The sequence below is a fragment of the Nelusetta ayraudi genome, unplaced genomic scaffold, assembly GCF_046127955.1.
Source record: "Nelusetta ayraudi isolate G7.1 ecotype Tasmania unplaced genomic scaffold, CSIRO-AGI_Nayr_v1 ptg000128l, whole genome shotgun sequence".
NCBI lineage: Eukaryota > Metazoa > Chordata > Actinopteri > Tetraodontiformes > Monacanthidae > Nelusetta > Nelusetta ayraudi.
In genome coordinates this window covers 789,426-1,050,346 of record NW_027466178.1, presented here as the reverse complement: position 1 = coordinate 1,050,346, position 260,921 = coordinate 789,426, and the positions used below count along the sequence as shown (strand labels likewise).

Genomic DNA, 260,921 nt, shown 5'->3' with positions numbered 1-260,921 from the left:
AAGAGGGAGAGATAGAGAAAAAAAAAGGCGTTAGGGCTCCCAACCTGCAGCAGCAGAGTTAGCTCCAGTGCATTTTTCGACTTTTGGAGTATGTTAAGGGGGTCAAAATGGGGTTCGAAGCCGGTTGTTAATAATAATAATAGTGAAGAAGAAGAAACGTTACAAATACAATCGAGTCTTCGCCTTGCGAAGACCTGCTCCCTTGGAGCAGGACTTCGCTGAGGCTCAGCCCCGAATAAATTGTGAGCAGTAAATTATCGTACAATAAACACACCAATATCACAAGACCACTGCACAGATGAACTTTATACACGACACATCCAACACATTCTTGCTCCTGCAATCTAAATCACGTGATAATCATGTAACAATAGACTTATCTTATCTTAATAGGCGGAAGAAATACGTGGTATTTGCCAACCGACTTTGGGATAATTGCTGCGTTTCCATTACAGTTTTTCGCAAAATAAAAGCGATCTTTCTAACAATTCCACAAAGTACAATTGCAATTTGCAGGTGTTTGCGCATTCGCCGTAAGTCTCGTAAAAACCCGTCCCACGAGACCCCACTTTGAGGAGGATGGAACTTCAAGTCCGGTGACGTGTAAATGCAGGGGGAAAAAAAGTGTTTCCATGACACTTTTGCGATATACCACTATATCAATACGTCTGAAAAACCAACCTCATGAGAGCGTAAAAACCTTCCATTACCACTTTTTATTATGATATTTAGATTTTTCACAATTCTAAGAGTAATGGAAACGCAGCTACAGACAACCTTATATTTTATTTACTGCCAAACAGGAAATGGAATGAATGCTTGATGGTTGACCTTGGGAACACAATGAAAAACACTTCAATGTGAGCCGGTCTTAACATGGGACGCCACTACAGCACTGCCGAGCATTAGGGCTGCTGCACTTTCCCAGGTATTTATGAGTTCAGATAAACAAGTGAAAATCCCCAGTCAGACTTTTATTGAAGAAGTCACATGTGCAAAGTCCAAGTTTACAACCTCTGTGAATTGTGATTCGGTAAGAAGCAGGCAATGCCCAGTAATTACAGTCATCTCCTGCGGCTTCCGTGAAACATGCCAGACATCCAGCAGGTCGGATTATTTTGAGGGGGCATTTTCATAAAACTGTAATTCAAACGCCAGACTTTGAACTCTTGCTCTAAATCCCTGAGAGGTATATGAACTTTGCCCTGTAATAAGCACATTCATGTTAAGGATCCTTGACATGAATGGAAAAACAGAGAAACAACATCCAGGCTCTTTTCTCCTTCGACGTAATGAAAACTGTCCAACAGCAGACGGCTGATTTTGCCATTGATGTCACTGTAAACATTTTTTATTGACATTTCTGGAAGCAAAAAGCAAAAAAAAAACAACAAAAAAAACAAAAAAAACAAAAACAGAATTTGGACGTGGAATATCGTCTTGAATCTTGGTTCACGCTTGTGGGTGAAGGAGAAAAGGCGCAAATATACACCTTAACACAAATATTACATCTAGTTGTAACTGCTATATTAAGCAGGTATTACTGCAAGTAGCATAACTTAATGAATAACTAACCAACCACTGTGTCAATACTCCTTCATATTTTCAGAGCCTCCGCCCTGCCCACTCTCAACATGCGAGCTGAAGCTTCAAGATCTTTCTAAACAAGTCCCAGATTCCTGCAATACGTCTTATACAAACCTCTTCAGAGTCGTATACTAACAACTGAGCCACAGTCGGTGTAATCACAACAAAAAAATCACAGGACTCTTGGTCTTTCTGTAGAAAGCTCCGACGTGGCCGATCTTTCAGGCTGAGCTCCATAAATAGATCAATGAATAAAAAGTCTATTTTTCTATTCTGAGAAACCATATGCAGATTCTTCAGATGTGAGTGCGACAGCTGAGGCAACGCCACAAAGCCAAGCAGGGCTCCGCATGACATGAGTCACAGAGAGCTCTCACACACGCACACAGACACGCACGCACGCACACACATACACACAGGGCAGTGGTGTTTCTGCTGCCTGTGACTCTGATCTGAAGGTTTCGCTTTTGATTGGGCAAAGAACTTTGAGACGCATCCAGACAAGACTTTGCACTTTGCTGATATACTTACACTTGGTCTGAACACCTGATGTTTGAATGAATGACCCCTTGTCCACTTGGTAATCATCGTTTATGTAATATACAACCTGTTTTTTTTAACAGTTGACTGACAGATTTGCAGTTTGAAAAGAAAAATATGTCTCGAAAGTCTTTCTTTACTTTTCATTCTATGAAATATAGATTGCAGCGGTTTGGAGGGTCTTGTTTTTTGATTGAAATTTTTTTTTAGCAAAAACTACCTGTGGTTCTCGAATCTTTATCGCTATAAACAGAACACATGACAAAAAAAAAAAAAGCTCCTTACTCGAGAGCATGTTTTTAAACCCTCATATGGGTCACGAAAGTCAACAGAGCAGCAGCTATTTGTTGCAGAGAAACCGCATCAGCTTGTCTGACCAGTTCAGGTGCTGTGCACAAGACACAGTCTGTGAGCGTACAAAAATAAGGAGACACTCGCGGTGTCTCGTTTCAGTCCCGAGAAGAAAAAGGGCCGAAACCCGATTCCAAATTAAACGCATCACTTCAAATTAAATAGCAAGAAACAGCATTACCTTGCTAGATGTCCCCCTCGGCCCTGCTTTCCTTTTTTTTTAGACCTTCGGTCTCTGATTCGGTTGTCCTGATTTTCAACTTACACGGTTCTCATCCAACATTCATACGACGATGACATCACTCCCACAACGCGTGCGAGTTCCACACTGCTCTGTGCAGCGCTCAGTTTAAGCCCTGTGGTCACTATCTCGGTTCAGGAAGTGACATTCAAACCCTGCAAATGAGGGGCGTGTTCACTCTTCTCGACAGCTGGGTCGACACTCTTGTGGTGTGTCGACGTACACACACAGAAACACCCAAGACTCAAGACAATCAGCTCCCCCACCTGACTTTACTAGTCTTTGTCTCCCTTTTACGCTATTGACCTGGTTAGTTCAATGGTCAATTCCTTCAGTCTGCTGGACCCCAATACATTGCGCACACACGCATGTACAAGCGCACAGTCAGGCTGGGTCAGTGGGCCAGTAAACCCAGTGAGTGTACAGGATGTGATACACGACAGGCCTGGTGTGATCTCTTCCACCACAGCCACTTCAGAACAATAGTAAAGTGGCTAAAGAGGCTGTCCATTCATGCAGTGTGTGTCTACGTGTGTGTGTCAGTGTGTCACTCCAGTGTACCATCTGTTCTGGAGACTCATGGCTCAGTAAGTGTGTGTTTGTGTGTATAAAATGGGCAAAGGGGGGAGGCTTTCAGAGAGCTGCCATTGGTGCCAAGTGAATCCTTCTCCACGTTGTACAGGAAGACAGGACGGAAAAGGTGTGTCAGAGAGAAAAACACACACATGCACACACTGCTGCAAATGCAAAGAGCAGGAGTCACTTCAACTGCATGGAGTTAGGATTTGCCTGTAACGCGGATTCCTGCCTGAAACTAAGATTACTAATCTGATCAATTATAATTACGAGAGCATATGAAGCTCTTGACATCTGTGGAACTGGTCTTTTTTTTCCAAAAAATATTGGCAACAAGAAAACACATTACAAAAACGAATATGAATAACAATGTTTAAAAAAAAAAAAAAAAAAAAAAAAAAAAAGCAGTCCAATGAATACATTTCAAATTAAAGTTATAATTCATATAATTCAGATTTTTAAAAGCAAACTGTGGCGATCTCTGCGTTGAGAAATTGGTGTTTAAAAAAAAAAAAAAAAAAAAAAAAAAAAGTAAAAATGTTTAACTAGAATATGTCGAACAGTACACAACAGAGTTGATCAATGATTTTGGACAGAACAACGTCCAAAACGTTGGCGAAATGCTAATTAAGAGGAGCTTTACCTCAGACGAACAGGTGCTTCCGAGCTCCACCTCCAAATCAAACCCAACCGCCTTAGCTTCCACTTAAATGTGAACAAATAGCCAGATGAAAACAAATGAAAGCTTACCGTTATTATTCACACATGTTCGTCCCTTCCGCTGTTGTCATCGGGCTCAAGCTTTGGCAGCTTTTTTGGCGTGAAAACTGCGATTTTCAGGTTAAATCGCCTCGGGTCTCAACTGCGGTACATTGACGTGCGAGAATGTTTCTTAAAACTCGTAGCGCTTCAAGAGCCGAAACGTCACAGAAGGAAGTATTAAAACAAATGTCCACGCCATAAAAAACGAGCCGCTTCAGTTTCTTATTGTTTGCGATGGGCTGGTTGTGTGAGCAGCCATCCTCCTCCTCCCGCGGTTGTCTCTCTCTTTGTTAGCCGCTGCTGGAGTGAGAGGAGCGGACGGTGCTGGCAGAGGAACCATCCCCCCTAGAGACGCAGCAAGGCACTGACGTAATGCAAACTGATTCCGGTACTGTATTTCAAAATAAGATCTTAAAAAAAAAACGGATGTGTTGCATACACGTTCAATACACTTTTTAATATATATATATATATATGAATAGAATAACTATTTCCACGCGTTATACATATCTTTGGCACGTTGCTTGCCCGGAACATTGAAAAAAAAACAAAAAAAAACAAACAAAACGACTCTGCAATCTCTAAAAATACATCTGTAGTGTGCCACAATCCTGCAGACTATCTCAAATCACAAATGTCTTCACCTTCTTTAACATGTTTTTTCTCTGCCATGAGATATCTTTGTGTGTTAATGTTACCATTTAATGAAGTGACAATTCAAAGCCAAATGATCAAACCTAATCTTTTGGGATTATCAAACACAACAACATGATCAACTATGGAATGTCTATATAACACGCCCCAAACAGGTGTACAGACCGACATCCTCCATCGCCCCGTCCAACTCGCCATCATTACCAACCCTTTGTGTTTTCTGCCATCTGGCGGTATAGTATGGAAGTGCATTTTTATCGTACAATTTTTTTTTTGACCTTGTATTTCTAAGTACCACAATCTTTCAACTCAGCCATTTTTAAATTACAAAAAATATTCAAAACATTAAAATGTGATATTTATAGCTAACTTCATTAAACTTAAACATTAGTTATTATTTTCATAGCGTCTTCAGGCTACCCTTAGAGTTAGAGCCTTACTGATGTTCTGACGTCATATCATGGGGTTTGCTCTGTTTGTTTGTTTGTTTTTTCTCCCTGTGTCACTGCGATCATTTAATTTTAAAAGTTGTATAATTCCGGTGCATGGCTTCTGAGGACACACACCATTATGAATGAGAAGTAGACCCGGTTAGTGTGCTGAAAGATCAAGACAACCATGAAGGTAGGAGTTGTTCCACTCACTGACCCAAATATTTGCAACATGTTTGCCAGATCACCGTGACGTGACGACGAACCAGGCAGAGGAGCGAGTGAGTGCAGAGAGGTGAGAACGACTGGCGCTCTATTTAACCAGGATGCTCCTGTTGCGCAAAGATACTGCGGCATTTCCTCTCCAGTCGACGGGTCGCAGCGCATGCTCGTGTCGCTCCGCCGGCGGAGGAAATGCTCCTCGGCCAATCACATCAGTGTTTACACCATCACCTGTCACACAGGCAGCCTGCCGTATATTCTCTGGCGGAAAGGTAGGATATGATTCTCATAGTACATATTTCCAACTTCCGATCACATTTGATTGAACTCTAAATGTGCTCGTCTCTCATGAATTAGTAGTGCTGGTAGTTCGACTCTATCTCATTGACTGGTATCAGTAGAGCAGCTGGGGTTAGCAGGGTTAGCCTAGCCCCCAGAGCTAGCGAGCTGCTGGGGATGCTGCTCTGTCCGCCTGCATCCCCCCTCTCTCTCTTTCTCTCTTTCCTTCCTTCCTTCCTTCTTCTTCTTTTTTTTTTTTAATCCAGCGAATTATCGGAAAGTCCCTGTATCTAATCATCATCATCATCATCATCATCAGCATCATCAGCATCATCATCATTATCATCATCACCATCATCATCATCATCCTCATCCTCATCATCCAGCTCGGTGCACGCAGACGTATCTTCGCCTTGCAGGACAGTGCAGTGCGCTTATTGTTTGAATCGTACAGCGTTTGTTCCAGCAGCATGATATGATCAAATCCTCTCAACCAGGTGGTGGTGGTGGTGGTGGTGGGCAAACTGTTTGACTGGTGCGGTCACAATGGGTTGTAAAATGTGGCTGGAGCAGCAGCAGATGGATGGAGTGTTTTGTTGACCCACCTCATTGGAGGAGAAAATATTTCATGGAATATTATGTAGAAAACATATCATGTAGCTTTACGGTATTTGGTTCTCTCTTGAAATGACTCTGAAAACACTGAAAACATGGATGAAACACGTCTATTTTTTTTTTTTTAAGACTGACTGACTATTAATGTAATTCCTTCACGATCGGCGGGTCGGATTAAAAAGCTTAACGGGCCGCATATGGCCCCCGGGCCGTAGTTTGCCCATGCCTGGGCTAAGCTAACGGGAGCGAGCGTGCAGCGCATCTCCGAGCCAGCGATTGATGGTCGGTCGGTTGATCGACTGGTGGTGATGATGATGATGATGATGATGATGATGATGATGATGATGATGATGTGAAGAGCCGAGACCTCCAGCTAGCGACATCCAGAATTCCCACAATCCGCAAATAATATTCACTTCCACGGTGATCTATCGATCATATTATGTGTTGTGTGCGGCTCTCCTCTCACTACCGTTTCGGGTCGTTATTATAAGCCAACAGACATTGTAATTAACAGCAAGCGACGAGCCACGATGGGAGTCTATCGTCTGCAAACGACGATATCGCCTTAGAAATGCCACTTTTTGACGGAAAACGGGTGTTAAATTATTTTGATATTTGATTTTTAATTGTTATTTGCTAAAAGAAAATGCAAGATCACACTGAAATTACTTGACTATTACTTTTAAACTGAGATTGTCGCCGTGGGCATTTTTTGAGCAATTCATTTCCGAAATAGAAAATAAATAATGCTGTCAGATTTATAATAATAATAATAATAATAATAATAATAATAATAATAATAATAATAATAATAATATTATTATTATTATTATTATTATTATTATTATTATTGTTGTTGTTGTTGTTGTTGTTGTTGTTGGGGGAAGTAAATGTACCAAGTTTACTTCCCTATACCAGCAAAAAAGGTTGTGTGAATTTTTTTTCTCACTATTTTCCCCACCTTTCAGTCAGTTTAGTGCAGAAATTCCATATAATTTCCAAATTTTAAACCTTCACAGCATCACCCTCCAACAACAACAACAACAACAACAACAACAATCTAAAGCATGGCTTCAGAATCATCATTGACTCAGATAAGTTGAGTCTTTATTGTCCCACAGCGGTGAAATTTTCTAATTTATACTTTCTTTCTCTAAGCCATATATCTTTTAGTTGCTTTCCACTACAAACCCAGCTCAGTGGTCTAGTGGTAGAGTGTCCACGCTGAGACGGATAGGTTATGGGTTCGATCCCCAGCCGGATCATACTAAAAACTGTAAAATTGGTACCCATTGCCTTCCTGCTTGGCACTCAGTATTCAGGATTGGAATTGTGGGTTGAGATCACCCAATGATTTCTGGGCTTGGCACCGCTGCTGCCCACCACTCCCTCAGGGGATGATGGGTCAAATGTGGAGGACAAAAGTCACATCCTTAGGGATGTGACAATCACTGGGACTTTAACTTTATTGTGGGCTTATTATCAACCCAGGGAGGCTGTCAATCACTTTGCAAACCATGATGGCTGAGGGGCTGTGTGGAGGGAGAGGACATTAGGACGGCTATGAATCACGTCCAGACAGTGTAAAGTTCACGGTGCAGTCCAGTGTGGGAGTTCCAAAGCAGCCTCCCTGCTGCAGAACGTTACAACAATATGCAGTTTTTGCTCTCAGGCTGTGTGTGTGTGTGTGTGTGTGTGTGTGTGTGTGTGTGTGTGTGTGTGTGTGTTGGTGTTTTAACTGACTCTTCTTGTGCACCCAGGAGCTGAAAGACACAGTCACACTGAAGTGCCCTCGGTAGCTACTAACTGGACGGACTTTCTGGCAATTGACCTTTTGCAGGTGAGACTTTGGAAAGGACCTCCTCCTTTATCAGATCCCTCACTTTGATCCTACTTTTACTGTTCTTCCTTGTTAATGCCGGGTAATCACTGTCGCTTCTCTTGGTCTCTTCTGTTTGAAAGATTCATTGTGAAACGCAGGGTTAGGGTTAGCAATATTGCTTTCTGAAGTGATTCCTTTAGCTGTAAATCAGAGAGAAAAGCCACTTTCTAACATCAACTGTAAATCACAGTAAAATCTCTGTGGAGACGTTGTAAAAGTATGTTTTTAAATATGTATTTTAATTTTTTTTTTTTAATCTTTCGCATTTCTTTCTTGCTGCATCAGCAAATAGTGGCTATTAAAAGATGTAGTTCCCTCCATTTAATCACAGCACCGCTGCTGTGTTGGTGAAAAAGCGCGCTGCAGTCTGAGGGTACGTCAGTGAGGAGCTTGTTGCTTTTAGACTGGATATTTTTAAACTCTCTGAGTTCGACTCACAATAACCCCGTCCCCTATGGCGTTGTGGCACCACATGTTTGTTTGAGGCTTGTAAAGTGTTAATTGGAGCACCTCAGGTGCGGCTTTGGTGCAGCGTAGCGATGCCACAGAGAGCGCCCTCGTCTTCTGGGGCCGATAGAAAGTGAACCTCGAGAATACACGCAGCTGTAATCCAGGGACAGAAGAAGATCAAGCGCGAGAGAAACTCCTGTCTCTTGCTTGTTAAATCGTTCAGCTTCAACGTTTTTCAAATCTGTGCTGTGAGGCAAATCTCGACGGCTGTTTCCTCCTAACATTTCACCTGTTGTCGACAACTCCTCTGTGCTGTGTTCCAGCGGATCGGCGGAACAAGAACTATGAGCTCAGTGGCAGTGTTGACCCCGGAGAGCTTTGCGGAGCATCGCAGTGGCCTCAAGGACCAAGAAATAACAGGTAACAACGCTGCTGGTACCGACTTCCTGCTCGACCTCAACACCTTCTTCCTACAGACATTCATCACTTTACGTCTCTCTGCTTGTTTTCGTCCCTCTCTCTCATCTGCCCTTGTTTGCAACCTGTTTTCTTCTCCCCACCTTATTCACGTCCGTCTCTGGGGGGGCCGACAGGCTGCGTCCCAGAAGATGAAGCCTACATCCCCACCTACCTGGAGGCCTTCCCTCCGCTGCCGGAGAAGGGGGCGCCAGGGGAGAAGGCGGCAGAGCAGGCGTCGGCATGGGGGAGCAAGATCAGGCCCATCAAAGCGTCCGTCATCACCCAGGTCAGACACAGACACCGTCCCCACGCTGCTGTGTGACCAGCTGTGAACACCAACACTACAGCTGGGCCTTCACCTCACCAGGCAGGGGGGGGGGGCGTGGGGAGGGTTGGTCTCATCATCCACATCCATACACTCCGCACACACTAGAATAGATGTAGATTGTAGATTGATGTAGATTTTTCGCATTTACACATCACCGGACGTGACGTACGGGGTCACGTGACCAGTTCACTTCAAGTGAAAATGACACGTTATGTTTGGACGGAGGAGGAGACAGAATATTTTTTACGAGTAGTCAAAGAGAAAATATAACATCCATTCCTGACAGCAAACAAACGTAAACAAACAAAAGCACATTTTTACAAGAATTACTGCTTATGTGCTTCTTACCATTCAATGGAAACACCTGCAAATCGCAATTGTGCTTTGTCCAAAGTTTTGAAATATCGCTTTTATTTTCCTTTTTCACTCACTCTCTCTCATGTACCTGCTGCGTAGGTCTTCCACGTGCCCCTGGAGGAGCGTCGCTACAAGGACAACAGCCAGTTTGGCGAGGGGGAGGAGGCCAAAGTGTGTCTGGACATCATGCAGCGGACGGGAGCCCACATCGAGCTGTCCCTGGCCAAAGACCAGGGCCTGTCCATCATGGTGACTGGCAAACTGGACTCTGTCATGAAGGCTCGCAAGGAGATTGTAGCTCGTCTGCAAACGCAGGTAAAGTCACGCTTGTTGTTATGAAGCAGCAAAAGTTTTCTGACCTCTCCATCAAAGTAATAAGTAGTAATAAGTAAGAATGTAGTGGTGGTCCGTCATGACCAGCGAGTTCTTCTCTGCTGGCCTCACCATACTGAGAAAAGTATATGGTCTGTTCTATTCACATTATGTAACATCCACTGGGTGGCACTGCTTCCTTGGTCGTGTATTATACTAGAGTTTTCATCCTATCATATTTCAGCTAGCTTGTGTTGTCAGGTTCTGTGAAATCTGCCTGAGACCTCCAGGATCAACATAGCAGGCTCCTGTCCACTGTCAGTGAACACACCGCTGTTGTGACAGCCAATCAGATCTTGAGTCTGCTATACCAAGACCAGCTAGCTGGCTTTAAGTTGACATGTAGGCGTGTCCTATGATTGGATAAGAATCTGAGAGCCTCTGAGACTGAACGCTGTTATTTTGTATGGATTATAAAGCCGTAGTGTCATATTAGGATATTATGAGGTGTATTAATTTAGGCTGGACTAAACATGACTAAGCCACTGATGGCCTCGGCGTGAAATGCACAGCGGGCCGCCACTGCTTGACAGTGTGGTATTCTTGCGTCCTCCACCTCCTGCAGGCTTCAGCCACAGTGGCCATCCCCAAGGAGCACCACCGCTTTGTCATTGGCAAGAACGGCGAGAAGCTGCAGGAGCTGGAGCTCAAGACCGCCACCAAGATCGCCATCCCCCGGCCCGACGACCCCAGCGTCAACATCCGCATCACCGGCACCAAGGAGGGCATCGAGAAGGCTCGCCACGAGATCCTCCTGATTTCTGCCGAGCAGGTCGAGCACCAGGACGGAGGTTTTCTCTTCCGCCGGGCGGTAACCACGGCTGTTCTCACGCTCTGCTTCTCCGTCTGCAGGACAAGCGTGCGGTGGAGCGTCTCAGCCTGGAGAAGGTCTTTCACCCCTTCATCGCCGGCGCCCACAACAGGCTGGTGCAGGAGCTGAGCCAGGAGACGGGCGCTCGCATCAGCATCCCGCCGCCCAGCCTGCCCAAGGACGAGATTGTCATCACGGGGGAGAAGGAGGCCGTCGCTCTGGCCCTCAGCCGCATCCGAGCCATCTACGACGACAAGGTGCGTTCCGCTGGTTCGCTCTCACTTCCCTGTTTCAGCACCAACAAGAAAAAAAAATTGTTTGCTTGGTTCGTGCCAAGCTCACAAAGTTTTTGGCTCACGGATACATGACTCTGTAGGCTGAGCCCAACATTTGTCTTATTTTCAACCGCAGAAAAATACTTTTTAAGACATTGTCAGGGATAGATGGCTGAAATGTGCAGAGGAAGTGTGTGTGTGTCAGATGAACACTGAGGATGGGCCAACCGGAGATAATGCGGCAAGAAAATTGGATTTTGCCGGAGAACAGGATGAGAATGCTAATGTCATTGAGTGCTCGAATACACGGAGCACAACAAATATATTTCCTCCTTTTTGTTTGGCTGTCAGTGGCTCAGATCTGCCGCTCGTCTCACTCATGCCGACTCCCCTCTCCCGTTTCCTGTCCGTCACTCCTCTTCCCCACTCTTTAACTCCGCCGTCCACGACCCACAGAAGAGGAAGACCACCACCATTTCCGTGGAGGTGAAGAAGTCACAGCACAAATACATCATCGGGCCAAAGGGCAACACCTTGCAGGAGATCCTTGAAACCACTGGGGTCTCGGTGGAGATGCCCCAGCTGGACTCCGGCTCGGAGACCATCATCCTCCGCGGGGAGCCGGACAAGCTGGGCCCGGCACTCACGCAGGTCTACGCCAAAGTAAGACTGGCTTTGGTGAAAACACCATGGCAACTTCTTTGAGATACGTACAGTATAGTGACTGGGGAAGGAAAAGGCGAAGCCACTGAGGGGCTGGGTACGGGAACGTTGCATTGGTGACTCGCTACGTAATCCACAGAGCCATTTCCATGTTTCGTTCGTGTCCGTTTTTATTGTAACTCAGAAAAACAAAAAACTGTTGATTTGATGTGGCTGAATGATGCAGACAGACTGAAATGTTTTTTTTTTTTAACTACAAAGGTATTCACCCTTTATATATATAATATATTTAGAGAAAGCTTGGGCCAAGAGAACTAAAATTACATTTAAGTGAGAGATTAGGTCTGTTGTTCTTTTATTTTATTTTATTTTACTCTTTTATTTATGCGTTAACTGCGGTGACTTGTGGCCTCATCTGCAGGAAGTAAATGTTACAATTTAATATGGCTATTGCGGTGTCTTATAAAAGGGATGTGTCCTATTTGGCCATTTGTGAAGTTAAACTCAGTTTTCAGTCTGTTTTCTGTCCTTTTCTGTTTCACATTTGCTCACCGCGCAGGCAAAAAGCGTGATGGTGGTGGAGGTCACTGCCCCGGCGTGGCTCCATCGCTTCATCATAGGGAAGAAGGGGCAGAACATCGGGCGGATCACACAGCAGCTGCCGCGGGTGAGGAGACCACAACTGCAATTCTTCCTCTTCACACAGCGGGATGGAGGGCCGACTAGTGTGTGTGTGTGTGTGTGTGTGTGTGTGTGTGTGTGTGTGTGTGTGTGTGTGAGAGAGAGAATCGTAGGAAAAGGAAAACCTGACAAGTGAAGGTGGCGTGACAGAGGGTGCTTCTCCAATTAGCTGAGCTGATTTTTCTATGGATGTGTGTGTGTGTGTATTTGTATGTATGACAGGTTCACATAGAGTTTACTGACGGGGAGGAGCGCATCAGTCTGGAGGGCCCGACGGAGGAGGTGGAGCAGGCGCAGGCTCAGATCCAGGAGATCATCAAGGATCTGGTGAGAAGAGCAGTCGTTGGAGAATCTCACTTTTCACAGTGAACAGTAGAACACAAACACATTCCGCTTTGTTCCAGCAGGGCAGAAGAGTTTCAAAGTTAAAGCTTTGGGCTCTTTAAGGTCCTTACACACCGGCAGCGATTTTCCACAGAGCGGAAAAATTTTTTTTCCTCGCTTCTGTCGAATTTTGCGGTTGCCCGGTGTGTAAGCACCTCTGATTGAATCCTTCATTTTCTTCTGATTTGATTTGATTTTATTGTCTTCATTCTTTCCTTTTGTTCATTGACTGTCTTCATTCATTCGGTTGTTAATCTGAAATCCTTCCGTCCCATGTGCAGCTCGTCAGGATGGACTACACTGAGGTCATCATAGACCAGCGTTTCCACAGACACCTGATTGGGAAGAATGGTGCAAACAGTGAGTACACATAATGATTGACAGCAAACAGTCACATTCACTTCATTACAGAAATAGTCCCTTCAAACGGTCTATAATGGTAGTCGAATGTGGCCAAGCTTATATTACGAGTCCTACTTCTACCAATTCCAAAAAATGAAATAACTGAATGTGTGTTTCCCTTCTGCTGCTGATCAGTCAACCGGATCAAGGAGCAGTACAAGGTGTCGGTGCGAATCCCCCAGGACTCGGAGCGCAGCGGGCTGGTGAGGATCGAGGGCGACCCTAAAGGAGTCCAGCTGGCACGCAGAGAGCTCATCGAAATGGTCCAGAGAATGGTGAGCACGGCCACCAAGTTCACAAGTGTTTTGTGGACACAAAAAAAAAACACCGTCTGACAGTCGCTGTCGATTCGGCCGCCAGGAAAACGAGCGCACTAAAGACCTCATCGTGGAGCAGAAGTTCCATCGCACAATCATCGGACAGAAGGGGGAGAAGATCAAAGAAGTTCGGGACAAGTTTCCAGAGGTGACCTTCCTCCTGATCCTGTCTGCGCTTCTCTTTTCATCCAGTGCTTTATCTCAAGGATTATTGTCTATTCTTCAGGTGATTATTAACTTCCCCGACCCGGCGCAGAAGAGCGACATCGTCCAGCTGAGGGGACCCAAGAACGAGGTGGAGAAATGCGCCAAGTTCCTCCAGAAAATCATCGCGGACCTGGTATGAGCCGCCGTCTCTCCGGCTTCTGATCGCCACCTTCTCTGTCCTGCCGACGCTGATGCAGCTTTGTCGCCCTTCCTGCAGATTGAGAGCAGCTTCTCGCTCTCCGTGCCCATCTTCAAGCAGTTCCACAAGAACATCATCGGCAAGGGCGGCGCCAACATTAAGAAGGTGAGAGCGAGACGGCAGATTGGAAAACATCGTTGCTACCTTTTGTTCGGGAAAAAAAAAAGCAGAACTTGATAGAACTTCTGCGTGTGAGCAGATCCGAGAGGAGACCAACACCAAGATTGATCTTCCTACGGAGAACAGCAACTCGGAGATGATCGTCATCACAGGCAAGAAAATCAACTGTGAGGCGGCCAGAGAGCGAATCCTCGCCATCCAGAGGGAACTGGTGAGCAACATCTCGGTGTCTCCGCCGCAGCCTTCTGATTGGAGGAGATTCCTTATTAACAGCCGCGCACTTTTACCCTGACTCAGCCTTCTACCTTTAACCCTTCCTCATTCATCCTTCAGTGCAGTGAAACAGCCTCACAGGATTATCTATCAGAAAATAAAACTCCATAAAGCTCCTGAAGAGAGCATATTTTGTTTCCAGTTTGGGTAATAGAGGGGCTGGAGGAGCAGCAGATGGATGGAGGGTTTTGGTGACCCACCTCATAGGAGGAAAAAATATGTCATGGGATATTATAGAAAACATATCATGTAGCTTTACAGTGTTTAGCTCTGTATTGAAACGACTCACTGAAAAAAATGCTATTTTATGACTGACTATTAATACAGTTTTTTCAGGTTCGGTGGGCCGGATTAAAAAAGCTTAACAGGCCGCATTTGGTCCTCGGGCCGTAGTTTGCCCACCCCTGGTCTAGTGCTGCTTTTTCAACATGCTGCCTTTAAAAAAGAAGTTTACTTGGGTGGACGTTAACAGTTCTCCCTCTGTCGTCCCCCCAGGCCAACATCAAGGAGACGGAGGTCACCATCCCCCCCAAGCTGCACAACTCTCTGATTGGCTCCAAGGGCTGCCTGGTGCGCTCCATCATGGACGACTGCGGCGGCGTGCACATCCACTTCCCCTCGGAGGGCTCCGGCTCCGACAAAGTGACCATCAGAGGTCCGGCTGGCGAGGTGGAGAAGGCCAGGAAACAGCTGCTGCAGCTGGCCGAGGAGAAGGTGGGCGGGGGGGAGGACGTCTGGCGGGTGCTGTGAGGCTAAAACGAAAAGCACACGGGTGGCTAAGACCTCTCTCCTTTTTTTTTTAGCAAGTCAACAACTTCACCGCCGAGCTCCACGCCAAACCTGAGTACCACAAGTTCCTCATTGGCCGCGGCGGGGCCAACATCCGTCGCGTGCGGGATAGGACGGGGGCCCGGATCATCTTCCCGGCAGCGGACGACTCGGAGCAGGAGCTGATCACCATCGTAGGGAAGGAGGAGTCGGTCCGTCAGGCCCAGAAGGAGCTGGAGAACCTGGTCAAGAACCTGGTACCTGAAGAAACACAGCCATCCAAGTGCACACTTAGAGTTAGAATAGAATAGAATAGAATAGAATAGAAGGACTTTATTAATCCCACAGTGGGCAAATTTGCATAATTACAGCAAAGGTATTGTGTCAGAGAGATGGAAAACTATATTAATTAAAAAAAGAAATAAGGCAATAAAAATAAAATGTTTGCAGGGTATAAAAGGAAAACAACAAGATATTTACATGCTGACAATAATAAAGGATTTTAAAGTGGAACTCATAGGAAGTGTCCCTGCAGGACGACGTGGTGGAGGACAGCATGGTGGTGGACCCTCGCCACCACCGGCACTTTGTGTGCCGGAGGGGTCAGGTGCTGCGGGAGCTGGCTGAGGAGTACGGCGGCGTGGCCGTCAGCTTCCCGCGCACCGGGGCCAACAGCCAGCGGGTGGCGCTGAAGGGAGCCAAGGACTGCGTGGAGGCAGCCAAGAAACGCATCCAGGAGATCATCGAGGACCTGGTGAGCACCGGGCCACTGCAAGATCCTTCTTCTTCGTCGTCTTCTTCTTTTAATCTCTATTGCCACACAGTTAGAAGTGACCTTTGACCTGTCTTTGTCCCCAGGAGTCCCAGGTGACTGTGGAGGTGGCGGTCCCTCAACGCTACCACCGCGCCATCATGGGGCCCAAAGGCTGCCGCATCCAGCTCATCACCAGGGAGCACGAGGTCCAGATCAAGTTCCCTGAGAGGGACGACGGCAACACCGCAGGTGACCAGCAGGGGGCGGTGGCGCTGACGCTGTTAGCAAAAATCAGATCTTGCCTCAAATGAAGTATTTTCTCTCTTGAACACCATCGCAGGTCAGGAGGCTCCGTCGCATGAAAACGGTGAGATGAGCCCGGAGGCCGAGTTCATCCCCAGGAAGTGTGACATCATCACCATCGCAGGACGAGCAGAGAAGTGTGAAGTGGCTAAAGCCGCCCTGCTGGTGAGTGGCCGCCGTTACCCTGCAGCCCCACCATCACGTACACACAAACAAATATCTTCAAATATCCTTCTAAACCCTAAAAACGTTTTATTTTTATTTTTTATTGTTTATTCTTTTTTCATATTTCATTCACATAATTTTCCATCTTTTTTGCACTATACCATTGCTGTAATGTGGGGCTTGCAACTCACGATTATTTTTGTTGTTGACTAATCTATCAATTATTTTTTCCGATTGGTCAATTAGTCACGATTATCTTCTTTAGTTTCACCACCTATTTTGAAAAATTTGTCATTGTTACGTCGACTAATCATTGCAGCCCTACTCTCATGATGCAAATTTCCCCATTATTATTCTATTCTATTCTATTCTATTCTATTCTATTCTATTCTTTCCTACACACTCACTCTGCGCCCCCTGGCTGCTCCCTCAGGCGTTGGTGCCCATCACCCAGGACGTGGAGGTCTCCTACGAGCTGCATCGCTACATCATCGGCCAGAAGGGCAGCGGCATCAGGAAGATGATGGAGGAGTACGAGGTGAGGAGGTCTCCAGCGCCACCTGCTGGTGGAGCTGTGGCGCGCAGGTCGGCAGTGACGGTGTGTTTGTGTGGCAGGTGAACATCTGGGTGCCGCAGCCGGAGAAGCAGCTGGACCTGATCAAGGTGACGGGCCTGGTGGCCAACGTGGAGCGGGCCAAAGTGGGCCTGCTGGAGCGGGTCAAGGAGCTGCAGGCTGAGCAGGAGGACCGGGTGAGGAACAGGGATGTAACAATATTGGGTATTTTACCGAAGAGTTTGCTCACCCTGTTCGGTTTCGGCCTGTCACAAAACTTTACCAAAAAAAGGCACATGTTGTGTAAGTAGATCCACTCAGTAGCGCAGACTAGTGGTGCGGCTTTTTGAAGATCCGCGGGTCCCGCGGTCATCAATAATTTGATCTGTTAGTTAACTATTTTTTATTGGATAGTCGTAAACATTATATTTAATTTTTGCTTTGTTTAATTTGATCTGATGGCGCATATTTAAAAAAAAACTAAAATAAAGATGATTATTATTCCTATCTGTGCTTTTAATTATTTTTACACTACAATATTACTGCTTAATGCTTTGCTAGTCAGAGTAGTTTTATATACAGTAGATATATAAGATAGATAAGAAATGGAAAGCCTACCGTTACCGTGGCCCAAAGACCGTGATGCAAACCGAACCGTGGGAAAAGCTGGACCACTGCATCCATAGTGAGGGAGGAGATCATTGGTTCTTCACTTCACTGTGAGGACGACCGAGAGCTCAACCATCTCTCCCCGCCAACAGGCTCTCCGCAGCTTCAAGGTCACCATGTCCGTCGACCCCAAGTTCCATCCCAAGATCATCGGGCGCAAGGGGGCGGTCATCTCTCAGATCAGGAAGGAGCACGACGTCAGCATCCAGTTCCCCGACAAGGGAGACGAGGAGCAGGTGAGTGGCTGCTGCTGTGACCAGGACACCAGCCAGGCTGGAGACCCAGACCAAGAGCAGGAGACAGTGTCACAGCCACTGGACACCGCCCCTTGACGATGATTAAAAGCATCATATTTGTGAAGTGCTCCTCCTTCTGGTGAGGTTGAAACTGCAGATTCAGCCTCTTGCTTCAGGAGAAAATCAATCAAATTTGAAACATTTTAACTGCTGTTCAATGGTGATTTTGACCTTACGGCTTTTACCCACCGTATATCACATTTATCAAATTACTACTGAAAAAGTTACATTCTTATCTGGATCTTCTCACACAATATTAAATGTAGGACATTTTAACTTGCTCCTTAATCGTATGGCTTTTTAATGAATAAATTACATTACATATGAACCTGAAATTGCTGGTTGCAAAGACCAACAAAAATTGGGTGTTTTTAAGAAAGGGGATGTAATTCTAATGACGATACAGCAGGAGGAGCTGCTGGTCTGGGGTTTTGAGACTGAGACCATGTGAGACCAGTCTCAAGACCAAGACTGTCTGGGAGTACTGATGTACTGCTACTGTGTGTGTGTGTGTGTGTGTGTGTGTGTGTGTGTGTGTGTGTGTGTGTGTGTGTGTGTTGGCCACCCACCTCCAGTTGAGTGACTCTCTCTCTCTCTCTCTCTCTCTCTTCTCCTTCAGGACCTGATAGTGATCTCTGGCTATGAGCAGAAGGTGGAGGAGGCTCGTCAGTGCATCCAGCAGCTGGTGTGTGAGCTGCAGGAGATGGTGAGCCAGGACGTCCACTTGGACCCGCGCACCCACGCACGCATCATCGGAGCACGAGGGAAAGCCATCCGCAAGCTGATGGAGGAGTTCAAGGTGCGACCTTTGGATGAGAGAGCAGAGCAGTGGCAGTGGAGTCTAGTTTATTCTGGTTCTATACTCTGACGACACACACACTCATCCCCCCCCCCCCAAACACACACACACAGTCCTCAAACAGATCAGAAATCACATTTTTAAATGGGAAAATTGGAACAGTGTGTGAAAAAACAAGAAACTGATTTGTATCTTTGCACATTTTCTAGTGGTTGTGCGGTCATTCTGGACCTTTTCTAGTAGTTGTGCGGCGTATAGCTGCGTATCACGTAGAGAGACTCCACCACTGGAGCAGAGCAGCAGCAGCAGTAGCAACTTTTAAACTTTAACAGCTTTCAACGCTCTGGTCCGTGCTTGTCTCCAGGTGGACATCCGCTTCCCTCAGCCGGGTTCTGACGAGCCCGACAGGGTGACGGTGACGGGCCTCCCCGACACCGTGGACAACGCCATCGACCACCTGCTCAACCTGGAGGATGAATACGTGAGTCGCCGAGCTGCGGTTACACCCATGTAGTCCATTCGTTTCGCTTTTTCTCCACCTGAACCTGTGTCCAACTCAAACACTCCAACTGTCGCTCACTGTCAGATGCTGAGCGTGACTGAGACGGAGACCCTGGCCGCCTACATGAAGCCTCCGTCGCGCTACGGAGGTGCAGGTGGAGCAGGTGGGCTGGACGACAGCAGCGGGGGTCCGGCCAAGGGCTTCGTGGTGCGGGACGCCCCCTGGAACGCAGCCGGGAACAAGGTACTAAAATTAACATTGTTATTGTTTTGTCAGGGGAATAAAAGTGTTTCTTTTCTCAGGTCCTTCACGATATGACGATGGTGCTTTGTCTGTTTCAGGCTCCAGACATGAGCAGTGCAGAGGATTTCCCCACCTTTGGGACGGGCGTGACCCTGAAACAAGCCTCCGCCTGGGGTCCCAAGAAATTCTGAAGCTCCTCATCTGGGGAGAAACAAAACAAGCAAAAAGAAAAACACAAAAAAACCAACAAAAAAAAAAAAAAAATGGAAACAAAAATGAGAAAACAAAAAGCAAAGTAGATGATGAGAGACTAAACCAGGGGTGAGCAAACTGTTTGACTTGTGGGGCCACATTGGGTTGTAAAATGTGACAGAGGAGCCGGAGCAGCAGCAGATGGATGGAGTGTTTTGGTGAGCCACTGCATAGGAGGAAAAACACATCATGGGATATGTAGAAAAACACGTTGCTTTAATGTCAATTGAAAATGAACCAAAGCAAAGTTGCAACAAAATCAGTGAATCTGAAAACACTGAAAATGTGGATGAAATGCAGCTATTTTATGACTGACTGACTATTAATATCATTTCTTCAAGTTCAGCAGGCTGGATTAAAAAGCTAAAACAGGCCACATATGGCCCCAGGGCCATAGTTTGCCCACCCCTGGACTAAACCAGTCAAATTGCTGCTCGCCTTCCCCCTCCACCCCTCCTCTTAGTGACCTCCTGTTGCCTCTCTCTCTGTGGACCCCCTCCTCCCACTACCAGCCACAATGAATTCTGGGAGAACTTCAGTTCTTTTCGTTCGTGTCTCTCCTCGTAGTTTCCTCCTCTGTCCCTCTCGAAGAAGATGTAGAAGAAAAAAAAAAGGCCTTTGAGTGCTTCTCCTCTGTGCTGTGCCCCGCTCTGCCTCTTGGTGGTGCCACCTGCCTGTCTCGCCACCACAACACAACATCAGCATAGTTTTTACCTGTGTGGCAGCAGTGGCAGCAGCAGCACATAAAGCCTGGGGACAACTGTCACCGGAAAGTGACGTCACGAGAAGAGAGTCTTCTGCTTTTTCCCGCTGGTTCTTTTAGAAGGTTCTCTGCTTAGAGAACAAGACTAACCCACACTTTTCTGTTGCTCATGGTGGTGTAGCAGGTGCGTGCGTGTGTGTGTGTGTGTGTGTGTGTGTGTGTGTGTGCGTGTGCGTGTGTAAGAGAGGGAGAGAAAGAGAGGAAAAGCTGGTGGGTTCCGTACAGGTGACTCACCCCCATGCTTTTATTTTGAAGGGGAATCACATCCAGCTGCTGTAAGTCCACTTTCTGGAGGTTTTTAAAATCACCTGGGGCTCAGTCCGACAGGTGCGCTCGATAGTTTGTAAGGAACTCTTGTTTTGTTTTTTTTTCTTCGTCACTTCCGTTTTATTTATTTAAAGAGAAAGAAGGAAAGATAGGAGCCATTTTGTTTCAAGTACTGTGATTCAGCTTTTTTGTATAAAAGAAAGAAAAAAAAAGCACCCACTGTAGCTTTGATGCTTCTGTCCAGTGTGAGAGAGTGAATGCCCGCTATGACGTCACGGTTCCCGCTCGACCGGTATTATGTGAAAGTGTACAAAGAACTTTTCACTATTTTTTTAAAACTGGGGAATTTTTTTTCTTTTCTGTTGTTGGTTTACGACATATTGGGAAAACTGTGTGTGTGTGTGTGTGTGTGTGCGTGCGCGCGCGTGCGTGCGTGCGTGTGTGCGTGTGTGGAAGTTAAGATGTATATTTGAATGAAGCTGAACCAAACTTTGACTCTTTGTCTTTTTGCCTTTTGTCTTGCAAAACAACACTCAAAGTACCTTTAGTGAGGTTTTCAAAACCTCAGAAACTAACAAATGAAACTCTGTCAATAAACACAAAGGATGAACCAGTTAGCAGTTTGGGCTAACCCTAGGCCAAACATGAACCTTAGACAAAGTGACCGACAACATGATGTTCTGGTAGAAAATGCAGGTCCTTTGAGGTGACCTCATCTCAGCCTGTCAGGTTTCCATTTTAAGGGCTAAACATATTAACAAAGGCATCTTTTTTCTTTGAAGGACACAGCATTTGTCTTGAAAAAAAAAATAGTCATACAGTTCAAATAGGCAAAAGTGGAATCCATACACTTATTATTGCAAAAGCAGCACACTGACCACGTTTCTGTGCATACTGTCCGTCAGTTTATTTTTTATAAATCAGGAAAGAATGATTTGTTATGTAACAGCCTGTACAATGCAACATTACAGATAATAAAACAAAAAGAAACAATACAATTTAAAATTGTAGAAAGCAGCACTGGGCCCGTATAAGCCACTTTTATTTCTTCTTTTCACATTTTTGATTCCAAGGTTTCCCCCCCCTGCGGTAGATCACAGCTGCTCTCAGGAGGTGACGGAGCTTCTTTAACGTTTGGAGTCTGGCTCATGGCGGCTGTGGAGGTGGGGGTGGGGGTGGGGGCGGAGGTGGAGAACTCCTGGAGCACAGTCGTTTACAACATGGCAACAGGAACAGAAGAAGTGATGGACTTTGGGGAAGCTGTTTTTCGTTTACAATCAACCCAGGTTCAGGTGAAATAACTTAAATAAAAAAAAAAAAAACAATTTGTACAAACATTTTAACAAATGTAAATCGGTGACGTAAAGAGCCCTAATTAAACACATTCACATGTAAACACCAGCGCTGGTCGCCGGCCGACCACTTCTGTTGGCTCTTGAGGTGGAGGTCTGAACCCAAGTGGGATGAGTGAAGGGATAGAAGAGGAGGATAGAGTGATAAAAGAACCATAGTGAAGGAGCAGTTTGTTCTCTGGCTGAAAAGACAAATACGGCACCGCGTTCTTCCTGTATCAAAACCCGACATCTACCGGGACATTGCGTTGTTTGAAGCTCTCAGGAAGGACCTCAGTGGTCACGTTGTATCCTCTGTGTGTGTGTGTGTGTGTTCCTTCACAGTGTAAAACCTGTCAATCATTTCCAGTCAGTGTGATGCTGCTGGACCTGTGACCAAGAGGAACCAGATTACAGCTAATGTATATGTAAACAATATTTATCTGTCCCCCCCGCCCCCTTCATTTCTTAAAAAACAAAAAACAAAACAAACAAAAAAAAACCCTGCCAAACCCCCCCCGAAAGACAATCACAATACACTCATTCATTTTTCATTTTCAAGTGAGATTTCTTTAAAAACACCGTCGCTCTTGTTCTTCCTCTGGTTGTCGGACAGACGGTGTCGTCTCTGAGTGGCAGCCGTCAACAATGGTGGGGAGGCTGCAGGGGGGCGGGGGGGGGAGCTCCTCCATCATTAAAAAAAAACTGAGAAATAAACACTGACCTGAACTGAATAAGTGCCAAAAAAAAATAAATTATGCTGCACATGTGGGTGAGAAAAACAACAAAAATCTGTCAGGAAAAGATGAGCAGGAGGCGGTAGTGTGTGAAACACAGACAGCTTGAATTTCTTTTTTAAAAAATTGCCCACTAGTGTCCGAAACATAAAGTGCAGGCAGTGTCTATTCTTCTGGGGAGCCGCTTTCAGCTCAGCTCCATCAGTGAGTCCAAGGGCGATCCAGGTAGAGAGAGAGAGAGAGAGAAGGCGGGAGAGAGAGAGAGAGAAAGAGAGAGAGAGGGAGGGAGGGAGGGAGAGAAAAGCTAAATAATAACGCTGAAGTGTCAATCATCCACAGCAGGGAGCGGCTGATCCCAGCAGAGTCTCTGGCTCATTTGGTTGTAAGTCTGTTAAAAAGGGTTTGGGACCCCACAGCTCCCCCTGCTGGCTGATTGGCGTGTGTGCGGGCTCACTCCAGTCACTCCACTCGGACGAGCAGGCCGTAGAGCAGCGTGGCGCCCTGCTCCTTGCTGATCCACTCGATCTCTGTGCTGCTGAAGCGAGGGTCCAGCGGCTCGCTGGGGCCCAGCGGCTCGCTGGGACCCACCTTGTAGGAGCCAGGACGCACACACACCTGGAAGCCCACCTGGGCCTGGTGGCGCCGCTGGGAGCGGGGGTCCTGAAATCTAGACAAGAAAAAACAAGTTGCTTATTTGTGTTTTAATTTTTTTTTTTTTTTTTTTACAAGAAAATAGACATTTGTCACAAACATGGAACCACACAGATGAGCATTACACAAATAAGATAAGAATAAGATGGAGAAGGAGAAGAAGAGGAAAGAGAAGTAGAAGAAGAAGAAGATTTTGGGGATTTTTACAACCACACTATATTAACAAAAACAAAATGTTTTTGTTAATATAATGATAGAAATGATGCACATTATTCGAGGAGAAGAAGAAAACACACAGAGAAGTCTCTCTCTCTCCTTCTTGCTGCGTCAGACTTACTGCACTTTGGGGGCAAAGATCTCCATCCCAGAGTAGCGCATGGTGGGCGAGAGGCGCACTCTGGGGACCTCTCTGCCGGGGGCGCTGTTCTCCTCCGGCTCACCGTAGCCGTCGGGAGCCTCCGTCTTGACTGGAGACACCGAGAAGATGGACGACGTCCCTGCAACACAGCCGAGGAAGAGTGGAGTCAAAAGAGATAAAGAGAGACGGAAGGATGACAGGAAGGAGTCAGTCAGCCAGTCAGCCAGCCAGTCAGTCAGCCAGTCAGTCAGCCAGTCAGTCAGTCAGTCCTACCAGGCAGCAGCTGGCTGTGGTCCAGTGTGCGTCGCAGGGCTCCTACACTGGTGCCATGGTAGGCTATGTGCCACTTCTTCAGAGCAGTGGACACCTCACAGTGGCTCTTCATCCTGACACAAGACAACAATCCATTGTTATATTATTATACAATTATTACATTGTAACTAAGCCATTGGCTTGTATGGTAGTAACATAGATAAAATCTTAAGCAGTAATATCAGTTCCACGATTAGAGCTCTAAAATGACTTTGTTTGAAATATATATCCACACTGAGATCCACTGCCAGTGGTCGTCATGTCTCCCAGTGTGCAGTGGTGTCGGTGGAGCCACCGTCTCTCCTACCTGAGGGTGAAGCGGCACCAGCCGAAGGGTAGGGCGTAGTCACGAGGAGGCTCTCCCTTCTTGTAGTAGGCCTCGTCTCCTCGCAGCTTGTGGCACGACTCACAGTAGCACAGGTTGGACTTGGTGTCCTCAGCAAAGTAGCCGTCTGCAGGGGAAGGGAGGGAGAGACAGGAAGTGGATCTGTCACAAACACGCACTGGCTCTTGGATTGGACTTTGATTGCACACACGCAAGCACACACACACAGAGTTTTAGCGTAGCTGCTAGCTGCTTCCACAGCCTCCCTTAGATTCAATGCTAAGCTAACGGAGAGTGCTAAGCTAACAGAATACACACACACGCACACAGAGTTTTAGCATAGCTGCCAGCTGCTTCCACAGCCTCTCTTAGCATTGAGGCTAAGCTGAGCTCTCTTAGCATCGAAGCTAAGCTAATAGAGGGTGCTAAGCTAACAGAACACAAATACACACACACACAGTTTTAGCGTAGCTGCTAGCTGCTTCCACAGCCTGGCCAGCTATTTCCCTCCTTTACTTCGATGCTAAACTAATTAAGGGTGCTAAGCTAACAAAACACAGTCTCTCTCTCACACACCACACACACCACACACACACACGAGAACTCACCGGGCAGTGTGAGCAGGTCTTTGAAGCGCGAGCAGAGGGCCTGGTACTCACAGGTCTTGTTGGGGTTGACCTCCGGAGGGGGCGTCCAGCACACACTCTCCTTGATGCCTGCGCACACACACACTCACCAGTTAGAGACACCGGTCCAACCAGGACACACTGGACACTGACACAGGAGACCCTTGAGCTGTTTTACCGTCCACCATGTCGGCCTTCTCCATGTCGCCCTGACAGCGAGCCTCGCCACTGTCTCCGCCCACCGCCGCCACGCTGCTCGTCACAATAGTAACCTGCCGTGATGATACGCGTGTGGTGAGCTCAGACTCTCATTGCTTTTACAACATTTTGTGTCCAATTTTTATTTTGTGATAATGTTTACATTAAAACGAGAAACAATCACGAAATAATGTGATGGTTTCACATTACGTCATACTACTACGTTATAACGTGAAACTATCGCGTTTTGTCGCGATCATTCTGCCCTGTTTTTTTTTTCGAGTGTGGCAGCAATGCGTTTCCGTAGATCATCGTGGAGCCTCTGTAGACTTTTTTTTCTTAAATGTGTTCAAGGCGCCACTGCATGAGCGCTAGTAGCCAACTTTCAGGCTAGCTAGCACTAGCAGTGAGCGGCTGGCCAATCAGAAGGGAGTGAGCAGGGAGGGAAACTAGGAGTTTTTCGATGTTGCAAAATTCTTTTCTTTCAAATGTGGAAATGGCCAAAGCATCAGTCGCCCCTTCGTGTTTGACCTGCAGGTGGATGGACCCCACTGACCTGCTCACACTGGCCGTAAAGGTCTATAAAGGGGTAGCAGGGAGAGGGGATGTCCTGCGCCGCCGTGCCCTGGTCCATGCCGTTGACGTAGAGGTGGAGACAACTGTTGGCGTCCACCAGCAGACCCAACACCGTCCCCTCCGGACACGTGTCCAGGTTAGGACCGTAGTTCTCACAGATCTAGGACATCAAAGGGGAAAGTTGTACCACGTCGTCGAAGGCAACGTCATGCACCCCCACCCTGACAAAACAGGTGTCCTAACTGAACCCTTCTACTGCAAGATGAGCTGGATGACAGAGAACCTTCACAGACGAACGACATTGAAAGACAACAGCAGCAGCGAGAAGAAGGCGCTGAGATAAAAAAAAAGAGTGGGACGTGAGTGCATCGCTGCTGTTCAGCACCTTCAGGGAGTTGTGGAAGACCGAGTCTCTCTGCAGCAGCCAGGCTGAGCGCTTCAGACAGCAGGCCGTGGAGGGGAAGTTGAGGCGGTCGGGCGAGTGACCTATGACCCCTAGAGAGAGCGACGACGTCCACGATGGGTTCAGCCGGTCGATCTGAAACTGGAGATCAGAGAGAAGCTCTCAACAAAGGGCCGTTGTACTCCACAAAAAAAGTGTCTTGTTTCCTGCAGAGCAGCTCTGACCCACGATTCACACCCAAAGCGTCTAATGAAGTCAACGTGGGCGTTTCCACCACCATGAGGGGGGCAGCGCAGGTGTGTTTCGGATGCATCCCAGAAGGGTGAAAACGCGCAGCTCTGGAAAAATACTGCAACTGTTCTACTTTTCACGCTTTACACGTCATGGTGGTCATGACGACTGAGTCATTCAGCAGGTAGAATCGTCCAGACAGGAAGTATCTATCTATCTATCTATCTATTTGTCTGTCTGTCTATCTATCTGTTTATCTGTCTGTCTATCCATCTGTCCGTCTGTCTGTCTATCTATAGTATCTATCCATCTATCTACAGTATCTATCTATCTGTCTGTCTATCTATCTACAGTATCTATCTATCTACAGTATCTATCTATCTATCTATCTATCTATCTATCTCAGGTGTAACACCTGCATGGTTGTCAGTTTGTTAAAAGGGGTTTGGGACGCCGCAGCTTGGAAACAGGCTCTGTGTGAGATGATACGGCGCCGTTTCCAAACGCTGACGCGCCGTAGATGCTTTGGTGTGAATGACCCTTGTTGAGGGGCGGTGTGCTGGTGGTGCCGGTGGTGATGCGGCAGCTACCTGGAAGAGCTGCTGGCGGGCCAGCGGCTGGGCGGTGACCAGCAGGCCCTGGTTGTAGCTCGACACCCGGGCTGCCGTCAGGTTCTGGTTGGACAGCTGGATGTTCTTGCCGTGGTTCTCCAGGAAGGCCATGGCGGTGGGGACCAGGGTGCACGGCTCCGTCTCCACCTGGAGGAGAAGCCACAAGTCTGAGCTCTCAGGCGTGGGCAAACTACGGCCCGAGGGCCATATGTGTCCTGTTAAACTTTTCAATCTGGCCCTTAAGCCGAACTTGAAGATATGATCTCAGTAGTCAGTTTTCAGTGTTTTCAGAGTCAGTGTGTCAGGGTGTTGACCTTCACGAAGCCCCTGCTTTAAGTCTTGCCATTGGCTGCTTGTAGTGGTACCTCTTTGACGGGCGTGCTGCTGTCCTCCTCGCCCTCGCTGCAGCTGTCCGAGGACAGCGAAGGAGCCTTCACGCTCTCCGTGTCCTCCATCAACGATGAGCTCACGATTGACACGGCCGTGATTCGCCCGTACAGGTCCAAGACCGCGTAGACATTCTGCACACATCCAGGACCAGAACAAAGTGTTCACTGAGCCATCCAAGGAGCTCAGGTAGAAGACCAGCGCGTCCTTTTAGACAGCTCAGGTGTGTAATGGAAGTGTAGACAAACACAGAAGCAAGCATTCTGACAAGTAACAGACACAAGCAGGTGAGACGCGAGTCGAAATGCAACTTGAGGGGAATTTTAGAGCAAGAGCTGAGGAGGCGTGAAAACATAATGGACATTACAATAAGACTTGTACATGGTTATTATGAACATAAATAAAACACCATTACAGTAACGGACACGACTGCTGTTTGCAACTGTGTGTGTGTGTGTGTGTGTGTGTGTGTGCTGACCTTGGGTACTGCAGTGGCAGCAGGCCCCATGTCCTCTCCATCGATGAAGATGTGCATGGTGTCGTCGCTGCACCTCTTCACACCCACACGGTTACCCACCTGACGGGAGGGCACAAAAAAACACAGACAGACAGACAGACAGACAGACAGACAGACAGACACAGACAGACAGACAGACAGACAGACAGACAGACAGACAGACAGACACACACACACACACACACACACACACACACACACACACACACACACACACACACACACACACACACACACACGTGTGAGCAAGGTTTATAAGAAATCTTTCTATTGTATTTTTTAAATGAAATGAAAATTAAATTAATCAATAATTATTATTATTATTATTATCAATAAATATACTTTGCATAAGCCAGAAAATCCCCAGAAAAGAGTTTTACTCCCAGCGTAAAGTCACGGCGCCGTACGTGCCGTCCCTCGGCTGCCTCCGACTGGCTGGTGCACTGTAGCTTACCGTCAGGCGGTCCAGCGAGCTGCAGTAGTTCTGGCGCTGCAGCACTCCGTTGCGGCGGACCTCGGAGCCGCACAGCAGCCAGGTGACCTTGGTGCGGAGCTGCGGCAGGGAGGGGGAGAGGCCCGACAGCGGACAGGATGGCAGGTCCGGAGGCGCCAGCGTGGTCAGGCCCACGTGCAGCGAGCCGCACCACTGCTCGTCCACTTCGTCGATGCGCACCTGCAGGGGTGCAGACACTTTCTTTTCCAAACGACAGCAGCACGTGAAGGGAAAATCGAGAATGGGTGCCGGTTTACCTCAAACAGCTCATCGGCTTTAAGTTCCTTGCCGCTGAAGACGATGCCGTGAGCGTAGCCTCCGACTCGAACGGCCTGGCAGCCCTCGCCCAGCAGCACCACGTTCTTGCCGTGTTTGCCGTGGAGACGATGGGCCACGCCTGCTGCTGCAGCGGAGAGGAGGGAGAGAGGAATTAGCTTTACGACGTCAAACAAAAGCACAATTATTCTGGAACTCGACAGGCTTAAGTAGGTGTGTGTGTGTGTGTGTGTGTGTGTCCATATCAGAGGTTGTGTTAACCAATATGACGGAAAAATCTAAAGGCCGTCAGTCATTTTGACAGGTTGCCATTCACACCCCTGACCACTTGGAGGTAGTAATGAGCATATTGCAACGTCCCATTCAGACACATGGGAGGCATGGAGACGTCAGACAGTTTCTTTGCGTGTGTCTCCATTAATTGCGATTAATTGAATTGTAGCCGTCGTCTGAATCGGAATCGAAGTGAATCGTCACGTACCGAACGAATCCCCCAAAAACTAATCAGGTAACTTTAGACTGAATGCAAATCAAACCAGAATGGAAATGTAATGCCACTAAATTTATTCTGTAATAAATAAAAAAATTTAAGGGACTGGTATAAGTTTATCATGACGGGATTTTCATGACCCTGTGAAGTATTGCGTGACTACCGGTGTGTGTTCCTACCTGGTGACTGGATGGGGAAGCTCTTCTCAGTGATGTTGCTGGTGCAGAGGCTGTTGTCCAGCGGGCCTGACGAGGTGGTGATTGACACCTGGACACACTGGCCGTACAGGTCGATCACAGCAAACACCTCTGAGGGACACAACACACAAACCATGTCAACTCGGTGGTGTTTAGAGATACAGGAGTCAGCAGCAGCAGCGGCGGCTTCAGTTCCACAGCACCTGGTGGCAGTCCTGAGCAGGCCACACCCTGGTCCACACCGTTGATGTAGTAGTGGAGGTCGCCGCTGGCCGAGCGCATCATCCCGATCCGAGAGCCCGTCGTCAGCGAGTCCAGGTCGCAGCCGTAGTTGTTGCGCATGGTGTTGCCATCCTGCATGATGGCCGTTCCACTGCGAGAGCAAAGACGCAATAACTGAGATCTTGTGGAAAACATAAAAATGTCAATGAACTGATTAAAAAAAACTTCCTGAGCTGCATGATACAACAGAATAATTGTTCTACCTGAGCATCCAGGTGTCGTAGTCGATGTCAGTCATAGTGTTGGGGAACTCCAGCTCCTCTGGCCGGATGGCAGTCACTCCTGCGTATAGGCGACGATATAAAAGGTGGAGATGGCGCATGTTTTAAGTTAAAATGCTGCAACGGTTAAGTTGTTGAAAAAAAATCCCCCCCCAAAAAACCAAACAAATACAAAATCCAGCCACCTGCTTCTATTGAACCCGACCAGCGGTCCACCATCTTCTGAATGATAATCTCAAACAGCTCTCCTTCTCGAAGGCACCTGCACAGAGGGAGTGGTTCAGATCAGAACACGGGTGAGAGTCAAGGAGGGGAGGCGGGGGGGTTCAGTCATACCTGTTGGAAATGACGATGGCGTCGTTGAACTCGCTGCGGCAGTTCTGGCGCAGTGCTGTGCGCCCTCCGTTGGTGATGACGGCGTTGGTGCCGTGCAGCTGGTGGAAGCGCAGGTCGTTGGTTGTGCTGGCCCCTCCCACAGAGCAGGGGCTCCCAGGAGACATGGCGGCGGGGCCCTCGGAGATGTCCTCCGGGAGGGGGGGCAGGTCCACTGAGAGCAGAGGAGGCAGATTGGAAATCATTTAAGGCAGAAGAGACCCAGCGTGGAAAAAAAATTACTGATTTTTCTTTTTTTTTTTAATGATTTGTTTTATATTGGAAACAGTTGAACATACTGCCCATATACACATTAATAAAAATGTATACTTGCAGTACAATGAAAGTAATTTGGTTTTCCTACCAATAGAATGATTATATAAGTCTGGTATATACGTATACATGTATACATATATATAGAAGAAGGTGGACGAGGTGGACAAGGTAAACAGGTTTGTGTGCAAAGGCCACCGTAGTTCACTGGCAAAGCTCATGAGAGGAAGGGTGAGCGAAAGAGAGCTGCAATCTACAATGTAACCACTTGATGTTGCCGTTTCTTCTCATAGTCTCCAAGTATTCCACCTAACTTTAACCATTCTGGAGATGTTGCCTCTTGGCTTTCTAAATATAATGTGAACACCCCCCATGTCTCACCCATGTCGTCCATGATGGTGGCCTGCGCCGCCTGGCCGTAGAGGTCAACCACTGCGTAGACGCTGGGCGGGACATTCCAGGCAGCGGGACCCTGAGGAACACCGTTGACAAAGAAGTGGAGGCTGCCGTCCTCCTTCCGCACCACGCCCACTGTGTCGCCGGCCTGCAGGACGAGGACGAGGGTCAGCTGGTCAGGGTGACACAGCGACAGAGCGGACACAAAAACAATCACAAACAAAGACCAATCACGCGCCTTGAGCCGGTCCAGGTTGTGGCCGTACTCGTCCAGTATCGTAGTTCCATTGTGCATCACGCCGTTTCCCGTCATCATCCACGTCCCTGCAAAAATCATTGGAAAAAAACAACCCTGAACATCCACGTAGATCATAGGTGTGAAACTCTGGCCCGCGGGCCAAGTTTGACTTGTACTGTCGTTATATTTGGCCCACGATGTAACACAAAATGACCACTATAGCTGGTAGCCTGCCGCTATTATGCAGCGTGTGTAGCGTTAAAATATTACAAATCCCAGAATGCTCTGCTGCTATTTTGGCACGTCAATCAGGACAGGATGTTCATTGAAGGGTATTATCATTACTTAAATAGTTTACTGTTATTTTATTTCTAAATTTATCATTAGCCCATGAAAAAGGCACTGTTGAAATTGAAATCAAAGAAAACATTTTATTTATTTTAATGATTTTTATTTATTTTTTTTCAATTTCATTTTTGCATGTGTGCAATACTAAGTCACTTATTGTGTAGTATTGAGCTTTACTTGATTCATATTCAGGGTTTGGGTCCATATAAATACGTTCACTGCTCTATCTGGAGGAAGATTTTGTTTTCAATGAATATCAATGTTGGACCATGACTTTGTCTAAGTATTGAGTTTAACTCCCCTGACACATATGGATCATTCATCGTTTGTTTAAACTCCATCTCTTGTGGCTTGTGTGTGAAACGCGGCTGACATACCGGAGCGCAGGTTGGTCATGGTGGAGGGCAGCTGCAGGTAAGCAGGGTTGTGCGTCGTCACGCCAATTTCAATGGAGCCCGCCCACTTGTCCACCATCTTGTCGATGCGGACCTGGAACACCTCGTTGGAGCGCAGCGGCCGGCTGCTCAGCACCACACCATGGTTGAAGTCATCTGTGGCGCTGCGGGAGGGAGAGGCGAACGCATTCCATTTTCAACGACGACGACAACAAGCCACTGAGTGAGTGCGTGTACGGCTGCGGTGTGTGTGAGCACTCACTGCGGCCTCAGCGCCGTCCTGCCGTCGCTGATGATGGCGGCCTTCTGCCCGCAGTTGGTGTGGAAGAGCAGCCTGTCGGGGCTGTCTGCCTCTGGCGTGAGCGACAGCGCCGGCCGGGGTCGGCCCACGTCTGGCGACAGAGCCCTCATGATGGCGTTGTTGCGTCTGAGGCGGTCGCTGTGGTTGTGGTTGTGCACGATGGTGACCTTGACGGCCATGCCGTAGAGGTCGACCACGCCGTAGACCACGGCGGGGGTCTGCGCCGCCGCCACACCTGAGGGGGAAACCCTGGTCGTGAGGCGGAGGTGTGGTTGTTCCTTCGCCATAATGGCGCAAGTAATGTTGGCGGTGAGGACGCAATCAATCATCAATCAATCGTCAGCTTTAAACGCAGCCGCTTTTAAAGCATCATGGGACGCTTTATCCCGGCTCAGTCGATATGGCCTGTGTTGATTAATGCACCCACTCCCTGTCTGCTGCTCGCCCCCACCCCCGAAGCCAGGCCGTCTGTCTCCTCATGAAGGGTCTCACCTTGGTCGATGCCATTGATGTAGAAATGAAGCGCTCCGCTGGCTTTGCGCATCAAACCGATGTGATCGCCCTCCTGCACGCCACAAGAGAAGCGTTAAGGAAGATCACAGGGGCGGACGAGCGTTAACCATGGCTGGTTGTCTGCTTGTGTGTGTGTGTGTGTGTGTGTGTGTGTGTGTGTGTGTGTGTGTGTGTGTGTGTGTGTGTGAGTGCACGTGAGGCAACAAACCTGTAGTTCATCGAGGCTGAATTCACAGTATTCCCTGCGGGTCCCTTTCCCATTGGTCAGAATCCCACAGCCACTCATCATGATTGTACCTAATTGAAATAAGAGAAAAACATTCATACTCTTTAATACGTTGTATACGATAGATCCAGATATGTGTATGTATGTGTGTAGACATATATCTAAACAGACCTAGGTCAAAGGTTTGGACACATACTTGTGATTTAATGGGTTTTCTCTCATTTTCATGACTATTTAACATTGTAGATTGTCACTCAAGGCATCAAAACTATGAAAGAACACATATGCAATACGTATAGAACAAAAAAAGTGTGAAATAACTCAAACAGGTTTTATATTTTAGTTGATCTAGAATAGCCACCATTCAGATAAAATATATACAGCATCACATATTTAGGTATTTTCTTTCCTTTTGTCACATTAATCCACATATTTTGTTCATATATCTGATGTCCTCAGTGTGGATCAACAGTGTAGACAGTAGTAAAAATAGAAGAAACAGGTGCGTCCAAACGTTTGACTGTTAGTGGATATATACTGTCTACAGTATATATCCACTAACTATGTGTGTGTGTGTGTGTGTGTGCGTGTGTGTGTTACCTGAGCGCAGATTGGTCATGGTTGCGGGGTAGTCCAGGTTGTTGGGATTGTGTGTGGTCACTCCAATCTCTATTGAGCCAGACCACTTGTCCACCAACTTGTCGATGCGGATCTGTGAGAAAATGACCAAACTCATGACTTACAATGCTCATCTCCTGATATGAAAACAGGTAGCAGGGAAATGAGCATAGCATTCACTGTTTCCTTTCTACAATATCTGGTTTCACGGATGTTTTATATTGTAAATGATCTGTAAATTAGACACAAGGACTTGAAACATTGAGTATATAAAATGATATGATGACAATAATCATCGTGATTTGTTAGGCTGCTTAACCAGAGGTGGGCCAACTTTTTGACTGGTGGGGACACAATGGGATGTAAAATATGACAAAGGGGCCGGAGCAGCAGCAGGTGGATGGAGTGTTTTGGTGAGCCACCTCATAGGAGGAAAAAATATATCATGGGATAGTGTAGAAAACATGTTGCTTTAATGTCCATTGAAAATGAACCAAAACCAATTGTGGATCAGCAGCTGGTGGCTACCAAGTGGAAAATGGCGTGTTGTCCCAGAGTCGTGCTTGTTGCTGATGAGGGCCGGACTAAAATCTTAATGGGCCGCATCTGGCCCTCGAGCCGCAGTTTGCCCATGCCTGAGCTAAACTCTGTGTCCCTGCAGGTGGTTACCTCAAACATCTCGTTGTGCCGGAGCGGCCGGTTGGTCATCACCACGCCGTTGTTGAACTCGTCCAGGGGTCTGCGCCGCTCCGCCGTCTTGTTGTTGTTGCTCAGTTTGATCAGGGTGCCGCACTTCTCGTGGAAGAGCAGCGCGTCGTTGGTGGTCATGCCCCCAGTCACCACCACAGGCCCCGTCCCTCCGCCGCCGCCCGCAGGGCTGTTGCCGGCGTTGCCGCCGCCTCCGCCACCGCCTTCCCCACTGCCCGCCGTCCCTGTCCCGCTGTCGCTGCTGACCGCACCTCCCCCGCTGCTACTGCTGCTGCTGCTCGGCCGGTCGTTCCTGGTACCGTCACTTCCTCCCAGGCCTCCTCCTCCGCCTCCACCTCCACCTCCACCCGGCCCTCCTCCTCCGCCGCCGCCATCTTCCCCTCCGCCCTCGTCCTCGGAGCGGTAGAAAGAAACGATGGCGTTGTTGAACACCTCGAAGAGCTGGTGCTCCGTCAGGACTGTGAAGGACGAGGGAGGAGGCAGAGAAAGAGAGAGAGAAGCGACGACGTTAGTCACATGCACGCACGCACGCACGCACACACCGCAGCCAGAAAACACTTCCGGGAAATTCATTTCAAAGATTCACATGTCACGTTACGTGGCAGTGAAATGTGTGTGTGGCAGAACCTGATGTGATGGTGCATACAAGGAATAAAGTGTCCAAAAATAATTAAAAAAGTAAATACAAGTTTTATAGAAAATACAAAGTTAAAATGATAAAAAAAAAGAAGAGGAAAGTACAGATGAGGGTATTTGAAGTGTTTTGCAATACTATACAATATAATATAAAATAATTAGTTGCAAAACAATGGAATGCAAAAATATGACCCTACTCCATTAGAACATATAATAATAATATAAACGGTAATAGTAATAATGATGACATCAGTAAAATAATGATAGCAGTAAATGCGGAGGACAAATTTTGCATCCGTCGGGATGTGACAATTACTGGGACTTTAACCTTTACCTTCAGTAGTAGTAATAATAGTAACAGTGCAATAGTAAAGTATAATTTAATATACATAATAAACAATACAATTCTCACCCGTGTCAGGCTCCAGGTTGTTGGGGAACTTGTCCGGTCTGCTGTGAGTGCAGGTGAGCTCAGGCACTGGAAGGGAGTAAGAGGAAAAGTCAGAGTGACTGCTGGTAGAACGCATGGCAGCAGAGTGGCGATGCTGCGAGAAGAAGAAGAAGAGAAGCCCCACCTTCATCACCGTTCAGCGTTCCGTTCATCGCAGCCACATTCATCAGCGCCGTGATCCCCGCATCCTGCCGAACGCCGCGCACAACCAACACCTCCTCTTCCTCCTCGTCCTCCTCTTCCTCGTCCTCCTCCTCCTCTTCCTCCTCCTCTTGCTCAACAGTCTCTTTCTCCACGGAGGGCGGCGGCGGCTCGCAGCTCACCACCGTCACTTGCGTGCACTTGCCATAAAGGTCCACCACCGCCCAGAGCTTGGGCGGCAGGCCGCTGGCCGCAGCGCCGCAGTCCTGTCCGTTCACCCACAGGTGGAGCTCTCCACGGGAGCTGCGCTGGATGCCTACGCGGTCGCCCTCCGACAGCTGGTCCAGGTCGCGGCCATACTCCTCCAGGACCGAGCGTCCGTCACGCAGCACCGAGCAGCCCGACACGATCCAGGAGCCGCCCTTGAGGCCCGTGGCACTGCTGGGGAAGTCCAGCCCCGCAGGGTCCAGCGCCGTCACGCCAATCTCGATGGAGCCGCTCCACGAGTTCACCTGCAAGAGGGGAAATTCAGAGAGATGAAATGACTTTTCTTTTTTTTTTAGCCTTGTATTTTAATCTACGACATTATATACTGAGGTTATTACATTTCATTACATGCAATGATGTTCACAGGCAGTGACGGCTGTAGTAAAACTAGCCTGGATGGCTTAGAAAAATGAAAAAGGTTGAAAGGCAAACAAAAAAGGACGACGGGAGCCAACACCGCCTGCAAATCTGAGAACAGCGATGCTGAAAGAGCAAAGCAGTGTGCTAAAAACTGAAAGAGGATATCTATAGAAAACAAAGTGCCCCTCATTGTGTGATCTATCTAGTTATTTTTAGTTGGACTGTCAGCTTAGCTGAGGGAGAACTCCTTTGAAACACACAGAGTCCAAGTCGGCTCTGTTAACGCGAAGGAACAATGTCTGATAGAGTGTCAAAACTGCAGCCCAAATTAATTCATTTTTAATTACAGTGAAAACCTCTGGGATCCGACCATAAATCCTTACACATCCACTCCTATACACTTCAGGAGAAGATGGGTGTAAAAAAATAATGTGAAGAAGAAGCCGCGTGCACGTCCTGTACTATATTTAGACAAGGTGCAAAGCGTATCTTGCTGACATCATGGTCAGCTAATCCCAGAAATACACACACACACACGGAGTCACCGCTCAGGTTGCTTGGAAGAAATCTGCTCGTCAAAGTTTAAGTCATGCAACATTTAGCTACTTGAAAATTTGGTCACACATTGACGTCACTCCGCTAAAAGTGGACTGAATAATTAGTCCTTCACGTTTTGTAGCAAAAACTGCTCGTGTCATTGCCTGACATTGGCCACGGATCCTAGAGCACACAGTCAAAACCCCACACTAATGCACGACTTTATTGATCTCCAGAGGAGGAGAGTTCTATTTTCAAACTGTTTGTGCCTGTGCGAAGTGGATGACAGGGTGCAGCAGCAGCAGCAGCAGCAGCAGCAGCAGCAGCAGCAGCAGCTCCACAGCCGATGCCAGACTTCATTTCCGCCAGGGCAGACACGGACCGACGTCATGGCGGCGCTCAGTAGTGCACTCCACCTGCTCTCCCTTCCCACTGGTGAGCAGCATCTAAGCCGGGCAGCTCAGGGGAGCCTCCCAGATCAACTCTCTTTTCAGCTTCTGCTCCACGGGACTCTAGTTGAATTTGGCAACCATCCGACCCGATGACGGGACCGCGAGCCTTAATGCTGCATTCCCATCAACTCCGGGGATGTTTCCCTGTAACGCACGTACTGTGCCTCGCAGGAAACAAAGGTCAAAAAACAAAAAGAAAATCATCTGGAGATCAATAGCTTTTTGTAAAAGAAAATAGCTCCCACATCTTTTGCTTGCAAGGTATTTTCCTCCTCTCTCTCTCTCTCCCACTCTTTCTCTCTCCCTCTCATCCTGCTGCTGCTGCTGCTGCTGTCTAGGCTATGTAAGGCAGTGTGCTATGAAAGTCCGGGTTTCTGGGTTAACAGATTGAGAGGTAACTCACACTGACCGGCTTGCTGCGTAGGAGACAGACATCTACTTCCCCTGCTTCGTCGCTTATGTAACAGTCAGCCAGTGAGTGTCTGCCTTGCAGCCTCTCTCTCCCTCTCCCTCTCTCTTCCTCTATTGTACAATAATAACCACAGAATGCTCAGTGAGCAGGACCATGGGACACTTTTGGAAGTGAGTGAAAATTCAACTGGATCTAACACCAGGACTGAAAAGCCACTTTACATTATCGACATTTACTTACACTTTTGTCCACTTAATAATTCCCAACTTTCTAAGATCTTTGAATAATCTTCAAGCAATTTCGTAATTAACATGCCAACAAAAAAACAAATCAATTCAATACATTCCTATTCATCTAACCATATGACAGACTATACAATATTTTATATGCCATTTACCCATGCAACCTCCTCCAATGTCAACACCTCTAAAACACATTTTTTTTGGACTAAATGGGAGAATTTCTGATATTTAAATTGGTCAAGGAAGCCTTAACATGGAAGGTGAGTTTGTTGTGTTTGCAGACCTAAATGACTGACTGACTGTAGCTATTTGGATGCTGGTGGACAAGGCTAGACGGACATGGCATAGAGCTCTGGGTGCTCAGTAATGGAATCATATTGATTTCCAGCTTGCTGGGTGCGTGTCATGATCGGGCATATGACTGTTTATGGTAGCTTTTATCAGAATGATCAGTACCATCAGGGGTGGGTAATCACTTACATACAGAAGATGCAACGAGCATGTGGTTATCTTCACTGCCCTGCTTCCATCTTGGTGAAATACTGTGAGAGTTTTGTTAAAAAAAAAAAAAAAAAATTAAATATGTGTGGATGTGTGTTGTCCCAGCTGGCAATGGGACAGGCTCAAAGCAGCAATGGTGTTGATGGATGCAGGAAAGAGCTGCAAACTTCAAAAGGTAGAGGCCATTACGAGAGAAAACTACTCTTGCGCTGATAACAGCCAGAACATAAACCATGTGCAGAGGCTTTGATATGAAGGGGATCTGAAGAGGACAACATTGTAGAAGATGGAACAATTTGGTCAAGTCTAATATCTACATGGAACATCACCGATAGAAAATTGTAGTTAAATCATGTAGAAAAAAAAAATACAACATCAACTAAAATTTATTCCAATGGGATAGCAGGAAACACATTTAAAAAGAATAGTGACAATGGTATTCATATTGTGCAAAAACATTTTTTTTTTTTAAATGAAAAGAAAAAGAAATTTAAGAAAATGGAAAGAAAATACAGAATAATCCGTTCTGAGAATCAGTTTGTAACGAAAGAATGATGAAGAATAGCAATATATGCATTACCATGGAGAACGTGTCATCATCACATCATCCACCTGTCACTCATGAGTTACACCTAATAGCAGCCAGACTGCTTGTGGATTACGCTGGTATAATGAACTGTGATTCATGTTTGGACGGTGACTCAGAAAGGTTATTTAGCAGCAAATTCAGTAGTTTACAGATTTGACGGACAACCAATAACTGATATAGCTCTGTGACCACAGCAGTTTTAGCACCGGGACACCAAAAATTGTCCCGAAACACTTTGGAAACGCCACAAAACACTTCACTGAAGCGAAGCTCCCTAAACGAAAACCAACAACATATCCTTTTCAATAACACACACTAGAACCTCAAATAGCACCTTCTAGAACAGACTAGCCTGAAGTCAGCCCCATGCTAGATTAGCATGGCTAACTGAGGGAACCGGGGAACCCAATGGGTTCTCATTAGCTTCCTTGGAGCTTAATCACATTTAGACAGAGGTTCACCAGTAACAGAGCGGCTCGTACGTCTTTGGCATTCTAACCTATGTGACCCCTGAACGCCTGCATCATACAATGTTTGTGTCAAGCCGTCAAAACGCTGTGCATGATAGCAGCGGCTCTCCACTGCGGACAGCGGTAGAGCGCTGGCCCGTTCAGCGAGCGCTTCTCCCGCAGTCCTCCCGCTAGCGCCCCGGGGAGCAGCAGCGATGCAAGGGGCCTGCTGCTTTTATTCACCTTTTTGTCGATCCGGACAGTGAAGACATCCCGGTCCCTCAGCGGCTCCTTACTTAGCACCAGACCGTGGTTGAACTCCTGCACTGGCTGGTTCCGCCGGGCGGTGCGGTTCGAGTTGGACAGGCCGATCAGCTTGCCGCTCCGCGGATGCAGCTCCGCCGCCATCTTCAGTGGGCGGCCAGTCTTCACGACACTTCGCTTTGCGACAAACATCGCGATGGCGTACGGCACATTGCCCCAATCGATGAAATTGAGAGCCTTATCATTGAAAGATTCCAACTTTTCAACGACATGAAAGTTTTCTTTTCGATATAGATTTGTATTATATTCTTGATATTACTTGTACAGCCTAAGTTTTTGGCCTCATTCCTCTTTGTAAACACAAGTTTACAAACACAGTCGCATGTTGTTAAATGTTGCACATGAAGTGTTTTATTCACTGAACATCGATTCATTCTATGCCAATGTTTTGATGAAAACACATTCCTTGACCGTTTGTCTAACTTTCAGTTTAACAATTTATAGTTTTGTGTCAGCTAAAAACGTCTTTCCCCGCCTAACGAGTGTCATAGCTATATTTATTTATTTTTATTTATTTTCCTAACGTGGCTTGCATGTTCTCAGTTCTTTGACATAAAAGACGTGATTTTTCATTGTGAATTCCACACAGCACGGTTTAACGTGTTTTTTTCTTCAATATATCCACATGAGGGCGCCAAATACATGTATTAAATGTCAGTCTTATGATTGTCCAACTGTCAAAACTTCTAAAATTCTTAACCTTCGTTTTACATTAAATGCAGCAAAAATAATAAATCCTTTTATAACTAATTTAGCAAAACACAATAAAATCGACAAAACTGATAGGTACAGATATGACAAGTGACTATATGCAGCCTTATACCTGCATCATGCATGGGTCTATGCAGGGCAATTGTGTGAGGAAATGGACGTGTGGTGTTTGAAAGCTAAATCCAGGTCCACATCTTTGCCTTGGACTTGAATCTTCTCCAGACATCCTATCAAGAAATTGGAGCCGACTTGGTCTTCACCTTCACCTGAAAAAGAAGGAAAACGTAAACCATTCAATTGATCTCTGTAAGTTTTTTTTTTTCCTGTTGTTTTGTATTATGATGATAATATTATTAATATGTTAACATTTTAGCCAATTTCTTCACTATTATGTTTCTTTTTTAAATGTAAAAAATGTAATTTTACCTAAGAGACCACCAAAGGCCAGATGACCCTCTCTCCAAACAGTCCAATAACCAGGGTTGTTCATCAGCAAGATTGATGGGTGACTGCTAAACGAGTCTTCATAGTAATATAATTCCAGTGAATCTTCCTGGAATATTATCGTCAACCTCTTAAATGTGTTCTGTATGATGACAGTTCCCAACCCAAACGTGAGTGTGACCCCCTACGGATTGACAACAGAGATGGAAGAGGTGAATCAAACCCGTGTGGTTCTACATATGCACATTTTAAGCATGTTTTAATAACCCAAGGAATTTTGGAAAAGTTTGGACTAGGCCTTTTCCTGATTAATGAGCATACCTTTGTTTCATTGTTGGCCACTAAAGAGAACGTCCTCTCTTGCCCAAGAGGTTTGATGCTCAAAATGGTTCCATCCATCTTGCTGAAATTTCCCGACAATTCAATGCTAATCTTACCGTCAGCTTCAAAGGGAAACACTTCAGAAAATAAAGATAAAAGAAGAAAAAATACACTTGGATAAAGAAGACAAACTTTCTCTTTCTTGTATGGAAACAGCATTGACCCTTCCTCCTGTCCACTTCAAGGTCAAAGTTCCCACCTGAGGTGTTGAAAACAGCAAAGCCGGCTCCAGCAAAGTAGCTGCCAGGTTGCACATCTTGATAGCAGGGCCATAGCTCCTGGACCTCCATCTCCCAGTCGAGGCTCATGTTTAACCAGTTGCCTTGACGCACACAGCCATCCAAATGGTGCCTATACTGCAGTACATAATCCACAGATAGCCCTGAACTGTGTTAGGAACTAATTAAATTCCATAATTGTTTTAAACCATTGATAAAACGTTTACAATAATTCAAACTTTAAGATTATTGCTGCTGAGCTTTTGTGTTTGTTACATTTTTGATTTGCACTAAGGAAAAATAATGTCTTCTAGTGTTGGTCCCTCAAACTGTTCAGTCAGAGGGCCCTTTTTAGTCTGAATTATTGCTGCTGAAAGTTGCAGTAAAAAGAGTTTTTGAGAGATCAACACTGTTTAAAAATGAACAGTGTGTAATCTTACTGAATGACAGCATGGCGCTATTGCCATAAAATAAAGGTCTAGATACGTAAGTGAACAACTATGCAATACGATTAAGTACTGCGATGAAGTGTGCAAGGTGAATGAAAAGGCAGTGCCACTGAAAACAACTTATTTGATATGAAAATTCGAAATGGTGGTGAATCTTTTGCAGATTTCACTCACGTAACAATTCCCTTAGGGTTCAAAAGGCCCTCATTGAAAAACTGACTCACCTGAACAATCATCTTGTCGGTGTTGATCAGGATCCCGCCCAGAGCCAGCCGGAGTTCACCTGAAAGGGCCTCTTCCTCCTCTGTGGACTCCATTCCTAAAACCAGACCTTTGGAGCCGTCCACCTCAAGAACCACAAACCTCCCCTGGTTGCTCACCTCAAGCTTGGTGGCACAAGGAGCACAGAAACAGATAAGTCCTCACACATGTTGTTAGTTCATTGAAACTCACTGTTGAAAGGAACTCACTGTGTGCCATTTCCCATCGTTTAGTTTGGGTCCGCCGGCCACACTAATATGAATCTTTCCTTTAGAAATTTGCATCAGAGGCAAGCCATCTTGCAGGGATAAAACAAACCAGTCTTCTCCACCTTTTGTATCCCCATAGAAAACTGTACCTTCTGGGTCAAAGGTTCGAAGCTGGAAGGTTGATTTGATGCTGCAGAGACCAAATACAGAAATGAATTGTCGAAAAATTTAAGAGAAAAAGTTATTTTTTTACTGATCTTATTTCTCAGAGAGTAATGCTGGCAGACCTAGAAATTTCACTGAGGTTAACTGTTGCGTACATCAGCGGCTTCCAGGCATCTCGTTCCTGGTCAAGGTTGATGGTGCCCTGAGCAGAGAACTAGATAAAGATCAAATAAAAGATTTCCGCTCTTTATTTATTTTGCGTCCTCTTGCCAGATATCTGGATTAAGCCTGGGTTTAACGAACATTTAAAAATCGATTTATCATACCAAATGTTTCCAAAAAACAGATATTAAATGTCGTTAAGCTAAGCAAGTGGCAACAAAGTGAAAAAGAGTCACTATCGTGAATCCTAAAGAGTAGAATGACATAATTTGATCAGTAGTGTATTTGTCCTCACACAACTGGAGCAAAGTCCCAAGTCTGAACAAATTATTAGCTCATTCTGAGGTAAGCAATTCTATCAACCAGAAACCCGCACAAATAACAGAGTTTTGCTCTATTTTGCATTCCAACTCAATCTAAGGTATGGATGTTGGATTTGAAAAATGACCAAATAGAGAAAGTGTATGCAGAAGAGAGAACATGCACATCTTCTGTGAGTGTAGCAGATTTCAGGGCAAGCTTGTGTTCTAGTGCTGTTAACAGGAGTAGTACATTTACAGCAACACAATTACAATTACTAGTGACAAGAATACTGAAGACTTTAGCAAATACTCACTCTCAGAAAACAAATAGTGAAGGCATGACCACAAATCCACAAAAGTGTGTGAATTATACTGGTAAAAAATAAAAGGCTGGGCCGAGCGCCTAGTATTAGAGCAATATCACTAAATTTATGCACATCATCGTTGTGATATTTGTACTGGAGGACCTTTTCCTCATTTCAAAATGACAGTGTAAAATAGTTTTAATAAATTACGGGACAACCTAAAGACTCTGCATCACCTTTAAAGTAACAAAACGCACATTCATCGTTGTGTCTGGTTTGCCGCTTCACGTACGCGTGGAGGCCCTAAATCAGTGAAACTTATTCAATAGCGCAACACATGAACCATTAATCCAACATATTTACATCTGTGGCATTGCGTGCGAGATGTACCTTGACGTCTTCGTCGCCCTGCCCCGTGGCCACGCTTCCCAACAGCGAAAGGCCCGCTGCGGTCAGCAGCAGCCCAAACGCCATAGCTTGAAAGAACCCAGCCATCGGTGAGAGCTCTCAGTGTGCACTGCCCAAAGGCCTCCCCCAGACTCTGAGCTATCCCTTGGTGGTGGGCGAGCAGCAGACAGACAACACTCCCGCTGTGTTTGAGGCGTTGGCGTGTGCTAACAAGGTCCAGCGACAAACAGGCCACGGCCGGGTCGGGGAGATCAATACCCCGACCCGGCTCTGGGGCTGCGCGCTTGGACAGAAGACAAATGGCTTATGTCAAGGAAAAGATGCGTATTCGCCTCCTAGTATATTCCTAATTCTTAAAACACGATTAGTGACGGGCCGAGCATTCGTCATCACTGCGTGGCTCTACTGCTGTCATGGAGATTCGCATGAATTGAACTCGCAGGATGGGTGAGTGACCTCGGTCTGCCCACTGATGTGTGTTTATCCGTGACACACGGATGTTGATTCACCACCACGGACCGTGACTCAGTGTGTGCGTGTGTGTTTGTTGCAGACAGACTCAGTTGGATAACTGACAACAGATAAGAACAGACACCTCAGCTAACTATGTGCAATAAACCGGGACAAATGTGCACAAAGTACAGTTGTTTCTTTTTTACCTCTCCTGTCCGCTGTGCAATGCAAATGCAAATACTCTACAGTGTATCAGTACATCACTGCAATCTCTCATTTATATGTATATAGGTTTCTGTATATTTTTATTTGTACATTCATTTTACATTTCTTATATTTTTTATAAATCCCTTATTCATTCATTTATTCATCTTCTACACCCGCTTAGTCCCGAGCTCAGGGTCACGGGGGTCTGCTGGAGCCTCTCCCAGCTGTCATAGGGTGAAGGCAGGGTGACACCCTGGACAAGTCGCCAGTTCATCGCAGGGCCACATAGAGACAAACAACCATTCACACTCTCATGCACACCTACGGACAATTTAGAGTGTTCAATTGACCTCACATGCATGTTTTTTGGAGTGTGGGAGGAAGCCGGAGAACCCGGAGAGAACCCACGCAGACACAGGGAGAACATGCAAACTCCACACAGAAAGGTCCCAGGCCCGGAATCGAACCCACAACCTTCTTGCTGTGAGGTAAATCCCTTATATTTTTATTATATTTTTTCTCTTTTTTACTATAAGACTGCTGACTCGGGGTACACCGCACAAGATTTCCAATGTGCCTGGAATGTCTGTTTTATGCACAAATGGTAAATAAAGAAACTTGACTTGACTTGACTTGACTTGAGAGCGGGGACACACAAAACCCTTTTTTTTTTTTTCTCTCTCCTCTGCTGGCTGCATTTCCCCGATAGTCTCTTACCAGGAACTTTCTGATAAGTGGGAAATACTGGGAACAGGACAGAAACTGCAAACAAGGTTTTTATAGATTGAAAATAAAATGACCAAATCACAGACATACTGCCACTAGAGCTATCACTCTATAACACAGTATATATAAGCATCCACTGACAGATCCTCAATAGTTACCTCTCAGGTTTTTTTTAGTTGCTATTTACAGACTTTTTCCTTTAGAATTTCACTTTGAATGTTACTTTAAAAAAAAAAGAGAGAAAAAAGCACAGACCGTTTGCACCAAGCGGGCAGTTTCCATTTGAGCCACAGAGTGTCACTAGTGGGAATGCTCTGGAAACCCTCAACAGGAAGTGGTAATCATCTCCCGGTTTGCATATCAGGAAGTAGCTTTTGGGATAGTTTTAAAAAATATATATATATAATAAACCTGTTAACTGCAATCAATATTAAATTAAAATGATCCACAGAGTTTACATCAGCGTTACACATAAACAAACAGATCTGTGACATCTTAGTGTGGATGTGATATCGTTAATCGGTTCTGCTTGGACAAGTTCCCTATTAGTTGAAAACACCCTTAAAGCTCTAAGGAGTAAGCAATGTGAAATGACACCAGACCACACAAGAGCTGATTTCATTGAGTCATCAGGTTAATACTTTATTTTGTTTGATTGCAGCAGAGAGAAAGAAAGGGAGATGGAAACGAGGGGTGAGGGGGCGAGAGAACAGGAAGAATGTGGGGAGAAAGGAGACTACGGACTTTGGGAGAGCTGTGGCTACAAGCCTTTGTATCAAATCTAAAGACAGAGTCATCAGGCAACATTAAAACATCTTTTAAAAATAACATTAACATATTTTGTGGGCTCTATATGGCACAGTTTTACCCTAGACATGTACACGATACCAAAACAGTTTAGCCACACCCCTACATCTATGAACAGCTTCATAGCAAACAAAGCCGAGAGATCTATCTCCAAATTGTCTCATCATATCTCAAGAAAATGTTCCTTTACCCTTCAAATTTCTTATGCCATAACAAGGCACCGTAACATTTGAAATCCGCATCTTACTAGAGATCATTATTTAAATATCAAAGCAGAGGCACATTCATTTTAAACTAAAACATACAGTAAATAGTTGTATATTACCACCAGATTCCAGTCCAGTCACTACAATACGTTGATTTTGCATGCTTTTGGTCTGTATGATAACCGTGATGGCAAACTATGGCATAAGAAATGGTCCAAAAAACACAAACATGTCCATCTACAGGAATGGCTTGAGATATTAGAGACAGCAAGGCTTGTTTTTTGTTTTGTTTTATATTTTTAACACTGAACCTAACCCACAGAGAAGTGTCAAAGAACACAAAAAAGATAACAGGTGGCCCATATATTGCCATGGGGTTATGCTGCTTAGGCAGATTTACAGTATTTTGGTTTTCTTAATCGCACAGTTGCTCGCTCGCTTCTCGTACACAGAACACGTACGCCAACGCAGGAAAAGAAAAGGCTTGTAACCACTCCCGAGGGGTTGCTCGTGCGCCCCTGCAGTTGGTCACGTTGTGTGTTTTTAAACACCCCCTGCCTGAGACAGAAGGTGCCCTGGTACCATCACACATGCACACACGCGCTCAAAAAACAAACACGCACACGCACACACTGGCATATGTACTTCATTCAGAGGAGGTGTAGTTTGTGAGTGCAGAGGGAGAATTGAACAGCTCCTAAGTTGTATCTGTAAGCTGGGGCTGCAGGTTTTGTTATTCACTTCCAACATTAGGCCTGCACTGACTGATAAAATGCCAAAATAATATATATACTAAAAAGAGATATGGAAGGTGAATAGAGGAAAAAAAAACACGGAAAGGAAAAAGTGATAAAAAAGCTGTGCACATGATGCCAGATCTGCTGAGGATATAAACGGTTAGGAAGCAAGTGTTGCTCATGCTTTGTGGATACAGAACCCAAGTTTACTGACAGGATCCTAGGACTACTGTATATATGCATACCAGACGTTATACGGTTCTTTAACAGGTTATTTGTGTCATAAAAAAACAAAAATAACAAAGGAACTGAAACCAACTCTACTATTAATGCAGCTGTACTTCATAAAACCTCATGACTAAATTTACATTCATATTTTTAAGCTTACTCCCCCTTTTTACGCTGAAGTCTTTCCCCATCTGGTAAGAGGGCTAAACAACATAAAAAGACAACATAGTTTAACAAAAGGAAACATATAAAGATAACGTTACACGTAACAAAAAGGCCCCAGGATTGCACCTGGGGGGGAGTTGGTTTAGCCAACAATTAGGCAGCTTAACTCAGCCATATCCTACCTATTTGACCACAGGGGAAATGTCCAATCTCCCCTCAGCTCGGGGGCAACAACGCCTTTTGTCTCTAAAGTAGTTTCTGTTGGGCTCTCTCCTCCGGAGTCCGACAGCTTTGTGCCCATATATTTCTTTTCCTGTCCAGAAATAACTCAATACCCTGAATCCATTTTTGTATTTTCCATTCCTCACTTTCCGTTCCTAACTAAAGAAATGGAGCCTTTCTCTTCTCTGTTCGAGGAGAAAAAAAAGCTGTGCATGATGAAGACTGACTAGTTTTTATTCTTTTTCCTTTCTTTTATTTTTCATGTCAAGGAAATGAGATGAAGAACGGAAGTGCAATGCTCTGACAGCCTTAAAATTCTTACCCAGTGGCCAGCTACATATCCAAAGCAGCTACAAGTGTCCCTTTAAGTGACCACTACTTTTTTTTTATATTCTGTGCACATAAGGTATAAACTATGGTGAATGCTATACAGATCCTACAGTGTCATCCGGCCACAAAGTCGCCAGGTTAGCTGAGACATTCAGGAGCACAGAGGATCTGTCATTGTCATAGACTTGTGTCCAGCCACAGCATCAACTTTGTTGTGATTTCGGATATGAGGCATCATATTTCTAAATACACTTCTACACATTGACCCTACAGGTGCAATCCCAACAAAAGCAGGAATGCTGTGTGCGTCTCACATGGAATGATCCAGACATTCGTCACTCTGCCACACACACACACACACACGCACGCACGCACGCACGCACGCACGCACGCACGCACGCACGCACACACACACACGCTACGTGCTTTAGCCCAGCTCTGCATGCACAAGGAAGGACCTGCACACATGAGCAGGAAGAATATAACTCTCATGACAACATAATAAACTGGCATTCACATTCACTCCTTAAAACATATTCAACTTTTGAGTTGTTTATGTACCACTTCTTTCATGACTCCCATGTCTCATCCCTCATACTTGTCCAAATAAGCCTTCCCTGAAGAGCATTTATCCTCGTTATGTGGTGACTATAAAGGGAAGCAGACTGAACTAATTATTTTTCACACAACACACACACACACACACACACACCCTTACTCCCTGTTAGCAGTTCTTATACTTATAGATAATATAATGAATCAGAGAAGAAGATTAATCAAGCTCTAGAACTACATCACACTGCAGCAAGACAAAAAGAGCAGAGGTGAGCGGGAGTAAAGAGAGGGGAGTCACGATATGTCACTATCATATCAGTCTCTCTCCCTGTCTCTTTTCTCCGTCGCCCTTTAACCTTCTTCTTATTTATGCCTAGCTCTGATTCTGACTGTTTAGAAGACAGGAAGGGGTACTGTGTGAATGTACTCAGTGACCCGGTGGGCATGCCCCCTTGCTGGCACAGTCCAGGCTATCCCCGATTAATTTGTATTCCTCATCATGTGTCCATGCCCTATGGTTTGCCGCTGCTGCTGTCTCTTTGCTTCTTGCTGCTGCCCCCGCTGCTACTGTACAGATTTGGACTTGCAACAAGGGGATGTGGGGCTGCGCCCATGTAGGGTCCGGCTGTGGCAGCGTAGTTGAAGATTGCAGGGAGGAAAGGCAAAGGCTCCACCTTGTCCCCTCCAGGTGCCATCATATTCAAAGCCACAGGAAGAGCTGCCAGGTTATAAGGATAGGCCAGCAGCTGGGGCCCGTAGAGCAGGTAAGGGTCTGGATAGAATGGTAGCTTGGCCAGTTCTCCGCCATTAGGGACTATCATTTTTCCCAGTGGGCCCAGGGGGATAGCTCCGGCAGTATAGGGTGGTATGAGCAGGTTTTCATCTTGCTTCTTACTAGAGCCGTAGGTATCTGGCACAACAAGGGGTAGGGGATAATTCTGGGCAGGGTAGCCCACTGGGGTCACGCTGGCATGTTGGGAGTCTCTGGAAGAAAAAGTGTCTTGTTGCGCGGGTTCAGGTGCTTGGGGAGCTCGGGGTAGAAGTAGGGCATGGGCAGAGGGGCGATCACCGGCACCAGCTGCTCCGGTGGGCAATGAGAGCCTTTCAAGTCCTTGTGAACTGGAGTGAACCTGGTGTTTGGCTTGAGCTAACAGTCCAATAGTTGAGGGGGACCGGGAGGGGGACTTGGGAATATGCTTGTGTGACGAGGGGCCATTAACAGTACTTTGGGAGGCTATGTGCTGGGTGGATGGCACAGGGCTTAAGGGCTCTTCTTTCGGGACCAGCAGAGTGATCTGTTCCTCTGGGGTGTGTGGACGCCTACTCAATTGCTGAACCCTCTCTGCCTCTTTTTCTCTCTCCTTTACAATTTCTTTTTCTTTCTCCCTCTCTGTTTGTCTCTCTAGCTCTTTTTCTTTCTCTCTTTGCCTCTCTTTCTCGCGCTCTCTCGCTAGAATGGATGACATGGTCAAGTCCTGTGCTTCATTTGGAGAAGGGCTCCTAGATATCGCCTGAACTCTGAGGTCCTGGACTATAGGTGGTTCCTCATAGCTGGCACAAACAAATAAACCACTCCCGCCCTGCCTCTCTCTGTCCATAATGACCCCATCCCGTTTCATGAATCCGCCCTCAGAGATGAGAGCCGTTGTCATGGAAACAGAAGGAGCAGCAGTGGTTATTCTGGTGTGTGACGTCATAGGCATATTTGGAGAGGTGTTGGTGGATGCCATAATGTGCGCAGGGCTGGGTAGTCTATGGATCTGGTTGTCCTGGTTCTTCTTGCTTGGGGTGCGATAATCCAAACATTCAGATCCATTCATGACTAGCACACTCTGTAGTGCGGACGGTGGGACAGGTGTACACTTGTCTTGAGTTGGTGTGTGGTTAACAGTGTTTTCTGATGAGGGGTCTAAGGATCGGCTGGGTTTCCCCTCTGGAGCTGGGTCTGAGGGCACTGTCATGTCTGGTTTGTCACTGGATTCTGACATCTGCTGTTCATCTGTCCGTTCACCAAAAGGGCCTTCATGCTGCAGTGGTGCCAAACCGTCACCACTGACGGTGGCTGGGTCTGGTGTTGAGTAGCTGATAACTGAAACCGACAGCGCAGTGGGAACCTGGTCTTTCTGAGTCTCTGGGTCTTTTCCATCAGCATTTAAAACTTTGTCTGCTGTGTTTGGCTGTGAGTCTTTTTCTTCCCTTTCTCTTTCTGGAGAACTGCTTAAGTCATGACGTCTGATGTGGCGCGTTAGTGCTGAAGAGGTTTTACACACCTTGTGACACTGTGGACATGTGTGTCGTGATAACGCTCTTCTGCTGAGGCGACTCGGACTTGAGCTGCTCCCTACTTGGCCTGCTTGCCCACCTTTGACATTATCATCCTTTGCAATTGGTGACAGAGATTTATCTCCTTCAGTTTGTTCACCCAGTGCCACTTTAGGGGGTACAGAAGATGCCTCAGTGGGTTTAGGATGTTGGGCTCTCTGGTGGTCTTCCAATTTATCCCTTGAGGGGAAAGTGGCTCGGCAGAAGAGGCAGACAAACTCAAGCAGATGGCTCAGCTCGTGTTTGTCTCGCTTTCTGGGACTTGAGAACCAGCGGCCACATGTACCACACTCTGCTGCGTTCCCATTCGTCCAAGGCCGCCTTTTTATTCCCACAGGAGCTACTGAGGTAGACACAGGAGGCCGTGGAGAGTGCAGAGAAGGAGAAGGAGCCTTAAGACGGGTCTCTTTCACTTCTTTGTCTGCATTTTTGTTTTTCTCCTTTGAAGGTGAAGGCGTAGAATCTTTCCTTTTTTTCTTCTGCCCCATGTCTTGGTTGGATATTGACATTTTTTCTTCCTCAATCTTTTCATCTTCATTCTCATCTTGTGATTTATCTGTGTCTTTATCCACATGGTTATTCAGCCTCTCTGTCCTCCTCTTCAGCCGAAGAGATCGCTTGTACTTTAGTTTTCTCTGCCAGCTTTTAACCCTCTGTAGGTGTGCTTGGGCTTTCCGTTTAGGCTTGTAGGAGTAGTAAGGGCGCCATAAATTATCCTGTGTGTCATGGTCACTGTCCTGTTCACGGACCTCCTGGCGAAAGTAGTACTCCCTCACTTCATTGTGGGATTTGGAGCTCTTTTTCTTGACCTCCTCCTCGTATTCTTCCTCTTCCTTCTCACCCTCTGTTTCCGGGCTAGCTCTACGGTGAAGGTGGTGTTTATGGTGGTGGTGGGAGTGAGAATGGCGTGCTTCCTTGGCTTCTCGTACTGACGATGTTTCACTTCGTTTAGTTTTGGGAGGAGAATGGCTCTTGTCTCTTCTAAGGTCTGTTTCAGAGATGCTGCGCTTCACTATTGCTTCCTCCCCAATGCGCACGGTAATCTGGCACAGTGGCCCTGCCTCTTTGACCTGTGACCCTTGAAATGCTGACGGCTGCTTTGAGTTAGAGATGCCACCTTTGCTGTGAGATTTGCGAGATTTGTGAGATAATTTGCTGACCTCTGTTTCATGCCTACTTCCTAAGAGCTCTTCCGATGCATCAGAATTGTCTCTTGACCTCTTCCTATGGCTTTCTGCACTATCTCTGTGTGTTTTTATTGTCCGGGGACTGTTTTTGTGTGAAGTCTGATTGCTGCTGCTAAAATCAGGGGGTGGGCTGTTCATTTGGTTTTTTTCACTTCGAGAGCTGACCTGATTGCTGTGGACAATGACAGAGGATGACACCGTTGTTCCATGAACTATGACTGACGGTTTTGTATGTCCATATGTTATTACAGAGGGCATGCTCGATTCTGTGCTTCTCCCATTCTTGGGAGTTTTGGTTTTGCTGCAACTGGACATTTTGAAGCTGTCACTGCCTCTTCCTTGCTCAAATTCATGGGGCTCATTGTCATGCTTTCTAACTTCTGGCATGTTTGTTTGGGAAAGAGACGTTAGTGCTGAGAAGCTACCATGATCAGCAGCCAGTGAAACGGGGAAGCCATCAGGGAAGGCATCTGGGTCAGGCTTTACCTGGTGGGACCGACTTATGAGGCTTTGAAGGTCTTCAGAGCTTAGAGTACAGCCCAGACCAGGAAGTGAAAGCGAAGGTGTTTCGGTTGGTGGCAAAAGCAGACCATTGTGCAAACTGTCACTGTAAGTCTTGTAGGGTCTCTTCTGGGAGCGCATTGGGAGAAGGCGATAGAGCTTGAGGGCATTAGCTTTCTGCTTATAACCTCCGTTAGCTGTCTTTTCACTTGAAATGAGACTGGGATTTATCCCATGAATAGCCTTTTGGTGTGTTTTCAGATTGTAGTAGGTGGCAAAGGCATCCCAACAGAAAATACACTGATAGCGGCGTTCTCCTGTGTGCCACACCTCGTGCTTTGTGCGGTACTCAGCCAGGGCAAAGACCTTGTCACAGTAATGGCATGGGTATCTGCGCCGCCATGAATGTACATTAGAGTGGCGCTTTAGGCTGGATAAAGTCATGTAAGAACGTTCACACACAGAGCAGAAGTAAATGACATTGCCATCCACCACCTTCACAAAATGGTGCTCATCACCCTCGAGTATCTCCGTGGCTGCTGCATCATCACCTTGGATTCGTGCCAGCAAGCTTCGTGGTTTCTTTCCCGGCCGCGCCTTGGTGATGTCTGTTTCTCCGACAATCACTCCCCCCTCTACTCTCACCTCACCCTCCTCCAGGGGCTCCTGCTTTGGCTGCACAGTGAGAGAAGGGGGGCCCAAGCTGCTAGAGGGCAAGCTTGGAATCCTGCAGGAGGCCTCATGGGACTGCAGTCTCTTGCTGTGGATAAAGACTTTGCCACAGTAACGGCAGCTGAGGGCTCGACTTCCGCGATGCAGCCGCATGTGGACTGTTAGTGAGGAGGCAGAACTGAAAAGCCGATGGCACACTCCACAGATCAACTCCGGCTTCAGGCTGTCAGTGGGGGAGTAGGAGGACGAGTGGGGGGGTGCTGTCAGGCCCTCTGATGGGGGAGGAGGGGGTGGGGGTAAAGGAGGTGGGAGATGAAGGGTGGGTGGGTGCAGACTTGGTCCATGAGAGCTTCCCAATTTCCCCGTGGGTCTCCCTGTTATTTTCTCTCTCCTCTCTAAGTCCCCACCTCTCTGATATGCGGATGTACCCAGACTGAAGAGGATCTGGGCAGTTTGAGATGGTGATGCTGTACCATTGGCCAACCGATGTCTCTCATCCCATCCTTCGCCACCATAACTGAGCCCCAAAGACCCGTTTGAGGGTCTTGGGGGCGACCTGTGAAACTGAGTCTCTGGATTTAGTTTTGAGCACTTAAGAGGAGGCGGAGATTTTATGTCCTTCCTGATCAGTGCCTGAACAGTCATTGGAGATGAAGAGGAGGACGGTGATGAGGACGGAGAGCTGTCATGCCTCGGCGGCTTGAAATGTCTGTGTTTAATGTCCATGGTGGCATCCAGTTTCCACAGTGACCCCTCGTCTGAACTCTTGGAGGATGGCCGCCGTCGATGTGGTGAAGGGGAGGAAGAGGAGGAGCTTCGACAGTGGTTTGGAGAGGTCAGAGAGGCTGGAAGAGGGGCGGCACTAAGTGGGAAGCTTAGGGTGATTTTTGCATTTTTAGATCCGTCAGCCATGTCCTCCAGCCTGTCTTCCATTGCAGCCTCTCCACGGCCTCCGTGCCTTTTACCCTTCATCTCTAAATCCTCAGCTTCCCCTCCTTCCTTCTCCTCTTCCTCAGACTGAGAGGGTTTGCAGATCCCTCTGTTCTTATTTGAGCTGCAGTTTGTGACAGACTGATGAAACTGAGAGGTGGCCCGGACCGGATGAAGGGCGTCCACTGCCGTGAATGACAGTTGCTGGGAAGACGAGGGTGATGACTGCTGGCTGTGGTAGTGAGAGGTGTCCTTCGCTGCACCGTGCGTGAGGTTGAAAGGTGGAGGCAACCCAGTCCTCAGGTGTTGCTCATTCAGACGTGACTGAATAAGGCCCACATGGAGGGGGTCCCATACCTTCTCACTGGACACCATGACCGGCCCCCGAAATCTGAAAGACAGGTACAAGAATCATTAACATCTTAAGATAATTATTTTAGCATACATTTACTCTAAGATAAAGGGAATAATTATGATTACATCCAAAAGTTTTGTAGGAGTGGTCACGATGCCCCTGGAAGGGAAAAGAAATCTAAATGCTCCGGCAATGCTGAACTCTTAACAGCTCGGCCAGGAATGGTGAGTGAGAGGAGTGAGCGGGTAGGGGGGAAGGAATAAATCTGCGGCAGTGCTGGTTTGGATTTCAGCATGCCACAGCCAAGCCTTCAAAATGGCATTCCAGCGATCCATCTCACTCGGCTGTGACACAACATTCCCGCCGCTTAATTGAAAGCCGTTCAGATTTAATCAAGATTGAGAACAGTGGTGGCCTTAATGCAAGTAAAAATAGTTCCGCTCTCACGCATTTCAAGTCAAAGGCCCCGTTAGCCATTTCTGGCTGGGGCTAGCATTTAGCGGGCACGACTCTGACTGTTTATTTGCAGAGAAAAGGCGTGAGGGAACCAGGGAGGGGGAGAGGGGAAGCGAAGAGAGGGAGATTGCATATGCACAGCAAAGGGGCGTTTTTCCACCCTCTGCATCCGGTACAATCCCAGCTAAGCTGTGGGGAGATGAGCGACAGGGTATTCTCATTTACATTCTAATTCGTCTGTCATGGTGGCAGATGCAGTCCACCAGTAATTTCCCCATATAGACCCACATGTATGTGAGCCAATGCTCTGTTATTACTTATTCAAAATGGAACCATTTGTTTAAGGCTGCCGAAGAAGGGAGAAGGTATAAAGCCATAACGATGCGACAAGGGTAGAAAAAAAATCCTCAGTCATGCTTTTCTGCCTGCGTTTTTGAGCAGCAGAGCAGCCAGGAAGGCAGGCGGCTGTAAAATTCCACAGGCAGCCCTGAACAGGCAGAAACTAGGTCAGCACTGTTATTGCAGAGGGAAGAGGAGGGAGAGCGAGCGAGCGAGCGAGCGGGTGAGGATGAGGGAGAGTGAAAGGGTGATAGAGAACTGGAGAAAGAAAGAGTGAGGGTTAGGGAGAGAGAGACAGAGAGAGAGAGAGCTGGTGGTGGGGTTTTGGGGGGGGGTCTGAACAGACAGTCAGACAGACAGAAGCCCGGGCAAACACGCGACAAAACTGCCAGCACGTAGACAAACACAATCACATTGCACGCATACAATCACATAAACAAACATACATGTGTACACAGCTGAGTGACACACACGCACTCACGTGTTCGCCACAGTCCAGACAGTGAGAAATGAAATGACAAAAAAACAAACAAACGCATAAAGTAGTTTAACTTTAAGGACCCACTAGTAGCTGATATTCAAAAGCAAAGAGCTGAGCCTGAACGCCCCAATGTTGAGGACGCGGGTGGAAAGAAGTGCAGGAAATCTGGAGGGGTCACTTGAACAACAAAAAAAATAAAATTAGAATAAATGAAGCAGGTTTTCTCTTATTCAAAATGATCTGACTAGATGAGAAGGATGCACGACGACATTTCGTCATTTTGGTCTCCAAACGGGCCTCAATGGCGGCTCACATTCGCTGAGCGATAGATAGATGTTGTGCAGGAAATCCCTCATGGCAAGCGCCAGCCTGCCACAAGTGGGCGGACGCAGCGAGAGACGTGCTAAGGCTAAAAATTTCACCGTCTCATCTGACGCTGGCGGCGCGGACAAGAAAATGCGTATGACGCCCCCTCGTTCTTTTTCTTCGCCTCCCTGTGACGCACGCAGACGGTGCACAAGCAGAGTCTGCACAACACGCAGTCTGACTGTGACAGGCGGCTTCCTCGGGGCCAGGGGATTTAAATAGACGCATGGAACGCGCAGGGAAACAATGTATACCGTTTTCCACACAGGTATAGATTATGTGTGATTTAGAGGCCTACAACCATCACTGATGATGATAGTAAAAAAAAAAGGATGTCCAGGCAAAGATTTCCCCCCAAAAAATAAAGGGGAGCAAGACCGTTCCCGCACCTTTCTGCAACAGGATGTTCTGTGCAAAACAAACAAGCCAGTCTACCGCTTAGGTGCTATTCCATTAATGCTAACGGTGTCATAAAATCACAACGACTGGACGAACAGGTCCTACCACTCGTAGCTGCCAAAAAAACACCATGAGGAAGACCAAGTAATACCAAAACCAATAATAATATTGAGTCAATAGTGTTCCTGTCACGGTTTACAAAAGCTCCCCATTTGCATTGCACAACCGTTTTCACGAGGCCTTTCGATTCTGAGTATTCGCTTCATTCTCAAATGACTCAAAACAGTAAAAAAAAAAAAAAAAAAAAAAAAACCTGCACATAAATCTACCTTGAACACTTTTTTAACTTAATAGTTATATAGTTTTAATTTTTGCAACAACGAAAAAATACTGCACCACACCAATACACGACTATCTACAGAACATGTAAGACATTATGACCTTGAAAAACACTGCTCAGTGGTCGTCTGAATTCAATCGCACCGCTGACGCAAAAAGCCGCCTTGCATAACACGAGGCAGGACAGTCTGGCTGCGATGGCTGCTCAAGGCCTTGAACCAGCCGTTGAGCAATCTGTTTATTTCCGCACTTGTGCTGACAGACAAATAGCTGTGAATATCCATCGCCTGTTTTTTTTTTCCTTTTCTTTGCCACCATCCACCATCTCAAAGGAATCTCTCTTAAATTCTGACTTCGCTTGTGCTATTAAGCTCTTTGCAGAAAAAAAATACCAGCGCTGACACCTAACTTTGCTCTGAAACGAAGCGTTATACTCAATTTAAGCGCATCTCATAATTAACACATGAAGCTCTGATCACTGAATTTAACATATTTTTTCCTAATGGAAACTGATTTAATTTTAGTTTCAATGTTAAGAGGCGTTAACAAGTATTTTGAACAACACACAGACACGCACACATTTCCACTGACTCCCACAATAGGAGTGATAATAGCTTTACGTGAGGAGAAAATAGTTTGTTAGGACTGTGAGGATCACCAAAAATGTTGATCCCTAATCCTGGGGAAATTCTGTTTGCTCCGCAACCAGCCGGAGGCCTTGATACTTGAGGTCCAGGCATTTGTTCAATTATCTTCAGGCCGTTTTTTATTCTCATCTAGGTGTAGTTTGTTGTTGCGATGTGCCCCTGTAGCCTGCGAATGTGTTTGTGAATTGGAGGGTTTTACGAAGAGAGTGGCTACGAGGCAGACGTGCGGGGGGCCTCGGTGTTCCAGCCGGTGGGCCAGTGTGTGTGTGTGTGTGTGTGTGTGTGTGTGTGTGTGTGTGTGTGTGTGTGTGCAGAGGAAGGTGTCGGTTGGGCTTTCTTTCCAGTGAGGGGCAGCCGGAGGGGCCCAGCTCTCGGAGCAGCATTTGGTGTGTGAAGAGAGGAGTGTGTGTGTGTGTGTGTGTGTGTGCTAGTTAGAGAGGGGCCGGGCATCGTTAGTTCGAACAGCTACTGAACTCTGTGCAACCCCCCGGCCAAGAGATGGAGGTGGACCTGGCCAGATGGGATGGAGGGAGGGAGTGAGGGAGGGATGGAGGGACGGATAGAGGGATGGAGGGAGGGAGGGAGGTCAGCCGAGCTGGTTGTGGGTCGGGGAGTGGTTGTGGTGGTGTGAGCAAAGGGGGAGCGAGGATCAACTTCAAACATGGCTCTCCCTATGTTCACATGTTGCGGTTTCCTGTTTTTTTCAGATCCCCCCCCCCCAGCGTGACAAACCCATCCTCTCCCCCACCTCCACCCTCATCCCCACCCTCACCCATCTATCCTGCTCTCCCCATGTGTAAACTGTCGTCATTTGTTTTTTTTCAAACACTGTTCCGCTCCACGCACCAGCGGGCCTGCCGCTGCCTAAAAGGACGCCACACTTTCCACACTCCCTTAGTTCTCAGCCCAGCACGTAATTCCCATCATTCCACTCGCTGCAACGGGAGGAAAAAAAAAGCACCCTCAGAGAGCAAGTAACACTACACCGGTGACCTTTTTAACATAATTTCCCCAAAATCATTTTCAATTTCACACTGGGATCCTGCAGAAGGGGGCGTGAAAAACCCTGCTGAAGTTCCACGTCTCATGGATTTGAATTTTTAGCACCGCCGAGGCACAATGATGCCCAGCAGCCGCCTGCTAACTAATAATGAATTGATTAACAGCACATCCACAGTAATATATGTATATTGCGTTAGGAAAGACAGTGCTGTACAAACTTTACTCAATGTATGTATGTGGCATTAAAAAAAAAAAAACCTAACCCTGCAAAATAAACAGAAATAACTCAGGCCTCTGCGCCCCCAAAGACTAGAACAGGTGTGGGCAAACTACGGCCTGGGGGCCATATGTGGCCAGTTACACTTTTTAATCCAGCCCGCCCAACTTGAAGAAATTATATTAATAGTCAGTCAGCCATAAAATAGCTCGATGTTTCCAGTGTTTTCAGAGTCATTTCAATAAAGAGCTAAATACCATGGGGCTTCAAAGACACTGATTTTGTTGCAACATTGCTTTGGTTCATTTTCAGTTGACATTAAAACAAGATGTTTTCTATAATATCCCATCATGTAGTTTTTCCTCCTATGAGGTGGCTCACCAAAACACTCCATCTATCTGCTGCTGCGCTGTCACATTTTACAACCCACTGTGGCCCAACCAGTCAAAAGGTTTGACCACCACTGGACTAGAACTGGACTCGCATTTTATTGCTAAATAGAATAAATAGACTTGGAGACAAATATACGGCTTGGTTAAGAACCTGCCGCTGTGATGACAACACAAGCGCAGCGAGGAACTACACTTCCTCTTGCCTGACCTATGACCTCTACCCCTGCATGGGTCATATGTATATATACGGTAGACAGTGCTTTGTGGGGGCTTCGGATGGGGTGGGGTGGAGCCGGAGGGGGTTGTGTCGGTGGGGGGGGGGGGCCTTGGCAACACATGACAAACAGAAACGTGGAGCAGTTGGCAGCAGATGTTCCATTGTTTTGGAAGAGAAATCAAAAAGGGAGGAACTGCTCTGGGCCCAAACCATGACGGCGGCGCTGACATCAAACATGCCCTCCGCTCCGCTGCTCTGCGTTGAGACGAGAGCCGGCACAACAACAACAACAGGCGGCTAAAATGGAGGACAAACTGGGGCGGCCCATGAACGGAAATCAGAGACAGAACCATGTAGCCGGGAGCAGATATGTTCAATGTCGGACGACGTTCGCCGAGTTGTTTTTGAAACGTGTGATTCTGATTCAGACTGGACCACCATGTTCAGACACCAACAACAAAACAAAAGCTCACATCTGTTCTGACGTGTGCTGGGGTGCCCCCCCCCCCCCCAACTCCCCCCCCCCTCCTTCTCCTCTTCCCCTCAACCTCGCACCTCGTCTGCGGTGACTCAACACAGACGCAAAGAGGCTCCGATAAATTAAAAGTTTCATCACAAATCTGGGAGAGCGAGTCATCGCTCTCTCGCTGAAAAAGAAGTGCGTGGTGCGCCAGCGAGCGAGGAGGGGAGGAGGATGACGGAGGGAGAAGGCCTGTTACTGGCACACACACACACACACACACACACGAGCACGCACGCGCCTGCGTGTGCTGGGTCTGTGCGTGCGCGTGGACGGACGGGCGCACACACGCACACAAACAGACCCAGCACACACACACACACACACGCACATACACAAACACACTCTGGAAAAAAAAAAAAAAAAAAAAAAAACGCTTCCCCACACACACTGCTGCACAGACGCGCACACACCCACTGGGCGCTCACGCCCTGACACACGCACACAGTTCAAATTAAAAAACCTTTTTCCTCCTCTTCACGCGCTCTGAGTGACCGCCGCCGCCGCCAACGCTGCCGCCGCCACTGCCAGCGGCAGCAGCAGCAGCAGCAGCAGCAGCAGCAGCAGCGGAAGAGTGAAGCAGGAAAACAAGCAGGGGAAAAAAACAACAACAGAATTGAGCCTCTCTTCCTCCTTATTCTCCTCTGGCTGTCTCTCAGGAAGGCAAGCATACAAGAAGAACGTACCTCGGAAAACCTCCTGCTGCATCTCTGCTGCGATGTGTTCTCTCCCCTCACACTCCCTCTCTCTCTCTCTCTCTCTCTCTCTCTCTCTCTCTCTCTCTCTCTCGCCCTCCCTCTCCCCCTTGGTCTGTGTGTGTGTGTGTGCGCGCGCCGTCTGAGTGTGTGAGGGAGAGAGGGAGGGCAGGGAAGGAAGGAGGGAGGGAGGGAGAGAGTGAGGAAGGGAGGGGGAGACAGAGAGAGAGAGAGAGAGAGAGAGAGAGAGAGAGAGAGAGTGAGTGCAGGGAGAGGCGGTGCACACACACACACACACACACACACACACATGCAGGCAGCAGTGTGTGAAGACAGAGGGCAGGCGCGATTCTCACACTCCAACTTGCTCTCTCTCTCTCTCTCTCTCTCTCCGTCCATCCAGTTTTTCTGACACACGATTCTTCGTGTTTTTTTGCTCTTTTTTTATTTCTCAGCAAGTGAATCCCCCCTTCCTCCTCCTTCACTCAATCCAATCTTCTTTTCTATGTGGAAGTGTTGCTCCCTCTCTCCCTTTACACACACACAACACACACACACACACACACACACACACACACACACACACACTACTTTATATACACAAAAGCCCAGCGATAGGCAGAGGGAGGGAGAGGCAGAGGGAGACAGTGTGAGTGCAAGCAGTGCAAGAGGACGCCATTTAAGCAGTTTGTTACGAGCGCTGTGAGTCCCCAAAATGGCTGAAAACAAACAGGAACGGCGCCAAAATGGGAGAAACCCGGGCACGGGCACGGGGACGGGGACAGGGCGCCGGGACGGACATGCAGGACAGGGACAGGGCGCGAGGGCGAAGACGGTGAAGAGGCGGGACGAGGAGAGGAGAGGAGAAAACTTGCTGCACTTCACGGAAGGAGGGAAGTTGGGAAGAAATAGAGAGGGAGAGGCGTAGCAGAGGCACCGGCGGTTTGGCGCTGCGCTCGGACAAAGTTCAGGGCCCCGCGAGAGAGGGAGAGAGAGAGAGGGAAACAGAGAGAGAGATAGAGAGAGAGCGAGGAATAGGAGAAGGGTCCAACAAGGGGACTAAGACATCCCGCCCTGAAGTCCACTGTGAGTGTCAGGTGCCAAAAACAAGCTGCAGCCGACACTTTCACAACTTTCATTGGACGCTCACCGCGGCCGCTGTCTTCACACTTTTCACAGGTTCCAAAAAAATGTGCGCGGTTTTGCGAGTTTCCTCTCTGAGGGCCCCACTATGACGCTTATGAACACAGCTCGGGCAGTTCACGCACACGAAGGCCAAAAGCACCGACCACGTGTCAGTAGTTTATGACACTGTGAGAAAAATGAAATAAACAAAACTGTAACTGGACCAGCAGCAATTCCACTCCAGGTGAGAAGCGCCATTGTTCTGTATCAACTGGCAAGTTGTGCAGAGTACCCAGAGTACGTAGGGTATCCAGAGTACCCAGAGTACCCAGAGTACGTAGGGTACCCAGAGTACCCAGAGTACTGTGTCGTTGCAAAGTCTTATTGGAGAACACAAATTAACTGAGAAGGTTTGCGTACTGCTCCTGCAAAGGAATTGTGTCCTCAGTTACACAAACTCGTAAAACCGCCTCATTTTGATTGAGTTCCAGGGGCGCGATGCCAGCAGGGGGCGGTGTGGCGCATGCGCACATGCACTGTCCAGTTAAAGTCAGACTATTAAGGCGTGTCCATGAAGGAGAAAATTGTGTCTTAATCGGAGTTCACCAACTAACGCATTAACATGCACTTCAGTTGTCCGGTCATAGTCGGACTCAGGCAATAATTTGCTTTTCTCCAGTGTCATGTAAAGGTAGTGACTGAGAGGCAACGCTGAATCCTCCTGCGGCTCCTGAACGCCTCTACAAGGCGTAGTGCACGGCGCACACTGTTTGACGCTGCAAATTGCAGCTTGCATGTTGCAAATCTGGTGCAACGGTCCCAACAGGGATGGAGTTTTTTTTTTTCTTTCTCCCTTTCTTTCTATCTTTCTTTCTTTCTTTCTTTCTGTCTTTCTTTCTTTTTTCTTTCTTTCTTTCTTTCTCTGTTTCTCTCTCTTGCCAACCACACGGCCCCAAAATGGCGGCCAGAGCTTGATTTAATTTTCGGAGACTTTGAGAAAGAAGCTCCCTGTGGGCATCACGGCGCAACTGCTTTCACATGCTGCGCTCTGGCTGTGGATGACGAGCAAACTCTTTTGTTTTTTTTTTTTTTCTTTTTTCTTCAGTACAACGCTGAACCGCAGCGGTGCTCTAAAAAGAGGGAGGAAAGAGATCATGATAATAATAATAATAATACATTTATTTTATTGAGCACTTTGCAAAGTCCTCAAAGACACTTTACAAAAGAAGGTAAAGACATGTCAGAATAAAATGTACAGTTAAAAGATGCTTTGAAATAAACAAGCAAAAGTCAAGTGCATATTAGACTAAAAAAACAAGCATGTTAGAATCAAATGGGGAGGGATTAAGGAAAACCAAACTGGGGCCAGGGATTCTCCAGTGTGGGTACTGGAGAAGCCCGAGCAGTGGTGCGTCGGGGCCTGTTGTCTGCGTCTCTGGACCTGCTGTTCGTGAGCAGGAGGGAGGAACAACAAGCATCTCCTCCGGGGGAAGACTTGTCCACAGTCAGGCGGAGCGGGAGAGAAACATGTCCTGAACAACAACACCACCAGTCTTCCCACCAGTGGTGGAGTCTCTCTGCGCGATACGCAGCGATATATCGTAGAAACACTAGAAAGGGGTGATCAAACTTTTTGGGGCCACTCTGCGTTGTAAAATGTGACAGAAGGGCCGGAGCAGCAGCAGATGGATGGAGTGTTTTGGTGAGCCACCTCATAGGTGGAAAAAATATATAATGGGATATTGTAGAAAACATGTTGCTTTAATGTCAATAGAAAATGAACCAAAGCAAATTTGCAACAAAATCAGCGTCTTTGAAGCCCCACTTTTTTTTTTTTGCAACTATTTAGCTCTTTATTGAAATGACTCTGAAAACACTTCAGGTTCGGCGGTTAAGTTAAAAAGCTTAACGGGCCGCATGTGGCCTCAGTTTGCCCATGCTTGCACTAGAATAAACTAGACTACACCACTGCTTCCCACTGTCCTCCCGCCCCTCCCCTCCACGCGACACCCCACCACCACCACCAAACACCCACCAATTGAACCTTGACGACAACAACCCTCCCTCCCTCCCGTCCGTCCGCTCCCTCCTTCCGCTCCCTCTCTTTCATTACTCTCTCTCTCTCTCTCACCCTCATTGTGCGCTGCCACACTTGTCGCCATAGGAACTGCTCCGGGATTGGTTGTTGTTCCTGTGACCTCTCTGGCTCTTGGAGTTGGACAAACTTTCTCTCTCTCTCTTTCCCTCTCTCTCTCTCTCTCTCTCTCTCTTGTTCTCCCCCCCCTCACTCCCGCCTTCCCCAACCACCACCACTCCCGGACACCACCCGGCGGCGTCCCACTCTCATGCACTGCTGCAGCACGTTTCTAAAGCATGCCAGGGTGTGTGTGTGTGTGTGTGTGTGTGTGTGTAGTTGAGACACATGATAGCGGTTGTGTGTGTGGCTCCGGGGCGAAATTAAAACTCCAGCAACACGTCTGCATGCAAGGACCAGAGGGGGGGAGGGCCGGTGTGTGTGTGCGTGTGTGTGTGTGTGTGTGTGTGTGTGTGTGTGTGTGTGTGTGTGTGTGTGCGTGCGTGCTGGTTGCTGGAGTGGGTGTGTCCATCCACACACACATGTGTGCTGGCATTGTCCTGTGACTGCGGCCCCGTCGTCCAGCCGTCCCCTCTGCACGGATGTTTGGCCAATGCGACGGCAGCTTTTCACGCTGGGCTGCCGAGCCAAACACACGTCTGAACACACAAAGATGGACGCGCCATCTTGGCCAGAAATTAAAAGCTTTTAGCACGCCGGCTCTGTTAATCTGCAATCATTACCAAACCAACTCAATTTCCACAAGTTGAAAAACCTCTTGAAGCAGTTGGCGTTTATAAATGATAAATGATTCAATTTATATTTCAGATGCTTTACTTGAACTGCAGTTTATCTACCTTTAAATGGAAATTCCCTAAATGATTTTTACTGTTCACTGGTTCGTCATGTGGATAATGGCCGCCCGGCCTTCTGACACACTGCACCCATTTGGCCTCATGTATTATTGTGTGAGGGTGCTGGGCAGGCAACCAAGGTTGCTCAGTCTTACACCAGGCCAGCTGGCTGCACCGTGTCAAATGACAGGTGTGGTATTCTCCCTATTACAAGTAGTGGTGGGGGTATTGATCGAAATATTGATGATAACAATGCTAATGTTGGTGTTTTTGATCAATACCAGCGTAATGAGATTATTATTTTAGATTTGTATCTAGATATTGTAAAAATGTAAATATTGCGTCTAAAATGTTGACAAAAATGTAATTGTAAGTATCTAAAATTGAGATATCGTAAAATATAAAGTACTATGAACTAAATTGTGTGAACAAGTACTTTCGAATAGCTTTGTCCAAATTCTGTCCTGCGTCTTAACTCATTAATAACCAACAGGAAAAAAAAAATCCCCCAAAAAATAAAGTCATGTAAGGTCATGAAAATCCATTCAGATTTAGCAAACTTGTTGTTTGTTGTTGTATGAAGTAATGTTATCGATATCACTTGGTATCACTGAAAATTCCATGGGTTATTTTTTTCCAAAGTTATCTAGCTTGCTAAAAATAAAATTTCTAATATTTTTTGTTTGTGAGATGTCTCTTGAAATAGGGCTGTGCTGATACTCTAAATGTTCATGTCCTATATTAACTGAAAAGTATAATGAACATTTTGAAATAATAATATACATAGATCTTGTACAAATATGTTTCATAAGACAAGCACTTCACATTTTTTGCCTGAAAGTTGCGGCTGTTTCACCGTGAAGAACGTTTTGGAATCAACGTAAAATTGTAAAAAGGCAAGATTAAAGGCATTCACAGAATATTTAGAATTTCAGAAGCCTGAGCCTCGATATTGGCGACACATTGAGGCCCCTCCACGGGATTTGTGGCTCCAGGAAAAAAGGCCTAATGCGTCAGACATCTTTGATCTTATAAGGGATGGAAAGGTCAACCTTTGCTCTGAAAAATAGCAAAGTCATGTCTGGTGCCTGACTTGATTTTGGCAAAGCTGAGCCAAGCACAAGTTAATTTTAGTCTCTGTTTACAATGTGTGTCATCATCAACGATCACCGTGGCTGTAATTTAGCAGATTTTTTTTGTGACTATTTGGTTCGTTTTTAAACAGAAGCTGAGTGCAAGCTAGTGAAGATGTCTACCACTTATGCCTGAGAGCAAAAAAACAGCCCTCAGTGGAAGGGATGACTAACCTGCTCTCCAGCCAACTGGGTGTGAGATCAAAGTGTGGAAACGGGAGCTAGATCCGATGAGTTCAGATGTCGCAGCGGTTTCTTAAAGCGGAAGCGGTGTTTCTGCAAGGACCACGCAGCAGTTCCTGTTCCTGCGGCCTCCACGCACCAAGGCAGAGCAGCAGCAGCAGCAGCAGCAGCAGCAGCAGCAGCAGGAGAGCGCCGCACATAAACCTTCAAAGAGAGCGGTGTGCACAGATAAGAGCCACAAATGTTTACATTTGCAGCCATGCAGGCACATGCATGAGCAGGGAGCCCTGGGCGCCGCTTTGTAGACGATACGTTTGATGAGACCGACTTGAAATGAGAGGGAGAGATGAGCGTTTTGGAACAGGTCCTGAGTTCACATGTCTTCGGCTGTTTAGCAAAACACATTTTGGACAGATAATTAAAGGTGTGTCAAAGACATTTAACGCACAGTGCAACTCTCGTGTACACAACTTTTACCGCTGTGGACAAAGTTCCCAGGCTGCGTAGAAACTTCAAATAAATTGTTTTTCAGCATGAACATGATTTCTTTTCAGAGCAAAGAGTTAATTTATAGCAATGCAACATTTTACTGGCGTAAATATGTGCATGATAACAGAAGGAAATGTGTTTGGGCAAAATGTAATCTTTTGAAATTAGGATAATATGAGTTTTTATAATTCCTTTTAATCATGTTAATTCAGTATGTAGGTTTGAGTGGGACATACGTGGAAAACATTGCATTTGTTTTGCTTGTAAAAAGTCATCCTTTTTCTCATCTCCTATCTTTTCCGGGGAAATTATCGGGTATTAGGCAGTTCCCTCAAAAACTGTCTTAATTCTTAAGGAAACTGAAACGGCTATAAAAATGTGAAGAAAGGAAAAAAAATCAGAAACCTGCCTGGACACAGTTTAGTCAAATGTCAAGTTCAGAGACCCAAACTATGGATGATGCTTTTTTTGTCATCCAAAAAAATTAAGCTGGGCAAGTAAAACCAACTCTGTCCAGATCAAAGGATAACTATTGGAAGATTAGACGGAAAGAGGCGTGGGCTTTTTTTTTTCCAGTGTCCTCCATGAACTTTTGCATTATGTGCTGAAGCTTAAAGAGACAGTACTGTCCACATTTCCCTCCTACAGCGTTGAGATCCTCACACATCCAGGTTGTTTTGGTGTAAGACCCTGAATTCTCAACACATCTACAGTGATGTTCTCCGCCTTCTCCAAATAGTTCCTAATTATACTTGAGTGAGTTTTTGTTGTTGTTGTTTTTTTTAATTTTGGGATAACTGTCCCTTTAACATCAGAAGGTTTCTCATTGGCAGATGGTCGCAGCTGACCAAACGCAAGCTAAAGAGGGTGAAACGTAGAGACAGAAAAATAGTCTTTCCGTTTCAACAGGGAGGTGAGGGAGTTCAGTGCTGCACCAGCGCTTTGCCTCAAAGACAACATAGAAAACCAAAACACACATATCACCTGAACAGACGTCTACAACCTGCACAGTACTGATGATACCACCGATTTTTCTTTCTGATCTGAGTAAAAATCAGACCGATCTGATAACTATACTTGTGCAGATACCTAACGTGTATAATATCACAACAAGCAAAGGATGGGGCAACTCTGCTCTGAATGCGTCATCTTTTTTAGATTCAACTATATATAGTCTCTCTAATTAGTCAACAATAAATAGATTCAAACACATGCTTTTTAGAATACTCAAATTGAAATTTCCGGTAACATATTTAATGAAATAAATACACGCCACATTAACTGCACATGATTGTTAATACCTACATTTAACAGTTCAAGCAAATTAGACTGATCGTAAATAATAATAGATAATTCATTGTGTAAATGAAATGTTATTGTTTTACCCTTATTTTCTAGTATATATTATTCAAATGTCAGCACCACTGTTTTATCGCAATTACTCTGTAAAATGTAATGAAAATAATCATCACTTCATATTTATTTCCTGGAAATATTTATTCATTTGAACAACAGCACATTTTCTCCCCCAGCACCAAGCCCCTGGGATCCCCTATGGCGGCTTCTGCGTTATGTGGCCTATGGAGCTAAGCGCACTTCACACCAGATTGCATCAGGATGCACCAGCCAGTCAAAACGAGCCGGGACACAGCACGTACGATGCCGTGACGTCACGCTGGGAATATAAAACTCTTTTGTGTCAATTTCCTGGCCTTTATGATTTTTTTCTTTAAATTAAAAGACCATGGCTTAAAAATCTACAATGAAAAGATTTATTATAAATCGAGTTTCAGGTCACAGTCATCCTGTCAGTCATTTTACAGGCGTATCTTTTTATATCATGGTCTTCTGGGAAAATGCTTTGTGGGCCACATGGGGTTTTTGCTGCAGTACTTCGAGTGGCCACTGAGAAAACAATTGCCGTATTACCAGTCCGGTATCCAGTTTTTATGATCCATCCATGGTCTGCACCTGGGTAGTTCCTGCCTGCAGTACCAAAGTACTCCACCAGAGACGTTAGTCTTGCCCCAGACGCTGTGCTCAGTGTGCCACAGTTATTACACATGACACACTTACCCAGGGGGAAGAACAAGTAGTTCCCATCAACTGCGAATCATTTCGACAAGACCTCAGTAATTTAGTTACTTCCCAATTTTAATGTTATGATTACCACAAATGACTGAAGTATCAAAAGTATTGATATTTGGATGTGAGAATCTATTTTAAGAGCATGAAGTACAGAAAGTGTCCATATTTTAGTATAGATCCGCACATCATTAAAGTTCAGGGTGTCTTCACACCATAATACCTCCATGCTTTACACTGAGCAGAAGCTCAGTACAGCTGGATGCTATGTAGGACTGTCTCAGGAGGCCGCCGCTACACGTTTGACCTGTCAGAGGAACGTTTGGAAGACATTTAGGTTTCGTTACTCTGAAATGTGAGCGGCCTGCTGCAAACGGCCATCTTTGTGAGTTGCGCTGAGTCACAGCGGCGTCACATGGGACAGAATGCTTAAAAAAACAACGCCGAAATCTAAGTTGATGGGTTTAAGCCACAGATTAGAGTTACAGTTGCCATTAGAGGCAAGTTTAATGTATAATAAACTGGTAGAGGAAGAGAAAAAAAATTTGGTGGCGCAACAGGAAAAGGCAGAAAAAAGGGGGAACGAGGAGGAAGAAGAGGGGCTTTGGGAGCGTCGATGTTGCCAGAGGAGACTGGAAAGGATAGGAAAATCATCTGGGAGGGGTGCCTGATACGGTGGGAGGAAGGAGGGAGAGAGGGAGGGAGCTGCGGCGACGGCTGGTTTTTCCACTGCCGGAGCGAGAGGACGGTTAAATCAAATTAATTAGCTCCTTCATCTCCAGGCAGCTACTCAGGCATGCTGTTCTGGCGAAGAGAGGCAGTCGGAGGGACGGGAAGGGGAGGTGGGGGGTGGGGGGTGCTGTGGACACAAGAGAATGGGAAAAAAAACGAGATAGGACATGGTGGAGGGGTGAAAAGCCTGCTGCTGTGTGTGTGTGTGTGTGTGTGTGTGTGTGTGCGTGTGTGCGCCACTAGCCGAGGGGAGGGGTGCATAATTCTCTGATAAGCGTGAGGCTTGTTTTGCTGGAGCCTCTGTTCAGCCATGAGCAGCAGGAAGGGGAGGAGGAGGAGGAGGAGGAGGAGGAGGAGGAGGAGGAGGAAGTGGCTGACGCTGTGGTGGTGCTGCTGCTCTTTGGGCGACGCTACTTCCTGTTTCTAGACAGCCTGTAGTTTGAGGGCACGGTAAACAACCAGCGCGCACCTCTGAAAGCAGCAGCCCACAGTGGCAGGGCCGGAAGAGAGCAAAGGGACGTCCTGCAGAAAAATGAAAGAAAATAGGGCGCAAGGGATTTCCGAGCACGAGGATGTGATCTGGGGATAAGATAATAAATCAGTCATAGCTGCCAAGACATGAGAAGAGAATGAAAAGGAGAGCAGGAGAGCGAGGAGGGGAGAAAGAGAAGCAGATGGTCATGGGTAATGACATCATGGCGGGGAGGAACTACACAACTGTGGAGGAACTTAAAGGTCCCTCGCAATACCCATTTCATTTTCCAGCCAGCAACTGTCAGCGTGTGGGCATATGTGAGGTTGTTTACTGTGCAAACCAGAGGCAGGATAGGAGATGAGAAGAGAAACACAGGCAAAATGTGAAAAAGGTTTTGAATTTGGAAGTGAGAGTGGTGCATGGTGAGGGGAAGCGGTGGGTTAGCAGACAAGGCAATTATGTGAGAGGAAGGGTGGACCGTGCACAAAATGAGTTAGGACATGTGGAATTATAATGAAAAATGTTTTTAAAAAAATCCCAACGAGAGACAAAGCGAAGTATGAAAGGCTTTGCTAGAGGTCAAATCCTCAGGAGAAGAGAGCAGTAGGCTGCTCGGTGCAGCCACACTGCCCGAGCGAGACTTGGCTGCACCGCGAGAACCCCAGATTAGCACTAAGCCGATTGCAATGTGAGGTGGGATCAAGAGCAATTAATTTAGCACCCAGATAGTTCCAGGAATGGGCTGAAAGAAACACACACACACCCAACAAAAAAATTGTGGAACCCCCTGTAAAACTCTGCCGTGTCCTCTGAGTCAAAACGCATGCTGACTTAACATTCCTGATCCCGTCTGTTCTCCACAAACCAGCCACCGACAAAGACTCCTGTGTAGAAGGAAATAAAGGAGAGTGCAGCAGATGAGAATTTGGACGGTCTAAAAGGGGTGTGTGGACGATAAAAGGGAAAAAGAGATGAAGATGCTTGGCAGGGAGTGACACGGGCCAAAACAAACACTCAGAGAACAGGACATTCTCTTGTGGACAGAAATGGGCCGGCTTGTTCCAAAAGGCTCTGAGAGAGCATGCCTCCAGTCCTGCGTCACCCATTTTTCATTACAAAACAACATCCTGGTCCATAACTTAAGGGGAAAACAGAATCTCTCTTGTTCTGATCAAAACTGAAGCGTCACTCTTGTTTTGGGTGTAAAAATAGCTTAATCTTTGACCAAGTTTGTACAATTAATATCCCATAATTTATTTCACAAACTTCACTCGAACAATAGGTCCATTTTGTGGTGTGTTCATGACCTACAGGGGTCTACAGGACATGGCATCCGGCTATTTCAGTGTTCTGAGAAATGTGTTTGCATTCTGGAACTGGATTGTGTTTCTAGGATGCATGTTTTCCTTTCCTAGTCAAATATGAAACGTGATGCTGCCAACAGAGCACACTCAAGGTTATTTTGGCCTTGTAGGTGAATTGACATGAAAACTCAACAATCATACTCAGCATCTGCTCATCTGATTTCTTTCCTCAGCCCTCGTTCCTGTTCAAATTCACCAGCCAGTTTCTGCCACGGCCAGACAACAGCTCCCCCTAGATACTTGAATCATCAACCATTGCAAGAATGATGCCCCTAGTGGGCAAAAGCCACTCTTCCACATGGCCCCTCATCAACAATTCAAACCAACAACGGGCAACAGTTGTGCGTCCAAGTGGTAAGGGGAGGGTTAGAAGCAAATCTGCATGTGCAGCTTAAAAACTACAGTACTGCGTTGATGCTGAATATGGAGACAGAACTATGCAGTGCTGCTTCTGAATTTCAAATGTTCAATTTAAAATAACTTTAATTAGACACCTAGCAGTTCACCTTGCAATGCATTCAGACTTTTAATACATAACAATACAAACTAAAACTAAACAACCGTATATTTAAAAAATACTTACTGTTCAAGCAAGATAAATAATCACAATTAAAATCACATAATCACACTTAGATTTAGAACTATTTGACAAAATCGTATTTATAAATTACTCACTACCACTATGACATTCATTGGCAATTGCTGCAGGGCCACCAAACGTATTCATAGAATGAGGGAAAGCTTGTGAGTGTTTTTTGTAAAATATGAAATATTTTAATGTACTTTGTTTTTTCACATGCAAATTTTACAGAAAATGTTTAATTTATGGGTTTTGGTTGTGAAATAAGTGTCAAACATGATGATGTATAAAAACATAAAACACTACTGCCCTGCAAAATTTGCAAATATACTGCCCTGCAACAGACTTCACTTTTGGGCTTCTGCACTGCTCTAAGGTGAGCAGTAGAGGGAGCCCAATCGACGACCTCGAAGGAACTTACTTCCGCATTGTGTGGTTGTGCAATGCCGCGCAACAACGCTGATTATTTTCAATATGAGCCAGAGGGGGGAGCAATCTGGTCCATAACGAATCCTTTGTATAGTATTGGTATAGCATGGCACATGGTGAACAAAGTGATTTACTGTCACATTCCTCTATGTACATTTTCATGGCCTTGGGCAACACCAAGTCTTTTTTATGAAAAACATTTTGTTCCATTAAAATACTGAATGTCATATTCTCTCATTCCTGTGCATGTAACAAATGATCCTGGCAAAACGATATGACTTTCAGAGGCAAGTCCAAGCTGTAGGTAGGTGAATGTAATATCCAAGTATCACACTGCAACATTTTTAATCTGAAAAGAATAAGACATCAACACAGTGAGTCAAGATTAAACAGCATTTTATTAAGACAAGTCAATACACACTGGATAGCACACCGTGGATTCATTGGTTGTTACATAGTTATTTCATACTAAAACCATACATCAGGTGGAGTTTATGTAATCCTAACAAAGAGATAGGTACAGCTTGTCGGTTTTCTATTCAGCTATTAGATTGTTGATCATAGACTCACAGTTCAGACATCCATGAAAATATATTCTTGCTCTAAAAGGACACTGGATACATCAGGTTATTTTTATAACACACATTTGTATAAAGCTGCCCTGCCTTAATCGCCAAATACTTTTCTACGTAAGAGTAACCATTAAAATACCCATCAGCCACTGTACAAATACCCAAACCCTGAAGATATGGTTCAAATATAAGATATGGTGGTGGACACTCACGGTTTAGATGCAAAAGGCCCGTTTAATTCACAAGTACATCGCCGTTGTATGTGGCGAGAGTTAGGACAAATAAAATGTACGTAGTTGACTCGCAAAATGGCTTCAACTTCGAAAGCGACAAAGAGCCAAGGCTATTGAATACCCAGCAAACTAGTAGCCACTAGTTCAGACTAATTAAACCCTCTCAGGTTGAAACGACACGCGGCAAACACGCACATTAACGTGGCATGATTAACAACAGTGCCATGTATTTACTGGGAATCTATTTACTTAGTCCTCAGTTGCTCACATCACCGAAACAATATCCAAGACTCCATTTTTCGATCCCGACAAGAAAAGCGTATCGTGAAATACCGCCATGTTGAGCATTAATGGCGTATAGCCGCGAAAACTGATACGAAGCATTAATAGCCTCAACTACTCGCCGAAGCAGAAGAAAACGGCACCTCGCGGAGTGTCATTGTATATATAGTGCTTTAACATCGATCCTACCGAATACAAAAGTGCCCAGTGAACGTTTTTACAGTTGAGGCCTTGCTTAGCAGGCTAAAGGTTTGGTAGCGTCGCAAACGCCATTCGGCTAGATGACCAAGTTAGCTGTGCTAGCTTCACATGAAGCCAATTTCTAGATACAACAGTTGTCCAACGCGTTGTACAAACTAACCAACCACTAGCAAATAGATCGCAGTCTTGTTTATAAAAAAATAAATAAAAATAAAGAAATAATATAAGTTTGGATCAGAGAGCATACCTTTGTTGGAGACAAAGTAATCAAACAGCTAACCTTGTAACCGGGACCGCAGTGCCAAAATAGCAGACGTTCGACAAAATTGGAGATCTAAACGATTGTTTATGACAACTGATTAGTTGTTGAATTTACCATTATCTCAAGAAGCAATTATATCAAAACGTATAAAAGATTTGTCTCCTACCCGCGAAATCTACGGCAGACAAGAATGCTTTCGAAACGCGGCCTTCAAAACACTTAAAACGATTTAAAGACGTATTCGGAGTAAAATATATAGAAATGTGCATCATACCGACATCAGTCAACCAACACACAGGCCTAGGCAAAAAATAACGACAAGCGATGTAAAATCGAGGCATTAAAAGAACAAGTTAGGCTTCCCCGAGACTTTCCTATGTAGCGTACGGAAAATCCAATCCGGTGGCCGGGCATCACTTGCAGGCGAGTCCGAGGATCACCACAGAGTCCCGTAGATCCATAAATGCGGGAAAAAAACGAAAGAGCTGGAAACGACAATATTTTCGTAAATACATTGAAAATCATGCATTGTGCATGGATTCGGTGGAATTATATAATGCATTTCGACAATTTTCTCCCGTAATGTTATCAGTCTTAACAGGCCTCAACCCCGAGCCACTTTTCGAAGAGCAGAGGCTGTTCCAGAGCAAGACGAACGGCACAGAACAGGGATTTTTTTATTTTTGCTCTGAGCGAAGAACCGAGCATCGCGAACGTTCGGAAAACATCGGAAAAGGGCGGGTTTTGATTATATTATTCAAATAACGTTCGTTTCCCAACACTATTGGCCAACGTTTGACCACTACTTAATATTAAATAGAAAATAGACCAATCGGGTGGCCTTAGATTAAATATTCATATTTTATATGCAAACTAATCCGCGAAACGCCTGCAAAGTTATAATAAAGCCAATCAGAACGAGCCCTTGCAACCATCACACCCAGCATCAATTTTGATTCGTCAACGGAAACAAACGTCTTATCTCATTCGGTGTGCGTCACTAAAAGTTAATTATTCATGAAATAGTCCCGTTTGACCAATCAGCTTTTAACGACGGTGCTTTATGTCCCACCTCCCGAAGAGTCAGTCCCTGTGTGTTTGAGTATGTAACCCCGTAGTGTCCGCTCGGTCTATAAAGGCGAACGTTGGAGACACAATCCCTCAGAAGCGCTTAGTGCGCTCAGCGGTGTAGACCTAGAAAAGGGAGGGGGCTTGTCGTAGGCGCAGCGCTCGGGATTTGATTCTATAAAATCCGGCTGTAAAAGCGACGGGGCTGCTGTGGTCCTTGGGATATCACCTGCGGAGGTTACCCGCTCACCGTTGGCGGCCTGGCCAGGGTCGTGCTGCTCACTCCTGCTCACAAAGCGACGTGCCGAGGAAGGACGCGTCTCTTTGAATACACAGGATGCACGGACCGCCCTCCGGCGACAGCGCATGCCCACTGCGCACAATCAAGAGAGTACAGTTCGGCATCATCAGTCCAGATGAGCTTGTAGGTTTATTTCTCTTGGTCAAGTTGGGTCTTTTATCAGTAATCGAACTGTTCACACATCTCTTTTGAAATGTGACAAACTTAATCATAACAGTCTAACATGTTCCCGATACACGTGTTTGCTAACAGAAATCTGTGTCGTTAGCCTAGCCTAGCTTTAGCCTTAGCTCAACGTGCCTTGCTTTTAGAGTGAAAGCTAACTAGCACGTAGCAAGAAGTTTGAAAACTTCAAGTACAATGTTATTTTTAGCCGATCCATGTTAATCTATCAATTAAAGTCCCTTTATATTTAAATGATGTGTATGTCAGACCAAGTACGGAGCGAGTGTTAAGCGTCTGTTTGGATTTGTTTTCCACATCTTGGTTAGTGTTTGCATTTTTCAGTCAATAAACTAAAGGGTACTCTATAAAATCAAGACATGCGTGTTTTTCTTCTTTTTTTTCAAACTTGACGTTCAACATCGAGAGTTTTATTTTTTGTATTTTGTTTTAAATTTTTTCGATTGGGTGCAGAAAAAATGGAATGAAATGCTACCTGAGACATTCTTTAATCCTCATTAATACTGAATCTAATTACTTATAACAATGTTATTTGACCGTCCAGTAGATTAAATCTCTTTCCTAGACCTCGGTTTTCATTAAATAGTCTGTGACTTGAATTTACAGTTAACTTGTACATCTGCTGTTTTCCTCCAGAAACGGATGTCCGTCACCGAAGGGGGGATCAAATACCCCGAAACAACTGAAGGAGGACGTCCAAAGCTGGGTGGCCTCATGGACCCGAGACAAGGGGTCATCGAGAGGAGCGGGAGGTGTCAAACATGTGCAGGTACTCCACAGCCCATCGTCATCTTGCGCGTTAATCAACAAGTAATCGCCAACTGTCTTCTCCTCTTACGGCTTTTAATTCTTCACTTAGGCAACATGACAGAATGTCCGGGTCACTTTGGGCACATAGAACTGGCAAAACCAGTTTTTCACGTTGGCTTCGTTACGAAGATAATGAAGGTCCTTCGATGTGTCTGCTTCTTTTGCTCAAAATTGTTGGTGGATTCAGTAAGTACACATGATCTTACACATTATGCATGATGATGAATCCATTTCATTCTTTATGATAAATACCCATTCACAGCTTCTTCTTTTTTTTGTTTTGCAACTATTTCAAACTGTTATTTTTGTCCCACCTCCAGAACAATCCAAAGATTAAGGACATTTTGATAAAATCCAAAGGGCAGCCCAGGAAACGTTTGACACACGTCTACGAATTGTGCAAAGGGAAGAACATCTGTGAAGGTGGGGAGGAAATGGACAACAAATTTGGCATGGAACAGCAAGAGACTGAGGAGGACATCTCAAAGGAGAAGGTATGTGGCCAACGTACTTCAGTCAAGAGTTGATCGCCCTTGACTTGCACTGTTCAACGTTCTTGATTCCACTCCTTGCTGTAAAACCTCAACAGGGTCACGGCGGTTGCGGACGATACCAGCCGCGCATCAGACGCTCTGGTTTGGAGCTGTACGCAGAGTGGAAGCACGTCAATGAGGATTCACAGGAGAAGAAAATCCTGCTGAGCCCAGAGCGTGTGCACGAGATCTTCAAGCGCATCTCGGATGAAGAGGACGTCATCTTGGGTATGGACCCCAAGTTTGCTCGTCCAGAGTGGATGATTGTCACCGTGTTGCCTGTCCCGCCACTGGCTGTCAGACCGGCAGTCGTCATGCAGGGATCTGCACGCAACCAGGTAATGATACAGAGAACCCAAGAAACCCCTTCAGCTCGTGAGCGCCTCATTTGTTTTATTCGGTGGTGCCAAATACAATAATGAATGAACAATGAAATTTGTTTTTTCTAGGATGACTTGACCCACAAACTTGCTGATATTGTGAAAATCAACAACCAGCTCAGAAGAAATGAGCAGAGCGGTGCTGCAGCTCACGTCATCGCTGAGGACGTCAAGCTTCTTCAGTTTCACGTAGCCACCATGGTGGACAACGAGCTTCCAGGCTTGCCCAGGGTATTCATATATCTAACTATCAGTCTTTTGCTGTTTTATATTTTCTCTGGCAGACATGTCATGAACACTTTTCCTTTTCACAGGCGATGCAAAAGTCTGGCCGTCCCCTGAAATCCATCAAGCAGCGGCTGAAGGGAAAAGAGGGCCGCGTCAGAGGGAACCTCATGGGCAAGCGTGTGGACTTCTCAGCCCGAACTGTCATCACCCCCGACCCCAACCTGCAAATCGACCAAGTGGGCGTCCCAAGATCCATCGCCGCCAACATGACGTTCCCGGAGATCGTCACCCCTTTTAACATCGACAGGTACTGCAGAGTGGTCAGCCAGTCTCCATCACCAGGTTCAGAATTGTCATGTTTAGTTCTGATCCGGAGCGTCATTGTGTTGGCTGTCCACAGATTACAAGAGCTTGTGCGAAGAGGCAACAGCCAGTATCCCGGAGCCAAATACATCATCCGCGACAACGGAGACAGAATTGATCTGCGCTTCCACCCAAAACCAAGTGACCTTCATCTGCAGATCGGCTACAAGGCGAGATTATACTACAGTGTCCCTGTAGACACGTCTTTTACCTAATGATTGATTCAAAATGATCTTTACCATAACTATTTTTTTTGCCCTCTCTTCAGGTGGAAAGACACATGTGTGATGGCGACATTGTCATTTTCAACCGGCAGCCCACACTACATAAAATGTCCATGATGGGACACAGAGTTCGGATTCTGCCGTGGTCCACCTTCCGACTCAACCTCAGGTAAAAAAAAACAACAAAAAAACGATGCTGCCTTAAGGCTCATTTATTCCCTCGGCAAAATATGAATATGGAGCCCTTTGTTTCATATAGATATATGAAGCGTAGCAACAGATGGCTTTATGTACAGAAACTAATTTTAAATGAGCCTTTACGCTTGGCAGGGACACTTGTTTTTTTATATAGGAAACATGTCGACATAGTTTCTTACGAAACAGGATTAGGGCCACAAGAACAGAAAAAAATCTTACAGGATCATTTTGAGTTTTAAGTTGAAATTTTGTGAATAAAGTGAAAATTTGGTGCAAAAGTTGATGTAAAAAAGATGAAATTTCATCACTGTCGTGACTTTATTCTCGATTCTTACTTCACGTTGACATTATTTGCAAAATTTCAATTTTATTCACGAAAAACTGAAAGAAAATTGAACTTTATTCTTGAAATTTAGAGTTTAATCCTGAAATTTCAACTTTATTCTCGAATTGGAAACGTGGGGGAAAAAACAAAACATTTTTTTTTTCTCTTCTTGTGGCCCTAATCTTCTTCCATAGTTTCTTGGTGTACAAAATGTTTTAGTCATAAAATGTTTTTTTTTTGATATGACAATTAAGTTCCTTATCTCCTCCCTAGTGTGACGACACCATACAACGCTGACTTTGACGGGGATGAGATGAATCTCCACCTGCCCCAGTCTCTGGAGACCAGGGCAGAGATCCAGGAGCTGGCCATGGTGCCCCGTATGATCGTCACACCACAGTCCAACAGGCCCGTCATGGGTATTGTGCAGGACACCCTGACGGCTGTCCGCAAGTTCACCAAGAGAGACGTCTTCTTAGACAGAGTGAGGCTTTGAGCAAAGAGTCGGTAGTGGTTGTTTTCCACCTGAGCGGGTCATAATAATCTCGTTTCTGCCCTGCAGGGGGAGGTGATGAACCTTCTGATGTTCCTCTCCACTTGGGACGGCAAAGTGCCTCAGCCAGCCATCCTCAAGCCCCGTGCTCTGTGGACCGGGAAGCAGATCTTCAGTCTCATCATTCCGGGACACATCAACGTGATCCGCACACACAGCACTCATCCAGATGATGAGGACAGCGGCCCGTACAAGCATATCTCTCCGGGCGACACCAAGGTAAACCACGCACACACACGTTCTGGGTGAGAATGTTGAAATTGTCGTGTCGACGGGGCATTGGATTCCCATGTCGGTCTCAACAGGTCATTGTGGAAAATGGCGAGTTGATCATGGGCATCCTGTGCAAGAAGTCTCTCGGAACTTCAGCCGGCTCCCTCGTTCACATCTCCTACCTGGAGATGGGCCACGACATCACCAGGCTGTTCTATTCCAACATCCAGACTGTGGTCAACAACTGGCTGCTCATCGAGGGTGAGACGTCCCCTCCTGTCTAATCATAAACCGTTAATTCTGTTCCATTTCTTAAAATCTCTTTCGCATCAGGTCATTCCATCGGCATTGGTGACTCTATTGCTGATGCCAAGACCTACCTCGACATCCAGAACACCATCAAGAAAGCCAAACAGGATGTGATAGAAGTGAGCAACAATATTAGCGCAGCCACCAAACAGATTAGTTCCTTGAAATACACTTGCGCAAATTTTTCACGTAGCGTGCTGTTTAAAATAAGCCACTTCTTTTTTTCGCCAGGTCATTGAGAAAGCCCACAACAACGAGCTGGAGCCGACTCCTGGAAACACGCTGCGTCAGACCTTTGAGAACCAGGTCAACCGTATTCTGAACGACGCTCGTGACAAAACTGGCTCCTCCGCCCAGAAGTCTCTGTCCGAGTACAACAACTTCAAGTCCATGGTGGTGGCTGGATCCAAGGGCTCCAAGATTAACATCTCACAGGTAAGATTAAAATCCAGCTAAGTGTCCTCTAATCTTTTTTTCTTTAGTTGCTACTGGCTGTTACATCTCTGTCCCTGTTTCTCTTCAGGTTATCGCTGTGGTGGGGCAGCAGAACGTGGAGGGTAAACGTATCCCCTTTGGCTTTAAACACCGAACGCTGCCTCACTTCATCAAGGACGACTACGGTCCTGAGAGCAGAGGCTTTGTGGAGAACTCCTACCTGGCCGGCCTCACACCAACAGAGTTTTTCTTCCACGCCATGGGTGGCAGAGAGGGTCTGATCGACACAGCCGTGAAGACGGCTGAGACGGGTGAGTCCACCAGAGGCGTCTTTAAATGGTCTTAGCTGCAACTTTCAGAGGCCACATTGGGTTTTAACAAGGCTCTGTTCGGTCACAACAGGTTACATCCAGCGTCGTCTGATCAAGTCCATGGAGTCGGTGATGGTGAAGTATGACGGCACGGTGCGGAACTCCATCAACCAGGTGGTGCAGCTGCGCTACGGTGAAGATGGCCTGGCAGGAGAGAACGTGGAGTTCCAAAACATGGCAACACTCAAACCCTCCCACAAGGCCTTTGAGAAGAAGTGAGTCACATGAAAGATACCCTGAGAGCAGTTAGTCAATATAAAACTAATATTTCTGTTTATTAACATGTGGCTGGAATTGAAGAACATTAGAGTTCTTAATATTATTATAAAAGTACTAGAACAATAAACTTACTCTTGCAAAAATTCAGTGAATTCCTGTTCACTCACAGGAGAATTCAACATTTTGCATCATCATTACTATATATTTTAATTTTTAATTTCTTTGTTAGGTTCAAGTTTGATTGCACCAATGAGCGAGCGCTGAGGCGGGTGCTGCAGGAGGATGTCGTCAAAGACGTGATGACCAACGCCCACGTGCAGAGCGCCTTGGAGAAGGAGTTTGACAAGATGAGGGACGATAGGAAGGTGCTGCGAACCATCTTCCCCACCGGGGACAGCAAGGTGAGGCGTCGCTCCTCCACTTTAGTCTTCCCGTCTGAAAGCGCCGTTTCCCTCACACGCTGCAATCTACCCTCTCTCCTGCAGGTGGTGCTGCCGTGCAACCTGGCCAGAATGATCTGGAACGCTCAGAAGATCTTCCGCATCAACACTCGAACCCCGACGGACCTCAACCCTCTGAGGGTGTTTGATGGTAAGCTTGAAAAAAAAAATGGCGATAGAAACTGTGCAGCAAAGCAACCAGTTGCTTTTTGTTTCTTTCGAATTGGCCACGCAGACTTGTTGCTCCTGCTTAATTAGTGACAGGATTTTCAGAGTGACGTGGATGAAGTCCAGATTTAGAAGTACAGACCAGGTAGTGGCTGCAGGTGCTCCGCAAAGCTGCGTAAAGCTGCGTGTAAATCCCTGGCTGCTGCGTAACAGGGGAATCAGTGCAAGTCTAGTCGGCGTCTGTCCAACTTGAGCTTAACAGCCAAGAAACCCCGCCACCCTGATTAATAGAATAGCCTAACACACCATTCAAAGCTTCAAAAATAAACTCATGATTTTAAAAGAAGAAAAAAAAGGTCTAGATGTTAATGCACAGGTGTGCATGCTCTGCAGGCGTCCACGAGCTCAGCAAGAAGCTGGTGATTGTGAACGGCGAGGACCCGCTGAGCAGGCAGGCGCAGGAGAACGCCACGCTGCTCTTCAACATCCACCTGCGCTCCACCCTCTGCTCCAAGCGCATGACGGAGGAGTTCCGCCTCTCCACCGAGGCCTTCGACTGGCTCCTGGGAGAGATCGAGACCAAGTTCAACCAGTCCATCGTGAGTCGTCCCGCCGCCGCTCCAAGCTCCGCCACATCTGAATAATACTGCATTTTATTTCTAGAGCGCTTTTCAACGTTCTCAGATACTTTACAAAATTCTGGTTAGAACATATTGGAAAATAAAATTTGCGATTAAACATAAAACAAAACTTAAAAATATAAAAACAAACATGAAATGCAGGTCTTGCTTCCTTGTCAGATGGTTAAAGTCTCTCTTCTCCCACCCGAAGGTTCACCCTGGAGAGATGGTGGGCGCTCTGGCCGCTCAGTCGCTGGGAGAGCCCGCCACGCAGATGACGCTCAACACTTTCCACTACGCCGGCGTGTCGGCCAAGAACGTCACGCTCGGTGTGCCTCGTCTGAAGGAGCTGATCAACATCTCCAAGAGGCCCAAGACTCCGTCGCTCACCGTCTTCCTGCTGGGTCAGGCGGCGCGCGACGCCGAGAGGGCCAAGGACATCCTGTGTCGACTGGAGCACACCACGCTGAGGAAGGTGAGACGGAGAGGAGGGTTCAGCCATGCCACTTTATTGACCGATACTAATAGTGAGCGCTTGATGAGGCTATTACACATTATAGAATTAGATTTATTTTATTTTTTTCCACAAATGTTATTTCAACAACTTTCCTCAGCATGTTTTTCTTGTACAAGTTTCACTTCAGTGCAAACACAAATTTGACAAAATTGTCATGCATATATACACACACACACACACACACACAATTGGTATTGACACGTACACTACCAGTCAAACGTTTGGACACACCCTGTGAATTTAATGTCTTTTCTTTCATTCTCATGACTATTGGCATTTCATAAAAAGCATATTTAGAGTTATTGAACGTGTTTTTCTTTGCTGCATAATTACATATATCGTGCTCATATATTCGATGTCTTCAGTATCTGCAGTGTAGAAAGTTGTAAAGATAAAAAAAAAAAAAAATTGCATGACGAGGTGTGTCCAAACTTTTGACTGGTAGTGGACATCTGTGAAGGTTCTCAGTCATCCAGGTCATCTTAAAGGCGAAGGATGAACTGAGGGCAACTGGACTTGTTGTTGCAAGAACACAAGAACCAGTCCAGTTGTTCTAATTCATTGCTACATGTTTTACAAGTATGAGTAGAATACTCAATTGGTATCGGTGCATCTCTAATAAATGATAAACGATTTCGACCTCGAGGCTGACGAATATGACAACCACCACCCCCCCAACCCCTTTCCCTCAGGTGACGGCCAACACGGCCATCTACTACGACCCGAACCCGCAGAACACTGTGGTGGCCGAAGACCAGGAGTGGGTCAACGTCTACTACGAGATGCCCGACTTTGACGTGACGCGCATCTCCCCGTGGCTGCTGCGCATCGAGCTGGACCGCAAGCACATGACGGATCGCAAGCTGACCATGGAGCAGATCGCCGAGAAGATCAACGCAGGTGGGCGCCGCCGTCCGCGGCCACGCAGTTTGCAATTTACGATGATGGCAATTAAAATCTGTTTTTTTTTTTTTGTTTTGTTTTGGGTTTTTTTTCAAATTTCCTTCAAGGTTTCGGCGACGACCTTAACTGCATCTTCAACGACGACAATGCCGAGAAACTCGTCCTGCGAATCCGAATTATGAACAGCGATGAGAATAAGTTTCAAGAGGTCCGTCATCTTGCCTCACCACACATGCTCAGTGGTTAGGTGTCACAGCGGACACCAATAACCGTAGTTCTCTTTTTCTCCAAGGACGAGGAAGTGGTGGACAAGATGGACGACGACGTGTTCCTGCGATGCATCGAGTCCAACATGCTGACGGACATGACGCTGCAGGGCATCGAGCAGATCAGCAAGGTGAGCGGAGGGTCGTGAGCGAGGGAGCAGAAGAGGTGCACGTCCTCACTGAGGTGCGGTTGAGTCAGGCCTGACTCTCTTCTTCCTCTTCCTCTTCTTCCTCCAGGTATACATGCACTTGCCGCAGACAGACAACAAGAAGAAGATCATCATCACGGAGGACGGTGAGTTCAAGGCCCTGCAGGAGTGGATCCTGGAGACGGACGGCGTGAGTCTGATGAGGGTCCTGAGCGAGAAGGACGTGGACCCCGTCAGGACCACCTCCAACGACATCGTGGAGATCTTCACCGTACGACGGCGTCACACTTCATTCTTGTGCGTTAGATTTACGCCCGGTCTCCACGAGGTGTTGATTGTTCCGCTGGTCTCTCGTGAAGGTTCTGGGCATCGAGGCCGTGCGGAAGGCCCTGGAGAGGGAGTTGTACCACGTCATCTCCTTCGACGGCTCCTACGTCAACTACCGCCACTTGGCTCTGCTCTGCGACACCATGACCTGCCGTGGCCACCTGATGGCCATCACGCGTCACGGCATCAACCGGCAGGACACGGGCCCCCTCATGAAGTGCTCCTTCGAGGAGACGGTGAGACGGCGTCTCCGACGCAGAGAGAAACGTTGTCGTCCGACTAAAGCGACGGGTTTTCACTCGGCCAACCCTGTCGCTCCTTCCGCCCTCCAGGTGGACGTATTGATGGAGGCGTCGTCCCACGGCGAGAGCGACCCCATGAAGGGCGTGTCGGAGAACATCATGCTGGGCCAGCTGGCCCCGGCCGGGACGGGCTGCTTCGACCTGCTGCTGGACGCTGAGAAGTGCAAGTACGGCATGGAGATCCCCACCAACATCCCTGGCATCAGTGTGGCCGGACGTAAGTGGCACGGCGGCTCTATCGCCATCGAGTGGATGGTCCGAAGACCTGCATCATGTTAATAATTCCCGCTCCCTCTCTCTCCGCAGCCACCGGCATGTTCTTCGGCACGGTGCCGAGCCCCATGAGTGGGATGTCTCCCGCCATGACTCCATGGAACACGGGAGCCACTCCGGCCTACGGAGCCTGGTCGCCCAGTGTCGGTGAGTGCGTCAGCACTCAACGCTGCTGCGCTTTGTTGCAGTTTCAACATTTGTCTTGTCAATCACTTAACATTGCATCCCCCTCCACTTCCTCCCCTACAGGAAGTGGTATGACCCCCGGAGCAGCAGGCTTCTCCCCCAGTGCGGCGTCAGATGCCAGTGGCTTCTCTCCTGGCTACTCGCCCGCCTGGTCTCCCACTCCTGGATCTCCTGGGTCTCCAGGACCTGCCAGTCCTTACATCCCATCTCCAGGTCAGACACTCCACGTCACTTCCTCAATTAAAATGTTTTTTGTATTAAATATAGTTACATATGTGTTTAACATACACTGCCAGTCAAAAGTTTGGACACACCCTATGAATTTAATATCTTTTCTGTCACTCTCATGACAATTGACATTGCAGTTTCTCACTGAAGGCATCAGAGCTACATATGAACACACATGGAATTATGTAGGAAACAACAAAATTGTAAAATAACTCAAGCAAGTTTTATATTGAAATTCTTCAAAAAAAGCCACCTGAAATAAAAAGCATTTATTCAGAGTTATATATTTTGCTCATATATGTGATGTCTTCAGTGTCTATCTGCAGTTTCGAAAGTTGTGAAGGGAAAAAATAATAATAATTTGCATGAGAAGTTGTGTCCGAACTTTTGACTTAAATTTGTGGAAATGTGATTACAAACTGACCCTTTTTCTACCTGTGCCACTAGGTGGAGCCATGTCACCCAACTACTCGCCCACCTCCCCGGCCTATGAGCCCCGCTCCCCTGGAGGCTACACGCCGCAGAGCCCCGGCTACTCCCCCACCTCGCCCTCCTACTCTCCCACCTCACCCTCCTACTCCCCCACCAGCCCCAACTACAGCCCCACCTCGCCCTCCTACTCGCCCACCTCGCCCTCTTACTCCCCCACCTCCCCGTCCTACTCCCCCACCTCCCCCTCGTACTCCCCTACGTCTCCCTCCTACTCCCCCACCTCCCCGTCCTACTCCCCCACGTCGCCCTCCTACTCTCCCACCTCTCCCAGCTACAGCCCGACGTCGCCCAGCTACAGCCCGACGTCGCCCTCCTACTCACCCACGTCTCCGTCGTACTCGCCGACGTCGCCCTCCTATTCGCCCACCTCCCCGTCCTACTCCCCCACTTCGCCCTCCTACTCTCCCACCTCGCCCTCCTACTCGCCCACCAGCCCGAGCTACAGCCCCACCTCGCCCAACTACACTCCCACCTCGCCCTCCTACTCCCCGACTTCGCCCTCCTACTCCCCCACCTCGCCCTCTTACTCCCCGACCTCGCCCAACTACACTCCCACCTCGCCCAACTACTCGCCCACCTCTCCTTCCTACTCGCCCACCTCGCCGTCCTACTCGCCCTCCAGCCCGCGCTACACCCCGCAGTCGCCCACCTACACGCCCAGCTCGCCCTCCTACAGCCCCAGCTCGCCCTCCTACTCGCCCACCTCGCCCAAGTACACCCCCACCTCTCCCTCCTACAGCCCCAGCTCCCCCGAGTACACGCCCACCTCCCCCAAGTACTCGCCCACCTCGCCAAAGTACTCGCCGACGTCACCCAAGTACTCGCCCACCTCTCCCACCTACTCGCCAACCACGCCCAAATACAGCCCCACCTCGCCCACCTACTCCCCGACGTCCCCCACCTACACCCCAACCTCGCCCAAGTACTCCCCCACCTCTCCAACCTACTCCCCAACCTCGCCCAAGTACTCGCCCACCTCCCCCACATACTCGCCCACTAGTCCCAAGGGCTCCACCTACAGCCCCACCTCCCCCGGGTACAGCCCCACCTCGCCCACCTACAGCCCTGCCATCAGCCCCGACGACAGCGACGAGGAGAACAACTGAAGAGGCGTTGAAGAGGAGCCGCCGGGCCGGTAGCTGAAACACATCGTTAGCCCCCTGGTGGACACCTGAAGAACATCACCCTGGAACTGGCTGGAGGTGGCGTCACTTCTGTCGACAGAGGTTCCAACCCTGAAGGATTTGTGTCCCACTGGTAACCACCAGGGGGCCGCCCCCCTCTGCCACCAAGAAAGCAAAACTTTTTTGTGAAGACTTGAACTGCTTTGCCCGAAACGGGAAAGAAGGCTGCCTTTTTTCCATGTTTTTTTTTTTTGTTTGTTTTAAATTTTAAGCGGGGGTGTATAAAAAGGAGATCCAATAGAGACTGAGGAGGAGAGGGAAGATGTGAAGAGCAGATAGGTGGTGGTGGGGGGGGGGGACGCCTCTCTCTCTCTCTCGTTTAAAGTGTTGATGGAAGTGGAGACAGAAGAACGTTGCCAAAAGCCTTTTTTTGAGAAGTGGATTGTATTCATCGCGAAGCTGACGAGGAACTGCAGACTTTGTTTACAGCAGACTTCACAACCTTATTAGAGTTTTTTTGCTGCTTTTTTGTAAAACACCAGTTGCCCAGAGAAAAGGAGAGTGAGAGGGTGAAGAGAGAGAGAGAGAGAGAGAGAGAGAGAAAGCTCTGTCAAGGAGACTAAAGATAAACAGTCAGTGCATGGCAAAGATCCTTTGGTCTGTATGGAAAAAACAAATGTCACTGATTACATAAGTATATGTACCCCCTCCAACCCCCCGCCCCCGCCCCTGCTCTTCCCTCCTTCACACCCCAAAGATAAAAAGCTGAAAGATGTCATGAAAAAAGAAAAAAAAAACACCCACCAGCATCTTCTTGTCCTCGGTTATTTTGCAGTCTTTAGCATCGAACGATTAAAAATAAAAACTTTACAGATTGTTTTTCCTGCTGCAGACGGAATTAAAAAAAAAAAAAAAGATTATATGAAGAAAATAATGACCAAGGTCACAAGTCGGTCTTCAGTTTCCTTTTCTTTTCTTTTATTCTTGGCAGAGAAATACGTACATGGCATTGTGTGTCGTTGCTGCACTTGTTAATACATTTAAAGCAAACATAGGTTGATTTTATTATTTTTCCAACCCTCATATCCCTTCCTCCCACTTGCTAATCTTCATCCCACTGCTGATAGCTGAACTGTACACAGGATTATTTGGACTATCCAATTATTTAAAAAGGAAAGTTTAAAAAAAAAAAAAAAAAAAAAAAACTTTTCTGTGTGTATATGAATAGAGGTAAAAATTAATTTTATTGTTTTTTGTTTTTTTTTCTTTTCCTTGATTGCTTTTGTGTAAGCGTGATTGCAGGCGCTGTTGGTTTGCTGTGGATGAAGCAGCAGGAGACTGTTGGGGTGGGGGGGCTTTCACTGTGGCTAACAGTAGCAGCAAGTGTTGCTTCACTTTCAGCGGCAAGACGTTTTGTGCGGTTACAGTGATTATTTTGGCCACCGGATGGCAACATTTCCCTTCACAACTGCTCAGATCTTTTTTTTTTCTTTAAGTAGAGATAATCCAAAGAACAAATTGAGGAACTCTATTTAAATTAAAAAAAAAAAAACAAACAAACAAACAAACAAAAAACTCTACTCACTACATTAGTGTGACTTTTTTTTTTTTTTAAGAATTGTGTTTTCTTTCTGTAATGATGGTCTGTCCGGTCTGAAAGTGTTCCTTCTGTATGACTATTGACAATGCAAACGTATCTGCTTCCTGTTCTCACTGCTCCCATCATTCATCTGAAGAACTCGCTCTCCTCCCTCTTCATCCACAAGTGATTTCATGTTGCTGAAATCAGTGTTTTGGTTGTATTGTTTTTCTTTTTGTTTTCCTACCAGTTTATTTACCTGTGAAAAGTGGAAACGTGGGGGAGAGACGGCGATATTTTGACTCAAAACTGGAAGTTATGTCAAGAGAAACTATTCTTCCAACATCGTTTCTGAAATGACAGGTCCGCTTCAGGCAAAACAGGTTGACAGTCAGACAGGAGATTGTAAAGTGGACATAGTGGACACTGTCCTCCTGACGGGTTGGTTTTGTTGCTTGTTGTGCTGTGCTGTCATTTCACACCAGCAGGACTTCCAGGTTGTGCCACTCTGTATTGGTGTGTTTGAGGGAGAGACAGGGTTTCAAACTGAGAAGACATGTTTTTGGGGGCAAAATTAGGTTTAACTTGAAATTGCCACTGTATAGAAATTAATTCATTATCTCGTTCTCTGTATCTTTGTTCTGTTTTTTGGACTTCGAAAAATCTTAATAAAAAAAGTTTTACTACAAGCTCGCATCTGTTCGTTATCGCATTAATCTGAACGCCCTCCCTCAACTTCCTCTTTAGGGGTGGGTCAAAGGTGACTGAGGCTCGCAGGTTGAGTTCTTCAGGGTTGGTTTCATTGCGCAAGTTTGGAAGCCGATTCCATCGAAAAGGGAAATTTGCGAAACACGGCAAAATGGCACTCGTCAGTACATATCAGTCCCGCTTCATTTGCCGTGTGTGACGTCACACCGCGCTCTGAATTGCGACGAAAGGCGCCAAAACGGGGTTTAAAATAGTTTATTGCGTTACTACTTTTTCGTTTTCTTTTTGCTTAAAAGACTTGATGTATCCTTCGCCTTTAAATATCTCAGGTCATTAATAAGTAAAGAATTGTTTTGGCGGGGGGCACAATGGGGGTACGTTTCATTTTTGGCCACTAGATGGGGGTAGAGAACCGTTAGAGTAACAGTTGGCGCCACTGCCAGGTTGCTTCTCAGAAGAAACGGGCAGGACATAACTTTGTCGTCGTTTACCTCTTTTCAGTTTTGTTTTTATTGTGAAGGTTGAAATCAAATAGCATCCTTAATTGGTCCCATGGACTCTATTTACAAAACTTTCTATATTCCGGTTTAAATAAAAGAAAAGGCACAATGTATACAGCTTGTGTTTCCTGTTTTGCTGAGTGTTCAGAGTCCTGTTTTTGTCCTTTTTGTTTTAATCTCATTTGATGAAAAATGACGTTGCACACATGCTGCTTGTGCAACAGTGCATGTCAACAAGTTGCCACAGAACCCTGGGCGTATATTCCTCCTACACAATCTTCTGATCTCCTGTGTGTGTGTGTGTGTGTGTGTGTGTGTGTGTGTGTGTGTGTGTGTGTGTGTTACCGTGGTGATATTGTTCAAACTTTGGTTGAGTCACCACCACCCCCCTCCCACTACCCCCCCTCCCCCCCACACACACATACACACACACACACACACACACACACACAGTTTTAGTGTAGCTGCTCCACAGCCTCCCTTAGCACCGGTGCTAAGCTAATAGAGGGTGCTAAACAAACAGAAGACAAACTCAAAGAGAGAGAGAGAGAGAGAGAGAGAGAGCTGCTTCCACACAGCCTCTTTTAGCATCGATGCTAAGGGAGGCTATGAAAACAGCTGATTTCCATAGCCTCCCTTAGCTTCGATGCTAAGCTAATAGAGGGGGCTAAGCAATCAGAACACACACACACACACACACACACACACACGCACACCATGGCTAAAAGCATGGCTAATTGCATGGTGTCTCCACCCTGTTCGGGTGTGACTCAGGGTGGGTGGGCTTAGTCAGGAAGTTCTGCAACTGTGTGAGAGAAAATCTTTGTGAGTTGACGTGTTGTTCTTCACTCTGTCTTCACCTCACTGCCTGCTCAGACGTGTCCCAGCACCAGCAACTCTCTCCCACAGGTTAGTTCAATTTACATATTTGAGAATCTGATTAATCTGATATTAAGAAGAAAGGTTGTTTTCTCTGTGTCTTAGTCTTAGTCTTGTCTCTTCTTGCGTGTGCATCACATTCTTTCTCCTGGGATTTTGCTCAGGAATCTCACAGCGGGACAAACAAACCGTCATTGTTTCTGTCTGACGTCTTGTTATTCAAACTCTGCCTTGATTTTTCTGCTTTTAACAAGAGAGAAGAACTATTGCTCTCAACCTTTCTTCTTCTTTTTAACCTTATCATCACTAACTGTTCATTATTCTGATTTTATCTGCAGCAGCTTTACAAATTCCCGAAGTAAAGCCTGATTTTGTTCATTTAACAAAACACACACACTTCTTTCTGCGAGCTCACGAGTTGCTACTTTACAGTTATCAAAGCGCAATGGACAGTTGAAGGCGACAACCACAGCTGGTTGTCTCTTCCTCATTTCATCCCCCTGCTGCTGATTTGTTTGCTTTCTGTTCTCTGTGACACCAAGGTATCATTACTCATTTTTTCTGTTTAACCAACAATTTGAAATGACATAATTAAGAAAAGAGCTTTTAAACATTTCATCTTCTTGCTGATTGGATAAATTATGGAATAAGTGGAAAGAAAAAAGAGGTCTCTTCCTAATGAAGAAACCCTCAAAACTTTCTGAGCTATTGTTCTCCACAGCCGCTAGATCACTGCTTCTCAAGCTTCTTTGGCCCAATAAAATAACATTTTTATCCATGGCACCCCTAAATTACAGTCTTAATTTTCACTCTCCGCAGTTTATGTTATGTTTGAGGTTTCTTTTACCATTGCATTTAGATTTTTGGTACATCCCTTTCTACCGTAGCTATTCTAAATTTATTAGATGACGACACTGAATTGTTTTTTTTCGGGTACATTTAACATAACTTATTCATTATTCATAAAGTCATTTCACATTACTCAAATATATTAATCAAATGTAAATGTAAATAATCGTCATTCAAATGTGAAAATATTTTAAGCGTAACATTTCTAGTCATAAAATAACACAAACCACATCTCTTGTACTTTGCCTCACAACTCACACACACACACACACACACACTGCTGAAAGCACCTGCTCATCCATTTGTCATTTAAAATATTAATTGCCTAAATAATATCATCATATCATATCAAGTTACACAGGAAAATTGCAGTCAGTTATCTAATTCAGGCATGGGCAAACTACGGCCTGAGGGCCATATGTGGCCCGTTAAGATTTTTAATCTGGCCTGCTGAACTTGAAGAAATGATATTGATAGCCATAAAATAGCTGTATTTCCTCCATGTGTTCAGTGTTTCTCACATTTTACAAGCCATTGTGGTGCCACCCCTCAAAAAATTTGCCCCCTGCCCCTCAACTACTCATTTGGCAGCATCCCTGGTCTGCTGGCACCCTCCTTGAGAAGCCCTGTGCTGGATAACAGACCAATGAGCACCGCTCACAACTCAGCAGTGTGACTGTGAGGGCAGCGAACTCTGTTAACTTTTTGAACAATATCAAACAAACGGAGGCGTGTTGTTTCACAAGAACCACCGTCCAGGTGCGAATGACTTAGCGCAGAGCTGCTGTTTGAGCAGAGGGAGACGTGGAGGAGTCAGCGGGTCGATCTCCCAGTATTCATCCTGAGCAGGAACCCGACTCTGGCCTCCACCCCGCCCCCGCCAGCAAGCAGCAGGTCCGCTTTCATCACAGAGGCTCCGGTTACCTGCCTCATATAGTCTAACCAGAGCAGGTGATTCCAAACACTCCACCTGGCCAGCAGCGCTCACGCACTCTCACACACTCCACTGGACACACAGAATGGATTCGGAGTCAGACAGCATGTTGCAGGTACCGGAGGAGATCATGCAGTTAAGTGGACCTTAGCTCTCCTTCTCTGAGCTCTTTACTTACTGATGCTGTGCTGTAACTGTGGAGAGAGAGCCGGCGCTGCCTCCAGCTCATTCCACCAGGCTCTGCTGCTGCCTTGAAACCATCGACTGTAACTGAAATGTGCTGATCTGCGGCAGAGGTTGCCGAGAAAAGTGAAGCTCAGAGCTGCAAATCTGCCGCTCACTTCCTGTGTGCCCGACCACAGTGAGGATGATTAGCAGTTAGAGCTCCTCCTGCAGCTTCCGATAGATAATATCCGGTATAGATAGAATGATGCCAAATAAAAAGGATATCTTATCTTCCCTTAATTCAACCAATGAAAGATTAATATTGAAGTTTGTGTATGCAGTTGCATTAAAATGCAACTCCAAGTTTGAAAAGAGTTCAAGTGTTCTCAAGCAGGATGGCTTGAAATCACTGAAAATATCTTAACGGCATTTTGCATTGTCTTGAACGTCTTTTTTTTTTATTGTACTTCTCATCACGTTAGTTCTTGGAAAAGGCCAGTGAAAAAAATCTGTCAACGTCAATGTTTCTTCTCAGCTCAGTGGCAAAGGCAGGAAAATATGTAGCAGCGATGGTCTTGTTTAGTACTTCCTGGTTGTAGCTTTAAAAAGACCCAAGTGGCCGTTGCTGCACTGCTAAATGTTGCAAGGATTTCACAACAGTTTACAGTGTCCCTTCACAGTAAAATACTGAATTGAGAATCTATAGCGAAATCACAATTTTCCTGTATGATTTCACAGTAAAATGTTGTATTTAGATTTCCTTTGAGATAGTTTTTTGACGCACTTCTGTTAACACAATAAATTACTGTAAAAAGTGCAAGTGAACAGGCAATTACTGTTTACAGTTAAGTACCGTGAATAATGACTACATGCTGCGACATCACAGTAATTTCATGGCATGGACGGTGTCAAAGCACAGTATGTAGTTGAAGTTTAACTCTAATTTACTGTCAAATATTTACAGTAAAATTACTGTGAAAGCAATGCAACTAGTTGCCAGTTATTCACTGTAAATTTACAGCCAAAACATTTACCGCGTGTACTCAACAATGTCCAGACCTCTGCATCCACACCAGGGATGACTTGGTGCAACAGCTCAGGTGTGTTGACGAGGTCTTGCTGCGTGTTGCGTAAACATGTGGTGTAACACTGTCTGAGGTAATTAAGAGCAGAGAAGCGCTGGTTGCTGTCAGCCCTGAGTGTAATGGCGCTTATCATCATCATCATCATGTGACCACATCCGCTGTCAGCAGCTGTGGTTTGGAGGCGTCTCACTTGACGTTCCTATTCTGGCTCCATTCAAGTCTTTCACACCACAGTCCCTTAATGTGTCCCACCAGCAGTCCACTGAGGAGTTAGTTTGTGCCTTCTCACACACTGATGCTGCTGACACTTTGATGGCCAGCGTCTTGTGACTCTGCATCAGCACTGAGCATCTTCTCCACCATGGAAACTGCATCACAACTTCCTGTTTTCCTCTTACTCTTCCTCTTCTTCTATCATCAACCATTCACATTTTGTTCTTACTCAACTTTGAGACCAGAGAGCTTTCTGACTGTCTGTCCTTTGTAACAGAACCTCACTGTCTCTCAGCAGCATGCTCCTCTTCAAGGCCGCACCCGGTCAGTTTGGCCCCGAGGTTCGCGACCAGGGCCTGTGGGTGTGGAGGGTGGAGAAGATGAAGGCCGTGCTGCTGGAGCCGTCGCTGGTGGGAGCTTTCTACAACGGAGACTCCTACCTGGTGCTGCACAACCCCCAAGAGGGCGACAGAGAACTGCACATGTGGATAGGTGAGGTACTGCGGCTTTAAAGGGGCGTGCCACCCAGCGACATGCATCAGCGAGACTCACTGAGCAGGTCATTGGTCAGAGGAGGAGAGGAGCAGGCAGAAATATGGAGATGATCAAAAATAATGTGATGTATTTCTTCTCTAATTGGTAGTGGTACAGCACTGCAGAGGTGGCAAAATTATTTACATTTTGTACTTAAGTGAAAGTATTGATACTTGTGTTGAAAAATACTCTGGTATAAGTGAAAGTACTGGAGGTTGAAAGTGATTTATTTTTGCCATTGATTAAACAATACATTTGTTGATAATTTTTGCAAAATTACAATGATGATATTGATTATTTTGCATCGTTATTAAGACCAATGGAGCCTTTGCTTTTGCAACTCCAAGAATTTAAAACAAGGATCTTTCATGTTAAGCATTATGATGACACTTTCTTGACATCAAGGAAAGTTCCTTGATTGTTTCTTTTTCTCAAATTAAAAACGACTGAAGGTCTGCTTAGAAACCTGATATATATTGAGCATTAAAACAACATCACAACAGTGGCCACATCTTCCTGTCGGCTCGTCTCCTGTTTCCCTGAGAGTCTCTGTTGTCCAGAGCTCCCTGCGCCGCTCTGTGCTGAAGCCAGTAGCTTCCCATCGGTGGTGATGACATGCGAGCCCCGGCGCTGACCTGCTGTGTCAGGAGATGGTGTGGGAGAGGCTGAAGGGGGGGTGGGAGGGGTTGGGCCCTGCATTAAAAATGCAGCAGGATTGTTGCAGCACTCGGATGAGACCGTTGTCTCCAGCTTGTAATCCAACTGTCACAGCTCAGGGAGCGCTCTCTCTCTCTCTCTCTCTCTCTCTCTCTCTCTCTCTCTCTCTCTCTCTCTCTCTCTCTCTCTCTCTCTCTGTCTCTCTGTTTCTCTCTCTGTCTCTCCCTCCTTCCCTCCCTCCCTCTCTCTCTCTCTCTCCCTCCCTCCCTTTCTCGCTCTCTCCCTCTCTCTCTCTCTCCCTCCCTCCCTCCCTCACGCTCTCTCTCCCTCTCTCTCTCTTTACCAATCACTCATCACTACTGTTCATACCAGTCATGTGGTGGTAGTAGCGGCTCCTCATGGCGAGCTGAGCCAAACCATCTGGTTGACCTGAAGGAACCTGAAGCAACCTGGAATTCCAGGCTCCAGTTCACGACTCGTCTCCTCTGCAGCAGAGCGTCGTGACTCTCTCTTTAGTTTTCAATGCGGTGCCTCTCTGATGCTGCGCAGGTGAGAAGTCATCGAGTGACGAGAGCGTGGCGTGCGCCATGCTGGCCACCCAGCTGGACAACTTCCTGGGCGGAGAGCCCATCCAGCACCGGCAGCTCCAGGGCAATGAGACCTGCGAGTTCATGGCTCTGTTCCCCAGAGGAGTGAGCTACAAGGTGAGGCCTCACTCGCTCTGCACTGGGTATTCATGGTCCTTCTCCTGGGAAAGTCATTCAAGTAGAATGGAAAAATAGAATGAAAATATGGCAGAAATTCAGAGGTTGTTTATTGCAGCATTTCTCAATTGTTGGGTCGCAGCTTCTTGGGCAGCTTCCCTTTTTTCTTTTCTTTTTTTTAAGGGGGTACTTTTAGAATATATCCAGATATATAAAGTATAAATAACCATTTAAATATTAAAACAAAAATCCCTTTCCTGCACTGACAGAGACGTTAGTTGCATGTCAACTTGCTATTTTTGCCATCAGGACGGCGGTGTCGAGTCGGGCTTCAGGAAGACTCAGGGCTCCGGGACGGTGCAGCACCTCTACCAGATCAAAGGCAAACGCAACATCCGAGCCAAGGAGGTGGAGCTGTCGTGGAGCAGCTTCAATAAGGGAGACTGCTTCATCCTGGACCTCGGCCAGGTAAGGAGCAGCCAGGTGGGATGGAAAACACCATGCCAGTGGAAATGATGAAGACGAGTGTTCTCCTGCCTCTCCAGACCATAGTGTCGTGGACCGGCTCGCAGGCCAACGTCTTCGAGAAGCAGAAAGTGTGTGAGATCGCCTCACTGATCCGGGACACCGAGAGGCACGGCAAGGCCCGCATCGTGGATGCCAGCGAGGGGGAGGAGCCTGAGGAGATGATCAAGGTCAACACACGCCTTTCATTTGAAAATCCAGGTGTTTGGAGAAGTCCAGGGATGTTTGCTTTGCTGTGATCTCTTCAGTGATCCTGTTGGAGAGGCTCAGCTAACTGCCCTTGAATGAAAAACGGGCCAGCAGCACTCAAGCGTCCATCTCCAGAAATCTTTTATAATGATCTCACTGCTTTTCCGTCAAGTCTCGATCAAAACACATTTGTATTTGATCCAAGACGCCTGTCACTGAGATCATTATGAAAGATTTCATGAGATGGACCCTCGAGTTTTGCTGGCCAGTTTTCATTTTTTCGGATTGAATTATCTGGGCCTTGCACCTCTTCAATATTTTTTATTTGATAGATAGATGAATTGTGTTTTATTGTCATTGCGCAACAATTTTCAACGGAATCGTGGCAGCGAAGTTCATCTTCTTCTCATCCCTGATCCAGTCACGCTGATGTTCTTCCCCTCTGCTGCGGCGTCTTTCTGACTTGCATGTTTGTGAGCAGGTCCTGGGTCCAATGCCGGCGCTGGCTGAGAGCACGCCAGAGGACGACAGAGTAGCAGACACCTCCAACGTGGCCTCCCTCTACAAGGTCGGTGCAAGGTCACATCACCTGTTCCTTCTCCAGTGGCCATTTGTCCATTCCATTGATCTTGTCCTTCATATCCAAACTTAACAAACAAAATCAAATGAATCAGAAGAGTCAGGCTTATTCTTCCGTTGCCAAACAAATGAACAAACAATGGCTGCTGTTGCTGCTTTGTAGAACCATATACAGTATATAGATTACAGATTGTGGCCCAGCTATAAGATACCTATAGAATAATTCATAAGTATTCACATTAACTCAAATAACAACAAATATTATGATCAAACTAAAGGTATATTAAACAAGCCAAACAAAACTAAATAATTAAATACTACAAAAATGACAAGTACCTCCAACACACTCCATTGAACATCAAGTTGTGAATGCGTCTCCTTCCAACTGGTCAGGTGTCCGACGCCACGGGTTCCATGACGGTCACCAAGGTGTGTGAGAAGAGTCCGTTTGGGAAGGAGCTGCTGGTCCGGGAGGACTGCTTCATCCTGGACAATGGCGCCAACGGGAAGATCTTCGTCTGGAAAGGTCCATATACAGTCTTTAGTCAGAATGCTCCTAGATAAGGGGCGGCGGACACACTGTTCACCATGTCGTGCTTCAATCAGGAAACGGAGCAAATGCTGAGGAGAAGCAGTCGGCCCTGAAGATGGCAGACAAATTCATCGATCAGATGAATTATCCCAGGATGAAAACTCAGGTTTGTCCCCCTCCGAGCGCTCCGATCTTTCGTTAACACCTCTCAGATGTTATTGTGACCTGCTGGTACTGACTGTGCTGCAGGTGGAGATCCTGCCGCAGGGAAAGGAGACCATCATCTTCAAGCAGTTCTTCAAAAACTGGAACTAAACATTTCAACAGAGGAATTAGTTGCCTGTGCATATATAAATATGCAACGTAGTACACTTTTTTTTTTAACATGCATTTCATATGTATATATTTGTAAGGTAATGTGCTGATGAAGCACATAGAGCTTATTTTAGATTTTTGGTAGAGACAGAGACGTGATGCCACTTTTATATTTAAAAATTTTCTTGTGCTAGTTCCTTCCTAAGAATATTGACAGAGAAGTCATGAGTTTGAATTTGATTTTTTTTTTTTTTTTTTTTTTTTACATCATTCATTGTTGTGATTTGCCCGCATCTGAAAAATAAACCTGAAACGACAACACAGGGAGAACTTCCAGTTTTGCTTTATTATGGCCTCTTAAGAAGAGAAGTAACTTTATTGATCCCCTCGGCGAAATAGCTCGTTGTTGACGTTGACACTTGAAATGTGCAGTTTCCTTTCTGTTGAAGTGGCTCTGAGATTATCAGCTGCTTTGCTCCATCTGCACCGTATCTTCTCAACATCCTGCCACTAATATGGTTTTTAGATAAACAATCACAAGAATTTAACTTCACAGAAGCCCTGATGTCTCTAATCAGAAACTAGCATGTTGTGTTCCAGAGATAATCAATATCTGATCAGGTTGTTTGTTGTTGCATTTTTTTTTTAAACACAGACAAACAGCCATGTGCTGGAATGTTGATGGAGAATACCAAGTCCACCGGCGACAAGAAGTTTACAGCATTTCTTAGAATTAGCATATTTCTACCTGTTTGTAGCGTTGTCTTGATTAATCTGCTCACATCATTTCAGGATAAAGTGTGTGTGTGTGTGTGTGTGTGTGTGTGTGTGTGTGTGTGTGTGTGTGTGTGTGTGTGTGTGTGTGTGAGGTACATATGACATTGGTTCTTGATTGTTCATTCATTCATTCATCTTCTATACCCGCTTATTCCTATTCAGGGTCACGGGGCTCTGCTGGAGCCTCTCCCAGCTGTCTTAGGGCGAAGGCAGGGTGACACCCTGGACAAGTCGCCAGTTCATCGCAGGGCGGTTGTTGATTGTCTTCTATCTATAAATGTTGAGCTCCCAGCAATACATCTCTCTTGCAGAGCCACGGACTGTAAGCATCACAACTCGCAGCAAAGACCTTTCCTCCTCCCCGCAGGTCTGCACAGTCCCTGTCCTCAGCATCCCACTCCACCTTCACACACCTGGCAAACATGACGACAAAATATTTGCCAAGAAAATATTTAGCATCTATTTATCATTTTTACAGGAATATCACATTTCACCATTTGACTGGAAATGTAATTACTGGACACACGTAGGGCAAGTAAACAAACTATTTCTAGACCCACATCACTTCAAGTCCTTATCTTCCGTGTAACATTCCTCAGTTCAAGATTAGCATCTGTTTGTGTGCTTTCACTACTGCATGCATGTTTCTGGCAAATCAGCTCAACAGAATCTACCCAAATGTGATCGTTACAAAACGTCATATTCATGCTCACATATTCATTCATTCTTAACAAGCTCAGAATTTGTGAACTCACGGCATGTGGTGCTGGAGGTGTGAGCCGTCCAGCCACAGCCAATGACCCTCCTGCAGGGCGTCCGTCAGTCCCACCCACAGGAAGGGAACCCTTGAGAACTTCCTCATCACCGTCTGGATATAGTCCTGAGGAGGAAGTGGGGACATGAGAATGTACATGTTGTCTCCCACAGTGCAGTTCCACACGTGCAAACTCTTCTATTCTCTTCTGTTTCAGGCTAAACTAATAAACTGGTTCCGTCTCCTGGTGTGAACCCAAAATCTAGTTACGAATTTGTTGGGTTTTCAAAGACATTCATACAAGTTGATTTGCATTTTCTCAAAGGGATGTTTTCTCCACGTCAGTCAGTCTGATCTAAACTCTTAACATTTCCCTCTTTCAATGGATTCTACCATCTCAGCAGCGTCTGTGATGACAGCCAGTCTGCTGCCCTGCTGTCGACAGAACTCAGCACTCTGGTTCCACTGACGGTCCTCCAGCAACCCCACCGAGAAGAAGAAGCAGCGGCCGCTCCACCAGGACCAGCCTGCAGGACACGAGTCCACGCTGGAGTCTGTGGAGGAGAGATCAGAGTTGATCTGGACCTGAGAGACAAGACACCGAGTGAATAGATGGTTGTTTCAAAAGGGGAAATGCAAAAATAACCTCCAATGGCAGCATGCAGCATCACCTCGAGGTCGTCTTCCGGTCTTTCACACTGCTGCTCTTCACTTCCTGACACCTCAGTGGTCTGAGCCACTCCAGCTACCAGTGGACAAACAACAAGATGCAGCAAGTGACGAAGAAGCTGTTGCATTGTGGGTGAAATTATTAATGAACGACAGTGTAGGCACAACCTAGCAGCTGCAGAGTGGCTATGATGGCAAACATGAACTTGGACAAGATAGAAAAAGTAAAAGAAATCTTTGTGTTGCTGAATTCAATCTGAAAAGCTTTAAAATAAAATGGAATGGAAAATTAAAACATTAAATGGCCACCAAGGCCATTTTAGTTTCAGAAGAAGGTTTTTTTTGTCGGTATGTGGCGCTTTGGAGCCGCTACAGTTCTCATTTTTGCATTTTTGCATTTTTCCCCATCCCCCCGAAACGTCGGGGGGATGGGGAAGTCACAAACGAAGAAGAAGAAGAAGAAGAAGAAGAGGAAGAGGAAGAGGAAGATTTTTAGATTTTTACAACCATACTTTATACACTAAAACAAACGGATGCATATTTTTCACATAAGCCTCTGTTCCACTAAAATTAGCGGGATGTCACCATGTTTTTGGACGCGAGACGTCGCGGAAGCGATCGGCATTGAGTTCCGTGTCCACGCACCAAACCCAGCGGGGTGTGTCTCCCCCCCGCCCCCCCCGCCGGCAAGCTGCACCCCGTCCGCTTTCACCGCTGCGTGTCTGCTGACGTCGTCGCGCTGAGATCGCACGATGAAAGTTCTCCAGAATTCAAAAGTCCGGCGGTGGCCAGTGTTCTTAGTTGTTGGCCACTTTTGGCTGTAGTGGAACGATGACGTCGTTGCCGCCAGACTTGAACCTCCGCGGCCGCTTCCCGCCGTGCAGCGATTGTTTGGGCCTTTTTCGGTCCATTTTGTGCGCGAGCAGCGGGCGAAACAGCCAGAGGACAACGAACAATTACCGAGCGCTGATGAAATCATCGAAAACTTTTGCGTCAGTACTTGGCGTTGTCCCGGGTGTCCCAATTCCATCGCAAGCCGATTGGTGTGGAGCCGATTTTGACCCGGGTCGCTTGCCGGGTTGTTTGACCCGTTTTGTCGCGCAACAGCGCGGCTCGGCGAGCAGATTCCACCGCCACCAAATGCCAATTATTTGAAAAAAAAAAAAAAAAAAACACCACGTTTTTTGGCCAGTGGGAATTGGGGCTAAAGACACATTTATGGCTAAATAAATAAGTAAATAAACAAAAACAATCGAACGAAGAAGAAGAAGAGCTGCTGGGGCTCAGTCCCTAATTAGAAGTAGTGTGTGTGTGTGTGTGTGTGTGTGTGTGTGTGTGTGTGTGTGCGTGCGCGCGCGCTCCACTCACCACCAAAGCCCAGGCTCCAGAACAGTCCGATGAGCAGGACTGCAGCAGCAGCAGCAGATAGAACTCCACACATCACCAGCTGACCACTTCTGCCAAGTCCTTCGTCCAACACAAAACGTCATGAACATCACAGAGACACTCTCACCCGCCAGGTCTTTACCTTGCATTGTACTTTCTCCCCGGACCTCTGACCCCTATTGGATAAAAGCTGATGGTTTATGTGTTAGTGCCGTAGTTCAGAGAGTGAAGTGACCTGCAGCTGCCTCCAGCTCCTCCTCCTCTCCTCCAGGCTCCATCTCCCACGTCGTCATGCCTGGACCTTTACTTCAGCTCAATGAAAATGCCCCTTCCTCATTTTTTTGCTCTTATTACCCAAAAGGAGGAAGCTGGTGACAAAGTTCACAAACACCATGTTGCTAATATTTCAGACAGCAGCGTCTCAGAGCTCAAAGGAGTGAAATGTGACAAGAACAAGAAGCCGACTAAACGTCCCAAACTCTCAAACACCCGTGTTTATTGCTCAATACACGATCAAATCTACATTTCTGTTCCTTTGTATGGGCACACATCCACATCCACATCCACATCCACACACTCAGTTTTCACTCTGTTGCTCTTCCAGCTCCCAGAAAATGTTCTCGCCAAACTCTTTGTCGAACAAAGCGTACAGCTGGGAAGGGATGTGGAGAAAAGGAACAACATTAGTCATATTCTTGCATATTCAAAAGAAATGATGTATATATATATATATATACAATGCATCATCCAACAACCATATTCGTGCTGTTGTGTTTGTCTGGTGGGCGCCTGGAGCAGCGGCAGCTACCTGCTTGAAGACGTCATCCCTGGTGCTGCGTCTGTCACACAGCAGGATTTGTGCTGAGGAGCACAGCATGGACAGGCTGACCTCTATCTTATCTGGAACTGAGGAACAGAAATGAAAGCATGAAGAGGATGCAGAATGAGGAAGCGTCTCCAGTTTACAGGTCAGACGTCTGCCAACACTTTAGGATAGTGTTTGTGTCCGGTGGAAACACAACAAGCTTTAGATGATTTATTATAAGTATTTACTATAGCAACACATGACTTTATTTGGACACAATATAACATCATATTGGGTTTTTTTTCTCTTATTGATATTTCTTATTACATATCTACTGCCTACTTTTGCACCCAGTCTCTACTTGTACACATTGAGTTGGAGTTGCAACGAAGAGCAAAGTTCCCTTGGGGATGAACAAAGTATTGTGATTGTGATTCTGGTGAAGCAGAACCCTTTGCAGCATTCAATTGTGTGTCTGATTGTTGTACGTCTTGATTGTTTTTCACTATTCAGCTCCACATCAACTCTGAAAATATACATTAGATTTATAGATTTAAAGACCTATCAATTACCAATGCATCTCTACAGAGTCCAGCAGCCAAACCGGCATTTTTCAACTATGTCACATTACACTGAATATATAAACTGGCATTATCTGTGAGTTTTTAGTGTGTGATGATCCCTGTGAGTCTCACCGGTGCTGTGTAAACAGTAGACTGGAACGCTGAACACTCCGTTCACCACGCTTCGCAACTCCAGCTGGTACCTGGTGCCAGACTTCAGGTCTGAGAAGGTGTGGCTTTTCATGTTGCGCACCGTCTCAGAGTGACTGTAGCCCCTGAAGTCGGAGCTGATCCTCAGAGAGTAGCTGAACTCTTCAGAGTCTGGCGGCGGCGTCCCGGTGAAGGTGATTTGGTCATGGTCAACGGAGACAACCCTGATGTCTGAAGGGGGGAGCGGCGCTGAACACAACCACACGCAGAATGTTAGAATAAAAGAGTACTAGTACTACTGTAGTGCACCATTTGCATACTGCAGTGCATCATGAGAATCATATGAACGAGCAGAAACACAGAATCACAGCAGATCACAGTGCAGTCATCATTGCTGTGTGTGTTGTTGCGATGGTTGCTGTGGAGATGGTGGTGGTGCAGGAGACTCACTGGTGTAAATGGAGGCCTCCACAGACGGACCCGTCAGCCCTCCAATCACCATGGAGACGCTGACCGTGTAACTGACTCCCCTCTTCAGCCCACTGAATTGCACACTGGACTCCAGCAGCTTCTGCAACACCTCCACCTGATTGCCGCGGAGCTGCAGCTCCACGTTGAAGGAGGATTGCTCGGCCACCAGGGGGCTCCAGTTGGCCATGAGGGAGCTCTCGTTGGTGAGCAGGGTCAGGTTAGAAACTGGTCCAGGAACTGGAGGGAGAGTCACAGTACTGAGACTCACTCAACACAGTGGGGGAGTCTCTGTGATCCGCAGCTATTCGCTGTAGAACCACTGGAAAAGGTCCTGAATGACAATACAGCCACTAAAAAATGCACAAAGATAATTATCAGTCTGTTTTGTGACACATCGCTCTCTTTCCCGTTTAAAAATGTGATTAAAATGATGGTTTATCTTTTGATATGTTATTATTTATTCATTTTCTTTATTTGGTCAGTTCATTAAAGTCCAACTGTAAATGACTGTTAACATATCTTGTGTTGCTTACAGTACATTTACATGTAGACAATGACACCATCAGTCTTTTACGATGTCACTTCTATGTGGATGCTGGATGCTTAAATGCGTGACTGAGCCAGATGGAGCTTCTGGTTCTGTCTTGTTTTGAAGCAGCAGCAGATAAATGGACAGATGTACAGCGGCTGGGAGGAGGAGGAGGGGGACTCAGAGTATAGAACTAGAATAAACTAGACTCCACCCCTGGCTCAACACAGACAGGAAGTTGTGAGTGATGCTGCAGGACACCATGGACACTCAGTTACCGGTGTAGCTGAGAATGGTCACAGTCTCTCCTGTATTGTTTCCAGCCAAGGCCGTCACACTGAGGTTGACCTGGATGGCCGAGGGCAGGCCACGCACCCTCGCCTCGGTTTGGCTCACCGTCTCATTAAACAACATGCTGACGGAGAGAAGAACATGCTTTGTCAGTGCTGAGCAAAAGATTTTCCAAGGAGTCTCATAATAAGTTTTCATGGAGGAGAAAACAGATTTCAAAGGGTTACAGCTTAATTCAAAGCATATTGTGTCACTGAAGACAATGAAATGAAATAATAGACGGAGCCAGTCACACCAAAGAACAATAGAGCTCTCAGCTTTGGTGGCCACTCCTGGATATAGAAGCTAAATCACTGTGTTTCTAAAGCAAATTAATCATGACATACCAATCACCGGAGATACACAACAACTGTATGAGGCATCATATCAGAGACTGAGAGATAAGACACATAAACCTTCCAGCCATTTCAATAAGCTTAAGGAAGGAAGGATTAGTGGCCACTGAGGATTCATTTAATGAATGTTTTGAACTACGAGGTTACTTGAAACAGCCAGCAGCAAACAGCGGTTCTTCTCATCTTTATGGTGTCATTGCAGATGTTCTTACTGCTGGTTGCTCTTGGCCTCCACTCTGAAGTGTGTGGCCTCGCCGACCTCCACCTTCCAGGTGAGCAGCATGAAGCTGTTGGTGTTGTCAGACACTCTCAGCTCCGCCACCTCCGCTGGCTCTGGAACACAAAACATGGAGTCAGGTCTTCACACAGAAGGTAGAAACTTCTGCGCGGCTATGTGGTTCTCGTCACGTCAGCCCACTTGTGAAGGCGGTGATTGTGGACTCTGCGCTCAGATTCTTTGCATCTTGCACTCCTGACTGGACCCTGATGGTGTATGAGCATCCAGGGGTCAGACCCTCCACCTGGACATCCTCCAGGAGGCTCTTTATCCTCCTGCCATCCACCTCCACCCAGTAGAAATCCACCTTTCCAGAGGGTTTGGTCCACACCAGTGACAGAGAGTTCTCAGTCACCATAGAAACGTCGAGGTTCTCCACTTTGTTTGGAACTTTGGACAAGAGCAGAAATGTTGTTTGTCGATTAATTGTAAAAGTCATAGTATGATTTGGTTTAAAAATGAATTGTGCTTAATGTTCCATTTGAAGCAGAGAAGTCAAATATATACACACATATATATATATGTATATATACATATATATATATATAATTATTTTTTTATTTAAAAAAAAAAATAAAAAAAGGAAAAAAAACATCTTATAAAAGCACAAGAACTCTTCATTCCATCTTGGCCAATAATAAAAGCAATAATGGACACAGATCGCTTATTATTCACTCTCTAATTCTCCATTCCCTCATGTGTAATTAGAGTGAAGCTTCACATTTAGTTTAAATCAAAGCCCATTCTGTCATCAGACCATTAACTCAAACATGGATTTAGAATGAAATCAGTGACCTGATGATGAATAATCTCCCAGAAGATCCTGCAACTCGCAGCTCATTGAACAGCAGTGCACAAACACTGCTTTCAATTATTGGGATGAGGCCAAAAGTTTACATCTTAAAAGAATAAGGCTGAGTTCATTTTATTCTTGATACACAGTATTTCCTTCCCTCATCAGGCACACTGCACATGGAATGCATTTTAAAATGTGTGAACCCAGGCAGAAAACACAATGAATTATTGTCTCAAAGTGTAAGTGAATCTAATGAGAGTATTTCTTCTGGACCTACTGATGCTGAAGGAGATCTCAGCAGGGTTCAGCTCTTGGTCGCACTTGATGGGAACCACCTTGACAGAGTGTGAGGTACCAGGCATCAGGCCGTTTAGATCTGAGCTGGTGCCCTTCACTGTGAGGCTCTGGCTGCCTCGGACCTCCAGCCGGTAGTGGGAGATGTTCCCCGGCCCGGCCAGCCAGGAGAGGGCGACACTGCTGGCATTCAGCGTGGTTACAGTCACACGGCCAAAGAAACGCTCTGAGAGGAAATATGGAGGGATTACCAATGTTTTAACAACAGAAAAGTTTGAAGAAGAACAATACTTTCATTAAACGTTTCCTTTAGTTTTCCTATTTTAAACCTGCAGATTAGTTTATAATAATTTCCAAGAGGAATTTTATGTTTTTTGTCAGATTTTTAATATTTTCTTTGATAAAGAAACTAGATATCATATTTTCAATTTCTTTTCAGGCCCAGTTTTACGGGGATATTAAAAATTTACAGGAAACATTTTGTCCTAGTTTGAGTTGCATTAAAATCCTTAAATGGATCCAAATATTTTCTTTTATTATAAGTAAATAAATATTTTATTTTATTTCTTTTTGGGGCAGGAGGCATTGCTCTTTTCTAATGACCTTCATAGCAAATGAAAGGCAGAGATTCCTGGCAGTTCCTCTCCACCCAGACTCCCAAGGTGAGCATGGCCACACAGGAAGTGTTCAATGTGACCAAGGCTTCAGTGCCGGGGCTCCAGTTCTGAAAGGTGAGTGGATCCCCATTGGCCCAGCGGGACCAGGTGTTGTTCTTCTTTTGAAGGCCGATCCAGGAGGTGTGGGACACTTTGTTAGCGATGACCACGTTGTTGTCGGCGCTCACCGTCACCAGATCTTTGAAACAGCCCTGACAGACAGACAGAGGGTTGATGGCTCACAGTCATATTTGCTTATATTCACTTATTGGGAGAGGAGTTAAAAGATTTCAGCCTGTCAACCTGGCAGTGATTCCTGGCCTGCTCCCAGGCGAGGTGGGTGTTGATCAGGAAGTCATCTCGCTCCACAGCGCTGCAGATTAGCATCAGAGCTGCAGGGATCAGCAGAACCAATCAGTTGGAGCATGACACTCAACTTGTCCTCAATACAATCTTTCTGACATACTATATGTTCCAAAATGGAAGAGTTAATGGTAATATTTCTTTTGCCATTATGATAAAAAATATTCTGCAATTTGAGAGATGTGACAAACTTTAAAATTGCCATCATTTGGAACAGAAGTGTAAAGGAACCATCACCACTCGATCAAATCAGTTTGATGGGAAGCTGCACCCACAAACATTCAGAGTTGCTACGAACCATCTAGAAGGTTTGATTACAGAGACCCAGCTGCCACATAACTGACCCGTTAGTGAAGAGGGTGGAATAACATTTCATGTTTTCACATATTTACATCCCTAAAGAATAACTCCATCATTAAGAGGTACACATTCGCTCTTGGCTGTAAATGTCAGTTCTTTTTAATTTTTTTTCAGTGTATGTACATTAGATGATTCTACAGTATACTTTTTTACTTTTATATTGTTGAGACTTGTTATATGTGCTGTGATGAACATCCCTGTTTCTGTAACAAGGTCATTTCCCTTCAAGGATGAACTTCTGTTTATCAAATTCAAAAACACTTTTTAAAAAAAAAAAGAATAATTGTTACTACACAGTTAATCTCCACCTCCTCAATACTGCATTTGTAATGATGAATCATGAAAAGGACTCACCCCAAGAAACAAGAACACACACTTTGTTTTCCACCGTGCATCTTCCCATGTTGAAACCCTAAAAACTCTTAACAGCAGCTTCGGTTCATTACAATTTTTTTCAGGATTCAAGAAAAGGTTTCGTGAAACTTGCAGTGAAGCCTGCACAGACTGACACTCTCTCCTGGGACGGTAACACCACCTTCATCAATCCACTGGACTAACTAACCACACATTTGACTGGAAACACTGGCTTCTTTCAATATGAACAGCGACACATTTCCATGACGTGTAGTTTACATCTGTCCAAACAACAAAATGCAAAACAGCGGTGATGAAAAAACAAAACAAGAACGCTGTTTTGTTTAATTTCTCTTTTATTCTTGGCTTTTAGCTTTTAAACAGAAAAAAGTACAAAAAAAGTTGGAAAAATAGTGGAAAAATATATGTATGACTTGTGTAGGAAACGCCCCCAAATAAGTGGTGAAGAAATACAAGATAGCCTATAACGTCTATTTTTTTGGCAGTGAGTAATAACAGCAACAAGCAAAATTTAACAAAAAAAAAAAAAAAAAAAAAAAAGTGTGGGTGGGCAGTGTTTCAATTCCTGACAGCAGGAGAGTGGCATGTACAGCATGAAGACCATGACTCGCCCTGGATTCTCATGTCACACACTTTCTCACAAACAAGAAAAGGCTGGTGAACCAGCCAACCAGTCCTCTGCCAAACACTCTGCTAGTCTGCACACCAATACCATGATAACTGGAAAATCATCAAAGTCTTTTCATGTATTTTTTCATGTTTTCCTAAAAGTATTTTTGAAAATAAACGAATCACAAAAATCCTGCCAAAGTATATAAAACACAAAATAACAATTGTGGCGAAACAAATGAAAAGAACTGAGATTCAGTTAACTACTTTTTCTACAACATTCATGCATAGTAGAGTACATGGTATATGAGCGCATACTTAAAAACGGAATGGTTAAAATGAAGGAGGATCCCTGCCAACATCAACACTGATTCATTCAACACACTGAGGAGACAATGACGGCAACATTGTTCCCAGGAATATTTACAATTAAAGAAAAATCATGATTGGCTTTTTAACTGTAAGTCACTGATACGGTTGGCAGTGCTGCAAAATAAGAAGAAAGGAACCAAGCAGGAAGCAGTATTCAATCACTATCACTCCTCTCTCCTCGTTGCAGGAGCCTCTTCCCTGCTGGTGGAGGCTTCACAGCCGCCTTCGCTCTGCTCTTGTTGCTGAATCAAAGCAGAGAACAAGACGACAAGTTGAGTTGGGCAACATGACACACAGGTTCTTTAAAGTGACTCATTCATGGTAAGAGACCGAGCAGCTTTACGGCCTGGGGCCATATGCAGCCCATTAAGCTTTTGAATCTGGCCCTTAAGCTGAACTTGAAGAAATGATATTAAAAGTCAGTCAGTCATAAAATAGCTTTGTTTCCTCCATGTTTCCAGTGTTTCCAGAGTCATTTCAATAAAGAGCTAAATATCGTGGTGCTTGCGTTGCTTTGGTTCACTTTCAATTGACATTAAAGCAACATGTTTTCTACATATCCCATAATAGATTTTTTCCTCCTATGAAGTGAGGCACCAAAACACACCAGTCAAAAAGACAAAATTTTGTGAATAAGGTAGCAATTTCATTAATAACGTTTACGCAAATAAAGTGGAAAATAGCGAGTAGACTGGATGGATGGTGGATTAAGTTAACCACAGTTAAAACTGCCGAAAACAGGTGCATCCCACAAGGTTCACCCACAGTAATCAGGAAACTGGGGGGAAAACAGAAGTACTCCACTAGACTCGCACGCAGAGCCTTTCCACTTCACTCTCAAGCTATCAAGCCCCTGAATCCCTGTGCTCTCTACAATGTTTTTTATAGTGCAAACTGTAAAAAAAATAAATAAAATACCTTTATGTATGCAACCCCCTGGCAATAGTTTTTGTTGCTATGTTGAATTGTATTGTTTTGCACAATTCCGAATAAAGTTTTGTAAAAAAAACAAAAAAACAAAAAACAAAAAAGACTTCACTCTCAACATTTTGACTAACTGACAGACAGAACCAGTCCCTCCCTCCCAGGTGGAAACAGGTGCAGTGAAAGTGAAACACTTGACGTCTCACTGCACCTCAGATGACAACAGACTGGTCACTCACTTCTCGCGGTCAAGCAGCTCCTGGCCATCGTTGATTCTCTTCAGGAACTCGTAACGCTCTCTTCCACGCACCTGCACAACAAATTCCAAGGTCATTAGAGAAGCCACACGAGGACAGGAGAGCCAAGTGACTCAGTGCGTTTTGAGGGTGTCGGGACCATTAACATACTTGCAGAAGAAAGATCTCCTTGTCCTCCTCCTCAGCGCTGGAGCCAGACTTGGACTTCTTGGTTGCGACAGTGCAGCTGACGGGAGCCGGGGTGCTTTCTGCAACCACACCAGTAGGGGTCAGCAGGGGAACAACAGCCCAATCTAACAACGCGCGACTCACCCCCAATTCACACCCAAAGCGCCTGTGGTTGATTTTCATCATAATGTACAATGTTGCTGAATTTAGTTTTTTTTTTTTTTTATAGGTGCTGTATTTTAACGGCTATTTTACGGCGTCAACATTGTTCAGTTCGGCTGTCAAATAATAAAGCAGATTTCACTTTAGATCTGAAACTTTACTGAACAAAATGCAGGTCTACTTTAAATGCATGCAATCTGTCTGATGATGCCAGCAGTTCAGTTTATTGATATTTTATCCCACAGCGATACTTGTTCAGTACAGGCAAAATAGTTTGGTTTCACTGTTGTTCTCTTTGATTACTCGCCAAACTAGCTTCTGAGTTGTGGCGCCATCTTGCAATACTGGCGTGAACCTACTGGACCTCCCCACATGACCCCCCGACCCCACCACTCGGAAACACGCCTAGTGTGTGTCGGTTCAACGCCGTTTCCAAGCACTGATGCACCACAGATGCTTTCAGTGTGAATCAGCCTTCGGCCACCTACTCCTTTTCTTTAGTGGTTTGTTTCCAGCTTGCAGCTTTTCGCTGTTCTCCTCCTCGGTCTTTCGATCCCTGCCGGGGCATGCGCACACTCGGACATCGAACGTTCTCCGCCCCAAGACGAGACCCCTGGAGGAGGAAGAGGAGGAGGAGGTTGGCGAGATGGAGCAGGGTGAGAAGGTCTCTGTGGGCTGGGCAGCAGTGTGGAGCTGCAGCAGCAGCAGGACTCACTCTGCAGTCTCCAGGGTGAGGATGGTGAGGATGGGCCGCCGGTTCATGCCTCCCATGCATGAGCTATTGCACAAGAAGCGCAGCAGGATCGTGCTGATCTCAGAGCCCAGCTGTAACACACAGGTAACAGGTTCACTTTGACACTTTATAGCTGAAAGGTGCTTTTTGTTTGTTTTGTAAATTTTTGTTTTAATCTTGTGATATTTCGTCGCTGTTCTTTTGCTCGTACATAGTTGTATTAAGGTGGGATGTGTTTGAGTTGGTATTTTATATATATTTTTACAGCACTGAGTTCCATGTTGAGTGTATAAATAGTAACACATTTAATATTGATATCATGTCATTAATTTTCAGCGTCACATCATTTGGCAGTAAAATAATATAAGCAACAGAAACTCTAAGGAGTCGCTCGGGAGCCAAAAGAAGCGGTTCTCTGAACATTGTGTACCTGCGGGGGCTCGTAGGGGACGAGCACGCTGTGCCTTTTTGTGTGAGGGTCCTCCAGGTACTTTGCCCTCTCGCTGCCCTCCAGCCTGATCAGGTGGCTGCGGAACTCGGACGCTGAGAGACGTTGGGTGAGAAAAGAGAGAGGACGTTGGAACAAAAACAGCAGCAGTGGGATGCTGCTTCACCGGCAGGTTTCACATCGATGGCTTTCCATTTTACCATTGCCGTTAAGGTCCTCGTTCTCGTGGTGGGGGCACCGGCGGACCACCTCGGCCACGTGCTCCGTCTTCTTGTAGACAGCGGTGGCCCTCAGCTTGGCGCCCTCCGGAGGCTCCTTGCTCACCAGCAGCTCCAGCGGAGTGGTCTTAGCCAGCTGGCAGAACAGCTTGTTGAGACGCTCCGAATACTGAGGGAGACACCAGAGGCACACGAGAAGATCAACAACACGGGTTGTCATGAATGAAGCAACAGAACTATTGAGAGAGAGGAAAGAAAGGAGAGACCATCGAGAAAAAGAAAGAAGGAATTCCTTGTTAAGGCTTTGAGGTTGGTATCAGAAAAACCCAACCGAACCTTGAGTTGTGTTCCACGAGAAAACTCTGGAGATTCTTCTAATGAAGCCACTTTTACCTTTTCTCTGTCCATGTTAACCCTTGCATTGCTGGAGGAAGACGGCGCCTGAACATGTCCCGTCATGTTAAGGTTGAGCTTCTGGACCTGACGGTGCAATGGGGGGTTGTGGGAGTGGACTTCAAGGAAAGACCACCCTAACCCTGACTGAGTGGACCAACAGCAGGGCCGCCGCTGGGCGAGGCCCTCTGGAAGCACCGACGCCATTGGCTCTTTACACACACTGGAAGAGTCTGCATCCAAAATGCAGCCAATTGTCACAATGAAGGACATTTCACACCGACGGCACTGTCGGATACTAAAGAAAGAGTTTTGAAGCGATGCCGAGGTAAGACCACTTTAAAATCCCCATTTTATATTTATCTTTTTTCACACTTGCCGTCTTACAGTCTTAAGGAACTTTAAAGAGTGAATCCTGGGGTCAGCTGGCAAAAATGATCACCTTTTAGTACCAAAAAGTGGTAAAACAAAACAAAACGCTACAAATAAGTTACATTTTTAGTGCATAATTAAAGCGATGGTAAACAGTTGTGAAAGAGTTTTGCCTAAAGAAGTTTCACCCAGTTGGGAAGAACCTCAGCTAAATACTGAAGGGTGTCATGGAGCAGCAGGAATCCTTTTGTTCAGAGCCACTGAAGCTCCACATCATGTTTGGTTGCACTTTCCAACCAAACTTCAGTTTGGATTTTGACATCTAGATTTACATGAGATTTACCTTGTGTTTCTTTGTTGAACTAGGAGACTGTTAAATTCATTTATTAAAAAAAAAACAAAAAAAAAACAAACTTTTTTTTAATAACTAAAAATGTCTGAAGGTTCTGAGTCATCCAGGTCATCTTAAAGCAGGAGGGTTCAGTTAGGACAACTGGACTGGTTCTGGTTCTTGTGATGTTGAAGATGTTTTTCCTTTCATCCAAAATGCCTTTAGGTTGAAAGGAGAAACATCTTCAACGTCACAACAGCACAGTCCACTTGCCCTAACTGAACCCTTCTGCTTTAAATAAAAAAAAACATAAACAAAAGAAAACTGCAAATATAGATTTTGTTTTACATGTATAAAAACAAAAAAACAAAACTGAAGCAGAGCAGCTGTGTGGATGCCTTACGGTGGAAGTGACGGACTTAGCCGTGCCAGACTGCTGGAAGCGCAGTTGGAAGCCGTACTCCCCCGGGTGGTCAGTGGTGACGGGGACGGTGGAGGATGGAGGAGTTGCAGCTTCTTTCACTGATGTCTCCGGAAGAAGCTCAAACAAATTCTCATCAAAACCTTCAGCCAGAATCTGTCAAGAGAAAAAAAAGAGTCAAAGTTGTAATGGAGCTTCATAGAGCAGAATATTTCTGGTCCAGTTTGGAAGCAGGCTCACGCACCATGTCCACGGACCTGCAGCTCTCTTCCACCTCATTCTTCAGAGACATGGTGTAAATCTCTGCAGGCCTGGAGGAACCATGCCACACATTACAATACGTTTCTTCAAGTGCTGCCACCATTAATGGACAAAAACCAGACCACCAGACTGTGTGCGATCAGCTGGTCTGCTTTCACCACTTGCATTTCATCGAAGCGCAACCACAATGCACAAGCGCTTCAAAAAAAAGAAACACAGTGGAGTTGTGGAAGATGCGGCCACAGAAAAGGAAAAGGCAATGTAAGTAAATGATGAAACGGTGAGCTGGTCTGACCTGTATATCAAAACCGCCATTTAAAAAAAAGGCTAAGAGGAGTCGACACAAACCTGACACTTTGCTTGTGGTTAACATCAGAGTCCCCACACATGAACTCCAGCATTGAGAACATTGTCCGTGTAAGAGAGTTTATAATTTGCGTACATTTTGTTAGTGCAGGAATAACTTTGCATTGTCTTTCAACTGTTGTCATGCATAACTCCAGTATGAAAAGCATTGTTTTTTGGTTGTTGTTTTTTTAAGTAAACTCTATGAGTACGAAAATGTAATGTTACCGCAACTGGAGTTCATATGAAGGTGTGAATTTTGGCGACAGGTTTGCTTTAACTCCTGAGAAGTACAGTGACTGTGTTTGGGTGTTCAACATGCTACCTTTAACGTTATAAACCCTGCCAGCTTTACCATATGGCCCTGAACCATCTTTTAGCGACACATGCTAAAGCTAAACGAAGGAAGATAAGCTAAACTAAGCTAAGCTGTAGGCCATTCCAGCACCTGGCTAATGTGGTAGACCCTAATGGATAATGATGTTGATGTAAAGGTGAAGGTTCAAAGCCCAGACAGGAAGTTAGGAATGGCTTCTCCATGTCTACATCACCAGGCTAATTGCAGATTTCTCTCCTCTTTTTGTCAGTTACAGGCTAAATAGTCTCACTGAGTTCCTGGCCAGGAAGGACTGCACGCCATAGCATGCGGCAATAACTCACCGAGCGTCTGAAAAATAATTCTGATTGTTGTGTTTTTTAGTTGGTAATTAAGTTATTTAAATTGTTTAGTTTTATATTTTATTTGGTAGCATTTAAACTATGTATATTGCTCCTAGCACAGGTTACTAGTAAGTGTTTTGGCGGTTCAGCTGATTTTAAAACAAATAATTTAGGCTTGATTTCTTTTCTCCCCCCCCCAAAAAAATTAGTCATTTAGATTTGTCGACAAATTGAAAAATTAATCAAAAGATTAATGGTCAGAAAATTAGTCATTCATGGCAGCACTAGAAGACACAAAAGTTGTCCACAAAAGAGTAATTAGTCCATTAAAGCACAACTTACACAGCAGCCCAGAAGTCACTGAAGGAGTTCTGGCTCAGATTCCCAAACGCTTCCTGGCTGTTGGGACCCAGCACCTCCCTCTGCTCCTCCATGTTGCCCTCCATCAACGGCAGATGGAGGAGGGGTAGGCACGGTGGGGACCCTGGGAGGAGGACCTGGAGCTTGGGACCCTGAAACTGGGGACCATGGGAGGAGGAACTGATGTCACACGGACTGGTCAACACCACTGACATTTTCATTGATCTTAAAGCAGTTTCTTGGCATGGCATGGCATGGCATGGCATGGCGCGGCGCGCGCGCGCACACACACACACACACACACACACACACACACACACACACACACACGTTTGCAAATAAGAATAAAATTTATTCTTCATATATTCTGAACATACTTTCTAATAATTTATATTTTATTTTAAAATTGCAGAAGTAGCGCCTAAGTGTTACACAATAACAAATCACTGTTCGCGGCTAAACCGGAAACGCTCATTTTCCTTGAAATTACTCAAGACATAGTTGCGTTTAACTAATTACGCTGCCTAATCAATCGAACCACAACTCACGTCATCGACAAATAAGTCAATAGTTGGAAAGTAATGAGTTTAATACCAACTTCGCCACACACACGTAGTGCTAACCAACAGGGGAGCTGCCGTCCATTTTCTGTGCCAGTGCGGCCCTGAATGAAGCTAGCTTGCTTAGCTTCTGCTACTGACTCGCTTATTTCACATCGGTTCCGATACAACTTCGGCATTCAGCACATTCCCACAGGCGCGTCAAAAACACACGATAGCCATATGAAAGACATCGGATTCAAATCTTTAAAAAGCGCCGTGTCCTCATCGGGATGGCGCACGCGTTAGCATCATGAGCTAAGGAACTGGCTGTGTGTCAGGCCAGCTCAAAGTGACGCAAAACGTTACCATCCCGAATAAGTGTATATGTTTTCTAAGCGGTCTACATTGGAATAAATGACTCACGGACGTGCGCTACAATACCTTTTCAATTCGAACTGTCCGAAAGCGGTGAGTCAATGGAACCCAGGAATCACGACGCGAGTCACCACCGTCTCAAAATATTTTGAAGAACCAGCAGAGTGGGGGTCAGTGTTGTTGATGGAGCTTCCACGGTGGAAGAGTCGCCGGGGGGGAGGGATTTAAATCAGTCACAACCATTCAGCGGCCTCCACTGGTTGGTCGTTCGCAAACGAATCTGTTTCTAAGATCCGGCTCTTTCAAGTGAATCAAGAGAGCCGGCTCCTGATATGGAGCCATTTTATTCCCCCGGGAGCCAAACCAGAAAACGGCTCGATGATCCACATCCAGTCGCTGTCGGAGGCAATTTAGAACTAGTTTTAGTGGAGATTTAGCGTGATAGAGAACTGTCTATTACACTAAATCTCAGAAAAAATAATATTAGAAACACGAATGAATGAATGAATGAATGCTGCTTTTTGTCTGTTGCGCAATTTTTTGTTTTTATCTTGTGATGTTTCGTTGATGTGTTCTTTCATTTGTACATAGTTGTATTGTGGTGGGTATTTGTTTTGGTATTTTGTAAATATTTGTTTTTTACAGCACTGTGTTCCATGTTGAGTGTAGAAATAATAAACATTTAATATTGTTGATATCATGAGCATTAGTCAATTATTTTAGCACATAATTTGGTCCAAGAATGATATCAGCAAAAGTTGGTGGGGAGCCAAAAGAACCACCGACTCTTTTAAGTGTGCCGAGGTAAAAAGAACCGGTTCTCTGTAAAGAGTCGGAATTCCCATACTAGCGTCCTCTTCCTAATCCTCCTCTTTCTCTTCTTCCAACCCCTCCTCTTCTGACGCGTTCGAACACGCAAAATCGTACTGTGCAGCCTGTTGCGTTCACTTACCATTGGAAGTAAAGCCATTAAGGGAAATTAGACCCAGATTTTCTCATATATTTCCTCCCTGTGGTTGAATTTGATTGATTGCGCGCTGGGCGGTTAACGGAGATGATTTGGATTATTAACTTTATTAACTTTTTCTATGTGAGAGAAACGTTTTTTGTATTTTTTGTATTTATTTTTTTTTGCTTCACGAGAGATGACGACAACTTTACCGCAGTACATTGCTATGTTTGTCGACGTTATGGTTGTGGATGATAAATGTACAAAACGTAAAATTAAGATAATAAAACTGAATGACTGTTTTTAATTTTGTGTAATATATTCAGAATCGGCCCTGCGATGAACTGGCGACTTGTCCAGGGTGTCCCCCTGCCTTCGCCCTAAGACAGCTGGGATAGGCTCCACCAGACCCCCGTGACCCTGAATTGGAATAAGCGGGTATAGAAGATGAATGAATGAATGAATGAATATTCAGAATCCAAACAACGTTGGTGTGGATGCCAATCTGCTGTATTAATACTAAAATATACTTGTTATCATTGGTTTATTTATTTAACATTTATTTTCCTCAGCATTGTTATACCAACAAGGTCAGATATCAAATCTCTCTCTCTCTCTCTCTCTCTCTCTCTCCTTCTCTCTCTCTCTACATATATATATATACATACACACACACACACACACACACACACACACACACACACATATATATATATACACATATATATACATGTATGTATGTATGTATTATAAATTACAAATAATTAAACAGAACATTTAAACTTTTTTAGCTATTATGGACCCTGCCCAGTATACTAAATATACTAATATGTTTGTTGATTTTAAAACTTTTTATCTTTCACTGTCAGTATGCTGGACAGAGTCACCGCTCGTGGATCTTCCAATGAAATGCCCAAAGTTTCCATACATATATATTAAAAAAAAACAGGGCCTCAGTTGTCTGCTGTGAAGACACAAGTTGGCCACTGTCCATCTGGATCTACAGCAAGTTTAGAGCAACACTGACCTTTCAGTATCATGACTGGTGCCAGTCAGTCCACTACAAATATGATCTCATGCTGCACTGCATATATATGTATATACATATCCATACAATATTTTATAATACAAGCTCTCTTCCTTGTGTTGCAGCATTGCAAAAAAAAAAAACCCTGAGTGTTGATGTCAGGGGGATTTAATTTAACACATTTCATCCTGTCAGTACAAATGTTTCCTCTTTTGCAACCATGAAGCTGGATGGACACCTGCTGTACAAGAAACCATAACTCAGTTTACTATAGCATGACTGAACCAGCTGACCTCACCACACAAACGCGAGTACAGAAACATACACATGCACACACAGGGAAACACATAATACACACAAAATCTCACGCACGGGCAGTATTTATGAGGGCTGTCTCTTGGAATCACCGCGCTGTGCGATGGAGACGGGTCACATGTCGTCCGCCCTTGTGTGTGTTCCAGTTCTAGTAAAACTTTGGATCTTAGTTTGGGTTCAACACAAGTGACATTTTGATTTGAGTCCAAGTGTTTTTGGTTAACAATATTGTATAGTTGTAAAAAAAACAACAAAAAAAACAGGTTTTTGAAACCCCTGATTTCAAATTTAAATCTAAAGTTATATCACTTGTCTTGGTTGTCTCAGTGTGAAATCATGTGACACTACTGCGTATGTGCAGATGAAGTTACGCTTGAAGGCCTCTTTGCCACAGCTTTAATGGTGTAAAGTTTCTCTGCATTTAGTCAGACAGACAGGCACACGGGCGCGCACACATACACACAAGACATGACATGACATGGGGATGCAGAGGGTTGAGGGGGGAGGGGCTAAGTTTGCACGGGGTGGGGGGTGTGAGGTTGGTGTCGGGTTGTTCTGACTGCTCTCTCGGTGAGGCCAGGCGAGGAGAGCGGTGGCGTGATGCTGGAGGTGTGTCTGAGACATGTGTACTTTCAAACGTTTGAATCGGGGATCAACTATTTTTCCATTGACTTCTCTGGCAAGTCCCACAACACACACCCCTGCACCATCACACCCCCCCAACACCGTCACACCCCCCAACACCGTCACCAGCTGAACCCAGTCCTCCAACCACACACACTGTTCCAACTCAGGTGACACATCCCTAAATTTAGCTCCCACCTGTCGCCTGCTGGAGATGGATTAAGCTTTGTTATGTGTGGCTCAGCTGGGGGGGTGGGGGGTATGGGGTGTGGGGGTGGGGGGTCAGAGTGTGGTTACCCTCAGCATGTGACCCCATTGGCATGTGATTTGAAATAGACCCGGACTTCATGTCTGCAGGGAGAAGAGACAATGGCAGCAGGGTGTCAGACCAAGACGAGCCCCTCTCTTGGCTGCAGGAAAAATGTTGCCTAGTCACAGCCGCTGGAGTGCTGAACCCCAGCCCGGGTTCGTCTGAGGTCCAACATAGGCGAGCGAGAGCTTCAGCTGCAGATCCTGATGATGTGCCACAGGTTTCTGGGTCACTCAACAGCTTTCCCTTAAACCAGGGCTGGGCCAACTGTTTGACTGGTAGGGCCACAATGGGTTGTAAAATGTGACAGAGGGGCCGCAGCAGCAGCAGCAGCAGATGGAGTGTTTTGGTGAGCCACCTTATAGGAGGAAAAATATATCATGGGATACGTAGAAAACATGTTGCTTTCATGTCAATTGAAATGAACCAAAGAAAAGTGGCAACAAAATCAGTGTCTTTGAAGCCCCACGGTGTTTAGCTCTTTATTGAATTGACTCTGAAAACACTGAAAACATGGAGGAAACACAGCTATTTTATGACTGACTGACTGTTAATATAATTTCATCAAGTTCAGCTTAATGGGCCGCATCCGGCCCCCCGGGCCATAGTTTGCCCACCCCTACTTTAAAGGCTAGATTTGCATAATGTAATGGGAGTCTTGTGTGTGTGACAGAGTGTGTGTGTGTGTGTGTGTGGGAGGGGGCTGAAACTAAATTTTGGCATTCAGCAAATGTTCCATTCAAAAAATGGGAGATGTTTCACTTTCAAAAACTCAAAATATACTCAATACTATGAATCACCACTTAATGTCTGCAAAATCACTCACTCGCTTTCCTCTGTTGAATCTCAGCAGCCACAGCCAATGACAGCGAAGGTCAAAGTGGGAGCTCTCTGTGTGCGTGTCGACCTCTGGATCTCAAGATCAGGCCAGCGGGCCGAGCCGGGCCCGGCGGAACCCAGCGGGGCCGGTCTTAAGGCCGCCGGTCACGCCCCTCAGACCCAGCCCCCTTTCGAGAGAGTGGCGTGCACGAGAGGGGGGCGTGCACATGGACGGAGCGCTGTCACTGGGAGCCGCGCGGACGCGACGCAGTTCAAAGAAGGCGCGTCACCCTGCGGCTCCTCGGTGCGCCGTCTTCCGGTGGATTCTATCTCCGTGGTCGCTCCTAGGTTGCGGTACGGTGTGGTGCGGTGCTGTACGGTGCGGTGCGGTGCGGGTCCTGGTCGGGTCCTGGTCGGGACACCTCGCACAATTCTAGCGTGTCTCCATTTGGCACCGGACACGTTCGTCTTGTGAAGGAGCGCGACAGCCTGCAGAAGACATGCCGGCCGGGTTTCAGCAACTCGGTGGGGAGGTAAAGCCTTCTCTTCACACCTGTTTAGAACTTTTTTTCTTCTTCAGTAGGATAACAAGTTTGAAGAAAGATGGCATTTATTTTGTGTCAGTCCCCGAGCGTTTGACCGTTCGGTGCGTAATTCCATTTGGGAAGGGTTTTGACACGACTTCCTCGCCTTGTCACGCCAAAGAAAGAAAGGAAAGAAGTAAGAAAACAAAACAGTGTGAGATGATACGACGCCCTTCACTCTGCCGAGTTACAATTCACCTTTTGTTGTTGAGCCAACGGCACAAAGTCGGTGATAAGAGAAGGGAGGTTTCATCTGGGGGAAAAAACAACCTTCAGTTTCTGTCTGTCTTGAATATTGATTTCTTCTTCTTCTTCTTCTTCTTCTTCTTCTTCTTCTTCTTCTTCTTCTTCTTATAATTATTACTATTATTATTATTATTATTATTATTATCATTATTATTATTATTATTATTAGTAGTAGTAGTAGTAGTAGTAGTAGTAGTAGTAGTAGTAGTAGTATTAAGAAGAAGACAAGAATTTCCATTTTGAATAACAAGCATATTTTGGAAATGTGTGAGTCTGAGTCAAGAGGGGGAAATGCACAACAAGCCCTTATTTACTTTCAGTCAATGACCTTCAGCAGAATATCTGAGTTTCCATGCCAGGCCCTGGTACTGTGTACCTGTTATATGTGCCATCTAGTTGAACGGGTTCACTTTCAGCACTGTCATAAACACTGCAAGGCTCCTCTCTGAATCCATCACTCGGTCAGATAGACAGGTGGCTCCTATGAGAGAACATTACAAGGAAGAATAGGGTGATGCAATAAGCTCTTTCATCTGTATAAGCGGGGGGCAGGGGAATTGCAGCTGCTTGATACTGGCCATTGGTTCTGTATGACATTAATTCCCCCGAGGAATGGAAACTCAAACAGAGCATAAAGCAAACACACTCTCTCTCCAGTTGGAAGGAACAAAGTCATAAATGAGAGCTCAACAAGTGCATTAATCAGTGAAAAGTGTGACCTCCAGTCTACTCATAAAGGCAAACAGCAAAGTGGCCACAGTGTTTCCAATGCACTGAAAACAACCTCACTCGTTCTGTTATTCTGTCCACAGGCTGCAGTTTGAAGTCACATGCCAGTGTTGTCGTCGCTAGCCCCTATAAGCAAAATGTCAACTTGCAGGAGGCCACCGTGGCTGTACTTCTGTTTGTGTGCAAAGCAGATTGAGGCCGTCCAAAAATCCCAATGGGAACCACTTTTTTTTACTGTGGTTACTGTTCTCAGGATGCTGGCTAACTGCTGCAGGCCAGCGTGGAGTGGCACACGTTTAATATAAACAGACCAAAACAGGCTGATGGAGGGATGTCATTGAGTCAACAGGTGGAAGTGTCTTTCAGGCTGTCTGTGATGTAATGGGCTCGGTGGAAGTGTCTCCCATGTGGATTACAGTAACAGATGCACAATAACAACATGAGGCTTAAGGGTAAAGTTTTTAATGTCTTGATATGCTTTCTCTGCAGACGCTGACTGGAACCTTCATCCTCTCAGTCTTCACTGCTGTTCTGGGATCTCTGCAGTTTGGCTACAACATCGGCGTCATCAATGCACCGCAGAAGGTACATAGACAGAGTGTTTTTTCTTCTTCTTCTTCTCTTTTGTAAATTTGAAGGAAGCCGGCCATGCATCTGACCCGGTGGGGACCAGGAGGGGCCAACTGTTTGAGTGGTGGGGCCACAATGGGTTGTAAAATGTGACAGAGGGTGCTGGAGCAGCAGCAGATGTCAGTTTTTTAGTGACCCACCTCATAGGAGGAAAAAAATCTATCATGGGATATGTAGAAAACATGTTGCTTTAATGAACCAAAGCAAAGTTGCAACAAAATCAGTGTCTTTGAAGCCCCACGGTATTTAGCTCTTTATTGAAATGACTCTGAAAACACTGGATAAAAGATGAAATACAGCTATTTTATTTATGAATTATCATTTCTCCAAGTTCGGGGAGCCAGATTGAAGAGCTTAAGCATATGGCCCTGGGACCATAGTTTGCTCACCCCTGCTTCAACCAGCATTTAAAGAATGAATGAAATCGCACACCAGGCTGACAAGTGACGTTAAATCAGAGATGATCTCAGCTCACATCTCTGTGATTGCCGTGAGGCCTCCTGCTCGGTGTGCTGACAGTGTTTTGGAAATAAACCCCGTGACGGTGAGAGAAACCATCCCAGACACATGACGATACAATGCGGTCTCGTGCGAGAGAGTCAGCTGAAAGACTTTGCATGTGTACAGTGACGGGAACAAGGGGATATTTCTGTCCGGTTTATGAGGGAAGTATGGTTTCTGAAAGAGTCACAGCACAGCAGGGGGCAGCATTCAAAGACCACGCACGGTGGAAGTACATAACTGAAGAAAACCTGACTTCAGATATGCTGCTGCTGCTGCTGCTGCTGCTGCTGCTGCTCATAGAGAATACTCTACTGAAATGAATCACCCTTCACTTTAATTCCTTGCTTTCCCAGTGTGTGTGCTACAACCTCTCACCCCCAGCAACAAAGGCCACTGACATCCCTCAGCCAGCTGCTGCTTCGACCATCTGACGCTGACTTAAGACCGCCAGCTTTTTGTCCCTCTCCAAACATGAGGAAGCCCCAACAAAACCTGTTTTTTTAGCAAGGACTAAAAGCCCTGGGGTTTTGTTTTTGTTTTTGCAGGAAGCTGTACACACAGGGCTAAATGTGTTGTTTCCCAACGATCTATATGGTCATTAAATAATGAGTTGTAGCTCTTGCTCCACTGGATAAAGAAAACAAGATCTAAACGTGTAGATTGCGAGAACTGTGTAATGTTAAGACCAATATATGAATGTCTACAGTCAAACAAATTCAGAATTGTCAGGAAAAAAGAGAAAGAGGCTCAAAAAGAAGCTCTATAACCCAAACAAACACAGGCGAGCAGGCCAGTGTTGTCTTAAAAAAAAGATAATGAACTGCGACACACCCAGGATATTTACGTACTCAACGTTGTAGCCTATAGTTACACGGCTTACATAAATACAAGTCTCTGATTAATGCGTACCTTTGAAAAAATTAATCAATTGAAAAAGTATTCTTTTACTGACCATGTCTCTGATTGTTTTCCAGTTGATCGAGGAGGAATACAATGCCACGTGGATCCACCGGTACGGTCAGCCCATCCCTACTGGGACCCTCACCTCCCTGTGGTCGCTGTCTGTGGCCATATTCTCCATCGGGGGCATGTTGTCCTCCTTCTGTGTGGGCTTTGTGTCCGAGTGGCTGGGACGGTAAGGAAGAGCCACCTGTTAAAGGGTTTTTACCTCAAGGGGAAAACTGTTTGTTTTTAAAGGTCCACTGTGTAAAATATACTAAGTCCATAAATACCAGGCTTCCTTGAACAAATGGCAGTGCAAGTGGCAGCTAACTGGGAGCAAGACCCTGATTGCTCTATGTATCTTTCTCTTGTACTGCGAGGATACACTTTTATTCACGTATTTATGGGCAGTATGTGAAGCTTTTAGCAATATAAAAATGATCAATGAAGCCAAATTTGACACACTGGACCTTTTGAGTGGGAGTCCTGCTTGCACTCATGTTACACAGACAGTCCAGTGACGGATACATAGACCGAGAGGAACCTCAATCTTTGGTGCCATTCATAGATAGTTAGATATTTTTTTTTTTTGTATTTATGGGATGAACCTAAATCAGAAAAACTCCCGGCTCTGAAGGCCTTGTTAAATCAGAGACCTGAGCGGATCCTAAATGGATTGGCAGCAGGACGACTCAGCTCCGGGAAGTTTCTTGGCGACCCAGTTTCTCTCTGTAACCTGAGCTGGGAGTGGAAGTGGTTGGCAGGGCGGCTTCAGAGCTGTGACAGCCTGAGACAGAGCAGTGTGTTGGGGGGAGGGGGGGGGGACTCAGGACATGCCCTTCCCTGAAATAAGTGGATCGTTACCTTAACCAGATGCTTGAACTTTATTGTGCAGGGCTTGAGAATAGAAATCTGTTGTAACCAAAATCAAAAACTGTTATATTTGTTGAGGTGCCTTGAAGAACACATTTTTCAATCTAAATCTGGTATTATTAAAAATAAGTTTAAAAGCAAACAGTGATTCAAGGCGATCTAGAAGTGTCTTGGATACCACAGAAAATTGGCATTTGGCCATGTTTGCATTGAATATTGTGCTAAGCTCCTTAATTAAAGGCTGTTTTTTGTGACTTAAACTCTTTTGAAACATTTTTTTTCAATGACAATCAGTCAATACTCTTGCAAAAAGTTTAAATAGTTCTTTAAATACTCCTTTAAAAAAAAAAGACGCAGAAAACATAAAAAAGATCTGACTAAATAAATTAATTTTAAGAACAATGCACTGTGTTTGAAAACAGCAAATTTATCTTGCAAAGCATTGGTTGCTCCCTGACCCACCTACAATACTGGAGTTGATAAGCTTTGTCAAATACATCTACCTTCTGGAAAAGATGAACTTCTCTCTTCACCTTCAGAAAGGCACCTGTATTAAAATGTTGGACTAAGTGTGTTGGAAATGTTGGCACCCTATAAATGGGACAACTGAAAGGTGTTGAACGTCTTGGTGGGCCAATTGTTTGTATTGCTTATGTTTCATTTCAAAACTCGCTGGCAGACCTTTCTTCTTTCTTTTCACTCCTTAATTTATATCCATCTTTCCCACTGTGTTTAAACTTTTTTGAAAATAACGTACCAGGTTTTTTATATTTTGTTCAGTTTTGTTAAAAGAAAAAAACATATTGTGAGCGGCAAAAATGTTTTACTTTATATTGTCTGAAAGCAAACACTGTATTTTAATGCCCTCTATACATAAAAAGTATCTATAAAAATTATATGTATTATATTTGTACATGTTTTCCAGGAGGAAAGCCATGCTCATTAACAACTTGTTTGCCTTCATCGGAGGGAGTTTGATGGGCTTGTCCAAGCTGTGCAGCTCCTTTGAAATGATGGTCCTGGGTCGCTTGGTCATCGGGGCCTACTGTGGTCAGTGCTCCTCTCCTCCAATCAAATCACAGCATGAAGCCTCAACAAGTGATGCTCACTTCGTCTGCCAGTGTCTCTTTCATTATCTCATTCTTTTCTTTTGTTTGGTGATGTAGGATTAGCCTCAGGCTTGACGCCCATGTACGTGGGTGAGATCGCTCCAACCAGCCTTCGGGGGGCGCTGGGCACGCTGCACCAGCTGGCTATAGTCACTGGGATTCTGATAGCACAGGTACTGGACACCATGCCTTGGTGCATGAATCATATTTTTCTTTTTTTACATATGATTTTATTTTGATTTTACACCATTTACAACACACACCTTCCCACCCACAAAACAACACAACATTTTCCCCCATATAATTTGAAATGAATGAATGAATGTGAAATTAAGCACATTTTTGAAGGTTTAATGTCTCAGAATCTCCAACTCCATCCTCCTTGTGCAGATTCTGGGTCTGGAGTCGTTGCTGGGAACCAAAGACTTATGGCCCATTCTCTTGGGACTTACCATTGTGCCGACAGTTCTTCAGATGTCATTCCTACCGTTCTGCCCCGAGAGCCCTCGCTTCCTCTACATCATCCGCTGCCAGGAGCACCAGGCCAAGAGAGGTGGGATGAAGCCATGGAGGGGATCCGCAGAGTCCATAGGAAGAGTTTGACCGACCTTCTATTGACCTCTGACAGGCTTGAGGAGGCTGACAGGACGGCAGGAGGTGGGTGAGATGCTGGCCGAGATGAAGGAGGAGAAGAGGAAGATGGACATGGAGAGGAAGGTGTCCATCCTGGAGCTCTTTCGCTCTCCTCTGTACCGCCAGCCCATCATCATCTCCATCCTGCTGCAGCTCTCGCAGCAGCTGTCCGGGATCAACGCTGTGAGTTCAAGTTCCAACATTATCAGAGAGAAAAAAAATGCACCTGTGAAAATGTGCATGACTGAATGTGGCTCACCCCAATCTCCACCTTCTGAACAGATTTTCTACTACTCTACCAGCATCTTCATGAAGGCAGGCGTCCAGAGTCCAGTCTATGCCACTATTGGGGCCGGCGTTGTGAACTGCGCCTTCACTGTCGTCTCGGTCAGTAAGCAGAAGACTACGAGTTCGGCTGTGGAAGTAGAGCTCCTCACTTTATAATCCATCATTTTACTCAAACACACCTCCTGTTAATCAGCACTGCTATCACAGAGCAAATAAGATACCAGCAGCTCTCCTCTTTCAACCAATTAGGTTTAGTTTGTTTGGCCAAGTAAGGCAGTTTTAATGTCCTTGGACTGTTCATGCAGTTTCAGTTGAGCAGGTTAATAACCTGCTTCATGTTTCTGGCCATGATTTATCCACCAGCTGAGGATAAATCTTCTAAATCCATGTGCTTCTAACAAAAACATCTTAGCACGATGCCTCTTTTCTTTTCTTCTCAGCTCTTCTTGATAGAGCGGACGGGTCGCAGAACGCTGCACATGCTTGGACTGGCCGGGATGTGCATCTGTGCCATCATCATGACCGCCGCTCTCGCACTACTGGTGTGTCCAGCAAAGAGTTCTTCATCTTGTGCTGCCACAAATACCTTCTCTGTTAACGTACAAACCTTTTTCACTTTCTTGTTTGCGATCTGACAGGACAGTGTTCCGTGGATGAGTTACATCTGCATGCTGGCCATCTTTGGCTTTGTGGCCTTCTTTGAGGTGGGACCAGGTCCCATCCCCTGGTTCTTTGTGGCTGAGCTCTTCTCACAGGGTCCCAGACCGGCTGCGATGGCTGTTGCTGGTTGTTCCAACTGGACTGCCAACTTCATCATTGGCATGAGTTTCCAGTATGTTGCTGTAAGTATGAAAACTAACTAGTGCAGAACGTGAGCCAGTAGAAACAGAAGCTGAGTCTCTCATCAGGGCCTGACCCTTCCTGCTGTTGCTCCTCAGAACCTCTGCGGGCCCTACGTCTTCTTGATATTCGCTACGCTCCTCCTCTTCTTCCTCATCTTCACCTTCTTTCGGGTGCCAGAAACTCGGGGCAAGACTTTTGACCAGATCGCAGCCAACTTCCACCAGCACGCAACAGGAGGAATGATGGACTTGGACATGGATATGGACATGAACATGGACTTAAACAAACCCAGCACAGAGCTAGACTACCTGGGAGAGGAGAACGCCAACTAAATGGTCGGTATGGAAAATAGCTCAGATCACAAATAACGTTATATATACATACATACATAGAGTAGACATCATCCCAGGTTGGTACCACAGATACTGTCTGAATAACCATACCGAGCTTAGTTCAAACAATTCAGATGTGGAAAAAAACAAAGTGGACTGAAGAGGCATTTGATGGCTTTCATTGTGGTGGGATTTTATTCCATGACGTTGCAGAAGGGACAGGTGGAGGTTGGGAGACTTTAAAATATCTGCACTTTATCTACAGACTTACAAAAGCTTTTTTTTTTTTTTGAGATAAGCAAAGTTTGAAGATGTTAGAAATAACTACATTGGTATTCAAGGGATTGACATGTTTAGATTCAATTCAACACATAATTTGTTTGGATCAACAGAGATGGCCATCCAAATACACAGTAGCTGATAGGGACTTCAATCATGTAGCATTTTCATTTCCATCACAAAATGCCTTTTAATAATTAATTACTTCTTGCACAACTTACAGAACTTTAATATATACATTTCAGTACTTTGTGTTTGTAATATGTGTTGTGTATTTAAAGAAAAAAAAAAAAGTACAAGGGTCTTTATGCACTTCAGTAGGTGTTTAGTTTTGTAGACACAAGGCCTATTACAAAATGTGCAATCAAATGGGCTCAATTTAAAGAGCCATTCCTCTTGTAAATTATTTAACATACAAGCATCATGTTTTCTGTATTTTTGTTTGCCTCTGTCACGCGTGCAATTTGCTGTCTCTTTAATGCTGTGTGAGGATGTCTTGAAGTTTTTCCTGATTACCTTATATGGTGTGAATATGAAACACGTTTTAACTGAAAGATTTGGAGTAAAATGAAGGAACTTTAAACCGTGTGACAAACAAATCACTTTTAATACAAACTTGCAGTCAAAAGCAGCATCTTCCTAGAGGGGAGGCCAACAGTAAGAAACAGAACTACATCCTGAGGTCTGCAAACATTATTTATTAACATGTTTCTGAATGAATGAGATTGCACAAATCCCCTCCAAAGAAAAGTACACACATACATAAGGCACAAACGAAAAAAAGCACCATTCTTGCCTCAAAACAGGGAGACAAGGGGATTCACACGTTTCAAAGAATGGATGAGGCAGCAACTGAACTAAAGTGACTCCCATAATGCACTACCAACCTCACAACTGCTTCACTTTCCCCTCTTCAACCAAATTTATACATGTTAAATAAAACTCAAGGCTGACTCCTCTATAAACAACTTTATGCATCCCAACTGGGCATTTAAAGAAAAACGTTACAAGTGTTCTGAGGGTGTTAACAGGTGGCCATTCTTATTCCTTTTCAAAGAGGTCATTTTTTCCACTATATAAACACCCACCACCAAACCTTCATCCAGCCGCAGCCCTCCATCTCTCTCCTTCTCTCTCTCCAACACTGGCCTCTGGACTGGGTGAGACAGGAGGAGAGGGGGGAGGCTGTGTGGATGGAGGAGTGCAGGGAGGGGAGAGCTGTGCATGCGTTCGCAAAATTGAGGTCCGGCTGTGTCCAACCCAGGGCTCTGCAAAAATGGAGAATAAAATGGCAACGATGCAGACATTTTAGTGTCAGAGAAAGGAGCACAAGGTGAGATCCAGCCAGCGGGATGTCACGGCTGCTTCTGACAGTGTATGGATGGATGGGTGAAGTAATGAATGACTGCTTCCTGGATGCAGTCCTTGCTCTTAGCCTAATAATAGTACAACTATACAACTACAACTAATAAAAAAAAAGTTGCATTCCATCTTAAAGCATAATTAAAATTTCATTTTAAAATGCATTATTTATCCCTAGAGCAAAAAAAAAAAAAAAAATCTCTGCCAATCTAAAACTTCTGAGACTGTCTTGTGATGTCAGATGAACACTACACTGACAGCTGACCCCCTCTACCCAGAGTGAGCTGAGGGTCCCACCTCTTGCCAAGGGCTGCATGGCGCTGCTCCTCCTGCTATCACTCAGCGGGTGCTGGGATGGCTGTAGGCGCCACCTCCTGGAGGGGAAGAGGATAGAAGACGGCTCTGAATGCTGGTCACTTGTGATTCTTCTCACTTCCAATGAGTCCTTTTCTTTACCAATTTAATACTTTTTGCTTCCTTCAATTTTCTTTGTATGTCATTTTATGTTTGGGGAATTGCTTCACCGCAGTTGGGAAGCATTGTCAAATTTGGATATTCAAAATAAAAATAAAAAAAGGGTTTTGCACTTTACCTCTGCAGATTTGGGTTTTTCAGGGGAGATTTTTGGTGATGATTGTGGTGTCCTCGTGGTGGTGGTGGTTTGTGGTGGGGTTCCAGGATCTGACGCAGACTTCTCCGTGTCGTTCTGCGTGCAGGCAATTAGGAGGCCTTACTTTCTGCCGTGCATTAGCCACGTTTGAGACAAAACCCTCCTGCAAGACTCACTTTAGTGGAGGAGGATTCAGAGTTCCTCTGCCTGCGACGTCTGACGCTGCGCTGTTGTCTCTGACCTGCAGCCACGTCCCCGTCAGCCTGGACGACTTTAGAGTCTTCTGTCTGCCTGTCCTCACCCTGCTGCGGCTCCTCCACACTGATCTGCTGCTGCTGCTGCTGCTGCTGCTCATCTCCAGCCTGATCGGCAGGTGGCCGAGGACGAAAAGGCCTGTAGAAACCCAGAGTGAAATCTGCTAACCGGCTCTCTTTCTGCATCATGAAAGATGAAACTCACAGCACAGGGGACGTTGGCACTTCACCTGCGATACGGGCGCCAGAATCTGCGCGGTGGCAGTCGCTGCGTTTGCCCTCCCTCACTCTGCTCATCAGCAACTTCACCCTGAAAAAGAGCAGTGGTCTGCTGCTACATTTCAACCCTTTTCGATGCAAATGTCGTAACCCAACTTGATTTATCAATAACAATACTTAATATAATAATTTCTTCATTGTTGATTGATTTGATGCATTTCATCTTACATCTTGAGGCTGTGCTCGTGTTCTGCGGGGCCTCCTGCGCCGCAGTGGTGGTCTCGGCCCTCCGTCCTCCCCCAGCACCTCTCCCTCTGGAGCAGAGGTCTGGCCATCAGTCGCCCTCAACTGCTCATCACCTTGAGGGCTCCGAGGGACGAACCGTCGGCGAAAGCGGCGTTTGTTGGGAGCGTAGCGGCTGCCTTTGACTGGAACTCCACCGGGTCCGGTTACATTAGCGGCTTCTGAGCCCTGAGGAGACGTTTAATAATCAGCAGACCTAAACTGTTGATTTTTGAAAGTGTGTCTTAAATTAGTTTCGTTTTTTTTTTTTACCTTAGCTGCTTCAATTACGTCGAACTCCACAACCTCTCCATCTCCTACACTGCGGAGGAATTTTCTAGGATTGTTTTTCTTAATAGCAGTCTGAAGAGAACAACAATGGAAAATATTCTAATTGTTCAGCAACTTATACAACGATTAGACTTTTTAACCTCTGTATACATCAAGTAAGCATCGACTGATGAAGCCCTTTGTCTTACCTGATGGACAAACACGTCTTCTTTGGTATCATTCCTGCAACAAGTGAAATTTAATTATTCAAGCAGACTGGCGGTAGCAGGTGAGTGATGAACCGCAGGTGAGTACCTGTTTATGAAGCCATATCCGTTCCGCACATTGAACCACTTTACGGTCCCCTGAACCAAAGTGGCTGCAAAAAAAAAAGGCAATAATCAGGAAATCGGCAACCAGTAACCATGAGAATAAAATGATAAAGAAGAAAATAACTCATGCTGGTATTCAGATGAAACGAGAGAACTGCGTGTCAATCATTAACCTTCAGACTTTGAAACCAGGTCAGAGAGAGGGAGAGGGGACCCCATTACATTGACCCAATACTAACAATGATAATTGATGCAATTTAAAGGAGACGGTATAACAGGACAATTTAATAGAAGGTTTTCATAATAATTAGCGCGTTCCTTCTCAGAGCAATGATTTCCACCTGTGAGGACGCGCGCATTCCTCGGCGGGAGCGCGCCGCAGCCGATACAACCTAATTTGGGACGTGTGTTAAGGTTAAGGAGCCATTTAATGCGAACGAAGTCCAATTATTTTTGCTGTTAATAGTTTAAAGGAAAAAAAAAAAAAAAAAGAGTACCATATATAAACATGCTTTTCCGTGTAGTAAATTCATTAAAGAAGAAAACAGGTGACGGATACAGGTGAAGCCCATTTGTGCTCACTCATTTGCTCAGAAACCAATTAGTTTGAATGACTTTTGAAGTGGCACGTAATAAAAGTTTGACACGTGACGTAAAACAAGTGAATGGCGCTAAATGACAGCAGCGGTTGACTGGCCCGGTGGACCTGTGGACCTGTGGCTGGGCGCCATGCTGCGTGGACAACATGAACGTGACTCTCATACATTGCACTGTGTTCCAAAATCTTTCACGAAAAAAAACCCCTGTAAGAAAATCAGTGCAAACCCCGCAACTGTAAAAGCCCTGTGAAAAGAAAGAAACCGAAACTTCTTGGAAGGTCTTTTAAAAGACTGCAACAGTACTATCAACAGGTGTTAAAGTGTTAATGCACCCACCAATGATTTTCCTCTCCACCTGCGGCTTGTCGTCCGCAGGTGGAGCAACGATCTGCGCTTCGGCGTCCGTCATGCTCGCTCGCAGCCGGGAAGCGACTCTTTACTCCAGCTCCCTCCCTCCTCCTGCTCTTCCAATACTTCTCTTCTTCGTCGTCTATTTGAGCGCTCGCCACCAGCTGCCGTTGTTTCTGTCACACGACTGCCATCTCGTGGTACAGCCGTGTTGTTGTTCTGAATGAGAAGAACCCCTGCTGGCAGACGCTGTAATTTTTCCTCAGCATTTTGCCCTTTCAAACGACATGGTGGTCATTGCATCTTTTCTATAGTGATACGTTGTTTCATTTAAACTGTGGTTTAGGGATTTTAGGAGGATATTTCCTCCATCCGAACTTGTGCCAACCCACCATTTCATTATTTGGATTATTTTTCCTTTCCCAGTTATTTGCGCTGACATCAGGTGGAATTTTCTGGGGTGAGACTGGAGACATAATTATGACCATTGTAAATCTCATGTACATGACGGGGATTCAAGTGATTAATTGTTAAGTGATTTTATGGTGATACTGCGGTTAAATTAATGAAAGGGAATAAAAATCCCCAAAACCTAGCCATTACATCATGACTTCCAATCCTGACTAATTTGCTGCTGATAAAAATAAGGCAAGGTTTTAGAGTGTTTTTCATGGGGCAAATGGTTTCCTTACTTCTAACTAGACACTTCCGCACAAACTTTAGCAACTGTAACTGCCCGCACAACTACCGACTGTGCACAGAAGCAAAATGTAAAAAGGGGCAAAAAAAAAGGGAAAAAAAGAAAAGAAAATAGCATAAGCCGGAAGATGTACATGTAAAAAGTGAGGCGGAGAGGCACACTTGATAACTTGAGTTCCTTTAAACTTTAGAAGATAACGGTCGATGTTGGGGTAGACATGCGATGACTTTTGTGTGCGTGACTGCTGCTGCACTTCTTGTAAATACGGGGCCTTGTGGAATCAATGTGAACTACCGGGTCGGAACAAGGCGTGGTGGAAGAGCTGAGTCGTTCAGACGGCGCAAGGATGGAAAGCTGCGCATGCGCAGAACAGGCACACAATACGGACAGGGTTTTCGGAGGCTTTCATGGAAAGGGAATAAAGGCGCGTGAAGTTAGCGATGAAAAGGCCGGACTATACACAACTTTACTGTCAGAATAAAAAGAACGTAGACGCAGAACGCGTTAAACAACTGCATGATTATAAAAATGATAGACTACATTTGTCGTGTTTGTATTTTATGACATCAAATAAATTGTTGGCTGCTTATAGTTTTCTTGTTGTGCTAATAGGAATGCTTTGTTCTAAAATTTAATACATTTTGTGCCCAAGCCAAGAAAAATACCCAAATTAAATATCTATTCATCCATTTTCAATCCCTTCTTTTCCTGAAGTCAGGGGTGCAGGGGTCTGCTAGAGCCTCTCCCAGCTGTTCAGTGTTAAAAAAAAAATATTCCAAAAATATTGTAACGTTTTTCAAACCAGTGTCACAAACCTATTGTCTAACATCAATCTCCAGCTTGTCTAAAAGTTCATTTTATTTGTTGACATGACACATGGTGCAGGGGTTAGCAGTCTCACCGCACAGGACATGATTTTAATCCCATCCATGGCAAGGGTCACCACACCTTTACCCTGACATATGGTGATGGATGGATGGATGGAAAGATGGATAAAACAAATAAAGAAAACAAAACTATTGCAAAACCTTGTGTCTAGTGTTGTGGTCTAGACCGCACCAACTGAAACCAAGATTTTATTAAGACAGAGTATCGAGACCCAGCCCAGACCAAGACTGTACATATCAAAGAAAAATCACAACAAAACAGAACAAATGACCAGTACCTTTTTTTTTTTCCAACTCCAGTTTGCTTCTACATCAATGGAACAGCAACATTTCCTTTCAGGAAGGTATCTTTCAATCATTTTCTTTAACATTGTTGCTACTTTGCCAGCTATTTTGAACCATTTTGAAAAAACAACAACTTTGCGTCATAAAATGAAGAAACAAATGAACTAGAAATAAGGAGGCAAGGGGTTAACTATGGGTGTCGCCAACAGAGTGAAATAAGGAAGCAGCTGTATTCTTTACAGTTATTATCATGTCATTACAGTGTCTCAACTGTCGAGTCTCGACTGGTCTGGATCAAAAAACCCAGCCAGTCTGTCCAGTCCCAGACTGAGACCAGACCCAGTAAAAATGCCTACAAGTCTGAGACCCTTAGAAAGTGGTCTTAAGACCAAGACCAACCCCCAGTACTACAACACTACTTGTTTTCAATCTGTCATCTTAGTATCAATATTAAAATGACCATCACAGCTGTTGTTCTGAAGAGATGGGGATTTTATTGTGAAAGGTTAAACAGGAAACTGTAAGGTTTTATATGGTCAGTCAGAGTGGATTTGTGTGAGGGTCGGTTAGGAGAAGGAGCGCAGAGAAATAACAGGCCTGGATTCTCAGTGTGTGTCTCACTCTTCCACTTGCGTATCTCACTCACACTGGGGTGACGTGCAATCTGGAATAACGGACGGAAATGAAAGCGGAGTGAATTTGGTTTGGTGGAGGTAGAAAAGGGTGGAGGACGACATCGCAGGCGACGAGATCCCGGTGAGCAGAGCCGCTAGCTCGGAGACAAGCAGGGAGACAACCAGGGGAGCAAATCACTGGAAGCTGCTGCTGCTCCGGAGCACCACACACAGGGAGAGACTTGAAACCACCAGGTATGTTTACTATTAGTTCCTCTAAGGCGCCTGTTTGTACCTTAACAGGCGGTTTAGCCTCTGCACTGGTCCCCATGGAGCTGTATAATCATTATATTATGATAACTACGGGGCTATTCCTTTGAACTAGAGGACCCCCACCCCGGGTAGATCATTATCATCATCATCATCATCATCATCATCATCATCATCATCATCATCATCAACATCATCAACATCATCATGTAGCTTGACAACAACATAGCAACGGGCTGCTTCCTGCCCAATTAGCGAAATTAAAATTAAAATAAATCAGAATTCAGCCTCATTTTCTGATTTTTCGAGACTTTCCTAAGTCATTCGAAACTGCTCTAAGATGCGGGATTATTTCTAAAGTATTCTCCAGGCAGTGTGCGGCTTTAAATCCTCCCAGTCTGCCCCCAGTGAGTCAACTGGTCGTTAACTGGTTATAAAACTTCACTCCTTCACTCCGCTGCTCGCATCACCACTCTTAGCCTAGTCATTATTAAAGAACTAGTGGGACATTTTCATTTTTCTTCTTAATTGTTTGTTTCTATCTAATCAGTCACCAATCAGTAGTGCGGGATAACGAGCACCATTACAGTAAATGATCGGTACCGTCAGCGGGCCGTGGGGACGTGGTACCAACTAGGCCGCACAGCTTAGCTTTAGCCCGGCCCGCTGCGCTCCACACTGCACCGCTACACCGCCTGCTACTGCTGCTGCCTCCTAGTGACTGATGGCTCCATCACAATGAACCGGTTTAAAGAGCCGTCTCTTCGAACCGGTTCATTGAGAGCCGGCTCTTGATCGGAAGCCGTCTAATTTATTTTTATTTTATTTTATTTTATTCTGGGAGCCGATTGTTTTATATTGTCGGGGAGATATTCTAGCCCCACTAGAGGGCGCTGTAATGTGCTATTGACATCAGACAGTTAGCCTGACTGACATCCTGCTCATCCTAAACACTTATTAAAAAAGTTAAGTTAGTAGCTTTGATTTTTTTTCTGCATTTTTACTTTGGACTTCGGAATAAACTGGTATGTCATCCATTTCCCTTCAATATTGACTTGTTGAGACTTTTGTTCTATGTGGACATCCAATATTGATTTAGTCTTCAGTTGTATGGTAAATTTATCCAAGTAATGCTTGTACTCTTTACCTCTGAGTTGAATAGAAAAGCTTGAGTATCGTGTTTTTCCAACTATCAAGTTAGATGATATAAACCTCTGAATATCTCAACCTAGATGTCTGGGCTGTTCTTCTATGTCAGGGGTGCCCAAACGTTTTTCAGGGGTTGGGGGTGCGCGGCGGTGGCGACCAGCGGTGGTTTTCCGTGCAAAGCCGCGGGCCACTTAAAATCAGTTGGCGGGCCGGTTTTGGCCCGTGCACCGGACTTTGGGCATTTTATTAGTTTATTAGTGAAATGTTTGCTTTTAATAAAGGCGAGATTTTTTTTTCAGCACTGTAAATTCCTTAATTTCACCTCTTATTACAGAAGAGAACGAAAAACTTGTGTGTCAGGTGGCCATCAGTGGCCATCAGTGCAAAACACGACACATTCGATTTGCCAATTTGAATTTATTTCAATTAAAAATGGTACTTTTAGGTTGTAATAATTGCAACTTGCAACAACCCCCTCATCACCACCACAACCTCCTCCGCCACCTCCACTTCCACTTCCACCATCACCACCACTTTCCTCCACTACCATCTCCTCCACCACCACATTGGAACTGAAATAAGACACTGTTTTCCCTGCCTCCTCGTAAAAAAAATTCTAAAGTTGGTTTGACGAGGTTCTGTAAAACACCTCGAAAAAGTGCTATTCAAAATTAAATAATACTTGAATTCCGTTGACTCTATGAAACGTATTCTAGCAGCGTAGGTCCAAGTATTTGAATAGTTCCATTGAATTACGTGCAGTCGTACTGAAAATAACGAATTACAGTTCTGTGTGACTTACACTGTGGTGCCGTTCCAGTTGTAACATTTTCATCAGTTTCTTCTCACAATTCCTGACATGAAACGATGCGCGCTGCAATTGTAAATAGCATTTTTGGATGTGACTAATGAGCGTGTCCTGACTTGACCTCCTCAGCAGCGATGGCAGATGCAGACCTTGACTTCCAGACGGGCGATGCCGGGGCCTCCTCCACCTACCCCATGCAGTGCTCAGCCCTGCGCAAAAATGGCTTTGTGATGCTGAAAGGACGACCTTGCAAGATTGTGGAGATGTCCACCTCCAAGACCGGGAAGCACGGTCACGCCAAGGTCTGTCAATACTGGAGGACCAGTGCCTCGGTCTTTTAAGATTCACTTCCATCTCCCCCGAGTGAGATGTCGCAATATCTGTCATAATATCACATTAAATATCAAATAAACAATCAGCCTGTTTTTAAAAATAAAAACACAGCTGATAAACATGAAGTGAAAGTGGAAGGAAGGGCCAGTAAAATGTTTCATTTGAACAGTTTTAGAGCAGATGAGAAATGTTCTACAGAGCTCAATAGAGGATGCAAACACACTTTAACCCTTCAAATCAACACTTGATTCTGGAGTGCAGATAATCAACTTTTGTTGTTTTATAAGCAGTCTCTTTAAAGTACTTTTATACATAGTGTTGGATCAGATTATTTCCTTGTGTCGTGCTGCTGATCCGCGTGTTCGTTGAATGAAGAGTCTCAGGAGAAGAATGCCAATTTAAATATATCTTTAGTAAATAAACAATTCAGGATACACATATGCAGAGCTCTGGGCCGAGTTCAAAACCCTAGCAACAACAAAGTGTTGTCAGGGCATGAAGTCTGACTGCTATCTGTCCCTTGACCCAGTCCTTTTATCCATAATGAAAACATGCAAATGATCTCCGGTGTTGTCCTCCTTTGACTGGCTTGCCACCCTCCTTCCGATCTGGTCTGCTGGAACACTTCCCTGCCATAACCTCCTGGGCTGAAAAGTTCTTGTTCGCGTGCCTGGATGGGTCATAAACTTTATGGGGGTCGCTAATGCAGTTTCTTCAGCTGACCACTCTCTGGTCACCCAGGTCACTGTTCCTAAGGCTTAATGACTTACACAGTAACAGTCTTTACTCTGAGGTTCTGAATGAACCCAAAGTACTGATAATGATGGGCAAATGATTATAAGAGGACTACATGTATTAACATTCATTACATTCAAACATTTAACTAACTCTAATAATTCTAACACATACATACAATATTAGCTAATATACTCACTCACACGGCTATAATGCATTAAATTAAATATAAAATCACAACAATAGTCACATTAATTGTTCATGCAAACTTTTTTGAAGGAAAGTGATTTTTGCTTCCTTTAGATTTAGATTGTAATTGGAGTTGTTCTTTAGTCAAATAGCTGCAAAGCTTCCTTGTGGTCACTGAAAGGCTCAGCTTCCAAACAGCAGAGGGTCTTGGAAGTAGTTTTCCGCATTTGATCCAGTTGTAAACGACCATCTGCTATCATGATTGATAAAGGGCATCACACTATCATAATCTAGTTGCTACCCAAGTTTACGTCACTCTACCCAAGTTTCATCACACACATTTTGTGAGTGAATTTACTGTATTTGCATCAAAAAGAAAATCTCGTTCATACGTCTCACATTCATATTTCTTAAGTTATTCCACCTCTGCACTGTGTTTCAAATCCATCATCAAACAAGTTTTGGCTGTTTTGCACCAACACACCCAGCTGTGGTGCATTATTAGCTTCATGTGTTTGTTGTTCCAGCATGTCTGCCAGTCACTCAGATTGTTTCTATGCTCCCTCGAAAGATCTTAATGAGCATAAAATCGCGATGATGCTGTTGCTTTGCTCTGGCTGTGCTGCTGAAACTGCAAAAAGAAAACCTTGAAGTTTTGTCACCTCCAGCTACCCCCAATCTATCCATCTATCTATCTATCTATCTATCTATCTATCTATCTGTCTGTCTGTCTGTCTGTCTGTCTGTCTGTCTATCTATCTATCTATCTATCTATCTATCTATCTATCTATCTATCTATCTATCTGTCTGTCTGTCTGTCTGTCTGTCTGTCAGTTGATAAATTATCACAAATTTCTTAAAAGCGTCTATCCTGTCTGACTCGAGTGAAAAGTGAAAGAAAAGTGAAGAGTGCATGCTGTGTGGAGACCTCATTGGCCATCTTCTCGAGCGTCAGCCTTCCACACGTCATTTGGAAGATCGCACTCTCAACTCGGCTTTGATGTTTTTTTCACGTCCATCCATCTAATATCGCCGTCCATCTGTCTGTCCATCCCCCCATTAATTCTTATTATTGCGTGTGTGTCTACGTTTGTCATGCAGGTACACTTGGTTGGCATTGACATCTTCTCCGGTAAGAAGTATGAGGATATCTGCCCCTCCACTCACAACATGGATGTCCCCAACATCAAGAGGATGGACTACCAGGTGAGGTGGCCCAGCACCGGCACTCTTCCATCAAAAGTTGCTTTTCTCCACCCATTGTAGAAGCCCTTTTATTTTCTGTTGGCATGTTATTGTTTTTTGTTGTTTAGCCCTGGGGTGGGAAAAGTTTTTGATTTGTTTTGGTTCAATGGCATCTCAAATGTGACAGAGGGGCCGGAGCAGCAGCAGATGGATGGTGTGTTTTGGGTCCGGGGGGGGGGTCAAACTCAAACACTCAGTGGGGCCAAAATGTCAAACTGTGACAAAGTCTCGGTCCAACTGATATTTATTGAGCAAAATCTTCCTCCAGATAGAACAGTGAACCTTTTTATATGGAGCCAAACAACCTGAATATGGAGCAAAGCAAAGCTTCATACTATACAATAAATAACTTCATATTACACACATGCAAAATCCAATTTCATGATCAATTATTTCTTCTGGGATTTGTAGTATGTTGGTTTGGTTCCTTTACCTAATATCATGCTACCAAACCGCGTGTTCGTTTAATGAAGAAAAGAGACAAGTTGAATCTGAACAAGTTTTAGTAAACAGAAGAACAAGACATTTGGTACAGAGATCTGATGGAGAGATCTCTGGAGTCGAGTCCTGGCCGTCGCCGGAGTCAGACTCACAACTTTCTCCCAAGAAAGTCCTTAAATGCAAAGACAAACAATCTGACTCCTGATCTGAATGTCTTCTCAAGTGTCGTCCTCTGATTGGATGTCCATTCTTCCTCCTTCAGTTGCTGGGTGTTAATGTCATTGTTTGTGAGTCAGGAAGCAGGTCCTTATTTGGCTGTGAGCCAAATGGTCCATCCTTCCTTCCGGTGTGACCTGTTGAAATCATTTTGTGGCAAGACAAGCTCAGGCTACAAGTTCCCCTCCCTGTGACTGGATGGGTCGCAAAGGCAGTTCCTTCAGCTGACCACTCTCTGGTCCCCCCAGGTCACTGTTTATGAAGACTTAATGAGTTTCACAGTCTTTGCTCACAAGGTTTTGAACACCGCCAGCACTACATATCGTAACATTCAATACATTTATACATTCAACTCAATGTAATAATTCCAACTTATAAATGTAATGTTACAAATATAATAGCACAATATGCAATGATGCATGATATTAAATATCTGATTACAACAAGTATTAGCACTACATGTGGATAATACCAGCTCTAGCAGTGATTGTGTATTGGCCTTGGCTAAAGATTATGACATTGTGGGTCAAATTTGGCCCATGGGTCAGGGTTTGACACCTGCGGTCTAACAGGGGGACAAGAAGTGTCGACGGTGCGTCTAACTGTTGGTAACTGGTGTTGTGCTTCCTGACAGCTGATCGGCATCACGGACGGCTACCTGTCCCTCCTGCAGGACAGCGGAGAGGTGAGGGAGGACCTGAAGGTTCCTGAAGGAGACCTGGGGAAGGAGATCATCTGCAAGAGTGATGCTGGAGAGGAGATCCTGGTCAGTGCAGCTGCCTGATCCAACCAGGCCACCGTAGCTTGTTAACAGCAACATGTTTATCGTTAAAAAAAAAAATGGGGGAAAACCAATAGTATTTGACACAGAGCTGAAGAACTTCCTCTCACAGAGGCCGTTAATGCTGATCATTATATGGCCCTGCTCTATGTGTCCACACTGGCAGCTTTATCTAGTTCAAGCCCAGTGGTTTGTGTCATCACTTGCAAATAAAATCAAAGAGTAAACCAGCAGGAGAAGAAAACCTTTTTATTTTTCAGCTCTGGAGGAACATTGATCTAGAAATAGCACTCATTCACTTCCAGCCCAACTGGTCAAAGGTCAGATGACCTCTGACAAGGGACACAAATTATCGATTAATTCATTAATCGTTAGTTAATTGACCTTATTGACCGATTAACAATTAATTGATTTTTCCTGAGAACCGAAATGTCACAATGAAAAATGTGTCAGGAACACATTATTTCACCCTTAAATATTTTTGAGGGTCAAATGTGACCAATTTTTACATTTAAACATTTATCCTCTGACTTCAAGTTGAACTGTAATGGGTCACATTTCAACTTTTTGTTTAAAAGCAACTTGTTATAGGTTTACAGGTATACACCACAGCATTTAACAAAAAACAAAACCCTGTGTAAAAAATGTTCAATTAGTTGGGACTAATTTAATTAAATTAAATTGAATTGATTCAATTCTTAATCGACAATTAATCGATTCATTGTTAACATCCCTACCTCTGACTTATGGAGTCTGGATCCCTGCTGCTCTGGAGGATCAGTTGGTTTTCCTCTGATTGTACAAAGAAGCTTTCAGACGCCTTTGGTTGTGATTTAGTGCTGTACAAATAAAATTTGATTGATTGATTGATGGAGGGAGTCGCTAATGCATTGGACCAAATGCTATTTAGTCAACGACAGCTGCTTGAGAATACAGAGTCGGTTAGCGGTTGGTGGGTTTAGGAGCTGTGAGGAAATCACGTTTAACAAGCCAGGTGTGTGCAGATTACATAACTGCATTCACCTGTTCACCCCAGATGACTAGGCGTCGGGGGGGTGTGATATTTTCTGTTGATTGTGTTGCCTGATTTAGACCACTTAGTCTTTCCGGTGTGTTTTATTTTTTCTAGTAGTTGTATCAAGTAGTACTGTTTCGCCCACGGTGACGCCGTTTTGTTTCAGCGGTTGCCAGTTGGCTGCAGTAGTGGGAGACACGGACGCCTGCAAAGAGCTCGTTATCCAAATCCCATGCGAACAACAAATAAAACACATTTCTGCAAAAACTCTCACAGTAACAATTAAAGTAAATGGTTGAAAATGTGAATTTAGGAAAAATTAGTTTTGGATAGAAAACAACAAAGTCATTTACGAGAACTCATCTGTGCTTTTTTTTTTTTCAGGTAACCGTTCTATGTGCATTGAATGAAGAGTCTGCAATCGGCATCAAAGCAATAGCCAACAAATAAGCCACTGCGGGTAAAATATTTACATTGATGTAGTTTTGAGGTGCAAAGTTTCAATCTATGTGCAAATACATTTTTGTTTGTGTGCCGACCTCTAAGGTCAGTGTCCTTGTGATTTGTGTTCCAGGATTGAATGAGACGCACTGGACCTGGAGAAGAGGAGGGATGATGCCCGTTCGATGCTACTTTCCCTCTTTCTCTTGTTTGTCTTGGTTTTTCATACTGTCCCTGCTAACCCTACTCTGATCTTCCCTTGAGTTCCATTAGGAGAGAAAAACAAACATTAATTGGGTATTGGTCAAATTATGTGAATATTCACGCAAAAATGTCACGTTTTAAAACTGGTGAAAGGTTTGTGTTCTACGAAGCCGCCACCGTGGGAAAGAGGTGGTGATAAAGTCACAACTGTGTGATGTTTGTGTTCTTTTCTATGTTCCCGTTGAACGAAGGGCTCCAACTAAACATCTGCATTCTTCAGTTGACGTTTACGGCCTGAAACACGTCCATTAAACAAACATTACCAATATGGCACACAGACAATCCCCCCCCCCCTCTCCCCGACACACACACCCCCTTGGTTTTGATAATGCAAATCTGATCAAGTCCTTCATCAAACCTCCAGCTCAGTTTTCTTTGAGAGCCTTTTGGTGCAGGCCTGCGGGGGAAACAAGCAGCCGTTAGCAGCCGTGCTGAAGGCAGCAGGCCCCTTGTTGCACTTTGGGATCCTTATTTTGTCTTCACGCAGCGAGTCCAAACTGTGCAGAATGTAAGTCCAACAGAAAAAAAAAAACAAGAAATAAAGACGACAGAAACTGTCGGCGCCGTTTTGCATCCAATTTTTATTTCGCAACAGAAGCTCTGAGCTGTGATGTGACAGCGTGCAGGGAGCCAAAACAAAACAATACAAAGCATTAAAACAAGTCAACATAACAACTGGATGAAGTGTGACTGGTCTAATATACTCATCAATATTAAGTGATCACAAAATTGAATTGATTTTGAATATTTGATATCTTTTTGCCACGCTGCACTCTGATATCAGTCGTGATCGAACGGCCCCTCCAGATTGGCCAGACAGTATCTGTCAAATATTTCACAGGTCAGCTTTTTTTTTTTCTCCACCGTTAAAGAAGCCAGAAAAAAATAAGTGACGGCAGCAAAGCCAAAGAGAGAAGATAATACAGGATGGGGAAAGTCCAAATGAGGAGGAGCAGCAGCGCCTCCTAGTGGTGGAACCTCTGCAGGTCATTTTCCATGGTGGTAAAACCTCTGGCTGCTCTGACTGTGGGAGAGGAAGCCGTGGCGAGGAGCAGCCTGAGGGGAGCTCTGGAACGGAGACTGTTGAAGGAGAGAAGATCCATGATGACACTCAGAGTTGGCGCGGATAGTTTCTGACTCATAATTAGTCTGCATTGTAGTCACTCAGAACAGCTGCGATGCCTCAATTATGCTGAGACGCAGTGGCGGGCCACCGTGCACCCGAGGCCTTCAGTGACTCAGTCCTCCTCCCTAAAATAATGCATGTCATATTACCCTCAATATGTCACTACGGCTTGAGAATCCATAGACAATCTCACTGAGACATCACATCACCTTCATACAAGGAACCTAGTCGAGCCAAATGTGGTTTCCGGAGCTTTTAAATCAGAATTAAGACAAAGTTTGTTAAAACTCACAAATAAAAGGTGATTGTCAGAGATTCCTCAACAAAGTTTTAAGAAGTCCCCCAACACTAAGTCTAAACTGGTCCAATAAAATAAAATAAACATTTTTGCCACTTCCTATGAGACCAATGAGATGATAATGAAACAAATTACTGAACTATTAAATTACGGTACTAAACAATTCAACATTTTGCTGCAGCTGCTGCGTCAATGATTCTGCAACTAAATCTTCATCTTCTCCTCAGCCATTGTTGGTTCGACGTGGTGGCAACCGGATCTCCAGGTTGAGTTCAGTCTAGGAGGCTGTCAGGTTCTTAACCAATCACAGGATGCCCAGGTGTCAAGTTCAGTGTAAGGCATCGCAGACTCCAGATCTGATTGGCGAATCGCAATTAACTGTTGTGCATTAACTGATGACAGACAGGAGCCTGCTATGTTGATTCTGAAGGCCTCAGGCAGATTTCATATAACCTGACAACACAAGTTAGCTGAAATATGATTGGATAAAAACTCTACCATAATATACGACAATGGAAGCAGTACCATCCAGTGGATATTACATGATGTGAAAAGAACTGACTCTTTATTATCATATTTAGGGGAAATTGTACTTTTCTCAGTATGGTTAGTCCAGGAGGACTAGCTAGGACTGACTGGTCCTGCCGGCGCCCCCCACTGATGAAACCAGAGAAATCCAAAGTGTGTCTGTGCAGTGCATCTGAATGACTCACCTTTGCAGTGGGAATTTGGACGGCCATTGGAGGCGTGGCCAGCAGCCCGGGAGCAGAGGGATGCATGGTGGGAGGGTGCATCGGCCTCAACGCACCCTAAAGGGCGGGGAGATGAGCATCAGCACACAGTTAATGAGGTGAAGAAGAGGGCAGCACGCTGGACTGCAGTGCAGGTCCGCTGTCTTACCGCATCAGTGAAGCCAGACTGCTGGTTGGCGTGTTCCAGCTGCTTCTGGAGGGGGATTCCTGCTCCAGGGATGTATCCTGGGGAAGACGAATCAAGCTCTCATTGATGTGCTACAACACTTAGCAGGATCAGTTGGAAAAGTTGTGCAAAGAGGTGAAGTGAGCTACCAGGCTGGGAGGTGAAGTGGCTGTGCACTGGGTATCCTGGCTGCTGGTGCGGCAGGTACTGCATGGCCTGAAACGCTGACGCACCTGGAGATAAAAGCACCGCTGTCTGATTTAACAGGATTAAACACATTTCAAATCATAAAATCTGAGGGTGGTTTGAAGTGGACAACTATATTTTGTTGAATTCTTGGTATTGCAGTGGAATACAGAGTCAAGTGCACAAATGTGTCCATTTATCCAAAACCATGTAAAAAGTCCCATAGAGACTCAGACCAGCTGCATTTTGGTTAAATATGCCATCTGAAATTATTTTAGTGGATGTTGTATAAACAACACAAAAAAAAGTCCATTGGACAAAAGAGACGAGTCAAAAACAAAACAAAAGCACAGTTTTCAATACGCATGCAAACTTTTTCTTCTCAAAACCTTTGCTGTATCAGTTTTACAAAAGCTCTGGTTTTAGCCATGTATAGATCTAAGTTTGTACCTCTGATCTGCGAGGTGCTGGCAAAGCTGACGGGTACGGAGGGTCCCGGGCCGTAGGTGGCGGGGTGCTGGGCGGGCGCCACGCCGTAGGGCTCATGGACTGCCGGGCTGCCACTGAACTGTCCGTGCTCGGCTGAGGCCGAGCTGAAGCTTGGAGTCTGGTAGTGTCGAGACTGGAGGCAACAACATCATCATGAGGCTCACAGCTGGGGGGAAGTGAAGCAGGGTCATGTGACATTGTCCTTCACTCACTGGAATGACAGCGGCGGGGAAGAGTTGTTTGCTTCGCTCTCCCAGCAGTGCACCGGGTCGACTGTGGCTCACTGGACTCCCTGGTGGAGGACGCTGCTTAGTTTCATGTCACATCACAGACTGAGATGAAATATGAATAAAAGCCCAAACCTGGAATGCTGAGGAGGTGCTGGCTAGCGTGCATGGGCAGGCTGGACTGGTAACTGGCTGATGTCAGAGTCGTGATGTCACTGATGGGAAAGCAGGCACCAAAATGGGGGTAGGTTTTACATTTGTGTATGGCAAAAATAAAAAGCAAGATAGAAAGTGTATAGAAAGAAGAGAAAGAAACTTCCTCCACAGCACCTCTGCTCCTTCCTGCGTCTTTTCTCCTCTTCGTGCAGGACTTTCTTCAGCTGTAAGAAGAGCTGATGTTTCTCTTCTTGGAGTCCCTGAAGTTTCTCCCCCATTTTCATGACCTGAGTTTCCGTTCACAGTTTGGAATCAGACGATTGAAAGCACAGCAAAGCTGAATGTATCACTGTTGAACTGGGACAGCCCCTCAAACCTGCTCTTTAGTTTCCTCCAAAGACATCCTCTCCTCTATTTCTTTTGTCCTCTTCCTCTCCTCCTCCTCCTTCATCTTCTGCTCCATCATTTTGTCCACTTCTTCCTCCTCTACACAGGTAAACACATTGAATTTAATGTAAGACCACTGTGCTGAAAGGCAATATTTCCATTATGGCTCATTTGAATTTAAAATGTGCCGGAAAGTATTCCACAACTGTCATGCCTTCACATCCAAAGTCAAGGTTGGTTGGCTTGTGGATTTGTTTCTTTGTATACAGAACACAATTTATAAAAATCGTCTACATCACGCATGGGCAAACTGCGGCCCGTTAAGCTTATTAATCCGGCCCCCTGAACTTGAAAAAATTAAAATAAGTAAGTCATAAACTAGCTGTGTTTTCAGTGTTTTCAGAGTCATTTCAATAAAGAGCTAAATACTTTGTTGCAACTTTGCTTCGGTTCATTTTCTATTGACATTAAAGCAACATGTTTTCTACATATCTCATGATATATTTTTTCCTCCAATGAGCTGGCTCACCAAAACACTCCATCCATCTGCTGCTGTTGCTGCTGCTCCGGCCCCTCTGACACACTTTACAACCCACTGTGGCCCCACCAGTCAAACAGTTGGCCCAGCCGTGGTCTACATCTTTCAGCCAATCTTGCTCACCTTGTCTCTTGCGCTCCCGCTCCCTCATGATGTGTTTGTGAAGGGCTCTGGCCATGGCGTTGGACAGCTTGGGTCTCTCCAACAGAGCGGGCATGGTGACGGGCAGTGGGGGGGCCAGCTGGTGGACACACACACACACACACACACACACACACACACACACACACACACACACACAGCCTGTTAGAAAGAAAACTCTAAAACCACATGACATTTTCTGTCATCTAAATGTGTGGTGTGTGATATGATAGTGACATGTCAAACTACAAGAGTTAAGTTAGGTCCACCCCCCCGTGTGTATGAGGATTAGAAAAAGGTGACATTAGCCAGTGGTACCCAGGTCTGAAATGTAAAATGGAAGAATTGCAAGATGTGTGCAAAGTGCATGAATTAGAAGATTCAGTGAGAACAACTGGACTTCTGGTTGTTGTGACGTCTTCAGCATCACTAGAACCAGAAGTCCAGTTGTCCTCACCGAACCTTCGACTGTAATAAGAGCTGGATGACTGAGAACCTTCACAGACACAGTGATGTGTTATTTGCAATGACGGGCCTAGCTACTAACAGTTTAACAGTTAGCGTTGAGGATATTGAGCGGTTTTTTTTTTTGTTTTTTTTTTAAACACTTTTAGTTTCACTAGTTTTCAAGGCTAATGCACAAACAACGGGCTAATAAAAGAGCGTGATTAGCAGGCACAAGTATGTATTTATGGTGCTTTTAGTTCAAACTTCATTTAGCTGCTTTAGCATGAAGCTTCCACAGGCGGCGGTTCTCTACGGCGCTACGGGGGTTTACAAGAGAAATCTTACTTTTAATCCTTTGTGGGTCGGTTAATGAGAAGGTAAAGGCCTCGCTGGATTCAACTGGAGGTGACGTGACTGCAGCAATAGTCGAACACAACGCCAGAAGTTTCTTTCCGAGACGTTAGCAAGACGATTCTGATCGGCCGCGGGTGATAAAAAAAAAAAAATTGCGCTTCCGGTGTCACCACGCTCATTTCCTCCGTGATGCATTGTGGGTGTTGTAGTGTCTACAGCGTACTTTTACAAAGACGTAAACAAGCTATCACGCATGCGGGAATTCTCGAGTGCCCACGTTAATTTTAATTTACAGTTAAATTAGTGTTGACCTGTTTTGCTTGGACATGTTATTCAACTATGATTGTGTCTTAAAACGAAAAAAGAGCGAGTCAACCCATACCGCTGCCCTTGCTAGAGCACAAGGACAAAGATTGAAGTGTATTATATTATATATTATGTCAAGTGTATGTCATCAGTGTGTATGTGGTATTGTGTGCAAAGCCCTTTCAGATCAATTAATTTAAATGAACTTTCATAAGTTTCAATGTTACAAACTAGACAAAATAACAATGCAATGTGTTTACGCACGTTGTTTGCTGACAAACTGAAAACTAAGAGAAGACAAAGACGACATTGAGATTTTTCATCACATTTTATCTTGTATGGTCATGAATAGAGAGAAATCGCCAGTAATGCAGCTGTAGAGTCCAAACCTTCTTTTTTTTTTTAAAAAAAAAAAAAAGAAAAAGAAAAGACAAACTTAAAAAAGAAAACACACTCAGCTTTACAATACTTTTAGAAATTAAGCCATCTAAAATTAACAATTATAACAACAATAATCATAAGCAATCAAGACAAAGTTACCACTGAAAGCAGAAGATGAGTGGTCAGTCTGAATTGTATGATCCTCCACTCAGGTGATATTTTCCTCTACAGACTTCAGTACCTGCTACCTTTATTTCTTCGACTACTTCAGGTTTCAAGGAAAATAACTGCTGCAAAACAGTTATCCTTAATTATGCCGCAAAGAAAACATTTTCTTCAACTGAAAGGTTAGATTATATTTAGGTATACGTATTTATTATATATATTTACCTGAACTAAACAAACCACAAATTGAGCTCATGTCGCCAAGACAGACAACCAATGACTGTGTCACCGTGGGCTGATTTGAACCGACACCATTTGACTTACTTCTTCTGACGCCAAGAAAAACGACGGCCTAATTTATGATACTTTTCAGCTGTGTTTTATTAAATCATGATTATATACTAGTAAAACAACTGGCCACAACCTATGCCTGATAATGGAGAGAAACACAGAGGAAAATACAATTCAGACTACTGAATAATAAAAAAACAAAAAACAAAACCAAAAGACAGGAGAGGGGCAATGAAGGGGGGAAAGTGCATTTGACATGTTTAATGTGGGAACCCTATGCTGCTGAGCTGGATTTCATATTTCAATGAATGAACTGTGGAGGTCTCAGAAAGGTGGATAGTGGTTGGGGGGAGGGTGAGAAGGGTGGGATCAGATTTCCCTTTGGCTGCTCCCATAGACACTTTCATCACTGTAGGCAATGTAGAGGAAAAAGTCCTCTTCATGGTGCTCCTGGGACACAAGTCAGGACACACATTAGTGTTATTAACAATGTAGAGAAAAGCCATTACCGAAAGGAGGAGACAAAGCTAGAAAGAGAAAGTACCTGATACAACTGGCCCATGGTGGCAGAGGTGGGTGGAATGACGTTGTTTACAAAGAAGAAGAGCGCATCCTCAGCTCTCAAGTGGATTCTTTTCCGGATGAGGAAGTAAAACTGGCCCACTGTCAGAATAACACACAGCGTTACAACAGTTGTTGTATGACATTACACCACAGAGGGCCTCCAGATGACGAGGAGATTGTTGGTTTTCGCGGTGGTTACCTGTCAGGTCGGAGGGGACAAGGTACTTCTTCTTGTCAAGGTCGCCTATTCTTGCCTTGGGCGCTTTCTCCACAATTACCTGATTAAAAAAAGAGCGAGATCACACACAACTTCTTTTTAAAAAAATAAAAAAATTGTTTCCACACTAAACAAAATGTTGTATGAAGAAAAGCTTTGTGGACTTTTAACAGGTTTCTAAGAAAAAGGGATGTGAAACTACTCTGTATTGTTTGTCAGGCAGACACCAGCACTGGTTTTAACCAGGTGCAATGATTCATTTTGCATGACACTATATGTCGCAAAACCAGCCAAGCCTTTTGTGGCTTAGTGAGTTCATTCTCAAAAAAAAATGAACAACTTGGAATACAGTCATTAAAATCATTTTTGAAATCATAACATCTGGCCAGACATTCCACCACCAGTGTTCTGCTGCCTTGGTGCTCAAACCCCAACTGTCAAAGGTCAACATTTTATATCCGTTTTAGAGAGAAACACTTTATTAGAATGTCATCTGTAGGTTGTTTATACCATTTCCTATTTAGTGTTGTTATTTAGTAGCGGTTTAATGGCATTGAAAACAAAAATCTCAAAATAGATCGACAGATAAGAAGTTAAGGCAACTTTTGACTACCCAGTTTTCATGGATAAGAAAAATGTGTGAAGCTGGGTTTCTAGAGGAATTAAAACGGCGTAAACAAGTGTCCCGTTTGTTTACTCAGGGGAACTATTTTAAGACTGCGGTGCCACGAGTGTTTTTAGCGCAACAGCAGCAGCCAGCCTGCGAAGGGAGACATTAGGCCAGTCAGTGTGCCTGACCACTGGAGGGTTTTGGTTGGTTCACTGGTTTAAGGCCAAAGAGAATCCACCGTTCTTGTCGTCAAAGATATTAAAAGACAAACCAAAATCCCCACCCGGAAGGACGAAGGAGGCTAAATGGCCTGGACAGCAGGCCCAAGCGACTCTGCTGGTTCACCTCTAGCGCTTAGCACTGTTGGCTAACAACAAGCTATAACAACTGCTAAAAAAATTTAAGCCAAACGTGGGTTACAGCAACCAATGTGTGTTAAACATATATTGACTTGAAGACATAGTCAAATCAAATCAAAAGAGGCGTAGCATTTTCAACACGTTGTGGTTAAAAGTCATCAGTTGTCGCTCCCTGGTCAACACGGTACAAACAAGCAGACTAGCTAATGTTGCTAAATGCTAAGCTACTTACTGGCACTCTGTCCGGGTACTTCTTCCTGATCTTCTCACCCTCGGAGCGCCTCTTCTCGAAAGGGTGCTCCTCTTTGTACTGAAACTTCATCGTTTCAAGAGATGACAGACAACACGTCGGTCACTCCGAGCTTTGGCGAATAGATTACCTCAAAGAAGGGCTCGTCTCGGCTCGCTAACACGCAAGTACAGCAGCGTTTCAGATCGACTAGCTGCTGTTAGCTGCACCAGCTGTTTTCCTAGTGCGACTGTGGCGGAACGATACAATAACACTATGACGTAGCTTGCAGTCTCTTTCGCTTGGTGATTGTTAAGACGGTCCAAACGTAACGTTGACTGTGAACGTACATTAAATCAGAGTTTTCCCCTAGTATTTAAAACCTCTATTCAGCTTTTTAATTGTCACACCTTTAAAATATACAGTGAGGGTTTCCCTGGAACTATTTTATTTTGATCAACTGCTGCGCTCTAACACAGAGAGCAGTAGCAGTGATGAGGCAACTGTCCTTGTCATGTGACCGAGGCCCAGCAGTTCCAGCCCAGGGCTAGAGAGACAGGAAAACAATCTACACTAACCAAATATGCCACTTCTAGACCTAAAATGCGTCGTCACGGTCCTCAAATACGACAAACCGGAACACACGTACATCCGAAATGTCCCTTGTGGTTAGAAAATATATTTACGCCATGTTTTTTTTTTTTTTTTTCTTTAACGTAGAGTCACCATTATTTGACCATTAATTTGGTGTTGTCTGCAATTTCCACCTTTCAACAATATCTCTGATCAGTATTTTTCTTTTTAGCTTTAATATTGCTGCTCTACATCTAAAGCTGACAGCAGCCTTTAATGTGGCGGCTCCTTGGAGGAGCTAATTTAGATCCCAAGCAACCGGATTCTCTTTAATCTACTGTTGAGCATTAAAGGAACCTTTTCAGGGAGACTCTTTTAGCTGACATGACAAAAGATCATCTAAGAAACAAATCCAAAGAATATATGAAAAAAAAATACACATTATTTATAAAGGTTAATTATCATATCTATATCTATATATGTATCTCTCTCTCACTCTCTCCCTGGGAAAACAAATCACATTTTAATTTACTGGTCCTCAGTTTTTCTTTCGCCACTTCTTAATCTGAAAATTACCCACAAGCTCAGAATAAATTAATTTCTGCAATTAATGTAAAGATTTGAAATTAAAACTAAAAACCATGAAGTATCTCATTCCGTCTTTTTGTGTTGAAGTGTGTTGAGCTGAACGTCATCAGGACAGGTAGGAATGCTTCTGATAGCAGTCCAAGCAGTGGAATCTGTCAGATGTGTCGCAGTCAGAGCCTAGGGACCTGGGGATTCTCTATTCGTTCGACAATGTTGATTTAAAGGTGTAGTTCAACATTATGCCACAATCCCAAGAGTCATAGGAGTTGGTTCCGACTCTGTAATGATCAGGGCCTGTTGTTTTGAGATCTGCGGTTAGAGATACTGGAGGTGAGCGCAACAGCCATCCCTACTTTTAAAATCATCAAATACACAATCCAAAAACTCCAAAAGCGCTCTGTGTACATGTTGTGATGTGCACATTCGCCACAATATGAAACAGTAACATATACTTATGTAAGATTATAATTAAGCAAATACTTGACTACTTTGAGTTCACCACCCCATCTCAGGCATTGCTGTAATGACTTCCTTAGCGTTTGGCTCATGTAAAAAAAAAAAAAAAAAAAAAGTCAACTGATCTTTATTGTCATATTATTCCAGATTTGCACATTTAACAGCATGATATTGGAGCCTGAGTCTTGGTTAGTCAAGACATATCTGTGATCCACCACAAAGTTGCCATGATCAGACGTTGGCCTCTTCTCACAAAAACGTTCAATATGAGGGAATGAACCTACTCCAGTGGCGATAGGGATAATGGCTGGATGCGAATTTGCCGTTAAGGATATAAAGCACGGTTCCCCGTCAGACCACATGGTGGCAGCATAATAAAAACACCTTTATTGTTGAAAACTGGTTGACCAACCCTCAGCGAGACAATCAGCTGACTGCTGGACGTTGATTGGATCACCAAAAAAATAAAAGGGTTGGATAATGACTTGTTGATACTGACAATTGTTTTATTAGTAACACAGACCTGGAGACAGAGCCAATGAGAAGCTGCTGTGAGCCTGGACAAGATCAACATTGTTCAAAAGGCATTTTAAAGACGGAGGGCTGAATGTCTGAACCCAAAAAGTAAGTGGGTCAAAAAAATAACAAAAAGGCTGCAAAGTTGAATCCAATACAAAAGCGTTTGCAGCAAAAACAGAAGGTGTGTGTATAAGAAGGGCCATTAAAATAAGTGCAATTCCTATCAGATGAAATCAGGATGGCATCAAATGTCAAAGGGCAGAGAGCTAAATGTTGTGGTATGCAGAAGTCATATTATCACAGAATAGAACAATCATATGGGATGGTGGCACAGCAGTCCATACATCAATAAAAGCCATCCGTTTCCCCCTACACATTTTCAGTCGTCTTTGTGTCCCAGTTCCTCCGCGAGCTTTGGGAAAGATGATGTTTATAGTCGGAAAAAAAGGAGAAATATTAGGCGGCTCTGAGCGAAAGAGGCCTGTGTTTGATTCCAGCTGAGTCCATTAGTTCTTCCATTTAAGATGATCCACTGTGGTGGTTGAGGAGAAAAACAAGAAACATACCTAATCTAAAAAAATAAAAAAAAAGAAAGAAAAAAGGGGGCGGCACTTTTCTTCCAATTTTCCCCTTCTCGGTTTTTTCCAGAGGTTAAGACAGTAAAATTGATGAGTTGTCTGCGTAAGTGCAAAGTCCACTGTTGGATAGGAGAAAAGAATAATAATAATAATAATAATAATAATAATAATAATAATAATGTAAAAGTGTTCTTTGTTGCCTTGCTGATCTTCCTCTGAGAGGTTAAAAGGGACTAATGGGATCAGCAGGGCACTCCGACTCACATACATAAGCTCACTGTCATACGCACGCAGTCAGTATCAGGAGCTGATAAGGCAGAAAGGCTCCATTGTTGTTGTTTTGGGGGATGGGGGAGAGGAGGGAAAAAAAGAAGAAAAAAATGAAAGAAAAAAACTAGATGGCTCCCCTCCTCCCTCCTCAGTAGTTTGTGGGCTGTGTGGATCCCAAACTGTTCATCCATGTGAGGCGCTGTTCTCCCCCATCCCTCGTTTCCTCAGAGCAAAAGGGCTCAGAGGAGGCCGGGGGCTCATCTGAGAGGGGGAACGCAGGGCAGGATGGAAGCCGGTGGGTGGAGGAGAGGAAGGAGGCTGCTCCATCACTTCACACCCTCTCCCTCTCACTTCAGGCAATCACCAAAGCCGGTGCTGGTGGAGGTTTCGACTGAGGACGGAGCGCACGTCAGCAGTGAACCTGGAAGAGGGAGAACGAGTCTTGGCCTTCAGCAGCTCAGCTTGTCGTGTGTGTGACACATCTTACAGTTTTGACAAAGACACAGGCGACACTCCATGCACAGTGTTGACTCATGGGTTTCACCTTAGTGCATCCAGCATAGGCAGCAGGTTGAGAAGTGCTGTGTCACTAGGGTCGCTGAACCAGGACTTGATGGGTATTGCATTGTCTGGGGAACAGGAAAACAGACACGGAGACAGAGACGGATTAAGTTTTAGCATCACCTGTAACTGATTACAATGTGCTACTTTCTTTTTTTCAAGACATCATTAGCTGCATTTCCATTACAGTTTTTTGTTTTGCAAAATAAAAGCAATATTTCTAAAATTTTGACAAAAGTTCAGTTGTGATTTGTAGGTGTTTCCATTGAATGGTGCAACGCGCATAAACCGGAATTTTCGTCAAATCTCGTCCTGCCAGATTTTACGAGAATTACGTTTTCTTTTGTTTGTTTGCATTTGTTTGTCTTGTAAAAAAACATTCCTCCTGTATCCAAACATAACGCGTCATTTTCACTTGAAGTGAACTGGTCATGTGACGTCCGGTGACGTGTAAAAAAAAAAAAGTTTCATGACACTTTTATATCGATGCATTACATAGATTACATGTATCTAACTAGTCCTCCGCCTGCATATGAACAAGAAATAACTCTGCTGAGTCTTACCTGGATGGCTTCGATAAGCACCAGGCGAGTTATCCAGAATGACAATACTGGACAGGTCATCGTGCACCACTGACAAGTCTTTAATATAACTACCTAGATCCAATGTACAGTGCTGGAAAAAACACACAAAGTGGAGAAAGGATTTTGAATGTGAAGTCAGTGGAAGCAGCGTCAACTCTCAGGTGCAGCGTTAATCCAGGTGCTACCTGTCTGTAGTATCTGCGTTTCAGGATGTTCCTATTGTTGTCCAGCTTGTCTGCCACCGCTGAGCCGTAGATTTCCATACTGGCTGTGAAAACCACCAACTCGTACCATTGGCTCACCTTGAAAACACACAGCCAGAAGCACACAAAGAGGGCCGAGATCACGGTCAGTTCAAAACAAACAGACATGTTTGGTTTTGACATTAGCAGGCAACTAGAATTCAGGAGTTAGAAGACGGATGTCAGCAATACATTAAGGGACATACAAATGCATTATTATTTTTTTGCTTCCCGCATATTCAAACATTTGACAGTGTAAATGTGGGATTGGCAACCACAGTCGGACGCTCACCACTTCTAAAAAGAAGTCCACGTGTGGCCTTTTATGTACGAAGAAGCGGACTGGGTGCTTGTCGATGACAACCTGCGCGAGGGAGCAAACACAACATGACCCCATGTTCGGGTAGATGGACTTGAACATCATGGATTCACACATGCAGGTGCGGCCTCCTGTACTTTGAGGATGAAGTCTGGCGGCGTTCCTGGTCTCACTGTGGGTCTGAGAACCCCGTCGTGGTGAGAGTGAATCAGCGTCTCGTCCAGGTCCAGAACCAGGATCTTCCTCTTCACTGCATCTACAGTTGATTGAAAAATTAAATCCTTAAGAAGAAGGCTCTGGTCGAAATCTATACCTCTGGATGTTTCATTTAATGTTTAATAAAATATATGTATTTTTTTTTAATTATCTCTCTCTTTGTGTGGAGTCAGGGGAAGACGTCTATACTCTAAGAAACACAAATATAAACGTGGGATTAAAACACAATCATTCCCATTAATCGAGAAAACATTTCTGAATGGGCACCAAAGGGACGGAGAGGAACTTCAAGTCGGTCGGCAGCGATGCAGCCTGCAACATGAAGTACAAACTACCACCGCAACATGAATGCCACCTCGTTTTAGTGACAACACTAAACCAAATAACAGCATTCAATGAGATTATTCTCATGTAACAAATCACAATGCAGCACTCTGACATGTGCTGATGGGAAATTTCTCACTGATGTCAGCAAAAAAAAATCTTTACTACATCAGCCGTTCAGAGTGCAATAACTGATCAGTACAGCACTGCAGCTTTGCTGAATAGAGGTCACCATTTGACAGAGAAGAAAGAAGACTTCAATCTTCTGTGCAGCATCTGAAAACTGTACTTTGGATATATTTCAATGTGATCAGGGCTGCAACGATTAGTCGACGCAATCAATGTCGTCGACAACATAAATTCGATGACGTGAAAAATTAAAACGTCGACGTGCGTGTTATTGTTACAGCAAATTGCTGAATGATAAAATCCCATTCTGTCCGCTACAGGCTCATTCATACCTGCAGTGCAGTACTGAGGGTCCATCAGAGTACAACAGTATAACACAGGTGTGAAGATTTAAACAAGTTAGATTAAACAGATCTAATAATCTAACTAATAAAAAAAAATTATTAATAGATTAGTTGAAAACAAAAATAATCGCTAGTTGCAGCCCTAAACGTGATCAAGCTGTACAGGAAGGGGACAGAAATGGTCTTGACTTCCTCACACTGTCCCATTTAGTGATCAGACAGGATTAGTCTGAGGTGAGTCATGAGTGCAGTTCTTAGGATTTAAGACAGGCACAGCTAAACGTTCACATACAGCGAAAAAAGCAACCAGTGCCTGGTGAGGGCAAAAAGGTAGCTATGGATGGCTGAACAGATGATCATGTGCGTTGTGACACTTACTCAGTCTGTTTCTGGAGATGGGTGATAGAGGCAAAGTGTCGTATCGAACTGTCTGATACTGGATTATCTGTAAATGAAAAATGGAAAATTCAACAGTTAGAAAACCTCCAGCTGGTTGGACTCTGTGAAACAACAAACTGTAGACGAAACACAATGCAAGGGTCTCTTTGCTTTCCATGATGAGCACATGACATTTGTGTGCCTTTACAAAGAGAGTTGGTACTTTTGGAAACCTTGGGGGGCCTCATTAAAGCGGCTTACATCATCTTTACTGGTGCAATGTGTAATTTCATTTGGAAAAACGGAGTGAACGTGACTGACCCTGGTGGTTTAAATCTGGATTAGATGCTATTTGATGCAACTATTTCCACAACCATATGACGTTTGCTTGCAAGAAAATTGGCTCTCCAGCTATAATTCACAGATGACAGACTTGCACGAAGGATACCAGAATGAATCAAACTGAACCATGTCCATCCTCTGGCTATCCTCCTTATTTGCTCAGTTCTGGTGTTGCTGATAAACCTGACCTGACAAAATTACTGGAGTGCTGCTCTCATCTTGGGAGGGGGGTGGGGGCTCAGCCCCCCTTTTTCTTTCCTTTTTCACAGGACTATTTTTATTCCCCCCAGCTGTCGGTGGGTGTCACTGGAGCATGGGGCACAAAACTGAAAGGGAGACTTGAAGGGTGACTTTAAAGCTCCTCTCTATCCCAGATGGCCTCTCACTGCTCCCCAGCACAGCGAGGCCGAGGGAAGCCTGCTGGGAGCACACCTACAGTGTCTACATGGAAATGTTGACTCTTCTGCTGCTGTTCTCTTTACTCCAACAATTTGAAATCATTCAATTCTGAACAGACTTTGGACCGAAGGCTTCAGCAAAAACTAAGTTTGGATGAAATAAGATCCTCAATGCAGCAGCGGCAAGCTACTACACGGATGGAATATGCAGCAGGTAGTCAGTGCAACTATCTTTAGTTGACGCAGAGTAGCATGCAAGAACCAGGCCATAATAGACCTTTAACTGATCCATGTTTTTCAGCCCGATCACTTTCTGAATGCTTTGCTGGAACTAATAATTTGCACTATTTTAATTTCAGGGAAAACTGTGACAGGAGACTTTTTTTTAAAAGAGAAATTACAACATTAACATCTGACATTTAGCTGGAATTTGACCACATAAACTGCCTCTGTAAAACTGCTTAGTAATCACCAGCCAATTACTCCACTGTTTTGCAAAAAAAAAGGTACAAAACAGCTCTCAGCTGTTAGTCAAAAAATAAGAGAAGGAGCTTGGAGTGAGGGAGTGAGAACAGAGTGCGCTCTGTGCTGACATAATCCCTCTCACTTCAGCCACAACACAGACCCAACAACTCACAGCCTGTTGATGACCTGCAAGTGTTGCTGCTGCTGCTGCACACAATGAAGTGGGAACAAAAGCAGCCAACAACAAGATGATTACAGCATGCTGAAGCACTGCTCCAGGCGGTGTTGGGCTTGATATGGAGCCAGAGTCAAAGTCCACTTATATTGCATCACACACGCAGGCCCATTAAAGACTCTGAAACACCTGTGTGTAAAGTCTGAGCGACAAGCAGGTGGTGTCTGTTGCTGTGGACACCACCGTGGAACTAATCGAAGGTGACACACGGGATAACTTCAAGATCTCCAGTTTCATATTCGGTTTACGAAGGTTATGCTTGATGCACTCCTAGTACAAAAAGTGCTAATATATCAAACCTTCATGAGTTTAGATTCATAACTGTAACTCCTCAATCCAAACATACATTGCTGTGAAAACTACATCTTACATGAACTCGCTGACCTGCATTTGGACTTGAGGAAAAGCTATTAGTATTATATTGTTAAAGGCATGGGACGTTTCACTTCCTTTGGCTTATGTCCTAGAAAATTCTGAGCCACTTTACTGCAGGATGAAGAAGCGTGAAAGAGATCTTTAGCTTACAATTACATTTGAGCCCAGACAGACATTAAGATGTGAACAAACGTCCATTCAGTAAAGTCAGATCGGTTTGTTAAAATACAGTAATGCTCCCAATCAGCTAATGAACAGACGAGGCACATAGTGTCGGTACTCTAGCTTCAGTCGAGCCATGTGGAGACTTAGCAATGAAAACATGTCACATGAACATACAAACACCACGGCAATCAAGCATGGAATATCTTTTAAAATTCAAACCCGTTCTCACCGTTCGTAGGTGCTTCCTGAGGATGTACATGATGAAGCCCCATATCCTCGACGTTACACTGAGAAAAGTGCGGATGCCAAGTAAACATTGCCGGGTCTTCAGCATGTTGACGAGCACGCTAAGACCCCCACGACACGTCAACCACTTCCACCTGTGGGTGAAGATCGCTCCTCTAGGACCAGTGGTGGTGGAGGAGATGGCTGGCTAGTGACAGCGGCGAGAAATACTCCGTCTGTAGCACAGCCGCCAAACTAGCAAGTCCAAATCCAACAAGAGGGCCAGGCAAACGTGTGAGTACCTCGCTCTGCACACTTGCGGCACAAATAGCGTCAAATATGCTGCGTTTTCATTGTAACTAGGGCGGACAGAGGTGGAAGGCGGTAGCGAGAAGGTGGCCGTTAGAACGTAGCTCGCTGCTAGCTCCGGGGCTAGGCTAGCTGTTAGCTGGTAGCAGCGCAGCTAGCACTGCTGGATCGACAGACAGGGTGACCACCTTGAACCGAGCACCGAGCGCCGAGGACGACTATACCTCCCCACACAAGCCAAGGGACGGCTCCTTATCAAGCGACACGTTAGCGCGACTCCCCTCCTCACAGTCCGGGGAGAGACAGCCTCCTGAAAGTCGTCCCGAGTGTGGCCGACCTAGTTGGACTCAGTTTGAAGTCCAGTGGAGATCCGGAATGAAGCTGCGAGCCGCCATCGCCGCTTTGCCGTCACTTCCGCAAAGGGCTTCCTTCGCGTGGTGGTTGCGCGCAGCACGTCCACGTGGAAAGAAAATAAACATACGTGGACGAGCAAAGTCGTTCAACTCTTTATCTTTCGTTGAAATAAATACTTTTATTGTTCAAAAATAGTTACGACTAGTTTATCGTCATAGTTCTGCATAGTTGTTTATTTTACGGGCATATTAGTAGTTCGGTTTGATATTTCTGCAGGAGTTTAATAATCGGTGACACGTCCGTTCCAAGCTAGAAGGAAATTAAACGGCCTCATCAAGTAGGCAACTGCTATTTTCGAAGAAACACTGCATATTCCATATTGTGTTCTGTTTAAGCGTCCATTGCACCCGGGGTCCACTAAATTTGGCTCCAATGTCAATCATCCATTTTCAGGCTACTTTTTGCTTCCTTTTAAAACAGGAAAGTATGAAATGAAACCAGACCACTTTGTTACCAAAATATGTTTTTAGGGTCAAACTTTTTAGTACTCACAATATTCTGTAATTTTTTCTTCCCTTATATTTTCATATATTTTAACCGTCAATACTGGAGTTATAAAAAACAAATGCTTTGGCAAAGTGTGAAACAAATCAGTAGCATCAAGACACCATATTTCAGTAAAACATATTTAATAAACATCTTGGTTTTTAAACAGACTATTGTGGAAACTTTTTTTTAAATATTTCCAATTCCTCATGAAATTCTTCTTCTTCTGCCGCTTATCCGGAAGAAGAAGAATTTCATGAGGAATTGGAAATATTAAAAAAAAAGAAAAAAAAAATGCTTTGGCAAAGTGTGAAACAAATCAGTAGCATCAAGACACCATATTTCAGTAAAACATATTTAATAAACATCATCTTGGTTTTTAAACAGACTATTGTGTAAACTTTTTTTTTTTTTAATATTTCCAATTCCTCATGAAATTGAATTCAGTAATAAATCTCTTTAAGAGGTATAACATTGATCTTCTGTTTCCCTGTAAAGTCTTGTGGTTTCAAACTAGACATCAAGATCATCATCTGGGTCTTCCTGGTCGTAGTCATCATTAGCATCGGGCTCATAAAGAATTCGTCCCGAGCCAGGTCCTGAGTGAAGTAGAGCTGTTTTCCTGTAACAGAAGGTGATGTAGTCTTTTAGGCTTTCAATAATGTACTGAAATAAATTATTAATCAAAGAAAAAAGTTTTTTTTTTTCCTCACTTCTCTTTGCTAAAGGCAAAAGGGAGAGCTAGTTTCTCTTTGGCCTCACGTTCCGAGTCTGACAGTCTGAGGTTAAAAGTCAAGTTGGTGGTTGGGTCCCGCTGTGGAAAATCAAAACTGATTGAGACGGGACACATCTTATCTATTCACAGTGTGGATATATTTTAAATGCAAGCACCGTCACCTCCTGTTCCTCTGTGTTAGTCTGCTTAAGTCCAGGGTGGCTAGTCTTGCCCTGTACCATAACTGTAAGATCCTCTTTGATGCTGAAAATCTCTTCCTAGATTAAAAACCCACATGAGAAAAACAATACAAGCAAACTTGGTATTCGTTACTGGGAATTCTCCCAAAGAAAAAATGCTTACATCTTGTGCGACTTTCCCAGATTTTGAGCGCTTTGTTATCTTCACCACTGTTTCATCTCCTCTGACACCTGGTGTGACGGTGATGACACATGTAGCCAAGTGGCGCAGACTTCCCACAGTACCCCTTGGATGCATATCTGCATGGAGCAGACCAATAATAGCTCTCACAGCTCCCCCTAATGAACAAACAGCAACACAACTGTCAAAATGCCCCTTCATTCAAGAAGACAATCACAACAAACAATGTACATGCATTCAACTGACGTCACCTTTTCGGAGTTGTTGGAGAGTTTTGCAGACGGCAGGAGGTTTGTGGTGTCTCAAGATCCACGAGAGGGAGTCGACCACCAAAGTGGCAGGTTTGTGGTGAGACGTTTGCTTTATCAGTGGTGTGAGATCCTCCACAGTGAACTGGTCAACTGTGAAAGGTGGATGACTTGTCCAGCCAAGTGGGTCTGTACATGCGTCGTGGAAGTGCAGCCTGAGGGGACAAATGTTGATTTTTATGTTGCACATTGCGTTTTGTTTTCACAACTAAAACCCAGAGGTGTGAGTTATATAGTCACACTTTTGAAGGGGAGATACTTTATTCAACAACACCCAGGGGAGATTCACAAATTCACTACTTCTTTTTTTTTTTTTAACAGCAAACTATTTTAATGTGCATGGTTATTTATGCATTATAGATATTCTGAACTGAAAGCTGCATAAACATCTACCATACTGGTGTTTTAAACGTGCACTATTGTGATTGACACAGTAACAGTCAACAGTTTGGAATTGGACTGAGCTGGTCATAGATGCTCCCTTTTCTTTTGAGTCAGCTCTGAGGATTTAGGATGACATTTGCGCAAGTCACCAACATTGGCAAGCAAGGCAACTGCTAGTCGATGGATTTCTTTTGAGTTGTATCACTGATATAAAGTTACCTTTGAGCAGCTGATTCTTTCAATCCGTCTGTCAGCTCTTCCTCACTGACGTCAAAGCCGAGAACATGGACAACCTCCTCCCTGGGTTAAAAATGAGATCGTTTGTAATTTTGGGCGGAGGGACAAAAACAGATAAGAAATAACACATGGACATACACTTTTCAATAAAAAGCTGTACCTGTTCACTGAAGCGCTGAGGAAACTCTTCAAGAGGTGCCGACCAGAACAGCATGCTGTGTCTACAGCGATTAGAAGAAATGACAGGATACACTGGTTACTCACTCCCAATGTGCCTTGAACATCACTCAGACACGACTTAAAGTATGGAACACTTGGAAGTATTTACCTTGTACCAAGACAAATCCTCCAGTATCAACGCCTTGCAATAACTCAGCCAACATAATAACAATAACAATGAGGTTAATTGGAAGTGATTCGAGTAGCTTTAGCTAGTTAGCATGCCAGTTAGCACATCAACCCAAGAAACGCGGATATTTAAAACGTGAAAGACAAACGTGTGCGAAGCACAGACGAACGACATCCTCAAATGATAGAATAGTGAGACCCCAGTGTTGTCAAATTGTCTATTTGACGAGAGAATAAATGCTTCTGTACAGCTGCAGTCGAGTGCATTGATCGTTTAGCACGCGTTGGTGGTCTCTCATTAAAACACTTCAAATCCCACATTTCCCGTCAGCCGTCGCTTTCCTCTCCTGGAAAATGTAGTCCGATACAGTCGACTAGCATTGCATATGCCCAAAGGAGTGACTCCGCAGACTCAGTTACCCAGCATTCCACACAAGAAACTTTGCGCTGGCAGCCTCAAGAGATTCCTGCCGCGCACAGAGAAGACCGTGCAGAATAAAGTCAGTACGCCAGTCGTTTTGTTGTGTGTATAGCGCCCAGACCGAAAACTTCATCGAACAAGTTCCCACGATGAACTTTAACTTAGCAGCAAGCGCTTTAAGGCATTTTTAACTTGAGCTTCAGCAAGTCTCGACAGTCATGCTGTGACGACGGAAGGGAAGCTTTAAGTGCAGAAGGATCAGCAGCAGAGGAGGAATTAGTATTTTGTCAGGCTAATAACGTTAATGTGGCGACAGCGGGCAGCTCGGCGCGGCTACGATCACAGCAACTCGTGAAACGGACCCTTGCTCGGGAAATACTTGGGTATTGACCGAGAGAAGACTGTTTTAGGAGGAATCTTTTCGGTGTTCCGTGCCCTCGACTTGCCGCCGCTAAAGTTGCCCCTTGGTGAGGCGCTGCCACGCCGGGGAAGGCTCAGCGCGACGGCCGCCGCCGCCGCCGCGGCTAACTCGCCCGTCGCTTCTCTTAATCGTTGTCGATGAGGCGACAATGCTTGACATAATGTCTGAGCACCAAGGTACGTTTTACCGCAGTCCGTGGAAGGACGTTTACAAATGTGTCGCTTGCATTATTGGTCTCTCTACTCATGTAAATGTGTCGTGTTTGAGACTGCTAACATAGCACAAGGTAACGACCGACGCAAATGTTACGTTTGAATGCGTATGCTATACCTATTACTTTCATGAAATCGCTCTTAAAAGTTGCGTTTTGTTGCCAGGTTATGCAGCTTGCACTACTAATCATTTGTATCGTATTACAAATGTTAACGCTAACTAGGCATTAACATATTGTGCTTGGTAATTCAGTTAGCATGCTATTTGGTTAACGCGCCCTCCGTATCTACAGCTACGAACCGAGCTAATAGCTGGGGGGAAATAGCGTTGTCTTCACACACATTAAACATCTCTGCCAACTTGAAGCCGCTATCTGTGTACCACGAATTAAACTAATTCCAATACTATATATAATATAATGACAACACTGACAAGACGGTCTCTCAAATGGTACACATTGCCAACTCCGGGCTATGGCTCCACCGAATCTCCCAGTGCGTATCCAGAAGGCTTGCGACATTAGCTCGTTAACCGAACTAGTGATTGCTCGCCAACATACTCATTTACTATTCTGTAATGTTTAAATGTAACCGAAGAGGCAGATATTGAAGGTGTCATTTGCTAACGGTGCTAGCTGCGAGGAAATATTTGGTCAAGCATTCGTTGTTCTTGGTGCTACCCGCTCTAGAATCTGCATTATCCTTCTGTCTCAATGCTAATGCTAACCGATAGCATATTAGCGATACCGTAAATGTTATTTTTACGTTTAAAGTTTGACATTCGACGCGTTGCGTATCGGAAGCGACTCGTTTTTAGACAACCGTTGAATTTGTATTATCAGCGACATAAAACGCCGAGTTATTCACGACTGGTGTCGTAGTAAACACACTTGGTTGAAGTTTTGGACAGCAACACCGGTTGCAGTTGGGGGCAGTCAGTCATCCAGTCGCGACGTCTCTCGGTCGGAACTGTTTCCTCACTTTAATCACTGTGTACTCGCTTTTTGATGGACTTGAATACTATTGGCAAACACCCGTCCCACATCAAGTCTCGTTGCTCGTAATTAATAATGCATATTAGATGTTGAGCAGCGTTAGCCACCGAAGGCTAGCATTAATGCACATGTTTCATGACACAAGGACGACAGTGTCTGCAAAGACGCAGACAAAGTTGTCTCTGCGATCACGTTGATGGAGTAAACATTTTCATACATGACTAAAACAGTCGTTCCTTATTTTTATTCCACCAGATTCACGGTTGACGTGCAAAACAGAGACTCTGGTGAGTACATTAACGAGTTCATTCTAGACATTTCTGTTGTTATCCTTGAGGATGATCTTCACTGTCTTTATTTAAATGTTTGCAGCCACCAGAGCGGAAAAAGAGGACGGTAGAGGACTTCAATAAATTCTGCAGCTTTGTCCTGGCTTACGCTGGCTACATCCCAAGTCCCAAAGAGGTATGTTGGTGTTTTTGTAGATTGTAAAGGACAGTTGTTTGTTTCCTTTTCTGGGTTTGTAAAGGTTTGTGCTTTTTTTTTTTGTCACTGTGTTGAAGGAAAGTTCTTGGTCTCCGACGTCGTCCAGCTCGGCACACAGCTCGGGACTGTCAGCGGACGGCGGAGGGAGCAGTTCTGCAGGCAACACCTGGGCAGACGGCGGCTCCGACATTCACACCATCCAGACGTTTGTCCGCAAAGCTCGCGCAAACAAGGGTAAAAGTATTCGCCGCATACACTCCGATAGCACTTTACTGGACAAGATGCGCCTAAAGGACTCCCTATACGAGAGCCAGGCGGCCTCCAAGGCCGAACGGAAAAAGGACAAGAAGCTGAAAAAGCTGTCGCTTGGTTCAGCCACGGCATCAGCGGCGGCAGACAGCGGGAGCAGCGAGGGCGAGAAGAGGGCCCGCATCAAACGCAGCAAAAACTCCAAACAGCCAAAGGTGAAGAAGCTCAAGAGCCCGGCCACTCACAGTGAGACAGACTCGGAGACGCGGCACACGCACACGGGGGTACGACAGATCCGAGAGGAGCTGGAGATCCACGGCAGCTCTGCCACCAGCGTGCCGGGCCTAGGGAAGATACAAGCAAGGGAAGAGCAGGACGAATCTCTCCGAGACGCAGAAATGAGCTCCAGCGAGGGGGAGACGTGGATTGCGGACGAGGACATCATGGTGGAGTCAGGTATAATCCTTCACTGAATAGATCTCTCGTTCACCCGATCTGATTTCCCACTGAGCCGAGATCCACAGCTCTAACGCGTCCCTCCATTCTCCCTTTTTAAACAGGAGACGATTCGTGGGACCTGATCACCTGTTACTGTGGGAAGCCATTTGCAGGACGACCCATGATCGAGTGCAACCAGTGCAGCATATGGGTTCACCTGTCGTGCGCCAAGATCAAGAAATCCAACGTCCCCGACATCTTTTACTGCCACAAGTGCAGGGACGTACGACGGTTAGGTCACAAAAAAGACACCTAGAGGCGGAGGGAAGGGAATCGCCCGGCCTGCTGTTCTCTCACCGGTTTTCTTTGATGCCTACTGCCAAAACAGCCTTTGATCTCACCTGAACGGCAAAGTGTGCTGTCACTGTAGGGTTTCCTTTGACAATCACCATTCTTTATTTATCCTTCACATTTATCTTCTGGCTAATCCCAGGAACTCAACAGAGGGTTACAGTGACGGTGGAGTGTCACCTATTACTAATTCATTTCATTTTAATTGACTTTAAATGTTTGACTGCCGGCCATGTTCACAATCCCCCCCCCCCACCCCCGCTCCCCTTTTTAACGACGTTTGCATGGAAGGTGCATTTAGACATAACTTATTTCTGGATCTCAAAAAAAAAATCAATTCATTCTTTTATTTAATTTTTTGATCGATATTTTGTTTCCACTTTTCAATCGAATCTGCTTCTTAATGATTAAAGTAATTTCTGAAAAAAAGCTCACTCTTTATTAGTTTGAAAGCATAGGATGAGGTGGGCAGGTTGAGGTTATGGTTTTTCTTTTCCTTTTAACGGATCGCTAATATTCTCACCCCTCGAATAATTTTAAATTCGTACAATCTTTGAACTATTTTGCATCTTCAGTTGCAAGAATTCATCAAGCACTCAGACTTCTTTCGGTTGAGCACTTTTATTTACAAAACATATTTTTGAGATCTGATTGGCTACAGCTGATTGAGGCTCTGCTTGGCATGTAGCTTTGTGCATTTACCATTGAGCGCTTACTGTTTAGCCCTGTTAATCATCGATGGCCATTTACTTTGAGACGTTCACTCTCGATGTTCCTTGTTGCCGTCATTCTGTTCACATAGTTTCCGACAAGGCAGGTTAGCATTGCTTTACTTGCAGAGGTGGTGCTGAGGCTAAAATTTGTGAATGGTTGTAAAATATTTTTTTTTTTCTATTTCATGTTATCGTTTGTTTCTCCCCCCCCCCCCCCCTCTCCCCCTGAGCTCTTTAGTGAGGTGGCATGAGAGATGTGAACGGACAGAAGATTGTCTCATGGAGAACAAACTTGTAGTGTAAAGAAAAGCGTTTAATGCTACGTAGGATGTGGCGTTTATTTCTGTTTGGATTTTTACTACATGCTTTTTATGATTATTTTTTTTGTCACAGTGTTTTTTTTTTTTTGTTTTTTTTTTGTAAGTCTCCAGTAGCAGTTGCACTCTTTACTACTTCAGTTCTTTGTACATATCATGTTCTTTGACAACTGTACATATTTGAAAGTGGAGAGAAAATACCCAAGCAAAAATCTATATTTTCTGCAGTCTGATATTCTTTTCTTTAATTGTAGCTTGAGAAATAAAAGTCTTTGAGAACACAACTAAATCGTGGCGTTTTAAAAATGTCTTTATTTCCATTTTGCACAAAACGCTCTTGCAACATGCTGTTTTTTTTTTTTTGGTGTTGCACACGCTTGTCATGTGGATTTTTCTTCGCTAGAGGTCGTCGATGAGCTTGTATCTCACTCGTTAGTATGGCAGTGAGTTAAGTAATGAATAAATACCTTGAGTCGCAATACATATATATCTGCACGTGAAGTAGCAAAGGAAAAAGCTTGTGTCAATTCCTGTTGTCTTCTCAGTGGTGGTTGGGTTCATCCTAGAATGCAGAAATAAAAAAGTGACATTTTTGAAATAAATGAAGATGAATAATTTATTAAGATTCTAAAATGTCATATGATTTATTTTTCCCACTGCATTATGCCTTCATGATGAAAAACAATCAGGTATATGGCATATTTTAACGTTTATGCTTTAAAATGGAATACTTTTGGATAATCTGTTATTCAATGTGTTTATGCAGCTGGTAAACTGATGCCATTATTACATAGTCATCCAATTGATTTTAAAAAAGAGAACTTTACAATGTTTGCTACTCACCTTACTGCTTCATGGACATTTGAAACCTGCCAATGGAGTCCAGGCGAGGAACCTTCCTCCTGCACACACATGCAGTTAAATCATGAGCGGAGATATTCCACATCCAAAAATCCTTTCATATAACAACAACAGCGACGACAAAAGGTAGCAGTCTGTGCAAGAAAATAAATCAAAATATATTTCTTAACAAATTACATTACCTTGTTCAGAGACAATTACACTTAAAGTACTTAATCTTAAAATTAAATTTCATACATCTTTGTTTTTCCTCCCTCAATTCCTGCCAGGTTTCACACTGAGTGAGTATAAACAAATTAAGAGACTTAATTGTCATTATTTGGCTAAAAACTGTCATTTTATACAGTAATATTTTTTGGTTGGTGGTGTGCCATGGGATTGATGTACAATGGCTTAAAAAAAGGTTGAAAAACACTGGTTGAAAGTCCTTCAAACTGCATGACACCAGCTCTCCATACCTCTTTTCACTGGCTTTACGCTGGTGCTGATGCTGGTGCTGGTGCTCTGACAGGGGTAAGGTCTCCAGTTGAAAAGCTTGACTGCTTGTCTCCCCTGTGCCACCCACTGAGAGGTCAATCTGATCATCCACGCGCAGCAGGAGCTCCCGATCCAGTAAACCAACTTCCTGAGAGCAGAAAACCAAAGTTGAAACCAGCAGTCACAGGTTAAAGAGTGACTTTTATTTTTTAAAGAATGAAATGCTACCCTTTTGTTCCTGGATGTTTTGCTCAGTGCTGCAGCAGATATCTCCTCCAACAGCACGAAGACAGCCACGATGGGCAGCAGACGCCTTGAGGACAGCATCTGAACAGAGTGGGACTGTGACAGTCAGTCACAGTAAACACACAGCAGCGGTCGAAGTTAAAGGAAAGTTTCACGCTCAACCTTCAATCTGTAGTTTTTCTGATGGAAGTTTTGAGTCGGATCTCTGCTGTGAGTTGCTGACCACCAGCGCAAAGAAGCTTTTATAGACAGGATAGGGAGGGGAGGATGGGACCTGATAGGGTGGGTTTACATGGGAGGATGGGACCCTCATGCTGGACTGTCGAGCACCAGACCTCTGCTTGGAGAATCTGCACAGTGCTGACATGACCTGACACACGTACGTCCTCCTGCAGCTGATCAGGTCCAGATAAGGCGGGTGGTGACGCTTAGCGAGCTGCTGACTCTCTGACTCTGAAAGTTAACATTTAAAACTTAATGCTAATTTGTATGAAGTACTCAGTCTTTTGTTGATTTAGGAATAAAAATACTGTTGGCAGACTGTTAGTGCAACTCAAATAAAATTCTGTCCCTGCTAAAAAGCGCAAGATGTTATCAGTGAAATCTTAAAAATGCAAAAGTTTCTCATTGAATTTCTTTTTTTTTTTTTTTTTTTTACATTAACCATTATAAATGTATGGATCGGCTTGTATCTCACTCGTTAGTATGGCAGCAAATTAAATCATGATTAAATACCTTGAGTGGCAATACATGTATTATATCAACATGTGAAGAAAACTTGTAAAAAAAAAATCTTGTGTTGTCACTTCTTAGTGGTGGTCGGATATTAAAAAAGTGACATTTATTAAATATTTTTTGAAAATTAATAATTGACTGAGAAGTTCCATAGGATTTTTTTCCTCTGAATTTTGCTTTCACTATGGAGAACAATCAGGGATTTGGCATATTTAACATTTATGCCTCAAAATCGAATACCTTGTAATAATCTTCTATTCAATGTTTTTTTTAATGCATCTGGTAAACTGATGAGATTATTACATACCAATCTGAGTGGTTAAAACTTTTTTTTTTTTACATTGTTTATGCCTCACCTTACGGCTTCATGGACATTAAAAACACAACTCTGAGAACTTAATCTAAAGCACCATAAAGTGAAATGAAATTAATGATCCAATATGTTCGGGCTGGACAGACTACGGACTCGAGTTGAGAGATAGCATTAGCATCCCAGCGTGTCTTATCTGCACCGCTCCATCACACTGCATTGGCCCCACAGACCACACACGTGCACGCACACACGCATGTACGCACACAGTCTTGCATTCTGCCAGTCCAGAATGCAGGCAAACACAGTGGAGACACTGGGATGGAGAGATTAGCAGGAAATGAAGGGTGCGGAGGGTCTGCATAAGCACAATCGCACACGTTTTCACTCCTGCCGCCTCTTCCCGCCCTCTCTAATTGTTTCTATTTTCGGGGAGCTGAGGCCCAGCAGATGTAGAGCCGCAGCTGATAGATCAGTCAGCAAGCACGGGCCATCAGAGGCCTGATAACATGCAAAGATAGAGCCTCACTATCAGCCACCATGCATCTACTGGGACCCTGGACTGGGTGTGTGACTCTGTGTTTCCATAGCCTCCCTTAGCGGAGCCAATAGAGGGTTCTAAGCTAACAGACACACACACACACAAAAGAAAAATCTGAGATCAGCCAAGACAGAGCAGAGAAAATCCCCCATCATGCACTGAGACACACACACACTTGCACTTGGTCATTTCAAGTGGTTTTTGTGATCTGACCACCAAAAACCACACAAAGTGACCACGTGGGAACGGCCCAAATGCGGATTGTGATCCAACCACTCAAACCACCTCAGGGAGGTGGTTTCGACGCTTCGCATCGTATTCTACTACATACTATCTCCCTGTCTCTCTCTCTCTCCCTCTGTGTGTGTGTGTGTGTGTGTGTGTGTGTGTGTGTGTGTGTGTGTGTGTGTGTGTGTGTGTGTTGCTTGGCCAGGCCATTGCAATATCACAATTTGTTGTTTGACAAATAAAAAGGGCAAATGTGTCTCTTCAAAACTTTTAAATGAAGAAGTGGTCATTCAGTCCGTTGTTTTCTACGGAGATGTGGTCAAAGTGTCAAGAATCATCAAAGCTTCTCAGAGTCCATGATCTGTGTCTATACGATCATGAACGTAGCTCTATGCACAGACATGAGTATTGATTCCATGCTGTGTACTGTCTGTGTGTGTGTGTGACTGCACGTGTGTGTGTGGCCGATGGCCTGTCTCTGACCCCGCCCTTGTCTCCTGCCAGTATAAGTAGCAGCAGTGCAGCAGGTGCCAAATATAGACTGTGCAGCAGAGTCGAGTCTGGCGCGTTTGCACGGAAGGCATTGATTAAAAAAAACACACAAAACAGACACATTTGAAATTTATGTCGTTAAGATTTGTTTTGTTCAAAGAAACATGAATACCACTGAAAGCTGATATGTAGTAAAAATGAACGAATTAAGACCAATAAAGGCAAGTAAAGCATCATACATATTTTGTTAATATAATGCCAAAATTATTTTTCTTTTATGCTGTTGACCATCTAAAGTGGTCGCCACTGTGAGTCATAGAATATGCTGTAAGAAATACTTTAAAATCACCAAGATCTTAAAGCAGAGGTGGGGCAAACGTTTTGACTAGTGGGCCACAATGGGTTCTAATAGAGTGACCTAGGATCCGGAGCAGCAGCAGATGGATGGAGTGTTTTGGTGAGCCACCTTGTAGGAGTAAAAAAATATATTATGGGATGTATCACGTAGAAAACATGTGAACCAAATGAACCAAAGTTTCAGCAAAGTCAGTGTCTTTGAAGTCCCGTGGTATTTAGCTCTCTATTGAAATGACTGAATACACTGAAAAATGGATGAAATACAGCTATTTTATGACTTAATGTAATTTCTTCATGTTCGGCGGGCCGGATTAATAAGATCAATGGGCTGCATATGGCCCCCGGGCCGTAGTTAGCCCAAGTCTCTCAAAACGTCAACTGTAAAATTACATTCTGGTCACTAGAGGGCGATGACACACGCAATACCAGTGTTGTCCCGCCCTTAAAAGGCCGCTTTATGTTCCCGGACTTTTGACAGTTTTCATAGATCTGGATGAAAATTGCAAAACCCAGAAGGTGGAACATGATCACTAATGAGTCTTTAATCCAATCAGTTCTTCAGAATCTTTGACATTATGACTTTTATCTTGTCATGAGTGTCATGAGCATGGCCCAGCCTGAGGAGATACGATTTGCAAAAATAGGTAATAAATTGTACGATACACTGATAAACCGGCCAGAAGTCATATAAAATTATAGATTGAACATTTGTCTGCTACCTGGTAAGTTATGAAAACAGTTCACAATAAGCTCGTTTGAGGGTGAATTCGTCACATTTCATTTGTTTTTTCTTTTAGCTATCTTATATATTGTATATATTGTTTCAAATTTATATAGTTTAAAAAAAAAAGAAGAGATGTTTAACATTTGTTTACAGCATGAAATCAAACTTTGCTCACAATGGAAACAAACAACTAAATAGAGCAATTATTTTATAGCATATATATAGTATTTATATTTTATTTATTTATTGCTTATCAGTTGTTTAAATGGAGTCTCATCTTGTGTAGCAATAGCTAAATTGTTCATTGCAGCCAACTAACACTCAAGTGTTGGCTGTGAGATGTCCTTTCGTCACGGCTCAAGTCTTCAAGACGAGATGCGATCCAAGCACGTTGGACATGATGACACGATACATAGGAGTCAGTCAGTCAGTCAGTCAGTCAGCAGTAGCAGGCTTCACAGCAGTGGCGTAGTCTAGTTTACGATATTAGATTTCTTGTAAAGTGAACGTTTAACTTTCCCGTTTAAAAATGTGATTAAATGATGTTCTGTTTTGTTCTGTTTGAGAATCAGCCATCACTTTAGAGAATTTATTGGTGTTTTCACCACTTTTTGCACTTGATTGCTGAAACTCAATTTCTTAAACATGAGTGTGTTGATTATTATTTAATTTTTTTTCTTTAAAAAATGTGCCTTGTGATGCTGTTGGGTCAGTTAAAGTCCAGCTGTAAATGACTGTTATAGGTCTTGTGTTGCTTAAAATACATTTGCATTGACACAATGCCATCATCAGTCTAAATGTGGATGCTGGATACTCTGATAGCCTGACGGTGCGGCTGTTCCTGTGCTGTTTTGAAGCAGCTGCTGATGATGGACAGACGTGCACGAGGCTGGGAGTGGGGGAATCAGAGTATAGTACTAGAGTAAACAAGACTGGTCCACCGCTTCACAGCCCCACCCTGCGACCTCCTGCAGCCTCCTGCCCCTGCCCCCCCCCGCAGCCGCACACACCGACAACACGTCCTCCTCACACATGCACGAGTTCGAGCACCGGTTGAAACCCATACATTTGCCAAATTGTTCCCACACGATCAACGTGTTGCCGCTTGATAAAGCAGCAGAGAGGAGGAGGAGGAGATTAGAAGATGTGGGCGGAGCCTCGGTTCCATCAGGCTGCTAGTGAGCTGAGAAGGAAGACATCGCAGGCTGGATTCTCTTCACCTCCGTCTGCATTTCTCCTCCAGGTTGTTTTCTTTCCTCCCCCCCACCCCCCTCTTTCTCGTTCTCCTCCTCCCCCAGCAGCATCTTCCGTGGTCGCAGCCAGCAAGAAAACTGAAGCCGCTGAAGCAGGTGAGACTTCTGTTGTTCTTTCCGACCCTTTGAAAATGTTTCCACGAGGGGAAGCGAGTTTCTCTCTCTCTCCCTCTCTCCCTCTCTCTCTCTCTCTCTCTCTCTCTCTCTCTCTCTCTCTCCCTCCTCCCACCAGCGTCTTCAGGCGATGCGGAAATTTTAAGCAATATCAAGCAACACTCTCTACTATCTCGACAGTGTGGAGAGTGTTTCTGCTTGTTGTGTGTGTGCCGTCGAGCGGAACCAACGAGGGTCCATAATGCTTTTGGTTTAGTGCTTGGAAACAAACACACGGTCAACGGAACAAGTGAGAGAATTAATGGGAAGCGCGCTGAGGCCACACCCACGTTTTTCTTTCTTTCTTTCTTTCTTTCTTTTTTTGTTGCCTATAAACACCGAACATCTACTGAACCAAAACAAAATCAGTGTCCTTGAAGCCCCTCTGTATTGAGCTTTTTATTGAAATGACTCTGAAAGCATGGAGGAAATACAGCTGTTTTATGACTGACTCAACACAACTGTCACATGCTTCCGCTCGCAAACGTCATTCTGGACAGGCCGTCATACTTACTGTCAAGTCATGAAGCAACCGGAATGTTGCGTGACGTCATATCAACATGACACCAGGCACCATCAGTGTGATACAGCTCCTCCCCTTTCTCTCAGTTCCGTTTTTGAATCCTACTCCTCTCCTCTCTGACATTCCTCCAGTTTCCCACAGAAACATTGGGAGTGACCTGGGAAGTGTGATCTTCTTTCTTCTCACCCTGACGGAGACTCCTTGCTCTTGGACATGTCCGCCCCTGGTGAGTTATGCAACTGGGAAAGTGGAAAAACATGTTCACCTTGACACTGCGATCTGTACTGGGGAAAAAAAGTCCTGTGTGTGTGTTTTTTCTTTTTTTTTTTTTTGCATTGTGTCTTGATTTGCTGACGTGATCGACGTTGGAGAGTTTCCACAAGACACTCCTGTCCTTCTGGAGAATCTGAACCAGATTTCTTTCTCAGGCCATGAGTAATTCAATCCAACCTAGAATGGTGGAATTGGAAAGGAATGTGTCCATGCAGACGGCAGCGACAGCAGCACCTCGGATTCTTTCCTGTTAGTCCTGGAAAGACGCAGCTAGGGAAGTGAAAGGCAGGGTTGTGTGTGTGTGTGTGTGTGGGTGTGGGTGTGGAAGGGGCTGTGTGCACTCTGGCCTTAAAAAAAAAAAAAATGACTGTTTTTGTTTCCTGCCATTTGAAAACGGGAATGTGGCTCAACAACTAGCGCTGGAGTGAGTTCAATTCACTCTCTGTCATTCAGACGCTCAGCTGTGTTTACTCTTCAATCAGCAGAAGTGCATTAGTCACGTCCTTCTTTTCAAGTGTTGACAGTATTTAAACTTCTATATACATGTGTATATACTACATGTAAGACAAAAAGGTCCTTGGAAGACCCCATGTTTAAGCAGAGCAAGGGAACTGTGTTTGAAGAGCACACACAGTGGAGCTACAAGTGGAACTGGTTAAGAGGAAAAAGCCACATTCTCTACATTTACAGAGGACTGTTAGAAAGATGAGAACAAACCAAATAAAAAAGTATAAAATGGCAAAATGAGCTTCAATGGGAATTATTTGATTAAGATCGATGACGACATCAATGTCAAAGGTTACATAACTAAAGTTATGTTTGACACGGCAGTATCAGGATCTTTTTGCAAACATGCTGTTTACTGATCTTATTAGACAAAGACACTCAACATACCTCTTGTTTGGTGCGCCCTCTTTTTTTTTTTACCCAACTTTTAACTATTATATTATTTATTTTAATACTCGGCAACATGGTGGCACAGTGGTTAGCGCTGCAAGAAGGTCGTGGGTTCAATTCCGGGGTCTGGGACCTCTCTGTGTGGAGTTTGCATGTTCTCCCTGCTTCTGCGTGGGTTCTCTCCGGGTTCTCCGGCTTCCTCCCACAGTCCAAACATGCGTGTGAGGTGAATTGGAAACTCTAAATGGTCCGTAGGTGTGTATGTGACTGCGACTGGTTGTTTGTGTCTTTTATAACCCTGAATCCGAGCGTCCCCGTCTGGGACCAGAACTCTGTTACCATGTCCTGTTTGTGTGGGGAGCACACTCAGTGACGGACCTGCCTCAGTGTCCAGCAACTTTTTGTGTTATTTTATTTATCCAAAGGCAGTTAAAATAAAACTAAACCACTGTGGTCCCCTTCGAAACGCGCATGTTTTCTGAGGTTGTGGCGCGATCGCCCGCATTGGAGGCGCTTTGCTTCATACCATTTATACCAGTGGTGAGGCAGCTGTTCTGATGGCCGTCTGTCTTTGAAAATGAAAGGATATAAAGGGCTTGATATCAACAGAGAGGGGGCATGATGAGATGCTCTAACGCCACCAGAGCTTCACATTCTGAATGTGTAGAACCTTATATCTGACAATGATGACAACTGCGTATTACCTCTTGCAAGATTTCAAGATGATTAAGTGTTGCTGTTCATTCCCGCTGCAGTTGATTTTTTAGATTGTGACTCAAAGTAAGCTGGAACCATGACTGACACATGCTCTCAGTCTGTTGTGCCCGGCTTGGCTAATAAGTAGCTTATATGGGTTGATCCACAGGAAACACATGCGGTCTCTCACACACTTTCAGAGTGCAGAGAATCACATGCAGATCACGGGTTTACCAGGTGCTGTCGTGCTGTTCCGCTTTTATAAACATGTGTGATTGTTCTGTTGGAAGGTAAGCAGTAGTGTGCCATATTTGTGTCTCTTTGTATGCTATATTCACAGATAGATAGATAGATAGATAGATGTACTTTATTGATCCCAAATTGGGAAATTACACTGTTGCAGCACTAAAAACAGTACAGAAATGAACTATACAGTAGTTGCATTCAAACATTCAAATCAATGTTTGTACAAAAAAAACACCCAAAGTGAGTTCCTCATTTTGTATTTCTTTTTTTAGATGATCTTTTTATTTGGAAAGGCAAATTCTCATTGCATGCATTTGTTACAGACTTAATCATTCAAGGACATATACAAAAACGATTGCAAACGGTTTATGAGATTCTGTCCCTTTTGCCTTTCTAGTTTGACGATAACGATAACGCAACAGAACATCTAATTTTGTATTTCATATTTAAGTGTTTGACAGTGCAAATGAGGACAAGTTCCCAAACACAAGCGCTTTGAGACGCCTTCGGTTGTGATTTAGCCCTGAAGAAATAAAAGTTGATTGATTTATTGATCGATTGATTGATAGTTAATTCCTCCATTTTCTTCTCTCTCTGCCAGTGTATCCAGACCCCTCCCACCAGGTGCCCTACCCGATGCCCCAGCCAGGGGACAACAGCATGGCCCCTTACCCAACTGGCCCTGGTGGGTATGGAGACCACAGCCAGGCCCCTCCACCAGGCTTCAACATGGGCTATCACCAAGGCCCACCTCCTGTCATGTACCAGCCTGGCCCAGTCTCAGGACCGGAACACGGTGGCATCACCCCGGCTCCAGTTGGAATACCGGCTGCAGTTCCTGTGGGGGTCCCACCAGGGCTGGAGTACCTCACACAGGTAGGAACTTTAAGTCAGACGGGTTATTTCCCATTGCTCATCAACTGACAATGAGTCATAGACGCGGTGTGATGTCAAACAGCTTTTGTAATATGATGTGGAAATAAATAAGGGAGAAAGAGGCATTGACATGTGCCTCCCTTTGCCATTAGCAGTGTTTTCTAAATGGTTTTGGTCACAAGTACGTCAGTGAAGTCCCCAGAATTGAAAAAGGCCTGAATGCTTCACTGGAGTTCATGATGAGAACACTATGAAGTAATTTTTTCTATATGGAACCTGCTGGTCAATGTATTAATATTACATTTACAAGTGTCATACCTCAGCTGTCATAGATTCTTTATGTACTGCACAGGAACCGCATCCTGTTGTGCTTGTGGGTTCAGATAAAAAGTGACCCATTTGTGGGAAATCAGTGGTTTACCCCAAAAAACTCTGAAAATACATTGTGGCTGTTGCTTTGTGATGAAAACCAGGGTTACTATGTCTTGCTCCTGCCCTCAGTCTTTCTTTTGTGATTTCCAGATTGACCAGATTTTGATACACCAGAAAGTCGAGCTCCTGGAAGGTAAGACACACTCGTCCAGTCAAGGTCTTGCCATGTTCAACGGAGACTGTTTGTTGCTCTGCAGTCCAGGCCCTCAGTTTGACCTCTTGTGAAACATTATGGCCTAATGCCGGCTTTGGAATGTGCTTATCTTGGCTTTGACCTTCATCATATCCCACCCACCCAGCGTTCATCGGCTTCGAGACCAACAATCAGTACGACATAAAGAACAGCCTCGGCCAGCGCATCTACAAGGCTAAGGAGAAGAATGACTGCTGCACGAGGAACTGCTGCGGCTCGCTGCGCAGCTTCGACATGAAGATCAAGGACAGCATGGACCGTGAAGTCATCCGACTCATCCGGCCGTTCCGCTGCGTTTCCTGCTGGTGTCCCTGCTGCCTGCAGGAGGTGTGTACACACAGTTGTATGGGTGCTACTTTGTCAATTTATCTCAATGGCCTTGTAGTATATTGATTTTTTTCGCTGACAGTGGATGAGCCCTCAGAGGAGATAAGACGAAGCCATCCGCTAGTTGTTAAAACCCAGGAATGCTATCAGTGTGAACATGTGACTTTTAACAAACGTGACCTGGCCTGTTTGCTGTTGTGGAAATAAACTGTTTACACAGCACACAGATATTTAATTTTTTCAGTTCTAACAAGCAGAAAAACATTGCAGTCTGATGGGTGATTGTCACATGTTGAGAACATTCAGAACCTTTTCCCTTTGCATTGCTGTTAAATGTGACGTGACACTGCCTGTTCAGACCCTGAATGGTCCTTTTGTCCATCCAGCCCTGCTGTTCAGAGTTGTCTAACTGGTCCGTCCTGTTTAAAGATAGCTGCTCCACACCTCTGTCCGGCAGCCACACTGATCTTAATCCATGTCATGTATTCATGTATGCATTTACAGTTGGAGGTCCAAGCACCGCCGGGCACCACGATAGGTTACGTCAAGCAGGACTGGCACCCCTGTCTGCCGCGGTTCTCCATTCAAGGACCCAACAAGGAGACTCTGTTGAAACTGGAAGGGCCCTGTTTTGCCTGCAACTGCTGTGGGGACGTGAACTTTGAGGTGAGACAGAAATAATGTGCGAATCAATATGTGGCTGCAAGGAGTTGGGTCGCAGGGGCAACAGTCTGAGCAGAGACCCCCAGACTTCCCTGGCCCCAGTCACCTCCTCAACCTCATCCAGTGGGACCTCAAGGTGTTTCCAGGCCAGCCGAGAGACCTGGTCCCTCCAGGGTGTCCTGGGTCTTCCTCAGGGTCTCCTTCTACTGGGACATGCACAGAACACCTCCCCAGACAGGCATCCAAGAGGCCTGAGCCTCCTCAGCTGGCTCCTCTCCATGTGGAGGAACAGCGGCTCTACTCCCAAGTTTCTCCCGGGGGATCCAGCTCCTTACTACTTATTATTAAAATAATTAACAGGCTGCATATGGTCCCCAGGCTGTAGTTTGTCCATGCCTGGTCTAGTCTGTATGCTCAACCTGGGTTCCATGTACAAGCCATAATTCTATTTTGTATTTAACAGATAATCTAATTTCTCTAAAACCGTCTGCATTTTATTCTGTTTTGCAGCTCAAGGGAAAAGATGGTGGGAAGCCCATCGGTCGCATCAGCAAGCAGTGGAGCGGCGTTTTGAAGGAAGTCTTCACAGACACGGACAACTTCGGCATCCAGTTCCCTTTGGACATGGATGTGAAGATGAAAGCCGTGCTCCTGGGAGCCTGCTTCCTGATTGTAAGACATGTTGCTCTAAAATGTTACCCCTCCCTGTCACCCTACTCCTTTGCAGAAGAGTCATGTCCCAATTTCTTTGGTTCTTTGCAGGATTTCATGTTCTTCGAGAAGGTGGGGGAGGCCAACCAACGCAGCACTGTGTTCTCATAAAAGAAAGGGGAAACACGGTGATATGAGAGACGTCCTCCACTTGTGCATTCTGCCTTCACACACTTTGCCTTTCCACTGTGTCTCCGCCAGATCTTCAGGTGCTTCCCTTTTGCTACTTACAGAACAGTGCCAGCTAATGACCAGTTAAATGTGGATAAAACTTTCCAAACTCAGTGATTTCTTCCCCATCTGACCAGCTTACAATACAAAAATGACATCCTATTTTCAATAGAAATGCTACCTCCATCCATCTCCACACCAAATGCGATCACATTTACCTGAACAACTGATTTAGATGCATTACTCCACTACTCTTCTACTCCGTGTATGTTTTTTATACTATCGTGCTGCTTTTTATGATAAAGTACATGTTTTGTAAATGCTGTAAATGTTAATGCTGTTGCCATTAAAGGCTTTCTTTTCAAAGCTGTTGGCTAATAGATGATGCTAGCTCTCTTGTTGTGCACCAGTGTAATCTTGACTGAAAACTAACCGTAAAGTGAAATGCACCTTTGATAGCCACCATTTGAAATGCAGTTGCTGTGACAACAGTTAGCACCACTGCCTTTCACAGAAATGCAAAGTTCATTTTTCTAACAGCAGCCATATAGTCGGATTGTTAGTACAGCTTGCTGTGTTACTTATCTCCATGTTATATCAAGAAGAAGGTTGCACTTCCATAATAAATCAAATTCTACAAAATCAGTTTAAATGATTGTTTTGTATTATATTTCAATGTTGTTGTTTTTTTTAATTTTATATATATATATATATATATATATATATATGTATATATGTATATATATATATATATACATATATATATATATATATATATATATATGTATATATGTATATATATATATATATATATATATACATATATATATATATATATATACATATATATATATATATATATATATATATATATATATATATATATGTATATATATATATATATATATATATATATATATATATATATATATACATATATATATATATATATATATATATATATATATATATATATATATATATATATATATATGTGTATATATATATATATATATATATATATATATATATATATATAGACAGACTATTTGTCTCAACGGATTAATGTTATTGCCAACATATCGTTCTGTCCAGACACTCGAGGTAAAAGAAACAGACAAAAGTATGCAAAACTACCCCACCTGTTGGCAATTTGTAAGTAGTACACTATTGAACACAGCGTGTGTGGATCATGTCAATAGCAGTATTGAAGTTCCGTCGGTGTGTAATGTCAAGATTGAAACATACAATTGAATTTAAAATTTGATATGGCTGTAAGGTATTACAAGTTTATTGTGGGACCATCATAAAAACAACAACAACAAAAAAAAAACAATCAAAACAAAACACTGGATCTGCACCAAGTGGTAGAACGTCCAGGCTAAAGGAAAGGTACCTGGTGCATTAAGGTAAATCACAAGGTAAATAATAGACGTGTAATCATATACTGTATGAAACTGAAGAGTTTTGCATTGCTGCACTACCCTAAAATACCCACCAGATAGCAGTCAAGTCAAGCAATAGTTTTACTTCCTGTATGGCTAAGGCGCAATAAGGATGACACCCTGGACAAGTGGCCACTTTATTAGGGCCAAAGACACACACATACAGTCAATTTAGAGTTTCCATTTCACCTCACATTGTTTTTGGACTGTGGAGAACATGGAGAGAAGCCAACACACACAAGGGGAACATGCAAATGTAACAGTTAAAAAAAAAGAGAAAGAAAAACACAAAACAGGAAGAAAATGATTAAGCTCATTTATTCCTATGTTATAGCATATGTGGGGACTTTACTTGTTATTTGTTTATTTTGTTATATATTGTAAATTTTATCTCAATGTTATTTTATTATTATTTTATTTAAGTCTGTCTCTCATCTCTTGCCGTATTTCCCTGGTTTGAGGAGCGTAGCGGAACTATCCCTCAAGTTCAATGTTGTACGAATGAGGGTAAGTTTGGTTAGTGGGTGCGGCTGGCGCGGCAGAGCGAAAATGGGCAACTGTTGTAAATATTGTTGTTTTGCCCGTTTAGAGACAACAAAGCCAGAAGACGTTCAAACCCTCGTTTACTGTCTTCTGCAGGTATGTTTTCGTCTTATTTTCCCGTTTGTTATTTTCCTGTCTTTCATTTTACCCCACATATGTATTGTCACTTTATCCAGTAGGTGTCACTGTTCGCCCGTTCATTGTTTTTAAGTGAGTTGTATATTGTTGTGTGTGTGAACGAGGAGACAACAAAGCCAGAAGACTTTCAAACCCTCGTTTACTGTCTTCTGCAGAAAATAAAGAGGTGAAAAACGCAACTCTCCAGTCAGCCATTCTACACATCCGTTACACAAACTCCATACAGAAAGGAGACCCCGGGAATCGAACCCACAACCTTCTTGCTGTGAGGTGACAGTGCTCACCACCGCACCACCTTGTTGCCCTTACTTCATCATTTTTGTATCAAATAGTTTGTCAGACAAGGCAGAAGGCAGACAGCTGTGATTTTATTGAAGGTTTAACCTGTTAAGGTCAAAGTTGAGATAGAAATACGCAGAGGTAGACGGCAGGAAAGACTGATGCGCTTTATGATATTGGGTGGCAGATGACAGGGTTGGCAGGTGCTGTCAGAACACCAATGCTACTCTTGAAAGCATTTTAGACTTTTATTGGAAGGTAAGTCGTAATATGCCAGGCTTATGTCTCTTTATATTCTGTATTGAAATTTGAAATTTGAATTTTATATTAAAACTATTTGACAGTGTAAAGGAGGACTACTTTATTTGACCATTTTTTCTCTCTATCTCTCCCAGTTCACCCAAACCCCTCCCACAAGGTGCCCTACCAGGAGACAACAGCGTAGCCTCTAATATGGACAACGACCAAAGCCCACCTCCTGTCATGTACCAGCCTGGCCCAGTCTCAGGATGGGAACATGATGGCATCACCCCGGCTCCAGTTGGAATGCCGGCTGCAGTTCCTGTGGGGGTCCCACCAGGGCTGGAGTACCTCACACAGGTAGGAACCAGTCCAGATGACACTTCACTGTTAGATGATGCCACACCCGTTTTCACAAGATTCAAGAAGAAGTCAGACGGGGTATTTCCCCCTTGCTTATCAATTGGCAATGATTCATAGTGTGTGATATCAAACAGCTTTCATGACATGACGTGTAAATAAACTGCAAAGGAACATTGACACTTGTCCTCCTCTGCCAGGAGCAGTGTTTTCTAAATGATCTTGGTCACAGGCATGTCAGTGAAGTATTTTACTGCTGTTGCTCAGGCCAACTTTGTAAACCAGCCCTTTGTGACATCACCAAGACCACAATGCCATTCCCATATTAATGACAACAGTCATATCCAGGCATTGGTGCCTCCACGAGAACATCTTTTTTTTTTTTTTTTTTTTTAAACCATGTCTTCCATTCATGGTAAAGGTGCCTCATGGCACTAGTTGGGCATCATGTTAAAGCCCAGTATTTTACTATATGCTGTTAACAGAGGATGCAATCTCTAATTTTGTTTCTTCCTGAGGCTGCTTCATTGGAGTTCAGGATGAAAACCAAAGTCCTGAAAATGTGCGACTATAATTTAAAACGAGTGAATGAAAAGTTTATTTTTTCTGATAGAACCTGTGATTCTAAAAGAGTCCAACTCCTTTGGTCAGTTTATTCATATTCAGTTTAATAGTGACATGCCTCAGCTGTCAAAGATTTTTTTTTTATATTACACTACTAAAGAGTTGCCTATATTGGGGTAATCAGTGGTTCTATGAAATGTATTGCGGCTGTTGTTTTCCGATGAAAACCACAGCTACTTTGTCATGCTCCTTTGATCAAGTATCTCTTTTATGATTTCCAGATTGACCAGATTTTGGTACATCAGAAAGTTGAGCTCCTGGAAGGTAAGACACACTCGTGCAATCAAGGTTTTGCCATGTTCAACAGAGACTGTTTGTTGCTCTGCAGTCCAGGCACTAAGTTTGACCTCTTGTAATCCATACGTCCTAATGCCGGCTTAGAATTTTATCATCTTTGCTCTGTCCTTTATCTTTACTCATATCCAGCAATCATCGGCTTTGAGACCAACAATAAATATGTCATAAATAACAGCCTTGGCCAGCACATCTACAAGGCTAAGGAGCAGAATGACTGCTGCACGAGGAACTTCATTGGCTCGTTGCGCAGCTTTGACATGAAGATCAAGGACAACATGGACCGTGACGTCATCCGTCTCATCCGGCCGTTCCGCTGTGCTGCTTGCTGTTGTCCCTGCTGCCTTCAGGAGGTGTGTACACACAGTAGCTCTAGAGGTGGCTGTGTCCCATATATCCATTTATATGGCCCAGGCCAACATTGTAGCAATTGTGTCAATCATTGACAGCAAAAAGTCCTCTGAGGTGTTGCTTTCATTTTGTGACTTGGATAGTGTTTTAACTGGGACCACCATTGTCCTCCTGGAGGACTTCCCTGCCCATGTGTGACCTGGAGGGGAGTGATTCGTAGGGACAGCCTGCCGATCTGAGCCCGGGCGGTGTCCAGCTATTGGACTTTATGTATGTCCATAACTAACAGCATGCTCCACATATTCCGTGCAGGAAGCAGACCTGGGGTGAAAGTTGTTGAGGCAGTTAAACATTTCTGTGGCAGTGGAGCCTTGGAGATGAGTGAAACCTGTTCTAGTTACCTTGAGGCTGTGGATGCCCTAGGGCTGTCCTGGTTGACATGTCTCTGCAACAGTTGGCCTCCATCAGGGCTGCCCTTTATCACCATTTCTGTTCATAGTTTATATGGACAGAATTGGTGGAGGGAGAGTCCAATTTGGTCACATAAGGATCCCACCTCTGTTGTATGCAGACGATGTGGTTCTTCTGGCTTCATCACTCACAGACCTGAAGCTCTCACTGGACTAGTTCGCTAACAAGTGTGAATTGGCTGGACAGGGGTGGAGTACTCACTATGGGTCTGCAGGGAAGTCCTACCCAAGGTGGAGGAGGTCAAGTGTCTCTTATTCACAAGTGGCTTTTGATTGGACAGGGAGATTCACAGACAAATTGGAGCAGCATATGAAGCGGGCATTGAACCAATCCGTTGTGGTGAAGAGGGAGCTAAGCCGCAAAGCGAAGCTCTTTAATTACCAGTCAATCTACCTCCAGACTCTCACCTATGGTCATGAGCTTTGGGTCTCGACCGAAAGATTAAGGTCGCAGATGCAAGCGGTTGAAATGAGTTTCCTTCGCAGGTTGGCTGGGCTCTCCCTTAGGAATAGGGTGAGAAGTTCAGTTATCCAGGAGGAGCTTACTGTAGAACCCTGTTCCTCCATATGGAGAGAAACCAGTTTAGGTGGCTTAGGCATCTGGTCAGGTGGCGGGGGAGAAGGTGGTTTTGGTTTCCCTGTTAAGGACACTGCCCGCGTGACCTGGACCCGGATAAGTGGCAGACGATAAGGTATAAGGTGCGAGGTCAAGTTGGTCATCATCTCGTGTTGAGCACATTCAATACTGTTCCCCTTGCGTTGCTGTTAAATTACTGCATGACACTCCTGTTCGGAACATCTGTTCAGACCCTGAATGGTTCTTTGGTCCATCCAGGTCATCTCCTGTGAGTGCATCCTGTTCAGAGATGTTTCACCAGTCTGTTCTGTTTAAGACAGTTGCTCACATGCCACACCTCTGTCCAGCAGCCAAACAGGACCCATTTAAGACTCACGTTGCATAGAGGAACACTAAAGCATCAGTTAGCATTCCAGCTGGGTGGATGTTGCAGGCCTGCTAGCTGGACAGATCTTAATCCTTGTTTACATATTCATGCATGCACTTTCAGTTGGAGGTCCAGGCACCGCCAGGCACCACAATAGGTTACGTCAAGCAGGACTGGCATCCATGGCTGCCACGGTTCTCCATCCTAGGACCCAACCAGGAGACTCTGCTGAAACTGGAAGGGCCCTGTTTCGCCTGCAGCTGCTGTAAGGACGTGGACTTTGAGGTGAGACAGAAATAACGTGTGAATCAATATATGGCTGCAGTTCCGGGAGGATCATTCATTTTACTTGATTTTACACTGTGTCCAGTCTGTATGCTCAGCATGCAAGCTGTAATTTTATTTGTATTGAACAGATTATCTAATTTCTCTCCAAACATGTGCATCTTATTCTGTTTTGCAGCTCAAGGGAAAAGATGGTGGCGAGCCCATCGGTCGCATCAGCAAGCAGTGGGGTGGCTTTGTAAGAGAAGCCTTCACAGACAAGGACAACTTTGGCATCCAGTTCCCGATGGACATGGATGTGAAGATGAAAGCCGTGCTCCTGGGAACCTGCTTCCTGATTGTAAGACATGTTGCTCTAAAATGTTACCCCTCCCTGTCACCCTACTCCTTTGCAGATGAGTCATGTCCCAAATTTCTTTGGTTCTTTGCAGGATTTCATGTTCTTCGAGATGGCCGGGTAGGCCAACCAACGCAACACTGTCTTATAGAAAAGGGAAACACGGTGATATGAGAGACATCCTCCACTTGTGCATTGTGTCCACTCACTTTGCCTTTCCCCTGTGTCTCTGCCAGATCTTTCAGTGTTTACTCTATGTTACTCACAGAACAATCCTTGCTAATGACCAGTTAAATGTGGATAAAACTTTCCAAACTCAGTGATTTCCCCCACCTCTAACCAGCTTATAGCATCAAAATTCCATTGTATTTTTTAATAGAAAAGAGTATCTACATTCATCTCCACACCAAATGCGATCACATTTACATTAGTGCAATGAAAAAAAGGATTGTCAACAGATAAAGATACACTACTCTAGCTTTTGTATCTGTTTTTTTTTTTTGCTCTCATGCTTTTTATGATGAAGTATTTTTTGTTAATGCTGTAAATGTTAATGTTGCCACAAAGGGGTCTTTTTTTCTATTCTTTTTTTTTAGTTTTTAAAGCTGTTCGCTAATAAATAATGCTAGCTTTTTTTGTTGTTCACCAGTAAAGTCTGGATTGAAAACTGACAGTAAAGTTAGAAGGCCATACAATACTGTAGCCTCTATTTAAGATGCAGTTGACACCACTGCTTTTCAAAGAAATGAAAAGTTTATTTTTCTAACATCAGCTATCTTCCAGGATTGTTAGTACCGCTTGATGTTTTACTTATCTCCATGTAATACCAAGAAGAATGTCAAATGATTCGATAATAAATGAAATCAAATCAGTTTGATTAAAATAAATTCACATATTATCTATATAAACATTTATTTACTGGAGGCTTGAGACAGTTTGGCCCTGTTTTCACTTGGTCACTTGTAACTGTTTTGGGTGATTGGATCACGAGAACGGATCTCGCAGCATCTGTTCGCACTTAGCCATTAACATGCGTCTCGAGCGTGCCATTTGTGATCGCATCACACCCCCCCGCCGAACCTATGCAAATGCAACATGCGTCATTTCCGTTTTTAACGACTGGGGGCAGTAAAGCGCAAAACCACAGCGAGTAAGAATCAACTTCCTGTTTGCGGACTATATCAAGTCACTCGTTTTAATTCTACTGCAGCTCGTATGGATCCGAACGAGGAGTAACGACTCGTGGGACAGAGTGGTGACGACTTTATTTTCGGATCAACAGTGGCTGGCAAGTTTTCGGATGCAACGTCGCGCATTTAATCACATAAGTGGGAAACTGCGACCGCTGCTCCGCTGACAAAATACGCTAATCCGGAATGAAATTTATTAGCATGCTAATAAACGAGTCTAACAAAAATGATTTGTTTTCGCTTCTTGTTTGTAACTTTATAATGACGATGCCGGAAGTTGGGGCGCCGACCAAGTACGTACACGGGAGAGGTGAGTGGAGTAGGCGGTCGTTAATGTGGACTGAAGTCGCATTCTGTTCGCACGTCCGTGACGAATGCGTTTTTATGCGATGCGATGTCAAAACGGATTTGGACTGTTAGCACTTGGTCATTTCATGCGTTTTTCGTAATCTGATCAGCAAAAAACGCATGAAATGACCAAGTGCAAACAGGGCCTTTGTCTCAGCTGAATAATGCAACAGCCCCACCTGTTGACAATAGGAATAGTACAATATTGAACACAGCGTATGCGGATCTAGTCAACAGCAGTATTAAAGTGCCATTGGTGTGTAATGTCAAGATGGAAACATATGACTGAATTTAAACTTTGTTTTGGCATGAATGTATTCAATACCTTTCTGGGACCATCGGCAATAAAACAAATCAAAAGACAAAACATTGATTACTTAATTCAGAGTCATACAACAATTGTAATATAATTAAAAAAAAAAAAAAAAAGTATTTCAATGTGCCTTGGCGAAAATGCATCTTCACAGTCTGTTAATTCAGGTGTGTTTTGCTAACAGTGGCCAAGCAAGAGCTACAAAACAGCAGATTTTGAACCAGTTCCAGGTTTATTTAAAAACATTTCTCATCGTATGTACAAATCCATCAAGATACATACAAAACATTAATCAAAAAAGGAGACAATGTCAAATGTGTCTTATAAATGTAAAAACAAATCTTAACATCGTTCACTCTAAACATAAAACCATCTTCATTTATCTACACGACCATTCTGCGTACATTTTGAGGTGTCCTGTGCAAGGGGAAATTACTGGTGCATCAAAAAGATAAAACAAATGTCACATTCGTCTGTCGCGGTCAGAAGGGGCGGGCCTTTCATCCTGCGAGAATCGAATCAGATAGCGGCTGGCCTGCTGCAGGTTCCACTGGTACCTGGACAGGATGCGGAGACAATCCTCTTTGGAGCAGAGGCTCAGTGAGTACAGCTGCTCCAGCTGAGGGGACGCAATCACAGTAGAGAACAAAAATAAACAATAACTGCATATACATTGTATGTTTTGTAAATGTATGTAACTTTTTTGAAGTAGGGGTAGTATGTTTTTTCTTTTTTTTCATTAAACAAAATGAGCTGGAAACTGATTAGAGAATTTTCAGAGTCCATCAATATTGCTTTGTTAGGAAATAGGATTTTGGCTTTTTTTTCATAATTCTGTGGGAAAAACATTTCAACATGCGCCTTTCTTTATTTACACCTTTGTCGCAAATTTTGCAATGTGATAGAAAAATATGCTGTAACACTGGAACTGCACAAAGTGATCGGACTTGGTGCATTAAGGTAAGTCAAGAGGTAAACATGCACATATGAGCACCAGTAATAGTTAAAGAGTTGCTGACTTGGCAGATCTGCCAAGCAAAGTTAATTTAGATGAACCATATTTTCTCTCTTACCTTTAGTTGTTGCTCTGCTCTCACTGGGTTCCAGTCATTGCGCTGCAGCGCCCCACGAACCTCATCAGTGGTCACTCCATGCACTGCCTCCATAACCTGGAGGAAACCATGAGTTTATGTTTTAACCCCGCTGTATCACACGATTCATCCATTCATCCATCCATTTTCAATACCCGCTTCTTCCCGAGCTCAGGGTGTCGGGGGTCTGCTTGAGCCTCTCCCACATAGAGACACACAACCATTCACACTCATGTACACATCTATGGACACTTTACCCACACAGACACATGGAGAACATGGAGAGAACCCACACAGACACATGGAGAACATGGAGGAAACCCAGCAGACACATGGAGAACATGGAGCGAACCCACACAGACACATGGCGAGAACATGGAGAGACCCCAGCAGACACAGCGAGAACATGGAGCGAACCCACACAGACACATGGAGAACATGGAGGAAACCCAGCAGACACAGAGAGAATGTGCAAAACTCCTCACAGAAAGGCCCCAGGAGACCGCGGGAATCGAACCCACCATCTTCTTGCTGTGAGGTGGCAGCGCTAAGCTAACTATTGTGCCACCCACAGAATTCATTCATTAGAATAAATAAATAATTGAATGTCCTGGTGTCGTACCTGTGAGACCACGCTGTCCCTGCTGCTCTGGACGGCTGCCCGGCTGTGTTCCCGGCTGTCGCTGTAGTCGTCCAGCTGTGGCGTGGAGCGCGCCATGTGGCTCATTTTCATCAGGTTGGAGCCCCCCATGCCCTGCTGCGTAGCTGGCTGCTGGCTGGGAGGCTGAGGCTGAGCCTGTGCCTGTGCAGCCACCTGCGGCGGCCACATGGTGGGCGGGACAGGGTAGGCCGCCGGCCGCCGCTGGGATCTCATGTTTATGCGTGGGGGTGGAGGGCGTGGAGGTGGGACGATGCTGGCCTCGCTGAAGCGGCGGGGGTCCATCTGCACGAGCATGCTGTGGGCCGGCATCACTGGGGGCATCAGTCTGCCCTGCTGGTCCACTCTGACCCCTGGCGCGGTGTGGGGGCGATGTCCATGGCCACCAACCACCGACTCCAGGCTCCTGGAAATACCTGAACAAGCAGGAAAAAGCCATTTTAATACATTTTTTTTTTTTTTACATACAAATCGTGAAGCAACTGGAAAATATGTCTATATTAAGATTTTAGCGTTATTGCAATACCCTAAAATACCCACCAGATAGCAGTCAAGTCAAGCGAAAGTGTAGATTTACTTCCTGTATTGATAAGCTAATCACTTTTTTTTTATACCAAATAGTTCTCAGAGAAGCCAAACAGCTGTGATTTGAATAGAGAATTGAACCTGTAAAGGCCAAAGTTGAGACAGAAATACGCAGAGCTGGACGGCAGGACAGACTGATGTGGTTTGCAATATCCTGATAATGCTTTCCTCCTCATCTGAAATGTCACTGTTAAATTTTCCTACCTGCCATTTTACACAAATTGGAGCCTTCCTTCTCCCTGCCAGGACTCGGCCTCCAGTTCCCTCTGCTGCAAAGGGTCGAAAAAAGAAGTCCAAATCAGTCAGAGTGAATCAAACAGTCTGGTTCTGCTCACTGCAGTCGGACTGATCCACTGCAGGAGCAACAGAATGTGGCTTACTCATCCAGGTTCTCCGGCGTCCCCCAGGAGCGCTGTGGCTTCAAATCACCGTGTCCAGTGTGCTGCAGGCTCCCCTTCAGTGGGGCAGAGATAGCAACAGGGTTGGAGCCTGAGCTGCTGGTAGATGGTGCCGCTGGAGTGCTGGAGACAGCAGGAGGTGGTGGTGGCACAACAAAGCTGGCGGGAAACCAGCCCACCCCCAGGGTGCGCTGGTTCTGGCCCCTCCACTCACTCATCTCCAGACTGCAACAACAAGAAGAGGCCAAGCAGCGTTGAACGTTTTGTGTATTTGAGAATTATGACACATTTTGACAAAAGAATCAAATGTTGCAGGTGAGTCTAACTTGATACACAATGGCTCTTTTTTGCACTGGCAGGTTTTTTTTTTTTGGATGCCTCTTGTTTGTTGACACATTGTTCCCTGAGATAGCAGTTATTTTGCTAAAAACAAAACCTGCCACACGTGACACAACAAGGTTGATCCATGAATGCATCATGACGTATTCACTGTCCTGGCAGCCGTAGACAAACACGGGAAAGCAGCCGTTTGATTGAAGTCTCCGTTTCATGCGGACGAAGAGCCATTGTGTGTATTTGACATCTCCATCACCTGCCACCCACCTGTGGTCTACCAGGGTCACCAGGTCACCGGCCACCAGCGTCAGCTTCCTGGATTCAGAGAGGTCTCGTGCTGCTTGCATCTCTTTGGGTTTGGCCTGTGGAGGGAAATCAAGTAAAGAGGACGTTCACAAAACATCAAATGGCAATACAGCCTGGGATATTATTTTTTACACATCATGAAAAAATAATAAAGAAGACAGAAAAACAAGATATCTAAAGACAAGATTTTCTCGTCAGGGACTTATAATAAAATAAAATAGACTGATTTAGAATGAAAAAGCCACCCCCCCCAAAAAACAAAACAAAAACAAAAACAAAAAACAAAAACCAAACAAACAAAAAAACAGATTACAAATCAGATTATTCTTGACAGATAATTTTATATACAATTGTATTAGTACAACCTCTGCTATCAGTGTGGCCAGCTGGGTAAAGTTGGGCCTGTCGGGAGGGTTGCAGGCCCAGCACTTCCTCATGACGGCGTACATCTCTTGCGGGCAGTCGGGTGGTTTCTCCAGCCGCTCGCCCTCCCGCTCCACACGCCACAGGATCTGGATTCAGCCGAGGGAACACCGAGGAATACCAGAAGTCTGAGTCACGACGGCTAAACAATGCACTGCTAGGGCGTGGACGGGATCCCGAGCTCAGAGGCAAACGCAACACAAATGTCACAGGTTGTGGACGTGCGTGTACCTGTCTGCCCGTCAGCCCGAACCAGGGCTCCTCGCAGTAGGTGAACATCTCCCACAGCGTCACGCCAAACATCCACACATCTGAGGAGTGCGAGAAGGAGCCCACGCGAAGGCTCTCTGGGGCGCACCTGGGAGTCATGGAAATAGCTTTCACAATCTCTCTCTCTCTCTTTTACGGAAGGGCATTGACTGGATAAAAATTTTTTAGGCACCTCATCTCGTATTTATGAGATCAGGGTCTCATAATTATAAGGAAAGATCTCGTAATTATGAGATAAAACAAAGAAAAAGGAAACTAAATAAATCCTTTCCAATCAGACAGCAATGATGTCGCGATCGCAGTTAATCTGCTATTACTACCTTCTCAGTTTGAGACACTGGGAGATACTTGTATTTCTTAAAACTGAGGATGGTATTAATATTCGTATGTCCACACTAAGCAGGCATCTCAAATCGTTCCGGCGGAAAGCCCAGTCTGACGTGCTGGATGTCGCTCTCTTTCTGCAGGAGCAGTTGAATCAACACGGGATGCTTCATGGACACAAATCCATGCATTTGAAATGCATCCAATCCGGTTTGGTAGTGACTCAAAAAAAACTGTACGGCACCTGTTAGAAATCCTAGATCCTCAAGGATCCTCATCTCATAACTACGAGACAAGGTGCCTATTTTAGTTTTTTTATCCAGTAAATGCAATGTGCTTGCGTACTCTTTCTCTCTCTCTCTCAAAAAACCCACAAATCAAACAAATAAAAAACCGTCGACTCAGTATCTCCACTTCCTCTGGGTGACGCACCATGCAAACGGGATCCTCCTGTGCGCCGACATGACGTAGTGGTCCGTCTCCTGGCTCAGCCACCTCATCAGGCCAAAGTCTCCGATCTTCACCAGCTCCCTGGATGCCAGCAGCACGTTCCTGGCTGCCAGGTCGCGGTGGATCAACCTGCGGCTCTCCAGGTAGTCCATCCCAGACACCAACTGGGCCGCAAACAGCCACAGGCGCAGGAGGGGGTACTCGTACTGACGCGAGCGCAGTGTGTCGTACAGGGACCCCAGGGGGGCCAACTCCGTCACCTGAAGAGGAAAAACAGGTCAGTCAAGCTCCAGAGCTGAAAATACCTCCCTCCCCTTTTGTTATAGAATAGAAAAGAATAGAAGGCCTATATCAATCCCACAGTGAGGACATTTGCATCATTACAGCAACTATATAGTGCAATATGATGGATAATTATATTAGATAGAAGAGGATATAAGTCAATAAAAACTGCATGCTTGCAGATATCTGACCATCTTCAGGGGATGCGTGAGCACCACCCCGTACAGGCGGATGATGTTGGGGTGGTCCAGTGACTGCATGGTGGTGACTTCCTGGAGGAAGTCTGTCAGCGACTCTGTCTGCCTGGACAAACTGTTTCTGAGAGACTTCACTGCGACAGGCAGCTGGAAGGAAGAGTGGAAGAAGAGCTTAGAGCAGCGGGGGCCATATATGGCCCGTTAAGCTTTTAAATGTGGCCTGCCAAAGTTGAAGAAATGATATTAATATTAAGCAAGTCATGAAATAGAGACAAAAATATAGCATTTCAATAAAGAGCTAAATACTGTGGGGATTCAAAGAGACTGATTTTGTTGCAAATTTGCTTTGGTTTATTTTCAATGGACATTAAAGCAACATATTTTCTACACATCCCATGATATATTGTTTCCTCCTATGAGGTGGCTCACCAAAACACTCCAAAAGACGAAAGGCCTTTTGGATGAGAGTTAAAACGTTTTCGACAACACAACAACAAGTCCAGTTGTCCTCACTTCACCTTTTCTGCTTTAAGAGGAGCTGGATGACTGAGAACCTTCACAGGCGTGATTTGTAAACATTACAGGTGTGGCTCTGAAGCTTTCATTGCTGCTTTTAATTGCAAAAGCTAAAGCTAAGACAAGCAGCAAATAGTTCAGGCAATAAAAATGAAAACAATTTTCCACAAAGACTACTGTAAGTTATAATATGAGAGAGTGATCTTACCACTCTCCCGGTGGGAGTGTACCACTCCCCCTTCCTCACCACCCCGAAGGAACCGGAGCCCAGCTTCTCCCCCAGTGCCAGCTCACTGTCATGGATGAGACTGGGCAGAGTGCGAGCGGTACTGTCGCTGGCCTGAGCCGGGCCTGCTGCGCTCCACTGGTCCCCTGAGTCCACACTGCGACCGCCCATCACCTGAGACCAGCAGTTTCACATACTCAATTCAATTACGGCTCACTGACATCAGACAGAAACGCACAAGCAGCCACAAGTTCCAGACCTTGAGGATCCCTGCGCGTGATTTTGTTTTCTGGCGTTTCAGAGCATCCCATAGTCTTCTCTGAGCTGGAGGTATAAAGTAATATAAATAAATAAATAAATAAATCACACAATCTTTTTGAACAGATTAAAGCTCAATGTTACAAATTTCTCATAATTTCAGACACAGTCAGAGGCAATTCACCATATTCTACTAATATAACATAATATAATATAACATAATATAATATAATATAAAAATTAACACGTGAAAAAACAATTATATAAAAATCAATGCTGATTGATTCGTGATTTTTTAAATTCTTTGCCTTGGTCATTTGAGTACAAGCATGTTAAGCTTTTTGTGTTTTTATTCCTAAATTTTGCTACATTAATTTGATACAAGTATACAAGACATCAGTATTACTTTTTTGTTTGAAAAAAAAGTTGAGCCTCCATTTGTGACTGTCAGCTTTGACTGGATGACAATTGGTCTTATGGTCAAATGTTGTTTAATGTTAATGTGTAATTGATCCCATCAGGCTGGAGAGTCAAAGATTCTGAAGGACAAAGCAGCAGCCGTGATGGCGCTGGTGCAAACATCGATCCGATCCCGCGCTTGTCAGAGACAGAGAACCAAAGACAGGCAGTGAAACAATCCTCCGTGTGTCTGGACCAAGTGGGGATGTTGGTGGGACTCACCAGGTTTGCTGATTCCAATCTGCTCCAGGTCCGACTCCTTCACGTAGGCAAAGTGTTCAACGCGGGTGATGTTGAGGCCATCTCGCACGCGCATGTAAAACTTCTCCAGCTGCACATCACTCAACAGTTGGTAGAGCCACTGAGTGTCCTGGTCCATCAGCATGACCTGGCCACCCTGGCTGCAGAGGGTCAAAGGTCATCATTTCTGTATACTATCTATTTGTTCATTTATGTCAAGAAGTGCAAACAAATTGACTCTGGTTCTCTTTGGTCAACCCGAAGAATGGAACCCCAAATTACAGAAACATCCCTGTTTGGAACTTGTGAGGTTGCCATGTGGACCTGGTGTGAGAGGTCAAAGGTCAGTTCTTCAGTATCTAGCTGTATTACTTCGAAAATCTACTTTCCTCCCAGTTCCCTTGTTATTGCAGCAGGGTGAGTTCACAGCAAATGCCTTTAATTTACATGACAAAAGTTTGATCCTAATGTTTCCTCATAGAAACCTTTGAATCAAGAATGTTCTGATTGGAGAACAACTTTTATCTCTTTATCACAACACGAGGCCTGATGGGCAGTTTGTTACTGTGAAATACTGCAGCAGACTCAAGGTGAATGAAAAACTGTGAAAATCCCAGAGGATTATCATCCTGAATCACACTTGAGTTTTTACTTTCATACGGGCTCGCTGGGTTACGTCACATTCTGAACTTTAAAAGATGCTGCAACACGTCCTGAAGCCATGAGCACCAAACCAAGGTGTGGAAATGTTATCTGGTGTGAGGCCACAGGTTTCCAGTCAAACAGGATTCTGCTGTTAGGTTTCATGTAACTTGGGAGTCAAATTAGTTGACAGCATGCTACTTTTAAATGTGTCTGTGAAGTCTCAACGGTCTACTGAGTGTGGTGATGGAGAGTCCATTTATTCATTAGGGAGAGTAAAAAGCAACCTCCTGAGCACTGTTAATCTACAACATGGCAGCCTATCAGCAGCAGCTATGAGTCAGGAGACATTCCGGCCGTCAGCCAACACACACCAACACACAAACGGGTGCAGCAACACTGTCTGATTGGCCTTGGCAGGTGCCAGCCCAGGCTTGTGTTTTAGGACAACTCCCACTAAACCACCCCAATCAATGCCAAACCAAAATTCTTCATAGGTCCCATCTAACTTTCAGGGCCTGTGGGTAAACAAGGGGGACTGTGTGATGGTCCTCTTTATGTACAAAGGGATGAATCTTTAACCCGCACAGCCACTGTAGAGAGAAAACATTGTGTGAGTCCAGCGCTGGGCTTCACTCTCCACACCACAGAGATCATCTCTGACATGATTGATACCCTCTAATCTGCAGTTTGGAGCCTCTGGTAGTGTTTTCACCTCCTGCCCGGAGGCCGAGCACCATGAGCATCTGAAGATTGACTTACAGTCACACACCTTGTGGGTTTTGCTCGTATTACTCATTGACTAGGAGTGTAAAACTGCACGATCTCAGCACACCGACAGGCTCATCTGTGATCAAAGTGTGACTGACAGGTGCACCTGTAAATAAGGTGCAAGGAGCGTATAGAACAGAAAGCTTATTTAAGTATCAAGTTGAAATATCATTTGAACCGTCTCTCATTTAAGAATATATGTTGTTCAAAGGCTTTGTGCCAATGTTAGACATTAAAATATCAAATATTAGTGGTAGGCAGCTTTAGGATCCATTTAAACACGGAGGGTTGACTGTTTACAGCTTATTTTCTATCAGAGTAAATGTCAAGTGCAGCGCCATATTTAGCGGCCAGTCAAAGAATGTGTCGTGGTGGGAGCACAACACAAAACAGTTGTTTTTTTTTTTTGTTTTTTAGTTTCCGAGTTCTAAGTGAGACCATCTAAACCCACGCAACTACAAGACCTTCGCCGACGATGCCCTCCACCAGACTTGAAGCTCCTCAGGCCGAACAAAGCGGGCAGATTTACCGTGGATGGGGAATCTTTGCTCTGCGGTGCTGACAACTGCTTCCTATCCGCTCTCACTACGAACAGTCCATGTCGGGACCGAAGACACCTTGAAGCGTCTCCCCGCAGCGATCAGCCGCTCCTCGACTCCGCTTTAAGATGATTCTCAGTCTGAAAGATCCGCGGGAAAAAGTACCGGTTTCAGCTTCAAACTTCCGAGTTGGCTCGATTTGTCTTTGTGCGATCGGTTCTCTACCTGGTGGGTTTTTCGGCTTGCTTCAGTCTCTCCGCCCCCCTCCCTCTGTGTGATGTGACCACGCCCCTACCTCCCTCCCTACCTGGCTGCCTGGATCACCTGCAGCAACTGCGTCAACACGACTGTAATAACGCAGCAGCGCAACAATCCGCAACTGAGGACAACAAATGATGAAGATGGTGACCAACAGCCACGTGATGATGCGACTGAAGCTGGACATTGAATGCGTTTTTGACCTTTTGTCCAACTGACCTCCTTTTGAAACATGTCTTTCCAATCAACAGGAACATGTATCAGCATTATTTCTATGCAAAGGGGCGAAAGTGCAGTGTCATTGTTGTGTATCCGGCACTTTCTACATCTCAACTCCATCATTAAACAGAAAGTTCAAAGAAATAATACACACACACATATTAAACAGCCTCCCAGTGAAAGCCTTGTGGTGTGACTGAGAGTTCTGACACACACACACACACACACACACACACACACACACACACACACACACACACACACACACCTTATCTGTCTATTGCAGGGTTTCCTCTGGACTTCTGTCTTCTACTTCCTGTCACATGTTCAGAAAAACAGCTTTGTGTGTGTGTGTGTGTGTGTGTGTGTGCAATGCAAATAATGTAAAGAATGCAAATAAAGTTCATGTTAGTTATGTTATGTTTTTCTCCCTCTGTTTTAAAGAGTAGAATGTTATATCACACATCAACTGGCTTTTGTGCTTTGTGGTTTATTTGTTCTTGTTTTTAAGCTTTTTTAAAAAAAATAAAAATAATAATAATAATTGGAGTTGTGCTTTTGGATAAGTGGAGCTCAACAACAGTGGAATTAAATGTTATTTATGTATTTAGATTTTACCCTGCCATCCTGGTGCCATGTTGGGCCCGTCATGCATGCCTTGTGTAAGAGGGAAATGTAATGCTCTTTATTTCCATTTTGCCTGTTTCATTTTCTCATGACTGGCCTCAGACGAAACTTGCCACCGGCGACAAGTCAGGTGAAACAGTACAAACACACTCTGTCGTCCACACGTGAGGTTGCCAGGCGGGTTTTACAGGATTGTTGTCCTCTCACGTGGCCTGATCACTTCAAAGCAAATGAGCCGTCTCTGAAAGAAACCTGCGTGCACTTTGCACTTCCTGGTACAGTGTCTCCCACAGCGACTCCTCCTCGTCTGCCTCACTTACTCAACACAAACAATGGATTGTGTGCAGCAGCTAAAAAGGACCTGCGAACACTAGAAGCCTTGTAGATCTTTCGTTCTTCCTTTCAAACCACCATGGCATCATATACGATGACTGAGAGCCTGCACTTGGAATTTAGTTCTGATAAGAAATATATGGAATTTAATATGGAATGAACTTCCATATATTTAAGCCCTGACTAAGCATGACATTGTATCTTTTGTTTTATTTCTATATAATTTATCTTATAAACGAATACAACATGACCCATTAACCTGGTGTGTCAGACAGCTTATGTAACATTCACAAACAACTGGTTATCCTGGTTTACCCGACTTCCTGATTTCTCAGAGGAATGATCTTCTCTTGAATAAAAAGAGAGTTTGGACAGTTCTCTAACTATGCCAGTTCGTGATTCCCCCTTAGAAATAACTACTCTCTATAAGTTTGTTTTACAGTAAAACGTGACATAGTATAATGTGATTCATTTTGAAATGACAGTCATTGTATGGGAATAATACAAGTAAATGAAACTTAAAATATATAAACGGTACTTGCAAAATATATTGTAGTCATTTTAAGATAAAGACTGTCGTTGCTACTATTCAAATTCAATGTAAGCAGTTAGAGTTGGCCAAGCAATCAAAAAGCGAAACACCGCCCTCTACTGCACATATCGGGTTACGGTTGATGACGTCAACATTTTGCGACAACATGGTGCTGTGTTGACGTCTCATGGCGTTGAAGCTCAGCATTTTTCCGCCTCACGATATGTTTTGCCAGCGTCTGTGGCTGAATGTTATTCTCGGTTTTGATCTTCTCCGTTTGTAGACTCACTTGTGAGTGAGTGCGGAAACGGTGTGGGGGAAAAAAAATCAGAGTACTCGGAGTAATCACAGTAGAATAAACTAGACTCCACCCGTGGGCGGCAGGATGCCAAAGCTGCTGGATCTCCAGTTCCCAGCAGGGTGTGAGAGACTTCCTGAAGGCTTCTGGTCAGCGGTGGACGTTTGGATAAAGAAACCTCACGTTTTAAACAAACGTCTGTGTGGAGCCAAAGAGACAGAGGGTGAGACGGTGGGCAGAGAGTCGCTGCAGGTCCTGCTGGAAGAGCCAGAACTCTCCCAGACAGTGTTGGCCTTCCTCACCCAGGAGGTCTCACCTGAACACCAGGAGCCCTGGAGCTGCACCGTCAGAACCATCATCCCAAAAGTCAGCTGCTGCGGCTCAAACCTGCACAAAGAGCTGGTAGTAAGAGGTGAGACTGAACGTGGATTATAAAATGGTGGACAAATAATTGAAGAGCTGTGTCAATGGAGATGTCCATGTGTGCTCCAGACAGTCAGAGACAGCGGGTGACCTTCCTGCCCTTTGAGGAGGATGCTGAAGGTCGGCGTTCCCTGAAGAGGTGCAACATTTATCAGATCCAACTTGTCAATCAAGACTGTCAGAACTGGTGAGTGTCCCTCAAGCAGAAACTGAAAAATAAGCTATAATAGCAGCTGTGCGTGGGATGATAATAACATATATGTTATGATATGTAGATAGCTGTAAATCCAACTGTTAAGAAGATGTTAATATCTCATTTTTTTCTTTTATACCCATCAATTTTTATTATTTTTATTTTTCATTGCCTTATTTCTTTTTAATGAATATAATAATATTTGTTTACACTATTCTGTTGCTGTAATTATGCAAATTTAATTGCATATGTATATATATATATATACATATGTATATTTGAGATAAGAATATTGCACACAAATTCAAAATTATTGTTTTCATCCAGGGCCATGGAGCTGCATGTATTGACTCCTGATGTGTGGTTCTCTGATGGTGTGGTGTATCCGAATCTTGGCTGGCTCTCCAGCGACCTGCTGCCTAAACTACTGCGCTGGGCATCAGAGTGCAAGACCAGTGAGTTCAAGAGCACCTTGTCTCTGCTGCCGCTGGAGAAGTACAGCCTCACGTACCAGCGGCTGAAGGACAAGTACAAGGCCATGGTCAAGGTACAGCCGAGTCCGGTTGTACTTTCAGTGTTCTGATGAACGTCTACTGCAGATATTCCTTTTCATTTCTGCTTTTATTTCTCAGGTTTGGCCCGAGGTTACAGACCCCGAGAAGTTTGTCTATGAGGATGTTGCCATTGCGACTTACCTGCTGGTGAGTTTAAATCCATGTTGTTTTATCATCAGCGACTGTTTGCACACGGTAGAATGTCTGTGAAACCACTCCACTCAGACGTCCTGAAATTCACATGTAAGGGGGTGGGGCTATTTTTATCCTTAATGTAACAGAATGTGGGTCAATCAATTTGAGTGTGAAGCATGTCTATGACCCCACAGAAATCAATCGGTATGACAGGCGAAGATTCAGTCGAAAGTGTCACACTGCCATTTCTCCTGACAAGATGGGGGTGTCTTGCAGTGCTTTGAATCAATGACTGTATGTCTGTTGCCTTGAAGGTGCTGTGGGAGGAGGAGCGAGCGGAGAAAGGTCTGGAAGACAGACAGTCCTTTGTGGACCTGGGCTGTGGGAACGGTCTGCTGGTCCACATACTGACCAATGAAGGGGTGAGCTAAATGCTGCTGTGTCCATCTGTGGAACTCAAGAGCTTCACTTCTATGTTGTTTTTCCTGCTAGAAAGCTAAAAAGACTGTTGACATCATTTTATTGAATCATTTGTTGGGGAGATAGCGTCGCCTCACAGCAAAGAGAAATGAAATCATTCTGAGCCTGGTCCTTCAGTGTGGAGTTTGGACTGGCATTGTGTAATTGGAGGTGGTTGTTTGTCTCTCTTTTTTTGGCCCTGGTTGAACAGGCAACCGGTCCAGAGTCCAGCTGAAATAGGCTGCACCCCCACCTGAGACCCTGAGTGGAAGAAAAGTGGTTATAGAAAATAGATGGATGGATATTTTTCTCCCGTAGCTCAGTTGATGTTAACTGCATATTAGATCTCCGTTTCTTTTGTCCCTAACAGAGATGAATCTTAGAGAACAATTTATTTTCAGTTTCCAGCCACAGATGAGAGCAGTTGTATTTGAAATGACATGGAGCACGGCGAACCCTGATCTTAAGTCTTTGTCCTTCTGTAGCATCCTGGAAAGGGCATGGATGTCCGCAGGAGGAAGATCTGGCACATGTACGGCCCCCAGACTCTGCTCGAGGTGACTCACATCAGCACCACAAAGCAAATACTCACTCAGTTTTGTGTACAAAATGTATTTTATACTTCAGTTTGCAAATATAATAAAATAAATATTATAATATTATAATAAAATATTATGCACATACATATATTTTGATGAATAGTGAACAGACAACTGCAACGTTGGGGGCATTTCAAAATGGATTGAGATTGAAATCATGCTGGCGTGCATGGTCCCCACTCTCAGGAGCTCTTGTGTTTTTTTGGGGTCTGGTCTATTTCAGGAAAAAGCAATTACCCCCGACGAGAGCCTCTCATTGGCTGGTACGGACTGGCTGATTGGGAACCACTCAGACGAACTCACACCATGGATCCCCGTCATGGCAGCCAGGCAAGTCATCAGCAGCTCAATTTAGCTGCTGCTGAAGAGCCAGCTGATGTCTCAGGAGGGGGTCATCCCTATGGGGCATGAGTGTGTGTGTGTGTGTGTGTGTGTGAGTGTGTGTCTGTCTGTGAGAGAGAATCACGCCAGTGGATAACTTTGGTCGTCGTCCTCCTGGGGGCAGTGTTGCACCCTGGTGTGTTCAAACTGTTTGACTGATGGGGCCACAATGGGTTGTAAAATGTGCCAGAGATGCTGGAGCAGCAGCAGGTGGATGTAGTGCTTTGATGAGCCATCTCATTGGAGGAAAAAATATATGATGGGATATGTAGAAAACATTTTGTTTCAACGTCAATTGAAAATGAACCAAAGCCAATTTACAACAAAATATCTCCTCTCCGTTGTCTTTATCGAAGAAAGAAAGACTCTTTAAACACTGAAAATCAAGCAAATGAAATACAGCTTTTTTTCTAGTACTAAGTCATTTAGAGTGATGTTATTCTTCAGGATCTCATCATCATCATCATCACTGTGGCAGAAAACGCCATAATGCAGGGAAACTAAAACATTGATAAGATTTATTAATATAGTTTCAAGTTCGGCTTAGGGCCGAATTAACAAGCTTCACGGGCCTCATATGGTCCCCGGGCCGTAGTTTGTCCATGCCAAGTCGTCACCACTAAAATGTTGCTGTGGGGATGTTCCTCAATGTTCCTCTGATCTGCTGCAGGTCCTCGTACTGCTGCAGATACTTTGTCCTGCCCTGCTGTTTCTTTGACTTCTACGGGAAATACCAGCGGCGTCAGTGCCAAAAGTCTCAGTACAAAGAGTACATTGACTTCATCACAGAAGTGAGTGAGAAGAGTGGCTTCAACACGGAGGAGGACTGCCTAAGGATACCGTCAACCAAGCGGGTAGGTTCCTTTGGTTCTTCTGGTTCTTCTGGTTCTTCTGGTTCCTGTGGTTCCTGTGGTTGTTCTGGTTCCTGTGGTTGTTCTGGTTCCTGTGGTCCCCCTGGTTCCTGTGGTTCCTGTGGTTCCTCTGGGTTCCTCTGGGTTCCTGTGGTTCCCCTGATTCGTCTGGTTCCTGTGGTTCCTCTGGTTGTTCCGGTTCCTGTGGTCCCCCTGGTTCCTGTGGGTTCCTGTGGTTCCTCTGCTTCCTGTGGTTCCTGTACTTCCTCTTTAGAGTTTGGTTTGGACTTTGTGTTTCTCTCAACAATATATATCAATACCTTTTAAAAACCGAACGATAATGAATCAGTTGGCATAGATTTCTTTTGACACTGCTGTTGAGGTTCAGCTTTTAGTCCGCCAGTTTTCACAGTAAATAATATCACTTTTAGAAATTGTGTTTGACATTATTTTAAGTTATGATTTTGAGGGACCTGCGCATTAACTATCCCAAAAGATAATATTTTACAATATACATGAATGTAACTGTTGTTAGCATTATATTTTTCTATGTGGTAAAGTAGTTTTTCATGATTAATTTTTAATCAAATTGACCATTGTTATGTGCAGAGGTTGTTAAATAGTACTCGACCGACTCAACATCTCAAACTTTGAAACGTGCAGTGATTACACACACTACAGTTAAGCATCTTTAAGATGCTGCAAACACTGCAAACTGCATCAGGACAATAAGGAGCAGAATAGAAAATTGTATTTGGACTAAGAAACAGTTATTGATGTCTGTCACATACCTTGACTACATTACCGTTCTTTTCAATTCACTTTATTTTTCTTGTGCCAGTATTTCAAAGTATTTAATGCAAACTCAACCAGTTCTTAAAACCCACCTGGACCTCACCTTGTTTTGACTAATAGATTTTTCATCTTGCAGTTTAAGCAATTTTCCCCCTGAGTTCTTCATGGCTACTTCATCATCAAACCTCCTGGCCTGTAGTTTGTATGGGACAGTTGGAGGGAGTTTCCCTGACAGCTGCTTCCTCACCCTGCAGGTGTGTCTGGTGGGAGTGTCCAGAAACTACCTGCAGTCCGACAAGGACCAAGCCGAGCAGCGCAGAGTTCATTACATCCAGAGCCGCAGGGCTGGCTCCGCTGCTGGGGTCAAAGGTGGGGTCAAAGGCACCACAAACAATGCGGATATGAGTGAGCGGAACAGAGACTCTGCTGTCGGGACCCCCCGGAGCGGCTGGGGCGCCGGGTTCCGGCCCAGAGACAAGGTGGAGACGGTGCGGAACTGTGCTGCTCTACCCAGAGCGTTTGTGGAGGCCGTGGTCCTCCAGGTGGCCACAGTTCTGCTGGACATGACGGCGGAGGGCAGCCACGCTGGAAACTGGAACCCAGGAGGTAAAGACAGAACTCACTCAGCACAGCAGCACTGGTTCTGTCTCACGGTTCACTCACGTTAGAGCCAGTTATTACTGTGCTGAAGCACCAGTCAACCCGCCCCCTCTATTCGTCCCCACTGGCCTGCAGTCACATGACCCCAAGGCAGCTCAATGTGCTTCACATGATTAAAAGTTCAATGTTTTAAAAAACAAATAACACACTTCAAAGACAAAGTGCAGAGAAAAAAAAGACGGCTTAAAATGCATCAATAGAGTTTCATTGAAACATACAATGAACTCATACAAACATACAGTGAGACCCCGCGTAGCTCTGCCTGTCTGGGCCCTCTAACTGCCTTCTCTTGCAGCGCCCAGTGCAGGATTCACATCACAGACACATCAAATACACACTGCCCACGCATCACCTTTATCAGTGCCTCATCCAGACACACCCATCCACCCACACACACCCCATGTGAATGGTCAGGATGACAAAGTAAAGACAAGCTCTTTCAGAGGTTGGCTGTGACATAAGACACAGGAAATGTTAGTCCGGGCAAAATGAAGCGAGATTATGTGTGCGGAGAGATGAGCGGATAAATAATGCACCAGCATTTATCATTTATGCATGAAAATGCATATTTATGGAGTTATAGCCGACAGGTATCCAGTGTTGGAACATCCTGGCTAAATCCAGCATGTCTGGGTCCTTCAGTGTACTTTGGTTCAGTGTACTTTGGTTCACATCATCTCCAGCTAATGGGGCTGCAGTCATTCCAGCATTATCCGTATTTGTATTTGTAATTTATTCAACATTCAAATAGATTATTTATAAAAATGTAGCCGTCAAATCCAGATATTATTTGAAAACTTGTAATGAGGGCAAATACAAGAATTATTCACAAGAATGAAATATCAGAACCAGCCCTGGCTGGAAAGTTTGCCTCACAGTATTAAAGTTTCCAAGGAGGGAAACTGAATATCCTGTTAAAAACATCTCTTTGTTGATGTCCAGAAAAATGTTTATTTAGCCCATTTTACAGCCTTCTAAAAGATTAACTGTGGCTTTTAGCTTCTGCTTTAAAACTGATACACTGTTGGACCGTCCACACTTCTGTAAATCACAAGGCTGATTTTTAGGGGCTGTGTTTTAGTGCATACTTCGGACTGATTGAACACCGCCACATTTTTTTTGCGGAAAAAACCCATTAGTGAAGCTAATTTTGCATGACATGCAAAGTAATTGATTATTAAATGTTTTAAAAACTTGTTGTTTTATGTATGTAGTTTAACAAGCATTTCTTTATTGAATAAATGGCTCATTAAGTATATATGATGTAGTAGAGCAGCAGTAGTAGTAGATGGTAGTATAAAGTTCAGTATGTTTTAAAAAATATTTAATGAATATTTTGTATTGTGTGGCCCTGCGATGAACTTGCGACTTGTCCAGGGTGTCACCCTGCCTTCGCCCTAAGACAGCTGGGATAGGCTCCAGCTGACCCCCGTGACCCTGAATAGGAATAAGCGGGTATAGAAGATGAATGAGCTTTTGTATTTTATAAGAAAAAAAAAAAACAGACAAACAAAAACACAAGCAAACTCAAACAGTACTCAACAAAATAAAGTGCCCACAGAAGAACACACAGAAATGGGACTTGTCCTGTCCGTCCAGACAGAGTGCAGACTCCAGGAGAAGACTGAGTGAGACAGCGTGAGTGCAGTAGCAGGGCCCAGTGAGGTGGAGGAAACTGTCTCCTCAGCTCAGTCAGATGACCTCTGACCTCTTCGGTCTGGATCTGCTCCAGGGCTGTAGGGAGAGTTTAAAAAAAATATCCAAATATAGAAGCTGTGCTTCTTCCCTTTTACTTTATTGTGATATTTAAGTTCTTCAAACACTCGATCAAAGTGTGTGTGTGTGTGTGTGTGTGTGTGTGTGTGTGTGTGTGTGTGTGTGTGTGTGTGTGTGTGTGTGTGTGTGTGTGTGTTGTCCCTCTAAAGTGTGCGTACGATGGAGCTGGCTGCTTGAGCTCTGAGTGGAGCTACTGATTAATGCATGGCGCGCTGCTGACTGAGCTCATGCACTTACGTAATCCCACTGAAAATGAAAGTCTGTGTGCTGCTGTACATCGACTAAGATACAAGGAAGATTCAAGGCCCAATGTAATTTCAATGTCATTTCGTCCCAGTGCTGAGATGCGTCTCACTCTGCATGGTGTTTATGACGGCCGCTAGCTCTCCACAGAGGGAAGGTGTCTCAAGTAGACGTGTTTATTAGCACTTGAATAAGGTGAAGGGCGCACATCGCACCTTATGAAATCTCTCTTCTCGGAGCTGCTGGGAGGCAGACAATTTGTCGCAGCATTGACGCTGTTTTAACAGGGAGTCCAGTCTGAAGTGTGAAGTTTTAGTGCGACAGTTATTTAATGTGATCCACCTTTGTCCTCGTAGCTTTTTTTAAATGATATAATCCATCAAAACAAATCTCACACATTTCAAATGGAAATGTTATAGTTAGTTTGTTATTCAGATATCTATTCAGAGGAAATAGATTTGTGCAGGAAAAGGCAGAAATGTGTGATTTTTACCTCCTATTTTGTTCAAAACGAATCCTAATCAGTGATCTGCCCCATGTTGGAAGAGTTTTGGAGCAGTTTTGCTTTTATTGGCTACAAACAAACATTTCAAATGCTTTACCTACCACTCAGTAATCCATGACCTCATTCATCCACCCAGTCTGATTGTGGGATGAGAAAAATAAAACCATCCACAACAGCTAATCAATTGCTGAGTCTTTCACTCAGGGGACGCCCGCCCTTAAATAAAATCCAGCCCCAGTCTGAAGCGGAGCCAGTAATGATGGTGTGAGCTGGTCTCTGTCTAGGAGGAGTCCGCTCTGTCAATACTAACCTGCTGCCATTAATCCCCATTAACGCTGGAGGCAGTAAAGGCCATCTGTAGATGCTGTATTGATATTGGATTAGGGCTGGCTGCTGTGTGCCGTCTGGGCTGTGGGGACAGCAGTGCTTCACACTTGCTGTGTGCTCTTGGCCCCAGTGTGCGAATGTGCGAGTGTGTTGCATTTTTTGGGAATGAGCTCATTTGCGCAGGACGGCTAAGTTTAGCCTTTTCGGGAGCAGAATCTCTCTTCTCTGTGTGTTTGAGAAGGTTCACTTAGGACAAGTGGAGCGGTGCTGGTGATTTTGAAGACGTTTCACCTCTCATTCGAAAGAGAGGTGAAACGTCTTCAACATCACAACAAGAAGTCCAGTTACCTTCTACTTTAAGAACACCAGGATGACGGAGAACCTTCGCAGACATATTAAGAGGGGAGGAAAAAAATCCTGATGAAAAGTCCAGAGCAGGGGTGTGTAACTCAAACACTCAGTGGGGCCAAAATGTCAAAAACTGGGACAAAGTCTCGGTCCAACATTAATATTGATTGAAAAAATATTCCTCCAGATAGAACAGTGAACCTTTTTATATGGAGCCAAACAGCCTTAATATGGAACAAGCAAAGCTTCATACTATACAACAAATAACTTCATATTGCACACAGGCAAAATCCAATTTCTAATAAAAAAATACCTCTGCAAAATACATAAAATGTCTATAAAAATCAATTTTTTTTATTCACAGCCTTCTGATTTAAATTTGAACAGGAACGGTTTTCCACGGGCCGATGATACATTTGAAAATAAAATAACACCAAGAAACCTATGAAGTCACAATAATATCCTTCAATGACCGTCCTGTCCTGGTTGACGAGCCGAAACACCAGCAGAGCATTCTGGGATTTGTTGTATTACCGCAACATGTGCTGTATAATACCGCCTCCTCCTGCTGCTCCTCCTCCTCATGCTCTTCCTGCTCTTCTTGTCTATGTGTCTTTCTAACTGTCCTGCCTCCCCTCTGCAGGCAGCCTCTCGGTAGGCGAGGTCGCCGCCCTGCTGGGCACCCAGGATCTGCAGCAGCTGAAAAAGGAGTGCGGAGGTCTGCAAACTCTGCTCAAGAACAGCTACCAGGTCTTCCGAGGTACTCATACAGTTTTTAAAGTTTTCCATTAAAGCAGCTCTAGGTAACTTTTGGTGGAAATGGCGAAAGGGCGAAGTAAACACGCTGCAGCGCTAGTTTATTGATGTGGGAAAATACAAATAGTCGCCTAGCTGGAGCGCTCGTATGTGTTCAGGAAAAACACCAAAATCAAATGCAAAACAGACATTGACAATAACGTCGTAGCAAACGTTTTAAAACACTTTTATTACTTCGTCTTTCATCGAGGTTAATTATCAGGTTCCATTCCGTCATTTTATAATCTTATGTATTTGTAATTGTAGTATGTAAAACCACCTCTAAATGAACGTGTGACCTTGCCGTAAAGTGGTTTGTGCGGTGTGTCGGGTCGCGCTTGAAAGTTACGCAGTGAAGTTACAGCCGGCACAACCCCCCTCTTGCTGCCGAGGCGGCACCATTGATTATGTACCGCTTTACTGAGTTTGGAATCATAATTTTATGGTTGAAAAGTTACATAGAGCTGCTTTAAGATAATTCGTCCACGATCGTGAGGAAAAACTTGGTCAACTTTTTATACAGTTTACATCGTTCCTGTGTTTGTGTGACCTAATTTAAAACTCACCACAGACTAAATTATGATATAGTATTACAAATTTTCCTAAACAAATCTAACGGGTAAATGCCCATTCATTTCCTTGACTTGTGTTGGTCCAGTGGAAGGAGGGCGAGTGCACATCAGAGACTGGCGAGAAGGGAAGTCCTCCAGGACCAACACCAAGAGAAGACCTGCTGCTGCTGAAGCCAAGAAAACCAGACCCTGCTGGTTTTATCAGCACCATCCTCAGCGCTGCCCCCTGCTGCCAGAGCACTGTGTCTTTGCTCACGGAGCTGACGACCTCCGAGCCTCAACCAGACCTCTGAAGAAAATCAAAAATGATTCCTGATGGTGACCCATTACTTCTGGACAGATTCTGAATTGATTTAAATTATTTTTATTTGAAACGTTTCTTTTCTTTTCTACTGTACCTTCAAGTCCTCGATTATATCGACTACTTCAGTTGGACAATATATATGTGTGTGAGGTAACATACATGGTCTGGGGATTCTTTTAAGCTTTTAAATTTGATCAAGAGGGATTTGAATATGTGCAGGTAGTTTCCGGCCACTCAGACGGCCATGCTGAGGTTCAGCGGCAGGCCAGCTGGGGGAAGACGGTGAGTCATCAGAACAATGTAAATGTTAGAGGAATGAATAATTTTTTGGCAGGAGTTGAAGGGTCATCCTGGCTGAAATGTCAAAGACGCAAAAGCTGGAACCTGTTTGGGACTTGTGAGCGACAACAGTCAGGCCAGTTACATCTGCAAAGGACAAAAGAATAAAGCTGTTTGGTTATTTGAGCTGCGCATGAATGAATAATGTGACCAAGTGACCAAGCAGACTGATATAGTTCATAAATAACCAAGTATAGAGTATAAATATTCATGTGTACAAAGTGCTTGTTTTCTGATGATGTTCTGGTTTTTGATGCTGGAATGTAAAATAACATCTATTTTAACACCTTATAACGTTGTTTTTTTCTCAAATTCTAAATATCTTTATTTGCTAAAAAGATTTTTATTGATTAAAATTTAAATTACGATTAACATAGTTTATTTAATAAATGAATTACTATATTTTTACCATTCTTTTGAAAATATGACTGATTACTTACAAATAAACAAATGTATACACATATATAATTATATATATATATATATACATGTGTATATGTATATTGAAGGGAACCACGAAAATGGAGAGCTCCATGAAGCAGCAAATATAAGTCAATATTTCAACTAATACAGCACCTAAAATGCACCTTTTCTTCTCGTTCTGTTGGCCCAGGTGATGTGGTATAAATACTGGAGCCTCTGTCTCCAGTGGAGGAAAACAACCTCAAACTGTAAATGAATGTGCAGTCTCATCGAAAAACAATTTTCACCGCAGGGATTCTTGTTCTAATGTGGATATAAATCTCTCCAATAACTCAGTAGGCCTGACTCTCCTTGGATTCTCCTTATGGAGAGAAGTACCGCTGGAGGAGCTGTGAGTCCAGTCTCAACACTCTGTGGCACTGGCGGTGTTCCCTGTTGGGGGGTGACGGCGGGGGGGAGAAATCAATCCATGGTTTGATGGGAGGTGGCATACTGAGGTCAGTTCCATATTAGCAGAATGGAGCTCCCACAATCCCTCGAGAGTACAACTGTATCATGTAATATTGATGATGCACACATATTTACTTGCTGCTGTGGCAGCGTTGGGAGGAGAAAAAAAGCATCTAGACCAGGTGGTAGGTCAACTCTCTCACTGGTGGGGTCACAGTGGGTTGTAAAGTGTGAGAGAGGGGATGGAGCAGCAGCAAATGCATGGAGTGTTTTGGTGACCCACCTCATAGGAGGGAAAAAATATATCATAGGATATGTAGAAAACATGTTGCTTTAATGTCATTTAAAAATGAACCAAAGCAAAGTTGCAACAAATTCAGTGTCTTTGAAGTCCCACAGTGTTTCGATCTTTATTGAAATGAGTCTGAAAACACTGGAAACATGGAGGAAATACAACTATTTTATGATTGACTACCTATTAATATCATTTCGAGTTCAAGTTCGGTTTAAGGACTGGATTATAAAGCTAAACAGGCCACATATGACCCCCGGGCCGTAGTTTGCCCACCCCCGATCTTCCCTGTTTTGGTTGGATAACTCAGCCCTGAGTGACGGGCTGCTGAGACTGAGAGTGAGTGATGACTCGCAGCGCCAGTGGAGCTGAAACATTGCGTGTGGTTGTATTCTGACCATCAGTGGTCAGTCGCACCCACCGCAGTTGTGTGTGTGTGTGTGTGTGTGTGAGTTTGGGGCCGTAATGACCTGCTTAAATCACCTCCCGCCCCGCTCCTACATCCCCTGTGCGCATCATTACACTTCCTAGAGGAAATCAATTCATGAAAACAGCCCTCGCCCCGTCTCATCCCCCTGCTGGCTGCACTCCACCTGCACGGCCAGGTGTCACACGGCTGGCGAGTCGTGGCGTTGTGACCACTTGACCTCTCCGCCCGGCGTCCGATAAGTCGTTACCTCTCTGTTTATGTTCTCCTCGCTCCAGTGGGGAGCAGAGGAGCAGATCCAGTGAGCAGCAGCAAACCCCCTCACACCAGTGGTGGTGAATGCCGACTCTTTTCAGAGAACCACCCAAACCCAATGCAACTATGTACAATTGAAAGGACATGAACAAAACATCACAACAACATAAAAACAGAAATTTGCTCATCAAACAAAAAGCAGCATTAAGCTGAAAATGTTCGGTTTCGCCAAGATTGGCATTGAAAAAAAACACATGAGGGATTGATCCTGTTTCTCCCATCAGTCATTACAAAATACTAGACAAACACATATATATATATATATATATGTATATATATATATATATATATATATATATATATATGTATATATATATATATATATATGTATATATGTATATATATATATATATATATATATATATATATATATATATATGTATATATATATATATATATATGTATATGTATATGTAACAATCGGCTCCCAAAATAATGATGATAAAAAAAAAATCGGCTGTCACCCAATCAGGAGCCAGCATCTCTTGATTCACTTCAAAGAAGCTCTTTGAACCGGTTCGTTCGTGAAGGACCCGTCACTCCCCCACACCTCCGTCCATCTCCTCCTCCTCCTCCTCCTCCTCCTCCTCCTCCTCCTCCACCCCCTTCAGCCTTTCAATGCCAACGTGTCAGAGTGCACCTGCTATACCTTTCCCTCTCGAGAAGACTGCATCACCGTGCCGGCAACAGTGGCTGAATCCTTAGAATGGAAAATTAACTTCTCCCTTCTTCTGGATTGAAGACAAGCACTCGTTGACTTACACTAATCAACTGACCATGAAGTGAAAAAACAAACAAAGATGAGGACAATACAAGGCGATAAATGTTGTCAAAGTGTGACAGTGACAGACTCCTCATGCATGAACTCCAGGTGAGGGAGACTGAATGCACCTCCCTGCTGGAAGGCAGCGACTCTCCTGATGCTGATCTTCCCTCATGCTTTATTCAGAGTGGCTCTGCGGGGCTCCACATGTACAACACAGCGTCTCTGTGTCCAGGGTTGGGTTTTGGACTCCAGCGCTGACAGCCGTCATGACAATAACACCATGTTGACGGCAGCTACTAAAACTGAGTTATATTTCCATTTTATTCCCAGAAAATCTTCCTCAGCTGTGATTGTGCCAATCCAAAAGAATGGAGAGAAGTCCATAAATAAAAAAAACGAAAGGCATGTTCTTTTTTTTAATTCTGAAACTGAGCCAAATGACATCCAATGTTGTTTCCACTGTTGTGATTCTATATTAAGTTTAATGCATTATAGCTGTGTGAGTTAGTATATTAGCAAATATTGTATGTATGTGTTAGAATTATTAGAGTTAGTTAAATGTTTGAATGTAGTGAATATTAATACATGTAGTTCTCTTATAACCATTTGCCCATCATTATCAGTACTTTAGGGTCATTCAGAACCTCTGAGCAAAGACTGTGAAACTCATTAAGTCTCGTAAACAGTGACCTGGGTGAACAGAGAGTGGTCAGCTAAGGAAACTGCATTTGCGACCCCCATAAAGTTTATGACCCATCCAGGCACGGGAACAAGAACTTTTCACCCCAGGAGGTTATGGCATGGAAGTGTTCCAGCAGACCAGATCGGAAGGAGGATGGATCATTTGGCTCCCTGCCAAATAAGGACTTGTTTATTTTTACTATTATTAACTGGGGGCTGGGATCTGGACACCCGGCAGCCAGTCAAAGGAGGACAATACCGGAGAACATTTGCATGTTTTCATTATGTATAAAAGGACTGGGTCAAGGGACAGATAGCAGTCAGACTTCATGCCCTGACAATACATTGTTGTTGCTAGGGTTTTGAACTCGGCCCAGAGCTCTGTATATTTGTATCCTGAATTGTTTTATTTACTAAAGATATATTTAAATTGGCATTCTTCTCCTGAGACCCTTCATTCAACGAACACGCGGATCAGCAGCACGACATAAGGAAATAATCTGATCCAACACCACCCATATCAACTGTCGGCTATGATGGCTGTTGTGTATTGACTTTTGGTCTTAGTATTATTTGGCAGGAAATGACCAGATTTTCAAGCTCAGGAATGAATGAATTCCTTCTGTACACATAGCTGCACCTTGTGAGTCGATCAAACCCGTCAGCGTCCGCCTTAGAAATAAGTATTATCTTCCATTGTGGTGTTTTAAAGCTGATGTCTCTCCAGCCAGCTGTCAGTGTGTTTGCTCACCACAGTGTGAGTGTCACACTGTGCACAAGCAACTCTCATCTGATGGTTCCATCCTCAGGGGTCTCAGAGCAGTGACTCTCCAGCTCACACAGGCTGTGACCTCTCTGTGACATCACGAGTACCCCCCACGCCCCCCCCCCTATACCCCCCTGCTGGCAAAAAGAAGGAGATTGACATGGTGCCTAGATGGAGAATAAGACACTTGACTGCACACGCACTCATGACGACGTCTCATTAGTTCTCCTCTTCTTTGGAGGAGCAGTAGGTGGCCACAGTGCTGCAGGAACAGGAACCAGGTGCACATCTTCATCGCAGCATTTTGTCTTGGACACTACATTGATATGAACAGCTTTCTCTCAGTTCACCACCAACAGACAACTGCATTTGAATGTTTTCCAATGCAACGGAGGGGTAGATTTAAAAGGTTCAAAATAGGCCTGTGCCATTTGTAAATCTAAATCTGTCCTCTGATGTATCTTTTTTTTGTCCTGGGATGAAGAATTTTCAGCCACAGCAATGTATGTGGTTATTTGCATAGAAATTGCCACCTGGGAGCCAGTATGTTGAATAAATACTTGATGCGATGTTAATCTGTGATCTGCTCGGCTCCCACTGTGGATTCCTGCTTCCTCGTTTCTTCACACTGCACACAAGATCAAAACACAACCTTCCCCTTCGAGGTAGCGCCTTGTGTCAGTGAAACTTCCACACAAAGATAAAGACACTGTGTCACATCAGGATGGACATCACAGCTACGCAATGACAAGAATGATTGTATCATAATCAAAGTCAAGGGATTTGCTTCTTATACTGCGCAAACATCGAATAGACCCCCCCCCCATCTATCCTTAAGGAACATTCTCCGTTGTAACTTGAAACTAACCAAGTTTCTTCTGTATGGAGCTTTGGTTTTATTCTACATGACAACACTAGCTCACTGGACAAACTCCATGTTTCAAATGTGTTCACTCCTGCAGCACTTCACTCTATAAACAAACTGAATACAATGCATTAGTAATAACTATGGCCAAATATTTTTTCTTATCATCCCACTACTAGGAACTATTATACATGTAATGGAACACAATATAACAAGGAATGAAAAAAACAAAACAAAAAAAACAACAACCCAAACTAAACAAGGAGAACTAGGGTGAAGGTGGTGAGGATGAAGTTCTACAGAGCTGAGAGGTCCAGGTGAGCCAGATAAGACAGAAGCGGCTGAGGCTGTTTGTGTTGCAATTGTGAGAAGATCCAGAGAGGCCACTCGCATTGCATTACCCAGAGATCATAGCCTCCGCTGCCATTGATCACTCTCTAATGCTGCATGATGGACAGCCACACGGCTCTTTGGCTTTCATCAAGAGCCGCCGCTCCCACTGCTGCACTGCGTGTGTTTGTGTGTATGTGTTTATTAGGAGGTGAGTGCAGTGTGTATGCGGTGTAGGTATAAGAAGCGAAACAACATCGGCACAAAGAAAAACACTCCAAATCGTTTGAGTGTCACAATCTCTGTTAACATAATACTAGGACAACAAAGCAAAAGCATCATTAAAGGAGAAAAACATCACATTTGCAACATTAATATGACCACAGGAAGCCAGTATATATACAGTATATATATATGTATATGCATATACATATATATATGTATATGCATATATATGCATATATATATATATATATATATATATGTATATATATATATATATATATATATATATATGTATATACAGTATATAAGGCAGCAATCTTCATTCTGAATTAGAACTTGAGCTTGAACATTTGACTGTGACATCAGGTATTAACACTGTGTGTCTCGTCGCTCTCATCACTTCCTCTCTTTATTCTTTATTATTATGTTAAAACTATGTGTGATAAATGTGTCACAAAAAACACTTACAAGGTCAAATGGAAACAATTCTTTGTGATGATGGTTTTCCTGTTTTGCCCATGTAATATTGATGTTACTGATGGATAGTTAACCACCAATACAAGGGGGCGACTTTTGTTTCACTTTCTGTGCTTCCAAGTTCATCTTCAACACAAAATGGACCATTCAGACATTTTTTGATACTAAAATAATTGAGATTTTCATCTGCACCAATTACCAACTGCCATATTCCAGTTCCACGGAGCTCTATATTTCATCCTATATTTCATCCTGAACCTGCCAATTTTTTTTTGCATGAAATTCTATTTAATTTTAGCCTTGTAATGATTTTAAAAATGCCTTTTTAAAATATAGGCTAATCAGGAACCAAATGATGCCTCCTCTTTCCTTTGGAGCCTCTGGATTAGACACATCCTGTTTCATCACAGCTTCTGAATCTTTGATAGCAAGCGAGTGAGCGAGAGCTGCACATATGAAGCACTTTGATCATTCACACTGAGGCTGCTCATCATCCATCTACAGCAGCTTCTGCTCTGGTTAACCCCTCAATCCAGTTGCATGTCGGCAGGAACCTTTGGGGGGGGTTCTTTAACACTGAGTGACTCTTCCTCCCTGGAGGTGCAGAGAGGGGACGACGTCACCCTCAGATAGCAGCCAGAATGGATGAATCAACACTGCAACTGCTGCTTCATTAAAGATGAAGGAGTGACTGGTGGCTGCTGGTGGAGCTTCAGCCAGGCCTCACTTCACCTCCCTCACCAGAGTTGTGTAACACTTGTTAATACTGCAAGAACCCCAATGAAAAACTAATGACTTGCCAGTGTGGTGGCATCACTCATGCCACCATGACAGGCCAGAAACAATCTGAAAGTGTGTCCATGACTTTGAGTAACGGCTCCTGAATAACCTCACGCACACAGACTCGTGCAGATGTATTTGAATTAATGAGACGCTCTTGCTGAACATGATCCTTGTTTATCGTTGACGTATTTCAAAGCACAAATAATATTCCATGTGGCATTTGAAAGCTAAGAAAATACATTCAGTCTGGTTATGTGACATTTATGTATCAGAAAAAAAATAGCTATCACTATGATGTATATATACAGTACACATGTATATGTGTGTATATATACATATATATGGCCATTAGAAGACGTCAAGTTTTTTGTATTTGTGAAATGTATTTTTTTTGTTTAATTTATTTTTTTTCTGTTTATTTAAACTGCCACAAAAGTGTCCCGTTCTGTCCCGTTCTGTTTGGTTGCCTCTGTAAAATGGTACATTGAAACAATTAGAAAATAAAAATTTGACAATAATTTTGAAATATTTTAACAATGTAATTGGAAGTGGGTGCACACCTACAGCCCCCCCCCCCTTTTTTTTTTAATAAATCAAAAATTAAAGACGGAAAAATTACAGACAGACAGACAGACAGACAGACAGACAGACAGACTTTCTCTGCTCCACTCTTTCTTTCCTGCGCTTGTGCTGCCCTGTGGTCTCAGCTCTCCTGTGCAGGCCCAGCTGTGTTATCATTCCTTCGCTCTCCGTCTCTCCATGACTCACACAGCCTCTTTGGCTTGAGACGCCACAACAAGAAGAGCGTCCAGCCAGAAGAAAGTGGTGTGGGACGTGTCTGCTGCGATGGCGGTGGGGATGGGGGGTGGGTGGTAGGGGGGTGGGGAGGGTGGGGTGGGGGCGGCATGCAACAACCCAGACATGCCAGAAGGGAACCCAGACGAGTCTCTTCTGGCTTGTCTGGGTTCTCTTGGTTTTCTCCTACTTCCTAACTTCCTCCCACACTTCCCAAACATACATGTGAGGTGAACTGGGAACTCCACAGGTGTGAGCGTGAGTGCAAACGTTTGTGTCTTTCAATGTGGCCCTGCAATAAACTGGCTACTTGTCCAGTGTGCAACTAGTGTGTAACTTCCCCTTTACCTGAGGAGAGCTGGGATTGGCTGAGATGGAGGTTGGGATTCTTTAAGATCAGTCTAGAAATGCTAAAAGTTTGGAGATTGAGTTGCTTCAGTTGTTCTCTGCTATCTATCACTCTTGGGGCACCTTGTGACTGCACTCTGTGTTCACTTTGACAAAGGATCGTATTGAATTTGTGAAATCTCATTGCCGACTGTAATGCAGACTGCTCATTTATAAATATGACGAACGCTCGTCAGATGATGGCAGCGATGAATCCCAATGAACATTTTTCTCATTTAAATTGCTTTTGCGAAATGGACACCCTGAAAGCCGTGTGCGTCACGCTGTAATGGTATAATGGTGCGGTGTAATTGCTGCACAGCCATTAGCTGCAGGTTGTGGAGGATGACAGCCTTGCACTGATTGGCTCCTCCACAGAGCCACAGTGTACTGCTGCACAGTCACTTCCTGGTAACCACTGCACACCTACAGCTGCTCGGCTGTAATCCCCCTGATCCAACTCATGGAAATGATCATTAATGAATCAAGAAGCCTGTTGTTTGCTTTGATTGTGCTTGTCAACATAAAGCTGTTGTGCACAGTGGCACATTAATCCCAGAATGCCACTCTGCTCTGCTTATCATACTGGAACTGCATGTTGTGAGAGGAATAAGCTCATGAAAAAAAAAATGGATCTATAGCAATTACTGTTGCTTAGGATGTTTGTGTTTAGATGATGGTTATTTATTTTTTTACACTCTGTTTTGTTTTGGGTTTTTAACTTATTATTATAGAAAATCTGGTGAATATCTTCACCCATTTTGATGTGTAATTATTGTAACGTCTTGTTTGTTTTTGTGTGGAGCCCAGGAATGATAATAATAATAGTAATAGACAAGTGAATAAACAAACAAACAAACAGATAAACATAGCTCATAGCTTTGTTAAATGAGAGCTTTTGTTCATCGCTTTTTTCACGAGGCAGTTTCTGAGTTTGATGCAGGAGCTCCTGTACTGCGTCACCTGCTCGCCGGCATGCTGCGCTCTGATTGGCTCTGTTGCGCTCTGATTGGCTCCGCCCACTGGAGCACCAGCTGGCTTCAAAGCGCCCCTGTGGCCTCACCAGAATGAAAGCTGCCACTGCTGGATGTTCTGTAGAGCTGGACTCGGGTGACAGTCAACTCTGCCTGGTGAATCTTGTAATGACAACGTCTGGCTGGACCCTGTAGTTCCAAGTCTGATCTAACTGTTGTAGTCCAGACGGCACCAACCCAGACCAAGACCTTATAAAGACTAGAGAGTATTGAGACCAGGACCTGATCAAGACATTTGGAGGTCGAGGTCGAGACCAGACCAAGACTATACATATCAAGGAAAAATCACAAAAAACAGAACAATTGACCAGTATCTTTTTTTCAATTCCAGTTTGCTTCTACATCAATGGAACAGTAACATTTGTTTTCAGCAAGGTATCTGTCAATAATTTTCTGTCACATTTTTGCTGCTTTGCCAGATATTTTGAACCATTTTCAAAAGAACAACTTTGCCTCATAAAATAAATGAATTGAGTGTAAGTGAACTGAAAATGATGGCATGCCAAGACCAGACCAGAGACCAGACCCAGTCAAACTCTTAAAGTGGTCTGGAGAGCCAGACCAACCTCCAGAGTTACAACACTAGTGAAACTCTGTCTCACATGCAAATAAAAACTCTGCTGGGTTTTTATTTGATTCAACTTGTATCTCCAGTGGCGGTTTTGCTTCTTCCAAAGCGTTCACATTTCAAAGGTTCACCAGGAAGGTGTGAGTGTATGAAAGGATTGACGGAGGAATCAATACTCAGTGCGGCTGCAGCCCACCGCCTCATCAATAAAACACTAAAGCAGTCCTTTCACACATGGCTTTTATCTGCTCTGTCCTCACTGGGTCAAAGCAAATCTATTTGTGCCTCTTCCTCTCCCCTGCCATCTCTCCGTCTCTCCGTCAACGCAGGTCTCCACATGGAAGAGGGGCTCATTGTCATGTCAACAGCCATAGGCTCTGACAGAGCTGTTGACACCTGCACCAACAGCCGCAGCACCAGACACATGCAGCTTTTTCCTAGAAAAAAAACAACTAAACTCAAACAAACAAAAAAGAAACAAGGAATCTAATCTGAAAGTGTGGGAATACTAAGTAATTTAAAAACGTGTGAAAACAAATGAGGTCAAAGAAAATATTGGGCTCCACACTCACACACGACCCACCACCAGCTTCCCTCCTCATCCAAACAAACATTTCTCCCTTCTACTTTTTTTGCCACCCAGAATGCAACACCCTTAAATAACTAAGGGTCACCTTTCAAAATAAAAGCCATCCTCTGTATTTAATTGAAATAAATCAAATCGTAAGATTGTCGTTGACAGACATAAATTATTTAATACACTCATGTAAATATAATGTACATTTAGGCTTCTACACTTGGAGTTATATATTTTTTTCTGGATTTTGGATTTTCTATTTGGAGCTCCAGTCATCACCTCCACTGACAACATCAGGTCCACTTCTGATGCTTGCAGAGATGCTGCGATAGCGTTGCTAGAGCGTTGCTATGAGAACATGAGTCACCAGCAGCAGTCGTTCTCCTCACCTGCCGCCAGCTGCTCGCTAACTCAGCCACCATAGTCCCAGCTGCCTTTTGTTTGCCGAGCAGAAAAGGAGCTGAGGCTCCCTTTTCAATAACACAGCATATCAGATGTCTGGGACAACACAATGAAACAAAATGATTAAAAAAAAAGAAGGTGTTTTTTATTATCTTGGTCCACAGGAGTATACTTCATACTTCTGAACAACTGTGTGTGGACTGGAAAGACTTGATTTTTAGCCAGAATGCAGTGACTTAATGTGAGAGTCCTGAAGAAACATGCGGTTTTCAAAGCTGGAGTTTTATCCTTGGCATTGTTGCAGTTTAAAACTTCTGTGATATACAACTCAAATCAAGCTTTACTTCACACACCCATATCCACCCGCAACAGCTACAGTTGTATGGACCTCCTCACTTTCTCCTCTAAATGATGTGTATGTCTCATTCTAACACTTAGTTTCTCTGTATCTTGAATGTGGGTCACAGATAGAGCGACACACTGTGATTTTAGCAATTCTGACTTGTTAGCGAGTGGTTGTTCACCCAATCACAACCTGAAAGCAAGAGGCAGAAGGTATTGAAAATGGATGGATGGATGGATTCTACAGTTGCGAAACATATACCACACACACTCACCACACTGGAGAGCTGGCAGATGTTGCTGCGCTGGGTTGTGTGCCTGCGCGGAGCTTCAGGTATGTTGTCGTACACAGTGTGTGGTGTGCGGTGTGGTGTGTTTTCCTCCTGGTGTGGAGGAGGAAACCATCTGTCACTCCACTGCTCATCCTGGAAACACGATCCTCAGCCGTCATTGGCGACGGGCCCTGGTCTCTTCACGCTCACCGTCTCCTTCACAAGCTAACACTCCTGACCCATAAGCTGCAATCAAAACATCAAGGACATGTAGGTCAGCAGGCTCAGCTCACACACTTCCTGTGGTGTTGACTGTGATGCTGATATTGATGCAATACACTAAATTGACTAAATTGATGCACTACATTAATGCAATACACTAAACATCATTGATGATAACTGAATATGTCTATGAAGGTTCTCAGTCATCCAGGTCATCTTCAAATAGAAAAGGTTCAGTGAGGGCAACAGGACCTCTTCCCACATAAACTCTGTGATAAGGAGAAATGCTGAATAAAGGAACACCGACTGCACATTTGAAAGTCAGATTTGCTCAACATCAACATCACCTGCACCACACACACAGGTGGACTCTATTAACAGACTCTATTAATAGGCTGCTGTGACGAGATCATCCAACCACAGCCAATAGGATCTCCAAGTCCCCACATTGTGAGTCCAACTATATATCTTCAATGCACAACTGATGAATGTGAGTTTAAAGAAGACTGAGGTTGAATGTGACATGAAAGGGTCCAAGTTAAATGTTAGTGACTGACGGATGCAGTGCTTGTTAGAGCTGCTCTGCTGGAGTCTGAGCTGTCTGACTGTCGCAGTGAACCAAGAGCACCTTCAGCAGAACTTCCTCACTAACGCAGAGACACAACCACCACTGGGACCTCACGCTGGACCACAGATCTCACTTATGTTTCCCTCCACTTCCTGCTCCTTCTCCTCCGTCTTTCCTCCTTCACTTCCTCGTCCTCCTCCTCCTTCACCTCCGCCTCCTCCCTCTCTTCCTCCCTCTCTTCCTCCTCATCCTCCTTGTCCTTCACGTCCGTCTCCTCCCTCTCCTCCTCCCTCTTTCCTCCTCTTCCTCCTACCCCTCCTCCTCCTCTCCCTTATTTCCTCCTCCTCCCCCTCTTCCTCCTCTTTCCCCCCCACCTCTTCCTCCTCCTCCTACTCCACCACTCTACACCCTGGCGATGTTCTGGAAGCTGCTACTTTAAAAGGTTCCACACAGCTACAAGCATTCAGGTGATCTTCAGTGTCTCTCCAGGGGTTTTTTGTCACTGTGCTCAGATTGCGCTGTGTCTGAACATGTAAGGTCCTTCCATCCATTGACCATCAGTGTGTGTGGTTTGTGTGAAGGTCAGAGCAGCGGTGGGATGGAGAATCTCTCAGTGTAAGCTCTGGGAGCTCCACTGAGGTCTGCTGCTACTGCTGCTCCTCACTGTCCAGGTCCTGCTCTCCAACTGGAAACACTCAGTGTCTCTATTGGTTCCCAAAGCACCACTCATGGTTTAATTGACTGCAATAATCACAGCCAACAAACAAGAGGTTGTTCTCCATTAAACAAGGAGAAGTGCAGCTCAGAGTGAGAGCGGTACTGAGGACCCAGCGCCCATTCATTTAATTAGAATTAAAGCCTCTGCAGCAACTTGTCTGACTGTGTTAGTGCCTCACTGCATCCACATTAACAGCCAACAACTACACACAGGGGCTTCTTTTTTCAAGCACCATTTAGCCAATCTGTAAAAATCTGTAAAAATTACAATCATAAGCAAGACCATTTAAACAATCAAAATCTGTGCAGGAATCCAATCCAAAATATTTAGACAGATACAAATATAATATAAATAGACGGCCCAAATCATTATGGACTCCTGGAAGATTCCTGGAATTCTTTTCTAAAAATCCTTCATAAATAGTCATCAAACTGCTGGTTTTTGCCAACCAGCTATTGAAAGATATCAGAAGGGACATAAGAAAGAGGAAATACAGGCTGAGCTGTACAAATAAATCTTTGTTCCAGGAATATATTTCCCAGACCAAAGACTGGAGCAAAAAGATAAACAGTAGAATACTTTGTGGTTTGTGACCAGATTCCTGCAGATCATCATAACATTCTCAGATGACTGTGTTCTGCAAGTCAGGTTTTCTTTAAAGGTCCCTCGGTTTTCCCCCTTTCACATCTTTTTTTTCCTTCATTTTTCTCCTGCAGAGCTGCCAAAAAAATTCCCGTCCTGCCTTTGAATTTGCAAATAACACGAGCAACATGTTTAGTTCTCTGTTTCAGCCTGCTGCAACAACACCAGGCTTGAGCTGCCTCTTGAAACTGATTTTTAGTTGTACTAACACCTGGGTTTGGTCTTGGTCTGGGCTGGACCCACTGTGGGTTTTGACCCAGACCAGTGGAGACTCAGCCAACACTGTAATGACACGATGATAAGAGAAAAGAAAGCTTTTGTTTCACCACCTCATCCCCAGAACTGCAGAACTTTGAGGTCTTTCACCACCACCAGGAGTCACTCTTTTGTCTCCTCAAATCAATGCTTTGCGTCTCATTTCAAAGACACCCAAGGACTGATAACTCAGCCAACAATAAAGCTTCTTTGAACCACCGTCTCCTCAGTGTTCAGCAGTGGCGCCTGGTTAGGTAACACCCTGCTGTGGTGACTTATAGTGGAGGAGACATCCTATCAGGTCTATAAATAGCTCTGCACTTTTTCTCCCAGGAGCCCAGCTGTACCCCCCTCCCCCCGTGGCATTTGATGACTGGTTTGGTTTGCAGGTGAGTGACACCACCCCACCGCTTGGCTTTGTCTGTGCTGCACACACACACATGTGGCAACTGTTTCAGTGGTGGCACCACGCTGGGTTAAACATCCTCATAGGAGGAAAAAAATATGTCATGGGATATGTAGAAAACATGATGCTTTAAAGTCAATTGAAAATGAACCAAAGCAAAGTTGCAACAAAATCAATGTTTTTGAAGCCCCGCGGTATTTATCTCTTTATTGAAACTGACTGACTATTAATATCATTTCTTCAAGTTCGGTTTAAGGGCCGGATTAAAAAGCTTAACAGGCCGTATATGGCCCCCGGAGCATAGTTTGCCCATGCCTGCTGTAGTAGCTTCATTACCAGTCCAGTGCAGGAGGCTTTGATTGGCTGTTGTGGCTGTGGTTCATTTACCAGTCAGACACTTAAGTGATTCAGCAGGGTTTCCCTCTGCCACCTTTAATAATGACTCACTTGAAACACTACAGTAGCAGAGTCTCACTCTCTCTTATTTATTAAATTAAAAAAACGTATTTATTAAATAAATAAAACATATTTATTAAATAAATAAAACAGTATTGGCTTAATTGGTGAGAGATGGGTATGCAGGCTCGTGGCCAGTGGGTGTGCATGCAAATACACAGGGAAAAGAGAGAACCCCCCTGCAGGCAGTGTGACCTGGTGAGTCACTGTCGACAGGATTGATGGGCTGTGAGTCAGTAACAAGCAGGAATCTGGCTTCAAACTGGACCAGCCACCATCTTCATGCTCATGTATTGAAATTGTTACATTGGCAATACAAGCGGAGTTTTGTTTTGGATTGAGAGGATTCAAATCAATCAATGATTCCAGTTCCACCACTTCCAGTATCACTGTGATTTGACTAGTTTTCTGAGCAGCACCGTTTGAGATGTATATATCGATCCAAGATAACATTGAAAATGATTACTGAATCAATCAAGATTTGGGAAAATTCAGATTTTCTCATGTTTATAAAGTGTATTGTTGTGGATCCCAGTCAAACAGGAGTGCGGGTGTTGACTGAACAGGTGCTTTATTAACTATTAGAAAACATCAACAAAATAATTGCCTGCCAAAACTGACACTTTGTTGTAAGAAAAAAGGAAATAAAGTGAATGTTTTCTTATCTGTTGATGCAGTTATCATTAGTAATATTACTCCTTTAAGTTTTAATAGGGGGTGGGGTGGGGGGGGGGCATATTAAAATGTATATTCCTTGATGTATTTCCAACATACAAAACTGAATACCCTGAATAAATATTTCAACACTGACTTTGATGAACAGACCATCATGTTTTTCAACAACACGAATCTTTGGCTTTAGATATACTGTATGTTTATGCTGCTGCTGATCGAATGTGTTTGGAGCAGAGCAGCAGGACAGCAGGTATCATTGTCATCATCAGGTATCATCATCCACAGGTGAAGGTTGACGCTGTTGTCTGTCTACTCATCGGAAACACGTGGCTGTGAACCGGATGTTACATAAGCTCAGAAACACCTCAGCTGTGCCTCACCGTGGTTAGTTTCCAGTTGCAGGTTTCAGACAGTTTCAACTGTTGGTCGCGCCGTGGAGTCACACAGCCCTATTCAAATGTGTCTTCTGCTGAACGGCAGCACGTGGAGGGACAACACACACACACACACACACACACACACACACACACACACACACACACACACACACACACACACACACACACACACACACAGTGTTTGGTGGCGCGTGCAGCAGCCGCGGCTCCATCAATAATTCATTTTTAGGAAAACCTATCTATTGGCAGCCGCGCTCTCGCGCGCGGCGCTCGTGCACCTGCCGCGCCACTGTCACCAATGACCCGCGAGCGCATCACCGGGCGGCTGTTCCCTTCTTCTCGCGGCCCCTTTTGCCTCCATCTCCACATTGATTCGGCGGGAGGTGTGATTCATGCAGCCGACACGAGGAGCGCGCGTGTGAATAACTTATGGATTGATTTGCGCGCGAGTTTGCGGAAGGAAGAAACAAACAGGGAGTGGTGGGAGGTGGAGAGGGGCGCGGGGGGCAGCTTCGGGAAACGAACAGCGACTTTACGGCTGCGCTGACAAAGCAGCTCCCGCGCGGCTCGCACCTCACTTGGCGCGCTCCCCTCGCACCGCGTCTGACGCACGCGCCCCTCTGGAGTGCACGGTCGCGGGCTCCGAGTGAGACTCAGCAGCGGGACTCTGATGGAGGAGCAGAGGTGAGTAGAGGAGGAGGTGGAGGAGGAGGTGCTGCTGCTGGTTCTGGTAGTGGAGGTGATAGCGGTTCTGGTGGAGGTGAAGGAGGTGCTGATGCTGGAGCTGGTGGAGGAGGTGGAGGATGTGTGAGCCTGGGTTCAGCTCGCTGGACGGCTCTCCGGCCAGCCGGGACTCTGTGACTGCGCTGCCGTGCGCACCGGCACTGTGAGTGGGATGGTTCCTGGCGGGAGCTGCTGGTCGGACGGGCGAACCATGGCGGGCTTCAGGTCTGTGATACCGAGCTCAGGACACCACAGGGGGCGCCTTCCGGAGTGAGACATGGACTTCGCCGAGAGCCTCCTGGCGCTCGTGATCGTGGCGGTGGCGGCGGTGTCGCTGCTGTCCAACTCGCTGGTGCTGCTGTGTCTGGTGCGCAGCAGCGAGATCCGCCGCCAGGTGCCCGGCGTGTTCACCATGAACCTGTCCTGCTGCAACATCCTCATCACGGTGCTGAACATGCCCGCCACCCTGGTGGGGGTGGTCCGGAAGCAGCAGCCTTTTGGAGACTGTGTGTGCCACGCGGTGAGCTTCCTGGAGACCTTCCTGACCGCCAACACCATGCTAAGCATGGCGGCGCTCAGCATCGACCGCTGGGTGGCGGTGGTCTTCCCGCTCAGCTACTCCAGCAAGATGCGCTACAGGGACGCGCTGCTCATGGTGTGCTACTCGTGGCTGCACTCCTTCACCTTCTCCCTGACGGCGCTGCTCTTCTCCTGGCTCCACTACAGCGACGTGTACGCGTCGTGCACCCTGCAGCCGAGCGGGGGCGTCCACGGCGGCCTCAGGTTCACCGTCTTCACCGTGGTCTTCCACGCCACCAGCTTCGTGCTGTCGCTGCTCATCCTGTGCTTCACCTACCTGAAAGTGCTGAAAGTGGCGCGCTTCCACTGCAAGCGCATCGACATCATCACCATGCAGACTCTTTTCCTGCTGGTGGACATTCACCCAAGGTACCTTTTTCTTTTACACATTGGTGTGTCTCATAATTTTATGAAAAGACCAAACCGAAACTTTATTTTTCCGCTTGCATTTATCATTTTCAGCGTAAAGCAAAAGTGTTTAGCAGAGCAAAAGAGGAGGAAACAGAGAGCCACCAAAAAGATCAGCATCTTCATCGGCTCCTTCATCATCTGCTTTGGTCCTTACGTCCTCACAAGGTGAGTCTGACATCAAGCCTTTACCTTCATGGTCAAACTACTGTGAAAACCCACACAGAATGAGAACTGACACCATACAGTCCAATTCACTGGCCCAGTTCTGCCACGCCTCATTTGACTTTTAAAAATTCATCAGACATTGTGAAGGCTCATTTCTATCTTGTGTCATCCTTTTCACACTGCTCCTGCATACACACGCACGCACACATGCACACACACACACACACACACACACACTCACTCACCATACAGTGAATTATGATGAATTGATGACCACAGCTCTCAGAGGAAAGAGCAGGCATTGCTTCAGGGGCCACCACCCCATCGTCAGCAGGACTCTGTGGCTGGCAGTTCATCAGGTTGACAATTCTGGTTTGAGTGCGTGCACGTGTGAGATCGAGAGGTTTTGGGGGGCTGGGAGTCGCCATAACCTCCTGACCCTGCATGGAAATAGCCTGAGCCACCGCTGCAAGATGAACCGACCACTTCCTGCTCCCGCACTGACCCATTCTGTTCCCTGATGACTAAAGTTCACAACCTGGTCAATGTTTGCACGGCCCCTCGAGCTGCTCACATCAATGAAGCAGAATTCAGCTTCACACTCTGTTTTAAATTATATGAGAGGATTGAAATAACTTAATCAATACATTTGGATCGATGAAAGAACCCCATGAATGCTCTTTTTTTTTTTTTTTTTTAAACATTAAGCTTGCCCCGTGTGATGTCACTAAGTGATACCTCTCCCAGGTGAGTGTGAACGCAAGCAGCCAGGGGTTGGTCACGCTGTGAGGCCTCCTTGTGACTGCTGCTGTTGTTGTAAACATATGGTGGGTTTTTCAGTTTTAGCAGGTGGCTTTTTATAGGAGGCTGTCTACACCCTTGTGTACTTGGTCATGAAAAAAGATGTGAAAATGGGCATTCTGTGTGTATTTATATATGTGGATGCAGCTGGATGAAGTGTTTGGCAGGACATCCACCTGGTTCACCTGTCCTGTACCATTGCGCCTGTTCTTCATCCACAATCACACCCAAACATCTCCATTTAGATCAGACGTGGGCAAACTATGGCCCGGGGGCCATATGCGGCCTCTCCAATGAGGTGGGTCACCAAAACACTCCATCCATCTGCTCCTGTTCCGGGCCCTCTGTCAAACTTCATTGTGGCCCACCAGTCAAAATGTTTACCCACCCCTGATTCAGATGCTGCCTCCCTCCTTCCTTGCTAACGACGGCTCCCCCTGCAGGTTGGCCGAGCTCCTGCCCTCTGTGGACGTGAACCGCCACTGGGGGATCGTCAGCAAGTGCCTGAGCTACAGCAAGGCAGCGTCGGACCCCTTTGCCTACTCCCTCCTGCGGCAGCAGTACAAGAAGGTCCTGGTGAGCGTGGTCAACCGGCTGCTCCGCAGAGACCTCTACCCCTCGTCTGCACACAGCAGCTCTCTGGACACTGACAACCACGACTGCCTGCACAGGATCAGCAGCTAATGGAGCTAAGGGCTAGTGTGCACGCACCACGGACAACAAAGAAACTGAGATAACAGAGAAAGAAAAGGAGGTGGGTGGAGACAGACAGAAAGAAAGAGATGGGGAGACACTTTGAGGGAGGGGTGGAAGGGTTGAAGAGACAGAAAACAAAAGGGAGGTGGTGGGACAAGGAAGAGTGAAGAGTGAGGGGGAGGATGGATGGACGGATGGATGGCGGAAGGGGAGGATGGACTGAGTGGGGTGGAGAAGATGCGGAGGATGTTTTGGCCTCATATGGTCCCCAAGAGGATCTGTGATTCATCCAGGGTGGAGAAAAAAATACCATCAAACAGACAAATATCATCATCATCACCACCATCATCATCATCGTCATCGTCATCATTGTGTCTCAAAGTGAAGGCCCAACAACAGCAAAAGACTGGAGTCAGTGGCCTTTTCTTTGTGCCAGCGTCCACTTTGTAAAGATTCCACTGCCACACAGCAAGGAGAGAGAGAGAGAGAGAGAGAGGGAGAGACAGAGAGAGAGAGAGAGACAGAGAGAGAGAGAGAGAGAGAGAGAGAGAGAGAGAGAGCGAGAATGGACATCCTGTGTGTTGTGGAAGAACAGCTGCTGCACAGTGTTGTTGTCATGTTGTGTGTTGACGTTGTTGTTGGAGTTCTCTTGCAGTGTCATGTCAGCCTCAGATAATCCACCGTGTCCAGGTCTGGCTGAGCTGCTGCAGCTCAACTCCAGCCAAGATGATACAATAAGCTCCATGATGGCAGTCATGTTCTGTTTGTCTCTACTGACAACAGGTTCCATGGACAGACCAAAAACAAAATCTAAAAATCACCGTCATCTTGAAAACATTTTTCAAGACAGCTTTTTTTTCTTCCAACTTGTTTCCAAAGAAGTTCAGTTTTTTACTCAACTCTCTCTATTTCAGTTCTTCAGTTGTTTGATTCAGGCACTCACATAAGCAGAGTAACCACAATCTGAACAGCTCCAAGAATTGAGTTTGTTTTTATTCAGGTTAGAAAAATAAAAATCAGAAAGTTCAGAATGCAACATTCCTGAAAATAACAATATTTTAGATTTAAGATTAAATCCTGTATCGGCATTTGCTGCTTTTTCTTTAACTTAATTTTTGGAATCCTACATTTTCATTTGGACACATATATTTAATTACAGTTATTTTATTTGTTTACTCAATTAAATATTTATTATGTATTCAGTGATTTAATTATTGGTTATTGGTTAAGCCAATACAGCCGGCTTTTAAGTGACAAAAACACCAACAAATCTGCCTTTTTGAACACACAACAATGACTGAGGACTTTGGCTGTTGTACCTTTCATGTGACTTGTTGTCATTATTAGAAACTTTCAGTCTGCGAGTTAATTTGTACCACAACGTACACGACAGAACTCACCTCTAGCCGAAACACACCGGTACAATTGTGCTTTGTTTGTGCAGAATTGACTGAAGAAGATGTTTGTATTGATATTTACATGATGTTCTATATTTTGCACTGTACAGAAACAACTTTTGTCTACTTAAAGGGGATGTGATGTAGCATAGGGAACACTTTCAAAGTGCTTTAAACACACCTTGTTGTGTTTGTGCCAGATTTGAACATGTGACTGTTTGGTACCAGAATAGCAGCTTTTACCATCAAAAGTCTGATAGTTTGTCTGTACTGTTGGCACATGTACCTTTTCCTCCTGTGAGCCACTTGCTATTTTTTGGCAGAGAGATTAGCTATTAGTGCAATCTGTGCAATAAAAGCTGTCAGTTATGAAGCTAGTAAATAAATGAATGTTTCCATAATAGCCCCATTAAATCAAGAAAATGTCCCCCATTTAATTTTCTAGTTTGTAAATTAAATCAGAGATATACAATTGATGGCTTTAGGTAATATATTGCAAATTAGATTTTCATTCAAACGGTAAATTGACGTTAAGTACAATTGTAGACACAATTTATCAACTTAAATAGATGGGTGAATTTGTACCTGTGAGGAAATAAAAAATGTTGGTTCAGCGCCAACCACACACCTGTTTTTGAATCCCACTGTCTTGCCTCCATCTGCCTAGCGGACCTAATTATATCCCACAAGATATATGCTGTTAAAAATGACGCTGGTGTCAGATGAGCAATCTCCAGTGCAGCAGTGTTATTGCTGAGTGTAATTAAAAAGACGAGTCAAAGATCATCTCTGCAGATTAGAGAGTCTGATTTATTCCCACTCTGTAATGGCTCTGGTTTAATACGATGCATGGAAACAGACTAGTGGTAATTATTTGCAGCAATGACATGAAGGAATCTTTGTCGCTCTCATGCAGTCAATGCTCACAGCTCAAGGTTGCGCTGGTGTGGGGGTCAGTTTTAAAAAAGTGATGATTTGAGCTGCTGAAATGAAAGCAAAGACAGTTGTTCCAGCTGGCCGAGTTTCAAAGGCCGAGGTCAGCGGAGAGAGTTTAAAAGGATGTCCACCTTCTCAACAACTTTTCCTCTTTTCTAACTTTGTCTGTTTGACTTCTTTGGCATTTAAGTGAAGCTTAAGGACGTGCCTCATTATAATTAAACTGAAGGAGATTTTTTTTTTAGACACTTTGAGAAAGGAAATGAAACGGCTTCACACGTTTATTGATAAGAATTGGGTGTAAGGATGATTGTAAATGAAGGAAACTGTTAGAAAACTGTGTCATTTAAAACAACATGTTTAAATGTGAGATTTTGAACACACAGTCAAATTCATAATCTGGTCGAGCAGACAAACACTTTCAATCTTTGACTCCTTCTCACAGTTTTCTTTTTAAATATTCTTGTGCAGCTGAAGACACTCAAACTGGATCAGAAATAACTGGATCATCAGTAGGTTGTCATGGCTCTCCGCGGGGCTCGTGTCCAGCCTTTTCTCGAAATAATTTGCATAATTAATATACTTAATTAAGCTGAAGGACATAGTATTTTTCACGGTACTCATTTCAGTTGGCTCATCACAGCCGGAGGATCTAACAGAGGATGTTCTCATTAGAACCCTGGAATGCTTGTCTGCCTCACTGATGAATGGTCATCCTCACGTGATGCTAATTCTCAACAGTGCAACTCAAAGAATATTGTACATTTAGTTGAATGAGTACAATAAGGCTGCTGAGAGGAGGTGTGTAATAACATGCAGGGTTTTATTTCTTTGCTCAACCGAACTCTTCTGCAGATTTGGCATTTAAGAAACCTAGCTGGCTGTTATCTCATCTGAACATTGTAGCCACGAATAGATAAACCAACAAACGAATAAAGGTTTCGATTTACGGCCCTGACCCAGAGCTGACGTCTTAAATTTCCAACCACTAGATGGCAACCGAGCTCTTTGGCCCCAATTAAGTCTGCGACGAACGTCATTAACCTTTTGCAAACCAGACGGCGCTATAAAGTGTTGATGATGCGCGACCTCCCGGTCCTCTGGCATTTGGTTGGATTCGCCTCCAGAGAAAGGAGCAGCGATGTTTCAAACCACCGACAGCAGTGGAGTTCCCACAGTGTTACTATTGACAGCAGTGACGAACGTACGTTTCACCGGGCAACATCCGGTGAGACGACCAACATGACGCACAGGATCGGAGTTGTTAGGTTGGTTGTTTTATTCTCCTCAAGTATCTCGAAATATTAAGTCGAGTTTCTGCGACGCCCCCGGATGACGTTGCAACATTTTAGTGTTCGTTCTAACCACCTTCCATGTAGCTCGGAAAATATTTGCCACATTTCAAAACCTAACTACAAAATCTGAAAACAAACAAAAGTGCTATTTTGCATTCTACCATATAGTCCAAGGCTAGAATTGCAAACATGGTCCCTCCCTGAATTCTTATAAAGGTTAATAACTAGGCCTACAGCATAGAAATAGTTCATCATTAAATGTCGGGATGCACCTTTTGCGCACATGTCCCGCTGAAGTATTTCCCCTGTAACTTGATAGCTTGATAGTTGACCGTAATACTTGTAATATTGTGCACACACACACACACACACACACACACACACACACACACACACACACACACACACACACACACACACACACACACACACACCCTCTTGGCTGCGTGTAGGTGCCACATAGAAGCGGAATAAAATCGAAGAGCAAAATGCTGCTGCTGCTGCTGCTGCAGCTGCTACTGCTCCATGCTGCGTGTGCTCGCCCGCGCTGTGACCAACGAGTGCAAGGTAAAGCTCATTTTATTGCAGTTTACCAGTGTGTTTAAATTGATTGCCTCATCGTTATTGTGTATATATATATATAAAAAAAGAAAAGCTTGAGCCAGGCGCAGAACATTGACGCGGACAGGTTCTGCAATACTCGAGTTGCTTGCATGCAACTTTTGGAAACCTAAATCCGCAGAAATTCGTAAAATATGTTGATCGAATAGACTTACTAGACAAGTGAAAGTGTCAACATACTTTCTGCTTAAACTGTACAAAACTGCGAAACTGAAAAATGATACTTCATGGACCAAGATTCGAGAAGGTTGCCTTCAGGTCACGTTGAGGGATCGATTGAGAGAACTCTGCCATCTAGTGTCCGATAAAGTAACAACCGATGACATGTGCTCTTGTTTTTGCAGGACGATGCAGGCCAAGCGTGGAAGAAAAACGTAAGTGTTCAAAAATGTCACTTGCTTCTCTTCGAACTTGCTTTGGACAAAGGTCTTCATTCACATCTGAAGCTTGGATTGAACCGATGTCACCGGCAGAACGTCCCAGAGCTCTAAAACCTCCCCTGTGCAGAAAATGGCAGCATTAATGGGACTAGGCCCAAAAGCCATAAGACCATTTAGTTTATTTTTAGATGATCAATGACACACTGAAATATTCAAAGTGTAATATCCGGAGATAATAGAAATGTTTGGAGCAGTATGATTGAAGAGAGCACAGAGAGGCTGTGATGAACTGCACCGCACCGCATGGCTCCATTTCTCCAAACGAAATTGATGACTTTGATTGGCTGTTATCTTTTTTTTTTTTTTTTTTTTTTAATGCAGTTTTTATCATCTGATGTTGATGTGTGCTTCCAAACCACCTGGTTTCCCCCCCTCTCCGCCTCAGCAACATGCACCGACGTGCTGCTGTCCTACTGCGATGACATGCCCTACACTCAGACCCTGTTCCCCAGTCTGCTGGGCCACAGGAGCCGCCAGGAGACGGAGCTGAGCGCTGAGTACCTGCTCCTCAGCGTGGTGGAGTCTCTGCTTGGAGGAGAGTGCAACCCTGACATCCGCATGCTGGGCTGCTCCGTGCTGGCGCCGCGCTGCCAGAGTGACCGGACACTGCTGCCCTGCCGCTCCACCTGCGATGCCGTGCGCACAAGATGCAGCCTTGCCTTCCAGGCCATCGACATGGAGTGGCCCTACTTCCTCAACTGTGATCGCTTCTTCTCCGCTGATCAAGAGCACTGTTACGATCCCCTGGAGGGACTCAAGGGTGAGTGATCCTGACAAAGCTCCCCTCCTTCTACTTCCTGTCCTTTCCTGTCATAGCTGCATGAAAAACAAATGGTACCTCAGAGCAGTTACTGTAGGCACGTGGCGCTCACACTATTTGCTCTTTTCATTGATCTTGTTCTTCATGTCCAAATTTTTCTAGATTTTTCAAGATTTATTCTTCCTATGCTTGGCAGACCCATATACTGTACTGTGTATATATATAGATCACCTAGTGAGCCACAGCTACAAGATACCTTAAAATAGAAGAATTAATAAGTATTCACATTAACAATTATCAATAATAATTAATAATATTAATAATTATCAAGCAATGCTAACTATTATGATACTAACTAAAGGTATATAAATGGAGCAAAAAAACCCGAAATAATTAAATATGATGAAAATGGCAAGTAGCTCCAACACGTCTCACATCAAAATGAAGATCAGATGCGTCGCTTTTGTGCCCAACGAAAACCTTCAACTCATTGGCTCATGCAACTGTTTTAAATGATTTTGTATGAACATGCTGGTGATGTAATCTTTTCATGAAGTGTGACGGCAAATAAACAGGATGGAGGCTACCAGTTGAAACGTCTTTAATATGCAGTTTTATTATTCAAATGTATGTAAGACCAGAACCGTTTTTATAAGTTGTCACGTGCTGAGAATTGATCCAAGACGTCTGGTTGCAGGCTGGAGAGCTCTAATCCTTCCCATATTTGTCCCAACTCGTGAAGTACTGAACTACAGTCATGTGACCTAGAGCTACAGCTATGAAGTGTGCACATATGGTGAAATATACCAGTATATAATACCAGTTTCTGATTGTGTTTGAAAAATATTAAGAAAACCTCAAAAATCCACATTGAATATTTGTTTCATTTAGATTTGACTTTCAATATTTTTCTTTCAACACTAAACTAAACATGTTTCAAACAAAGCCTCTTTGCGCCATCAGCTAGAAAGTAAATTAGATCTTCACAATGCTCTAGTGACTTATTCACTTGAGCTGTTATTTACAGCATTTTTGGCAGAAGTTTTAAATACAAAATGTTTGATGAACTTGTGAGCTGATTCATTTGACAGTTAAGTTTGTGGTTGGGAGTCTTAGTTGTGAAAATAATGACAGACTTTTAACTTGTTCAATATGTCTCTTGAAGTATGTCGCCCTCCAAGTATTTTATGATTTATTAACTTACCAGACAGTTCTTGTTTTCTACTCCACATTCCAGACTTTTAAAATGTGCTATTAATAGACTGAGATGGAGGCAGCAGTTGTATTTAATGGATTGAACAAGTGGCCAGTCACTGGTTTTCTTTTCCAGCCCAGCAGGACGTGGAGGCTTACGACTACATGGAACTCCCTCTGGCTGAAGAGCCAGACACCTCCATTAAGTTCAGCTATCAGTCCAACGCTGAGATGATCAACCTCCTGAAGGCCATGGAGGAGCGCTGTCCACAGATCGCCAGGACCTACAGCATCGGTCGCAGCATGGAGGGCAGCGACCTGCTTGTCATCGAGTTTTCCAACAACCCCGGCCAGCATGAACTGCGTGAGTTTTCTCAGCCGCTGCGTTCTTGTTTTCCTTCTCCAAGCACCAGAAATAAACACCCATCGCTGTGAATGTGATCTGCAGTTGAGCCTGAGATCAAGTACATTGGCAACATTCACGGGAATGAGGTCTTGGGTCGCCAGCTGCTGATCTATCTGGCTCAGTACCTGTGCTCCGAGTACCTGATTGGAGATGAGCGCATTCAGAGCCTCATCAACACCACCCGCATCCACATCCTGCCCTCCATGAACCCCGACGGCTACGAGATGGCCATGGCTGCACTGGCGGACAGCAACTATGGATACGATGAGGACGACATGGAGGTCAGCAGCATGGGGAACCAGATGGGGCCTCAAAGATACAGTTTAGAAAAAGAAAAGAGAAAAATCAGTTGAGCCATATATTCATTGTGAACACGTCGAAATAAAAAAAGAAGTTAGTGTCAATCAAAACAGAAACTGTTAAACGCTCCCTTTACCGTTTTCAGATTTTAAAGTTGTGCCTCATAATAAAGGATCCTTTGATACCAAGTCTTGCTAACTTTATAGTTGGTTAATTTGCTGGAAGTAGAAGCAGGGGTAGATACGCCATCAGTTTTCATGACCACACAGACTCAGCGAGGTCTTTATGGGGGAAACAATGCAAAAATAAGAGAAAAAACACATTCCTCTGAAAGTCATTAACAATCTAGACCAGTCAGGATCTCAATAAATGCTAATCAAGTTTATTTTTGTATCTTAGCATATATATTTGGTACACATTTTTCATCATGATCCCAAAATGGTAGCCGAGTCATGTAATTTATGGTATACGTTAACGTTTACACGAACAATGGCTTAGTTTCTTTTGAGTGTGCACATTCACACATTGTCCCCACCTGCTTCATCATTCCTCAGATAGCAGAACCACTCACAGCTAACAGGCTAACTGCTGTCATGACTGTTGCGTGTGCAGGGTCAGAGATACGGGTCGTCCAACGTTGGCCGAACCAACGCTCAGAACGTCGACCTGAACAGGAACTTCCCTGATCTGACCACCATCGTGTACAACCGGCGCAGACAGAAGGGCTACACCACGGACCACATCCCCATCCCAGACCATTACTGGTTTGGTAAGGTACAGAGTGACCCCTCATCCACACGCTTCCTCACACTAAACTCTAAAACGCAGCCATGTCCTGATTTCTGCGGATCTACCGAGCCTGCAGGTGGCGCCGGAGACGTATGCTGTGATGAAATGGATCCGCTCCGTCCCGTTTGTGCTCTCTGCAAACCTCCACGGCGGAGACCTGGTGGTGTCCTACCCCTACGACCTGTCAAAGCACCCGCTGGAGCGCAGCTTCTTCTCCCCCACGCCAGATGACAAGGTGAGCAGCCTGTTGCTTCTCCTCTGGACCAGCAGGGGGAAAACTTTGTGACTGGTGGGCCACAATGGGTTGTAAAATGTGACAGCGGAGCCAGAGCAGGAGCAGATGGAGGGTGTGTTTTGGTGACCCACCTCATAAAAGGACAAAATATATCATAGTGTATGAAGAAAACACGTTGCTTCAATTTCAATTGGATTGAATGAAAATTAAATCAGTGTTTTTAAGCTCCACAGTACGTAGCTCTTTATTGAAAGGACTCTGAAAACACTGAACAAATGGATGAAATACAGCTATTTTATGAATTACTATGAATATAATTTCTTCAAGTTCAGTGGCCTGGATTAAGAAGCTTAACGGCCCATGCCTGTGCGAGACTAGCACAGTGTTGCATTAAATTGCCGTGCACCAGTTTTGAGTTAACCAAATCTTAAAATGTAAGTATTGGAAATGGCATCATGTTAACCTTTGTAAAAAACCTTTGTAATAAGAAACATCAAAGAAAAAGTTGTCAGTTTGACTCTGCACTCACTCTGTTGGTCTTCTTCAGGTGTTCAAGTTCCTGGCGGCTTCATATGCAAATGCCCATGAGACCATGTCCAATGAAAACGCCCGGTGTGGATCGTCGCGGAGCCACAGCCAGAAAGGCATCATCAACGGAGCTCTGTGGTCCAGCATCTCAGGCAGTAAATCCATTTCACCAACGCCGACGTATATGATAGAGCCACTAGAGGTCACCAAAGACCACAAACTGTGATGAAAGCTGCAATCGCGGTTCTTTTCTCTCCCCACTCTGTGCCAGGCATGCAGGACTTCAACTACCTGCACACCAACTGTTTTGAGGTGACGGTGGAGGTGGGCTGCGATCGCTTCCCTCCGCAGGAGGAACTCCACCTGGCCTGGCATGAAAACCACCAGGCTCTCATCACCTTCATGGAAGCCGTGAGAAGCTTTGTGTTGTGATTGTAGGATCCCCAGTGGTGGAGTCTCTCTACGTGATACGCAGCTATGCGTCGTAGAACCACTGGAAAAGGTCCCGAATGACCCCTGGTTTGGCTCAAACAAAAGTGATGTTGGTTATTTACCGTTTTCTGCTGCTGTAGTCCCAGTAAACTTTTAAAGAACTGTTTATCGCTGGGATCAGTTTTCTGTGTATTTCTCATGGTGATATACGTCTTTTCTTACTTGTCTTTGGTCTTTTCATCCAGGTCCATCGCGGCATCAAAGGCATCGTGATGGACGGGGAGGGAAACGCCATCAAAGGAGCCCTGGTGTCGGTGAGAGGAATACGACACAACATCACCACAGGTGACAAGACTCACGGCTTCTAGCTATTGTTTAGTTCAGATTATGTTGGATTAATATCACTCACAGACAGAGTTGGATGTATTTTAAGGGATAAAAACTGGGAGAAGACAGAATTTCATCAGTTTAGCCTGATTTGTTTTGAAACAAACAAAGTTTTTCTCCTGCCAGTTGTACTGTTAAGTTTCACAGCAACACATCTTGTTTTTTTTTTTGTTTTTTTAATCAAGCTAATATCTGTTTTCCTATTGGTTGGTTAAGATGTTATATTCTATTCAACTTTATTGTACTCTATTCTATTCTATTCTATTTGAGGTGAATGCAGCCTGAGTCAGTTATCCAGCCTCCGGTGGGAATCAGGATGTTCCTTCTCCTTGGTGCTATGACGTCAATTCATTTCTTCCTCCTGTGCAGCTGACGGTGGAGACTACTGGCGCCTCCTCACTCCTGGGACCTACATCGTGAGCGCATGGGCTCCAGGATACACCAAAGCCTCCAAGAGAGTGCGCCTGCCCCCTCACATGCGCCACACCGGCCGCGTGGACTTTGTCCTCCAGCGAGATCCCGACTCCAGAGGGCTGAACGAGAGCTCGCCGACCGCCGACTCCCACCAGCGCTTCGACCCCTACAACCAGTACCATCGCTACACACTGATGGCCAGCCAGAGTAGCGACAACGTGGAGAGGACGGAGAAGCCCTGGTGGTGGAAGTACTTCATCACAGCTGGAAGCCCTGCACCAACATGGCTGCTCAAGCACTATTAGAGCTCCTTCTGGGAGATACATGTTGATTCACTGCTGGTTGGCTGGCCTTCACATTAGCTTCAGGCTGTATTTGCTGTATAAGCTTGACAAGCCTTGATTGTTGCCTGTTTTACAAGAAAAAGGTTGTTTGAGACATTTTATCGCAGAAATAAAAGAGCTTTTATATTGAGAGTCCCAGCTTGATTGATTGATTGATTGAATGATTTTAAATGATGTGTATATATAAAAGGCAAAAGACCTATGCATTATACAATTTTCATTCAACAATTGTGTTTTTGGGATGTAATACTACTATAAAATCACCAGTGGGCAGACTCAATCAACTTTCTGGCTGATTAATGATAATAATAATGATAATAATAATATTTTAAGCAACCGTTTCATTCATTTAATACAGGTAAGTCAAGAATTGAGTGCTACTGAGTGGTTCATGCAATTTAATGTCGTATATGGTCTGTTAGTGTGAAGAACTGGCAGGAGTCAGGGCGGACAGGCCGTCTTAGTGAAGAGCCGAAAGGAAACTTTCAATATTTCAGGTGCATGTGCAGTGAGATGTCAGTGGTGGGATTAAACCAAACCAAACTCCCTCCCAGGTTAAACAGTGGCCCCTCCTTCTGCCCCACTTGTCACATGCTTTTCAGTGCTTGCATTTGAAAGTCCCACGCGTGAAGGACCCTGTTTGCTTTCCCTTGGACCCGCCTCACTCCCGAGCCTCGGCCAGGTCACAAGTTCCCAGCCAGGGCTGAGAACGGAGCGTGGAGTCGCCCTGAGCTGCCACAGCCACTTAGTGTCAGCGCCGCCCTGCTGGCCAGGAGGTGAGTACCGCCCCCTCCTCACTCCAGCTCAGTGGCCCAGGTCCTGTCAAAGGAGCTTGAACATGTAGATCAGTAAGCATGACTTTTGATGACCACTCAGTGGAGAGGCTGGAGCCACCACGACGTCCCAGCAGGAGCCACCTGACTTCTTCACTCTACTGAGATGATCAATTTCCTAAAGTTAGCATATCACTGTTTATTTTTTTTTATTTTTTATTTTTTTAACTTTACTAGTATTTACCATATCAGGGTTTATAATGGATGTGTGACGTGGATGTGTCATGACAGTCAGTATTGTGGGAATTGACACGAGTCGAATACTGGAACTAACAAAGAGGATAGAATAAATAAAATCATCTTATACTTTACTGACGTCCCAGAAGATTATTGCTCCCTCGAACTTTAAGTTGGATGCGACTCTTTTTCACAATTTGTGCAACTCCATGTAGAGCTTGTTGAAAGGGCCAAGACAGACAGACAGACAGACAGACTGCTATTCACACTGACAGACAACTTAGAGTTGCCCATTAACAATCTAACAACAATCAGTTTTTTGTGCAACAAATGAACTCGGATTTTAATTTACTTAAATTTTATGACCCAATCACTTCTTCCTAGAAAATCATCCAAAATAAATTCTAATTGATCTTAAATCAAAGGGATCCTGTTTCGGACTTGTAAATTCATCCAGTTCTTTTGTCTGGATCAATTCACAACCATGAGAAAAGTCTAAGATCAAACATCACGCTCTCCTCTGCATATTTGGAAAACTTCCTTTTTTTCACTCCTTCCAAGAACCGAGCACTCAACCTCGCCAAACCCCAACTACATTTCCTAGTAATGGCTCAATGTCAAGTCCAATTCGCCGTGCTCGTTACGTGGCGGCAATTAACCAATCGTACATGTGCAGACAAGCTTTCTGCTGGGTGATAATAAGCCACTTTTCTTTGTTACAGACCCCTGAAGAAACACGGCTGGTGGAAAACACGTGAAGCAGGGATAATGGGAGCGGTCGAGCGTGAGTGTTTCCAAAACGCCACCGATGGTTCTGGCAGAAAACCCCTCCGCTGCAACAAAGGCAGGTCCAAGTGGGTTAAGGTGATTCCACTCTAATAGTGCCGGGGTCCCAAACCCACAACAGTGTGTTACAATGGGGCAAACAGCTGCTGCTTTGAGGAAAAGTCACTTCCTTTTGAAAGCAAGAGGAGGCCGCACTGGGTTGACTGACCGCTAACGTCAGGATCCTGGGTGGTACATATAGAATTGTTGAGCTGCTGTGCTTTTCTTCTTCTCTCTGTTGGTGTATTTGGGGTGATTTTCTCCAGCGTGATGGTCAAAGGTCACAGTCCAATCAGGCCGCATAGGCTTTCATTTGACCCGCAGCCTCCGTGCAGGGCTGATGTTTGTTGCCCAGTTCCTTTCTACCTTTGATCGTGTTCGTTTGTTTTAATTTATCTTCGTGTGACGCTCTGGTGCGCCGCCACCACGCTGGATGATCACACAGGAGATTTAATCCGTGTGTACAGTCTTTCCCATGCAACAGGGGGCAGCACAGACTCTCTATTATGAAGTGTTAAGCGTCATTGCTTTTTTTCTGCTTTAGTGTTGGCAACTTTCATTCAGAAAAAATAAAAGAGGCCTGCCTCCCGCAGTGCTCGGGGCCATGACCATCACAGGCCAGTGGCTCGCCAGTAGTGGTAAATCATAACTTAAAATAGGTTTCAAAAAGTATATGGTTCACATAGTTTGAACTGCTTTGTTACCAATAGAAATAAGATGAATGTTTAGATTGTATTGAAATCTTTTAATTTAACATATTGTTTTACACAACAATCAATAAAGTGCAGGATGGATGGATTTTTACAAAGGAGTTCAATAAATAAAGCTGAAAATAAGAACAAGCAATCCTGATTCATAGCCTACTCTACGCAGCCAGTATGCAGTTGTGGTGAATGGGTTGAGCAATGGTATTGCCTGCTGCTACATAGATTACGGTTTTGAACACACACTCTATGGAAATCCACGTGAGTTTGTATCAAGAATAAAGTTAAGTGTCTATTGCACTTGCACTTATCTTATTTTCTTGAAAGGTAAGTTTGTAAGTTTGTAAAGGGCTATATACTGTATATACTGTATATATATATATGTATATATATATATATATATATATATATATATATATATATACATATATATATATATATATATATATATATATATATATATATATATATATATATATATATATACATATATATATATATACACATACATACATATATATGCTGTTGGCATTCTGAAGATGATTATTTAAACTGTATGTAGAGTAAATAAAACACAGTTGATTGTTGATAGATACAGATAGATAGAATGTTTATTAAAGTTATGCACTGATTTCAGATGGATTCAGCTTCAGAAAAGTGCAAATGGAACACACATGTTCAGTAAATCATGTAGAACTGCTACATCACACCGTCACTGTTTTTAGTTTTGCGCTGTAACAATCTTCCCACCGAAGTTTCCTGTAACTGGAGCCAAGCAGACTGGACAATATGATGTATTAGTTGTTGTTAATCTGGCAACCAGATGATGATTTATTGCTTAGTCTGAACACACGGTTGTGTCTTGTCTAATTCTTCTCAAGAGACAGAAGTTTCTCATGGAGCAAATGCACGACTGACAGAGATTGACAGAGATTCCGGGCAAAGAAAAAAGAGGAGAACACACTGGATGCAATGAAGCGATTACCTTTGGGAAGGAAATGAATAATAAGGAGGGCACCATCCTATCAATAAAGGGTGAAAGATTAATTCTGATGCCATTGAACAGGAAAGTGATTCTGGACTGGGACACAGCACAAAGGAGCTACAACTTATCATTGCCAGCAGAGGGCGATGTTGATGAGAGTCAGGATTGGTGCGTGGAAAATGGCCAGGCAAGGACATATGAAGTTGACACTGACAGGACGTGATGAGAAGACACGTCTGCAACCACTTCCTGTTTTTATGGCGATGGAACCAAATGAAGGCCACACAGTGCGATAAAACTCAGCATCTGCAAGACACTGCTTGGAGGTCAGTGAAGCTGAAGCTGCTTAGAATAAAGCTCCAGTTTGATGGAATACAAGGCACCAGAAATGGAAAATATGACCACAAAAATGTAAATGGCTGAATTCCTGTTCTAGATATGATGCACGTGTGCCATTTATTTTGGAGAAAAATTTTAACAATATTAATGTCCAGACCAAGTCTGCTCACTTTGGAAATTGTATTATTTACACCAATACAGAAGAGATTTCCTTTACCTGGCCTTCATCACACTGTCTGATAGAGTGCAGTCTGATTTGTTGCCTGCACACATGATGAGCTGCATCCAGTCAGCTTGCTGTGGTCCGGGTGGGTCCGAGGGAGACCGGGGGAGGGGGTCCGGGGCGGTCCGGGGCGGTCCGAGCTGGTCTGGTGGAGGACGAAGCATCAAAACAACATGTTACTGCGGGGAGACTTCAGATCATATGGTGAGAAGATCCTGGAGCCTGTTTGATTGAGCATGTGCCTTCAGGGACTGACAGCACCTGGAGCAGCTCCATTCTATGAATATTAACATATGGACTTTCCCACACGGAGCAGAATGCTGGGTGTCAGAAAAAGTCAGGAATATTTTGGAACGTTTTCAGGTGTTGCGTTTCACTTGTCTGCCACAGTTCAGGCTCCTCTCTGACTCAAAGAACTTCAGTTTGCAGAGTGTCGGGTCTTCCCAGTTCAACAACCAGCGTCCTGGTCAGGGACTAAACACTGGCATTTCTTCAATAAAAAAAAAAAAAAAATTTCAGCCATTAGAATGAGCCATGAGAGAAAAACATGTCCAAAGTAATCGTACGACTAACGTTAACTGGAACACAGGGCAGCAGACTTCAGATCAGGCCATTAAGACACATTAGGACAGAATATTTGCAGAAACAAAAGAAAAACCAACATGTCAATGTTTGTTCTGGGAACTAAGAAGAAAAATAATGGACAGTCAAAGTAATTGGCTAAATTTACATCCAACAAGTCAAAATGAGGTTAAGGATCAGCCCCCCTCAGAGGAGAACAGACATGGTTTGATCCAATCAGCCCTCAACACTGTTTAAGCAGCCTGAAGGAGCTGCGGCTCCTCTTAGCAGCCCGCCAGGTGCAGCTTCATCTGTGACGCCCCACTTACCGGTAATATGGTAATATTAATCACAAAAAGTTAGCGAAAATATTGCAGTGTACTGTGTTATCTTGTGTGCTCTTGTCCTATCTACAACAATTATGCAGCTTTATTTGCTTTATTTTGTGTATTTCACATGAAGTGAAATACACAAAATAAAGCAAATTGCATTGGTGACGACACCAAAGCTGATACATCTGCTGAGTCCCATGTGGTGCCACACACGCACGCACGCACGCACGCACACCTCAGTGTTCAAGACTGTTTGTTCTAATCTGGTCTGGTCTCGGTCTAAGGCTCACAGACTTGTTTAGTGGTGAAATGTCACTGTTTGTGCCCCTGGTAGTGAATCATCACAGCGTAGGTGTGTATAATTTCTGTGGCTTAAATCCCCGCCACGTTTAATCCTCGTACATTTAGGGAATTTTGTGCCTGAGAAACATTCTGTAGGAACACTTGGCTCCATTCAGAGTGAAACTCTCAAGATGGCTTCGTCAACCTACTTGCAACAGAAGATAAATTATAGATGACAGAACAACTGCAACAGCAGTTGGACAATAAAAACAAATCCTCCAAGATGGGTATTGAATCAACTACTTTGTGTTTACAGTAGTTTAATTTTAGGGGTTTAGGGTCTAGCCAATTATTTATCTAAAGCACCATTAGTTTGAGCGCGATGGAGCCACTGAATGAATTTAAGTGTGAAATTAAATCACTTATTTTTGTGTTTATTTGTGGGTTAGCTGAATTTAGAGACTGAAAGGAGAAACAACCCCCGTCTTATTTTATTATTATTATTATTATTATTATTATTATTATTATTATTATTATTATTATTATTCATATTTATATAAACTGCTTTGCTTGTGCATCCTAAATTATAAAGTAACAATCCCTTTGTGAGACAATATTAACCGAGGTTGGTGTTGAAATCTTTAAGTTCCCTCCAGAGTCTTTACCCGGTGATACAGTCTAGACATTTTCAGTTTAAGGTCAGAATAAAACATAAAGCCCAATTGCAAGAAGTGTTCTTGATATTAATGCACATTATGGCTGTGTCTGAGGAGGGAAACACTTGAGAGGCAGTCATGAGGAAGAAAACGCCTGAGGCTCCTCAGCCTGGCTACATGGCCGTGATGCGCCCGGCTACTTTAGCTGTCATGCAGCAATATCTCACAGCCTCCGCCGGGTGCACTGATGCTTGGCTTAAGCCATTTAGCAGCGCCCTGGTTAACTGAAACCGACAAAACTTCTGATTGCAGCCTGATCTTAGAACAACACCTCTGGCGGTGGCCGAGCTGTCCCGGCCCGTTGAATCCACCGCTGTGCTGCAACCCTGTTTGGAGCTGACAGAGATGCAGCAAGATGCTGCGCAGTGACACAAGTGTTGCTTAAGATTAAATGAAATGGAAATGTTGCAATAAAAGGGAAACGGGATCGGGCTCGTGGGGAGAAGTGGGGGAAGATGTTCTGCTCCAAGAGAAATAAGACTAAATGGTGCTGAGGCTGTGCTCGATGTGTACGAGGCTCCGTTAAAGCTAATGGGGCGCTCCTGAAATGTGACAGTGTAGCACTTGATGCGATTTTGGCTCAGCTGCACGTGGTAGTTTGCCAGGGTCACACAGAGCAGTGATGCTCACTGATGAGATGTTCACAGCTGAGTAGAAACTTGAATACTGGCCGTGTGAGGAGTCAAATCTGCTCATGACACCGGACACAATCTCACTGAACAACACTCAGAGGTCAGGACTTTTCCAAAGGCTGCGTATGCGGCACAAAGTCCTGACCTGGGAGTTTAAATGCACATTCTCTGTCAGACCGTATGTGTTCACAGTGTGACTCTTCCCTGACTGTTGGTTTCTCAGTTAATAGGCCATTTAGCAGTGTCATCAGTCTCAACCTCCTACAGATTTTATTCTCTTGTCAGTCTTCTCAGCAACATTTTATTATTCTCTTCAGCAGATGCAGCTTCCCCGCAGACGTCGTACGATCCATGACCAAAGTTCCTCCTCAGTGCAAAATATGAAGGACGCAGACCAAAATCCCAGGAAGCCCCCAGGACTCCAAAAGAAGTTCAACAAGGCGCTGAAGTTCCCAGAGAAAACCTGTAAGTGGCCCTTCACTGCTGGCACTTCCCTTTAATCGGTGTTTACTCAGTGGGTTTGTGCAGTGTATTTTGTGCCTGCTATGTAAACATCATGTTTGTCATCATTATAAACAACTGATTTAAAAGCAAAAGGCAAAAGGTCTGCCCCCTGTGGTGGACCGACCCCTAGTTCCTCGAGCGTCATCATTTTCTTTATGATTGAAAAAGGTGAAGACGAAAACAAAATCATTTCAATTCATCACAATGATCTGCGCCAACAGGTGTGAAAACCTCCTCAGAATTAAAAGTCCAGAATGATTTACTCTTAAATTACAAATAGCCATGTCTATTGGAGAGATACGCACATTCACATTGTCAATGTTATATTTTGCTTAATGTGACCTATTTATGTGTCTCCTTTCATGTGGGACATCATATTTGTTCCAAAGCCCAGGAAGGACATACAGTAATATTTCCTACATTCACAAATTGCCTTAAAAAGTTTGCATTACAAAAAAAAGACAATTCAAAATGCCAATACTTGAAAAACAAAAGTAGTTCTAAATACAATAAACTCTGAAAAGCAAAAATTAAAAAAAGCAATTTGTGGAAAATGTTTGCGTGTTCTCTCACAGCCACTCTAACCCTCCATCTTTCAAACGGAGGAAGAGTTAAGGACTGATTTAATTTGTGACAGCCTCCATTCTCAATACTATATCGCACTAAATAACACTGAACCTTGAAATATTCACATAAAAATTACATATCCTTTATTTATAGGCAAACGGGTACAATCTATTTAAATATTTAACGTTTTAACAATTTAGCAATTTAATAATTTACATTTTGTTCATTAGCAAGAAACACTTTAACTGAGTTACTGCTGAAATGGCCAGTCCGCCAAAATTTGCAATTACAGGACTGTGTGATATGCAAGCATGGCCAACGCTCGTTCAAAAGAGGAAAACAGAAAGTACGTTGTGACCATAAATACAGCGGACGTCACCGTACGACAGCCAGACAATTTGTTAAACAAATGCAGTGTGGAGAGGCCAAGGTGCTAACTTTGATGCTAACAAGTTCATTAAGCGGAGTTCTGTGCACATGAAGTGTTGGCTGGTACTGCTGCCGCGAGGTGCACTGAGCTAATGAGGTGATGATAAATCCTCCGTGGCGTGAGGTAATTTCTCAGTGCTCTTTTAAAGATAGCAGAGAATATGGCAGATAAGCGCTGGAAGGCCTTGCGAGTCAGTGCTTGCCGAAGCTAAATGTGGCAGCGAGTGTCAGGCCAAATCAATACACGCTTCCCAGGATTCCTTTGGTGCTGTAATCCAGGCCGTGGTGGGGCGCCGACCCCGGGGACCAAGTGCACTCTTGTTTTCTTGCTCTGTTATTTTTTCCAAAGCAGCTGCACTTGTGGATATGACAGCGTTGAGCGCAAGCTAATTACTTAGAATTTGAGCGGTTTAGCGGAGTGCCGAGTTCACGTTTGAGCCTCTCGGAGAAGGAGCTGGCTGGCCTTTGGGAAGCGGAAATGTGCAGAATGAAGGTGCAAACACAAATGGCTGATGACCTGGAGGTGGAGAGCTGGAGAAAGGAACTGTGGAAGTTTAGTGCGAAAGTGTAAAAGCGAGCCTTAAACATGTGGAACATTGCTGGCTCGTGGTGTCAAACACCCCCCTTTGGATACAGAGTCTGCACCCGGTCAACCCCTTCAACTCGCACAGCGAGAGTTTGAACTGCAGTTCGCGGCAGATATTCTCTCGAAGGGACCCCACTCCCCCCACTCCTGCGTGTGTTTTCCAGCTGATTTCACACATCCCATTAAGTCATAATCTTGTATTATCTGCCTTAAAATAACAAGAGATAATCCTGGAATCAGAGCAATCAGCCATGAAATCTGGGAATCTCCTCCACTAGATTCCAGTGCGCCGCACATCGTTTGCATGCAGAGTCAGACCCATATGAGACGCATTTCTGCTCGGAAGATGTCGGGGGCGGCTGCGGCGTTGAAGTCACTTTTCTGCACAGACGGTGTTGCATCCTTGGAGAGGGGGAGAGGATTTCCTCATCCCCCTCGCCATCAGCGCCGCTCACTATCTCAAGCCATCAGCCCCTCATTAAAAATGTAAAATTAACATCTTTAAAGTGGAACAGGGTTGTGTTGTGCGCTTGGAGATGCAGTGAAGCGCGACGCACTCACATTTGAAATGCACTCGGTCATCGCCCTGGCAACAGCCGAGCAGGAAGGTGTACCCAGTGAAATGGGAGCAGATTGCTTTTATTCTTTATTTAGAGAGTTATTCTAGACACCAAGTCAGTCTCAGATCCCTCGCCGTCATACAATAAATAAATGATTTTCTAAAAATCCTACCCGCTCAGCGGAGGCTATTGGACCGAAGCGCGTGCGCGTGCGCGTGCGCGTGTGCGTGTGTGTGTGTGTGTGTGTGTGTGTGTGTAAAAAAGTCTTTTGTCAAGTTAGTTACAGATTTCGGCTCTGCGTGTGGTTTTCTTGATCAGGAAAGCCAGAGGGGTTTGTTTGTTTGTTTGTTGTTGCTCTCTCTGTTTGGCACTGGGCTCTGGCTATAAACCTGCTTGTTTTTGTATTAATGTGTTTCACATGTTTTTGGGGTGTAATGATGTGCTGCTCATCGTCTACTTTTAGCACACACACACGAGCACAGTGTGTTTGGTTCATGTGTTTAACCCATAAATCAGATTGGGGCTGTGTTGTTGCAAAGAAAAAAGGCTTCTGCACGTGGGACATGATACTGCAGTGAGTCAAGGCTGAAGAACTCTGATCGTCAATTTCACACGCGATAAAAATATTTTCAAGAAACTATTAGATTCGTTTTTTTTGTGTGTAAATTATTTATTCCAAAGTATATAAAGTGATGTTCAAATTTGCATGTTAGCATGCTAATGTGATAAGCATTGCGCCGGGCAGAGTTTACATTTTAGCATGTGAACTCTCTAAGCTCCTCCGTGCAGCCTCCTCCAAAGTAATGTGGCAACACCATTGATTTTCGCCCAACATGTCTGTAATCAGTCATCACTGGCTGTCAGGGTTATTATTATAATAACTCGTAGTTCAGTTTCATAATTTATTTTTTTTCCTTTTTTAATTTTGCTCCTACCTGTGACTGGTAGTGAAAAGACTCAGCAGAAGGCAAAAGACAGAAGAGTTGTCCACCATGGCCACAAATGGCTCACAATTTTTGAGGAATGATCTAAAGTGCCGTGTTCCACGACTGCTGTCGAGAAAATACTGTATAATATATAATATAAGTTTCAGCCTTTCAAACAAATCCCAAGAGGACTTTGCTGTTTCTGTCTCGTGCCCTTTAATCAACACTGGTAATCATCTCATTAGTATTATTCGGTCCCTGGAAAAATGCAATAAAACATAACCTTTGGGTTTTTAAAAAAACTGATGCCATCTGACCCTCTTTCCTGCACGGATGTGGTCTTTTAACCAAGGAACTACCCTCTCGCTGAGAATTTAAAGGCACAAATCATTTCCCCTCCTTGTCATCATCAATCATAATTACGCAACGCGTTCTTCACCTTGGATCAATTTGTGCCATTGAGATCAAACGGCAGCATTAATAGGCGGCCAGATTTCTCTGCGGCTAATCTATCTCATGTGGTGTGAGCAGTAGCCTTTAAAGCCTCAACTCAGCCCGGCCTCTATATTGTTTGTCACAGAAACAGTTTTCTACCCTGCAGCCAAATCCTAAACACTCCTCAACTCTGCCTATGGAGTCCGTCCCAGTTGTTTTTAGAACTAGCACTATTTTAGTTGTTTGTCGCTAACTAACTTACCTATTGTTATTTCGAGGGGGCGTCTGCTTACAGTGTATGATCACCCTCCTGATTGCAACTGACAAGTGAGCAAACGCTAATCATCATTGTTTCAGTCACAACACAAGGTTGGCCTTCAAAGGTTTTTCCTGGGCTGTTAATGAGCCTCTCAGCCCTGCATGTGGAATCTCTATTCTCAACACAGTCTGCCTGCAAACAACAAGCTTTTAAATCCGGTTTCCTGTGAACGTTTGTTCAAGGAGGCCCCGGAAATTGCCCATTACGCAAAATAAGATAGTCCAAAGCCAGAATTACAGTATATTTCTCCTTCCTTTTTCCTCCTCAAAACTTGACTTTTACCCCCTTTACTCAGGAAGGAGAAAATTGTCAAAGTGGATCACAGCAACATTTTAAATGTTGCTGTAAAAGTATTTTGCAGCCCTGCTTGGAGCAGGCAACGTGAGAGGCCTGTTAAAACGCAATAACAATGAACAGTTACATTGGTTAAGTGTTGCAAATTCAAAACTATGAAATGTAACTTTTAAGCTTGGTCTGAAATAGGCGCCGCTGCTTGCGCTAATGCTGCGTTGCTGGCTGTCATTTTTGATTATATAAATAAAACCGATCAATTGAAATGAATGATTCTAATGAATTCAAACCACACGCAGATATGTGTGCAGTTATGCAGATGATCCTGCCGACTTCACATCTTTATTTCATAACAACGTCCAGAGCTCCGTCTTCACTGTGTTTCCCCCTCAGCTTCACTGGCAGAGGGAGCTGCAGCGTCCGTGTGGTGCAGTGGCCGAAGAGCAGCCAGGTGGAGTTGCACATCGGAGCTTCTCTCGTCCGCGTTTCCATGAGAAAACGCTCATTTGCGGGACGCCTCAGATAAATCATCCACCCGCTGCTCGAACCACATCACAAACTGGCAAAAAGAAGCATGAGCATGTCCTTAGCCAGGAGATGTAACACTATAGCGTTTGGAAATGGAGTATGAAGCAGATCAAAGGCCACAGGCCCGTCATTGTTCCTTCCATAATGTGTTTGCACTTAGCACCAGCCAGTTGTTTCTCACCCGCCTCCACTCCACTCTAAGCACCCTGTCACTTCCAACTAGCCTGATCCCCAGTGTTTTTCTGGGTGACTGCCGACATTGCTAATGCTTTAGAAGTTGCGTCCTATGGCTCCATTTAGGGCTCAAATCAAAGGCAGCAGCAGCATGAGAGAGAGAGACGTGATGGAGCCCTTCAAGAAGTTATGTTTTTAAGAGTATGGAATGTCAAGGGAACCCAATGGAAAAGCTTCTCATTGACTTCAAGCTTTTGAGGGGCGCAGCGCATTTAAATGAGCCTGTGAAGAGGTTTCTCCTAAAGAACCACGATCACTACATCACCATCAGCTTGGCTCGTTCAAATATGCAAGATCTTTTTTCTGTTCTTGAATGCTGGATTTTTGCCTCCATTAATCCAAAGTCTTCAACTGATGGCCTGAGCTTGTCAGTCCAAACCAGTCTGCTGGGCTATTTCATGGCATCTCAGTATTGTTGGTGAATCACAAACAGAGCTCTTCTGGTGTGGCTTTTCCTTGCACGCCCCCCTTCAGCTGTTCTTTCCCCCCCCGTGGCTTCCACAAGATTTACATGAACCATCACACGCAATCCGTTGTGCGGCAGCAGTAGTAGGGCGGTAATGGGGCATGGAGCTTAGCATTACAGTAAAGCTCCATTCATATCATTGTTTTCAGCATCATGCAGAGATGCTCACCATCCCAACACCCCTGTCCTATAATTTATCGTTTGACATCAAGATTTTCTGATTAATTTATCAGCTGGTCAATTATTGACGAGCAGCCAGTGCAAACGTTCAGCAGCCCATCCAGTTCCACTGGAGCAGTGCAAGAACTGTTCTGTCTTTACAGTGGATTCACAGGCTAGACAGAATTTACTCTCTCTTTGTTTTTTAAAGAGACCTCTTGGCAGAAACCATCACGACAGCTCTGTTTTTATTTGTATTCTTTCAAGCGCTCAGAGGAAACACACTGAACTTTGTGAACCTGCTTGTTGCAGTTTGTCAGCGTCAGCATCATTTGCAGCCCTGCTGAGAGAGGATGACACCTGCAGCCACCAGAGAGCAGTTGAGAAGATCGTCCCACAGGGCCTGTTGGTTGTATTTATGAACTTGGCAGCAACACATAACCATTTCAAAAAAAAATCTTCTTCAGTAAAGCACCTTTATAAACAACTCCATCTTCTTCTTCTCTCTTCTTCTCTTGTTTTTGTTAATTCCTGGGTTCTAATTTTCATAAATGTGTGGCTGTTCAATGAGGCCTGAGATATTTTATTCTCCGGCTATAACGCTGTCCACTAAATTCTTTGCGCGCCGCTGCATGCAATCATAATACGTGTGTGTTTGTGGCACAGACAGTCTTCTGGCAGCAGCAGCGGAAGCCGGGCCAGACCTGCAGCCAGATCTGCTCCGCTGCAGCAGCTGCAGCAGCAGCAGGATGATGATGATGATGTGAGGGGAGCAGACAGCCCAGAGTGGAAGGCCCTGCAGTCATGCAAAATGCAGGGAAATATGACTTTATTACAGCTCCCTGATGGTGACATCACAATCTGTTCAGCCACTTCCTCCCAGTCTCCTGGCATGTTGGGGGAGTGAACTGGTCTGCAGGAGCAGGATGGCTCTGAAAAGCCTCTCACTGTGACTGAGTTCAAACACTATTGAGTTTGAAATCATGTTTTTGACCCGCTGATCTTTTATTGATGAATTTTCCTTTTGCTTGTTCTTCATGTTGGGGTGATAAATGTCCAGAGTGGAGGAGAAGGGTGGGGATGTGGGAGCACACAAGTGAGAAACTGTATTAGACAGTTTATCACCAATTTCTCAAATCAGTCCTAAAATTAAAGTAACATTTGCTGTGTGTGTGTGTGTGTGTGTGTGTGTGTGTGTGTGTGTGTGTGTGTGTGTGTGTGTGTGTGTGTCAGTCTTCTCTGCCTTGTGGGACTCCTGACAAGGAGAAAGATGGTTGTAAAAGCTGGTCAACCTTTCAGGACAACACCACCAACGGCCCTTCATTAATCTTTCATCTGGAACATTTTGCAGCTGTCTATTTGTGGATTTAGTAGATAACTAAAATAAACAAACTCTTCTGTTCTTTTTTAGTGTGGAATTAAAGCGATGAATAATTCACGGCTCAAAGCATCCGTCTCTCTGAGCTGCTACTCCAGGGACGTGGTCTTCATCTAAAAACCTTGCTTTTTGTTCTTTCAGTCTTCTGAATGTTGTAGGTGACTGCAAGCATGTGGCCAACAACAGAAGCAAAGCCTGTGTAGTTGTGCTTGATGTAAAAGTATCTCCTGACTTTCTCTGACAGTCATCACTGTTCATTTAAAAACCACGACTAAATCTTTTTAGTGTTTATCCTGCAGTTGACTGACAGCTGATGGTCTGATGCTGACCTCTGACCTTTCCTGCACCTCTTTGGTCTCGGCTGGCCACTGGTGCCGACAGCACTGTATGAATCCTGGTTTGGATAGCAGATGATTTGTGTTCAAAGCCTTCATGGATTTTCTGCATATTTTCCTTTGGGTCTGTAGAAGCTGAGTGTCCACTGTGTGGCAATTAGAGCAATTGGCTCTATTGCACCATCTGCACTGTGTGCAACCGCTTCTAGGTTTGCTTCAGATGAGCAGTTGAAGTAGATGGACTGTTGTTTGACTTGGGAGTCCAGCGAGGAGCCACTGAGCTGCTGAACCTTGGAGGAGGTTGGCACTCTGGCACTGAAGCAGCTACAACGCGACTCCCTCTAATGGACGAGTGGAGGGGAAACTGTTGATTCACCTCTCAGTCCAATCATATCGTATTGCCATGTATGCCTGCGTAGCTGTAGCAAATGTTGTGTAGTTCTTCATTAAAATGATTTGAAACAGAGTTAAAATGAAACTACTAAGAATGGACGTTATGACAACGAGGATGACGACCGCAGACGTGAGTCAATGTTCTTGAGGTTCCTCGCTGATATGGCAGCTCCCGTGACAGTCAAACTGTGCAGGTGAGGCAGTCTGTTCAGGAGCCACAGGTGAATTCCACCTGGCGTGATGTCACCCAAACGATCCATCACATCCAGACCAGTCAGTGTGTTTCACTGTGCCAAATGCGACTCTGCTGGTGTCTCCTTGGCTGCTGATTGGTCAGCCATGAAGCGTGTTTAGCGCTGAGATCTTCCCAGGAACTGCCTGCTGGCTGGCCAGTGCTCAGCTGCTCAGCCCGGGGCGGGGTGGGTCAGGGTACGATGGGGCGGAGTAGCAGCAGCAGAGCAGCAGATGTTGCCAACTCAAAGGGAAGCAAAGCTGTTATGGCAAAAATGATAATATTTTTTGGGGCAAAAGATTGAAGTCATTTTGTTGCCGTCAATTGTGTGGAAGAGGCATCAGCAGGAAACACACCAGCTACCACTTTAAGGGACTGTCAACCAATCACATTGCAAGTTGGTAAAAAGAAATTTTTAAATCAACCTATTACCTAAATGACCTATTACTGTTGTCTGTTCACTTCTAAGCTGGTTTTACTCCATAAATGTGCTTTTCACAATGCAATTCTTCACAGCTCCGAGTGTCACAACATCATTTCAAGGAATCAGCTGCCAAAAACCCTGAACTGCTGATATCAAAGTGTGTCAGTTATTCACCTTCTGCTTGCACTGACGGCAATAAGGACACTTCACCACAGAATCCACAGTGCATAGTTCCCCTTCACTGTAGGGGTATTTAAAGCATCTGACCCATTTTTTTTTTTTGTGGGTTTACTGAGATTCCGAGATGTCAACCTTCATTCATGCTGCTCAAACTGGCAACAACCAAAAATGCTCCAAAGGAATTTCACTTAAAATCACTGCATTGTTCCCTGAGATCATCTACAGATGGTGCTGAGTGGAGCAAGGGCTGCAGGGACTAGTTTCTTGGCTGATTACATCAGGCATCAAATAAAACTGATGCAGTGGTTTGGAAAACAAAGAAAAATAATAGCAATCATGAAATTATTATCGGTGCTATTATTTCCAATTCAAAAGTTTTAGTTGAACTGCTGAAACATTTAATGGAGTTGCAAGATTACCAGACTTGACTTGAAGTGACACACGTAAAACTTGCTGCACTATACTTTGTTGGGGGTTGTGTGTGCACATCATACAGTTGCATTAAAAAGCATTAAATGCAGGACAACATTCTCCAGTTCTACAATATTATATCCCAACTGTCATGTTCTATACCTGCGTGTCATCCTGCTCCCAAGCAAAAATAAAGAGGATTTTATTGAGTGACTAATAAGCTGATATTGATGAGTGACCCCCCCTGATGGGACTGTGAAGACACCGATACGTATGCATTCTCTCTCTCTCGCTCTACCACACACACACACACACACACACACTCTTGTTCCAGTGCAGACTTGGCGCCTCCTCTTTGCATATTAGTGACAGCAGCTTCTTCCTAATGCATTCGATAGTTTCCATTAACAGCCTCTAGGCTGTCAAAGCAACCTATGACCCACCCCCCCTCCCCGGAGCCCACTGGCCTCTGATGTCCGTATCAATATGAATTTCAGCCTATTCTTTTGTGCGCCAGTGAGCCCCAATCCCCAGTGTCCATTAGTGTCACGTATCTGTTTCCTCCAACTTTGTGCCTTCGATCGATCGATTCCCTGCAAGTCTTTTCAAACTGAGCGTGTTCTCTGTTCTTAAAGACGGGACGGCTACGAGTCCATCATACCATTCCTCCCTCCCTCCCGTGTGTTCCCGAGTTGAATTGCACCAATCTGAGCGGCTGCCGGTGTTGACCAGACAGCTGACAGATGTGTGATTGTGGATCAGGAGGAGTCTTGTTCTAAGCCTGGTCAGACCGCGTGACCAAGAGGTCGACACCTCTCACCTATAGGAGGACGCAATGAAATGTGTTGTTGTGGTGCACAGAGGGAGCAAACACTGCGCTCAGACTGCTCCTCTGTCTCTGGAGACGCACCATCCCAACCACATCTGTTGCCTGAAGAGTGTCAGAAGTGTCATTATTCATATCAGATGGACATCACGTTTCAGAACTCTAATCTGATCCAGCAGCAAAACATTCTTTGATGCAGCCAGAGGGAATAATCAGATGGAAGCATTCAGTCTAAAAGTCCTCGGCTAGAAAAAAAAAAGCTTGACAATGCTGTTAGAAATAAGAATGAATTGTAATTACTCATAAAAGTTTACTTAAGTTACATGAAAATGAGACATTCATGGCACCATGAAAAGAATAAAGTTTACTATGAAATGACTGTTTACATGATCAACTTTTTTTAAGATAAAATGGACAAAAAATATGATTTTTGCATTACCTCAAATCATAAAATGATTTCTTATTGTCATGTTGAATCTAAAAATATCTGAAGATATCAGAAGTAATAAAACAAAAGCAATAAAATGTGTGAAATGACATTTGAACCCCAGATTAATATAATTTAAAACAGGTAAAAAGTAAATTCTAACAATACAATTTGTATTTTATTTTTTAATTAATCTATAGAGTCCAGGCAGAGTGGAGATATATGAGAAAGTTTAGAGTGGAAGCTGCACTTGTCACCACATGGATGTAATATCTAAGCTGGCTGCAGATCATTTAAGACTGTAAATGTCACAGTAAAAGATAGGAAAGTACAGGCCTATAAAGTTTTATATTAGTGGGAGCTCTGTGCTTCATGAACCACTTGAGACTCTCTATTAGGACTCACACGCAGCAGCTGTGGTCCAAACCACACCAGGGAAATGTGACTGCATGTAAAGCAGAGAAACAAAGCCACTGGGGGACACTGGGGGCCACTAGGGGGCCCTCCGGAGCCAGATGATGGAGACAGTTTCCTGTGAGAGGGAGATGTGTGACCTTTGACTTAATTTGTGTGGTGTCCACTCACTCAGGACCTTTTCATCAGACTCTCTGTAATCCCTCGGCCCCCATTCAGTCTCTGTCGCCGCACAGCGACAAAGTCGACACAACGGCCCGATCGATGCGTCCGCTGAAAGCCTGCAGGGACGAGCCACAATCCTCAGGGTCACTATCAACTTACCGCTCATAATGAATGGCTTGTTGTTTATGTTGTAAGTGCAGCCTCACTTGGCCCTTGGAACAAACCAACCTCCGAGACCAGACGCTGTGTGCTCAACGTCTGAGGTTTTGAGTTGTGATGGTGGGTATGAAGGCAAATGACAGCACCTTCTTTCAAATGTTTCGCCCTTTGTGAGTATGCAATGTTGGGTTAAGTTTAGTTGCTCTTAAGTTAAATTGCTTTGTAAGGAATGTATTGTGTATTAAGGAAAGTAACCCGATGCTTCTGCTGCAACTGCAATGTTTGGGGCAAGTGCAGCAGTGAACACACGTTTGCTCCATAAGATGATATTGTACTCGAAGCATCTAAAAGTGTGAATATGGGACAGTGATACTACAATGTAAAGTTACATCGAATGTTGTGTGTCACGTCTCGAAAGGTCATAAGTCAGAAAATGGAAGTAAAGTGGATGACATTGCATTGAAACAGCTGATTACACAGAAACTATGCAGGTTGGTTGCTTCTTTGTTGTTTTAACCTGTAGAGCTTCCCCAAGATGGAAAAATGCACTCCAGTGTTTTGTCATGGTTACTGCTGAGTCATGAGATGAGATGTGAGACACCCAGCTGAGCCGGTCCGAGTGGATATCATACTGATTTGACAGGGTGTGGTCATAACTGGCACTTCTCTTTGGCCTTTCCTCTTCCAAACTCTATCACTTTAACAGCAGTGAGAGTGAACAAGTGACGTTAACGAGAGACACAATCCCTTTAATCAAAGCCCATGACACAAATTGGCTTTGCTTCGCCACCACATTTAACATGCTGTTCAACACCTCCTGATGTTTCCTCCGGCCATCCACCTGTTCTCACCACTGCTGAGATCAGATCATCCTGCTCTGCACGACACATCGCGTTAAGGAAGATTAAACTCATCTTCACACCATCCAGGTCTTTTCCTTCTACCTCAGGGCAACTCCGAGCTAATTAGCCGCACTTTACAATCCATCTGAGGTTGCAAGGGGGGGAAAGCTGGCGGCTATGAGGGGGGCCTGTCTGGGCTCCTCTGTGGTGTGGCAGAGTCACGGCACCCAGATGAAAGTCAGACGCTCATCAGATGATCTCCTCCTGTTACAATCGACAGTCAGTGGTGAATGGCGAGATGTGTAAATCTCAATCAGTGTTGCCACTCAGGGTGAAGCAGACGACACATCAAAGCCCAAGATGATGGTACTTTAGCCAATAAGGAGTAGCCCCTGAATGCTAATGCTAGTCTGTTTCTGTTTCTCACCGTGCATCAGTCCAGCCGGGACCAAGTCTCCATGTCTGCATGATAATGGCATGAGAGAGACGGCAACCACAGCCGCTCAGTGCGACCACATTTCACTTGCAATCCGGGGATCAATTGGCTCAAACAATAGTGCCGGTTCTCCGTACGCTGAGCGGCCAATGGAAACCATGTGCTGTGTGAGCCAGTGATGGTCAAGCTGCAGTGCGGCGCTGACAGGCCTGGGGGAGCACACCAGCCTCGCACAACCCTGCCAAAAAATGCTGCTGCTCTCTCTCGCCCTCTCTTTAGATGAAGGAGAAGGAGGGAAAAAACTACTGGCAGGGAGTCAATTGCGTGTATTAAGCTACCCATAATACTCGTCAGTCATCGATAGCCCCTAAATGAGAGCACATGGAGTCTTAGCTTTGGGAATTTTTTTTGATCAGTTTCAATTTTTAATGGATTTTTCTTCACTTCTGACAGATGAGGGACTGAAAAGGCTGGATTTGGGGGTGCGGCAGGTCTTGGTGGTGGCACACAAGGCTGCTCCAGAGCGCTAGCCTTCAGTTAGCACTACACTAGGCTATCCTGGAGCGCTAGAAGCTAGGCTGCAGCTAGCACAGCACTGTTAGGCTACAGCTAGTGCAGCGCTAGGCTGCCCTGGAGCACCACACTGGCTGTAGCTTAGCTCCTAGCGCTCTGGGTCAGCCAATCGCCGTGCGATTGGCTGACTAGCTGCAGCCTAGTGCTTCCTATGCTGTAGCTAGGCCAGTGCTAGGCTGCTAGCCGCAGCCAGCCAGCGGAGGTCACCTGAGCCTTGTGGTTGGCCAGCAGAGTGCTGAGACGATAAAAGCTGATGCTGCGCTCACAAGTGTCGGGCTGGCGAGGGAGTCAGGAAGTCTGGCGACTGTGAAGACCACCCCAGCCCACCCCCACCCTCACATCACCCACATCACCCCCACCCTGCCATCAGCTCACTCACACTCTCACCGTCACCTTCAGTGAGCACATGAGCCTGGACTCCCAAAAGGCCTTGTGAGGCCAGTTGTATTTTCAGCAGACTCTTCCTATACAGTAGAAGCTTCATTCTAGCATTCTATCATTTTTATTCTGCAACAACAGATTTTGAGTTTAGCACACAAACAACACCCACAGACGGACACCATTAAAAGAAGAAAACGGCGATTTTCACTCATCAGCAAACTTTCTATCAATTCGTGTTTGTTTAGAAAAACAACTATACATTTTTATCCAATCATTGATCCAGAAATCAACAGACTTGGGTGTGGCCTTTTGACCCAAATCGCCAATACATGAAGGCGCGCGCGCGCACACACACACACACACACACACACACACACACACACACACACACACACACACAGAGACAAAGCTAAACATCCTGTAAAAATTCAATAAGTACCTTAATGAAAATACTATGTTTATCCCCAGAGCTATGCGATGCTAGCTGTGCTAAATTCATGGGTAATTTGAATTGGGGATAGAATTTATGCTTGCAAATGTTTTTTGAAATTTTTAGCATTAAGCTACAAAAATTGCAATTAGATATTGAGGATTCCGCTTTTCTTTCACTAACTTTATGAAGTTTATGAACTTTTTTTTTTGTTGAAGTTCTAGAGATGTTTTTAGCAATTTACCAATAACATTTGTAAAAACTTTTTCATTTTCTTTCTTGCGTGATTTCCCCACCACACAAATCTCTTCTTTATACCTGATTTGTTTTTGTTGGGTTTTCTAGCTGCGTCTTCATTCAAAAACAACAATGTGAGTAACATATTAGAAAAGCCGACATGCGCCGTGAAGCCAGGGAGGAATTTAATGGAGAAAAGTGCCGGTTTGGAACAGACCGAGTGCTTGAGTGAACCAGTTTATCGGTGAGGGCGCCTTGACTGACTGTGACAGGGAGGAAGCAGCACTGAAGGGGAAGTGACCCGGAAACTGGAGGACCTTCAGGAGGAAAAGCTCTCCAGCACTCAGACTTTAGTCCTCCTGAACACACACTTCCCTCTCTGCCCAGCGAACTGGGACGATCTATCACCTCGAGATTTGGATTCCGCTTCCAGGACTCTGAAATTCTTCTTCTTCTTCTTAAATTGCAAGAGTGCAGCCTGGCCTCGTTATTTTTTTTTGTCCGTGTTACACATCTGTTACACTTAAATAATTAGTTATATATCATGAAGTTTATTGACAGTTTATATCCGCATAAATTTTGAACTTTCCGCACTCTAAGAAACATAATTAAATTCAAAATGTTTTTCATTTCAAAATTTCAAAACTCGGTGCACATTAGACGTTGTTATTGTTTTGTGTAGAACAAAGACATTGTTGTATAAATAAAACAAACCGCTATTTCGTTTAAATACCCTGTTCTAACACACTGAACCAAATAGATAAAATATGTGAGAGTAGAACCTGACAAAGCTCTGGGTTTTTATACATCCACCATCGTAAATTTGGATGGATCAAGAATTTAAAACTTTGCACCTTGTATAGCACGATGCGATGTTTGCAGATTTTCATTTACAATTATTCAAGTCGAGTGTATAGTTTTCATTATTTTTTTTTTTAACTTCATTAAAATCAACATTCTTTTTGCAACCAGAATAAGGCAAATAGAACTGCAATTAAGAATAACAATAAAAAGTATTGCATTCGGTCTGAAACATAATTTATTACTTTTTTTTTTTTTTTTTTTAATGTGGTTGATACTTTTTCTTAAAAAAAAAAAAAAGCAATTCTGAACACAACATTCTAAAGAAGTTATTTTATTGTAATTGTAACAAAGAAATCGCGTGACTCGCTCCACATTAATGTGGAGGCATCACATGTAGAAAACATGAATAACCCCTGCTTTTAAATCAAAGGGTGCAGATGATGTAAACTTTAACAGTAATTTTACCTCTACACGTATAAAATAAAAATAAAAAACTGCAAAAACAATCAAATATCTGAATGATGATCAATTATTAAAATTGGTTCATATGAAATTCAAGTCATAGCACTGCGCATCATTTGGAATATTACACTTTTTATTGCAAATAAACGTAATAACGGTTTCAGAGTTTTGCAGTCCGCCGTCTGGAAGTTCTTAAGTTCTTCCGTAAAGAAGCAGAAAATTCTTACAATAATATTACAAAAAAAAAAAAAAAAAAACTCAATTAGGAGTTAAACACGGTGCGGTGAAAAAGGAATATAAACATAAAGCCGGACTGGAAGCGGCGTCACTGACGTGTAAGCTACATTCACTCACGTGACTGCCGCTTTATAATAATAATAATAATAATAATAATAATAATAATAATAATAATAATAATATATTTAAAATGGAAAGTGTCACATGCACATCTTCGATTATTTCAAATGTTGATATAAAAAGTTGGAAGACTTTTTTATTGCGCTCCAAAACTTAAGGGCCAAAAGTGATGCGTCACTAAGGGCAAAAAAATAAAACATAATAAAAAAAAAGAAAAGAAATGAAACGTAAAAAAATAAAAATAGAATAATAATGGTAAAGGCTGTGTCTGTGTCCTACTGTCACTCCAAGAAAGCCGCTGCTCAGTCTCCGTCCAACAGGCCCCAGTATTTGCCGCTGTTGAAATAGACGCAGGGCACAGGCGCAGTGGGGTACAGGACGGGGAAGGGCACGGGCACCAGGCAGCCGCCCAGCAGGCCGCCGCTGTCCGGGGAGAAAGTCGCTAATTGCACGTTTTTGC

General features: G+C 44.6%; 23 protein-coding genes and 1 long non-coding RNA gene across 38 annotated transcripts in view; 10 read left to right on the top strand and 14 right to left on the bottom strand.

The window, feature by feature from the left end:
• The first annotated feature begins 5,514 nt into the window (after positions 1 to 5,514).
• On the top strand, positions 5,515 to 21,270 carry hdlbpb (high density lipoprotein binding protein b). The gene is made up of 28 exons (XM_076050691.1): positions 5,515 to 5,636; positions 8,022 to 8,101; positions 8,917 to 9,013; positions 9,187 to 9,338; positions 9,837 to 10,052; positions 10,675 to 10,881; positions 10,962 to 11,177; positions 11,652 to 11,858; positions 12,418 to 12,525; positions 12,762 to 12,866; positions 13,205 to 13,283; positions 13,461 to 13,600; positions 13,686 to 13,790; positions 13,869 to 13,982; positions 14,067 to 14,153; positions 14,248 to 14,379; positions 14,937 to 15,155; positions 15,245 to 15,466; positions 15,745 to 15,963; positions 16,068 to 16,212; positions 16,304 to 16,431; positions 16,865 to 16,969; positions 17,047 to 17,181; positions 17,746 to 17,889; positions 18,569 to 18,748; positions 19,113 to 19,229; positions 19,335 to 19,493; positions 19,592 to 21,270. The coding sequence occupies exons 1-28, from the start codon at positions 5,528 to 5,530 to the stop codon at positions 19,682 to 19,684; spliced, it is 4,020 nt and encodes a 1,339-aa protein (XP_075906806.1). The 5' UTR covers positions 5,515 to 5,527; the 3' UTR covers positions 19,685 to 21,270.
• Positions 21,271 to 21,657: 387 nt separating this feature from the next.
• Positions 21,658 to 39,871, bottom strand: neurl4 (neuralized E3 ubiquitin protein ligase 4). 3 transcript variants are annotated; one of them, XM_076050688.1, is made up of 29 exons: positions 39,666 to 39,871; positions 35,597 to 36,125; positions 35,434 to 35,499; positions 34,347 to 34,843; positions 33,660 to 33,771; positions 33,042 to 33,130; positions 32,813 to 32,885; positions 32,282 to 32,555; positions 32,002 to 32,183; positions 31,277 to 31,362; positions 31,024 to 31,186; positions 30,334 to 30,544; positions 30,183 to 30,259; positions 29,980 to 30,076; positions 29,698 to 29,867; positions 29,477 to 29,605; positions 28,789 to 28,931; positions 28,493 to 28,711; positions 28,000 to 28,098; positions 27,500 to 27,655; positions 27,114 to 27,281; positions 26,275 to 26,433; positions 25,870 to 26,049; positions 25,294 to 25,387; positions 25,098 to 25,205; positions 24,472 to 24,616; positions 24,126 to 24,238; positions 23,832 to 23,991; positions 21,658 to 23,510 (listed from the first exon to the last, which is right to left on the bottom strand). In XM_076050688.1, exons 1-29 carry the CDS (start codon positions 39,828 to 39,830, stop codon positions 23,303 to 23,305), a joined length of 4,872 nt encoding a protein of 1,623 aa, XP_075906803.1. In that variant the 5' UTR covers positions 39,831 to 39,871; the 3' UTR covers positions 21,658 to 23,302. The 3 variants fall into 3 exon arrangements, with proteins under 3 accessions (XP_075906803.1, XP_075906802.1, XP_075906804.1); XM_076050687.1 differs by having other exon boundaries at positions 28,789 to 28,934; positions 39,666 to 39,870; XM_076050689.1 differs by having other exon boundaries at positions 28,789 to 28,934; positions 29,980 to 30,058; positions 39,666 to 39,870.
• Positions 39,872 to 40,069: 198 nt separating this feature from the next.
• shbg (sex hormone-binding globulin) lies at positions 40,070 to 44,100 on the bottom strand. Its single transcript, XM_076050694.1, has 8 exons — positions 43,744 to 44,100; positions 42,707 to 42,798; positions 42,420 to 42,609; positions 42,174 to 42,335; positions 41,482 to 41,638; positions 41,223 to 41,359; positions 40,884 to 41,085; positions 40,070 to 40,723 (listed from the first exon to the last, which is right to left on the bottom strand). Exons 1-8 carry the CDS (start codon positions 43,846 to 43,848, stop codon positions 40,587 to 40,589), a joined length of 1,182 nt encoding a protein of 393 aa, XP_075906809.1. The 5' UTR covers positions 43,849 to 44,100; the 3' UTR covers positions 40,070 to 40,586.
• Positions 44,101 to 45,763: 1,663 nt separating this feature from the next.
• On the bottom strand, positions 45,764 to 60,577 carry zbtb4 (zinc finger and BTB domain containing 4). The gene is made up of 2 exons (XM_076050686.1): positions 60,426 to 60,577; positions 45,764 to 54,400 (listed from the first exon to the last, which is right to left on the bottom strand). The coding sequence occupies exon 2, from the start codon at positions 54,382 to 54,384 to the stop codon at positions 48,910 to 48,912; it is 5,475 nt and encodes a 1,824-aa protein (XP_075906801.1). The 5' UTR covers positions 54,385 to 54,400; positions 60,426 to 60,577; the 3' UTR covers positions 45,764 to 48,909.
• A 14,092-nt stretch (positions 60,578 to 74,669) lies between these two features.
• polr2a (RNA polymerase II subunit A) lies at positions 74,670 to 86,776 on the top strand. Its single transcript, XM_076050600.1, has 29 exons — positions 74,670 to 74,999; positions 75,696 to 75,828; positions 75,919 to 76,055; positions 76,190 to 76,363; positions 76,459 to 76,740; positions 76,852 to 77,013; positions 77,097 to 77,317; positions 77,411 to 77,543; positions 77,642 to 77,766; positions 78,394 to 78,604; positions 78,683 to 78,892; positions 78,979 to 79,147; positions 79,220 to 79,314; positions 79,427 to 79,630; positions 79,719 to 79,941; positions 80,033 to 80,216; positions 80,450 to 80,621; positions 80,706 to 80,811; positions 81,222 to 81,427; positions 81,660 to 81,923; positions 82,658 to 82,865; positions 82,976 to 83,076; positions 83,161 to 83,265; positions 83,372 to 83,554; positions 83,643 to 83,846; positions 83,943 to 84,129; positions 84,219 to 84,332; positions 84,435 to 84,584; positions 85,047 to 86,776. Exons 1-29 carry the CDS (start codon positions 74,913 to 74,915, stop codon positions 86,195 to 86,197), a joined length of 5,901 nt encoding a protein of 1,966 aa, XP_075906715.1. The 5' UTR covers positions 74,670 to 74,912; the 3' UTR covers positions 86,198 to 86,776.
• Positions 86,777 to 89,753: 2,977 nt separating this feature from the next.
• capgb (capping protein (actin filament), gelsolin-like b) lies at positions 89,754 to 97,485 on the top strand. 2 transcript variants are annotated; one of them, XM_076050662.1, is made up of 9 exons: positions 89,754 to 89,911; positions 93,423 to 93,624; positions 94,873 to 95,022; positions 95,332 to 95,490; positions 95,568 to 95,717; positions 96,218 to 96,304; positions 96,709 to 96,841; positions 96,922 to 97,013; positions 97,097 to 97,485. In XM_076050662.1, exons 2-9 carry the CDS (start codon positions 93,427 to 93,429, stop codon positions 97,160 to 97,162), a joined length of 1,035 nt encoding a protein of 344 aa, XP_075906777.1. In that variant the 5' UTR covers positions 89,754 to 89,911; positions 93,423 to 93,426; the 3' UTR covers positions 97,163 to 97,485. The 2 variants fall into 2 exon arrangements, with proteins under 2 accessions (XP_075906777.1, XP_075906778.1); XM_076050663.1 differs by having other exon boundaries at positions 89,780 to 89,911; positions 93,426 to 93,624.
• On the bottom strand, positions 95,111 to 96,775 carry LOC142904519 (uncharacterized). Its single transcript, XR_012929417.1, has 2 exons — positions 96,652 to 96,775; positions 95,111 to 96,370 (listed from the first exon to the last, which is right to left on the bottom strand). It is a non-coding gene; the product is annotated as an uncharacterized LOC142904519 (long non-coding RNA).
• Positions 97,486 to 97,489: 4 nt separating the features above from the next.
• On the bottom strand, positions 97,490 to 101,110 carry LOC142904517 (CD209 antigen-like protein C). Its single transcript, XM_076050664.1, has 7 exons — positions 100,984 to 101,110; positions 100,731 to 100,829; positions 99,340 to 99,438; positions 99,087 to 99,247; positions 98,695 to 98,819; positions 98,204 to 98,352; positions 97,490 to 98,058 (listed from the first exon to the last, which is right to left on the bottom strand). The coding sequence occupies exons 1-6, from the start codon at positions 101,039 to 101,041 to the stop codon at positions 98,211 to 98,213; spliced, it is 684 nt and encodes a 227-aa protein (XP_075906779.1). The 5' UTR covers positions 101,042 to 101,110; the 3' UTR covers positions 97,490 to 98,058; positions 98,204 to 98,210.
• A 136-nt stretch (positions 101,111 to 101,246) lies between these two features.
• LOC142904514 (receptor-type tyrosine-protein phosphatase eta) lies at positions 101,247 to 107,338 on the bottom strand. Its single transcript, XM_076050659.1, has 11 exons — positions 107,053 to 107,338; positions 106,279 to 106,367; positions 105,923 to 106,187; positions 105,303 to 105,545; positions 104,371 to 104,619; positions 104,165 to 104,285; positions 103,545 to 103,681; positions 102,717 to 102,974; positions 102,249 to 102,515; positions 101,557 to 101,654; positions 101,247 to 101,400 (listed from the first exon to the last, which is right to left on the bottom strand). The coding sequence occupies exons 1-11, from the start codon at positions 107,099 to 107,101 to the stop codon at positions 101,326 to 101,328; spliced, it is 1,851 nt and encodes a 616-aa protein (XP_075906774.1). The 5' UTR covers positions 107,102 to 107,338; the 3' UTR covers positions 101,247 to 101,325.
• A 66-nt stretch (positions 107,339 to 107,404) lies between these two features.
• On the bottom strand, positions 107,405 to 115,251 carry tp53 (tumor protein p53). Of its 2 annotated transcripts, none has more exons than XM_076050660.1 (11): positions 115,091 to 115,251; positions 114,090 to 114,265; positions 112,726 to 112,792; positions 112,464 to 112,637; positions 110,947 to 111,133; positions 110,729 to 110,841; positions 110,281 to 110,390; positions 110,054 to 110,178; positions 109,386 to 109,483; positions 109,218 to 109,288; positions 107,405 to 108,296 (listed from the first exon to the last, which is right to left on the bottom strand). In XM_076050660.1, the coding sequence occupies exons 2-11, from the start codon at positions 114,191 to 114,193 to the stop codon at positions 108,209 to 108,211; spliced, it is 1,137 nt and encodes a 378-aa protein (XP_075906775.1). In that variant the 5' UTR covers positions 114,194 to 114,265; positions 115,091 to 115,251; the 3' UTR covers positions 107,405 to 108,208. The 2 variants fall into 2 exon arrangements, with proteins under 2 accessions (XP_075906775.1, XP_075906776.1); XM_076050661.1 differs by having other exon boundaries at positions 108,205 to 108,289; positions 109,214 to 109,288.
• A 3,952-nt stretch (positions 115,252 to 119,203) lies between these two features.
• Positions 119,204 to 127,643, top strand: LOC142904457 (solute carrier family 2, facilitated glucose transporter member 4-like). Its single transcript, XM_076050563.1, has 11 exons — positions 119,204 to 119,601; positions 121,117 to 121,212; positions 122,736 to 122,896; positions 124,502 to 124,626; positions 124,743 to 124,858; positions 125,076 to 125,238; positions 125,314 to 125,501; positions 125,601 to 125,705; positions 126,047 to 126,148; positions 126,245 to 126,448; positions 126,545 to 127,643. Exons 1-11 carry the CDS (start codon positions 119,569 to 119,571, stop codon positions 126,779 to 126,781), a joined length of 1,530 nt encoding a protein of 509 aa, XP_075906678.1. The 5' UTR covers positions 119,204 to 119,568; the 3' UTR covers positions 126,782 to 127,643.
• A 95-nt stretch (positions 127,644 to 127,738) lies between these two features.
• On the bottom strand, positions 127,739 to 131,476 carry LOC142904458 (Y-box-binding protein 2-A-like). Its single transcript, XM_076050564.1, has 10 exons — positions 131,325 to 131,476; positions 130,373 to 130,436; positions 130,267 to 130,300; positions 130,061 to 130,150; positions 129,734 to 129,976; positions 129,517 to 129,596; positions 129,209 to 129,425; positions 129,015 to 129,128; positions 128,720 to 128,796; positions 127,739 to 128,328 (listed from the first exon to the last, which is right to left on the bottom strand). The coding sequence occupies exons 1-9, from the start codon at positions 131,395 to 131,397 to the stop codon at positions 128,758 to 128,760; spliced, it is 954 nt and encodes a 317-aa protein (XP_075906679.1). The 5' UTR covers positions 131,398 to 131,476; the 3' UTR covers positions 127,739 to 128,328; positions 128,720 to 128,757.
• A 2,277-nt stretch (positions 131,477 to 133,753) lies between these two features.
• Positions 133,754 to 142,268, top strand: LOC142904538 (eukaryotic translation initiation factor 5A-1). 2 transcript variants are annotated; one of them, XM_076050699.1, is made up of 6 exons: positions 133,754 to 134,077; positions 136,182 to 136,351; positions 138,408 to 138,512; positions 139,843 to 139,974; positions 141,389 to 141,464; positions 141,579 to 142,268. In XM_076050699.1, exons 2-5 carry the CDS (start codon positions 136,184 to 136,186, stop codon positions 141,452 to 141,454), a joined length of 471 nt encoding a protein of 156 aa, XP_075906814.1. In that variant the 5' UTR covers positions 133,754 to 134,077; positions 136,182 to 136,183; the 3' UTR covers positions 141,455 to 141,464; positions 141,579 to 142,268. The 2 variants fall into 2 exon arrangements, with proteins under 2 accessions (XP_075906814.1, XP_075906812.1); XM_076050697.1 differs by having other exon boundaries at positions 136,179 to 136,351.
• Positions 142,269 to 142,271: 3 nt separating this feature from the next.
• gps2 (G protein pathway suppressor 2) lies at positions 142,272 to 147,136 on the bottom strand. The gene is made up of 11 exons (XM_076050695.1): positions 146,968 to 147,136; positions 146,158 to 146,275; positions 145,486 to 145,595; positions 145,284 to 145,396; positions 145,089 to 145,168; positions 144,939 to 145,018; positions 144,688 to 144,859; positions 144,201 to 144,284; positions 144,034 to 144,110; positions 143,847 to 143,942; positions 142,272 to 142,789 (listed from the first exon to the last, which is right to left on the bottom strand). The coding sequence occupies exons 2-11, from the start codon at positions 146,249 to 146,251 to the stop codon at positions 142,697 to 142,699; spliced, it is 999 nt and encodes a 332-aa protein (XP_075906810.1). The 5' UTR covers positions 146,252 to 146,275; positions 146,968 to 147,136; the 3' UTR covers positions 142,272 to 142,696.
• A 455-nt stretch (positions 147,137 to 147,591) lies between these two features.
• On the bottom strand, positions 147,592 to 150,743 carry LOC142904539 (gamma-aminobutyric acid receptor-associated protein). The gene is made up of 4 exons (XM_076050700.1): positions 150,102 to 150,743; positions 148,883 to 148,961; positions 148,664 to 148,782; positions 147,592 to 148,569 (listed from the first exon to the last, which is right to left on the bottom strand). The coding sequence occupies exons 1-4, from the start codon at positions 150,189 to 150,191 to the stop codon at positions 148,489 to 148,491; spliced, it is 369 nt and encodes a 122-aa protein (XP_075906815.1). The 5' UTR covers positions 150,192 to 150,743; the 3' UTR covers positions 147,592 to 148,488.
• Positions 150,744 to 152,082: 1,339 nt separating this feature from the next.
• On the bottom strand, positions 152,083 to 159,132 carry LOC142904537 (CTD nuclear envelope phosphatase 1A). The gene is made up of 8 exons (XM_076050696.1): positions 158,389 to 159,132; positions 156,180 to 156,246; positions 154,926 to 155,044; positions 154,762 to 154,833; positions 154,413 to 154,529; positions 154,207 to 154,318; positions 153,627 to 153,711; positions 152,083 to 153,503 (listed from the first exon to the last, which is right to left on the bottom strand). The coding sequence occupies exons 1-8, from the start codon at positions 158,491 to 158,493 to the stop codon at positions 153,443 to 153,445; spliced, it is 738 nt and encodes a 245-aa protein (XP_075906811.1). The 5' UTR covers positions 158,494 to 159,132; the 3' UTR covers positions 152,083 to 153,442.
• Positions 159,133 to 159,934: 802 nt separating this feature from the next.
• elp5 (elongator acetyltransferase complex subunit 5) lies at positions 159,935 to 162,264 on the bottom strand. 3 transcript variants are annotated; one of them, XM_076050610.1, is made up of 8 exons: positions 161,947 to 162,264; positions 161,779 to 161,839; positions 161,601 to 161,681; positions 160,941 to 161,152; positions 160,672 to 160,808; positions 160,491 to 160,586; positions 160,307 to 160,407; positions 159,935 to 160,215 (listed from the first exon to the last, which is right to left on the bottom strand). In XM_076050610.1, exons 1-8 carry the CDS (start codon positions 161,999 to 162,001, stop codon positions 160,107 to 160,109), a joined length of 852 nt encoding a protein of 283 aa, XP_075906725.1. In that variant the 5' UTR covers positions 162,002 to 162,264; the 3' UTR covers positions 159,935 to 160,106. The 3 variants fall into 3 exon arrangements, with proteins under 3 accessions (XP_075906725.1, XP_075906726.1, XP_075906724.1); XM_076050611.1 differs by having other exon boundaries at positions 160,672 to 160,739; XM_076050609.1 differs by having other exon boundaries at positions 160,672 to 160,847; positions 161,947 to 162,261.
• A 192-nt stretch (positions 162,265 to 162,456) lies between these two features.
• On the top strand, positions 162,457 to 166,858 carry phf23b (PHD finger protein 23b). Of its 2 annotated transcripts, XM_076050605.1 has the most exons (6): positions 162,457 to 162,984; positions 164,271 to 164,302; positions 164,388 to 164,480; positions 164,579 to 164,735; positions 164,877 to 165,206; positions 165,311 to 166,858. In XM_076050605.1, the coding sequence occupies exons 1-6, from the start codon at positions 162,957 to 162,959 to the stop codon at positions 165,502 to 165,504; spliced, it is 834 nt and encodes a 277-aa protein (XP_075906720.1). In that variant the 5' UTR covers positions 162,457 to 162,956; the 3' UTR covers positions 165,505 to 166,858. The 2 variants fall into 2 exon arrangements, with proteins under 2 accessions (XP_075906720.1, XP_075906719.1); XM_076050604.1 differs by having other exon boundaries at positions 162,460 to 162,984; positions 164,579 to 165,206.
• Positions 166,859 to 172,698: 5,840 nt separating this feature from the next.
• On the top strand, positions 172,699 to 187,169 carry LOC142904484 (phospholipid scramblase 2-like). 3 transcript variants are annotated; one of them, XM_076050607.1, is made up of 8 exons: positions 172,699 to 172,889; positions 173,601 to 173,695; positions 176,183 to 176,457; positions 176,980 to 177,022; positions 177,189 to 177,409; positions 177,914 to 178,075; positions 178,583 to 178,744; positions 185,359 to 187,169. In XM_076050607.1, exons 2-8 carry the CDS (start codon positions 173,683 to 173,685, stop codon positions 185,386 to 185,388), a joined length of 906 nt encoding a protein of 301 aa, XP_075906722.1. In that variant the 5' UTR covers positions 172,699 to 172,889; positions 173,601 to 173,682; the 3' UTR covers positions 185,389 to 187,169. The 3 variants fall into 3 exon arrangements, with proteins under 3 accessions (XP_075906722.1, XP_075906721.1, XP_075906723.1); XM_076050606.1 differs by lacking the exon at positions 185,359 to 187,169 and adding an exon at positions 178,835 to 179,597 and having other exon boundaries at positions 172,700 to 172,889; XM_076050608.1 differs by lacking the exons at positions 172,699 to 172,889; positions 173,601 to 173,695; positions 176,183 to 176,457; ... (2 more) ...; positions 177,914 to 178,075; positions 178,583 to 178,744 and adding exons at positions 181,525 to 181,617; positions 181,755 to 181,959; positions 182,805 to 182,847; ... (1 more) ...; positions 184,766 to 184,927; positions 185,106 to 185,267 and having other exon boundaries at positions 185,359 to 186,136.
• Positions 187,170 to 187,328: 159 nt separating this feature from the next.
• Positions 187,329 to 196,348, bottom strand: tnk1 (tyrosine kinase, non-receptor, 1). 2 transcript variants are annotated; one of them, XM_076050601.1, is made up of 14 exons: positions 196,077 to 196,348; positions 194,117 to 194,295; positions 193,437 to 193,501; positions 193,160 to 193,351; positions 192,430 to 192,582; positions 191,939 to 192,216; positions 191,144 to 191,270; positions 190,855 to 191,001; positions 190,451 to 190,545; positions 189,830 to 190,072; positions 189,654 to 189,718; positions 188,829 to 189,280; positions 188,189 to 188,284; positions 187,329 to 187,734 (listed from the first exon to the last, which is right to left on the bottom strand). In XM_076050601.1, exons 2-14 carry the CDS (start codon positions 194,277 to 194,279, stop codon positions 187,579 to 187,581), a joined length of 2,232 nt encoding a protein of 743 aa, XP_075906716.1. In that variant the 5' UTR covers positions 194,280 to 194,295; positions 196,077 to 196,348; the 3' UTR covers positions 187,329 to 187,578. The 2 variants fall into 2 exon arrangements, with proteins under 2 accessions (XP_075906716.1, XP_075906717.1); XM_076050602.1 differs by having other exon boundaries at positions 194,117 to 194,291.
• A 1,864-nt stretch (positions 196,349 to 198,212) lies between these two features.
• On the top strand, positions 198,213 to 209,035 carry trmt44 (tRNA methyltransferase 44 homolog). Of its 2 annotated transcripts, XM_076050551.1 has the most exons (11): positions 198,213 to 198,765; positions 198,846 to 198,963; positions 199,297 to 199,516; positions 199,602 to 199,670; positions 199,973 to 200,080; positions 200,603 to 200,674; positions 200,940 to 201,046; positions 201,768 to 201,951; positions 202,998 to 203,349; positions 207,246 to 207,362; positions 208,056 to 209,035. In XM_076050551.1, exons 1-11 carry the CDS (start codon positions 198,441 to 198,443, stop codon positions 208,283 to 208,285), a joined length of 1,902 nt encoding a protein of 633 aa, XP_075906666.1. In that variant the 5' UTR covers positions 198,213 to 198,440; the 3' UTR covers positions 208,286 to 209,035. The 2 variants fall into 2 exon arrangements, with proteins under 2 accessions (XP_075906666.1, XP_075906667.1); XM_076050552.1 differs by lacking the exons at positions 207,246 to 207,362; positions 208,056 to 209,035 and adding an exon at positions 205,003 to 205,124.
• A 14,909-nt stretch (positions 209,036 to 223,944) lies between these two features.
• Positions 223,945 to 229,645, top strand: LOC142904451 (G-protein coupled receptor 26-like). Its single transcript, XM_076050557.1, has 3 exons — positions 223,945 to 225,800; positions 225,894 to 226,007; positions 227,252 to 229,645. The coding sequence occupies exons 1-3, from the start codon at positions 225,130 to 225,132 to the stop codon at positions 227,490 to 227,492; spliced, it is 1,026 nt and encodes a 341-aa protein (XP_075906672.1). The 5' UTR covers positions 223,945 to 225,129; the 3' UTR covers positions 227,493 to 229,645.
• Positions 229,646 to 230,939: 1,294 nt separating this feature from the next.
• On the top strand, positions 230,940 to 238,112 carry LOC142904480 (carboxypeptidase Z-like). Of its 2 annotated transcripts, XM_076050598.1 has the most exons (12): positions 231,089 to 231,105; positions 231,585 to 231,699; positions 232,098 to 232,127; positions 232,579 to 232,953; positions 234,284 to 234,511; positions 234,596 to 234,834; positions 235,466 to 235,627; positions 235,719 to 235,877; positions 236,425 to 236,560; positions 236,677 to 236,816; positions 237,083 to 237,182; positions 237,594 to 238,112. In XM_076050598.1, exons 2-12 carry the CDS (start codon positions 231,621 to 231,623, stop codon positions 237,941 to 237,943), a joined length of 1,998 nt encoding a protein of 665 aa, XP_075906713.1. In that variant the 5' UTR covers positions 231,089 to 231,105; positions 231,585 to 231,620; the 3' UTR covers positions 237,944 to 238,112. The 2 variants fall into 2 exon arrangements, with proteins under 2 accessions (XP_075906714.1, XP_075906713.1); XM_076050599.1 differs by lacking the exon at positions 232,098 to 232,127 and having other exon boundaries at positions 230,940 to 231,729.
• A 22,395-nt stretch (positions 238,113 to 260,507) lies between these two features.
• The window catches only part of LOC142904466 (homeobox protein HMX3-like), a 1,549-nt gene continuing 1,135 nt past the window's right edge, over positions 260,508 to 260,921 (bottom strand). For both annotated transcript variants that reach the window (XM_076050572.1, XM_076050573.1), the window contains exon 2: positions 260,508 to 260,921. This exon is cut by the window's right edge and continues 384 nt beyond it. In XM_076050572.1, coding sequence (XP_075906687.1) covers positions 260,764 to 260,921 — 158 coding nt within the window. In that variant the 3' untranslated portion in view covers positions 260,508 to 260,763.

Bases quoted from the DNA above. Each gene is read 5' to 3' on its own strand.
- hdlbpb (XM_076050691.1), top strand. From the start codon at position 5,528: ATGCTCGTGTCGCTCCGCCGGCGGAGGAAATGCTCCTCGGCCAATCAC. The intron at 15,156-15,244 runs GTGGGCGGGGGG...TTTTTTTTTTAG, and splicing joins TGCAGCTGGCCGAGGAGAAG to CAAGTCAACAACTTCACCGC. The intron at 16,432-16,864 runs GTGAGTGGCCGC...CTGCTCCCTCAG, and splicing joins TGGCTAAAGCCGCCCTGCTG to GCGTTGGTGCCCATCACCCA.
- neurl4 (XM_076050687.1), bottom strand. From the start codon at position 39,830: ATGGCGGCGGAGCTGCATCCGCGGAGCGGCAAGCTGATCGGCCTGTCC. The intron at 32,556-32,812 runs GTGAGACCCTTC...TTTCCCCCTCAG, and splicing joins CATCAATGGCATCGACCAAG to GTGTGGCGGCGGCGCAGACC. The intron at 25,388-25,869 runs GTCAGTGGGGTC...TCATCACGGCAG, and splicing joins TTTACGGCCAGTGTGAGCAG to GTTACTATTGTGACGAGCAG.
- shbg (XM_076050694.1), bottom strand. From the start codon at position 43,848: ATGGCTGGGTTCTTTCAAGCTATGGCGTTTGGGCTGCTGCTGACCGCA. The intron at 41,639-42,173 runs GTGAGTCAGTTT...TATGTACTGCAG, and splicing joins CCGACAAGATGATTGTTCAG to TATAGGCACCATTTGGATGG. The intron at 40,724-40,883 runs GTAAAATTACAT...CTTCTTTTTCAG, and splicing joins GGCCTTTGGTGGTCTCTTAG to GTGAAGGTGAAGACCAAGTC.
- zbtb4 (XM_076050686.1), bottom strand. From the start codon at position 54,384: ATGGTGTCCAGTGAGAAGGTATGGGACCCCCTCCATGTGGGCCTTATT.
- polr2a (XM_076050600.1), top strand. From the start codon at position 74,913: ATGCACGGACCGCCCTCCGGCGACAGCGCATGCCCACTGCGCACAATC. The intron at 77,544-77,641 runs GCGAGATTATAC...CCCTCTCTTCAG, and splicing joins ATCTGCAGATCGGCTACAAG to GTGGAAAGACACATGTGTGA. The intron at 77,767-78,393 runs GTAAAAAAAAAC...TCTCCTCCCTAG, and splicing joins ACCTTCCGACTCAACCTCAG to TGTGACGACACCATACAACG.
- capgb (XM_076050662.1), top strand. From the start codon at position 93,427: ATGCTCCTCTTCAAGGCCGCACCCGGTCAGTTTGGCCCCGAGGTTCGC. The intron at 93,625-94,872 runs GTACTGCGGCTT...TGCGCAGGTGAG, and splicing joins TGCACATGTGGATAGGTGAG to AAGTCATCGAGTGACGAGAG. The intron at 95,718-96,217 runs GTCAACACACGC...GTTTGTGAGCAG, and splicing joins AGCCTGAGGAGATGATCAAG to GTCCTGGGTCCAATGCCGGC.
- LOC142904517 (XM_076050664.1), bottom strand. From the start codon at position 101,041: ATGACGACGTGGGAGATGGAGCCTGGAGGAGAGGAGGAGGAGCTGGAG. The intron at 100,830-100,983 runs GTCACTTCACTC...TGTTGGACGAAG, and splicing joins GGAGCTGGAGGCAGCTGCAG to GACTTGGCAGAAGTGGTCAG. The intron at 98,820-99,086 runs GTAGAATCCATT...CTTCCTCCTCAG, and splicing joins TCACAGACGCTGCTGAGATG to GACTATATCCAGACGGTGAT.
- LOC142904514 (XM_076050659.1), bottom strand. From the start codon at position 107,101: ATGGGAAGATGCACGGTGGAAAACAAAGTGTGTGTTCTTGTTTCTTGG. The intron at 106,188-106,278 runs GTTGACAGGCTG...TCTGTCTGTCAG, and splicing joins AGGCCAGGAATCACTGCCAG to GGCTGTTTCAAAGATCTGGT. The intron at 102,975-103,544 runs GTAACTGAGTGT...CTCTCCCTCCAG, and splicing joins GACCATTCTCAGCTACACCG to TTCCTGGACCAGTTTCTAAC.
- tp53 (XM_076050660.1), bottom strand. From the start codon at position 114,193: ATGGAGGGCAACATGGAGGAGCAGAGGGAGGTGCTGGGTCCCAACAGC. The intron at 112,638-112,725 runs GTGCGTGAGCCT...TTCTCTTGACAG, and splicing joins GCTGCAGGTCCGTGGACATG to ATTCTGGCTGAAGGTTTTGA. The intron at 110,842-110,946 runs GTAAAATGGAAA...AACGTCTCTCAG, and splicing joins CGAGGACCTTAACGGCAATG to CGTCCGAGTTCCGCAGCCAC.
- LOC142904457 (XM_076050563.1), top strand. From the start codon at position 119,569: ATGCCGGCCGGGTTTCAGCAACTCGGTGGGGAG. The intron at 122,897-124,501 runs GTAAGGAAGAGC...CATGTTTTCCAG, and splicing joins GTGTCCGAGTGGCTGGGACG to GAGGAAAGCCATGCTCATTA. The intron at 125,502-125,600 runs GTGAGTTCAAGT...CCTTCTGAACAG, and splicing joins AGCTGTCCGGGATCAACGCT to ATTTTCTACTACTCTACCAG.
- LOC142904458 (XM_076050564.1), bottom strand. From the start codon at position 131,397: ATGACGGACGCCGAAGCGCAGATCGTTGCTCCACCTGCGGACGACAAG. The intron at 129,977-130,060 runs GTAAAAAAAAAA...ACGTCTCCTCAG, and splicing joins ACGTAATTGAAGCAGCTAAG to GGCTCAGAAGCCGCTAATGT. The intron at 129,129-129,208 runs GTGAGTCTTGCA...GCCTGCACGCAG, and splicing joins CTGAATCCTCCTCCACTAAA to AACGACACGGAGAAGTCTGC.
- LOC142904538 (XM_076050699.1), top strand. From the start codon at position 136,184: ATGGCAGATGCAGACCTTGACTTCCAGACGGGCGATGCCGGGGCCTCC. The intron at 136,352-138,407 runs GTCTGTCAATAC...TTTGTCATGCAG, and splicing joins GGAAGCACGGTCACGCCAAG to GTACACTTGGTTGGCATTGA. The intron at 138,513-139,842 runs GTGAGGTGGCCC...GCTTCCTGACAG, and splicing joins TCAAGAGGATGGACTACCAG to CTGATCGGCATCACGGACGG.
- gps2 (XM_076050695.1), bottom strand. From the start codon at position 146,251: ATGCCCGCTCTGTTGGAGAGACCCAAGCTGTCCAACGCCATGGCCAGA. The intron at 145,397-145,485 runs GTTTGAGGGGCT...ACGGAAACTCAG, and splicing joins TGGAGGAAACTAAAGAGCAG to GTCATGAAAATGGGGGAGAA. The intron at 145,019-145,088 runs GTTTGGGCTTTT...GTCCTCCACCAG, and splicing joins GCACCTCCTCAGCATTCCAG to GGAGTCCAGTGAGCCACAGT.
- LOC142904539 (XM_076050700.1), bottom strand. From the start codon at position 150,191: ATGAAGTTTCAGTACAAAGAGGAGCACCCTTTCGAGAAGAGGCGCTCC. The intron at 148,962-150,101 runs GTAAGTAGCTTA...TTTTTTAATCAG, and splicing joins AGTACCCGGACAGAGTGCCA to GTAATTGTGGAGAAAGCGCC. The intron at 148,783-148,882 runs GTAACCACCGCG...TTATTCTGACAG, and splicing joins TGTCCCCTCCGACCTGACAG to TGGGCCAGTTTTACTTCCTC.
- LOC142904537 (XM_076050696.1), bottom strand. From the start codon at position 158,493: ATGCTGAAGACCCGGCAATGTTTACTTGGCATCCGCACTTTTCTCAGT. The intron at 154,530-154,761 runs GTGAGCGTCCGA...TGTGTTTTCAAG, and splicing joins TGGACTTCTTTTTAGAAGTG to GTGAGCCAATGGTACGAGTT. The intron at 153,504-153,626 runs GTGAAACCCATG...TCCCTCTTCCAG, and splicing joins CCTATGCTGGATGCACTAAG to GTTCACTGCTGACGTGCGCT.
- elp5 (XM_076050609.1), bottom strand. From the start codon at position 162,001: ATGTTGGCTGAGTTATTGCAAGGCGTTGATACTGGAGGATTTGTCTTG. The intron at 161,153-161,600 runs GTAACTTTATAT...TTGTCCCCTCAG, and splicing joins AAAGAATCAGCTGCTCAAAG to GCTGCACTTCCACGACGCAT. The intron at 160,848-160,940 runs GTGACGTCAGTT...TTTGTTCATTAG, and splicing joins TCTCCAACAACTCCGAAAAG to GGGGAGCTGTGAGAGCTATT.
- phf23b (XM_076050604.1), top strand. From the start codon at position 162,957: ATGCTTGACATAATGTCTGAGCACCAAG. The intron at 162,985-164,270 runs GTACGTTTTACC...TTATTCCACCAG, and splicing joins CATAATGTCTGAGCACCAAG to ATTCACGGTTGACGTGCAAA. The intron at 165,207-165,310 runs GTATAATCCTTC...CTTTTTAAACAG, and splicing joins GGACATCATGGTGGAGTCAG to GAGACGATTCGTGGGACCTG.
- LOC142904484 (XM_076050606.1), top strand. The intron at 176,458-176,979 runs GTAGGAACTTTA...TGTGATTTCCAG, and splicing joins GGCTGGAGTACCTCACACAG to ATTGACCAGATTTTGATACA. The intron at 177,410-177,913 runs GTGTGTACACAC...ATGCATTTACAG, and splicing joins GTCCCTGCTGCCTGCAGGAG to TTGGAGGTCCAAGCACCGCC.
- tnk1 (XM_076050601.1), bottom strand. From the start codon at position 194,279: ATGCTGATGGACCAGGACACTCAGTGGCTCTACCAACTGTTGAGTGAT. The intron at 193,502-194,116 runs GTGAGTCCCACC...TTATACCTCCAG, and splicing joins GATTGGAATCAGCAAACCTG to CTCAGAGAAGACTATGGGAT. The intron at 190,073-190,450 runs GTGGGTGGCAGG...TTGTTGTTGCAG, and splicing joins GTGACCCTGGTAGACCACAG to TCTGGAGATGAGTGAGTGGA.
- trmt44 (XM_076050551.1), top strand. From the start codon at position 198,441: ATGCCAAAGCTGCTGGATCTCCAGTTCCCAGCAGGGTGTGAGAGACTT. The intron at 199,671-199,972 runs GTGAGTTTAAAT...GTTGCCTTGAAG, and splicing joins CCATTGCGACTTACCTGCTG to GTGCTGTGGGAGGAGGAGCG. The intron at 200,081-200,602 runs GTGAGCTAAATG...GTCCTTCTGTAG, and splicing joins ACATACTGACCAATGAAGGG to CATCCTGGAAAGGGCATGGA.
- LOC142904451 (XM_076050557.1), top strand. From the start codon at position 225,130: ATGGACTTCGCCGAGAGCCTCCTGGCGCTCGTGATCGTGGCGGTGGCG. The intron at 225,801-225,893 runs GTACCTTTTTCT...TATCATTTTCAG, and splicing joins CTGGTGGACATTCACCCAAG to CGTAAAGCAAAAGTGTTTAG. The intron at 226,008-227,251 runs GTGAGTCTGACA...CTCCCCCTGCAG, and splicing joins GGTCCTTACGTCCTCACAAG to GTTGGCCGAGCTCCTGCCCT.
- LOC142904480 (XM_076050599.1), top strand. From the start codon at position 231,621: ATGCTGCTGCTGCTGCTGCTGCAGCTGCTACTGCTCCATGCTGCGTGT. The intron at 231,730-232,578 runs GTGTTTAAATTG...TCTCCGCCTCAG, and splicing joins TTTTATTGCAGTTTACCAGT to CAACATGCACCGACGTGCTG. The intron at 236,817-237,082 runs GTGAGAAGCTTT...CTTTTCATCCAG, and splicing joins TCATCACCTTCATGGAAGCC to GTCCATCGCGGCATCAAAGG.